This window comes from Pithys albifrons, chromosome 6 (assembly GCF_047495875.1).
Source record: "Pithys albifrons albifrons isolate INPA30051 chromosome 6, PitAlb_v1, whole genome shotgun sequence".
Classification (NCBI taxonomy): domain Eukaryota; kingdom Metazoa; phylum Chordata; class Aves; order Passeriformes; family Thamnophilidae; genus Pithys; species Pithys albifrons.
The window spans coordinates 16078033-16329341 of NC_092463.1; the positions used below are offsets into that span (position 1 = coordinate 16078033).

At 40.6% G+C, this 251309-nt stretch overlaps 2 protein-coding genes across 8 annotated transcripts; one reads left to right on the plus strand and one right to left on the minus strand.

The window, feature by feature from the left end:
• The first annotated feature begins 49662 nt into the window (after nt 1–49662).
• Nucleotides 49663–103258, plus strand: PRIMA1 (proline rich membrane anchor 1). Of its 4 annotated transcripts, XM_071557618.1 has the most exons (5): nt 49663–49668; nt 50008–50141; nt 56390–56540; nt 79938–80067; nt 98847–103258. In XM_071557618.1, exons 2-5 carry the CDS (start codon nt 50049–50051, stop codon nt 98944–98946), a joined length of 474 nt encoding a protein of 157 aa, XP_071413719.1. In that variant the 5' UTR covers nt 49663–49668; nt 50008–50048; the 3' UTR covers nt 98947–103258. The 4 variants fall into 4 exon arrangements, with proteins under 4 accessions (XP_071413719.1, XP_071413723.1, XP_071413722.1 ...); XM_071557622.1 differs by lacking the exons at nt 49663–49668; nt 98847–103258 and adding an exon at nt 94517–94569 and having other exon boundaries at nt 49825–50141; XM_071557621.1 differs by lacking the exons at nt 49663–49668; nt 98847–103258 and adding an exon at nt 91766–94395 and having other exon boundaries at nt 49825–50141.
• Nucleotides 103259–128026: 24768 nt separating this feature from the next.
• On the minus strand, nt 128027–233668 carry UNC79 (unc-79 homolog, NALCN channel complex subunit). 4 transcript variants are annotated; one of them, XM_071557624.1, is made up of 52 exons: nt 233567–233668; nt 228611–228731; nt 222646–222950; nt 219192–219362; nt 216194–216286; nt 214912–214967; nt 214160–214289; nt 212588–212652; nt 210698–210786; nt 209502–209542; nt 208289–208317; nt 207027–207256; nt 206532–206703; nt 204224–204454; nt 202276–202466; nt 201445–201568; nt 199646–199786; nt 198140–198361; nt 197330–197557; nt 195885–196026; nt 195094–195173; nt 194861–195009; nt 193679–193836; nt 193149–193330; nt 191740–191941; nt 189927–190106; nt 188861–188926; nt 186442–186728; nt 182996–183178; nt 182129–182291; nt 180764–180913; nt 178180–179403; nt 176529–176636; nt 172629–172745; nt 170624–170707; nt 168188–168290; nt 166318–166458; nt 162399–162437; nt 161440–161552; nt 161271–161356; nt 160151–160324; nt 158093–158161; nt 157364–157474; nt 151803–151907; nt 145752–145829; nt 142837–142926; nt 140321–140496; nt 138643–138829; nt 136731–136928; nt 134785–134862; nt 130189–130230; nt 128027–129347 (listed from the first exon to the last, which is right to left on the minus strand). In XM_071557624.1, exons 1-52 carry the CDS (start codon nt 233586–233588, stop codon nt 129147–129149), a joined length of 8127 nt encoding a protein of 2708 aa, XP_071413725.1. In that variant the 5' UTR covers nt 233589–233668; the 3' UTR covers nt 128027–129146. The 4 variants fall into 4 exon arrangements, with proteins under 4 accessions (XP_071413725.1, XP_071413724.1, XP_071413727.1 ...); XM_071557623.1 differs by having other exon boundaries at nt 180764–180916; XM_071557626.1 differs by lacking the exon at nt 172629–172745 and having other exon boundaries at nt 180764–180916.
• Between the last annotated feature and the right edge of the window lie 17641 nt (nt 233669–251309).

Genomic DNA, 251309 nt, shown 5'->3' on the forward strand with positions numbered 1-251309 from the left:
AGAAGGTGAATATGGGATTTCGCCACAGATTTGTGTTATCCAGTTGTTTCCTTTTCTCTCCCTCTTCATCTTCTTGTTGAAATTAACACCTCAGCTCTCAGGAGAAGAGCAACCTGGCTGTCCCAACAGATAAAACTTTGACTCTTCCCCCCACTCTTTTTTTCCCTTTTTGACAGTCTGCTTTGACCTGAGTGACATCCTTTCTTTCCTTTCAATCCCTGATTTTCTGCACTTGGGGACAGACTTTGAGCAGGCACTAAGTGCTGAGGCCATGCAGAGATGATGAGGGGGGTGCAGCTATCCCGCAGCCTGCCATTCAGGCAGATGGTGGAGGGGGCTGATATCAATAGCTCCTGTCAGTCTCACAGAGCGAACTTTACAATTGTGCTACGTGTTGGACTGCACATGACTAATGCCATTCTTATGCAGGCTGCAGGCAGGACACAGCTGTTTCTTTAAGCAGAATTTTGTTTTTCGGAGTAGAAAAAAAAGCACCCATGATAATATTGTATTCACATATCCAATATTATACTCCATAACTAGGCATGATCAAAGCTCATCCTGCCTTTCACTGCTTGTCTTTCTGGTAAATAAGATAATGTTTAAAAAAGAGTATGGCCTATGTCCCTCTGGAGGTTTAAATGTTACCTCCCCACATGGCAGATATGTACTGAGAAGAAGCAGCAGGGCCAAATACAGGTCTCTCTATATATAATTCTAGAGTAATTAAGAATTTCAAGATCAATGATGAACTCCGTGCCAAACATTACATGAAGTTTCTGTTGATGAGAAACAGTACTGCAAAAAGGATTAGAAAAACTCAGTCATTAATATAAACTTGTGAAAAGGTGAACACCCTCTCTTAAAAGCTGCAAAATAAGAAATGCACAATGGGCCCTGGACAGAGGATGAGTCTGGATCTTGAGCTTATGGTACAGAAAAGCCATGTGAGACCAGAACAGTAATGCCCCTTCTAACTACATTTTGGGCAGGCTCAGAGCCCTGTTCTCTGCACTACTCTCTTGGATGAAGTTTCTCTTCAACATCAATGTTTCTGCACTGAAATCAGTGCCAGGTGCAGCCATAAACACACCTCTGACACTCCTGCACTTGCATTTCCTTACCATGGGGCATGCCCTTGTCCCACAGCCCAGCTAGGGCTGCACATGTAGTCAGGCAGCCCTTGACATTGGGACAAGGTGAAGACAGTCCCAGGTAGTGCTGCCTGAGCTGCCCCACGGCGGTCTGGCCATGAGGCAGACAGCTCTCTACCTAGCAAGGCGCAGTGTGTGGCTCTATCCCTAACATCTCCTTCCAACTGTTTCCCTTGTTTTATTTCCAGACACAACATCTGCCCACCAGCACTGGTGAATCACCCCCTAGAGCTACACTATCTTTTATCTTACCTCATAACTATTCATAATTTGGGGAGTTCAGCCACCTTTGCTGTAGGCAGCAGTCACTCAAAGTAGAATCAGGGTTGTACAAAGTTCAGTGTCACCCCTCCATCCCAGTTTTGAAAATGTACTTCTCTAAAGTTGTCCTTATGCTTCCAAGGAGTGTGGAAAAGTGATGAGAGCTGTAGCTGCTGCTGAGGGTCACCCTAGAAGGGTCAGTGGGAGATGAGTGTTGGGAAATGCAAACAGCACATTGCACTTCATGAGCAACCTGGTCACAAGGAGCTCTGCAGGGCCTGCTTTTCTGCAAGTTGGGTAGATGGAGGAACTTCCACATGACAGGCAATGATTATCACAGACCTGGAGAACCAGGTGCTTCTCTGCAGAGCTGGCTGCTGCCATCCTAACTACCCTGATGATGCCCAAATGTGTGCCCTTGTGCTGAGCACCCTGGGACTCAGTGTGTATGCCAGAGTTTGCCTCTCAGCGTGACGCATTTGATTCCCAGGCTGTGCAGACACAGGCACGTGGCCATCACCGGGGGAAAACGCGTGTCCGCCTTGCCCCTCTGTTCTAGGGAACTTCCACGTCCTCCCGTGTGCCCTTCCCTGTCAGGGTGCGGGCCGGGGCCGTGTGCGGCGGTGCCAGGCGGGGGCGCTGCGGGAGCCCGGCCGGGCGCTGGAGACCACGCGGTGGCTTTTCCTCCGCGATGCGATCCGTTCTCCTTCCTCCCTTCTTCCTTCTTCTCCTCTCTCCCAGCGCTGCTCCCGGCCCGAGCAAGCCGCAGCCTTTACCCTGGCCAGAAAAGCCAACATTGCGGTTACTTGTTATTTATAGCAAAACCGTCTCTCTCTCCTCTCACACGTTGCTGCGCGCTGCGGTCGGGAGGCGCTCTGAACTCCCACACGGTGCTGCTGCTGCCTCTAAAACGCTGCGCACCGGGAGAACGGGAAAAGACATCGCAGGCAAACAAACGAGCTTCTGTGTGCAGGAGTCCCTTGCACGGGCAAAAGGTTCAAAGATGCCTAAACAAAACCCAGGGCAGCCTCAGTGCTCCCTTAGTTAAGTGTTGCCTGAGCATGCTAGCTAGCACCTTACAGGCGCTTCAGTTCTTCGGGACCAGTCCTGCATTCCTAAAGCATCAGGAAGATTTTCAGAGGAAAACAGGGTCTGCCGAGCATATTGCAGTGAAGAAATTGAGCAGAGCACAAAGCCAATATTAATCAAGGCATTGGCGATCAGAATTAGTCCCTGCTGGAGCTCAGTATTTGCTCCAGGAGTTCTGGGCTCATTACTTCCACTGAAGCCAAATTGTAACTGGGCATGGATTTTTACAGGTGCCAAATTAGGTTCCACCATGAGTTTTCCATTAGCTACACAAGAGCTGGGTACGCGGAGCAGCCTAGCACTCTGCTTTTCTGGGATATTACAGTGTTTACGCCCACTGTGATCCTATAGTGGGTGTTGATGGGAGGCAGCAGGGCCAGGTATGTGTTCCTACAGAATGTAAAGTACTTTGAACACCAATATGCTGAAGTTAAAACAATTATTGGCTTTAACACAATCTCTTCAATGATCTTTTGAAGAGAGAATGCTAGTAAAGAAAAAAAAATAATATATAATTGCTTGTGAAAAATGACAATAAGAATATATTGTCCAAATTGGGTGGCCAAACCAATTTTTCTAAATCTGTAATTTTTCTTCTCTTTCTGGCCCCGGTTAGTTTGGTACATGGGAAAGTCTGTCTCTGCTGCACAACCTTGGTCTGTACATCAAGCTGCCAGGCATGAGCGGACCTTCTCATGAGAGACAATGGTATTGGAGAGTCTGGTCTGGTCCATCATGGGGGATCAGAGAAATTAATCCAGATGAATGGTGCTTTTAAGTAGTGCTTCACTCACAAAATTCTATAATCAGTGGCTCATGGTGAATGGGAAGTGTTTATAGCTATTTCTCTGAGAGTAGGTTAAATGTCTATTGCTTGTGGTGTGATTTGCACCTTGGCAATGAAATCTAATAGACTTTTATGTCTGATGAAACTTTTATATCTGAGGACACTTTTATACCTAAAATACTTATCAGAATTTGCATTGTTTTCTTCATGGAAGTAAATTGTGGAGCTGGGCTGAAGGACAGAGGAGAGTAGTACAAGCAATACTTTTGCACAGCTTTGGCAATCCTCAGCTCAGTGACTGCTGTTCCAGCAGAGAGGAGTGGTGCAAAGTAAAGTAGAAGAGACATACCAGTTTGACATCCGGACTAAACCAAAGCTTTGCGTCTGCTTTTCAGAGAAAGATCTGTAGACTGTAGAGCTGCCTGCACTGAGAGTAAATGACAAAAGGAAGGGTGAAAACACAACTTGCTGTTCTGCTATGAGTCTCCTCCTCACTGACAGGAAGATGTACAAGAATATATGTGTGTTACTGTAGATTCCAGTTCAGGGGAAGACATGAGCACAAGCTTATGTGCACTCTAAAGATGTCAACATAGATTTATTCATATGGACTCTACATTAACCTTTGATTAGCAGCAGTCAATTCTCCCTAATCCACTTTTTTTGAACAATGCAAAAGACACTACTCCACTGTGTTCCATCCTCAACAGAATGGTAATTCCAACAGTCCAGGTTTACAATGCAATATATTTGAATCAGTTCTCCAGGTGCAACTAATAGAACTTAAATTTTGGATACTGAGGGAGTCCTCAGGCTGGTGCTGGTGGAGAAATAACCTCAGTCTATGAGCTTTACCTAGAGGTACAGGACCCTTCTTTTAAGAATTATTTTTGCTGGAAAATGCAAAAGGTTGACATTTTCTGATGAACAAGTGATTACACCTGCATTATTCCCAGAGCTGAAACTTTGAAGGTGAGGTGGAATATCTCAGGATAAAGGGAAGCACAGATTGTCTCTGGAAAGCAGACCCTCTGGGATAAATTGACCTGGATCAAATGATTAAAGATAGCATTCAACCAAGTGTGCTAAAAGAGCTCAAATATGAAACTGTTGAGCTACCAAAGCAGAGATTACACCAGCCACCACATCAAGTAACAAAGGTGTGTAATGTGGTAGGGAGTTGAATGAATAACAGAATAAATAAAGCAACATTTTCTCTGGATTTACGGTAAATTTACAAAAGGAGTGTCCAAGGGCTTATGCTGAGATCAGTGCTGTTCACCATCTCTGTACGTGGCATGTCAAAGCAGGTGAATACTGGTAATGTTTGCAGAAGATCCAAAATTATTCACAATAATCAAAGCTAAAGCTGACTTTTGCAGAAGAAGCTTATAATACCAACTGACAGTGAAGCACCAGATGAAATTCAATATTGACAATTGCAATGTAAGGGAAAAAATAACTCTACTTATACATCTGCAGTGACGGTCTCTAGATAGCAACACTAAAGAAAGATAGAATCATAGAATCATAGAGTTGATTGGGTTGGAAAAGACCTCTGAGATCATCGAGTCCAACCCTTGGTCCATTTCCAATCCATTTACTAGATCATGGCACTCAGAGCCATGACAATCTCAGTTTAAAAACCTCCAGGGATGGTGAATCCACCACCTCTCTGGACAGACCATTCCAATGCCTGATTACTCCCTCTGTAAAGAATTTTTTTCTGATATCCAACTTAAATTTCCCCTGGCAGAGCTTAAGCCCGTGCCCCCTTGTCCTATTGCTGAGTGCCTGGGAGAAGAGACCAACCCCCACCTGGCTAGAACTTCCCTTCAGGTAGTTATAGACAGTGATGAGGTCACCTCTGAGCCTCCTCTTCTCCAGACTAAACAACCCCAGCTCCCTCAGCCTCTCCCCATAGGACTTATGCTTCAGTCCCTTCACCAGCCTTGTTGCTCTTCTCTGGACCCGCTCCAGCACCTCAATATCTTTCCTGAACTGAGGGGCCCAGAACTGAACACATCACTCAAGGTGTGGCCTCACCAACGCAGAGTACAGGGGAAGTATCACTGCCCTGGTCCTGCTGGCCATGTTATTTTTGCTACTGGGCAGGATACCATTGGCCTTCTTGGCCACCCAGGCACACTGTTGGCTCATATTGAGCTCCTGCCAATTACTACCCCCAGGTCCCTTTCTGCCTGGCTGCTCTCCAGCCACTCTGTCTTCGGCCTGTAGCACTGCATGGGGTTGAGTAACGGAAATTAAGGTATGAGGTTTCTGAAAACATCACTTATTGCCCTGCAACAGTCAAAAGGCAAATTGGATAGTAGGAATTTCTGAATAAGAGAACACAATAAAGTAGAACAGAAAATAGTATTACAGCCTGAGCTAGTAACTTTGGAAATTACATAGAGCAGGTAGCAAGGATAGTCAGTGTTTTGCAACACTTTTATTTTTCAGGAAAGATTAAATTAGTTTCTTTTCAGCTTGGAAAGAAAACTGCCTGAGGAGACTAGAGGTAAGTATATAAAATCACCAAAGGTATGGAGCAGGTAAACAGGACAAGGTTAATTTGTGTTTTTCCAATGCAAGAATTAAGGGTAAAAGATTGAATTATCCTACAGTAGATCTAAACCTTTTGGAAGAAATTTTCCACGTGATGCATTAAAATCATGGAACTTGTTGCCAAAATAGCAACTTGTTGCTGCCCAAGTGTGTTTAAAAAGGACTTATAGTAATGCCATATAGAATCATTATTAAGGTGAAAAATCCACCTTGACCCTGTAGCTCAGGAACTCCTGAAACTACTGATTGTCAAAATCCAGATGAGGATAGCAGGTATAGATCACCGTGTACTGCCCCTGTCCTTGTGCCCTTCCTTAAATATCCACACAGGCTGATATCTGAGGTAAGATACAGGACTACAGAGACTTTTCTCTCATTTACTAGAGCATTTTTTATTTGAAGGAATGGGCAAATACATCCTGGGTATGATTATGCAGTGAGAGGCAAGGAAACAGTGTACTGGAACCATGTGAAAAACAAGGTCCCATTTTCTTCCACCTACTGCTTGCAAGTATTACGGACCATTGTTTGGGACTATTCTGCATTGAGAGCAATTTTATTTTGATCCTCTTAGAAGGACATCTGCAACTCACAAAGATTTATTTATGATTTTTTATTAATTAGTATATGAGGTTGTTCTAAGGAGAACTAACATAATTCCAAGTGTCATCCATAGCGACATTTTTTCATGAAGATTTTGTTTCAGTTGCTGTTGTATAACAGTCTCAGTCACAACATCTTTTCTTACAGTGCTAAGCCCATCAAAACAGAAGTCCTAGTCCCGTTCTGAAAGCAGCACCATGCCTATTTACCTCTGAAGCTTCTCTCCAGCATGGCTGGAAGTCAAGGTGGCCATTCATTTCCCTACATTACAATGTGTGTCTGCTTGCAGATTTGTGTCAGAGGAGAAAATCCAAACCATTCCTTCTTATTTTCTTGTTTGCAGACCCCATCAGGGATTCAGATGCACTAGTTCAGTGGCACAGTGTCTGCATCTAGGCTGACTATGGGGTGTAAGACATAAACAAAGTGGGCAGTTGTTGAGGGCAGCACACAACTGGCAGCAACCAGATGCAGGCCTGATGGCAGGAGCAGGAAACCTGCACAAATTCAATTTTGTTCAACTTGCTGCTGAGTCTCACATTGCATTGCCTGGTTGGCAAACACAGGGGAAGCACATTCCCGCTGGAGCTAAAAACCAGTGAGATGGGTATGTTTCTGCTGTCCCATTTTATCACACAGATTTCATGACCACATTCGAGGACATGTTTGACACATAGACAAAAGCCAAAGACTTTGAGATGTCCCAGAAGAGAGTCAAATATCCATCCTCAGCCCCATGAGCCTTAAGATACTGCAGTGAAGTGTTTGGTAGGAAAACTGTTGTTGCTTTCAGTTCCAAACAGCTCAGCTTTGATAAATGCAGCAGGATTGATCTGTGCTGTGTGTCCCTTAACTGAGTTACCATGTATAATCCTCCCTGGAACAGAACATTTACATTCCACTGACCTAGTTGAAAAAATGCATTAATTTTAATTTATGCAAAATTCTCCCAATAGAAGAGTGAGAGAGGCGATTTTTTATTTGCAGTCCTTGCCTGCTTGGAGCTAGAAGTGGAAGCCAACTTTTTAATCATGATTTTTAAAAGATGCTGAAGCATTTCAATGAGCATCTTGTTCATGTAAATCCAGATAGAGCTTTATTACCTCCCATATATCTCATGGGGCCACAAATACAAAATGTGCCATCAACCTGCTTCCTCTCCACTAAGAGGTGCCTCTCTGCCTCTGGAGACCCCAGGACCATGGGGCACCAGAGGTAGTTTAATATAAGAAAGAAAAAAAGGCTTCACCCAGACACCTCATTTAAACTCCCCCTATTGCACACCACTGTGGAGGCTTGATCTCATATGGAGGGAGGGATTGGAGAACTTTACTGTTGAAGAAGGAGGTTGGTTAATGGTACATATTTCTGTATCAGCTGACCTGAAAAGCCCAGAGCATGGCTAGTCCACAGCCCAGCCCCAGTGCTGTAGTTTCCTTAAAGGAATTGCCAGTAACATTTGTAAAAGTTGATCATGTGGCCATAGGGTCACTTCTTCTGTCTCAGTGAGTCAAGCAAATCAGGTACATTTACAGAAGGGACTGAATAGTAGGTGGTTTAATATTGTTTCAGCATGGAAAAACAGGTGGAAAGTTGCCTGATTTTAGAATTCCCTTTAGGAAGAAGTACTTTAGGGTCTTGACTCAGTGATGTTGTTCCTACTGCAGCCAGCCCTGTTTCCACATGGGAGGTCATCTGAGCAAGGAAGAGGTAGAAACCATGATTATTTGCTTCGTAGGCTCTTTGGCAGTTGCCAACATTGCTGTAGTCAGGGCAAAATAAAGCAAATTCAGGAGCTCTTCATACCAAAATGGCCTAGGAACAGGAGAGTACCACAATGTCTAAATTATCTTTTTCTTTACTCCTTCTTGAACCATAAATTTTGGGCAGGTAACCATAAGGTCCTTTCTCTGTCCCTGGGGGCTCAAATCCAGCCTGTGTTATGCTGACAGCCCAGCTGTGGCTGAGGGGACCCTTCCTTCTGTGCCCAAAGCAGGAGCTCTGTGAGCCTGCGCAGTGCCACAGCTGTCCACCAGAGCCTGAATGTGACCTGAGGGGCAGCTCAGAAACCTGATGATTTGGGGCGATGTTTGGATCCAGATCTGCCATGAACCCTCATCCTATTGCAGAAACATCAAACGCCGTCTATGCTCATGCACTGTTGCTGCATCGCATGTAGTCCTTGACAAAGTTACCATGTAAACATAGGAACGACAGCTCGAGCAAGTGAGAGGAAAAAAAACCAAAAATATGCACTTATCTGCAACTCTGTCATTCTTAAATCTCCTTATCATGTATACTCTGCTCTTTACAGTGTTGCATTTTTCTTTGTTCAAAATCTCTCCATTATAACTCCTCAAAATGGGGAAAACTTCCCTTGTAGGTGCAAGTAAGCATCTCTGTTTACTGGAGATATCAAAGGGATGAATTTTATTGCTAATATGTAAAGGGAAGAGCCACCATGCTTCCAGGAGACTGCTGCCCACCTGACATGGTATTTTTCTTGGTTGCTGGTATCTTTAGCTTACAGTAAAGCTCATTTCAGATGAAAAGTACCGTAGATGTTTTGCTTGTTACCAATGGAAATGCAATGGTGTGTTCTCAGTTAGGCTCTGAATGTGCTTATCTGCAGCTGTTAAGAACACATTCTTATTGCTGAAGGAGGGCAATCCCTACACTAAACTGCAGCTGTTCAGAGAGATATAGTATCATAAAATGTAGACAGTGATTTGTGACAATAGAGAAATTTTTCTTTTTTTTTCCCCAGCCAAAAAGCAGTCATTTTACACTCTACCTTATGCAGCACGAGAAAGTTATTATGGAAAGTAACCTTTCCCTGTTTCCTAATAAATGGATACCACAAACATTAGGGGTACAGTATCAAGCAGCTATAAATAATGAAAGGTGAGGAAAGCAGGAAGTATATTGCAATACTCCATCAGTTCCCAGAACATTTCCAAGGATTTATTTAGTAATTAAACCAGCAGTATTCATTTCAAACATTAGAATCCAATTGTCAGCTTTTCAAGCCTAGATAACTCACAAGCTGTCCAGTCTTCTTCCAAATACACATACACTTTCACAGACTTGTCTTTTTCTGCAGCTCTACTTTAGCAGAGTCTTAAAATAGTTGCGTCTAGTGAGATAAATGGTTATGCAATAATACAACTTTTGCTAAAAAGAGAGCAAATAGAAATATGTAAGTAATATCAATGAAAAAATGTGCATCTCTCTGCATAATGTAAGATTTGGAGAACTCTGGCAGAATGGAGGGAATTCTATCAGCCATTCTTCCAGGTGTGGAAGTGTTGAGAAGAGACCAGTTGTTCACTAGCATGAGTAGCCAAGGGTTGGTAAAAGGAGTGTGCAGGTGGAGATATTCTTTCAGCAGAATCTTTATTTTCCATGGAATTTCTCATGATTCAGCAATCTGAATGACTCATAGTTTATAGGGATTTGCTATTATTAATCTAGTTTGTTTTAAGAATCAACATGTCATTCTGTAATGTCACTCTAAGGAGAAAGCTGACCAAATCTTTCTGACAGACAAGATTGTTCCAAGGTTTTGAACACCTGGTATTTTGTGCCATCACATCCAGACACTTGCTAAGAAAAGCATCACAGAATCATAAGTGTCCCACCTCTGTCATCAGGTAGGATTGTTTCAAATAGGGGTGGCTGTAATGGTTTTGATCTATGGATTTCTTAGTAACTAGGTGTAACTAAGGAAGCAGACATCACAAGTATTTCACACGTGTTTTCCACGTAACAGAGGAAGAGTTTAGGTTTTTCCTTCTTCCAGGGAGCTGGGTGTGGGAGAAGCCTGGATGGTCTGTTCTGTTCTTGTGGTGTTCTTGCAATTAAGCCACCCTGCCTCCAGCCGAGAGGATGAGAAGAACAACCAGGTCTACCAGACATCGCTGAACCAGGAAACTAGCCAAGACTGTACCTCTACACTGACTTGTAGATGACAGCCAGTGCCCCTCTGAGGGTGGCTGGACCAATAGAAGAAGATTAATTGAAGCATAGAGAGGCCCATGTGGGCTGTTAGTGTGTGGCAGGACACTGCTGCTTGAGTAGAATCTGTAAAGATTCATCATTTGAATGCTCATGTGCCCAAAGGCTGAGCTAATGAAGGAACATCACACCTGGACTAACATAAGGGAGAGTTGTTTGTGGGAGTGGCTTAGTGGAGTTCCATCATGGCTGCACTACATGGTGTGTACACATTGTATATATGTGTTTGCAAATGTCAGGAAAATATAATTTCTTTTTAATTCAGTTCAGTTTCTTTTGAGTTTTTCTCTTTTCAGTTTTCTTGCAGTTTTTTTTCCCTTTGCTACGAGGACTCAGGGGGGACGGAGAGGGCAGTCCAGGGTTGGTAAAAAGCTAAGCCAAACCTGAAACAGTGGCCCACCGTGCTATACCCCGGATCAATTCTTTGTGCAGGGTCTTTATCAGTGCAAGCAACTTGGCAAACAAAACTGGAGATGCTGCTAAATGTGTTTTGAGGGAAGAAGTGATGTAACAAGAGTTTGGCAAGGCTTATTGTTTGAGCTGGATTGGCCTCATGGGGTCCCACAACATCTAGGAACAAAACTATCCCTGAACATGGTTGCCACCTTTAGGACAGACTTGGTTGAATACAAGGGTTTCTGGAATGATAGCCTCACTGGCTTGATGCAGATGCAGTAGTCTTTTCCTTCTCTTCTTGCTATTACTTAAGTTCATATTTATGCAAGCACACTGGACAGAAACTCCTTGAGACTAAAATAAAGCTTTTTTTTTTCTTTCTAAGAACTAATCATTAATTATCCACTCATGATTTCTTGGACCATTTAGGTAACCCATGTTTCAGCTAATGGGCTAATTCATTTTATGTCAGTTCAGCTGTATCACATTGTGTCATGTTTCTTGAGTGGGTGAATGAAACCTTTAAAATGAGATGTAGCAAGTAATGAATACCCTGTTCATACAGTAGAGTAATTCTTGGTTTTCTGTGTGACTGACTATGCAAACACGATTACATCTAGGCCAGTGCAGACAGCCACCACAGGGTGAATGCAGCATGCCAGCTGCTCAGGGAATAAGTGGAGTTTGAAAATGTCATGGCAGACCTGGTCCAAATGCTGTGAATGAAAACTTTGTAAGAAAAATATTAACTGCCCCTACCAAATGATCAGCACTGTCATCTGTTTGTTTGGGGTTTTGTTTGTTTTTGTTTAACAATGACTTTTAAAAACCTTTTAAATGCCTATTGTCAGCACTGGACTGAGTCTAATTTTGTTACCTGAATGTGTTTCCCAGGAATAGCTGTTAAAAAAAGATTAAAAAGGTAGAAAAAATAAAGAAAATTACAGTAAAAAGAATTTTCAATTGAAGAAAATGTCCAACTGAAAATTGGATTAGTTCAGAAGAGTTGTTTTCTAAAATTGCTTTTTTATTTTAATGCACAAGCATGTCCATCAACTACTCAGCATTATTTCTGCAACTATAGTGCACAGAAGCCTTAACATGCCAGGATTTCATTGCCCTTTGCTTTAGTCTTCTGTACAGGCTGAGCTTCAGTCAGGAAAATCTATTTCTCCCAACAATTTTAGAGGTGGGAAAGAGGATTTTCTAGAAATATCTGAAAAGGTAACTACTGTATGGATCAGAGACATGGATGAACCCAGCAGCACTGGGGGGTTTCACAAATACTTGCAAACCCTATTTGCAGTGTGCAGGCAGCCCTAATCACCAGTACAAAAGCCGTAACAGCCTACTGTTTAGCAACTGTGGTGAGCATAAAAAGTGTGAATGCTTGCTGCCTCTGGAGAGATTGCTTGGTAGTGAAATATTGATTTGCAGACAGAAGATTAAGATAATCCATTTCCAGAAAGGCTTGTGGGAAAAAATAAATTCTGATTCCTGTGTATTTGACACAAAAGAGGGATGCACATTGTTTAGTGACATCTGCATTTTATACATCAGAAGCTTAAAACTTAAAAAATACCTTTTGCCAGACTTGACACTGTTCTACTACAAGCAGGTAGAAGCAAGACAAAGGGATGTAGAAATTAATTTGATCAGTGCAACTGAAATAGTTGGAAAAAGCAAGTAAATGTTTTCACATAGAAGTCATTCCTTAGGTCTGGAACAGGCACCAAGCTTCAAGCTGAGTTTAAATTAGATAGGATAACTGATTAAACACCAGTTCTGACTGATTATGTTCAAAGGCTGGTTGGTACCCATGAAGCAGGTGAATGGAGCAACAGGAGGCACGATGAAGTCCTGCAGCCCAGAAAGAAACAGCTCACATTGGAGCAGCTTTCACAGAATCATAGAATATGCTGACTTAGAAGGGACCTGCAAGGATCATCAAGTCCAACTCCTTGCCCTGCACAGAACTATCCCCAAGAGTCACACCATGTGCCCAAGAGTATCATCCAAACATTTCTTGAGCTCTGTCAGGCTTGGTGCTGTGACCACTTCCCTGGGGAGCCTGTTCCAGTGCCCAACAACCCCCTGGGTGAAAAACCTCTTTTTTAACATCCAACCTAAACCTTCCCTGACACAACTTCAGACCATTCCCTCAGATCCTGTTACTGGTCACCACAGAGAAAAGATCAGTGTCTGTCCCTCCTTTTCCCATCACACGGAAGTTGTAAGGGCAATGAGGTCTCCCCTCAGTCTCCGCTTCTCCAGGATGAATAGACCAAGTGGCCTCAGCTGCTCCTCACACAGCTTCCCCTCAAGGCCCTTCACCATCTTCCTTGCCCTCCTTTGGACACTCTCTAAGAGCTTAATATCTTTCTTATATTGTGGTGCCCAAAACTGCACACAATATTCAAGGTGAGGTCGCACCAGTGCAGAGCAGAGCGGGACAATCCCCTCCCTCAACCACCTGGCAATGCTGGGCCTGATGCCCCCAAGGCCAGGGTTGGCCCTCCTGGCTGCCAGGGCACTGCTGACTCCCCAGGTCCTTTTTCACAACACTACTTTCCAGCATCTCATTCCCCAGTCTGTACAAACAGCCAGGGTTGCCCCATCCCAGGTAGAGAATCTGGCACTATCCCCTGATGAACCTCATATGGTTGGTGATTGACCAGACCTCTAATTAGTTGAGGTCTCTCTGCAGGGCCTCCCTGCCTTCAAGGGAGTCAACAACTCCTCCCAGTTTTGTGTCATCTGCAGACTTGCTCAGTATCCCTTCCAGTCCTGCATCCAAGTAATTTAAGAAGGTGGTGAAGAGCACTGGGCCCAAGATGGAGCCCTGTGGAACCCCACTAGTGTAAAGTCGCCAGTTTGATGTCATCCCATTCACTATTACTCTCTATGCTTGACCTGTGTCCAGCTGTGTGCTGGGCATTTTGTGTATAAGAATCCTGTGAGAGAGAGGATCTAAAGCTTTACTGAAATCCAAAAAGATAACATCAACTGGCTTTCCTTCCTTAGCACAAAACTGATGTCTTTGCTGAGCTGGCAATACCTAGTCTTCAGCAGAGAGATTTTTTGGGTAGGTTGTCTAACCTGTTGAGTACACATTATCTGCCAATGTGACAAGGAAAATGGAACAGATCCTTCACAGTCTTATATCATGCAGATTATATGAAGTGTAACTGGTCAATGAAATACATCCAAGCTGACATGTCTCTGAAATGCTGAGACGTTTATTCAAAACAAGATTGTTAGGCAGAATGAAAGACCTGTGGAATATATGTGGCTAATACTGATTTGGTTAAGAGCTTGCTATGAAGCTGAACACAATAAGCTTCCAGTGAGTTCAGCTATCTGTCTCTGTCCCAAGCCCTTAAGTCCTTCTATTCATTGGCAAGTCTCTTTCAGCTTGGGGTGAGTTGTTAAAAGGGCTTGGACTGCTCTGTATCAGGGCTTCAGGTTCCTCCTACTCATCCTCCTTTGCTCTTCTGCACCAAGACTGCTTTCTCTATTATTCCTTCTCATCCTTGTATTTTCCTCTGTTATGGATTTATATTAGTTCTATCATCTTCTTGCTAACAGCTCTTATTTAGAAGTAAAGTAGGATCTCTCACCCACTTGTTTATGGGAATTATCTAAAGAGAAAATGAACACAAGCTGCCCTCATTTACCATGAAGCTGGAAAGTGTCAGAGAGATGCAATGAATGAACTCCTCTTGCTAATGGCTAGCTGGCCTTGTTATTAATATGGTTATAATAATGTTAAGCTTCTTTATTAAGTCAGCAGACCAGGGCTATCAGTTACACTTAATTTCTATTAAACAGGCCCATTTTTCAATTATAATGTAATTCATGGTGCCTTTAAATGCCTAGAAAATGCAAGAAGTTCAAGAACATCTCCAAAGTTTAACTAAAACAAAAAACTCTTCAGAAAGGTGACATCCACTGTCTTGTGATTTACTTCATCCCAGTTGTCACATGAAGCGAAGAAAGCGATTACACCCTTGCAGATTTGGAATCAAAGTTCGTAACAGATAAAACTGAAAGTACATGAAGATCATGCTGAGGAAATGACTGAAGTTGTCTTCATAAAACCCTCTGCCAGAGCTCTGCAAATGCTGAGTTGTGCTTCGCAGTCACATGCTGGTGTGCACCTGCAATTCTGGATCGCCTTGGTGGCATGAGGGGACACATTTTAGAGCACCTTTATCTCATCCTCATGCTTCTGTGCCCCTGATGCAAGCTCTGGGTCCGTTTTCAGTCCCTACCTATTGCTGGAGCATCGACATGGTGCAGTCAATCCTGGGGCTGTGGGCCATCCAGAGGAGCAGAGAACCAGGATCCTCATGTCTCTCAGATTTCTGAGTGTGCAGGGGGATAGGGTTACCCCAAGGATACTCTTAGTAATGAAAGCAAAATGCACCCTATGCTGTTTGTGTCTGGATCACTATACCTACACGCTTCTAAGTATCTGAGCTCCCAGCCTTTCCCAGGTCTCAGCAGCACTACTGCCCCCTCCTGGTGTTCACACCACTGTGGGGGCTGGCTCTCAGGTACAGCCTGTCTCACGATGCCTGTTCAGGAGGGAAGGAAAGTCTTTTTCCCTCTTGGTGTCCTTGTTTCTGTCTGTTCCATTTAGTAGTGTTTTGGGATCTAGGATCTATGAGTCTTAAGGGATGCTCTATTCTCCTAGTTGGAAATCCTTTCCAAAGGAGACAGTTAATGGTTGCCAAGGAGGGTGAAGGATGACCACAGACGGAATTGTTGACTCCAGCTGCATCACCAAAGATAAATGTAATAGTGGTTGGAAGGAGAAGAGCAGAAAACCACCTTTTCTCTAATTCTCTTTTTCTGGGTCTCCTTTAAACTTACCCCTGTCTTTCCAAGACAGTCAAGTCCTTTCTAAAGCTAAAGCTATGGTTATACCCCCAAAACACAGGACGAAGAAACTGAATTTTGAGAAACAACTGGAAAAAACACAAGTTTAAGCTTGAAGTTGATCCAGTTACCACTGTTTGGGAGATCCAAGTGGTTGGTCTTTGTCAACCCTTGGCTGCTGATCAAAGGCAGTTCTGTTGCTCTCTGGCTCTTTCTCATTCTCTTTGTATTGTTCCAGTGAGACAGCTCAGCTGCTGCCAGCATGGCAGCAGTGATTTACTGTTCACATTGTGGGTAGGGACAGGGCATGAGTTATGTCCATTATTTCCCTATTTCTAGTCTTTCAACTCCAGGGATTTGCACTGGACTGTAGACATGAGCATGCTTTCGCCTGGTGTCCAGCTCAGCACAACTTATGGAAAGGGCCCTGATCCCAGCCAATGTGGGCTGTTGGTCAACTAGTAATCCCCTTATTTTGGGATGTATAGGGGTGTCTGTGATAAGAATGAGCATCTCTGACATTCACAGGGCAAAGCACTGTCTGCAGAGAGCAGCAAGCGACATTTCACCTCTCTGATTAGGATGAAACAGGTTTTTGAATTTAAGAGTGATTGATATTCATGACCTTTTCTCCCAGAAGTGAGGGACTGTCTTTAAAACATGGTCTGTCTGTGTCTGGGGATGTGCAGTCAGCTGAGCTGCCCTTGAAAACAGGACTTGAAAGGACCTCTTCCCAGAATCTTGGTCCTGTGAAGGGAGGGGAATTGGGTGTTTGCTCATTACACATGAGCTACACCTTCTACCTTGCTCGGCTGTGACCAACACCAAGGCATTCTGTGACTCAGGCTGGTGATGGCAGTAGAGCTGGCTGGCTGTAGGAGACATGCCAAAGCCTGAGTACAGGTCCCAGTGCCAGCCAAGTGATGATAGTGTGCAGCTTGTTGTCCTCCCAGTGTGCCTTGTGCTGCCATTTTGTGGTGAGAAAAGTTTCACCCACTGAGAGGGTTTGAGAGCTAATGCTAGTGGACAGCTTGTCCCACTAATGGACTTGAAACCCCCAGAGCTGCCCTGAGGTTTAGAAAACTGAAACCATGTTTTGCAGATCCACCAAACTGTTGCAGTTTGTGCTGCAAGAGGAGGAACCCCTGTACATGGTGCAGGAGATGAAAATGCTTCCTTAGCAGGGATGAAAGATTAGTTTAATATATGAGTTATCTCCATGCACAGACTTATAAAGACAGATGTACAACTGAGCAGGGGGATCGAGGTGTTTTAATCATAGCTACAGGCTCTTTCTTAATTTCCTACATATCTTAACACAAATATCTGACAAACTGGAGGTCTGATTCTGGTTCCCTGTAGGAAATAACTATGACAGGATTGTAGCTTGCAGCCTTTTCAAAAAAGCAAGATAAAATTATCTATGAAATATTAGAAAAAAAAAAAATACCCCAAGAAGCTGAACCAAGGAGTCAGAGAAGATGATCATAGCAATCCCAGTGAACCTTTTAAGCTTTAAAATTATGCCACTATAGAAATTTTATTATTTTCTGTGTGATATAAAAATGTCTGCTCACTGATAAAAATTCTTATTTTCATTATTACTGTTAATGCCTAAACCAAGACAAAGTTTGTTTTCTCTCTACAAATTGAAAGGGAAGTCCTGAGAATTGCAGACCTGCAGCTGAGAGTTAAATTAGACTGAAGATATTTTTACAGCTTTTGTCTTCTTTTAGTGTACCTCCTTTTGCATGGATGCTGTTTTCAAGCTGGAGCTCTGCAGCTGTAAGTAGGCACAGGGAAAAAAAAACAGGCAACTATCTCAAGTATATGCATTAGCAACTAGTCCTGAGGCTCATCTGAAGCTGTTGTACCTACTTAGTGTTTGAAGAGCTTTCAGATCATAATGAATTCATGCACCCTACTTCATTTAAATACATGGAGGCGGCACCATTTTTCAGTGCATAATCCTGAGCTCTCCCGTTTAGTTTTTTACATCAAACAAGAAGGTACTTGGGATCAGTCTGACCTCGTTCACACAGCCATTATGAGAGAATAAAAACTTTCAATGAACTCGGAAGTGACGCCTGAGGATGCAATGTTTGGTGCAGTGATCAGCATCCAGGAGTTTTATCCAGAGTCCCTGGTGCCCAGCCAGGCTGGTAGTGGGTGGGGGGAGAGCATAGCTGAGGGGCAGTGTGTGGCTGTGCCTGTGAGCCTCCCACCTCAGTCTGCGCAGCAGCTCTCCAAGTGTCCCAGCCGTGCAGCAGAGCAGGAGGCTTCATGATTGTGTCTCTCACTCCCTTTGCTCAACCATCTACCAACCTGATGCAGAGGAAGGGATGACAGACTGCTTAGTGGAGATATTACAGATAATATAGATAATATAAGAGCTTTTCAGATGTTGGGAGCGGGGGCAGGATTTTTTACAAGCATAGAGCAGGGTGTATGTATTGATAGGTGCATCAGTTGCTGCAATTCACAGAAAAGAGTGGCTCTTCCAACAGGCTTCACATCTGCATACATTTTAATGTAAGTCTTTCAGCTCCTCCTTATCCCAGTGGTGGACCTTGGCATGTCCCCATACAGGTTTGGGACTGTTGTAGTTTGGGATTATTATGTAAATTCTCTCCCCTGCCACTTAACTGCCCAGGCCAGCGGTTAACAAAAGAAGCAGTTAACTGTGATCGCTGGGGTGGGGGCAGGTTTGTCTCTTTTGGTTTTTTTTTGTTTTGTTTTTTTTTTTTTTTTTTTTTTTTTTGGATATTCTCCTCAGTCTTGGCTCGGCGGAAGGGGGGAGTGGGGACTCCAAGGAGGCAGGCTGCCCTGCTGGTTACTGCTGGGGTTTTTTCCCTGGCTGTCTTGCCGCTGCCTACTTCGGACCAGCTTTTCCTGCCGTGCTGCTGCCTGCCTTGGATTTGCTGCTGGTTGCTCGTACCTTTTCTGCTTCTTGGACGGGGAACACAGGGGGAAGAGACTGAGTCCATCTGAAAGCCCACTGCTCGTCTGTTTCGCTGGAGAGGGACTGAAACTCACTCTGCAGCCAGCCGAGCTGTGACAAGGACACTTAAGTATAACCTTTTCTCCCGGAGGAAAACCTGCTGGGTTTTGTTGTTGTTTTTTTTTTCTCTTATGGTGTTGGGGAAGTGGGTTGCACTAGTCTGTTTACATATATATATATATATATATATATATATATATATAGCAGTTATCCTTCTTGTATTAAAATTCCTTTTCTTAAATTTGATAAAGAGTGGTGTGATTATTGTGGAGGAGGCCCCTCCCCTGCTTGTGGGTAAAACATTTTGGTTTTTCCCCTCAAACCGAGACAGGGACACAGAAGCTTACTTATGGCTTACATGGCAAGAAAACTGTCCCTGCCTGTGCAGAGGACCCTTACGTGAAGGCTACAAGTTACACACTATATACACATTCTGTACTTTTCTTTATCTACACCTATGCTTTTTATCTCCCTTTAGTTAATACAAGGGTAGCTCCACAAACATGGGGTGATGTGTGCTTCTGGCTTGCAACACAGAACTCTCTGTGATGAAGAACTTGTCTCTTCCTTGGTAGCCGATAAAGGCGCATGGAGTTTCCTGTAATGCCAGTGGCAGGGGCTTGATTTCATACAAGAAGCTCTGACCACTAGCTATATGACCTTAGAGATTTTCTTTCCTCCCTTTCCATCTGAACCTGGCCCAATCCAGACCTCTCCCCAGCAGGGAAAGTACTAAAGAAATGAAAGAAAAAGAGGGAGAAGAGATGCCAAGTCCAGAGGAGTTACCAATGGCCATGGCATATAGGAGAAATCTGTCTGTAGCTGAACCCTGGAGTACCCTAACACTGCTACCATCACTGGCAGGGAGTGGTGGGGGTTGATGGCACCTAGTCCACCCTTGGTCCCAAATCCTAATCTCTCTACCACCAAAACACTTTTGATTCTCAAAGTGCATCTCACCAGACCTTACTGCTGTGAAAACTGCTGTTAGGTCAGACCCACTATTGCCTCCTGCCATAGCTGCTCCAGTATGCCAGCACACTCCAGCCCATGGCACTCTCCTCGCCAGGACCCTGTCTACAGTATACTAGCCCTGCTCTTTCCTCAGCCAGGCTTGCTAATTGCCAATCTGGGGTCATGAGTGCAGTTCTAGAGTGCTTCAGCAAAGGAAAAAGGGGAAAAGCCTGCTGCAGGCTGTGCCAGATGTACTCGAGCAGGTCCAGCAGGCACCTTACTGGCTTTTTGGGACTCTCTCTGTGCAGCAGGTAATCCACAATGCAGATAAAGTAGTTGTGGGTGACGGAGAACTGACAGTACCATCCTCTCCTGTGCTGAGGGGATTGTGGATGTTGAATTGTCTGGAAGAGGAGGCTCCAGAGCAGCAGCAGCAGCGCTGATGCACACTGCTGTCAGTGAGACTGCTTCTGATCACGTACTGCCTTTCGCTGATCTGCAAGAGTAAGCACAATGGATGTAGCCTCACACATGAATCACAGAATATGCTTTCCCGTGTAATTTCATCAGACATAAATTGTGAGTCACAAACAGGTGTGCCAAGCATTGAATTTTCTGCAAGCCCACAGATAGAGTCCACATCTGGAAGAGCCAGGCTTTGGAGCATTTTAAACACAGTCATTTTGCCATATTGTCCATAGCTTGGTCTTTTACCCTTGGCAACCAACTTGAATAGGTCATCTAAAACACAGCAGATGTCCTTCCCTACTTGTGCCCTATTACTCTTGAGCTAGCAGTATCTAAGCCTTCCCAGTGTCTTTCAACACCCTTTTCCCCATCACCAGGATGAAGGATAGGAAGCAAGAAGTGCTATTTTGTTATACATTGGAAAAAAAAAAAAGGAAAAATTAAGTGTAAAACGTACAAAAAGTAAAAGGTGCATCTCGGGCCCAGGTAGTCCAAAGTCACTGTGCACTTCAAGGGACAGATCCAGATGAAGCCTCACCTATGCATATGAGGCTGACACCTGTCCTGTGATGTGAAGAGGGAAAGAAGGTCAGGAGATCTCCTGTGACAGTGACACTAGGAGATGACAAAGTAGCAGAAAAACATCTTCCACAGTAGTCTTCATGGTGGCAAGTTTGCTTCAACCACCTGCTTACAGCCACCTTGGAACCCTTACATGACAGGGCAGACATGCTGTGATTCTTCAGATCCTTTTGAAATTGCTGTGCCCTCAAGCTTGCCTCTTGATCCATGCTCTGTTTGCCTCCTATCTAAAAGAGAAAGTCCTTTCTCAACCCCCCTGCTCCCCTCCCTGACACTGCCCCTTGCCAGTAATTAAATAATAATGGACTAATGGAACATGTCATGATGCTAAGTGCTTAAAAGATTTATCTTTGAGTCTTCATTTAAGATATTTTAGCATCAGCCAGAAGTTTCCAGCCATCGTGATAATTTATTTAAATGATTTATGTGGAAAAACAAGACATTCCACAATACCTCTAAGTCGGCTCCTGGTGTGTGGCTGTTGCTGGCTAACACTGCCTCTGGGAACAGAGGTACTCAATTACACCTCGTACTTCTCATCTCTGCAGGGGGGTGATTACCCCTGACAACACCCCACTCCCCACCCCCCCCATCCCCCGCCAGAGGTTTTAAGTATTTCTGTTTGAACAAATATGAAGCTGCATGGAATAATTTAAAAAGCACAGTGTAAAGGAACAACATGGGAAATAATTATTTCAGTGGCGCTCAGTGCTGCAAAATGAAATGAAACGGGAAAAAACCCCAAACTCAAGGAATAGATCCAAAGTAAACCCTAAACTTATTTAGGGACTTATAAAAAAAACTAGGGTAAGAGGGTCCTGATTAATCTGTGGGAAGAGTCAGACATTAGACACTACCTTGTTAAAGCTTTCAGAAGCACTGACTGAGAGCAGCTGCAGAAAGTACATTTTTGTCCATAAAAGAGCAGTGAGCCATTCTGCAAAAACATACGAGCAATTTACAGGCTCACCATTGCCTCTAGAACTGCCTGGTCTACCCATTTGCAAGAAATACTGCTAGTTGAACAATACTGCAGTGTACTTAAAGTTGACTTATCCCTTTTCTGAAGCCCTTCAGTAAGCAGTGCCATCCATTCTTTCCCTGAACTCAGTGATGTCCCTGCATGTTACATTCATTTGCAGCCTGGGAGTTCAATCCCAGTCACCACCATCTTTACCACAAATGCCTTCCCAATACCAAGGATGTGATGTATGCAGACATATGACTTCCTTGCCTACATGCTCGGAGCTAAGGGGACTTTGAGACTCATTCTCCTGCCAGTCATGAGTGCCCCACTGGAGTCAAAGCAGTGTTCAGCAATTTCTGCCTTGGAGAGCTTGGACACAGGAACAAAATGCAGAGAGCTGGCTCACCTGGACCTGGGCAGGGAGGGAGGCTGAGTGGAGTGAGGAGCAGAGCACAGGGCCAGGATACTCCGCTCACACCAGGGCAAGAGGGAGCTCTCCCATGCACCCACAGACACGTGTGTGTGAGGTTGCCTCCAGTATAGTTATGGTGACACCTGAAACACCACATCAGAGGGCTTTGGATGGAGCTTACTCAGCTCTCCCCTATGCATCTGTGTTTTCCAAAAGTCAGTGAGTAAATTAAGACCTTCAGCAGGTGCCTGTGTCTTTATTAAGACCTTGAGCCTGTGTCATAACTGTAGAAAAGATACAGGCAAGAGATCCTCCTGCCCATATGAGGCACTATGAACCTCCACTGATCCTCTTCCCAGGGCACCAGTGGCCTGGCCACTGGCACACAAGTGGCAGTCAGGAGGCAGAAGGGAGCATTCCACTTCACTTTGTGTTTGCAGTCAGAGGCAGCCAGCAGGGCTGGAGGAAATGTATTGCCACCTTCTAAGTAGGAGTATTTTCTCTGACTAAAGAATGGTATGTTCTCCCAGGGGCCACAAGGCCTGTTAAGCACCACAGAGGGCTCAGCACGTCGAGTCAATCAGCAGACTCAATGTCTCACCACAAACTGCGCCCAAGCAGAGAGTGTCCAGGCCAGGGACAGAGAGCACAAGCCTCAGGGGCAGACTGTCCTTGTTCTCCTGCTTTCTGCTGCTCTAATGGGACTACCAAAGTTTTACTGCTCAGCCGGACCAAGCCCTGCTGATGCTGCATGGGGGGTAAGATGCCATGAAACTGTTGCAAGTGTTTGCCATGTATCTTTCCCCTTGTCCCCTCATCCCCCTTTCCATCTCAGAAATTTCAACAGTACCAGCAGCAGTAACCTTCCTAGGTATTACCTGTTTCCCAAGGCTACTGAGAATGTGAACAAAGTTAAGTAGCCGTCCCTCTGACCAGGGACCCTGTCTCTGAAAGACTCAAGGCTCAGGCATTTCTTCTTGTTACACTCCGCAAAAAATTCCACCAATGCAGGCTTTTTCAAAAGCAATAGGTTTTTAATAGACTTCATAGCTCTGATGAAGTGGTGTTTTTTGATAAATAATAAAATACCCAACTCAGAAATAGCTATTAATTATTCACTGGAATAGCAACTACAACCTCAGTTGCCTCATGGCCCAAACCAATGCCCTAGTCACAGAGGAGGATGGGTTGGGGAAAAAATAAAAATAAGCAAAAAACCAAAACCAAACCAAACAAAAAAACCCCAACAACACAACAAAAACCCCTCACAGAGAAACCCCATACCGATTTGTTTCACTCTTTGCTCCACAGTTTACTGAACCTGTGGGTTCACAATCCTGCTTCAGCTCACTGGGAGCAGAGCTATGTGTTTACCTCTCTTACACCCCAAGGAAATTACTATGCTATTATCAGGTAAATTAAATTAATTTGGTCACTAGGGCAAGCCAGTGCAGGTCCCTGGTGATTAAAGAACTTATGTCAAAGTACATCAGTTGCAGTCCAGCCTGTATTACTTGTATTAGCTCTTGCAAGAAAGGAAAGATCTGAACAAGCTCTAAATTCCCTTCCAGGGACTCTGGGACTGCAGTCAGGCTGCAGTGTTACTTGAGACAAGTTGACAAAGACCATCAAAGATGAAGTACTAATATAGCAGAGATATGACATTTCAGGATCACTCTCCCCATAATATGTAAATGCACCCCATAGGCATGAACAAGCAAGAAACTTCTACACCCTATATCTAGTTAAGCTCATGTTAGTTGTCCTAGTTCAGCAGGAGGGACCAGCTAACACTGTGTGGGGGTGATCAAAGCTGTGTATTCTACCCCCTCTATTCATTCCCCAAGGTCAATGGGCCATTAGCAGCAGCTGCCCAAGGAGCCATTATCACCTTCACACCCAGCCTGAGGGGGGCGGAGCTGCTAATGGGCCATCAACAGCTCAACACCCCCTGGCTCCCAGAGTTAATCACCCATTGTGTGAGTCCCCGCCCAGGGGGAGGGACTGAGAGCTCCCTGAGGGTACATAAGTGGTGGGTAAGAAGACCTTGTGAACCTCTCGTCAGATCCAGAGCAGCAGCAGGACCTTGCCAGGAGGAGATCCCTGCTCTTGCCCAGACCACAGCCCTCGCTTGCACCAACAGGTTTTTTCTTTTCCTTTTGCTCTGGACTTGGGGGAACCACAGGGGTCTCAGCACAGGGGCAAACAAACCCCCTTGGGTTTGTGCCCGGGACACTGGGTTATACTGCTGGAGTTTTGTGAGTTGAAAGCAATTTCCCTTGTGTGTCAGTGTTGTTATTGTAATATTATTATTAAATTTTAGGTCTGACTTATAATCTCTCTCGTGGTGAGTTCATTTCCCCTGCTGGTTCACCTTTAAACCAGCACATAGTTAAAGAAGTCAGGATTTGCATGCAATTTATCAAACTATGGTAGTGATAGATGATACCTGCCACCAGACATTGATATTCTCTCAGTGGCCTTTTCTGCATGAGTTACTATCCCTACTCTAGAAATAAGGGGGTATGAGCACTATGAGGTAAAGTGATTTTTACAAATAATCCCAACTATTATGGAAAGAAGCAACAAATGAAAACCACACCATGGGGTTCCAAGGCTCTGTGTGCCCGTGAGTCTTTGCTCTCGGTTGCTGTCCTTTTTTCCTAAGCACGGGAAAAGGAAGAGTGCTTGAGATAGGAAGACCTACATTCCCTTTTTTTCATAAGTTCTTTCTAATAAGAAGATAGGTCCCTTCTGGAAAGTAATCTTTACCCCTGATTATTACAAAAAAGAATATTTAGAGGTATATGTATATTTCAAGAAGGGTTGTATTGTTCACTAGTGCATGGAGAGGGCTCTATGTGTGTGTTTGTGTGTGTGTGTACCTTTCTGTACACAAGGCTCCCATGGTAAGCCATGGAGAAAGCCTCCTAGTGTGGTCAGAGACAGCAGATAAAACTGTACCCAGGCTCCTATGGCATGGTTGCTGCAGCAGCAGCCATGCAGCCACAGCAGGATCTTTGGTCTCCTCCAGCTTTCTCCTACCCCCAATATATTCTCTGGAGAAGTTTTCATTATATGCTTGAGAACGACATTTGTGCCAGCTTTTCAGTCTTCATATGTGTCAGTCATTTGTCTTGAGACAAAAGAGGGCTTTGTACTTACACGTTTTTATAAGCCAGTGCTAGGAATATTAAAACCAACTATATTTTTAGCACAGGGACATGTATTGTTGAAAGCTAATATTAAAAGAAATCATAGAATATAAACAAATACTTGTTGGAGGGGGGATAAAAAAAAAGCCCCCATCACCACTGTCTATACTTTCTTTTCTCACCCAAGGAAATCCACAAATCAACTTAGTGATCACTCTTTCTTCTTCTCTCTTGAGTCTGATTCTCCTGTCATTTACACAGCTGTGAATCCAGAATAGTTTCCTTGAATTCAGAGGAGTTTGAGAAGTTCTGAACACATGAAATAGGAGAAGAATTGATCTCTCTATAAACAGACACTCCCAGCTGATGGGATCACGATCCTGTTGATTTAGTTCAACAAGAGCAGGAGGAACCACTTCATTCAATCAAGTTATACTGACTCCACAGAAGCTATATCAGTCTCTGATGTGAGAAGACTGGGGTTTTGAGTTAGTGCATGATGGCATAACTCAGCAATAATCTGAATAAGTAGGTGAAGTCCAACTTAGGTCCATTATTTGCAATGATAAATACCTACATTATTTGTCATCAAAACACTCATTGTTGGTTTTTAGCCTGAACTGGGCAAATCACTAGCAATAAAATACCATTAATCCTCTTGATGAATGTTTGATAGCTGACAGGCAGTTTAGAATATTAATTGATGCAAATAAAAGGTAAAGAATACTCTGTGGAGATATCCTAAGGGCAACTCTGACCAGACACCAAGATAAAGTGAATAGATAGGTGTCAAATGGGTACTAAGCAGGAAAAGCAATAGGCCTTGTTATTAGCAGAGTGTTTTGATTCAGATGCTGTAATAAAATGACACTGTCAAGAGGATGGACTAAAACCTGGAGATATCTTAGGTAACAGAAGGGCTTGTTAATTGCTATAAGAATCATATTCACCTGTAAAATCTATCAACTGTAAAATCTAGCATCTTACTGTTCTGGGGGTTTCAAGAAACAAATTCTTCTTTATATTTTTAAACAGAAATAATCTTTTGTCTTTAAAAACTAATAACTGGTGGAAACCTCAGTGATCTCTTTGCATATGGGTTATAGAGAAGGTGCAGAAGCTAAGATAAACCCATGATTTATAGAGCTGAGAATGCCAAGTGTTTTTCTTCTGTTTGCACACATGGCAGTTAACTGACTTTATTTTCCTTTAACACACCACAGACTACAAGATACAGCACTTCCCTCTCACCATGCTATTTCCTGAGCATACATAATACTGGAAATGATGGCTCTTGAAAACTATTGACTGGCTTAAATACCGTGGAATATGGTATTTGCTTTGACCAAACCAGTCAGCAGGTCAGGATTGAAGCAAACCAACATGTTTGGTTGCAATGGGGTGGTCCTGCTGGCAGACTGTGGACTGACACAACCACTGAAGGGAAGCCCAGCTAGGAGGCATGTGATAAATTCATAATCACAAAAGTATTGTAAGATAACACCAGCACTGCTGTGTTTTCCATTTTGTAAGGAAACCATATAACCACAGATTTGATTGAGCTTCTGCTGGGAAGTCAGTGTAATCATCACCTTCAAAAACAGGTCTGTTGTCTGTCACATAGAAACAAATTGCTTATGACACTTTGGCCTGTTCAATTATTGTTACTTAGAACAAGATTAAAACAAGTTTCTCAGGGTGCTTTTTATCACTTTCCTTCCCTTTGCAGCACTAGTGAGGGTGTTTGGCTTTAGCAGGTCTTTTGACTCCCTAGGTTGAGGAAGTTATTCTTTCCAAATAGCTGGGCCTCTGGCTTTTTGTATCACATGTTGCTTCCTCTACAGAGACCTTTGGGAGCTGACCACAGGCAGGTCAACATGAAAAAAGCTGGCAGAAATCTGCAGGATGTCATTGGCTTCAGCTCTTCTATCAGTACGTATTATACAAGCAGAACTTGCCCTTAATATTTTTTTGTTGTTCTCACATCAAATGGCTAAATTATGCCCACTAATATGTGTAAGAGAATTTTCAATTATCTTTCTGATGCAAGCTCTATCATTTTGCATTATCCACTGATTATCTGCAGTTTGAAAAGTACCACAGATGTTGAGCAAAGCCTATATGTCAGTTCTCTACTCTGAGAACAGCATCCAAGTAAGCAAAATTGAAGTGGTCCTGTAGGAATTCTAATTTAGCTGTAGCTCAAGGGTGAAATCAGTCTGTGGTACTTTTCAAACTGCAGATAATCAGTGGATAATGCTTTAAAAAATTTGTCAGGTATTTGATGAAACTGTGATTAAAGGACTGGGTGTGCCCAGCTCAGCATCTGGATATACCAGGTCATCTCCAACACATACATCCTCTCCCCTTGCTGGATGCCTATATTTAGGATGCTGTTTGTTACATTTAACAGGCGCTTCAAGTCCATTAGACAACAGCCCAGTGTGAGATCTGCCCTCGACTGTCACTGCACAACATGGAATAAGTTATATTTGATTGTGGCAACATGCCGACAGTGCCAGGGTTAATGAATTAAAGATGTAAAACAAAGAACATTTAATGAAGTCAAATTATAAGTGATGGTTTTACTAGGTAGCATTCAGTATTCAGAATAATCATTACGAAGTAAATCCTCTACCCACCTCTGACTGGGCTGTTGTAGAGGTGCATAGCATTTCAAAAAGCAGTTGAGTTGAGAAAAAACAAATGCCCAAAAGGTCTGCAAAGCAACATCAGCCAAACATGGTATAACTTACTGTTTTCAAGCAGCAGTGACAGAAAAGTATGGGGGGAAAAAGGAACTATACATGGCTCTGCCTTCTAAGTGTTATTATCATAATGTGGACAGACCACCTTTCTGGTTGTGCATGTGTTAAATCTCAGTAACCTGGCTCATTTGCAAGTTCAAGCTTTTCTATATCTGTAACATAGTCTGCAACTGTAGTCTACAGTTATTAATTTAATGGTGGTTTCTGGACCATATCTTATTATCTAGTCAGATGTATTAAATTATGACAGAAGACTTCTCCAGAAGTTCGCTGAGGGCACTCACAGAACATTGCCAGATGGGTGAACATCCAAGACAGGAAGGAGTGAGAGGAGCCATTTCTCACCCAGTCCTATCTATCCCTCTGAAGGTCTGAAGTTTTGTTAAACTCACCCAGTCCTTAACTTGTGGAAGTGAGGGAAGATATGATTCTATTAGACTCTCCTTCTTCCTCCCATGCTGAACACCCTACAATGTTGTAACAGGACCACAGATAGGCCTTGACCACATCGAAGGGCACAGTATGAAAGGCAGCTGCCAGAGTTGGAAGAATCAATGTCAGCTCTTTCTCTTTGCCAAAAAGACTATTGATTCTCTATACTTACTCCTGTAACTTGGCTGACAGGTTCATAGGACAACAAGAATCTCAGCAAAGAACAGTGCTGTTTCAGCCAGTTGTTCTTAATAACCCTGCCAAGAAAAGATTTATAGACAGGAGCTGAACAAGGCAAGATAATTTTTTTTTAATGTAAGAACATATTTCAGGAATTTGCTTGGGTACCAGTTGTCTCATATTATTTTCCACAAAGCTGCAAGAGTACAGTCTCTCTGGAGTGTTGGATGGGTAAGAGGTGATATATGAAGTGGAGTAAGAGGATATACACAAAGCTGGTTTGTTCTATGTGTGCTGTCACAGAGGAGAAGCTATACAATAGCAGGGGTTCTTAAATCATGGCCTTCTAGATTCACAACTAACCCATTCCCCTTGAAGTTAATTAGAATTAACTTCAGATCTTGCTGCTCTGTATGCAGACTATTTGCTTATCACAGTCAAGGTTTGGCCCTCCATACGTCCTCTTTCCCTAAGGCCATCCACTTGTTTGGCTGTTGCCATGTGCATACATTGTTCTTCAGAATTAATAACCCTATCTTTCAACACGAGTTCTCTGCTTTATCAGACATCTATATCCTGACCTGATGTTTCAGAGACACTACAAAATCTGGCACAATGCACTGGCAAATACAATAACAATAGTGGTGATTGGTTGGATGTTACTACTGTGATAGAATAAAAATATCAAAGAAGGAATACACCATGCTGACTATAGGATAGTTCTGATTTACTGTACTTACAAACTTAAATATCCTGTGTTTTTCAGGATGTCTGTAATTTTTTTCCTCTAGCCTTAATACAGTCTATTCTATCCATTATCTTTATGCACCCTCTGTCCTCCAGAGAATATCTGGTGGAAATACCAGCTAGCACAAAGCACCTTGCAGGCTGGCAGCTGGGGCTTTGCAAAGCTTTTATGGGACCCATAAAGAAGACACCCAGCAAAAAATAGATTGATATCTGAGATAGTGTCTGCACATGCTTTTTATGTGACTGACTGTGACAATGCCAGATGATGGAAATTGATATTTCTTGAGCTTTACTCATCAAAAAAAAAAAAAAGCAGACAGAAGCATGACCTTCCTTCTTTATGTTTTCTTTTTGTAAATCATGTTTCAGTAACACACGAATAAAGTCCTGTTTCTTTTGTATTTTAAGTTTTAGCTATTTGTTAAACAGCATCAAGCAGGCAATGTTTGGAGGACTTCTGAGGACTTAAAGCCTCTACTTTGGTCTTCCAGTATGTATTTCATATGGAAAAAAAAGCCAGCATCCTTGGCAACAAAAATTCACAGTCTTGTAAAAACATTACTGTCTTGGGTTGAGATGGCAAAACGCCAACTGTCCAAGACAGAGTGAAAATGTTCTTCCCTCCCCCACTCAACCAGCCAAGGGAAAAAGAAGAGGGAGAGGAAAAAAAACCTTCAAACCAGGTTTATGCTGAAACTAACTACATGTATTTATGCAGAAAAGAGAAAATGAAGAGGAAACTACAATATAACACACACTTACACAAGTTACATATATATAACAAGGAATAACTTCCCACACCCCAATTAACACAAAGCAAAGTCTATTACACTAGATCTGTAAGTACTCTAAGAGACACATAGCAAGAAACAGAAAGAGTAACAACAAAAATGTTTCTACTTCCCTGAATGCAAACAAAATGCAAGCAGAGGCAGCAGGGGCAGGAGCACGACCTGCTCCAAGACAAAAGCTGGATCACGTCCAGCTTGTACCTCGGCCATAGCAGAACTGACCAAGCCACTCCCACACGCTGGGAGCATCAAGCAGGTAATGTTTGGAGGACTTCTGAGGACTTAAAGCCTCTACTTTGGTCTTCCAGTATGTATTTCATATGGAAAAAAAGCCAGCATCCTTGGCAACAAAAAATCACAGTCTTGTAAAAACATTACCCCTCTTGGATTTTGGCAATGCACTGAATGGGAGGGAACTTTGAACTCAGACTACAAGGGGTGCCTCGTTAGGTTTGGTGCCAGAGTGAGGAAGTCCCCTGGAGATCAAGTACTGCAGCAGGAGAATTCAATCACTAAGGTGTTTCCAGGCTGAAACACCTGGATGGTGGATTAGACTGAAATACATTCATAGAATGTGTTGACAGATTTTCTCCAAGCAGGAAACAACTACAGAATAAAGGGCATTTGTTTCTGTAAGTATGAATCTAAGTTTTGGTTATTCTCCTGGATATGCAATGTAGAAATTATTCTACACTTTAATAGATAGGAATGAATTCTAAATTGTGCATGATCCTCTCCTAGTGTGTGTGTGTGTGTGTGTGTGTGTGTGTGTGTGTGTGTGTGTGTACTAAACAATTATTTCTCCCTTTTTCTCACCAAAAGCCTTAGGCTAGTATATAAAAAAATAACAATATTGTTCTAAAAGATTTGGCTGTCAATTTGCTCAACAGTGGCTTCTGGCTAAGAGCACACAGTTCACATTCAACCTTAAAAGGCCTGTGGTAGAAATTATTAAATACCCCAAGTAGGAAGGAGATGGAGCAGGCCCCTAGGGACCTTTGTGCTCTGATGTTCTCACTGCCACTGGAAGAATAAATAAGTGCAAAACCTGTGACCCAGGCTAATAACTCCCAGAGACAGAGGTTACAATTACGCAATAGGAGTTAGCCCATGTTTCAATGATGTTTTGCTATAAAATTTACCTCCTTGAAAGGCTTTTTATGACTACAAGAAAAAAAGAGATGTCAGACTCAAAGCATATGACCCAACAGTCTGGGTTTCATGACCTCCAGCACTAATCAAGCACAGAAGACTTTTTTTTTTTAAATAAAATACCAGTAGCTTTGCTTTGGAGGGGAATATGTATTAGAATTGTCCCATCTACAGGGAGCAGATACTTCTTGACCAGGCAAAATCCTGGAGTGCACAGGATGCTGCAGGGGGTCACCAGGTCCCCAGTAACCATAACAAGGAGGAACCATGGAAAGGACAAAGACTCAGCATTGCAGTGTCCTATGGCAGCAGACTTCACATGGGGCATTTGAACCCATACTCCTTTTACTAGGATGTTTTTCATGCCACAGTCTTGTCCTGCTACAATTCTGATTACTGTTTTGTAACCACTCAGATTAATGGCTGATCTCTCATGATTTAAAAAGAAAATAAAATTTACATGCTCCAAACCTTATATTTAGATAAATGTGAACAAAAGCAAGTGCTCTAGAGGTACTTTTTTAAGAGAACTTAAATTTCATACATTTACAGATGATACCACATGCAGCAATTTGGCTTCAGAGATGTGGAACATTTAAGGTGAAAATTTTGCTTATGAGCGAGTCATGAAAGAAAATGATTGCTGGAGCCTGCAAGACTGGGAAGGGTGACATGTTGAAAATGTTTAATGCTCTTATGGGTTGGTCTGCATGAATCAAAGTCAAGTAAGAAGGCAGCAGGTGTTTAAGTCATTAGTGCTGATGACTAGTTCAAGGAGTTAAGAAACAGGAAACAAATTATTTAGGGCTTTTAATGTAAAAAGAACAAATGATCTACAGTGCTGGTTAGAGCAGCCAGTATAATTAATACACTGGGAGATCGGTTTAGGCACAAATGGAGAAACTCTAGTTTTCTTACAAAGTTTTTAAGTCTTTACCCCAATCAGATGTCTTTATTAACTTTGAAGTAAAAAATGGAGATGAATGTCCAAACTGCAGCAGAAATAAATAGAAAAGTACCTTTACGGTGTGAGGGAATTCCCACTAATTGCCCATGAGGGCAGATTTACAATCTCTATAAAAAGCCAAATCTGAGGATCTGCTTGAAATAAAAAAAAAGAAATAATTGAAGTTATAACAGTTCTCTAGCACCTTTTCCTTTTGCAACCCTCAAAGTGTTTTACCAACATTAACTTAGTGCAGACCCCAGGAGAGCTTCATTGCTTTTCCCTGCTCTCTTATTCTACAAGTGAAAAAACAATGCAGAAGTGAAATGTCTCTCCAGACCACATACTGCTTGCTTTGGAACCACCAGGTTTGATACTCCTGGTCATATCACTAGATCACACTGACAGGTTAGTGTGATAGTTCCCAATGTGAAATGGTCTCCTGGGAAAGAAATGTGTAACCCATTAAATATACAGCTTACTTACATTTGCTGATGTTTAAAGTACATCTTTAAATAATATGTTTTCACTGAGCAATTTGAATAGTTCATAATTTATAATATTAAATCATGCCAAGGTGATTTTTTGCAGTCAAATCTAATGAAATTACTGTTAACTTCAAACAAGATGTTTAGCCTGTGATTCATTGAAGGGTTTGTCTCTGTCAGATTTGTAGTTAAACATATTAAAAATTGATCCACTTATATATATTTTGCTGCAGTTGAAGTTATCAAGGTTATAAATTCTGAACAGTTCCTATGCTTGTGGTGAGTAATACCAATTTTAGGATGACAACATTCAGAATAACCTTTCTTTTTGCATTAAAAAGCATTTTTCTCTGCAACCTGCGTGTTTAATCTCTGAGATTTCCCCTTCACAAAGCACAAAGACTTCTGTTTTACTTGTGTTTTAGAGATAATTGAGAAGCAGTATACTTTCTTTTTCTTTCCTTCAATGACTGACTGCCTTTGAAATCACTTTGAGGGCAAGGCATGAAATACTGCTTTTGTGAGTTTACATACCTCTTCTAAAAGCAGTTCAGAATAGGTTGGCTTTGAGATTGTTTCTGTATTTAGGTGTCTGATATGGGGTGTCTGGAAAGAGCCCAATGCAAAGGATGGATTTTCAATTTGATATGTCTCCCTAAAGATCATGTATATGCAGTATGTGTGCCTATGCACTGAGCTCTCTAAGCAGGTGACTCTGGTTTCAGCTGTGAATGTTCTCACCTCCCTCAAATAGAAAAAAAATTCCAGATTCCAAATCCTGTAGTTTGGTGGGAGATGAGTTCAGTTGTCCTGTCTCATCTGGCCATCATGGTTTTGAGCACTACTGGGTCACTTCTTAGGCCACAGCCACTTCCATTCAGAGGAAAGAACATCATCCACTTAAGTATCCTCTGTGTGAGCTGAGATTTTTCTCTTGCTGGAAATTCCTCCCAGTCAGTCTTGTTTCTCCTAACTGTTCATTTCAAGCCTTCAGATTTTTGTCACTCTTGGATCTATTTTTAAAACCATTTTTTCTTATAATGTATAATCGGCACTCACCTGACAGGAGAGTGTACTCAAGACTTCGAAAAAGCTGCTTTAGGACCACATGATGATAAATTCTCCTTAATCCTAAATATATACGAGATACAGAGCAGGGCCTGCAACAAGTTTTATAGAGAGCATTAGTGTCATCAGTTTAAAGAGAATTAAAAAGAAAAATAACATTCCATCCCTGAGGAAAAAAACCAAGTAGTGCATAAGACTAAAAGGAACATTTCTCTAGAGAATTGCTTATGAAAGAGATTTTTAGTTCAAAATAAGGAAATCACTAGACACTGCATAAGCATTATATTGATAAAAAATAGTCTTCTGAAATATCGGGATCCAAAGAAAAGACCAAGTAAAAGACACAAATGAAAGGAAAGTAAGTGAGCCGAATGGAGAAACTCCATCTTGCATTTGCAGCAGATTGTTTGTGACCAAACTCCCAGAAAAGACAGATGCTCCGTGCAGTTGGGAACATTCGAAACCTGACTTACAGCTATGATCCATTACAGTGCTAGATTTATTGACCACCTGCTGTGAAAACAGACCCTTTTCTTGCAGCAGAAGCTCAGCTCACCATTTGTGAAGTATCTCCTGTGTAATTTTCCCAATTTCCTCGAAGACGCGATTAACCATGATGCCAGTGCTGCTCCATCCCTGCATGCTCACCAATCAGTGCAGTATTAACAAGATGCCAGGTGAGACCACTGAACCTCCTGGTGAGCTATTGAAAGGAAAGTGAGCGTGCTAAAAATATTTAGAGATTTATTTGATTTCTCCACATGAAGTCGTCTATAATTTATCACTTCAGCTCACCCTTCTGTTTTCTGCTTTGTTTCATTTCAGAAGGGGGCCTTTCTCTCCTGGCTTTTACTGTAAGCACATCAGAGGTTTGGATCTATGATGGTTATCTGTGCACTCCAATCCCTGTGTTTAGCTATTTGCCTGTCTGGTACACTAACAGGCTTCTCCAGTTGTTCTGCTGAGCACAGAGAGGCTGAAATTATATACATCTCAAATGTGTGTATATTGAGCAATAAGGTTACAGTATTCTCTTCTTTTGGAATTATGTTGCTTGTAAACATCCAGATATGAATGGGCACAGTGCTGGGAAAAGCAGGGGATTGATTCTTACTCTTCTGAGAAATGCAAGAAGCCTGCTCTGCTTTACTAAATCACAGTAAAGCAACCCCCTCATATAATGGTTATTTAATTTTATCAAACAGGTCCCCTTGGAACAGACAGATTTTCTGTGAGAAGCTGAAAGCAAAATCAAGCATGACATTTTGGGATATTCATCAAAAGCAGTTGAACGAAGGAATGTCTGAAAACAAATACCAGTTTTTCTCCAATATTTCAATACCCAGGATTGGAGACATGAGAAATTTAAGAAATAAAAAAATCATTGGGCTTACATTGTAAACTGCTGACAAATAAAAGTGATCTGTTAAATTTATTTGAAAACTTGTGTTTGCTTTGCATTATAATGGAAAGTCTTATAAGCATAGAAACAGCCCCATGGAGCTGTTTGAAGCCATGTAGGCAGTAACAGCAACTACTCTGAGTATGAGTCTGTCAAAACCAGTAACAACTGCAAAGTGCAAAAGCAAAATAGGTATTTGAACATACAGGTGGTGGATGTACTTGCCACTCTGGATGGCCCAGAACTGGGTCTCTCACTACATCTACTAAGTGAGGTATCAAGGCACATTTGTTTCTGATACTTTTAAATGGACACCAAAACTGACTACAGCACAAGTACATGGAATAAACTGGTCTATAGTACAGAATAAAATCGAGTTTTTACTATAAATCAATCTCAAAATGGCCAATCCTAGCCAGATTGATAGTGTGTATCTACCTCACAGGTAAAGTTGAAGTAGAAAAATGGATAGACTCATATGTCTCTGGGTGGAAAATTATCTGGAAATTTAAGAGGTCAAACCAGTTTCTGACCTGGTAAAATACATAAGGCACGAATCATATTCAGAAAAATGTTTTGGTAAATGGACTCATCACTGGCTTGAGTTATATCCCAAAAGTCTCAACAAAGTTGACATTGTTGTTTTAGGCTGAGCACTCAACAATGCTGCTCAAAATCATTAGCTCTCTTTGGAGATCCTGATCCTTTAATGTGGAGCCATTTGCAGGTGAGTTTTTTAAAAGGCACATTGCTATATTGCATTAAAAGTACATTATATTATATTACATTAAAATACATTGATATATAGCTACGTAAGTAAATATATAAATAAATTTATTCATTCAGGAGATGGCTGTAGACATGTTATATTTGTCTCCACTGAGCAGTGAATAAAAGCTTGAGAGCCTGTGGAAATAAGTGAGGGCTGAGTACCCCTGAAAGATGGAAGCAGGCATTGCCTGTCGTGTACTGCTTACTACTGTTTTACTGTTTAGTTTCACAGGACTTAACCCCAGGCAGAGATTAAGTGGCAACTTTTTACAAGTTTAGACAAACTTACTGAGCCTATTGCATGCAACAAGGACATTTTCTTTCAAAGGTGATTTATTTCCTCTGTGGCTGGAGCAATAAATACTCTGCAAATTAACTCCATGCTCGCTTGTAAAACAAAATCCACATTAATCTCAACTATCAGAGACAACTATAAATTAAATGAAAGCAAAACAGGGTAAAGAGGATTTGGAAACAAAGCCCCATCACTGGCAACACAGCCCTGGGTAGACATTATGGCAATGTTGGCTGAGTTCAGCTGTCAGGAGGCTCCAGAAAACTGATTCTTGGGGCACCTTCAACAAGGTTGCACATGAAGCTTCAGGTCTCCACAAGCCACGTGCAAGGTCCTGGAGATCACTGTGGGGAATAATTACCTCTGCTTCAGGAAGATCAGTAGGAAAGCTGAACTTTTTGTCAACAGGAGGAGGAGGAGTAATTGGAGAGCAGGAATAGGGACATGGAGAATGTAACAGACTCTCTAAATTTTAACACAAGGTACCATTGGTTCTCATAGGTCAATAGAACAGAGCAACTTCACCTTTTCCAGTTATATGTATGAGTCACAGGTGTGTGTACCCAATGTGTGAGTTATCCTGGATCTATCTTTCTGCAGCTAGTCTTCTGGGAGAATCACAGTATCGAAGTCTTCTGTAAAACTTGCTTCTAAATTATCTTTCCTGGATTAAATGTCAATGCTGTTCTTTTTGAGCTAGCACTGAGGAACCTCCCCCATAACAAAATGCACAGGATTCCCTACAAGCCATGCCTCCAGCTGATGCCAAAGGAGAGACAGGAGTTTCAGACTCAACAGCTAAAGGTAAGGAAGATAAGGAAAGAAGTATATATAGCTATTTCAGACTTTGGGGGGAGCTATTTCTACTGGACTATGAAATGTGTTGAAATTCCTACATTCTTCTCAGTCTGAATAAATGTATTCACTAGGGCCTCTTTTCATCAAATACTGCATGCAAGTATCTATAGGTGCATGGACCCTACATCCTACAGATGATACACAGATGCAGTGTTAGATATGCATTTATAAAGCCTCCTAAATGCAGTATAAACAAGCATCATTTACTATCAGATTTGCAGCACTCTCATATTCTGTGCTCCAAATTAGTCTTGGGTGAATTCCATCCCCGCAGCTCACCCATTTTTCTATTACAGCTAATCCAATTACTTCAGACTCTTATCTTCCATCCAGTGTGCACATATGCCGTCTTCCTCATGGAAGTCATCCTGGAGAAAAGTTAATAAGCATATTTATGTTAGAGAAGTAGTGCACCAAAGTGTTTATGGGCACAGGAATTTATTATCTTTGTGGAAAGAAAAGCAACTTACTGATGGACAAGATGGATGAGCAACTTAAACAAATGAAAAGGAAGCAATGAATGGGTAACTGAAAAAGGTTACACCTCACCCCCAATTCAGACTGGAAATTGAACAAAGAGAAATGTTCGTGTAGGGAGATGGTTGACAGTAGAGAAAGCTTTCGGACACAAACTTTCCTCCTTTCCAAAATGAAAAAATGCACAGTGCCCATTGATGACAGTTTACCACCCTGTAGGTGCCAGTAGGATCTGACAATGCACACCAGAACTCTCTACTTGAATCGAGTCTAAGCTCGAACTTGACCTGGTTCTAATTAAAACTGGTTATAAGGAGAGGAGAATCAGTGTTTTCTTGCACTTGAGCAAGTTACAGAAATGAGTTTGAATGGTGAGAGACATATGTTATCACAGCTGAAGGTGCCTGGAGGCCTCTGTGCACAGGTGGCTCACTGCAGACAGGGGACCCCGTTGAATCTTGTGTGTGAAAATGTACCCACAGAGTTTGTCTGCTTACATTCTGGCAAATTCATTCTGGTGCAGTTATTCTCCTTCTGTGTCTCTGTGGTGTCTTATTTTCCAAACTGAGTGGAGTGCTCAGCTTCCAGATTCAAACACCAAAGTGGGATCTAATACTGCTCATATGAGATGCTTGGGAAGAAGCCTGATGACTGAGTTACATTTTAAAAGAGGGCCAAGACCTGGACTAACTGAGAGCTAATCACGCTCCAGCACCGCAAAATTGGAGAGAAAAGGACTAATGCACACCCAGTGCTGCCAGACCCCACCAGCGGAGCCAGGAATGAATACCCTGGGGCTCTGGAGCTGCACCCCAGGGAGAGTCTCTGCCCCACCACCATCAGCAGTAGGGCCAGAGAGAAGGGGAGATCAGCACTGGGTTAACCTGTAGGAGGAAGGAAAAAGGGGAGGGAGAACCAGCCCATTTGCTCTGGGACCTAAAGCAGCTCTTAGCTGTTCTAAATAGCTCTGTGTGGGACTGTCAGCATAGCTGATGCTGGATTGTTACAGCAAAAATGAGCATTATGAGAATATATAGTGCAGGAGAGGGATGAGGCAAACCAGCATCTGGTAATACAGAATTTTTATGAGGCAATTCTTTAACTCAAGAGTAAACAGTTTTTCCCCTGGGCAAGAAGTTATCCCTGGTAAAATCTCCCATAGCAAAAGGACCCATAGGATATATCATCTTCAGGACCCCATTTCCTTTCCCAGTGGGAGGACATATTGCAAAGACATTCAAAAGGACAGTGTGCATTTGTTATGGAAAGCAGCATGGCAGACACATGGAGGTCCTAAATCTGGTAATGTCTCTTTCTGAAGGCAACAAAGACAATGGGCTCTTGCCTGCAATATCCAGTATACAATGCCAGAATTACATTCCTATATGGCTAGGACAAGTGTATGGAGCTGGGCTGTGGATGTTCAGTTCACTGGATAGTGCTCTACAGCAATAGGTACACACAGGCTGCTGCAGCATTTCAGCTCCCCTCCCATAGCTGGGACTCAGCAGGACTGCTGCTGTCACCTGAACAATTGTTTTTAGGGGAAACCAGGAAATGCCTGCTAAGGAGATATTTAGATAAATAGCATGGTGTTTGCAAGAAAAAATTAGCTGGCCTTTTCAAACAAAGATACTTAAAAGACATAGAATTGCTTATCACTTTTCTTTAACACCATATAAAATTCCATGTCATACCTTGTCACTGTTCTGCTCTTTAAGACTACAAGTGTACTGGGGTGTCCCTGCCTATTCCTCAGTATTTGACCAGGGCCATATTAAGTTAAGGCCCACTATTAGCTCATCTCTTGGAACTGTAGCAATAAGCAAAAGGAAATAACATTCACATTAGACAGCCACTGTAGATTTGGATACAAAGAGAGCAAAATGGATTCACCTGTTCATACACAGAGAAATATTTCCTTTCATTATGGGTTTCCTCCCTGCTCACTACAAACAATAGTCAATTATTCCTGCCTATAGGTATAGCAAGATTACTCATCACCAAGTTAACAGCAAGGTAATCCACAATTGCTTCTGTAATTCAGGTTTAGAGTTATTACAGCAGCACGAGTCAGAAGGATTAAATGAGGAGGGTATGCTGAATACAGGAAAATATTATATGCAAATTGTAATTATTCATGACTGAGTCACAAAAAATATGTATTCAAAATCTGTCATGATTTAAACATTTAAGAATACAATGCATTTATGTAATGACTTTCATTGGAGGATCTCAAAATGCTTAGTAGGAATTGAGATTGATGCCGAAAGGGTTTTTGTTCTGATTTTCACATTTTGTAGATTTTAGGAACACAGTAGTTGTAGATTTTTAGAGGGTTAATATTTCTAACAGTTTAATGCCTTTCTATCACTACCCCTGTCCCAGAACAGGGAGCTCAAATTCCTTTAGTTAATTAATCTTGTTTAGACTCCTTTCCAAGGTAAAGAGCTGAAGGATATCAGAAGGCCTACAGAATGAAACATAAACATAGGTCAGAGTGACCCAAAAGCCAGAATTGGATGAGCTCCAAGAGACCTTTGTGTGCCTGAGGAAGAAGAGCTGATGAAGACAGAGGGTCCTGATGACCCCAGACCCAATTCCAGGGGGTTGGACCAGGGGTGGGACTGGGGCTGGACTGAGAAATGTGTAAAGCAATGATTGGAGAGATCTTATTATAAAAGCCATGGAAACAAGAACTAAGACACATGCATGTCATCCTGTATTCCTGTGGGCTGTAGGCCCTGTGTTATTAAAGGACCTTTACTTTTTATCTTACCCTACACTAACGTGGCTCGAAGTCCTGTTTTTGGGGGGAAGGGTCATTCACGGCATCAAGATGAATGCAAAATAATGTCAGTCATGCAGGGGTTTAGGTATGTTTCTTCTCAAATCAGCAGCTAGTGGGGGTCATGCACTTGGTTTTTGAAGAGAAGGATAAGCTAAAGGACAGAGGAAGCATCTTGACATAGAGCATAACAGTCAGTTAAACAAGACTGGACCTTCAGACAAGGGGACAGACGAAATAGTGTGAGGGGCAGTGAGCAATGTGAGACATACCACACATCAGCGTTACCCCTTGGGGAGCGAGCGTCCCCAGCCAACACTGCTAAGGCTGCATGTGGCTCTGTGCTTAGGTGGACGCTGTGCCAGAAGAAGCTGAAATGTGTTGTCATCAGGTACTGCTACCTCCATTATCTCTTTGTAACACTTCATACACCAATTAACTCCCACCACTGCATCAGATAAAATGATGGGAAGGTTCCTCAAAACAGAGGCTCCCAGGGGTTTCCAAGACATCAGAATGAGAAAAAATAAGCTGCAAAATTAAAACAAACAAACAAAAAACCCAAGCAAACACAAAACCAAATCCAAAACCAAAATCAAGCAAAAACAAACCAAAAAACTGCCAAACAGAACCAAAAAATGGCACACAATGTCTTTGTCCACCTCCTGAACAGACAAGCAGGATTAACAAGCATAGAAAAATGGAAAGAAGTGAAAGGATCATCATTCAAAACCTAGTCCACTTTGCAATGAAAACCATTGTAAAAATATGGCTCAGAATAATACTTGGTCTGGGAAACAGAAAGGGCTGACAAAGATGGATGTGATCCATCCTCTAGTCCTCAAACTAGTCCAGCCTCTGTTGATCCTTACAGATTCTTTAAAATATCCAGTGAGAGAGTACATAGAAATATATCTAGCCTCTTTCTTCTCTCTGATTATACAGTGCCTACAGGTAAGCAGCAAGTAAATATGTTGCAAATACAAAAATACCACAAAAATTTACTCACTAGCGAAGAATTCTTAGTGTCAGGTAAAACATGATGTGGCTCATCACTCATCACAAAAAAGAGAGTATGAGAATTTTGCAGCATGTTCCTTCATCCCTTTTCATGTCGGCTGAGCAGAATGGTGGATTTTTAAAGCAAGAGAGAGCACACCTCAGTCTGCGTGGAACAGAGTGTGGGCTCCGTTATTAGGAACCATGAAGATGGACACCTTAACCACTGTCTTTCTGGAACCTCCTGAGCTCTCTCCCTGTTTCATGGTTCAAATCAAGCTGAAAGATAAAGAGTAATCCAAGCTGTAAGTGCTTCAGCTGGAGGAAGTACGGACTGCCAGGCCCTATAGAGAGCTTTCTTCTTCTACCTAGTATTTGGTAGAATATGTACTTGTTAAGACGAAGAAGTAAAAAGAACATATCAAAGATTTGAATGTTTCCAAAAGGAAATAATCTTGAAAAATAAAGATAAAAACTGAGATTTTATTAACAAGAGATTTTTTTCTTTTTATAATGCAATAAAATCCAAATCCACTGGTTAATTCAGAGCAAAAACAATGGTGTATTCAAAGTGTAGACTAATATATGCCTACTGATGTTGGTGGCCTTAGTAAGAAGACATGCCCACATTTTGTATAAGATTCTGCCAGGAAAGTGACTCAGAGTTAAAGTTACAAATTGCAACATAAAAGAAGTTACAGACAGGGAATCTGTATTTGATTTCATGAAAACTTCCATTGCAAAAGCTCAAGGTAAAGTATTTCAGAACTTACACCTGTTTTCTTAGAATTGTTGCCTAAACACATTGTTGCTTTTTCTTTGTATCTAGCTGAGAAAATTTGCACTGTGTATGACTCCAGGCCTACCTCTGCAGTGAGCCTTGCTGAGAGCAAAATGCCTTCTGACCCTAGAAAACACTTAGAGGGGACAATAGAAACCCACAGACACTGCCTGGTAGGAGTGCTTCAGGAATACAAACATGGTTGCTGTTGAGAGACATGAAATGCTTTGCAGCACCTCAATGTTTAAAATATTTTATAATGTAGATTTTTGAACTTTCATAACAGTGTTTGTCTGTGTTCTTCAATGGCCAAGCAAGAATCAGTGCAGTTGTCAGTTCTGAAAGCCCCGTATTTTGTGTCTCCTGTACAAGGAAGGCGACATGGTCTGTCAGGAGGTCTGTGGCAGCCACTCTAAGACACAAGGAACCATTCTCCCAGCTACTGGCCTAACAGAACAAGATTCTAGCAATACCTTGCCAAACATTAAGATAACCTACCACCTATGGTCAGCAGGCAGATCCCAGAGTATCTTCTGCATACCAGAAGGCGTAGGCACCAATTTAGGTATCCTATTCTCTTTCTTCAGATATTACAGACAGCACAGGATCTACGACATGACAGCAGTGGCCAACTGGACTGGTGTGCTTCAGGGTGACTTCAGACACAGATGATGCAAAAGACCTAGGGAGATTTAACACTGTAAAAGTCTAAAAACCACTGACAAACTGCTGGATCTTCCTTCCCAGCTGCAAACAGAACCACAATATATTGTCAGGAGAGTACAAATGTGCTGGATAGATTTGAATTAATATATAAACCAAAGGTCTGTAAGTACCAAAAACACTTGAGAGAGCTGGAAGCTGCTACCAGTAACACCACTGGGAGCTGCTAGTGTTTGTTCCAGATCAGTGTTTGGTTCTCAGCATCCAGATGTTGGAAAGAAACTCTCACAATTAACCCCAGCACTGTAAAACCACAACAGACCTCAGTGGAAAGCTCTGCTGCCAGTGATGTCTTTGTGATAGTCCCCCACTAGCTGTGACTTATAACCAATCAATAGCTCTTGTTATGAGACAGATGGGCCCATTACAGTTTGACCTGCTCAGAGTCTGGCTATTAACTCTTAACCTCAGCTGATATAAAATATTCACCAAAATTCTGTATTGGACATTGGCACAACTTCATATTTCTTTCCCTACCATTAACAGATGTCACATACTTGTCAGTGGTGCAGATTGTCTCATCCACCTCACCACAGTAGATGCCACATTTGTTGAAAGTGTTGTTAAAGAAACAGTACAATGGCTCTTTACCAAAATCTACTGCTGTGGAACTTACTGGTAAGTGAAGAAAAACAAAAATAACCTGGGGTGTGTTTCTACCAGTATTTTCTTATAACAATTAATATCACCCTCATGATTTCCTCTTAGAATCCCCACATCTTGTAAAGTAAACAATAAATACCATGAAGGAGTAAGGACATCACACACCAGACCAATGTGGTCAAGTGAATGCCATTTATTACATACTGCACACGGTTTATATAGGGTTAAGGCTACATTCAGTTGGCTAAATTGAACTTCACACCATCAAATTGCAATTCCTTATTGGTTATAGTCCATATCTCATGAGTCCAGTGTTTTGGTGAAATCATCCTGATGGTTTTCAGGAACATCTCTGGTGTTATGTGGGAAACCTTAGGAGTTCTCATGAGAAACTTCTGTGGAGTTGCTAAGATCTCCTAGGGAGTGATTTCTCCTTTAACAGTCCACAGGAGCTGTGGCTTTGATTATTCTTAGCTGCTTTCAGTCTCACAGGGTCTACATAGGTCTGAATTGCTCACCTTTGATTTTTCTGTACCAACAATCTTGGAACCCAGATAGGAACCCAGATGGTCTGTGTGCTCGCAGCCACAAAGACAAGTTAGGCAACCCATACCTGAAATTTGCAGACCCAGAGCTTTCTAAAATCTGGTTTCTAATTTTTCAGACTGGGAATCATGTCAATTGGAAACAGATGTAAGAAATAAGGGAAAGGGAAGAAAGAGAAAGCAATGTTCTGTGAAATGGACCATCTTTCAAGCATCTTTTAATGAAATATTGTCAAACATACAGACCTGCATACAGTAGTTTTAGTCTCCCATTCAATCATATTTTTGCTAGGCATAGAAACTGTTGGACTTGTAGATTTGGGGAATATTCTTATTCTTGGGATTCGCTAAACTGACAATCAAAATTAGATCTGTCAGACCAAAATATGTGCAGTGTTCTCTTGCAAGGGGGAGTTAAAAACAACAACAACAAAAAAAGCAGCTATACCAATAGTTTTGTCTTATAAACAGTGATTCTCCATTCTTGCCTTCCACTGGAGCTACTTAGACTCTTGTATATTTGGCATCTATCTGTTTCTGTAATGGTCTGGGAAATCATGAGTCTGGTCTTATGTCCTTCTTCATCCACAACAATCTCAAGGATGGTACAGAAACACATCCTTAATAGTAGTATGTAATAAACAACAAGGTATATTTTCAGGGCTTACAAAGATTTGCTAAGCTTTTATCACCTGACCAGTCATATTCCAGTGGAGCAACTACAGACCACGACTATTAGGCATTTGTACTGGATTTCCATTGTAAAGCAGATGAGAAATTCCTCTTGAAAATATGTAACAAGCCCTGCCTTTTACATAAAATGTACTCTTGGAGTCCAAGAGTAAATGCTGAAGGCACTGTTTTCATACTGTCCTTTACACAATCAAATAACAAGTATTTAATCTTCTGTAAAGACAGATGAAACCTAAGCAGCAATATATAATGAGTGAAAAGTGATATAGCACTTAAGTGATTCCTGCAACCTGCAGTTCACTCAGGGTGTAGGGACTTCATTATAATAGCCACAAGGGACTAAGGATGTAATATATGTAAGAAGCAGTAATGTGTTGTGCAAACAACTGATAAAGCTGAAAAAACCAGCCATTTGGGAGATACAGACTCTTCCTCACATCTAGGATCTTTCTGGACACTTTAATAACTAATCCCACACATTTTACCTTTATATTTATAAACAAAGAGTAGGGATACTGCTGAGCAAATCCATTTGCTGAAGAGAACAAAATGTGAGAAACCACTGAAAGTGAGTAAGCAGGAGGCCTGTTTATCACCAAATGCAGCATCTCAGAGGTAGAAAACTGAAAAGACAAGAACAGGCTTACATGATGTATAGCCACAGCTTTTTTGGCCATGAATACAAATCTGCCATGTCCTGTAATTTCAGGTGATGGAGTACAAGCTAAAGATTACATGATGCAGCTTTCCATGTTGGTCCCATTCACTCCTTACCTAAACTGATGTGGGGCCATCGATTTTGATTATGGTATTCCGGATCTACAGCAAGGAAAAGGAGACATTCTGTTTTTGTTTTCCAGATGCAGTGCAACAACACATATTTATGTGGGAGAAAACTTGAAAAGCACTTACTGAAATTCAGACACTTATGAAACTTAAAACTCATTTCCAATACTTGAATATAATGAAAATCGAAGAATCAGTTGTTAAAACATTTATTCTAAAAGTGCTCAAAATGGCAAATCTTTTCCTACAAGCTGGAATTACTGAACAATTCAATTATCAAATCTTTCAAAAATCAAATCTATTACTTGCATGGTCCTCAGTTTTAACAAATAATTAAGATCATCAAGAAGAATTCTCTCCTCTTCCTTGGAAACTCATGATGGCATTTGGTGAAATGCAAATTCCTCCACTGTTTCTGCTGCTGTGATCTTTATTGATTTCTGATCTTCTCAAAACTGCACAATAAGGAGTGGATTCCTGGGTAGAGACTTTAAATGCAAATCCAATACATGTGCTTTACACACATTGAAAGCTCTACCTTAGATATATGGAGCAATAAAAATATCTTTTAAAAATAGAAACAAAAGTATTTTCAGTGCAAGCCAAAGTGATGTTGTACCTTTACCTGCTTGTTGATGGTTTTCTAGACTGAAACCCAAAAATTAATCTGAAACAGACCATGCTTTCAGGCTGCAGAGGCTTTGGAAAGTCAGTGCTGAAATGTTTTCTGTTTATGTTTGACTAGCATTTCACCAGGTCGGACACTCTTCTCGAGTTCATTGACTTGCGTCCAGAAATGTCATTAGCAAAAAAAGCTTAAGTGGATTCTTTCTAGGCCTGACTGACCACAGAGCCTGAGAAGAGGTTGCCTTCACTTCCTCTGCCACTGGCTCCAGCTAAAACCCCACTCCAATGTCTCAGAAGACATAGGGATGAAGCTTGCCTAAAGTGCAACTGGGGAATATCTATTGGTTTTAAAGAAGTTTTGACAAGTCGGCCTCAAAGAGAACCTACTCTTGAGCCCTCTGAACACTTGAATTCATGCTGTATACTCCAGCAAAACCAACAAAATAAACAGCCTCATAAAGTCCATTATAACCATTATGGCTACTTAGATTTCTAAAATTAGATTAAAAATACTTGTTTGTACAAGTAATCAGTGTTGCAGTCCTTACTAATGTTTCCTGAGCAGTTGTTGCATTGGAGTGTTAATAATGATTTTTCTTATTATCAGCAATTGTTTTTTAAAAACCCACAAAGTAAACAAGACAAATAATCTTTGGTAATCAAAAGGGAAAGAGTAATGGTCATCATTCTATTGAGTGTTAATATTCAACTTAAAGCTTCCAAAAAACTGCTTGAATGATGTTGTTTGTGCAGTCTTTTTCTGAGAACAAACAAAAAAACCCCTTTTAAAATAGCTTAGCTTAGTATTTTGAACTGTAACACTTTTCGTCTCCAGAGCACTGAGCCAGAGAGTGGACCTTTGTTAATCACACCAGCAAAAGAACTGGTATTGGTCATGATTTCTGTGATGTCCTAAACAGCTTTTGGAGGACAGGACCCTCTTACTACTTTTCCTACCAAGCCCAGTATGAATTTCAGGTAACTGGATCTGGTCATGCTGTTTTGACAGGTAGAGAACCTAGTGTAGGTAATTTTAAAAATGTGCCCAAGGTGGCAGAGAAAGTTGTGGCTGGGCTGGTAGTGGGGCTACAACCCAGAAAATCCTGGTCCTGGTTCAAGGGTTCGTAGCTCTAGCTCTTACCCTTCTCAACACTTCAGTAGTGTGATTGCTACAGACAAATCATCATGTTCTTCCTCATACCAGTCCTGGTGCTACAAAATACTTAATGCATTATTAAGCAAAACATATTTCAAGACTGTCGTTGATTCAGGGCCTACAGTCGTGCAAGCATTACGTCATTTATCTTCTTTATAAGTGGGAAAAATTCCTGAACTTTATTTTCTCTCCATAGAAACTACAGAAGAGAAGCCAATGTAATTAATGAAAAGTGCTTGTGTCATGTGGACAAGAACAGGGCACATACTCAGCCATTCAGACTAATGGGAAATATGCCTGTGTGTAGACCACATGACTGGGTCCAAAGGCTGGATTTAAAATATCTGCAGACTAATCATTCTCCCAAGGGAACTGTCAGTTACCAATGTGAAAAAGAATGGATGCTGATTACCTGGGCCAAACTCTGCTCTTGTTTGTGTCAGAACAATATCCCTGATTGCACTTCCTTCTGTGTGACTGTGGGTTGAGTTTGGCTCTGTCTCCTCAGTTCCCTGGGTTGTCTTTGAACCACAGGAACAGTGCTTTGAGATGGACAAAAAGCTACTTGGACAATTGCTAATGGCAGGCAAATCCACAGTTCTTCAGACATTAAGGCATTGTAAATACTGAAGGAAAATAAATCTGTGTTGTATTTTTTTAGTGTACAATGCCTAAAGCCTTATCTCTCATTCTGTCAAGAACCAAGAACTAAGTATACAGATGGTGCAATTTATTATGTTCTGTACTGTGACCAAGTGCTGAAATACCTTCAGGAAATCACCAGAAAGCCTGAAAAGCTTTGCTATCGCTTGTGACTCCAGCTCACTAAAACTATAATTGAATGAGCACAATATATTAAGCCCTGTTGTATCACACAGTGGGCTTACAGAAAAGGACGCCATCTTTTTCAGCATCATTACAGAAAATATATTTGCTGTACAATTACTGCCTATACCCAAGGTCACAATGTCTCTACTTCTTTGTATTCTGCCCTTACAAAACCACAAGACAGGGATTTACAAATGTGTCTAGGTTCAATGAGTCTACCTCAACTTAGGTGTAAGACCATTAAATTCCAGTATGTTCTTCTCATTTTTAAGATGCTGCTGGGCCTGATAGTTCCGACATTTAAACCAGCACCTGTTGGGCTTGAAATGAATGGATATGGTGGTGTAACAGTAGTATGAAAAGAGAATTTTAGCTGTGTGTCAGCTGAGAGGTTAATGTATTTCCATTCCTGCTTCTCTGAGCAGATTTTTATGAAGTGATTATTAAATTTGACTCAGTGGGTGCAAGAAATACAAAGAAAAACTAAATTCAGTATCCTCAAACTCATTCATCCCCGGATATGAAATATAAGCCCTATGTCCACTATTTTGTTCAAACCCATGTACTTGCTGCATTTGAAACACTGGAAACAGGAGCCCTGTTCCATTGACCCACCAACACACGGTTTATTGTCATCCTGATACCCACAAAACCCAATTTCCAGCAATGGCCATCATTCATAGAGCACTTTTGCTCATTTACTGCTTCACAGAAAGCAAAACCATTTCATTAATTTTCTACTGTTTCCCTCCTGTGGGGAAGCTGGGCTGCGGTGCCTTAGTTCTGGGGGAGGTAAGGGGTGGAGGGGGGAAGGGTGCGGGGGTGGTCTATCCACTTCCCTGCAAACCCCATTACACATTTCAGTGTGCTTTCTTAGAATAGAAATATACATGCCATAAAGCGTGTTCCTTACTACAACCCAGAGACACCGGGCTGGCCCAGCCCCAGCTCCCGCCTGTCACAGGGCAAGCCCTTGCATCACTCGTGAGGGCAGGGGCGAACACCACAAACCACCAACACCAAAACCATCTGGTCGCAATTGGGGATGAGGCTTCCCCAGGACGGGGGGTACCGGTTGATCTCGCGCTTCCCTTTTGGCTCGGTCCCGCTCCCGCTGCGGGGAGGGGTCCGGGGCCGGGAGCGGGTACGGCGCTCCCCGACTCCGGGCCGCCCCCGCAGGGCAGCCACCGCCGGGAGGAGCCCGGGCGGTGACGGAGAGACGAGGGGAGCCGTGCGCGGAAAGGACTGCCTCGATGGGCTTGAAAAATCACTGCAGCAGCGGCGGCGCCGGCGGGCAGGGGGCAGATGCAATTCCCGGGCTGCGCGGCCGCGCTGCTTCCCCCTCCTCTCCCCTCCGGCTCCGGCCCCGACACCGGCCCTGCCCCTTTTCCTCCGCTCCCGGCTCCAAACTTTTTCCGCCGCCCGGTCACCCCCGCGGGTGTGAGGGAGCCCCGGGCTCAGCGGTGAGCGCCGGCCTGGGAGCCCCCGGCATGAGCAGGCTGCCGGCGGTGAGCGCCGGAGCATCCCAGGAAGGGGGAGCCGGCGGGGCGGGCGGGGGAGAGAGGCGGGCAGGGCGGGCGTGGAGGCGCGTCTCCCTGATAAAGGAGCAGGGACTTGCAGGGCTCTGGGTTTTCCCGACCACTCTTTCCCCTCCCCACCCGCCCATCTGCCTGCCTCCCTCCCCCCCTCCTTCTCTCCCGCCTTCCCTCCCTCCCCTCCAGAATTAAAGTTGGGACAGTCGCGCTCCGGGCATGGGTGCGAGCCAACGCCTGTGCTGCCGGCTCGCTCTGCTCCCTCCCCAGGTCGCCCGGACCCCGCGCCCCCGCCCGCCCGCCCAGGAGGGATGCTGCTCCGGCAGCTGCTGGGGCTGCTCCGCTGCTGCTGGTCCTCCCTGCTGCTGCACTGTGCCCTCCACCCGCTCTGGGGTTCCCTCCAGGTAGGGCCGCCCGAGCCCGCTCGCAGCTGCGGGGCGCGGGGGACGGCGGGGCCGGGGCCGGGGCGGGGGTAGGGGCAGAGGCAGAGCAGGGTTGCGGGCAGAGCCCCTCTGGCATCCCCGGCACTGCGAGGAGGAGGCCGTGGCGGGGCAGTGGTCGTGCAGGCGGCCCCCGAGCAGGGTGAGCTGTTGCTTCCCCTGGCGCGGGCCCCCCTTGCCGGGTGCTGTGGGACGGCGGGTGTGCGGGACGGGCGACCGGTGCCAGCCCCGGAGCGGCGAACTCGGTCCGAGAGTGGTCGGTCCGTGCAGGATGGAGTTGACTTTCTTCGGCGCGCTGGCAGCCAGAGGGTTGGGAAGCGCATTTTGCTGTAGGTGGCAAGATGCACTGAAAGATGCAGTGGCGGAGCGGAGCCCCGGCGGTCTTGGCTTGCCGTGGGTTTTCGATGTTGATTGCAAATTGAGGATTCTCTTGCATTAAGGGCTGAATCAGCTTTTGTCAACTCCGACACTGTGGTGTTGTGTGACCTTGGTTGTAATGTGGGGTGACCAACAAGAGAGACTGGGAGAAATTGTTATACAGTGAGGGAGAGCACCCATCCAGTTTGGAGACTCAGAGCAGCAGCAAAGCTCAACTCCAATGCGTCACTTCGATATTTTAGTGTTTATTTATAATATATGTCCTCAGGGAAGTGATTGATGAGCCAGCAAAGTGCCGTTCAAGAACAGGCCAATTACGGTTTCTTTCTTGGAGAAAACACAGTGTAGACTCCACATCTTTTACTCCTTGATCTAAACTTAGTGACTCCCAAGAGAGTAAAGAGAGATGTTGTTTGTTTTAGCATCTTGTCTCTTGCCATGAATGATAAAGAGGATTTGTGCTCCTTACAGATTAAAATGAACAGAAATACAATAAAAACAACTTCCTTTAAACCAATTCCCCCGTCATAAAAATCACTGCCAGCGTTACTTTCCTTCTGTCCTGCTCAAGTATTTATGTAGCTAAGCTTAAGTTAAAACTATAACTGCATTTTTCAGGGAAGCACAGTCATGTGAAAAGAGATGCCTTGTACAAACTCTCTCCTGTAATCAGTCAATCAAGTATTTAAAAAAACCCAAACTTGCCTAAACATCTTTCTGACAAACTACTCAGGTGACCTAAGACAATCTTTCAGAAATAATTCTGTTAATAAAAATTGAAACAGGATCTCAGCTTTTCCTTGCCGTAATTTGGAAGTTTTGTTGTCCCATTCATCAACTGTACTTGTGTTATTGCCAGCTGTTCTTTGGAAAAGCAAGCAATAAAGCTGTTCATCCTCAAGCTTCTTTCCAGTCTTCTCAAAACTAGGCTTTATCTAGGGCTCCCATCAGCAGGTACCAATGGGAAAGGCAGGTGTGGAGTGATCACCTGCATGCCAGCCTTCCATCCTTCCTGTAACTGAAACTCCTTCATCTTTTAACTCCTCCCATGATTCCCTTCCCCCGTTGAGATATAATCCTTGCTCTTATCTTCAAAGTCGCACAAGCCATGTTCTCCTTGACTAATTCTGTAATGTCACATCATGTTGCTCGCCTGCCCCTGCTCCATCTATAGCAACCATCTCACGTCTCTTCTCCCAGCCCCTCTTCACCCATTCATCTGTGCAATGACTTGTGTGTGGCATGGTCTTCCCCTCACCTCTTTGCATTCCCTCCTTAGGCCCTGCCTTGAGACTCTCAAGAGAGTCAGTCAGCTGCTAATCAAAAGAGAAGCATTTATTTTATTAAAAGCAAAACAAAAACAACATCCACAATCTTTTTTCATTAGCCTGGTAGCCAGCTCTGTGACAAGAAAGAAAGGATGATTCTGTCTGAGGCTTTTGACATAATTAAGAAAACAGAGCAGTAAGGCTAATGATAAATAGCAGGGTCACGTTTTTTCTGGTTTCATAAACATGGATCTGGATTAACTCTGATGTGAATTACACAGAGCTGTCCTGGGATTTACGCAGCAGTGGTGAGACCTTACCTCTGTAGACTGCTTCCAAGAGACAAAGCTCTTGCCACATCAGCAGGCTTTTAGAGGTCTCTGTGCCTTTTCAGTTAATTGCACTTTTCTTTTAAAGCTTTCCTCCTTTTACCTGATTAAGAAAGTTGCAAGAGGGCCACCCTCCAGGGAATGTATTAATCCTCTTTTCCCATCCCATTCTGTAGTACATGCTCAGGGACTGCTGATCACATGGGACTCTATGAAATACTAAACAGCTCTGACCACATACAGATTTATTCCTCCGTTCCATGCAAAGTAGGACTAGGACTACTGTTTCTAAAGGAAATCTTGGATTAAAGAGAAATATGCCACAGGCACAAACTTCAATGGAGACTGCAAAAGGAATCTGTCAGATACAATTTTCTGTTGTTTTTTCCCTGGACACTTGTGGATCAGATTTTCATTTCCATAAGTATTTTAAAGCATTTTTCCTGTTTGCAAAACATGTTCACATCAAATGCAAAAATTCATAGTCAACTCTAGATATTTTCAGAGCAGAGAAAAAATTGCACCAGCTCGAAATCCAGGCTACATATGTCTAGACTGGCCAGCTGCTGAGTGTTTTAAGGAAGATTCATGCCAAACAATTAACCAAGTTTTAGTCATGCCAAGAAGACATGTTCATGGCTTCTCCAGCACAGGGAGGAATGGCTGGAAGGTGCAGAGGTAATAGCTAGTAAGCCTTGAGAGGTCCATCTCCAGAGATGACCCCTTGCCAAGGCAACTTGGGTGCTACAAACTGCCAGCCGGGGGTGTTTCTAGTTATGCCTTATCTGCAAAGGGCTTCCAAAGCCATTCTGGGACCATGGATGTGTCCAGCAGAACAAGCAAGCAGTAAAGTTTGAGGCCAGATTAAATTAGCAGACCTGGCCAGACAAAGATTAGGCTCTTTCAACATGCCTTTTTTCCCCTGCCTCACACTGTAAAGGCAGCTTTCTTTGAATTGTGTACAGTAAGAAAGAAACATGGAGTATTATTTCATCATCTTCTGCCAGACCAAGATTGTTCCCTAAAGCATGTTTTCTAGTGAATTGGTCTGCTTACCTTTAGGAGACAAAAGCGATAGCCTTAATTTCTTTCATAAGGAGACTAATAGACATCAACAGGGTTTTTTTTTCCCTTGAAAAGAAGCCAAATGTCTTTCTCTTTTTTTAATTCTGTCTTGCTACTGTTATCTACTGTTTTATGTTACTGTTACTATTCTAGGTTCTTGGAGCAGACCTTGGCTATTTCTCTCCTCCTCAAGGCCCTCAACCTCAATTTGAGTCTTTCCTTTTCCTGCCAGATTTCAGCCAACTTACAATATTTGTTATTTAAAACTAACCCTCTAAGACAAACCCCTGGAAAGATAATATCTGTGTTCCTGTAGGTATCTTCTAACAACAAGACATTTTACTTAGTGACTAGAGAAGGGAAACAAACAGGTAGTAAACCCCAGGCTTTTAAATGTCAGTTCTTTCTTGACTATTTGAAAATAATCATAGGGGATTTTCATAAAGGTTCAGGTTAAGGTATTGAGAGAAAAAGCAAATTAATTTCTTCTGCTTTTTTTTCTTTATTTCCCCAAAATAATACTTTTAAAATAGAAACAAGCAGGAAGTGGCTGGTCATGTATAGGGTTACTCTTGTCTGCAGAGTAATTGAGAAAATTATCCACTGGTTTCTGAGGATGCTGTATTACCACCCTAAGGTAGGAGAGCCTCCAGGGATTTAAAAGCGGTCAAGAGCTCTAAAAAAAAAAGACAGAGCAAGCCTTTGGTTCTGGTTGATTTTAAGTTAGAGCAATAAGTCAACGTAGCTTTGCCATACCAGCACCATTTTCAGACTTACATACACAAAGCTGCTTCTGGTTTGCAAAGGAAGCAAAGTACTCCAAGTCTGCTCAATGTTATTCTACTCTTTCCCATTGCACTCACTCGTGTGAGACTGCAGTGAGCTCATAGGATTCAATAACCAAGGATCTTAGGGGACTGTAGTTAATATTTAAAAGGAGTTAATAGTTGCTTCCTAATCATTTGCTGGGACCAGTGGGGAGATGTTACCATACCTCCTTCTGTCAGCACAGTAAATGTTGTCACACCCATTCAACAAGGAGGTACCCCGTGGGCACTGCATGGAGGGGATGCTCTTCTCACCAGGTTCTTCCTGGGAGTGTGCCTAGCACCCCAACCCCACATGTGAGCAGGATTGGAAGAGCGAGGCAGTTGGGAGGATATACTGCTGCCTGGGATCACTTTCTTTAAAAATAAATAAACCTGCTTAGCAGACAGATTTATTACCAGTCATGAGGGATTATGCAGCGGAGTCACTTTGATTCATTAGAGCATTCAGAGAGTTTGTGTAAGTTCCTGGAAGCTGTCTGAGGTGGTCTTTAACCATCCTATTGCTGTTACCTGATGGTGAAGGGAAAACTTGGAAAGCACTTGTGCTGGATTTGTTTTTCCCTATGTTTGGTAATAGATTTTGACAAGCTGTTTAAAGAACTGACTCTCTTCTGCCTTATGCTGTGCTGAGCCGTCCTTCCGACTCAGCTACACGTAGACTCTTCAATTCTTTCCTCCTGCCCTCCCTATAATATTTAATCAACAAAGCCTTACCTCCATTTCCCTGAGGCCAGAGTAATGCGTCTTTCTGCATTTAGAAACCTCCTACGCATGTGAACATGTCCTTTGTGCAGTGATGTTGTTTTAATTAGCCGCATCTCTTTTTGGCCAGAAATATAAAATGACTGTGTACAGCTTTCCTGCAGCCAAGAGGCAGTGCAGCCCCCTTGGTGCCAGCTGTGGGTAGTCAGAGGGGCATTCTGGCTGTGCTGGGAGCTAGGGTCGAAAGGGGAGAGAGAGAGACTGTGTGCCCAGAGCTGGCAGGGAAGGGAAGGGAAACAAAGCTTGGACGGAAGAGAGAAGCAGGCAGAAGGCAACCCTGGGTGACCCTGGGGATAGGCAGAGAGGCAGAAGAAGCCTGCCTAAAACAGATCAGAAAGCCTGGCATGAGACATCCTCTTTGTAATGGCTGACATGTCCTGGAAAAAAGCTGATTACAGAATATGATGTTAGGCCAAAACTATTAGGACAATAACCCGCCTGAGACCAAACTGCACAAGGCAATAGTTGAATGCAAGCATTCAGCATGTGCTAGCATAGTTTCTGCAAGACACAAGTCTATCCCAGGCAGTCTCCTGATACTTATAGTCAAAGTGCTTGTTAGATAACATGCTTATTAATCTTTTACACTTTGTTTTGTCTCCTTAAAATTGTATCCAGTATTTTTCATCTAAGTCATTCAGAAAGACCTGACTTAGAGATCTCTGAAGTTAATATCTCTCAGAAGCTTCTGTGATGCTCAGCAAATTTGCTTTCCATTAGGGACTGACTCCATTTTGTAACATTATATTAGGAATTTTACTGAATATTCCTTAAATCCCTAGTTATGTAAATACTATTGATGATAATAAAAAATATGCTGTTAATAAATGGTCCTTGTCATGACTAGATCAAGCTGTTGAATATATCCTATACCAATACTGGCTAAGTCATTGTCCATTGCCAAGCAATGCCCACACTTGGGTTCTGCAATGCCTCATCTTCAGTTTTATTATTAGCCAACACTGCATGCTGCACAGGTTACAATGTGGCATTTCCATTTTACCATGCCATTGCTATGGTCCAGAGATGAGTAAAATATGGGTTCCCTCTCCTCTTGGTGGGAAGTGAAACACCCTGTGAAATGCTCTCTGAACATCAAAGTGATGCTGGCAAAGCAGAGGAGAGTTGTCCTCGGGCTTTCAGTTCTGCCATAAGGAAAATGAACATAATCCTGACCCTAACTATCTTGTAATTTTTTATTAGGTCTCTTTGGCTTGCAGCAAGGACCCTGTGAATAATGAATGCTGCTAGATGGCTTTCCTACAGAAAGAAGGCTTATGCAATCATATTCCCTGCCACTGCCTGCCTTCTCCTTACCCCATAATTACTCAAAAACCAGCTGGCCAATTTCAACCAAATTTGACAGAGGGAAAGACGTCTTGAAGATGTTGTGTTAAGTAAAAAAATAGAAAAATTGGGAAGCATGTAGGGAAAAGACACTCTTGTAGTCGCCTTTGTGAGGAATGTGAGCTCAGTCCTCACTACAGGACTGCAGTGCCACTTGAGTACTCAAGAAACACATTCATGGAAAATCAGTTGTCACTGTTCTGCTGCTCATGCAATGACTTGTTTCTTCACAGATCACTCAGGGTGAGCCGCAGAAGTCATGCTCCAAGCCTGTAGCAGAAAAAGTTACAGAGAGCTGCCAGGAAATTTGCCAGTGCAGGCCACCTCCACTGTTACCACCACCTCCTCCACCTCCACCGCCCCCAAGGTTGCTGGCGGTGCCGAGTAAGTAGCCACTGGTACAGTTGTGGTGTGCTGAAGGAGAGCAAAGTGATGGGGACACCCAGACAGACACAAGGAGAAAGGATGTGGGAGATGGCATATCTTGTTTGTCATTTTCCACTTTGCAAATGGAGGAAGAAATGTTGTCAGTAGAGATGGAGATCTGTTTTCTGATCAATGAATAATGCTTGGCTTTTGGAGAACAGCCAGAGAAATTCCCTCCTATCAATGTGTTATATACGATTCCCTAGTTTTAAATGGTTTCCTAATCCCCTAGCCCTGGGAAATGCTTTCTTATGGAGACAGCACTGTGCTGCCCCTTGATTTGCATAAACTCCTTTTACACCACGTGGGCAGCTTGAGGATCTGGGTACTCCAAGACAAATTAATTACAACTGTTACAAAAATCAGAGGCATATCAGGAGTCAATGTTCAGTGAGCAGTTTTCCCACTAGTGCCATACAGGCTAAGACTCCTCTATTACTCTTCATACAAATCAGTGCTCCCCATCCTTATCCTGTCCATGTGAGCTCCTCCTAAATTTCCGGGCATGCATCCCCATGTCCAGCACATCTGTTTCCTTCAGCAGTGCCTGTTGCCTTCCGCATGAGTGTTCCCATGATCCCTAATGCACAGACCATTTCTGGAGAATGATAGCTGTGCTGGTGGTCTGAGGAGAGGCAGTCCCTGTGCTGTGGGACAGACGTTGCCAGTGCTATATGCACTTACTGGGTGCAGGAACATGGACTAGGTCCTGGGTATTTGGTATTCCAGCAAATATCCTTAACACTTATGCATTTCCCAAATTCATCTCTCCCTATAAGGCTGCCTATTAATTCATTTCCCTGCTTACATAAACTCTCCTGGGAGCAGTGTTGCAAAGTATATCTAGTATCCTCAGCACTCCCCCAAGCTAAAATAAATCATTAGATATCATCATTTGGCTGTTTCTCTTTATTGGTGTCATCTCCAGATGTGCAGAAGATATGGAGGCTTCTGCACAGCTTTTAGTTGGCAGAGGACAGGCAGAATTTTTCTGTGTCTTTTCTGCCAGGAGCATGCTTTTTACTTGTGCTACACTGCAGAAAATTAAGGCAAAGGCAGAGAAAAACCAACAGAGAAACACTTGGGAAAGGAAGTACAAAGACAGCTGAGAAAGCAGAGAGGGATGTTTTGTCTATCAGGAAAAATCTCTTTCAATGTTCAGGAAAATGTTGTGGGCAGTAATATTGAAAATTACCTTGATCTTTGTATCACAACCAGAAAATTAGATACTTTGCCACTGTGTTTTCTTGGAACTGGGGTACCCTGTTGCCCTGAGGGAGACAAGAACAGCCCTTCTGTCCAGCTGCACTGGGAAGGGGGATACTGCTGCCAGGCTGCTTCCCCTCCCTGGGTTGCCATCAGGCAGCTGCTCTGAGTGCATAGATTTGTCTTCTGTGAAGTGGGAAAGAAATCATGTCAGAAAAAAAGGAAAGAGGAACAAGAAATCAAATGGGTCTGTGACTAGGGTAGCCTGATTTTTACTCAGCCTGGATTGCCAGGTGCTAACCCAGTTCTAAAAAGGAGCTATATAAATCCAGATGACTATTATTTAAGCAAGTAACTTCGTTTGAAATACAATGAGAAAAATACATTACACTTTTCTTTCACCAGTAAGCTTTCAAGTAGCAATCACGTGCCTCATCTTGAAAGATGCTTTCGTTACTATCAGCTGTCTAGGCACTGTGATTTAGCCCACATGTACAGCAATCCCCATCCTTGTGATTAGGAACAAGCCTGGTGGTTAAATATTGATGTTATAGACACCACTTTTAAATGGTATTCAGAGGAGAGGGCAGTAAAGAGCCAAGACAGGCTATTGGGAAGTGGTCGATGCTAGACTTGCACTTTGCACTTTCTAAGTGATTAAAGTTTGGTATTGGAAAGACATCAGGAAAAAAGCAGCAGCCCAGAAGCTGCAAGATTTTTACCTTTACAATGTACAGTGTGTGCCCCATGAGGCACTCCATAAAGATGCTGGCATTGCTTTCAGAGCTTTGCAAGCCACAAAAGGCTGCAGTCTACTGTCCTTAAAAGCTCTCTCTGCAATCAAACTGAATCTTCCTGGAGGTTTAGATCAACTCTAAAATAGCTACTGTGGTTTGGGCTGAATGATTAAAGCCAGGAGATTCAGAATTCCTATCTATCCAGTCACTGCAGACACTGACAGTTTAGTTATCTGCTAAATGAAGCCATCTAGTGCTATTTGATGTGCTATCGAGCTGCTGCTGTGGAAAACCGTGCCCTCTCTATTAGTCCCACCTGAATGTTTTTGCAAACTCTGCTTGGTTGTATGGGATGGCACTGGGTAACTTTGTTAGCAGTTGAATGTTACTCCTTACAAGGCTATTACTGTGCTTGAGGACAACTGAGGATTTTCAGGAACAGTTAGAGAATGACAGAATATGCTAAACTGGAAGGGACCCATAAGGATAATCAAGTCCAACCCTTAGCCCTGCACAGGACCATTCCCCAAGACTCACACCATGTGCCTGAGAGTATCGTCCAACCGCTTCTTGAACTCTGTCAGGCTTGGTGCTGCAACTACTCACTTGGGCAGCCTTTTCCAGAACCCAACCACCCTCTGGGTGAAGAACCTTTTCCTAATATACAGCCTAAACCTCCCCTGACACAATTTCATACCATTCCCTGTCACTGGTCACTACAGAGACTAGATCAGTGCCTTTCCCTCCCCTTCCCTTCATGAGGAAGTTGTAATTGCAAGTAGGTCTCCCCTCAGCCCCCTCCAGGCTGAACAGACCAGGTGACCTCAGCTGCTCCTCAGATGGCTTCCTCTCAAGGCCCTTCACCATCTTTGTTGTCCTCCTTTGGATGCTTTTTAAGAGCTTAATATCTTTCTTATATTGAGGTGCCCAAAACTGCACACAATATTCAAGGTGAGGTTGCCCCAGTGCAGAGCAGAGCGGGACAATCCCCTCCCTCAACAGGCTGACAGTGCTTTGCCCCCCAAGACACGGTTGGCGCTCCTGGCTGCCAGGGCACTGCTGACTCAGATTTAACTTGCCATTGGTCAGAACTCCCAGGTCCCTTTCCATGGCACTGCTTTCCAGCATCTCATTCCCCAGTCTGTCCATATATCCAGGTTTGCCCCATTCCAAGTGCCAAATCCAGCACTTTCCCTTGTTGAACCTCATGTTGTTGGTGATTTCCCAGTTCTCTAATTTGTTCAGGTCTCCCTGTCTTCGAGGGAGTCAACAGCTCCTCCCAGTTCTGTGTCATCTGCAAACTTGCTTAGTGTCCCTTCCAGTCCTTTATCCAAGTCATTTATGAAGATGTTGAAGAGCACAGTGCCTAAGATGAAGCCCTGCAGAACTCCACTAGTAACAGGTCACCAGTCTGATGTTACTCTGTTCACTGTAACTCTTTGTGCTGGACTCATGAGCCAATTGCTCACCCACCACATGATGTGTTTATCCAGCTGTGTGCTGGACATTTTGTCCAGAAGGATCCTATGAGAGACAGCATCAAAAGCTTTACTGAAATCGAAAAAGATTGTATCAGTTAGCAGTGTGTTTAGTTAGCAGTGTGTTTAGTGTCTCTTTAGGCATTTCGATATTGACAGGTTGATCTAGCAACAAATCTTTGGCTCTGCTTCCTGTAGACAGATTTATACAAAATTTATTAAATGTGAATTCCAGAATTCACATATAATAACTGGCAAATGTTTGTTTACTCTGAGGGGAAATAAGCTAATTCCCTCTACAGAAAACATGTAGCATCACACACAGCTTCGCAGGCAATCTAAACCCATGATCAGTCTTAGGAATACCAGCTTTCCAGGCTTTAGGATACACCTGCCTCTTACAGCCATGTATTTACAACAGGAATGTGTGAGTGTCTAAATTAAGGCTACCATCAGCCATGCTGCCCCCTGTGGATGCTGCTTCTCTCAGTATTGCTGGTTCACCCTTATCTTCTTCTGCAACATGGGACATATGGAGTAGTTGAGCTCCCTGAGCTTATTCCAGATGCAGTTTTTGGGGGTCCCATTGAGATACTGCTGTCTTGTTCGGTATAGATGTGTATCTCACTGAGGGTCTGCAGTGAGAGGCACTCCATCCTGTGTTAGATGTAACTGTGATGGTGGGGATTGTGTGACAAAGTGGTGAGGACTGTCGGGAGACATGGTCACTGAGCCGATGGAGGTTCCTCCAGACAGTCTGGCATGTTGATGTTTCCAGAGAAACTCCCCTCATGCAAGTAGCAGCCTGCTCTTTAACCCAAGCCTAGAAAACTGCTTGTTGATAAAGTGAAGGGAAAGCTCATGAGACTCTGAGGTGCCTAAGGCCAACTTAGCTTAGATGCTGACAGCAAAGGAAGGAAGAACTTTCAATGAAATTGAGTGTATTCCCTAGATATGGCTGTAATGACCTGAAGGAGATAGAGGTGCTCGGAACCTGGCCTTTAATTAACTGTGTCTTTTCCACCCCATCTCCTTTCCTTGTCTCTGGATTTCAGCCAGGACTAAGATAAGGTGGGTGGAGTACTTGTTTAGGCAGCATTTCTAACCAATCTTCATGGACCCATGAGATTAAGCTAGTTCAAATGATGTTGACCCTTAAAAATTTAAAAAACTGCTGTAGTCAACCCTTAAATACTCTGTGAGCATGCAGGTTTCTCCAGGGGCATTGCAAAGAAGAAAGGACTTTATTTGAAAATAAAAGGCAGGCTTTCAAAACAGGAAATGGATAGAGCTAGACATACACTGCAGTCAGTGTCAGTTTTAGCCTGTGTAAGGTCTGAGAAAAAAAATAATTCAGAAGTTACTTCTTTAAAATGGTGCAATAAAGAGAAAGGATGTTCTGCATGAACTCACTTGTTGGTGAGCAACATTTGCTACCTCTGCTCTACCCATCTCCTGTGTTGGGTGAGGAGTCCATGGTACTGCCATCTGCCCTCTGTATGATGGGAGGGTTCAGTCAAATATTGCTTCAGTCAAAATTTATTTAGAGGATAAAACTTAAGCTGAGTCTGGATACAACTGAGTCTGGAACCAATCTCTGACTTACTGCATGCTTGCATGTAGGTACACAGTGAAGTCTTTGCATCTTCTGACCTCAGTGAAAGTTTGTCCTGAGCTCTCAGTTGAGATCAAGCATAATCACATCAGCCAGAGTGAATGACATCACTACAGAGGACTCTAATCTCCATGCACTAATTGTACAATTCTGTTTTTCAAGGTGAAATCTTTATCTTTGGAGATAGAGCATCTAATTAACTAATTATTTGGACTGGTGAAAGTGCCAAAATAAAAATGACCAACTGCAGGAAGGGTGAAACGTTTTGGCAACTGTATAAGCTCAGATGTACAGCTTAATTTCAGAAAGCATGGAGAGTCCCTTCAGTGCAAATAGGAAAGCTAAGGACGTTTGGATCTTTTGGGACAGGCAATAGAATCATGGAATGGGTCAGGTTAAAAGGGACCTTGAAGACCATCTAATTCAAACCTCTTTGCCATGGGCAAGGACACTTTCACTAGAGGTTGCTCAAAGCCCTATCCTACCTGGCCTTGAACCCTTCCAGGGAGGGAGCATCTACAATTTCTCTGGGCAGTCTGTTCTAGTGCCTCATCACCCTCACAGTAAAGGATTTCTTTGTAATGTCTAAATTTATGTTCTTTCCATTTAAGTGCAATACCCCTTGTCTTTATTCCCACATGCCCTGGTAAAATGCCCTTCTCCGGCTTTCTTGTAGGCTTCCTTCAGGTAGGTACCTTCACATCCCCCTTATGTTCGCCCCTCAGAGCTGATCATGGTACTGCAGGGGGAGTCTCATGAGAGTGGTGTAGAGAGAGGAATTACATCCCTTAGCCTGGTAGTCACACTTATATTCATGCAGCCCAGGCCATGGTTGGCTTTCTGGGCTGCCAGCTCACATTGCTTCTTGTCCACCAATATCCCCAAGTCTTTCACCTCAGAGCTGCTCTTAATCCGTTCTCTGCCCAGCCTGTGTTTGTGCTTAGAATTGCCCTGCCCCAAGTGCTGGACCTTGTTGAACTTCACAACGTTTGCACAGGTCCACGTCTCAAGCCTGTCCAGGTCCTTCGGGTTGGCACCTCTTCACTTTGGGTGGCATCTGTTCCCTCCAGTGTGTTGACTGCATGACATATCTTCATGTTGCTGGCAAACTTGCTGAGGGTGCACTCAATCCCACTGTCTGTGTTACCCACACAGATGTTAAACAGTGCTGGTCCTAATAACAGCGCTGCAGTACACCACTCATCACTGGACAGTCACAATATGTGTATATTAGGCAGGAATATGAAGTACAGGAACAGGTTGGAACTTCTTAAATTTTCAGTAGGTTTTCAAGCAACTGAAGTTTTCAGGTTTGGTTTCCTAACTGTTAAAATAGTCTTTGACAGCAGGAAGTTATTGTGGAAATAAAAATTGTATGGCTCTGCAACACTAAAAAAAAAAAAAAAAGAAAAAAAATGGATTTTCAGAAATTTTTCTAGATCCTCAATGCTGGTGATAGTGTGTACAGTGTGACCCAGTGTAGGTCCAAAGAATGAGTTTGAGCTTTAGGCTGGACAGTCTCCAAATCTCTATTCCAGCAGGAGAGCTGAGCATGGTCCTGACACTTGCTGCATCACTTCTTGTACTACATCTATATGGATGTTGATGTGTTTGCCTACACAATGCCAAAAGGACTTTTGTCCTTGGCAGAGGTATGATTTTCCCCCAGAAGTTGGAGGGAGGTTGTGGTTGCAAAATGAATTGAAATCTTCATTGGGGCCAACATGTGTCCTAAAATAGGAGATGGCAAATAATCAGCTGTAGACAGTCTGGTGTAGGCTGCTGCAATAGGAGTTAAGTGTCTCAGAGAACTCTGACACTTAAGTTTCCCTTTGGTTGGGCATTTTGCCTTGTGAGGGCTTTGCACCTTTACAGACAGCCACTGCAAAACTGCTGGCCCTAAGGGCTCAGCTGGCAGGACCAGCCTTCACCTACTACCCTTCTGCCTGACAGACTAATTCTAAGTAGTTTTGAGATATTTGGACACACTTGAGGAGTCTTGGGTTCATTTCTCCCAAGTGCTGCTGATCAAAGGAATTGTTAGCAAATAGACAGGGCCACGTTTGTTTTAGCATATGGGGAAAATATTTTCCTCCAAACACCATACAACATAGGCTACCAAAACTGAAAAACAGAGAGAGAAGTACAGGAGCCCCAAAATGGTCACAGCTGCATTATCTCCTACATGAGAACATTTATGGTAGTGACTGCTACTGTGAGAGCAAGTCTTGTCTAGACACTGACTTTGTTAAATGCAAACAGAATGCTGAAACAGGGAAGCCCTTCCAGTTTTGGTAACACAGCTGTCATACTGTGAATTGCAGTCTTGTGTGATAGCATTGTTCATAATTTACAAAGCAAAACCAAAATTCAATTCTTGTCTCCTCCCACATACACTTTCATGTTACTGGAGGAATGTGACTCCCAGAACTGGCAGCAGGATTTTGAGACTTTCAGATCTAAGCTGTAATCTAACTCTGCAGCCAGGAGTCATGGATGATGGCACATACAGAGTCTAGTCCGGGTCCCCATCGTGTTGTTTTCACATCATGGACACTACATTCTTTCTTAGCACAGTGAACCAAATCATTAAGCATCCAAAACAGGATTTAACCTGAATTCCCCCACTTAAATCAGAAATGCAATGATTGGATTTTCTGCTTCAAACTGCAGGCACCTCTGATTTTATCAATGAAGACATAAAGAGTCCAAAATCCTGATTATTTTTTTTAATTTAGCACAGTTATTTTTGGTGTAGGAATAAAAGTTAGAAGTCCTCACCTCTCAGTCAAAATGAGAAAATTATTTAGAACATTTCTTAAGCAGCAATCAAATATGAAATTTGAAATAGTTAGCTCATCCAAGATGTTATATTAAGTTTGATGAGCTGGATTAGTGACTAGAAAGCAAGTAAGATAGGAAAGGTTCATGCTAATATTTTTGTGATAGGATTCTGCTGTCACTTGTGCACCTAAAATTTTCCCTGTATTGGGCTGTTGTAAACTCTCTGTATGTGTAAAACACTGGTTAGAACAGACTGTCTATCACAGCTTGCACTGCTTTCCTAATTCAGAGTTTTTCACCACAATAAGTTCTGAAATGTTTTGTCAAATCTAATTGTTATTTGAGCAAGTGATGAATCTTCTCCCTGCTCTGGGACCTTGTGTATTTGTTTTTAATTTTTCATGCAGTAATAAATCTATATAATGGAAAAATCCTCTGTCTTGAAAATACATTTTGAAGTATTTAAAAGTAAGGGGCTCAGGCCAGATTTTGCAGTGCAGGACTCAGTGGCAGTTGTGTTATCTATAGATTAAAAGCATTGCCTAATTTTTAAAAAAGAAGCATCAGATATTAAACTGGTTCTGCCGTAGAGCAGTCCTTTCTACTCTGAGATGCATACTCAAAGAGCTTGATTTTTTAAATTTTTTTTTTTTAAGCAGAAGGCATGGGCTAAGCTGAAGCCATTAATTCCTTCTGTGGATGGCAGTCTATTTATACATGCCTACCATTTCACTCATTAAGAAGCTAACAAATCTTCAGTGAAGTTACTTATGAGACGGGCTGCCGATTTACAAGTAATTGTAGGTTCACCTGCTCCTGGCAGAAGGAGTTGTGCCTCATCTTGACAAGTCAGAAGCAACCGCTTAATTGGCACAAGCTGTTCCAGCAGGGAGGGCTAAGCAGCTGACCTCAGTAAAGTAGACCCTCAGAAATATGTTCTTGTAATGGTTTTGTGCATTGTATTGTGAACATGATACAAAGATGTTGCACTGCTTGTGTAATTGCAACTTACAGGTCATTTTTAAATCCATGGAGCAGATCAAGGAAGCAGCAGTCTGGAAATTTGGGATGTTATTGCAAAGTGAGGGCACAGTGTCTATTAATATGTTATTTACATAGGTTAATAACTGATGCCACTGCCAAATACTGTCATTAATAATTATGCAAGCTAATTTAATACTTCCAGTAGAAAATCATATTACATTATAACCCTGTAAATATAGCAGCAAATTGTTGATTCCTAATTGTTAGTTAAATGAATTGTTTTATATTTTCAAGTGTCTTTTAAATGGAGCTGGTGTTTCATCACTTCATTGCTTAGAAGTATTTTCAGGCAAAGTTCTGTTCCTTGACAAATAAATGCTACTGTTAAACTGGACTTTTACTAATGGAGCGGATTCTCTTGAATCATTCCTGGACATTTTCCTTTTCTTCTGTAAGCAATGAATAATCATAATAATTTCATAGCCACTGTCAAAGGAAATGATAATCAGTGGAGCCCAGGGAGGGTTTGGCTTAACCCTCTCCTCGATTTAGCAAGCTGCAGGTGCTTCACCTCAGCTTTACAGCAGGGGCTGCCTACTGCTGTAGGCTTCAGTAAGGAATGATGGTGCAAGAGCTCACCTGACTGTGCAGGTCTAGACTTCTGTGTAAAGCCTAAGGACAGTGCAGACAGCAACCTGCACCAGTTTGGTTGCATTTGTGACTGTAAGGTAACCTGTGCCTCGACTTTTAGCTTTCAGCGAGTTACAAATGTAGAGTGGTGATTGAGGACTTCATATTGGGCATTTGGCATGGTGAAATGCCTTGATGGTTTAATGTGATGTAATTGCCTTTTTCAGTGTTCTGTGTTTTGTGGAAACAGCATGAAAATTTTTCAGTTGATTAAATGCAAGTTTATTTATATTGAAATTAAATTTACCCTTGGTTTAGAAGACATTTCACACTTCAGTTCCCTTTTACCCTGGGTAGGTCATCAATTTGATTTCCCTTAAGTTGAACCTGAATTTAAGTGCACTAGGTATGAGAATTATTAATTGATCTCCTCAGGGACATTTTTAAGTGGTCACTGTAGCCCTTACTTCTGGTGATAACTGAGCCATTGAAGTGATACAAAGAATAAACCACATAATATCAAACAGCAGCATTGTTTATATAGATGCCATACACCAACAGAAGTATCAGCTACATAGTCAGCTGACTGTTCTATAAAACTTAAACATATGACTTGCAATATGGCTGTGTTAGTAAAGTGAATCTTTAAAGCCATCTGTACTTACCCATCTTAAGTGTGTGTCTATTATAGTCATTCTCTCCATATAGTAGAGTGCTCAACAGACAAATCAGTAATTTTTCAGAGATGGACACAAACCAGTGCCTTAAAAACTGCTTTATTAAGACATTAGGAATATATTCTGAGTATTTCCAAGTCTTCCACAATCTGTGTTACAAAAGTCAGTCTGCAGTTGGCTGAAGCTGGTTTTCTATCAGACTTCTCTGAAGGCACTAATTTTAAGAAAGTGTCAGCATTAAGATGTGAGGTGTGTCCAGTCTTTGCTATTAGCTGGAGGTTCCTGAGCTTTTTAAAAAGCCATTAAGGTTCTACAAGATAATATCTCAATTATAGCAATAGCACAGAACTTTACTCACCTTGTATTGCCTGTGACACTGATGGCACCACTCATGTGAATAATGTGGAACTTCAAGAATTTGTGCAGATACGGGCTTTATTTCAGTCTGTATATAGAACATTATACCAAGAAAATCTATCATCTTTCTGTGGGATTGAATCTACCAGCCCTGAGGTATCTTACTAATCATTTGCTGGTGAAAGACTGGTCATCAATATAGGAGTTTACACTCCTGAAACCATGTTTCAAAGATATATTCACTGCAAGAGCTGAAAGATTGATAAGCTTTCAGAATACTTGATGTACTGTGACTCCTGCAAGTGAGGCATCTTACCCACCCTGTGGGAGCAGTGAAAAGAGAGTCCAGGGCGCTGCTGCTCCCTCTGCCACCAATCTGCTGGAAGATAGCGAGAGAGTCAACCCTACCAGCCAAAGTTACCGTATCTGAAACAAGAGATATGCTTTCACCTCTGTAAACTTTGGATTTGGATGTCCAGCTCTGAAGATGATGATGATGATTATTATTATTATTAGGCTCAAAAGTGAATGGTAATCGCTATAGAATTGATCAGTTGTGCCCTGTCCTACCACTCATCAAAGAGGGGGCTGAACCATCCCACAGCGAGGATAACCATGGCAGAAGCAAGATGCAGAGCCTGTGACAACGCTGTTACCACACAGTAATGAATGAAAGGAGGTTGACTGAGGGGCTGGACATGAACCCACAGTACAGAACAGCACTATGCCCTGTCTTATTTCTCCTCTGTCAGTGATGGTACAGCTTCAGCAAAACCCTGACAAAAAATATATCAGCAGATATGGGAATTAACAACCTGGAAAAGCTATCACAGTATGTACTTACAGTGTCCATATAACTGCCACTATCACAGTACCTTAACAGGGTCGCAAGAACCTGCCTTCACAGCACCTTTTGGGGTATGGATTTCATTCAAGGGTGTCTGAGGCTCAGTGGAATTAGCTTTTTAAGAGCTTTTATCACCTAAAAATGCAGAGAGATGATCAATGAGCTTTCCAAACCACTTAGTTCTCAGCAAATGTCCTATAAGGCATGGCCCACTCCACCTTATTTTGGAGGGGACAGATGCTTTCTGTGTGTTGTTTACTAATCACTTCCTCACTGTTGATCTGAAGCAAGTGGTGGCCAGCAGGTCACAAGGGAGGATGAGGCCAATTTTGTGCCTAATGTCTTCTCCATGTGACGCCCTTTGCAGCTGCACAACCCCATGAAGGAGCCTGTCTCTTCTAGAAATACCTGGTAGCTGGTGATGAGCTTGTCTTCTGCCCTAAAACAGCCTCTGAAACAGCCGTAAAAATGCCAACTAGACTGGAGGAGAAACTGTCCGGAAGACTTACTTCTTTTTATTCCTATCCTACTGCAGTGGATGTGGGAGGGGATATTGGCTATGTGATAAAGGTGTGAAAATGCATCTCCTTTCCCCAGTGAGTTCCAGTTTGGAAGTAACCTTTCATTGGTCACTACTTTTGTCTCATGTCAAATGGCTCAGGGCCTGGTGCCGTAAGACGGAAAGCAAAGGTAGCTCTTTTCGTAGGAAGCTTGTACAAGTCTCTACATATCGTTCCTGGCAGCAAACCTCTTCCTGCCTGTGTTGAAGTTGTTTATGCCTGTACTGAGCTATCTGAGTCTCAGCAGGCCGGTGCCCACCGCAGCAAACACCAAAACAGAAGCTTCTGGGGTTTTCCAACCTCTTTGTGAGATGCAGTGAGGAACAGCCTTGTTCAGTGGAACAGCCAACCAGCTCCTTGCAAAAGCAGTCACAGGACAGCATACCTGGGGCACACTGGCAGAGGATGGGCTACAGTACTGCTTGTCTCTGCAAGGCTGATGACAGCCTATTACAGGCACAAAGTTCATCTTTAAAATGTGTTGGGAGTCCACTCACCTCTGTGTATCATACTTGTTTTCAGATTCTCCCTAGGAAATCTGTGCCAGCCAGAGCAGAGTGTGGGGAGAGACATATAGATGTTTGCATGCATGTCTGTGTGCATGTGCGTGTGCTTGTTGGTGGAAATATGCTGAAGTGTGCTGAAATGGCAAAGGCAGACTTAGCATGAAGTTTCAGTGTTTTCAGGCTTCTTTTTTTCCCGGATGTTCCTTTCACTGCTGAACTGTGATGATGTCATCACATTTGCAGGGACAAGAAGATGATGCTCAGCACTGATTTTTCCCCACTGAAGAATTGGCAGTGCTCAAAACGTGCCTGTGCATGTCACTTGCCACTGGAGAGTCAGATTGTGTGTTTGTGCAATGAAGTGGATGGTACTGTGCTGGCATATCTCTGTGTCTCTCAGTGGTGCCTCTGTTCAAAAGAACTGAGAATTACTGTCCTCAGGTCAGTGCTGTGCACTGCTGTTCTGTCACAGACTGTGGCCTTGCTGCTGTGTTTTCTTGAAAAGATAGTTGACAGGAAGGTCAGGGAAATACAGCTAGTTCTTGTAGAAATATAGATGAGGTCTATTAACTCTATTAAATAATTGGGAAAGAAATAATAATGGTGTTGACATGCAGCCTTATGTTGAACTTTTTGTCCCTACATCTTGCAGCTATGTGGAAAGGTGGGACTATACTGTTCCCATCCCAGGGAAGTAGAAACAAGGCTGGAGTGGAGATCTTTGCAAAATCACCCAACAAGCAAAGGGGACAGCTGAGCCTGAAAGCCACATCCCGAGAGGAATTTCTGTCCTCCACTCACAGTGACACTCTGCCTAAGTAAAGAGAGGTTAAAACCTGTATCATATAATTCAGAAGATTAACTTAAGATTGTATATTTACATACCTTACTTAAAGCATCCTGGTTCTCTGAGTGCTGAGAACCTTTGGAAATCAGGTTACCTTCTAAAATAAATTCCACAGTCCTAATTTAACAGCAAATTCTCAGGCACTTGTGATCTGTTTCTTAGAGGCACCAGATACCTGCTAATTTCATCAACATCTCTTCCATTTCAGAAAACGGGCCACCAAGTACAACAGAGTTCACCTGAGCTTTGGTTCCCACAGAGAGGCAGCACTTAGGACTACCTGGAGGTGTCACTAGGACTGTGTCAGTGCTGCCCAGCCTGGTGGTGATCCAGGTTGTGGAGGGAAGGCAAATACGAAGGTATTCATGAGGCTCCCCCCATGTCCCTGTTGCTGCAAGGAGAAGCCTGCCTTGCAGGGCACAGGCTTCAATTCTCATTTGCTCTGGACAGAACCCAACAGGGTGTGATTTAATCAGGGTAAAAACAATTCAGTCCTTTATGTTGAGAGAGAATCAGATGGTGAAGGGAAAACAGCATCTCATTGGGAGACTGCTGATTAGAAAAACACAGGACAAAGTCAGATCAGAGGGCAGTGGCTGATGTGAGCATGCATTGTAAAGATAAATGCCAGATCTGAGTGTTAATGCAGAAACTAGCTATGATGTAATTTCCTTATAAGCCTATTTTCCACAAGGTCTTTAAATGCTACTGCTTTTCCAGATCATGCTTCAGAGAACAGATTCTTCCTCTTTGCTCTCTAACCCCACTCTCCTCCAAAAGCCCTTGGAAGCTGAAACTAAGTTTTGCACCTATTTGCAGAACCTCAGTTCTGGTAGGTCCCATCAGTTTCACCAACAACCTAATAGGATAAAGGCTGGGAGGTCCGGGCCTCAGCCTGTCAAGCATTTGGAGTACAGATTTTCTCTCCCTACTTTGGCAATCCTTTGACTGCTCTGTTCTATGCATCAGTATCTTTTCAAAGCATCTAGAACTCTGAACTGTTCCCTGGTTTTCCTCTGCAGTTGTACAAAACCAATACAAGTCATCTCACAAGTTTAACATCAGTCTTTCCTGGGCACCTTGTGGGATCCTACCTTGTTTCTCTCCGTAGGTCTTGGCTGCACAGAGCTCCTGGGCATGGTGTCCATGTGCTGACTTGGGGCAGAGATCTGGTGCCTGCCTGAGAAGTCAAAAAGGCAGTTTTCTGCTTCCACTCCTGTATTGTGGTTTTAACCAGATCAAATGTTTGTGTTTACTCTCAAAGAAGAGGCAACACGATCCAGAGGGTAGGACTGGCCAGAAGTCAAAAGACATTTTGTTTCCTGGCTCTCTGACTTTGCTGCAGTGACTTTGCACAAGCCACTTCCTCACAATGTGTCCTCACTTACGTGTCTGGCCAACCAATATCTTCTCCTGCTGTTATTTTATTTTGGTCCTAATTATATGTTCATTTTCTATAGGAATCTCAAATTTGCCAAGGAAAAGCAGCTGCACATCTCCTACCAAGACAGCACACCAACATAGGGCTTCAGTAAAATCCAAACCTAAATGCATGCAGGTTCAGTAACTGCTAAAGGTTAGATCTTGAGCATCCCACACACAGCTGCTCTCTTCCTCACTGGCTGTATCCAGGCTTAGGTTTTTTCACCTGGAGTTGCAGACCCCTTTCTTGCAATAAGCACTACCGTACTTCCTGTGACCTTCAGAAAATTCCTGCAGAGCTGCCCCTTTTCTCCACCTCCTGCACACTCCAGTCTCGAAAACTAAGCATGTTTCTTGTTTCAGAAGGGAAGTGTTTTTAGAAAGGGGAGGGGACAACTAAGGAGGAACCGAGAGTGTAGAATAACTGCGTCTATGGTGTAAGAGCTGCAGGAGAGGGAATTTCTTCAGCATCAATCCCACACATGTTTTTATTATAGCAGAAGTTCCTGCTGCGTGGTGATTGCAGTATCCTCCTTAAAAATGTAGTAGGAGCATATGCATGTAACAGCTGCATGATATGAACTTGTCTGCAACATAATGTGATAAACAGAATTATGATCTGCTACAGAAATAGCTGATTTCTACCAGTGTTATTTAACCTAGCTACTCCAGGGAAGCTGTAAATCAGGACAGGCTTCTGCTGAGCACACTGCTGTTGCCTGGTTGTTTACCCAACTGACTCATGGCTCTCTGGAAATGGCCCTAAGCTTACAGGCAACATGAAAGGCAAAGATCTATAAGGAAGTTTAAAAAAAAATAAAAACAACCAATTTTTTCTGGGATAAAATTTGCTCCAAAATTAGGTGATTCTTTTCTTTAAGCCAATCTATCATACATCATGTACAGTTACAGCCATGCTCCTGAGATGAGTGTGGTGGCATAGGATATTCCTGGTCTAAAGCAGTTCTTTGGTCTTTCCTCATTGGGTAGTATCTTGCTCCTGTGCCTGTTCTGTGTGGCAGGAGCTGAGGGAACAGGTCCAGCAAAGCAGCTTTCTGGGTCATTGCCCACTGGGGACTGTGATAATCCAAATTCTTTCCATCATGTTTGGATTTACTGGAGACAAATTTGCCTCAAGTGGACTTTGTCTCTTATTGAAGTTGTTGTCTATTGCTGCTTTACATTCCCACTGCATTGGCCTGGTCCCTTGAGTTAATGATGGCTGTAATGATGACCTGGATTTCTGTGGTATCTTTCCTGCACCCTTTTTGTGCCCTTTTGCACTCTAAACAGGAAACAGCACGTCCATTACTTTAAGCAGGACAGCCCTGGGAAGCCACAGTGCTGTGGGAGTCTCATATTTTATTGTATTTCCTGAAGTTAAGTCACCCAAGACTTATTTTAGTGTTTGGGACTATTCTTTGGAGCTTGCTTTGTTTCTGCATCTCAGAGGGAAGCAATGGCAAAGCAGTAGCAGGAATGGGACTTTGTCCCAACCCCTGTGCCAAGAAGCTGCAATGACAGAACACCTCCATGCCAGACATTTAAACATCATAGAACCATAGAATGGTTTGGGTCAGAAGAGTTATTTAAAGCTCATCCAGTCCAACCCCCCTGCCCTGGACAGATGGCAAGATCACCCATGTCCTGGTCAGCCTCCTCTCCCCCATCCTCCCAGGAAATTTTCCACTTAAATCCAGGAGTGTGGAAGGGAGCACATACTTTGCCTATTCCCAAAATGCCTTTCAGAATAACAGCTGAAGATCTATATTTGTACCAAACTCTAGCAGGACCACAAACTCCCCTAGCAGTCTCTTTTGAAGGATTTGTTTTTCCCATGCCGGCTGGCTCTCACTGTTAGCAGCCCTGGCTACACTTAGAGTGTTTCTACCCCATGGATTATCCAAACACATCTGTAGCAGCTCCTATGTGATGAAATGCAGCAAGCAGGGGGGACACAAGTGACTCACAGATCTCTCCCCATCACCCCGGCTAAGGTAACAAATCTTGCTCCTGGAGAGCCCAGAGCCTCCAGGGCACTTTTGAGCATCATTATGCAGATGCTGGGACAAGGTCCTCAGCTGGCACCAGTCTCATAGCTGGGTAGACTTCTATTAGTTTACATCCCTTGAGCTTGGACCATTTTTATTACCTGCCTAAGGCTTCATCCTGATACACAATTAAGTTAATCAGCATTAAGTTAATCAGCACGCACTTTAGGGTGAATTTACACTGCTGGGGGTACTGAAGGACCTTATGCAAAAGTAGACAAGAGATCTCCAGCTATGGACTGAAATCAGCTTTCTCAGAAAAGATGTGGGCATGTGATGGAGGCTCTCCTTGTTTCTCATGTTTTACAGAGCCCAGTACTTAATAGAGTAAGTATCCAAGCCTTGGTGTGGGTGTAACTGTTCTTCTGTAGGGTTTCTCCTCACAGAACACAAGTTATTTCACATTAATCAAGGGATTCAGTGAACTCATCTATTCCACAGGGTCTTGCATAGGGCTCCTTGATGTGAAGAGACCCAAACTGCAACAGATTCAAAATCCATTTCTGTATTTAACTGGGAAATTTTTTCATATATCTTGACATCTGAAATCACATCTAAACCTCTCCATGTTTTCTGATCTTGTTCCTGAATAATGGCTGTAGGAACTAGTGTTTTGCAAATGGAGATGTCAACATGTGACTTGTGTGGATATATCAAAGTAATAAAGCAAATAAGAGTGAAGATGAAATTGGAACACCAAACCCTGGCTTAGTCAGCAGATTAACAGGTCTATGGAATGCAAGCCATACATAGAGGTTGCTGAAAACACATTTTCTGCTTCTCCGATTCCCTTAAAGTTTCAACCAAGACTGATAAAACATTTGAGGTCCTTGGAATATGAACCTGCCTTCAAAATAAAATCCAAACCTGCTTTCTAGTGTGCTAATTAAAAGTGCATGACTGATTCAGGCAGCCCTACAACAGCAAGAGAAGTGCTGTGGGCATAGAGATGTCAGGGTTTAGGCTATTGTGAATATACCATATTAGAAATAATAAAAAGATGTCTCATAAAGATCATTATGGCAAGACCCAACCTTTCCGCAAGAATTGGAGTAAAAGCAGGAGGGAAAACAATAATCAGTTTTGATTTCTCTTGGAAGGTCTCTTGCATTTTTAGGCATGAAGTCACTGTTGTTATAGGGAATTAATGGGGTTCACTGTCACTCTTTCACATCATGCCAATGAACACTCACCAGCTGCTTGGAACTGAGCCTGTGAGCAAATTGACACACTTAAACCTCAACCAGAGACACCTCCCCCAGGACTGCACATGGGAGCATGGGTCTCTCCCTCCCTTAGATATTTTCCAGCTCAGCCCGCATTTGTTTTGGTTTTGGTTTGTTCTGTTTTCCTTTGCTGGACTGACTGATGGGGGATAGCCAGTGGGAAGGGATGCCCTGATAGATAGTCCCTGCCTCAACATTGCTGCTGAGGGCTGCATGAAGGCACCAGCTCAGCCCAGCATGGCCCCCATGATTGGAGCACTTACTGTCTTCTGAGAAACTTGGTGGTGTTACTTTCTACTGTCCCAGCATTCCCATGCAAAGAGCAATTAGCCTGAAACCCATATTGTAATGGAAAGTAATAGCCTTCAGCAAAATAAATGATGGGAGCACTAGTTTTCAAAAATACAAGCTTCATAAAGTACAGCCATGACACTAAAGATAACCTGATGGTGTATCCAAAGATTCCAAGTCCTATTTCTATATATTCTCAGGCAGTACAAGGATGTGTCATTCTTATACACAAAACAATTTAATATTTAACCCAGAAAATTAAAACAGCTTCATCACAGTTTTGTTGGGTTTTTTTTTCTGGAAGCTCAGATCAATTTTGAGAATGACCCACTGAAATTTAATAAAAGGAAATCAGAGATTTCCTTGCAATTTTATGTAAACATTCTTTCCAGTGATACAGCCTCTATATTTGTATCTGGGCATTGAGGGAACCCCCCCTGTAGCTGAGCTAATCTTCCTTGGTATGCATATTTCTGACTAGTGTCACTTGTGTACGGATACCTGCTAACATTAGAACTGGAGCTGTGTCTTTGTGTTAAGCCTTCAAAACAAACTTAGTCAAAGAAAGCAGGTGTAAGATTTTTGTGGTGCTGAATTAGTTTGAAGGATGGCTTCGCTCTAAAAGTACTTTTTCACAATTTTGTTTTCAGTAAGTTGGATTCAGCAACCCCTTGTATGTCTGAAATAGATCTGGTTGTTCATTATAATTATTTAGGCCTGGTGCTGTTGGAAATAGGAGAAGGGGATGGACCTCTAAGAGTAAACCTTACCAACCTTTGTACTTTATGAATTTTAAGGCCAAGAGAAAAAAGGTATTGTGCTCGTGTGGACTTTGCAAATACAGAGTGTTTTCTTTACTTACTCCGTTCTTATTCTGAGTCCAATCTCTTTAACTGAATTTAGACTTATCACAGGAAAAAATAAAAGCTAAAGTTTTCAAGAGAATACTTGACCAGAGCTGATAGACTATGGTAATGGTTAATTATCCTTAATGATAATAATTATCCTATTTCTAATCTAAACATGTTTGTCTCCATTTGTAGTTGAGCACATTTCTGAGTCATTTACAAACTCTGCCAGTATCCATCACCCTGTTTGGGGGCAAATGGGGAGGTCACTGTTAAAAAAGCACATTCTCTCAGCAGTGACTTTTCATTCATAGTTAGATTTTGAGACATACCAGTTCCCTGGCTTTTAACTCAATTTATGTGTACCACACTTCCTCTGTAGCTTTATTGTTTCATAACCCCAACATTATATGGAATTAAGTCAAATGTCATATCAAAATCTGGAGTTACCTCACTAGCACTAATACATCTATTTAACAAAGTAGTAAACTCCTCAGAAAGTATCTAGTCAGTTTGACAAGATGTGTCTTGCTAAACCTGTGCTGTTTAGCATCAATTATTTATTTTAATATTTTATTTATTGAATGAGATATTATTATTTTGGTAGGATTTCTGTAAGGATGTCAGACTGATTGCTTAGCTTACTCTGCTTATATTCTTTAAAATGTCATCACTTCCCTACCACTTTCCACCCAGTGGTGTGTTCAATGTGCAGAATGACACTTTAAGGTTTAGGAGAAGAAATACATTTTCCTTGAGTTGATTTGCTCTGTGAAAATAATTTTCTCCATTCACCTGGTTTTGAGAACAATGAAGAGCAGCCAGGAATGAGTCAAACCAGGAAGCAGTTGTGCTGTGAGCAGCTCCAGCTGCTCACATGAGGCTGGTGTTGGGTGCCAGGGGGGCACTCGCCATGGCCAGTCTGGCCAGCACTCAGCACTGTGGGGATGATGACAGGGCTCCAGGCACCCAGGGATGTCCTTCACTCCCCAGATACACCACTGCAAATGACAGCATTGTGTGGCTGGTTGTTTCTTTACGCTTGTTGTGTACACAAGTGTAAAGAGCACAGTTTGGTTCTGAAATCATTGGGGTTTTATAATGTGTTTGAAAGAGGTGGTACAAAGGAGGCAACCATGAGAATTGTTTTCTTGCATTTCATCCAAAGTTTTGTAAGACAATGAGACAATCAGACAATGACATTTTGATAGATAGAGTGGAACACCTGCTCAGTGTGTTTTGTAATGATTCCTGTATCTTATTAGAGGAGAGTTTAGGACCCTCTTGTTGCTCCAGAGAGTGCCAGAGAAATGCATTTCTATTCCACACAAAGCAGTACAGTTGCAAGAAGTTGTGGTAGTTGCCGTCACCCCAGGATCATTTCTGATCATTGAGGGCTCATTGACACGTATGGGCTCAGCCCTTCCCAGGGGAGACCTGGTTTATCTACAGTGATAAGCTGAGGTCTGAGAGTCTAGCACAGGATGGAAAGCATTCCTAGCCCCAGAGTGCTCCAGGGAACAGAGTTATGAGCCCCAGCCCCAGGGAACTGAGACGTCAACAGCTCCTTAACCTCAGGAGCTACATGTCGGACTCATTAAGAGACATCTCTCTGAAGACATGGTGCTTCCCAGGCATGTTGCTGACTCTTTGGGAAATTCCCCTCTCAGCTGACATTTCCAGCTGCATACAGAGGCATCCCTGAAGGCCACACTTGGCCTTCCCAACAGCATAAGGGGATTAAAAGCAGTTCTGCTTTTCCTCACAGGATAATTGTGAGGAGAAATGCATTAAGGGCATAGAAATGCCAGGGTAATGAGGGCTGTGTGAATGCATATCGAGAAAGGCAGAAAAGTGCATGCAACTAGGAGCTTATGAAAAACGGAGTGGATGTTTCTAAGGAAAAAAATTACCTAGCACTGCAATAATAAGCGGTAGAAATAGAAGATAATTTTTAAAGCTGTATGAAGCCATGAGCCACGAAGAAACAAGCTTCCAGTGTGATTTCTTGTGCTTCTTTTTGAATACCTGATCTGGACCAGTGGGGAAGGGAACTGAGCCAGGTGGATTAGGAGTCATCTCCACATTAGCAATTCATATTTTCCTGTCATTAAAGACTGCATATAGGCTTTCAGGAGTAATATTTACTATTCAGTCTGTTAATTCTCCATATAAAAACATGAAGCAGGACATGGTGCACAGACATGAGGCACAGACAGGCTTTACACCCTGTTTTTGCCATTTGTCAGTCTCATTGTTGTGCTGAGGAGCAACCCAGTCTCACGATAATTTTGCTTTATGACTAGTTTGGTTGATCCTGCCTTTGAGGAAGAACAAGGGTTAGATAAGGATAGACGAACTTCTCACATTTTCTGTGACCTCATCAAATTTTACATGACACCTGCTGATGGCTGTGTTTCTTTTGACTTCAATGCAATCTTTTGTGTTTTTCAGGACAACATCAGAAGGGTAGAGCTGACCTTGAGACTGCCTGCTCCTTCATGCAAACATTTTGTCATCTTTGAAATGCCTTTTGTTCTGGAATCTTAGAAAACAACAATATTGAAAACTTTCAGAGAATATTAAAATTACTAGCTTTATCACAACAGAGTAAATAGTTCCATTACCCACTGAAACCTGACTTCTGCAGCTGAAATAGTAATAAAATAGAAATTCAGTTGCTGGGACAATCTGGGTATAGACATAGTCAATAAAGGAGTCAGGAACGACCAGTTTTTAAAATAACTACATTTTTCAGATTTTTTTTCTCTCTCTCTCATAGGGAAAAACCCCAACAAACAAGTGCAAAAAACCCTGCACCCTCACAGTCAATATATGTACAAGAAACAGAAAGCAATATTTGCTAGACAAGTATGATCATAGTGATTGCATGTGTTGAAGGCTGATCTGTGTAAGGAAGACAAGACCTTTTATTGGCATCAAATGCTGAACTTCCCATAAATTATCAAACTATTGTGTTTATTATTTTGATTGCATCTTACAGTACTTTACCTATTCTTTTCCTAAGGCGATCCTGCGTATTTCTTGGGGTGAATATTGCCAATTTCTCTATGCATCTTGCAAATGAGAAAAAAAACCTTTCGCAATAATTGTGTAGTTCAGGATTTAACCTACTGAGTGTTAATCTGAGGGTATGTGTATGTCTTTTCCTAATCAATCACAGGAGATATCAGATCACAATAAATGATGCCAGGCTGATGACATATTTTAGCCTGTGTAGCTGTTTGTGGTGTGTAACAGGAAGTTCAGAATATAAAAACAAACAATTAGACAAAAAAGTGCCTTTTGCTATATTTAATTCTCTCCCCTACTTAGCTGAGCATGTAGATGTAGACAGTCCCATTGACTGATTCATTATTAAACTTCACTTAAGGTAATTGAAATTCTAATGGAGTTTATGTGTTTGTGTATGCTGTGGTAAGGGTCTCTTTCCCTTTGCAATACACTCAAACTGTTCATGGCACTGACTGTTGCTCACCATCCTTCAGGAAATGTGTCCCTTCAAAGCAGGGGAAAAGGAACATGGCCCCGAAGAAAAGTATATTAACTAAATGCCACCAGATAAAAAATACTGTTTGTTTTGAATATTATATTCATAGACTATTCTAGCTTTAAAAGTAACAAGAAAAATTTAATAATAATTGTTTATAATTCCACAAGTTAACATTTCGTAGTGTTAACATTGCTTAACTATGTGACTTAGGATTCAAGGACAGTGTAATGGAACAGAGGCTCGTCAACTGTAATACTTTGAAAGCAATTAATAATTGTAATAGACTTCATATTTTTTTAAAACAAATCCCCCTTCCTTACTCCAGTGTTACAGTGATATTAGCTGCAATACAGATTGGGAGGCACTGCTGCAGCTCCTCAACAAACCTGCCTTAATGGAGTTTGAAAACCTACTCTTATCAGCATAACATCTCTGTCTAAAATTAAATCTGATGCAGCAGGAGATGGCAAATGCAAAGGAAGAAGATGTTTTCCATGCTTGACAGAGCTGAGCCTTTTTGCTTCATGCTGAGCACCAGGTTGTAGACAACACTGACAGAGAACTTTATCATCTGGGGACCATGACAAGAAAATCTAGTACCTAGAAGAGGATTGATTGCTTGGGGGGAAAAAGAAATAGGTCCTAAATGTGAAATAACCTATTTGCCTGTATCTGTGGCCCTGGCATAGTGCTACTGCATAAGCAACTGAAGCATATATGATTATACCCTGTTGGTTTGGGAGAACTCATGTGTTTTTCCACTCTGTTTTTACAGCTCCCAAGTCTACCTTCTGTCCCACTGAAGAGACCTGGTGGCCAGGCCTGGTTATTATTATTGCAGTATGCTGCGCCACACTAGTGTTCCTCTTTGTAGTTGTCATCATTTGCTACAAAGCCATAAAAAGGTAAGACTCCAGATGCTTCTACTGTGCTTAGGGCAATGCAGTCACACAAAGGTTGACCCAAGACTTGTCTGTCACCTTGTTTTGTTTAAAGGCATCCTAAAGACAAAAGGCATCCTGTAGTCATCGTGTGTTTTCATTGGAAAGTCACTTATGTACCATATCCTGCCTGTGGAAAGGGTGAAGTTCAGTGCACAGTCATGAGGAGAAATAAAGGTAGAATTGGGATAGGTAATGTTCAGATTAATAAAAACTTACCCAAAGTTAAATTGCTGCAGTTTGCTGGTGAATGTAGAGAGCTTTGACTTGGCCAAGTGTAGTGATGGGAAATGCTGTCCTGTCCGCTTCTGTTAGTATTCAAAATTTACATGTGGGATGTGAGATTTTAGCATTTCAAATTGATGCAAGCTTGTTTAACTCAAAGTCTAGGGTTGTTTATGTAGTTTTTCTTTTGGAGACTCTACTTCTAGTTTATTCTTGCTTCAAAATTATAACCTATAGAACAAAAATTCAAAACCTGTGTCTTTTAATGTAAAGGCCATTGTGAAGCCTTTGTACAACATGGTGTTTAATAACCGTTTCAGCTCATTGTCTGCCAAATAGCTGTGCTTGCCTAAGCCTTGAGTAGTTAGAAAGTATTGACTTGAGTTACACAGGAAAATGGGAGTGAGAATAATTTCTTCATTTAAATAATATATCATATTTCTGGTGAAAAAAAATCAAAACTTTAACACTTCTTTATGAGGGCTTCAACTGGAAGTCTAAAGGACAATTTAGAGGACAAAGTATCTTGTGGGACTTGTAGGCCAGATGGATGAAAATTCTCTTCTGCTCTGTTCATTTTAGTATGGCTCTGACAACGACCCTCACTCACGTCTTCATGGTGTCACTGTTTTGTACCATGAGGGTCTTGGATGGGAGCAATTAGTATATGCACCTGACCCAGCCTGCAGCAGAGAATGCAATGCCATCCATGCCTCTCATGAGACACTGCAATGACATGTGAATTGCACCTTGGATTAAATGACAGGTTTTTTCAACTTTATGATTTTTGAGTGACTTTTTTGGGGGAAAAAGGGAAATAAATGAAAATACCCTTTTTTTTATCTGTGTGCAAAGCAATTGCAAGGCTTTTCATGTGCCTCAGAAAGGCTATCACAATCATGGAGCATTGGACACCCTTTTTGGCTGTTTGAAAAATTTATACAGGATTTGAAAGAGCATCAAAAAGAAAGAATTCAAACAAGAAGAGAGAAGTCTCTTTTATTTCTTATTAAATTTATGTGTCTGCAATTTTAGTTTAGCTAAAATGAATGCTTATTATTTTGAAGGAGCTGGACAGCTTTCATTCTAGAAACTTCACTTTCAAAAAAGAGTTTCTGGAGGACTGAGACTGGAGTCCAGTTGAGTTGGTAGCACAGTGCAAAGTCTTACTTGTATTTCCTAATCTACTGTTGCTGCTCATTTGTGTTTGTCTGCCTACTGCCAAATTGTGAATGATTTGTGTCAAGGCTGCAAAATACACATATGGGAGCAGTAACTCTCCAGGGCAACTTGTGCCTAGCAAGGAATTGCTTTTCAAATCTGCTGTGATGCTGGTAGATGGGAGGAATATATGGGAGGAACAGAAACAACATTTAAAGGGACCAATTTAGAGCTGCTTTGCAAAGTTTTGGGGAATTCACATAACAGTCACATGCTTCATGTCAGTGAAGAATAATACTGACACTTGATGAAGACACCAATTATTTGTCAACAATATGAATATCAACATACAAGCCTGCTGCTTGAATAGGCATTAGGCTCAGAGAAAAGTGAAAATTCCTCTTGGATCTTCTTATTGTTGACATTCACACTGCTGACAAATGCTAAGCTGAAAACTGCTTGAATGTGGGATGCACAGCTATGAAAGAAAATCTTATTAATTAGAATTTTGCAGAGGAACTAGAGAATTTCTTTTCATCAATGAGCCCTTCCTAAAACAGTTCTGCTGAAAGAATGCCCTAAAGTGCCTGGCAGCATTCCCCAGTAGTTCAGGTTTCTTGATCCACTGTAAAAGATATCTATTGATAAATGCTGGGAAATAAGATCAGACACTTCACAAGAGCAGCATCTCTGCCTTCGACACAGAGTATTATCATGTATTGTTGAGCTGAACCGGCTTTAGTTAGCATGAGAAATCCTTCACTGTGTTTTTTTTCTGTGAGGTAGAAGTGGCTAGAGAAAGAGTAAGGGGATTAATCTGGGTCATACTGAAGCCAAGGGTCCTACCAGTGTGTTCCCAGCCTCCAGCTGCATAACTGTTGTCTGCCCTGTCTTTTCTCACACCCCCATCCCACCAGCTTTCCTCTGCACTCCTTCTGGACTCTTTCCTGCACATCTGGAACTCTAACCTCTGTCATTACAGCATCTCTGAAAAATCTGTCTCCTACCTCCACTGAAGAGATGGTGAAGAGTGAAATACCATCAGTCATTTGGTTGTAGGGTGTAATAAGGGTTAAATGTTTTAGTAGGAAAGTGCAGGCAGAGATTTATTTGCACAGAGTTTGAATCTGTTGTATTAATCCCTCACTTTCATAGGAATCATATTTGAAGTAGAAAGAAAAGGAAAAAATCCTTTTGTGCTTAAGTTGAAATCTCATTTCCTGGTTTAAAAGGGCCAGACCCAGTCAAACTCTCTCATGTCTGCTTTTCTGTACTGCTTTTCTGTAGCAGGAAGAGAGGGAGTGACTGTCCTCGAGGTACCATAACTCAATTGTGTTTTTATTCAATCTATATATAAACTGTTTCTCCTGGGGTAGTTTGTTTTCCCTTGTGAAAGCTAAAACTTCAGCATATCACCAATTTTAGGTACTAGGGCATTGTGTAATAAAATACAACCTAGTGGATTGGTGCTTCTTTCTATGGGATAACTACCTGAACCAAGCAAGCACGCTACTACCCCCATCCCTGCATGTCCCCTGGAAGTATTCGGGCTCTCCCAGTATGAAATGGTCATAAGAACTGCTGCAATCCATTCCAGTGAGTGATTTGACCTCTCTTATCCATGAGAGACTGAACAGCAAATTGTGTCCATCAGCTTTAATACAGAGAGAAATGCTAGACAGGTTAAACTCATGGGAAGATACATATGGAGCAATACTTTAAAGGCACTTCAAGCAACCTCTAAATTTCCTCTGTGTGTTGGTGGTGACTGCAGCACTGAACACTGCTTGGCTGACACACTGGGCACAGGTGTGTGCTGCTGCATAAATCAAGTACCAGAGGACATCATACATGATATTGTCACTTAGCCCCATCTGTGACATTTGCAGATTTCGAGGACAGGCTTAATAATTGGCTGGGTACCAGCCTTAGTGTAAGCAGTGGGACTTTTTCACTCATTTCATAGATAAAAGAAGTGATCTCATAACCAGTCATTTCTGTAAAACATATCAGGAGCAGATAAATAACTGGTTCAGAATCTAGAATACCTCCACCTAATTCTCTACCATGTCTCAGTCTGTAAAAACCTGCCATTCTTACTCTTTTCCCAGAAGACCGTTATCAAGAAGTAAAAGCAAGAAGTCCAAGCACAATACATTAATTGCATAGGCTGGAGGAAGCGGGATCATTTCAGTGTTACGTGATTTGTGGGCTTGGGCAAGTGCACAGTGAATGCCAGCAGCTCATTTGCTTTTGATGTAAATAAGTACAGATTCAAAAACAATCAGTGGAACTCAATTTATTTTAATCAGCTCTGGAGGTGACTGTCTTTTAAGCTTTTTTTGACATCTCCAAGCACCTGAATAAATAGCAAGACAGTAAGACTGGAGGAATATGGGAAGTAAACACAGTAAAGAGGATTAACCAGAGTTGTTTGGTAAGTAAGCAGCTGAGATGGGGGAGAGAGGGACCTGCAGTATGTAATCCTATTTCTGCAGCTCACTGGTGTGTCAGTGTGTGTGAGAGGAGTAAGATATTTACATAAAAGGGAAAAATAAATCCCTGGCTCCTTGTATGAAATTAAGATACTGAAGCCATCAAAACTCAAAGGGGAAAACAAAGCTGAGCATCCTGGTCTCTGTGACAAGTGATGCATCAGCTGTGCAGCTGGGAAGGAGATGTTTCAGATGGCTTTCCAACATGTGGAAAACATATACTTAGTATCTCCAGAACATCCATAGCATCTGATACGACCCATGAGCAGCTCATTGTGCCTAGGGATGTGGCTCCTTGGCTCTGCTGGATTTTAAGTAGGATGGACACATCTGTTCTCAGATGTGCCACAGAGTATGCTGCCAAAGAGCCCTCTTGCTAAGTCAGCAGGGAAAACAGACTGATGATAGCCAAATTTTTCATGATACACCTTTTATTCTTTATTCTAGCTTTGTCAAGCCACTTTTTTATGTGTCCCGTAGCCTGAGAGAAAAGTACCATAAATGCCTACATATGCACTTCCTTAAATAGGCACTGAGTTCACCTTCAAATAATAAATGGAAGAAAACATTGTACTGAAATAAAATGACAGGTCATACTTAAACTGTCTTAAAAGTCATTGCTCAGGTGTTTTTAGGGTGTTTAGCATTAGTGTATGATTTATGGTCCCTGTATACTGCAAGGTCTGGTTTCAAAAGAGGGAGCATGGTTCTGAAATTTGGCTTTGTTTAACAAAATGACGCAGATGCTTACAAGGGGAAAACACTGAGGAGGCAAAGTGGTAATGGGGGCTGTAATGAAGATGTCCCATGGTGCAGGGATTTATGTCCCACTAAGCAGGCTATGACCATGCACCTTTCCCCCAGCCCATTTCATGCCACTCGCTTCCCCAGAGAGCAAGAACTGTGTGGTCCTGTACCTGGTCATCTCCTGTGAGCCACTGAGGCCAAGCACAGTCTAGTCCAAAATCAACAAAACAATGCTGTTTAATGTAGAGAAAGACAGAACAGTATCCTAAATATACTTAATTGCTTTGAAGAAGATATTCATGCCATGACTGATGTCAGACAGGTCAAGGTGAATTGAGATTGTTAATCTCTTCTATTCTCCCTGACACATTAGAAGGGTTTGTATTGAAATGGTCCCTTAACTCTCAGCAGATGCCCATAAAGACAGCAATTACTCAGGAGACAGAATGAGATAGCTGATGGAAAAGCTGGGTTTTAAAGTACTGTTTGAGTGGGGAATATTAAAAAGGAAAGAAGAAGGTCTGTGGGGGCAGATCTCTGTCTCTTTGATGCAATTCATTGATGTCAGACCAGTTCAGTTCTGCAAAAGGGATCACTAAGAAGTGCCATTCAAAAGGGAATAGGATCTTCATTGTCAGACCTTGGGAATGTTAATGAGGGCAGTTGCATGACTTAAAAAGGAAAAGATGGTTGCATTGTAGCCAGATTCCACTGTCTGAATGTTGATGCTTAACAGCAAGAGGATCAATATCTACCACTGAACACTGTCCAGATATTCTGTCACCTCTAACCAAAGCCCACCATGCTCATGTGTTGCTTAGCCTCTCTGCCTAATCATCTCCCAGTAGTGAATTTATTTCCATCCTTGGAATGAGGCTGCAGATGGTCTACTAAAGATAAATACTGTGAGCAACCATCTGCAGGAGATCCCATTTTTTAACTATCAAGAAATGAGTTCACAGAATCACAGAATGGTTGAGATTGGAATAGATGGCTGAGATTATCTAATCCAAACTTCTACTTTGAGTCAGCTAGAGCAGGTTGCTCATATCTGTTTTGAATATCTCCACAGATGGAAAATTCTTGTTAGCTTTCTTGTGTTCTTTCAAAGCTATCACTATTTATTAAACTAAATGTAGCACTGCTTGATGACAGCTGAGTGCTAGTGGAAGGAAGATCAGTTTTAATTCCAAACGGTGTTGAAGTCTCGATGTTGGTTGTGCAAGAATTTCCAGGGTAGTGTTTATGAGACAAGCTGTTGAACAGCTTTATGACTTGACTCAACCCACTAGAGATGCCAGAGCTCTGCTGTGTTTATTCTGCTGATTTAGTGGTGTCATTGGGGATTTTGGACAGAGTACTGGTAGTTGGCACTGCTGCATGTTTTTTGAAGGCTTCAAGATGAAGGAGAATTGGCCTTATTTTTTAAGTACAAGAGCAAAAGTATTGCTACTACTTGTTAGGTTCCTTTGAGAGATCAAGGGCTGATGTAAAAAGTGGATAAAATAGTCTTTTATTTGGAGAGACAGCTGAGCCAAGCCACATGAGTACTGCTGTGCAGGACAGTTGGCTCTGCTGTTTACTCTGCAGGATGTGTTGTTCAGATAAGCAGAAGGATCTCCTCTCCAGTGATGTCACTCTGGGATTCTTGTAAGTACTACATGTTTTCGTACATGTCATAGGGCAGGATTTCTCTGTCTCTTCTAAGTTGTACAAACTGACATTCTGCTAGGGAGAAAGTTTGTGGTCATAAATGGATAAAATCCCCCACTGTTTCTCATAGCTGGGTACACTGGAAGCCTTCAGGAGGCTCTAGTATTCAGCATAAAACAAGTGGTCCAAGTGTTTAACAGAATACTCTCTTATGGATCATTTTATACTTGTGCGTGATGTATTGATAAAGATGCCAACAGAAATATGAAGAGCATTGCCAGCTATCCTGTGATCAATTAACTTTTCACTGTGAACAGAAACAATCCTGCCATTTTTTCTGTTTTTTACTTAAGAAGAGGGTATCACATCAAATGGGCAGAAGTCTACCAATAGAGCCAAGTATTGTGGAGTTACTGCCTCAGTGCAACTCTAATAGCCATGGGTGGATTTCACACGCGTGACAGAATATAATTCTCATGCTGATCTAATTATATTGGTTGGAGCATTCCTGACTAACCCCAGCACAATTAGTAGATAAAAGTGAATACTAGTGCTTTAAAACATACAGGGGAGTTGCCACATTTACCATGAAGTTTTTATTACATTTTTTCCTGAAGGCAAAGAAATAAAAATTTTCTGAGACATTCATGTAATTTTTAGGCCAATCATAGCTTTTGCAAGCTGACAAGAGGGCACTTGTGCTGGCCCTGTTGGTGAAAAGCCACAGCTGTGGCTGAGGCATACCCAGCACAATGTGCAGAAATACCCAGCACAGTGCATTGAGCAGCTGAGCACCAGTTGGTCCCTCACCCATTGCACACGTCCTAACACTTTCAAGATGATCAAACACTCAGCACTTCTCTCAGCCCTGTGTACATGCCCCTTTCCACCCTCCCAGTCTCTGCCCTCTCATGTTTTCTACAGACCTTTATTTTCTGCATCACCCCCTCATTGCCTCAGATTTGGCCACGTAGGTCAGGTCCTGCCTGACCTTTTGGCATCCTTCTGGCCAGCAGCCTTGGCTTAGTGCCACCTTTGACTGTTCTAATGTATGACTTCTACTGGCTTTCATTTCGATGTCTGGCTCTTACCCAGCCCCGTGTGCGCAGACACCTTGGGGAAAGGCAGAGCTCAACTGCAGGAGCTGCACTTGGAAGTGCTTCCCTCCTGTGCAGGGGATTCAAACCAGAGGTAACAAAGCAGCTGGCCACAGCAGTGTTATTTCCCACTGTAATTTATGTGTATTAGCTTCATGCCCTTGTCCAGTTAGTCACAACTTGCTGTGCAAACAAGATCTCAGCTTTACCATGCCCTCTCAGAGAGCAGGTGTTAATAAAAGAAGTGCATGTCCACTTGAGCTGGTTTTGAGGGACCCCACAGAAGAGAGGTCACGTCACACACACACACACACACCCTTTGCTGTGCTATTTACTGCCCTGTAGCCACATTGCCCAGAGAGAAAGTGTGCAGACAGTGTCCCGCTCTGCAGATCTGTGACAGTCCAGGGGTGTACATCAGTTGGTTGCAGCCACCCTCAAACCCCTTGCAGTTGTGCTGCCACTGCTTGTGTGACTGTACAGTCTGATTTCTGCTACTTCTGTCCTTCCTTCTCTGCACCCCCTGTACTTACTGCTACATATTTATCATGATGAGGGGTTGCTAAGCAGCACACAGCTCCCTGCTTGGGAGAGCTTTACTGTGAAGGCGACACATGCAGTAGGTCAGTGTGGGCAGAGCTGGGGGTGGGAAAAGATGGCATCTGCTGGGGTGGTCCTGCTCTGCCACACACTTGCCTTGCTCTCACTCCCTCTTCCCCTTCATCAGCAGCACATGGCCACTTCCTACAGTACAGCTGGACTGGAGAACCATGCTCTTGGTTTGTCCATGTTGGAGAGCTGTTGGCTAATTAGCCATGTCCAAGAGCATCTGAGAAGAGCATCACAGCATGCATTCCCCAGCCTAATGCCAGGTGATGGAATGAAGCACTAACAGAAGCTTAAAGATGTATGTAAAGAGTCTGATTCCAGCTGTGTGCAAGGTAGGAGTGGGAAAATAGGTAGTTCCTTGTTCTGGCCTTTGAAAGAGGCCATGAAAAGAGGTTCCAGGTGAAGAAATAGTGCTTCCTTTGGTGTCTGCTCTTTGAGGCAGTAGCATGAAACCTTATGAAAGACACTAATAGTTCCAAACAGCTGGAACTGTAGTTCTTTCCTTCAGTTGCTCTGAGCACTGAGAAGCCAGTGTGGAGAATGGCTGAACTCAAATTCTTCCTCAGAAATAGTCCCCAGTTAAAACTGTCCAAAGCTACAGTTGCACAAAACCAAATCTTTGCATAGACATCAGGGTGTGCAGGACTTGCTGGTTGCTCTGTCTCTGCATGGACTTGCTCCATTGCACACCCGGAACACGGGAAGGCTAGGACCACCCTATGCAGTGGATGGACAGTGGGTTTGCATTTATCCTGCAAAGAGCAGGATGTGGCTCTGCAGACTCGTCTATTGTGCGTGGAGAAAGCCAGAAGCAGCTGCTTGAAAATCAGTGGGTTCACTCTAGTTGAAGGCAGAGACAGATTGCCTCAAATGCAAAGTGATTTGGATAGATGCAAAGGTTAGTTCATTTTACAAGTTTTTATTTTCTTCTCAGTTCCTTGCATTTATTTGTGTTGCAGACACTCTTCTCTTAAAGACATTTATGTAGCAGAAAATCTACAGAGAATTCTTGTTCATCTGCCCAGAAATTAATCATACTATTTAAATAATTTTATGAAGTAGCAGTAGTCTTGTTCTTTTGAATGGATCAAGTCTTATTCAAGTTGTTGCCTGTGTTTACCAGTAATTAAATGGCAAGGTAATTACCTGTATTTAGAAAAAAATTTGTACACAAAATAGCACAGAAGATCAACTTTGTTTTGGGGATGGAAAAATCCATTGCCTAAAATGGCAGTATCTATAGTCACTTGACTGGTGAGAAACATACTCTCCTTCAGAGACAGCAAGAGAGCAGTGAAGAGCAGCCTTTGCTCAACTCTTCTCTCAGTCCCTTATTATTCCAACCCCATATTTTCCTAGTACTGATGCCCACCCTGACCCAGAGCACAGGCACCAACAGCCATTCGGTTTGCAGACGTGATCGGGGATTCCCACTTTTTCCCTCCTCCACTTTCCCCTACAATATGGAAGTTATGTGGTTTTTCTTGTCTCCCTGCTCCCTCCTTCAGTGGTCCCAGTTCAAACTGGTATTCTGAGATTAAAAGAATATTGGGTTTGGAGGTTTTTTTGCATCTCTAGCCTAAATTTACCTATGGCTTCTTCCCATTTCTTCCTTTTAAAAGCCCTTCTCCTTTTCTGGTGTTCCCTGAAACCAGTCCCGTCCACTCTTTCTCTTCGTTAGACTGGATTGTTCCAGCTTGTTTATTGTCTTGTATAAGAAGTTAGGACAGAAATTTGAGCTGGCTACTCTCTTGAAATTGTAGACTTCTTAGGGCAGATCGTGCCTAATGCAATAGAGTTACATGTAATCTCATTTATCTGGGTGAGACATACATATTGCCAATTCCAGGCTATTTCTGGATTGCTTGGCAGAGCGTGGTGCACCATGAACTCAGCTCCATGAGTGTTCCTTAGGTGCCTCTACTGCTCTGCAGCATGACAGGCCTTTGAGGAGCAGCGGTGTGCCCAGTGTAACCTCCACACTTTGCATTGCCCAGATGTCATGGCCATGGCTGTGTCCATCCTCCAGATATGCTTTGACTTTATTTGTAGTAAAGTGACTTTATTTCATACATTTAAGATCTTTTTTCCCCCTTTTGTTTGTTTGGTTTTTGTTTTTGTTTTTTTTTTTTTGGTTGGACGTTTTTTTGGGGGTTTGATTTTTTTTTCATTTGCCTGGGGTTTTTATTTCATGTAGTGGTTTTTTGCCAAGCTGAAAATCTGGCAACATGAGCTCACTTTTTTACATTAATCTCATTCATTTTTTCTCTTTTGTCATCAAAACATATCAACAGTGTATTGCACACTGAGAACACTTGACATATAATGTCAGCTGTAACAACCGTCCAATCAATAAAACCTTTTAAAGATCATTAGGGGGAATGTAAAAAGTGGATTGTAACGTGAGGGGTCACTGAAAGTACTTTTATCAATTATGTCAGTTAATTGCCCGGTATCCTAATAATAAAGCTACTTCTCTTCCTTAAGATTGGTTTTATGTAGAAGCACAACTCTGAAGTTCGCTTAATTGAAGACTTAGTAGGAAATGCGTTTGCATCACCTTAGTCTCCCAGGGACAGATCTTCATCTGTAACACCAGAACAAATCCTCCTCAAGTCCAACAAAATCTGTGGGTTTACTCTGACTTTGCACTGCTGAAAATAAATGAAGACTAAACTCCACTTCTTGAATTTCATGTGTGGCTCAGCAATCTACTGCAATTACTTGCAATCTGAACAGGCCAAATCCTCCCTTCAGATATACCCAGAGCAGCTTTAGCAGGCTGGGATAGATGCAGTTCTGCAGAAAGAGATCTGCCTGCCACACTTTGCAGCCTGAGTGCACCAGCTTGGGGAACATCTAAGTGCTGATGAATGGTTGCAGAGCAGTTACATATGGATTTTTTTTCCCCAAGAGAAGCACTCAGCAAAGACTAGATCTTCAATCTGTGCACAGAGAGGGGGGTTTGAGTGTGAGCCATCCCAAACCAGAAATCACCCACATACCTGCAGGGCTTGCTTAAATATGCTCCAGGACCTGGTCAGCTAAAAATGCCTGTGAAGGAGAGCCAAATTAGCTATATATTGCAGGCTTGAAAATGCTCATGTGAACAGCCAGAAACAGAATCTCTCCTTAGGAGATTGTATCTTGGGGTTAAATCAAAGCCTATTGCTGCAACATGACTTCAGAGCTGTGAAAGACACTTTCCCCTTTTGTATACTGGTCCTAGCATGGTGTATACTGGTCCTAGCATGGTGCAGGGCACTTGCACAGATCTTGCCCCCTTCTCCACACAGGAGACAAACAGAAAGGTCTGAAGGTGGGTGTTAAAAATTTGTATGCTTACTTGCTCTTGTAAATATTATTTATCATCTCATCATTAGTTTTATTTGGCCGAGACTGACATACTCAAAGGTCTCTAGGGAAAGAATGGCCTTTTCTGATTCACAAAATACTTTTTATTTATTTTCATAAGAAGAAAAGGGGCAAGGCAGCTTGAGGAAGGAGACCTCCATCTAATGTCCAGAACTGAAAATAATCCAATATGCATAGTCCTTCCAAATGCCACAGGTAATATCATCCAAATTACCTATAAAACTCTTTAGTTTGGAAGAGTAAGTGAAAAGCACCACATATTGGAGTAATAAGTAATAAACAAGACAGTTTTTCTTTTAGATGCTGGACTATCTAACTCACCAGAGTGGAGATGGAAATACGGGGAATGTGAAATCCTTGAGAGACTGAGGGTATTGAACATTGGTCCACGACAAACACTGAGCAGCAGTGAATGTGTTGCTGAGACTTGTCCAGATGGAGCTGCGTTTTATTATAACTGTAAAACATTTGATTTGTATGTGGGAGGTAGTTGAGCCAGTAATCTCTTTCTATGAGTAATGAATAGTATACTGCCTTTTTTCTGGGTAGATAGATGGTCCACATACAGCCGTTAACTAATTTAATAGAGCAAAACCAAGGTTTCAGAGAACTTTCATCATTAGTGTTTCTTCTTTGATTTTTATCTTTACATTGTCAAATAAAATATATCTGGACTAATATTTTCTTGTCCCTCTGAGAAGGTCAAAAGGAGAAGTTGGAATGTGACTTCCCATGGCTCTGAAAACTCTCACCAGGGAAGTGTCCTTCTTCAACATGAGCCCTATATGTCTGAGCCATAGCACCAGGCTGGCCAGCAAGGCTCATTGTGGGCAGCTGCACACAATTTTGATGGTGGTGTCCCTGAAAGCAACTGTTGTCAGTGCACTGAGCATCTCTATCAGGAGTCCTGTTCACAACCAGTCTTAAAAGCAAGTTCACTTCTCCCACCAGTTTCTATCGTGGGAAATGATTTTCCTCTGATGACTGATGGCCAGCATGAAGCAAATGGCTGTTTGATGAACACCCCCAGTACTGAGATGTGAACAGCCTCCATTCATGTTCTTTATAGTCTTATAAACATTCAGATTATGCAGATTGATGGTCTAGTAATTGAAGAACATTACAAAATTTATTCTTCTATTCCTGCCCAGTATCTGCTAAATAAGGATGTTTTTGAAGTGCAACTATAGCCCACACATCATCTTGTCTGGGCTTCCAGCAGTGACGTCTAGCTGAGAGCTCTAAACATAGCTGCCACAAGTACTGCTAGCATCCTAGTCCAGGAGATGAAGCTGAGTGAAAATATACTTAACAGACATTTACCCTGTTTCTTGGACAACTTCTTGTAACCCAGGAAGATGCTACTGCAGTTTGATCTCTACTGGTATGTACATAGCTTGGATATTTCTGCTGTGTGCTGAGGACACATAGGATAGGCCAATTCTATGAAGCAAATGGGTGTGCTGTATGAGACCCAATTTTATTGAAAATTACTTTTTTTATGTGTTGATAGCTAATGAAATATTCATTATTATTGAGAAGAGCTTTGAAATTGTTGCATGTATAAGCAAAACATCTCAGCTCTCTGCTTTGCCTCCTCCCTTCAGCCACTGTTGCTGGTGGGGCTGCCCAGAGACTTTGGTAGCAGCTTTGTTCAGGGTAGGAGCTTTCTCAAGATGAAACAGGTGTGAGAGGATAGTCAAGTTCTTTACGTGCTTCTAAAAGCACCTGCCTGAGAAGAGCTGAAAACACAAAAGGATTTTTGGCATAGGTACCTTGCACACAGGTACAATTGTACAAAGACAGTACAGAGATGCCTCATAACTTTCACCATTGGTCTCCATTGGCTTCACCATTGGTCTGTTGGTTGATAATGAGGCCCAGATAATGCAATCTTTCAGCTATATATAGACAGAGATGTATTTTTGCTGGTGGCTTGTGCAATTTACGATTTTGTACTACTGCCCAAGGAAGAGTCACTTTGGTCTTCTGAGTACTGGGCATCTACTTCAACAACATTCAGTAAAAATACCAGTCTTTCCTCTTGTAACTACATTTGAAAAGAAGAATGACACCCTATTCCCATTTTGTAAGAAATAGGATATGTGTTTTCTCAGAGAATAACCCAGGGCATCCAATCCCAAGTAGAGACAGGTGTCTCCTGGCAGTGCTGAGTCAGGTGTGGCAACCCCAGAAGGATGTGAATTTGAGATCCTGTCATCTCTCTGCTGCCAGCCCAAGGTCACCCCCTCCTAGCTTGACTGGGTTTCCCCAGGGCCCAGCTTTCCCAGATGCTGGCCATGATGCACTGGCACTCAACAGAGACATTGCTATGGAGACAGGTCCTAGCAAACAGATTTGCAACACTCAGGCTTGTCTTATGAAATCAGGTTTTATTCTTAACTCTCATCCCTTACAAGCATGAAGCACCTGAAAGTGTATGAGAAATGGATTGCACGGTGAATTTTAAATTCTCACGCAGTTTACTGTTCTGGACAAAACTTCTATTTTCATTTATATGTGGTCTTATTCTCCTCCAAGCTTTGATAAGACTGTAATGAGGCATAATAAAGTCCTGATTAAATTATAGTTTGCTCTTCTTTTGCTTGATTTTGGCAGCATAGTCATATATAGAGATTTTCTTAAGCGTGTACAAGTGGGACACGACGTGAAGCCCTCTCCTAGTACTCTACCACACAGCTGCCTTCCAGATAATAGGTCTCTGCCAAATTTACACCAGTAGCCAAAGCTGGCAAGGAGGGTTTTGTCAAATTTACCAAGTTTTGTGGCTAGCCGTGATAAAGGGCCAAAAACTACGTTTTCTCTAGGAAATTTTCTGAACACAGAACATATAAATTATGTTTGAATGTGCATCATTACATTGACCTTTACACAGGACTCTGCAGAGGATTGGTACAAGCCAATATGACAAGCCAGTATGAAATTCCTTGATAAATAAGGTTTATAATGTGATCAGAACCTCATCTGAAATTTAAGCTTGATGTATGAAATAGACTGTTAAATGGATATTTGATGCTTTCTTGATTCTAGGACTCATACAAGTTAATGCATGCGTGGTGGAGAGGTCATTATGGACTCTGAGACATCACTTAAGGCGTGTACTAAGCTGTATAGAGTTGCATGGCCCTTTCATTCACAGATGTTTGGCATGAAGAGCACGCCAATTTGTTCGCTAAACGTCCAAGCACAATGTTTAGCAAATCTTATTGTAAAACAGTGCAAACCACTTATTAGCAAACAGCCTGTTTCATCTGCCACCAAGTGAGTATGTCACAGATATGGATAGTTCCCTACTCATTCCCTTACTAATCTAAAACATCACTTTGACCAATGAAGAGGAACCCTAGAATGGAAATGCATAAATGCAGGGGCATAGCTCGTTATCTGAAAGGGGGCTTAGAGTATTACCCATCAGAAGATCATGCATAGTCTAGCTTATCAGGCAGAAAATAGAATATGAGTTCCCCTTGGTGATAAGAGGAAAGTTTGCATGCTTGGACCTCAACAGTCAACGAGATTTGGAATAAAAAAGAGCTGGGACACGTAGAGCTAGAGGCACACAGAGAGCTGTGTCCTAATGCAAGAGAGCACTTTAAATATCCCAACTGGCCAAAATGACCTTGCATATCTAAATACATAGGTCAATTTTAATCACACTCACAAGTGCATACAAGTGTGCCAAGCCAATGATGTAAATGGTATAACTGGGTCAAGTTTGACCCCAAATCTGTGCCTGATATGCATTTGGAAACAAATTGAGTGACAGAGTTAAACAGAGCTGGCTCCAAGCCTTAACTTTTGCATCTGATAATAGTTTTTTCATTGAGACTCAAGAAAAATAGCTGTTCTGTTTTGTTAGCACTAACCCTGAGCAACTGATAAGGCAGAAACAGAACCTTGATAAAATCTCTGTTCCCCTATTTGCAGACTCTAAAAAAATACCCTTCCAACGCATGCAAGTGCCAGTGGTGTCATATCCCTGGCAACCTCTCCATCAGCATCTGCAGAGAGATCTCACCATCAGAGCACCCAGGTCTATGGTGGGACACCAGCCTGGTGAGAGGAATGACTAAATGGCAGCTCTCAGGGAAGAACAACTGAAGAAAAAAAATTAAAAATAAAAATAAAATTAAAAAACAACATGGAGGAAAGTAAAAAAGCAGTCTATCTTAAAATCACTTCTAGAAAACAGAAAAATATAGATAAAAATGAGAGGAATACATTTTTTAACATAAAGAAAGAAGAGGAAGACTAGACAGGGAAAGAAAATGGAACTTAAGAGGTGCAGAAACACATAGGAGACTAAAGAAAGAAGGTGTAAACAGGAGACAAAAAGCAAATAGAAGTGGCCAAAATGTCTCCATTTTTTGATCATTGATAGGTTGAGAATTGGGGGAAAAGAAAAAGGAAAGAATTTTTGAAAGCAGCAGAGAATAGATAGCTACACCATTTTTCCTGCCCAGAAGAAAAACAAGTGTTGCCATCAGATTCTGCATCCCTCTTGCCAGAGATGTGGTGGGGTGGATGGGTGCTTTACAGAGTCACAAAAGACAGAGCTACAGGACTTTGTGTCAGATGCAGATAGGCACTGCATGTTAAAGACTGAAAAACAGTTCATCAAACCCTTAGTCTCAACAACTGTTAGACTCCCCTTCTCTTCCTTTTCCATTCTCTCACATCATGGCTAATGTTAACAAGTTTTAACTCTTACAACTAAAGAGAGACATAAAATAACATACAAGCAAACAAATTTGCCTTCCTGCAATCATCTCCATAAATCTTTAATTAATACTTTGCTGAAATTAAATGTCATTAACTATTCTTTATTAATTGTTGTTTGTTTTGTTAAACATTGTCAAGAACAATAGCACTGACTGTTGTATTAGATGTGTTTGGTTCTCTTTTTGCCCTCAGAAACACCTTAAACTCAAGGCACTAACATCTGAAATATCTGTGTGGAAAGCACAGAGCTATTTCACAGAATCACAGAATATGCTAAGTTGGAAGGGACCCACACGGGTCATCAAGTCCAACCCTTAGGCCTGCACAGGACCATCTCCAAGAGTCACACCATGTGCCCAAAAGTATTGTCCAAACACTTTTTGAACTCTGTCAGGCTTGGTGCTGCGACCACTTCCCTGGAGAACCTGTTGCAGTGCCCAGCCACCTCCAGGAGAAGAACCTTTCTCTAATATCCAACCTAAACCTCCCTTGACACAAATTCAAGCCATTCACTGGTCATCACAGAGAAGGGATCAGTCCCTGCCCCTCCTCTTCCCCTCATGAGGAAATTGTAACTGCAATGAGGTCTCCCCTCAGTCTCCTCTTCTCCAGGCTGAACAGACCAAATGACCTCAGGTGCTCCTCATACAGCTTCCCATCAAGGCCCTTCACCTTCATCGTTGCCCTCCATTGGATGCTTTCTAAGAGCGTGATATCTTTCTTATATTATGGTGCCCAAAACTACCCACAACATTCAAGGTGAGGCAGAGCAGAGCGGGACAGTCCCCTCCCTCGACTGGCTGGCGATGCTGTGCCTGATGCCCCCAGGACATGGTTGGCCCTCCTGGCTGCCAGGGCACTGCTGACTTAGATTCAACTTGCCATCCACCAGGAACCCCAGGTCCCTTTTTGCAGCGCTGCTTTCCAGCATCTCATTCCCCAGTCAGTCTGTACAACCAGGGTTGCCCCATCCCATGTGCAGAATCAGGCACTTCCCCTTGTTGAACCTCATCTGGTTGGTGATTGCCCAGTCCTCTGTTTTCTCAAGGTCTCTCTTAAAGACCTCCGTGCCTTCAAGGTAGTCAACAACTCCTCCCAGTTTTGTGTCATCTACAAACTTGCCCAGTATCCCAGTCCTGTGTCCAAGTCATTTATGAAGGTGTTGAAGAGCACAGGGTCTAAGATGGAGCCCTGTGGAACCCCACTAGTGACAGGTCTCCAGTCTGATGTCACCCCATTCACTATTACCCTTTGTGCTAAACCTATGAGCCAATTGGTCACCCATCACATGATGTGTTTATCCAGCTGTGTGCTGGACATTTTGTCTTGAAGGATCCTGTGAGAGACAAAGTTTTGCTGAAATCCAAAAACTTTACATCAAAAGGCTTCCCTTGATCAGCTACATGGCTTGCCTTGTCACAAAAGGAAATCAGATTTGATAATCAGGACTTTCCTCTTATGAAGCCATGCTGGCTGCACCAGTGACTGTATTATCTTTCAAGTGCTTTTCAAAGCCTTGCAGAATAATCTTCTCCATAACTTTGCAAGGCATTGAAGTGAGACTGACAGACCTGTAGTTTCCAGGGTCCTCCTTACCAACTTCTTGAAGTCTGGGACAACATTTGCCATTTCCTCAAACTGTGTTAAAGCTTCAGCTCAAGCCCATTTTGAGAAGGGATGTTGTGGGAAATAATTTACAGGATGTAGCATGGTCTGTTACGGGACTTATGCTCAGGTCTCCCTTTTCAGAGTAAGTTTAAAATCCTAAAGAAAATATTTTGCTCTGTGATGTGCAGATGCTTGTTAGTTTTCTGCACTTGTTTGGCATTTCCTGAATTGTCTCACAATTAGCATTGGTGGTTGTCAGCTGTGTTACCAAATGGTATGAGTGGCCACCAAACCAAACAAAAAGAGTGGCTGGTGCTGGAGTCTGGTAGGTCATAGCAGGCACTATGTTTCAGTCCCTAACTCAGACACCTAGAACATGGACATCTGTGTCTGGGCTAGCAAACTAGCCTGCCTTGGTCACAAAGCATCTGCTTTATTTTGGGTATCCACTTTAAGCTGTTCTAAACCATGTTTTATAAGTACTTGTTTTTCTCCATTGGCATTGAAGATTATCTGCACTGGTCAGATGAGTCTACTAGTGACCAAACACTGTGGGTTTATGGTTATTATGGTGAGTTGGGTCCTCAGTGGCCACGACTGGTCATCATTCCAATTTGAATGATGTGACACATGGAGGAGAAAGGCAAGGACTGCCACAAGACAGAGCCCAGCCCAGCATCCCTGCCTCTGTTTCCCAGATGAAGGTGGTGGAGGAGGACACTCCTTCCAGCAGCCTTCATCTCATGCCACAGGTACACCTGTATCTACTAACACACTAACATGGGGACACCAATAGCCCATAATGAGACCTTAGGATCAGACCTTTCACCTTCCAGGTGGATCATGATGCTTGACAAAATTTAACTACTGTTTTGGCCTGTGTTCAAAAAGGGGAAAATAGACAGGAAAAGTTCAGCATTAAGATGTACCTTACATGTCCTTGCTTTCAATTTGTATTGACAATGTTTATCTCTGTTCTTTCTTTTCTCCCCACCCTGCCTATACATCACCAAACTTGGGATCACCCAAGGAAACCAATGAGAAAAGAAGAGAATGGAGCCAGTCGGTCCGAATATGCAATGACCTCCTCCCAGAACAACAAAACAGTTGATAACAATGCGGTCGTATAATCCCTGAAAGCCCTCCAAGGCACAGGAGGTGGTAAACTTTCAAAGCACACACATGGAGAATGCAAGGTGGGTGAAATAAGGCAACAAGGGAAGCTGTGTGGCCGAGGACTTCATTTCAGAAACAGCGCACGCATCAGTGATCCAGAAGAGAAAAGCAGGCTGCTCTCCAGGCTTGCTGCTTCTCCAAAGGAGGATAAACTTACCCACCTGGGCTGCCCAGAGAAAAGGCCTCACAAAGGCATAAGCATTGCATGCTGCACCTCATGAAAGTGATGTTGCTGCTGTTGTCTCCTGCTTCTTCTTCCTCTCTTCCTCCTACTTTTAGGTTTATATTGAGTGTCTGCAAAAAGCTGCGGAGGTAGGATCTTTTGAGGAGAGGGTGATCTGCCAGAGGGGTGGCAGCTTATCAGAAATGGGTCAGAGGGAGATGTCTCCCTCTAAATGGGAGGACACCTCCCTCTGAATGGTGAGAGGTGTCACCTATGTGCTTCTCCAGCCTGTGCAGTTTTGTACGCTAAAACTTCATTCTTATCATTCTTATTATTTCATTATTTAAAAGGGAACAAAGGTTTCTTTTAAGCCATTGAGCAAAATTGGCATGAACTTGTCACTTATCCCAGGAAACTTATCTGCGGTCTGGTGACTATGCAATTTCCATGGCTAAAGACTTTTCAGGCAGAAGAAATCAAAATGTAAAATTTTAGCAATTATCATTGCTATTGAAAGAGAGATGTTATTAAGAGGTGCTTTGAACGTTATTATTTCATAATCAGCTCCCTTTCTTTGCATCACACTTCTATTTTATCTTTAAAAATGTTCTTTCTTTACAAAATTCTACACATTTCTCTGTGTTTGCATCACATTAATTCCCCAGGGAAACTCCTGCAGGAAAGATACTGTTTACATCTTGGTGTAAGTATTTGGATGGGATTGTGTTGAAAGGACTAGCAGCCCTTTGAAGTCCTCTTCAATCATTAGTTAGTGTTGTTTACTGAAAATGGTGAGTCTCCTGAACTGACCTACTGAGGACATTGCAAGTCTGTCTTGGAGGACCACTTTTGAGGGTCCAGTAAGCTGGTTGTGCCCACGTTAATTCAGTCTCTGCCTCTCCCGAGCCGAGACTGCCAATCATGCCAAATTCAGCACAACAGCTTAGGATACTTCCCATGAGGAGGATTGCAGACTGTTTAAAGCAAGCCTGAATCTACCCAAATTCATTTCATGTAGGAACTCAGGTCAGACTCAGTAAGTAACCCTTAGGATAAAGGTGATGAGACTGGTCAAAGTGCTGGTCTTTCCCCACCTCTTGAAAACTTTTAATGTCACACCTCCACATGTATGTCTCCATTTACCTCTGTGCTGAAAGTAGTGATGCAGTCAAAGACAAATTTACACCCTGGTTTTTTGTCTGGATGTAAAGCTTCAACTCCCAGGCACCAGCCCAGCCTCTGAGAAGCAACTGTGCCCCAGCTGTTGTGTCCCTCAGTACTGCAGCACACCAGTACCTTCAGTTTTCTGTAAGGATGTGCCTGAACTGCAGAAGTCAGACCTTGATTTTGAATGCATTCCTGCCTGTGGTTGGTCTATTGCCGGGATGTAGAATTTGGCCTGATGGTAGAGGAAGATGATGTTCTGCAGACCTTCCCCAAAAAAGCTCTGGGATGTTCAAATCAGCAGTCTCAGCTCAGGCCCATCTGTAGTTTTCTATTACCTATTGAACTATAGGGAGTATGTAAATATAAGTATCTTTTCAATGATAAAATGAAATGCTGCTCTTGAGAAATTTATGGAGTTCTTCATTTAGCTTTTTAGTCTGTCATCATCACTATGTACATGTCTAACTACATAAAATTATTTTTTAGAGCTATACTTTCTTGGGAAGTGAATGCAATTACAAAAGTGAAAGGGAATAAGTAGCCCTTTGTCCAGGAGTATGATCATTCCCAGCCACATTCATGTTGTGTGTTTGCACAGACACAGTTATATGTTGTTAGATCCAAAGTGGGATTAAAACGACAGAATTTACACTTTGAGTCTAGTATCCCAAATGTTGATTGCCTAAAGCACTTAGCTTCTAAATACTATAATAATAATATTACAAGTATATTTCTAGAATATTTTTTAAGCTATAACATTTATTTTGGTGTAGTTACCTATGTTTGCCTTTCTTTTCTTTACTCCACTTGTTTCAGCCTAAATGTGGAAATGTGGCTTAGTTTGAGATTGGTTGCATGTTATCTGAGAATATAAAGTATGAATGCAGATAAGTTTAGCATGATAAAGGCTCAGGATTAGCACTTTCTTCTAAAGGTTGTTAATTTTATTTGTTTCCTATTCAGCTTTAAAGGCATGTTCTGTAAGGTCAAGTTCACAAAAGGAACTTGTAGCTCATTAAGTTCATCAAAGTATGTCTGTTTTTGCAAGAAAGTCGAAAGAGATGGTCACCAAACACTGTGATTTTCAGTAATGTAAGTGGTAAAATGTCCTCACTAGAAAAGACCCTGGTGTGTGACACAACCCACAAGCAAACCACTCCAGGCTTCCTGAAGACTCCGCAGAACATAAACACTGAAAACTTCATGGAGAGTGGGGATGCAGGGCATTGCGAGAGGCAGCACATGCAGACTAGGATCTGCTTTCAATTCTGCCACTGACCAATCTGCTGTTTACTAGCAAGTAAGATTGCCTCTCTGTGCCTCAATTTGCCCATTTGTATAATCAAGATAAAAGTACATACCAGCTCTGTGTCAGTATTTTGAGAGATAGATGTAGCTTATTTGCATAGGCAGATATACACTATCATATGCAACACGCTGATAAATGTATTTGGGCACTTAATCACCGTAACAGTTCTTGAACAGACATCCCCTGTGTGCTTTTATAATGCATTGACCACAGAAAAGCAGCAGCAGAGAGCTGCTCCTCTGCTTGCCCAGAGCCTTTGCGCTGAGCCCTCACAATGTGGCATGGCAGGGAGAGGTCGGAAGTCTTGCAGGGGGTAGTTTTGCCTTTAGATTCCTGTCTAAGTATGGCTGACTACACTGCACCAAAATTTAAAGTGATCTTCAAAAACGTGCTAGAAAAGTATACTAGAAGTAGATGTAAGTCTTCAGAAAAGAAAGGCTAGAAAGGCAGTGTCACTGAGGAGTGAATGCTGAAGCTCGATGATGTAGTTTGAGGTTGTGTTTAACACTCTACAGACTACTTGCAAAGCTTTTGTAAGAGAGGCTTCTCTGCTTTGTTGTTGTACTATAATTAAATACAAAGGGAAAGGGAATAGGCCTGATGGATAAGCACTTCACTAAGCAATGATCCTGGATCTGGGGAACTGGCAATCCAAAATGCAGCTTTGCAAGCATTTTGAGTTCCTTTCTAGCCACCAAAATGTCAGGGGCAAAAAGGTCCTGCATAGCTCCATTCACAAAGTAGCCAGATCTCCAGAAGATGTGAAGGTGACCTGTTTCTTGACAGAAGTTACCTGCTGTGCTCTGACCACCACCAGACACTCACCAAACTGCTGCACTCAGTCTGAGGGAGAGCAGCCACTCAAAATCTTTTCTCAAGGATCACCACTTGCAGAGAATGCACTTAAGGGTCTCAGCTGAAAAGTGTTGAGTTGCCTTGTTCCTCAGCAGCACCAGGAAGGTGGAGCTGCCACCCTTCCTGTCCCACACTCAGCACGGCAGTGTGCCCAGGAAACCATCTCTGCCTTGGACAGATGCTGCAAAAACAGACATGGAAGGAAAGGGGAAAGTTCTACTAAGTATAAGATATAAATATATTGATATATATCTATACAGAGACCTAATTATCCAATCTTGCATGCCATATGGTCACAGCATGTGAAGAAAATGTGGGCATCCTGCTCCAGTCAGATCATGACCATAGATGCTGCCAAGCAATGGAGAATCAGGCCTACAGTAGATATATATTTACAATACTCCCTGCACCTGTACAAACAAAAATATATTATTTTAAACTGCAACATAGTGTGTTTAAAACAATGCATGAATGTAAATATTCTAAGATCTGCCTTCTTGACTGTGTACCACATGTACAGATGAAAACAAATCTTGTTTATAGAAAATCTGTATCAGTGGTTAAACGACTAAAGAGAAAAAAATATCAGAATTAATGTTGTCATGTTTCTTAAACAAGCCATTAATGTATATTTAGTATTTAAGGATATTGCTCAATAATAATAAGTTCTGTACCAAAAACTGTGTTGCATATACAGATTGTGCAGTACCCTATTTTAAAAAGACACCATAATTAATTTTTATTTTAAATAAAAATGTACTTGTAAAAAGTTTCCTGTGTCCTGTCAGTTGTGTAGCTGAGGGCAGTCTACACATTGAAGGGAACAATGACTGCAGTACCTCTTCAGGCACTCTCTTATTGCCCCAATTTACCCTGCTCGCTTGAACACTTTCCATTGTGGTTTTGGAGAAGTTTGTGGCTGCTGCTTATGGATGTGTCTGGCCAGGTTCTGGTTCTATCTCACCTAGCCGTGCAGTTTTAGCCCCAGATATGCATCAACAAAGGAATTATACATTCCTGCAGCCCCCAAAGATCATGAAACCCTTCCTCTTTATGCCGAGGGGCTGGAATTTCCCTTAACAACATAGTCTAGTTTTAGAGCAATTGCTTTAGCTTTCACATAATACTACATACCTTTATTTACCTTGGTGCAAGGGATAATGTGCACCATTTTATATTCTAACTCCCTGGGTGAGGTTTACCCTCCCTTTTCCATGCAAGAAAAAAGCAAGTTACAGACCAGTCCTTCAGCAGATCAACACTGACATAGAGTAACTAAACCTGTCTCCTTTTGCTGGTATTCACTCCTCCCATTTCTCTACCTTTACCAGTCAGAGATGAAGAGCCTGTGTGAGGTTCTCTGATGCCAAGGGGCTGCCACAACATGAACACCTCCTTCACATTGGGGTCTTCCTTGCCCAGCCACAAAAGGAGACTGAAGTCAGTCGAACACCAGCCATGGGATGGGAGGATTTTATTTTAAACGGGGAGGCATATTGGTTGTCTTTAGTTCCAAGACAGTATTCCCTAAAAGTTTTTGCTGGTCCCTTAGGAATTATTTCATATCCCATTTTGAAAAAAAACTTAAATGGGACAGAGCACCACTAAGCTAACATGGCAGGAGCATGAAGGGTCTGGACCACAAGTCTTATGAGGATCAGCTGAGGGAGCTGAGGGTTTTAGTTTGGAGAAAGAGAGGCTTAGGGGAAACCTTATCTCTACATCTACCTGGAAGGAGGTTCTAACAAAGGGTCAGTTTCTTCTTCCAAATAACAAATGATAGGACAAAATGAGATGACCTCAAGCTGCACCAGGAGAGTTTTAGATTGGATATTGGGAAAAATTTCTTCACTGAAGGGATTGCCAAGCATTGAAAGGGGCTGCCCAGAGAAGTGGTGGAGTCACCAACCTGTTTAAAAGACATGTAGATGGTCACTTAGGAACATGGTTTAGTGGTGAACAAAGTGGTGCTGAGCTAGTGGTTGGACTTGATGATCTTAGATGTCTTTTCCAACCTAAACGATTCTATGTTCCTATAACGAAATGTGATCGGGTGGCAGTTTAATGAATTACAACACCCATTCTGTCATAGACTATGATATCCAGCAGACATAAGTACCAGACACATTCTGCAGAAGAAACCTTCCACATTAAAATCTCTCTGTGACCACTGAGAAAGAATATGCCTCATTGACCCCTGCATCAGGTGTCAGAGCTGTTGGATAAACATTCCCACATCCAGTTTGCAGCAGAGGAAGAAGGATGTCACTTTAAAGAGGAGACTGCCACAATCAGGAAGACACCGTGGGATAATTCAGCAACAAAAAGTAGGGTACACCCTGCTGAAATTCTGGGAGGTCCCTTGAGTCCTACTTACAATAAAAATATCAGTCCAGGATTCACTGCTGTTTGGCTGAGTTCTTGTCATGCTTTAGTTATGGTGAGATGGTCACGGCAAGCAACAGGAGCTTTGGGTGCAGATCTAATTAGACTAGAGCACAGTCAAAGAGCTCCAAACCTAAAACCAGGGTTGTCTTGAGCAAAGCTGAAAACATTGTTAAATTATGTGAGATGCAGCACCTTGCCATGCTGAAAGCCTGGTGTTGCCTGGTATGCTTTTTCTCCACTGTCACATCACTAGGAACCTGTGATATAAAACCCAGAGAGAAATTAGATTTCTGGGGTTTAATAATATTTGGAAAGGGAGCAAGAAATTTTTAATGAGAGGGATGTGATATATTCTGTGATTATGGTAATATAAAGTCATGAAATGCTTTTCACTGGTTTCATCTAGGCACATGCATTGCCAGGGTCTACGTAATTCTAAAATATTTCCAGTACAATTAGTTACAAATTAGAGGTTTCTCCATTTCTGAAAGATGCTCTTATTTGGGCATTTTTGATTCATGCAGTTGTAATCTTTGCCCATAAAACAGTCAAATGTTTAAAAAAAACCCCAATCAACAACAGATGTTACAGTATATATTAGTATTCAGTTACTAAAGTGTTAAACTTTCTTAATACTTGTTTCTTTTGTATCAAAAATATGAAAAAATCAGAGCTGATCTTCCGTTAATTAAGATTTTATCTAAGCCATTTCCTTAAGGTTCTTTTGTAACTATTATGTCTTCAAGCAGAAGACACACAGAAATAGTTGTCTAGTTGCAAGCTAACAGAGAAGATGCCCTTGAAAGTGGCCTGAAACTATTTTTTTTCAGTGTTCAGGGAAAAATACTGAGAGTATTAATACCAAGATGCCTGACACATTCTGAACTTGTTTTACCTTTGGTTTTAGTTAAAACAAAAGTATGCATTGCAACATTTAAACATTTGTTCTGCTGCCCCCGTCTTGCATCATGGCACAGTTTGTTGTATCCATGAGGATTCTCCTGATTAGACTGAGCATGCCACCAGCACAGCCTGTCTGGGTGTGAACATCCATGCAATGCTGTGAGCACTGGCAAGGGCTCCTGACCTGAGTAGCTAACATATGGCACATGGGATGTCCTGGCAGCCATGGAGGGAGGCACCAATCCCTGGATGAAGTGTACAGCTTCTGGAGGAGGAGAGGAGGAATGGTGCAGCTTCTGGGAACAATATGGAGCTCCAGTACCCGCTTTGGCCCTCAGTACAGTCACTGAACAAGTTAAGGTGCAGCAGCAAAACAACTGAGGCTGGAGGTAGGTAGTCAACCCCCCTGTATCATTTATTATTAAATGCCATGAAAAATGTTATACCCATGAAAGAGGCATTACTGCACTGTCTAGAGTTTCTGATCAGCCTCTAGTGCTGTTGGGGAGGGGGCAGGACAGGGCAGATGTGATGCATGGAGACCCAGCTCTGCCTCCCTTAACAACTTACAAAAGAAAATCCTACAGGTTTAAATTTCTCCCTTGTAGTATAAATGACAAGGCTTTAAGAAGCTGATTTTATCATGAGTTCTGGCTAGATACATAAAATCTTTTTTACGGTGGTTGGTTTCCTTAATCTGTGGGCTCCCATAAAAAAAAAAAAAAACAAAGAGTCAAATGGTATTTATATAGATCTGCCTGAAAGTATTTTATATGATATATCACTGTGGCTGAAAAAGAAAGGAAGTTTCTTTGTAAATAGCATCTGGCTGTTTTCCTTTCCTGTGCATTGATATAAATTTCATGAATTCAATTTTGTGCAGCACAAAAAGAACTTGGAGCCAGAACATGAATAAATTTCCCTTTACGTTCAGCATCACTTCCCCCTGCACATGCAAACAGAAATGCTTTCAGTATTTAAGTTTCATTTAACACGGGCACAGTCGGAAGCAGAAAAGAAAATATAAAGAAAAGCGGCAGTACAGCAGACATATCCCAGTGAACGAGCCTGTGAGCCAGAGACAGCCTCCTCTATTTTGATTTGTAATTTGAGGATAATTCAATTAGACATTTCAAGCAATTTAAACATTCATGCATTGTCCAGCACCAAAGCATGAACTGTTCAGCAGCAAACAAGACCTGACAGCCTTAGCAGGCCGAGTGAAAATCCCAGTGTTTAAAAGGAAAAGCCCTCGTCTAATTGATGCCTACCGGAAAATTAAAAAAAAAAAAAAAAAAAAGGGCGGGGATGTGCGAAGGGTACTAGGAGGGTGAAAGAAGTACAAAGGGCAGAGTGAAGGGTATATCCTGGCTTTGGGCTTCACACCTCATTTGCAGCCATTTGCTTAACAGAATATTTCAAAGACTGTGTGTTCCTTTTAAGGAGGGATTAAGACACAAGTGCACCTGATCAGCCATCTGCTCACCTCTCCAGCGGTAGCTGAAAGGCAGGCATCCATTCAGAGCAAAATGGGAGATTTTTATAAGCAGCTGCTTGTGAAAGCCACGTCCTTGCTGCCCGCACTCAGCCGCACTGAGGTATCTGAAGGCATTGCCCCATCCCAAGGTCCTGGCACTGTACCCAGGCAGCAGGAGAAGGTCATATCTGCACCCATGGCCACTCAGAGGTGTCAGGAAGAAACTGGAGAGCAGAAGAGCTTACTTTATGCACAGCAAAGCCTTGCACGGCCCCTTGCCCAGCATCACAAGCCTGGCACCCACTGTCCTGCTCTCCCCGGCTGCCCTGGCCACCAGCAACCAAATCCCTGCAGGGTAACCCTGGGATGCACAGGGCTCTGTGCCCACAAATGGATGCAGTGGCTGCTTCGGTGATAGCTTCGTAATGTTAAAACAATGGGCGTAATAATAATGCAAGAATTACAGGAAGAATTTCAAATAAGGATGTTTCAGAGCCTTGTTTGCTTTAAACATATTGCCCCTTGTTATCCTCTGGATCCGAGGAAGAAATGCTATTTGCCTTGTCCCTAGCAAGTTGCCCTGGAAGCACAAGGTCACCCTAACCTATGGACTGGCTGGCTGGCAGACAGGATTGCTTTGATAGACACAGACTGGGGTTGTTCAAGGTCATTCCTTTGGTAACAACTTTTAGAAGCAGGTGATGAAAGCATTATGAATCATCAAGTAAAACTTTTCTGGCAGGCTATGTGCCTCTGGTGTCCCTTCAATGGCCTCTCAGAAAACCTCTGGAGCAGAAAACTCACCTGTAAAATTTTCTAGGAATGTATCACACCTACTTTATGCAGGACCAAGATTGGATGGTAAAACTCCAGAAAGGACATACAGTACACGTGGGTGCCAGATACACTGGTAATTTTCCTTGGGCCATTCTGTTTGAATACCCAGTGTTTAGTGTGCTTGCAGTCTATCCAAGTGTGAAGTTTGTGCTGAAATTTTCCATGTTGACTGACTGCTGCAAGCTGACCTTTGCATTTGTCCCGAAGCTGCAGAAGAACAGTTCTGTTTCTTCCAAGAATGACATTTGGGGGAAAAATATTAAACCTTACAGTAACTTCTGACAGTTTTATTGAGAATCTCTAATTCCTTGGCTCTCTGGAGATGGGATTACAAACCTCTGGAAACTCACGGTTTCCCTTCTTTATAAGCCATTTATACCAGACATGTAAGTCCACTTAAAAGCCTCTCTGTAGTGAGGTTGCTCCGTCTCTAATATTCCTACTAAAATTAAGGCACTGAAGTTTAATCAGTTCTTGTCCAAGAATTAATCAATTCAATACATGTGAATAAAGTCAAGGATAGAGCTAAATGAAAGTGATTCACCTCATTTGTTTTTAAAGCTATAGTTTTGAAGAATCAAAACTATTTGTAAACTTAGTTCAAAATGAGTGAGGTCTTGCTGAAAATATTTGCAATAGCTAGGATGTTCTCATCTTTGGATATCCTGGTAGAAACAGACCTTAGCAGAATAGAAAGACCACTTACCATAAAAAAAAAGCAGAACCTTCCCACTCATGGTATTATTTCACCTTGACACAGATGTCGTTGGTCATACATGCAGGTAGAGACCCTCAGCATGAGAAATTCCTTGGATGAATGATCATGTAAATCTGTTCCATGTTTCAGTTTCCTGATACCTTGGGCACTACACAGACCAAAATACAATTTACAGCTATCCACACCTGCCTCCTGCATGTACATACATTCACACACAGACACACACACACACACACAGAGATGTACATGTCTAGAAGTAAGCAGCAACTACCTGGAATTTTCCATGGCACTGCAGCATAAACTGTTCCAGGGCAACTTTGGAAGGCCAGATTATCTTCCTGCCCCAGTCACTGAGGCAGAATTGTTATAATCTGATTCTACTTGGGAAAATGATGGGGGAAGGAGGAGGGATGGGAAAGGGAGTGAGAATTATCTCTGGGTTTATCCTTTTCCCCAACTTTTTTAATGTACTGAAGGTGCACATTTGAAGTTACTGAAGCTTTATGGGGATGGAGGAATGGACTGAAATGAAGGAATTACAGATTCAGCTTCTGCATTGTTTGGGCTGTTTTTTCCTCATGCCTCATCACCTGAAATATGAATGCGGGTCTCCATATTGGGGTTTTGGCTGCATTTGAGTGACTCTTGTGTTTCAGATCATGATCTTTCTGAGCCATAGCTGTATTCAATAAGGTTGTCTAGAAGAAAACAAATTTCATATTTACAAGCAGTTCCTTAGATGAGGCTGTGTGGTGTCCACGAGGTCATATGCTTCCTTTAATGGCCCTACTAAAAGCAGTTGAATTACACCTTAGTAATAGGCATGGGGAAAAGCACCACAAGTTTATTTTAGTAATTGTAATGTTGTGTAGGAATAGTGTTGATAAGATACCAGATGGAGCCAAGTACTTTTAGAATTAAAATTTATCATTTCACAGGCAAAAAAATGTCTTCTCCAAAGTGCTATTTACTGTACAAACAAGAAACTGATCCATCATAAATTTGAGGGATGCTCTAAATACATTTCATTTAAAAGACTTTTGACTTATCAAGATGAATCTTGGCTGGTGTGTAAATGTGGTGAGAGATATTCTCTGTCCAGCACCACATGATCTGAATTGGCTCCACTTCTGGTGTCAGTACCTTGAGGAATATCAGTAATATTGCAATTTCATTTTTCACAGGGAGAAGAGGTTTATTCTCAACATCTGTGATATATGAAGCCACTGAATACCTGAGGCAGGATTCCTCTCATCTAATTTTAACCAAACTAATAATGTAGTGTTTGATACATCTAAATTCTCGAGAATCTTGTTTTCAGTGGAGAAAGATGACATCTCCAGAGGGCATTCTATCTTACCCTGAAATAAATACCTATGCCTGAGGGGCTGAACAGCCCCAGTGTGTTTGGTTGCACAGGGAGAACTGATGTAACACAGGACATGGCTCACAGGGTCTGAACATACTGACACTGAGAGGGCAGATGCTGCTGTTTGCAGGCAGTTCAACAGGGTGGGCAGCATTCAGTCCATTCATGTCAGACATCCATTGTAGTGGAAAATTACGCAAAATCAGTAACAATAGTCAGACTATGAACAGTCCATCCAAAACTGGACATATTCATACAAACTTGTATAGAAAATGCAACTTATTCTGAAAAACACAGTCAATTAATTAATACAAAGTGAGACTTCACAAAATTTGATGGACGACACCGTGTGTGTATGTGTTTGTATGTGTGCATATGGGTGCAATTCATTTCAGCCTGCATAGATGAATGTTACTCTAAAAATTCTTGGGCAGACAATACCTTCAAAGTCACATGCACAATCTGGTCAGGCACCCACTGAAAGGGGCAACTGAAGAGTCTGCCGTGCCTCCTGCACACTCCCAGCTAGCAGCAGCACACACAGCACAGGTTTTCACAGCAGCTGTGGGGTCATGGCTGCTCAGAGGCTCAGCTACTTTCTCCAGAAAATGAAACCCAAACAGGGATCTCAGGGGGTTCTGGACACCACATGGGAGAGGACCTCAGGGTCCCAACCCAGGTTTCAGGCAAGGCCAGCTCTCCAGCGTTGAAGTGAACATAGAAATGCAGGTTGCAAACGTCTTAAAGCATGAAGCCCCTCTCCCTACAATTAATTTTCTTTTTTAGGTTAAGAAAAACTGCAGCAGCCATAGGACACCCCCTTCAAATCTGTTTGTCCTCCTATTTTGAGCAGCGTGTTGTAACAGGGAAAAGAACTCAGATGCACGAGCGAGGAAGACCAAGCCCTTTGAACTGACTTGCCTCAGGGTGAGGGGCTGCATTATCTGTCCAAGTTGACAGGTCACACACTGTCGGCAAAAATGGCCGGAGGTGCCCGAAAAGCCAATTCTTCTGATGGCTGCAGTCTGTCACCGCCACCTGAATTCAGCACGTGTTGCACAGACGTGCCCTTTCTCTAAGGGAACCAAGCAGCTGAAAACAACATGACACTCCATCAGCTTAGGAAAGCTTAAAAACAATCAGCCCTGAGTTTGGGGTTGGGTTTTCAGGGAATTTCTGCCTTGATTTACATTTAATCATCAGAGATAAGAAATTTAAAAAAAAAAAAAAAAGAGAATCTAAAATACACTAGCTACCAACCCATCTTTCCCAAACAAGTCCAGTTACGCTAAGAAAATATGCCTTTATTCTAGGAATGTTCCTGTTGATGTTATTTAAAGTATGAACTTTTTGGGTTTTTTTAAATAGCTCTTTCACAATTGTTTTTCAAACCTGGTAGCTGTTCTCTGGGTTACACAAACAATTTGTCTCTACAGGATGAGAGCTGCTTCAGGACAGTTTCTCTCTGTCAGATTATGCATCAGTCTCTAGAGTGTGTCTGGAAAACAATCATAATGTCAAATCATGATTTGACCTGTATTAATTTTCAGCTGTAATTGAATTAAGACAATGGTCTTTAAATAATGTGTATGAATGAGACAGATCACCAGCAGGGGCTGCAAACCCTTGATGTTAGATTAGAGAAGGGGATCCCAACTATCAAAGGTGCCCAGTGCATGATCCTGACTGCTCATGATTAAAGATCTGCTGAAACTGCCAGACCTGAAGAACTGAGGAGGGGAAATGGAGTTGTGCATTTGTTTTTTATAGGGTGGTACACTAAGTGTATGAATATCCATAGCTGGACTTCTCTGGACTAGGCTGGTGTAGGATCTTGGCTGCACCTGGGTTCATGTTCAGGCTTTCCAGATCAAAGAGAGTGCTGTTTTATGCAGAGTTCTGGGGCTTGAAGTAGGTAAGATGATGTTTGTTGAAACCAAAGTATAAAAGATTTGTCTGGTATTTCCTTTTGCATAAAGGAACACACGTTAAAATTACACTGAAGATGAAAACAGTTACTCCATATTTGGTTTGGTACATTTTATTCCATACTGTCCAAGCTCGCTCGGCCGTGGCAGATGAACCTCGGGATTTAAACGGTGGGGCCAGTTCTGCGCACGCTGAGCCTCACCTAAAATCCACTCCGCAGGCTGGAAGGGCACACCCAGGTGGGGAGAGCCCTTCCCAAATCTTCGTTCACGAAGCTGAGACACACACACACACACTAATGTGCCAGGAGACAGACTAAGGTGATGCACAAGTGACGAGATTCTTATTTGCAAGAATGGGGGGAAAGACCCTTCAATAACAAAGACAGAATTCATTCCCTTAGCATATGATAGTGATAACTAAACTAATAAACATTAGACATGACATTTGGATACTGAAGAATAACCTACATTCCACATTTGTTGTGATGATTCATAGCAACGAACTTGACCCAAAAAATCCTACATAAGTGCTCAATGTTATTAATAATAATCATTATTCAGAGAATTCTCAGATGGATTAATTCAACTTCCTTTCTGTGACAGCTCTGGTCTGTTTTTATTCTGCATATTCATTTTATTCCCTTCTAATTAAATGTGATTTCCTCAGTGGATGACTATTTTTTTTACTCGAATATTTGACACAACAGAGCTGAGCAACGAGGATCTGATCCCACTCACCACCTTACTGCTGTGGCTCGGTCTCACAGCCCCATGTGCTGTGTGGAGGCATCCTCAGAGAAAGTCATAGTGCTGGAAAAGCACTGGAGGCAAAAGTTGTCACATTTTGATGAAGCCCCTGGTGCAGATTATATCCTCTTCTCTGGATTGATGTCGAATGGTAAGAACAAGGCCAGCCTGTGCATACTTGATACAACTTTTAGGGAATCAATCTTACTGGTAAGCTAAATTAAACAGGCCACTAGCTCCTTGAAAACAGAGTCTAAAACTACCCTGGTAAAGGAAGGTGTTTATTTTTCCTGGTTCTTCATCTCTGTGATTTAAAATAACAAAAAGACAGGGTTTTTGCTAAGAGCCACATTTTCAGGCCAAATTAAAAACCTCTCTTAGCTGTGATAAATATAAGTTCACTCCAAGGGAGCCCACCTGCATCCACAAACCAGCAGTGTCTCAGGGGGCACCACCAGCTGTATGGAGACTGAATGTAGAGAATTTGAGATTGTGGTAGGAAGAAGCTTGTCCACATGGCCTCTGGTAGATTGAGGGTGCCTGTACGAGGCTGTAGAGAGGTACTGTCCTGCACTTACCTGGTGGCACAAGAGCCTGTGGAAGATGTCATGCTCTGATGAACTGCAGGTGTCCAGATGCTCATCCGAGACACAGAACTGCACCTTATATAAGCATTTGTGTCTTTGCTCATTGCCTACCTGGATCTCATCTCACAGAGGACTGCATTTTGTTTGTTTGTTTGTTTGTTTTAGTGATAAATGTTTTCTGGATTTAGCTTGCACTTTAAAGCTTTGGACAAAGGAAGGGACTCAATTCCAAATGATCTGTGAAATCTGTGAAACATCAAAGCTTCAGTTTCTCCCTCGACCATGTGGGTGAAAGAGGTAATGGGGAAATGCTAAGTTTGCATTAGCCCTCATGGGTCACAGGGAGTATGACTGCTCTCTCTCTCTTAGCCAGCATCAGTGAATATTGTCTCACAGTTGAGCTAAGCTTATGCAACTAATTTGGAGACATCAATTCAGGGCCTACAAAGAGCATTTTCTGGAGTCAGAATTTTTTTCCAGTACCCTGGAGAACCAACAGTAATTATTTCCATATGCACCCACCACCTCCCTGAAGGCAAATGTGACTCCTCAGGCAGAGCCCCTTCAGCTTCCCAAAGGGGACATGTTGACTATGTTTACTGGCAGTGGGTGCTGTAGGAAAGGATAAACTAGGCATAAAGGTCAGTTGTCTGATTCCATTTCCCAGGCACTAAATTCAAATGATACAGGCAATGGAACTGATACCACACTTCAAAATTTTTCTCTCTTCTGTTTCCCCTTTACTCTTTTGTTCAATATTTTAATTATTTACTAGTTGATTCTGTTTTCATGAGTGGCTTTTTTTTCCCACTTTACATTTTTTATATAGTTACCCCAACTTCAGAGTAACATGAATTTCTGATAGGCACCCAGGAACAGAAATTGTGCACAGTCTTGCCACACTAATGATTGCACACTACAATCTGTCCCTCCCATAGAATTGTGCTACTTCATGCAAAATAGAGCAACTGCCATAAATCTGCTCCATTCATAGAAATGAGCTGAGATCTTCACCTTGTGAAAGGTCACCCCCCAGGGCAGCAAAGGATCTTCAGTTTTATTGAAAGCAAGGATGCCTTTTTCTCCCTTCACCAAACGGTCAGAAAAAACATGTGGTGGTGTTGTGAGCCAGTATCTGCCCTATTCCCTTTCCCCATCCATGTGCCTGTGATTGCTCCTGCATTGCCCTGTGCCCTCCACCTGCAGCCTGAGAATGGCTTCCAACATTCCAGAGCTTTTCATTACCTTATCTCTATTATTTAGCCAAATGCAGAACACTTCTCCAGACAGGTTCCAGGGTGCCGGTTTATCTGCATTGTTATAATAATGATCCTTTATCCATCATATCCATCTTCTCCTTAAAAATCAATCATTACCTGATTAATGTTCTTTAAATAAGGGGATCTCCACACTGCAGAACTAGGTGCACTGTCCCCCTCTTTTGATCTGCTCTGCCGTATTTCACTGCCTGTTTGTTGTTTTGTTCTTCTTATATCACCTGACTACCTGCTGTCTTAATAGTTGTTGTTTGATAACCAGAATGAAGAACACTCACAATGTTTAACAGGGCCTGTGTCACACATTCAAGAAGTTTTGCTTTAATGCATTTACCTTGATGGTCAGGAGCAAAGGGTGTCCTGAAGCTGTGCCATGGTCATACTAACTCAGAGACACCTTTGTCTCTGTACTGCCCATGGAATCTTGACATAGTCAGGATGTCCCAGGGTTAAGCATGGCTAAGCATGATACCATGTAATTACATGGAAAGAGAAAGCTCATAAGATTTATTTTATCCTGGGAATTATACAAAGCTGTCCTGCAGCAAACTGGTCAAGAAATACAGAGCTTTTTAGGTGTTATTTGACATGGATTTTTGAAGATCATTTATTTCTTTTAAATGACAGGTTATAGAAAACTCTCAAAGACAAAGTTGTATATTTTCCTTGTGCCCTGGCTTCCTATGATTTCATAGGAGGGCTTCTCAGAAACATATTTGTATAAATGCAGCCAAAAGTGCAAACAGCATTTCAAATGCCTTCTCCTAAGGGCTCTAGCTGTGCTATTTAGGACAAGGTGTGCTTTTACACTGTCTAGAGACTTCGGCAAGAAGAATAAAATAACAAATTCTTCCAAGAACATGTTTCACTTAAAACAGGTATGGATGCTAGGATAAACAAATCTAACAATAGTGAAATATTTATTAATGACAGTAATAATAACAACAACAAAAATAATAACATGGAACATGACTTTGTTTTGAATCAAAGATGGAAAAAAGGACTTAATAAGTGTCAGTCCCAATTTTCTGTTTTATTTATTAGAATGGAAGATTTGTTCATCATAGAAAAACAATTATTCTCACTTGGCTCCAAGTGTGAATCTCCATCCAATTACAGACTCTGCCTCATTGCAACTGGACATATCATGAGAGAGGTCCAGTTTTGCTGAGCGTGCACATGGCAAGTGATATTTTGTCTCAAAACAATTCAAGAGAGAGCAAAATCCAGGAGAAAATGAGAAATTTTATTCCTGTTTTAAAATGGGAAAACTGTGAGACACAGAGACTTGCACAAAAAAAGCTCATAAAGAATAGTCCAAAGAGCCCACAGTTTTTGGGATGCCTATAACATCCAGTGAACTGGGGAGGACTCAGCAAGGGTCCCTGAAGCTGCTCCTGTGTTCAGAGTCTGACCATGGCCCCATACCCCCAGTCACCACCTTTAGTGACAGCTCCATTCTCAGCCACAAGGATCCTTATTCTGTCGCTGTCTGTTATGGAAATTACTGCCTTCTATTGCTGCGGTTTTTTTTGCTCTGAATTTTTTTTCCTATTGGAAGAAATGCATTTATCTTTCAAAGGAGAAAGCAGTTCAAGGGCAGTGTGTCTTTTCCTAACTTTCCTAAAGTTAAAGAGGTCATATATGCTGGCATTTTCTTGTAACCACTTTAAGCATCTGCAGACTCTTTTGGTTTGCTTCCAAACCAGTTAGGACAGGAATGTTTCTATTTTTCTTCCTAGCTGGGGGAGAAAGTTCATAAAACAAAAAAGAACATGCCTCAGAGCAGCATTTCAATCAGAAAATTATCTACCCTGAAGAAGTGAAAACTGATTTTGCTATATTTATGAGTTTCATAGCAGGTCAAAATGTGAATATATCCAGCAAAATTGGCAAAGCCTCTTAAGCTTCCACTGTCCCAACAGGCACAAAACTAAAACGTCTTAGGGTTTAATGTCAGCAGGGTTTGGGGTTTTTGTTGTACTTGAAAACGCTCTGTAGGGTATTTGAGGCATTGAAACAACAGAGGGTCAGAAAAATCAAATTAAAAGTAACAGTGCCTAAATGTGGAATTAAAAAAAAAAGAACAAACAAAAACAAACAACAACAACAAAACACACAAGCAAAAAACCACCAGGAAAAGTGATGCTTGTACTCCAGAGAAAGCCAAATCTATTAAGTTAATTAGTTGAGCAGCTGATGTTCTGATCTGACATTGTTTCTTCATTTAGGATCTGTAATTCTTCATGCAAGAAGATTTCTCATTATTTCTTATCCAAACAAACCCCAGTGTAGGGATATTCTTCTGAGAACAGTTTGCTGATAAAATTTTCCTCCAACCTATTACAATCTGAAATTTTGAGCAGTGTGACCTTTGTAACCTATTGCATAAGTTCTATTTTCTGTTCTCTTGTAAACCAATGTCCCAGACTTTGTAAACAACATCTTTTATTCTTCTCTCAACAGTTAGTTTCAGTCCAAGATAAGTTTCCTGTTAAAATCTATTTAAAAAAACAAACAACAACAACAAAAACCCAAACCAAACAAAACAACGCAAAGAAACCCAACAAACCAAAACAGGGAGACAAATACTTTTATGTAAATGCCCATTCTGTCATGTACTCACTCCTCTTAAGACATGGACATAACAAACAGAGCCAGATCCCTGGCAGACATCCAACAGAGCAATCCAAAGGCAGGGCTTTCGAGTGCCTCTTCAGCTGCTGCCTGTTCACAGGGACTTGCATTTGCAAGCATCTGCTGGAACACCCCCACTAGAGTAGCTGTGTTCTGGGCACACAGGACTTCATCCATCTGAGCAATGCTCAGTGCTAAAACTTATCAGGAGTCACAAACGGATTGTTTTTCTGACTCCATCTGACTGGAATGTGCAGAGAGCCTCTGGGCTTTACAGCCTGGGGTAAGGGGCACTGACCAGGGGTGGAAGGGGGTCATAATCATTGGCCTGTCTGGTCAGCATTGTGGAAAATGGGGAGAGAGGAAAGAAAAATAAAAAACAAAAGAAACCCAAAGGTGGCTCTTTGGGTGGCTCTTTGACTGTGGCTCTTCCTGGGGGAGATCATTTGCCTGCTGACAATTACTCAAGTCAACAAAATCACTGTACTGCAATGAATACCATTCATTAAACAAATTTTTTCCTATTTCTATTTTACAGAGTAGATCTACAGAAGTCCCTGATTCAGTTTGCCTCATAAAAGCATAAAATGGTTGTTTCAGTACTTCAGTGACAAGTTCAGTTTGTGTATGCTGGAATTGATTGTAATATGAAAGTATGCACATTTTAAAATATGACTCTCTATGACGGCAAAGGAGATCAGATAATTTGAGGACAAACAAATTTAATTACGTAAATATTATTTCTTTTATTACATATGTTTTGTTCCTAAGCATTAATTTAGAGGGGATTTTAGCTTGGCTAATCCAATAAGAGCAATGACTAGGAATAAAACCATCAACAATTACTCCAAGTCCTCTGCTTTCTCTTGTAGAAAGCAGCCTGTCCCACGATTATCTTCTAGGCTTTCAAACACATCTTTTCCATCTCACCCACTGTTGGAACTTCCCAAATGAACCACCTCTGTGGACAGCAGTGTTCCAGCAAACAGTCATTCTCTCCTGTCACAGCATATCCTACAGCTGTGTTATCCAGTGAACCTAATCAACCTGCTGTGGAGAGCTGAATTAGTACTGATGTAAGACTGATTGAAGTTAGTGATTCCCTCCACTTACTCACAGTGTGAAAAATACCAAGACTTTGCATATATAAATACCAAGATATCACAAGGAAGTATGGAGCAATAACAACCTGAAATACTTGAGTTATTCTGTCAGTACTGGATGAACTACTGGAATGTTCTGTAAACCACTTGAATGGTGATTCCAAGTTTGTTTCAGATTGTCATCCTGGATATAGCTTTATATATGAATGAGTCATAACAATTACAACTTATTAGATTTCTTAGGGAAGATCTCAAAGCTCTAGCCCCAGCCACCTGCATTTCACAGGAAGTGTTGCATAAGCCTTTGCAGATCTAGCCAGAAGTCTGTATATCACTGTGGCCGCAGCTGGTGCTGAAAGAACACCCTCCAGTGACAAAGTGATCATCACAGACTCCCAATCTTGGACATGGTCCCCCAGGAATAGAATAGAATAGAATAGAATAGAATAGAATAGAATAGAATAGAATAGAATAGAATAGAATAGAATAGCTCTGTTGAAGGGGTCTACTATGATCAACTACTACAACTGCTTGACCAATTCCTGGCTGATCACAAGTTAAACCCTAGGTTTGCCATGGCAAAAGGAAAAGTACTGTAAAAGTCAAAGAAGTCTGAATGGTCTTCAGAAAAATTCCAACACCACCACATGAGTCAGGGAAGGAAAGTCCAGTCTATCTGAATAAACAATTCTGCTCTCTCAGAAAGATGAGACTCCACCAAGAGACAGTTCAAAATCAGTCTTGCTTTTTCACCCTGCACTAATTCTCAGAGAATACTCCTCTTATGGTTCCTAGCCCCCATAGGCCAAAAGGTGAAACTCTGCTCCTGAGAGGGTTCCCTGAACCTTGAAATCAGTGGAGGACCATCCTCCAGTCATCCTATTTGCTCCAAGCAGTGCCTTATATCACAAGAGACTGTAATGAAGTCATTAGGCTTAATGGAGGAGAAAAGAGCTATTTAAAGTAGATTCTAGCACCAGAATTGAACTGAAGTGGAATTTTCCATTTTATAGATATGAAAGATTAGACTGCAACTGCACCTCACTGCTGCAGAATTAGCCATGGATCCAATTATGACTCTTCTCCCTCCAGCCCTGCAAAGCTCCTTTCTGAATTCAGTCTCAGCAATGAAGCAGTCAATGTTTATCTAAAATACTTACAGTGCTTCCCTCTCCCTTGTACTGCTCGTCAGTTTCTCCTTAGATTACAAGAAAATATATTGTTTTTCCAGCCTGGACACATTTTCCAGATGCCTAGAGAAGCCCTTCACACATACCAGGTGCTGCTTTTAATGAGTAAGGCTTTTCACTTTCATAACTATGGTGGCACTATCAGCACTGCTACTTGCTGCATGCTGTGGTTTAAGGGGAGGAAAAAACACCCACAACAGAAAAAACACTAAGAGTGTCAGCTCAGCTCACAGCCTCTCCCATTCCTGGGCTACCACAGAGCATGAGCCCTCTGAAGGTCACTTCTCTGCCAATTTTAAATATTGACCTTGATGTTCTGTCCCTTACAATATTCCTTAAAATCCATCATCTGCAAACTAAGTTTAAGTCAGCAAACCTAATTAGTAACAGAGACAATAAATAACAAGCTTAAGGGGAGGGAGGAGAGAACCTCTTGCAGGTGGCCAGCTCTTAGCTGAACGATTCTCTGTGCAATGGTCATGCTTCAAAAATTTAATTCTCTGTAATTTTATTTAGGATGGGGAAAACAAAACAAAATGAGCAAAGTGATATAGGATTTCATTTATATTCTGACAGGTACGTTTATCTAAAGTTTAACTATCATAGCTGCTGTTACTGTACCTTTCTTCCAAAGCATTTAATGGTGTGAAACAAGTAGCAATAAAAATAAAAAAAAAAAAAGAGAGAGACCTACTTGGCATTGCTATTTGCTATTTTTATACCATAAAAAGAAGTCTCCCTACTGTTGGGCTGATTATATTAATCTGAGATTCCTACAGTCCTTCAGACTTGATTGCTTTTTGATTCTTTCTTAGTAGAAGTGGTGATAAAGGAGTTGAAATAATAATTACTATTTAGAAGGCAAAGAGGAGGCCACTTCAGTTCTGTGGTGAGTGGCACATTTTGTTGCTTTAATTAAAAAGTTGTTCTGAGAAGCTTAACTGCTTCTGCAGTATTCAGAACACAAAAAGCATGGTATTTACAGAGACACTTTGGGGATCACTCTTGTAGTTTTTCTGAGCTATGTTCATGTTGCTTAAGCATAGTAAAGCAGAGCAGTCATTGAATTTGAAATATTCTTTTTATCTTGAAAATTATAACCCAACCGTCTCAATAATGAAAATGTATTTCCCTTAATGTAGTCCTTAAATTGATATCTGCGTCTATTAAGGCTCTTAAAGGGAGATTTTCAGTAACATAACACCCTCTGAAAACAAAAAAGACCTAAGTCTCCAGCAATAACTGAAGGTGTTTAGCCCAGAATTGCAATGTGCCTGCTCCCTTTGAAGTGAATGCCCAGAAACCTCTAAGGGTCAAGGTTTTTACTCCCTGAGAGTGGGCCAAAGTGAGCCTCACTCTACAGCCACAACCTACCATTCTCTTCTGGAGACAGCAATGGCTGTCAAATTCACTGGGGTATTATGCAATCCTCTGAGCTAGCCAGACTCCCTTAAGACTCAGTCTTCACTCTTAAAAATCCATACACTGGTACTTTCAGCTTTTCATTTGAAAGCAGCATTGAGAACTAATATTTTACCAAGCTTAAGTATAAGTGGACGAAGGAGGTCATATAAGACTTGGGTCCACTTCAGAGTCACGTGACAACTCAGGCAAGATGCTGGTGGCTTAGAGATATTAATCCAAATCACATCTATGGTTTTTATTTGATGATGCCAGGATCCTTCATGTTGCCTGTGATTGTAAGATCAGATGTTCCTTTTGCACTGGAATTATGACAAAGGGCCCTCTTAAGCTTTCACTCTAAGCTCAACCCAAACTACACAGATGTTTTTGAGGTGGTTGGTATGTTATCCTCTGCTCTAGGTACCAGCCAAAATTTCAAACAGTAAAATTAGCTGCAAGGAACATAAATGTCCCAACATCCTAGGTTCACTTTCTAATCTTTGCAACTATCCTTTACTAGAAAAGTGAGTTGCATTTTAAATGCCCTACTATCACTTACCTGCAAATTAGCCTCTGGGTAAAATTTAAGATCCAAGTTTCTCAGCTGGAAAAATTGGTCAGGGAAACCCTAGACTGGCACTGGTCTACCTGCACATCCCAAAGCATCTTAGTGTGGCCTCTCCTACTCGTATCTGGAACAGGGCTCCTCCTTGGGTCTTCAGGTCTCTACAGGACATGCTCTGTGCATTCATGGAAAGAGAAGGAAGACCAAGGACTCACCAAAACCCTTCTTGTTTTGCAGGATGGTGAGGGAGTAGCATTATGTGACACTCGGGGCTGGTCCATAAATGGTGGCCATAAGAGGGACCTGTTATTTCTCCTGCTCTCCTTTACACACCCTAAGTAGAACTGTAACTCTCACTATGAATCCCAGGAGAAATGTCACAGTACATAGGAAAAAACTCTCAAGCTGGGACCAAACAAGAGCTTTAAAATGGTGCTGTGGATTCCGAGCCATGTCACTCTGCACTGCTTCAAATTAAATTAAATTCCCTATATCTAATACTCTCATTTGAAGTGAAGCATCTTCAACAGCCCTAATGCTTGATCTCAGCCTCACAGCTGGGGAAAACTAGCAGCTGTTTTGTAATTCAAAAGGAACAGAACAATAGCCCATTGAGGCTACTTCTCCTGTCTGTGGATGCGTGAGTCAGATGAATAATTGGACAACGCAGATCAGTTAAGCCTAATTCAGTTAATAGAATTAATTTGCAAATTAGTACACATTAGGTGAATCAGCTGCAATTCATTTTGACAGAAATGTTAGAAAATATCAAAGTATCTACAATGAAACGTAGATAAATATTGCTGCTGAAAAGGTTCTGAATAAGGCAAGCTTTACATGGAACTTTTTATCTGTAAATGCTGGGGATGAACAAGTTTAAATTTCATATAATTAGCTGGAAGCATATTTTCTGCCTGGCTTGTACAACTTTTATCATCCTGACAACTCTTAATGGATCTTAAATAATTGTTAGAGATGGCCTAAGAAATTTATGACTGGAATCCAGGCAAAAATGTTGGGATTGATATAGGAAAGCTTGGAAACGTGTCTGGGCTGTTGTTATTCAATGATACAGCAGATGAACATCCAACATTTCAGCCAGATCTGTGTCTTCAGGGTAGTGATCACAGGGAGGAAAATGCCAATAGTATGACTGTATGTGTTATTGAAAGGCTTGACAAATGCTTTGGTCAGTACAGTTACTACAGTTGATTCTACACCGATGGCAAAACCTACTGTTGCAAAAGTGTAGCTGGAGGAAGATCAGATCACAGCTGCATCACTTTAGCAACTTTAATCTGGCACCTCCCTGGAATCCACCAGCACCTGAAACACATACTGCTGTTGTGCTTGGTTGCTTCACTATATCAATCCTTGCTCCTTCTGTGCCATGACTAGGGAGTTTGATCCGTAACAGGTATAAATTGTGCCTCTCTGTATATTTCACTACTTGTCTGGCAGTTTGTACTTGCTTTGGATATCACTACTAAACAGCATGTACACAGGATTTCCTCACAAGTACAAAATAGGCAACAGTTTTAATAAATAATTTATTTCTTTTAGTGATAATCTGTTTATATTCTGTTTTACTGACACTTTTCCTGCATGACAAGGATTCACAGGTGTAGCAAAGCTTTTGTAAAGAACTTCCCTGCAATCAATTTGACTTCCTATGAAAGTAGTGGAGCTGTCAGAAAAGCTAACCTGTTTAAAAAATCTATTACCCATAAAATTTTTATTCAGTGTGTACAATTTCACAGGCATGCTATCATACCATTTTGAAAGGATTTAAAGTAGTAGAACAGCCATAAGAGTTATCGCCCAGCTGTTGAATTATACATTGAGAAAACTGACCTAGCACTACATCATGTCTATCAAACTAAGAGCCTCCCAGCTCCCAGTCATGGCTTGTCAGGTTTGATGGGGAGCTGGTTAAATGCAGTGTCAGAGCAGGTTACCTGGGGCAGTGCACAGAAGGCTGCTCGCCAGTTGGCTGAAAGCCCTGTGGTATCTATCAAATCCAGCAAAATACTGGAAAATAATTCATGATGCAGACTTCCAGTGACTGAGTCATGGGTTCTGCTTTTCAATGTTAATGCTTCGTAACTATGAATAAGAAACCCTTCCCAGTCACCCTTCCCAAGCTCTGCCATCTCTTCACCACTTCCTGCTCCTTGCACATGTGACAAAACACAAAGCACATGTAGCAATAGCTGAAAGTCCCCAGGTCCCAGCGGCAGAACTGAGGCACCACACCAGCTCACCAAGCGTGTCGTGCCTCATGTGGCCTTCTGTTACTGACCAGAGGCATTTCCAGTGATGGCCACTGAATCCCTACCATCAAACTCCAGGAAGGCCAATGCCAAGGATGGATCCAGGTTCTTTTTCTGATCCCTCTGCAGCTGGAGAGCACCATGATACCTTCCCCTCCAGTTACAATTCTCACTGCTGTCCCCGATGCTCAGCGTCCAGCTGAAATTGTGTTCAGAAGGGAGAGGCAGAAGTGGATAGAGTAATTCAGCTATAAATCAAGTGACAAATGCAGAGCCCTTCCTTTTAAATTTGCATCAAGCCCAACAAACTGTAATGCTGTTGTCTCTGCCTGACTTCAGACAGACTGCTAAGATGAAGATGTACGTTGTTGACTGAATGGCTCTTGTGCAATCAAGATTCAGATCCTGTTGAAAAAATAGAGACTTCAGCCTCACTGAAAGAGTGAAAAAGAAAACTGCGGCTAGACCTCTCCCAGAGCTGCGTGCAACAGCACAGGATTCTTGGCTGCAGAGCTCTTTTCCAGGGCACGCTAGCAAAGACAAACAGCCCTGGGCTCTGGTAATCTTCATCCAGCTTGAAAGGAGGCTGTACAGGCCAGAGTGCAGAGAGATCTTCCGTTTCAGAACGTGCATCACTTCTAGAGCACATCAACTGCTGTCACAGCATGGAAAACAAAGACAGAAAACCAACTGTGTTTTTAGGGCCTTTGAGCTGCCATGGCTTTAATGACACGTTGCAGAAACTTTCCATGGGAGAAAAGGCATGTATATAGATAGTAACTGATGTGCTGCAAACGCCTTTGTTTGTGTGACCCTATGTGTAGCTCAGGCCATGGCTTCCTTGGCAGGCAGAGGGAAGCACCCTGAGATGCCCACGCAGACTTTAACCTTGCACTCAGGACACGGGTTACGTAACGCAGCAGCAGGATGTGCTGTGGCCGGTGTGGGGTTTTAACCATCGCTTCATCCAAAGTGCCCCTTGCTGTTGGAAATTTCACAGTTCAGCACACAGTAAATTGATTCTTTTACTAGGTCAGGCCTGGTAACAGGCGTTGATTTAAGCAGCTTTTTGTAACAGAAGACTAAATGCTGTTCCTAAACAGCAGCTGTCTGTGAGCAGAGGATGGATTCTGCTCCAAGTGACACACACCCAGACACACAGCCGTGCTAAGAGCATGGCAGGGCAGAAGGATTGGCCTCTGCTCTTTGGTGGCATTTTCAGGGAACACCAAATGTTATTTACTTCGTGATCTTCCTACAGAATGTAAAGAATTGCTCCTCTAGGCAATTTCAGAGACTGAATGTGAGTGACTCGCTTGAGTTGTGTATTGACCTCAGGCACTGTAAAGATATATTTTATAGTGCTTTAAAAAACTACTAATGCAGATTTCTGTACTTCTGAACATCCCTAGAGTGCACTTGAGATTTGCATGAAGTGTTAAAGCATACATATCTGGCCAAGACCCATGCTATGTTATTATTAGTTAGCACACCCCTAATCATTGGTCACACCATCTTCCAGGCTGTATTCTCTATGCTAAAGCAGCTTCTCAATTTATACTTATGGTCTGAATTTGCTTACACATAACAGCTCCATAAGAACTGTATTAATTAGTGACAGGTGCATACTATGTTCAAACATAGAAGTAGATTCTGTGGCCTGGTCTTATCTCTGAACCCAGAGCTGAAAACAGATCTCAGTTGCCACGAAGTCTAAAATTGTTTAGTTACAGAGCTGGATTCAGCAGGTCTGATTTTGGCTAGTGTTTAATAACTACCTACCACTGTATTTGCATTCATTTTGTGTTTTGCCAGTCTGAACACAAGATGTTTTGAAGCAGAGATTTTGCTAAGGACAGCACTTACACCATGTTGTCTACATGCATTATCTACTGAGTGAGATGCCTGATCACAGATTCTCCTTTCCAGAAGTTAAAGACAAACTTTTTCAGGCTCTGTTCTTCTCTGCAAATAATTTCATCTTTTAAGTTTCCACAATTCCCATTGCACTCCCCTGAGCTCACCCACCCGACACCTGAGAGCCTCATATTCCCTCCCTCTCCTTGCCCTTCAGTTGTCTTTTAGATTAACCAGGTCACAGCATATCAAAACACAAAAATACTTCTCTCCTCCATGTCCCACTTTCAGGGGCCCAGTAGCACTTTCATTTCACTATGGTGACCCCAGGCCTCACAACAGTGAACCTGGGCCCTACTTATGTGGTTACCCAGCACAGTTATCACCTGTGTGGCAGACACAACCATGAAGACACAGCCTAGGAACAGAAGCAGTCCCACTGAAAACACAGACCACAGCCTGTTTTTGCCTATAGGTCCACGTTCCAGCTGCCTACCGATTAGTTTGGTATGCACCCTGTGAGGGAGTGACAGGCTCTGTAAACACAGAGCTTGGGGTAATGTGACAGGAATGGATGACAAAATCAGCATTTTGCATGTGAGCAAGGAAATGGCTACAAGGAACCGTTGTGGAGAAAACCCCCAAACCCTCTCAGGAAATGAGCATGCTGGGGGCCTCTCTGAAGTATTTGTATGTTAATGCACAGTATGAGGAATAAACATGAGATAGAGATCTGTGAGTCCCAAGGGATAATGTTCTGGATGAGAATAACCTCCTCCAAGCTCAGGAGCATGCCTGTGGTGGTACAACCCTCTCCTCCTTCCTCCTCAGGCCCCACTCTGACCTCAGAGTGCTCATTAGGCCACCTCCATCTGAGTGGGACACCTTTCAGAGCTCAGGAACCCTCCAGTTGGCCACAACTGGAGGACCATTGCTGAATGCCACCTATGGAGCCTCTCTGGGCAGGCCATTCCAATGCCTGATTACTGTTTTCATTTTGCCAGTCATTAGAACCTGCGGAATAAAGTGGTTCAGTCACACCTCTGCAATTCCCTAAATTTAAACCATTGCCATAATTCAAGCCTAAGACTGGATTCAGCTGCACCAAGATAAGTGAGTTACTGTGTTTGTAGTCAATTGTATACAATCTTTTGTTAATTTTTTTTTAAAATTAGGCTATTGATTAAGTGCTGCTAAGATGAAGTGCTGTTAGAACCTTTAGGGCTAAACACAGTTGGTCAAGTCTCAGACTCAGTTTGCCAAGGGGTCCACTCTGAACCCTTCTGACTTGATAGGAGGGTGTCCCTCATTCCTTTTTATCCTTCCCCTTTTTTCCATCCCCAGCTTCACATAGATCATCTTAGGTTGACCTTAATTTTAGAATGATTGATTTTAGTCCACTTTCTCTGTGTGCTTTAGCCACCTAATAAGTAGGGGAGCTGAACTTGTCAACTTTCACTTTTATATAAAACCAACTTTTGCTGATACCTTTGCTAGGGATTTTTTGAGTGACCTAAAACACTCATTCACGACAATGCCAATGAGTTGAAAATCAGACAAAAACACCAGGAGATCCGTGTGGACAAACAAAGAGCTCCTGGCCAAACTGAAACACAAAAAGGAAGTATACAGAGGGTGGAAGCAAGGACTGGTATTCTGGAAGGAATACAGAGACACTGTCCAATCATCCAGTGATTAAATTAGGACAGCTAAAGCCCAGCAGTATTCAAAGCTAGCAAGGAATGTTAAAAAGAAGGGCTTCTCTAAGTACACAGTGCACAAAAGAAAGACTGGGGGAAATGTGGGCCTGTTGCTGATTCAGACGGGGCACCTGGTCATACAGGACAGGGTAAAGCTGAAGTAGTGAATGGACCTTTGCCATTTAAGCTTAGACTCTAGAGTGTGAATCTGAGAGGAAGGAAAACCAAATCAATTTCTCTCCACTGAAAACACAGAGAGGGGCATATTTCAAGCAAGCTAGCACATGCTTCACTGTCTTTTCTTTGTTTCATTGGTTAGTTTTACTTTTGGTTGTTGTTTTTGTAAAGCATAACGGTACTTTAATGGCATATCTGCAAACATTTTCCTTCTTTTTTTAGTAAATGCAGTGAGGAAAAATTGACCCTTCACAAAACCGGAGATGTACTTAGGTAGATTCTGAGAGTGCTAATAAGGACTAGGGACTTAATAGAATTCTAATATACAACTTAATGTTGGTTATTCTTCTAATCAGTGCAATACAGAATAAATGCAGAAAATACAATTCTGATAGCACAGATTTAAGTATTTATTACAAGAGGAGGTAAACCATGATGCTTTCAAGATTTTATGTGAAATTCACTGAGTTAATTGATTCTCCTTAGATTCCAGTGGGCTTTGTCTGAATTTCTCAACGATATTAAAATCCATCTGTTATTAAACATCATGTTTAATACAACAGTATGCAAATACTGGGATTTGTAAATATCATTATGCAAAACTTCAGGTCCAATCATGCTCCTCTTGAAGTCTGCAACATAAATTCTGTAGACATCAATAAGAATAGATCTGGGATATCCATTTTTAATTGCACTGTATACAAGTATTGACAGAAGAATATGATACGGTAGTCACAAAATTAAAGAGGCTTCTATGAAACCTACAAAGAACAGCAGTAGAGAATTAATGAAGTAAAAGCAGTATTTCAAAGAATATTAAATCAGACTTGGCAGTTTTGGAAAACATACTGAAAAAAGATAAATTAATTGGCACAGTTTAACAACCTAATTTCTAAGTGCACTTCATAACAACTCTCCTTACAAGCTGCAGTTTTCCCAGAAGATGATGACAAAAAGCCTCATTAGAACATCACTGTTTTATAGTGACAGATTTTATTGCATTGCCAGCTGTGAATCTAAAAAAAAAGAAAAAAAACCAACTCCCCCCTAAAAACTCCTATAAAGGTTCCTAAAAACCCAGTTTTCTTTTATTGTCAAAAAAATAGCAACATAGCATTTCCATGTTTGTGAATACCCACAATTCTATTTTTAAAAAAAATAGAAGTTAAAGAAAAGTGATTTTTGTCTTTAGCTTTAAAAATAATGTAAAGAAACATTTAAGAACAAGATATTTCAATGACGAGAGAGATATGTGCAATGTGATAGATTTGAGTACAGTCCTCCAAATACATGTTTATGAAAGCAGACTTAGAACCAGTTGATCCTGAGTAACTGTAATTATAAACTGGCAGGATCAGGCGCTTAGCTTCACCCATTTTAAGCATTTTCACAATCTGTCCTAGGCTAAAAAGTATAGACACAGTATATACTCAGTATATTGACTTATACAAAAGGTCTTTTACAGCGCTAACCCTGTTATTGCTAGGCTAAAAAATTAATTTTGGAACAAATGACATGAATCATAAAGGATAAAATTGAGATGCAGCTTCTGATGACTGAATTTCTACTTGAGCCATTTTAAATTGGGTACACTGTAGCCATTTGCGGAGCACAGATGAGCTATTGTTCATTTGTCCTGACCCCTGTAACATCCTTAGGCTGTGATGGTTGACATTGCTCTGGATGGCTTGCAGGCGTAGCTGTAGTCCAGCAGATAAATGCTGTTGAAATAATGGAAGACATTCAGTTTCCTTCCTTTAATACAGCACTGTGAAGGGTATTGGTTGTTGGTCAGGGAAAGTTCTTATACTTCCCCAGTGTCAAGTTTCTTTCTTCCACATCCTGCACTGTACAGTTGCCACAGAAGGCAACTGTTCTTACAGAAACAACTCCACACTGAGAAAAACTCCACAACTTTTATTCTCTTCACCAAAATTTTCTTGACTCACAAACCACACTGATCCACCTTGCTTTCTACAAAGAGGGCAAGAGCTGGCAGATTTTTACCCAAGGCCCACAACATCTGCTTTAGAGCCCAAATCTATTTTCTGAGTCAAGACTCCCAATCCTGATTTGTCAGGGGACTCCCAAGCCTAAGACATCAAGAAAACCACAGGTCAGGGAAAAACCAATCTCAGTAAATAGTGAGGAAAGGCCCTGATGCAGAACTGGGTTAAAGGAAAGTGTTTCAGAAGGGAAGAGGAGACCAGTACTGATTGAAGGGCCCGCACCTCAGTCAGTGATGCTCTGTATGCTCACACTTGAGATCTTTATCTGGATTTGCTACAATGATCTATTTTGTGAGAGTTTGGAGACCACATCTAGTGATCTTCCAGAATTCACAGGAATATAGAATCATAGAATCAGTTGGGTTAGAAGAGACCTCTGAGATCACCAAGTCCAACCCTTAATCCAACCCCACTTTGATTACTAGATCATGGCACTCAGTGCCACGTCCAGTCTCACCTTAAAAATCTCCAGGGTCGGACAATCCACCACCTCCCTGGGCAGGCTAAGGATAAACACTAAGAATAAAAGGATAAGGTACTAGAAACAACTTACCTTTAGGTTTGACTGTATCATTGGCAACCACATTGGTATGAGCTGTAAGAAAAGAGGTGTATTTTGTTATTATACAAGTGACTGTAAGCATGCTTCAGTTACTGTGAGACACAGGATATGTCTACCGCATTTAGCCATCTGAATTGACACAGTCTGAACCACAAATCTGAAAGTGTGGTTATTTTTAAATGATGCATGTGTTTTGGGGAAGGTAACTCTCAGAGGTAAAGAAGCCAGCTTCCCTTGTTTCTAGCTTTATGAATCACCAGCAATAATTACTAATATCCTATTTAAGGCAATGATGAGAGTACACAATAAAGGAAATCACTTATTTTCCTTGTGAGGGTGTTTCTGTATATGCAGGTGAGCAGCACTGGAATAAATACAGCAAACATTCTGTGTGGTGAGGCATACATCAAGAACTGAAAAAAACATGCAGCAGAAGTTCCTATAACAGGCTATATATTTAAATGGTAACAAGCACTTTATAAGCACTAGTCACATTAGTGCTTCACTGCAGAATGTAAGATATTCTCTAGGCCTGGGAGCACAGGTAAAAACTATCCAGAACAAGGGGAGGAAGTCTGCAAATCTGTCACCTGTTACTGGACTAGATTGGTAGGTATTTCAGGCTCCTGCTCTTTAGGGAACTTTAACTTCTGAGTAATTGTAACATGAGAAGCTAATGGAAAACAGAGAGGCATTTCTAGCAAAAGTATTCATGTTTTCCAATATTAATTTAACCACTGATGTTACTGTTCTAAAATGTTCCTCCAAATGGCATTAAAATTTGCAATTTGCCAATTATGCTTCCGTGAGCTGAAGTTAAACCTAATCACTATTGACAACATTAGATAAAGTACTGTTTCCCTTGTGCAAGGAATGATAATTGTTTCAATTTCAGTGCTACTTTGCTGGAGAATCATATGCAGCTCTGTCAGGACTCATTACTTAAGTCTATCACACGAAGAACCATAGTCAAACCTCAGCATTTACAGATAGATGAATACCAAAACAGCTGGAATGCAGCCAGATGCAGACGTGAGCTCTCTACATCCTTCTGTGAGCTCTCATACTAACAAAGTGCTTAGTAAGATCCAGTGACTGCTGATGTGTTTTTTGGTGAGGAGGGAACAGGTAAGTGTACTGAGAAGCCATGCTCCGTGCCCCAGTGCAATCAACAAAATGTCACTGAAAATTCCATCCAGCATTAATTAAGTTTCTATGGAGATAGCCAGTGGCGACAGGACTGGTGCCAGAAGTACATCAAGCAAGGAGGGAAGCGAGGTAGAAAACTTAGGATACCCCTCTGCATCTGAACCAATTCACCGGACAACTTTTACAGTCAGCTGAGAGAATCAAGCACTTTACATCCAGTTCATCTTGTCCCAAAGCAAGTATCTAAAATAGATCAAAATGAATCATGTCCAAAAATACCATTTATCTCCACTGACTATAAAGGGCACTCATGGAAATTTGCTTATATTGATACCTCTTACAGAGGAGTCTAAGGTTAGATACAGATCTTTGTCCTCCAGCATCACTTGTGTATTCCAGGGTCTGGACACATTCAGGGAAACAAAATATTCTGCTGAAGACATAAGGAAGCAAAACGTCTAGTACTACAGCTGCCAGTCAGGTAAGTGACATAAGAACTCATTTTTATGGAAGCACTTGAGTTTTGTTAAATAATCGTTAGCCCACCTTTTCCTCACCCAGGAAGAATACAGAAAGCTAGTCAGAAAGAAACAGACTGCTGTCAGACACTGTCAATTTTTTTGAGTTTGTTTTCAACAGAGTTATGTTGATTCCAGTGCAATTTTTGACAGAAGCTAGGCTATAGAACAGACTGGTCACTGTGCTATTCTGGCTCCCCACCTCTGGTACCTGCCCAGTTCTCTAGAAAGCTACCCAGCAGCTGCTGGAGCTGCCTAAACCCCTGGGGTCTCTGCAAAAGGCCCTGTGATTGGCTGCGCTATTCCTGTCTTTCCTGTAGGCTCCCAAGTTCCTCAGAGATACATTTGATGGTCAGGCAAAGATCTGATCAGGAAGGAGCTGGTCCCCATCATCAATGGCTATCCTGGGATGGCCAGTTTCCCAGTTCCTTTGACACAGAAAAACAAGGAAAATGTCAAACACTTTCATTTAAACCCTCTTAAAGCAGAACGCTTTCCCTCAGAGGAATATATAATGAATTAAATATATATGCAGGTATAGATGCATCTGGGTAAATGAGTCTGTATATACAAGTACATATATATATAAATATCTCACTACAACTTAGTGAGAAAATAAAATGCATGATGGTTGAAATCTCTTCACAGGAAAGAAACTTTGTTTTCTGCAGCAGATGGGTAAAATCAGTCTAATATCAGATTAAAAAACATCCTCTGTGAATACATGGCATGGCTCAAAGATTATAGGAAGTAATCAAGACATGTCTCAATGCTATCAGTGTGAGTTTAATTTAATGGCAAAAGCCAATAGTACCAGGAGGAGGAAACCTCACAATACCAACACAAGGAGGACATGAAGGAGTGCTTATCTCGGGTATAAAGAAAGCCCTTCTTTCAGTGAGGGAGAGATGAATTGTTTATGTCATCTCTTTCTCTTTTTATGACATAATTTCCCTTCATTTGTCACACATAAAATGGCCACCTAGGATAGCTCTCCCATAAACTGCTTGGCATCATATGACATGCACCACCTTCTCATTTTGGTGCATTAATAATATGTGTGTGTTGAATCCCATCGTGACTTCATTAACAAAGTACGTTTTGGCAGCACCTGAATCCTTCGATGGAATAAAAGACACTGCAGTAAACACCATTATATGAAAGATAAATGGTCAGTATTTATCAGTGTTACTGTGCTCCGTTTCAACAGAAAATAATTGGGGATTATTAATTTTGCTGAATGAATCTCTAAGTGTTAACAATGTTCTGTATAAAAAATATATCTCACTACACTATGTCCTTTCCTTCACAGAAAACTAAACCATGTTTGAAAGAATTATATCTAAAATAAAAAGCTTTAAAATACAAGATAAAATTGTCCAAAATAAAACAAGCTACCAAAAAAGCACCCAGTCAACTAATTTTCAAAGAATTGTCATCCTTGCAACTTCTGAAGTAGGAGTAACAAAGTTCAGATCTACTTCACAGCCACTGAAGAAGACACAGTCTCAATTTTAACTTTTTTTAAATTATGGAGAAGATGCTCACTGGTTCCTCTGTAAGCTTTGCACCTCTGCAACTTTGAAGGACTTCAGAAATACAGTAAGTCTTTCTCTACATCATGGCACTTTTCAGATGTACAGTAAGTATTTTTATAATTAGTTAGTTATAAAAAAATAGTAACAAATCCTAGAGAACTATTATGTATGTATATTGTTCCTGCAGGATTTCACTTCAGGGCTGAGTAAAGGGAATTTGGTCAACCAGATTCTCTTCCATCTCCCATCCACTAAACATGAAGGCTTAGCAACTTAACTCTGAGCTTCACAGTTTTATGAGCTTGATTTTGTAGTAACAACAGTGTCCTTTTAACCTGATTTAGCAAAGTGTTCATATATTCTCTCAAATACAACCTCCTTGAAAGCATTCATTTGAATTGTGACATGGATTTGGCCCTAAAGGCCTCTCTTTTCACAGTTTTAAAGCCATTCTTCATCCATGTCAAGTTCTGAACATCCTGGACTGGCTGAAAGAGAAGCCCATATGTCTTCCAAGGAGAGTCAAAATCACTTTAACATCCCTTCATGACAGAATTTCTGTAGTGAATCAAGCCATTACTGACTATAAGCCTTTATTTTCACAGTGAATGTGCCTACTTTCATGCCAGTTGACATAAAGATCTTCAATTTTAGTTACTTTATTTTCAATTCTTGCTGGATCATAAATGACTGGAATAAAGCAACAGTCAGAAGTTTTCTTTATGGCAATAGAAGAACTATATTAACCTGAGGCTGCTTGATCTGCTTATGTTTTATGTGAAAACTCTCTTCAGAATAATGCACTGGGAAATGTGTAAAAAAGGCCAGTAAAACGATTTATGCTTGTGAGACTCTCCCAGTCCTTTGGGAATCTGTTCTGCAAACACTGTGGTAGCTCATGGGAGACTGACCACTGATTCCCCAAAAAACAACACACACACTTATAACAAGAAAACCACCACGGCACAAAGCCTTTGTTGTCCACCTAAAAATGTGAGGCTGAGAACAGTGAGGTTATCTGCAAAGCACCTATGATGACTAAATGATGGCTGGAAACTCAGACACTAGCTAAAGGTTTTTAAAGTCAGTGACATCACTTATGTCAATTAGAGGCATAAGACCAATGCAACAATGGAAAGAGAAAGCAGATTAGATGTTCCTTTAAAAAAAAATCAGAACTTGAATTTGAGATTATAGTCTGGTTTTCTTACCAGAGATTTTATTTTTCATTTCAACCTCTACTAAGTTTTATTTCTGCATTATCATTCAACTTCAGTTTCTTTCTTTTCCTCAGTGGGAAGGGAAGCAGAAGACAGTATGTTTAGAAATCACAATAGTCAGGCAACATCAATAACTAAATATTCATGGTAGGGTATGCCTACCTTTACAAAGATAGTAGAGTTGCATTCCTGTAAAGCCTCCATTAAACTAATCACATGTAGGCACACCATTTCCACCATCTTTGAAAAAAAAAATCAAATGTAAAACCAAATTAGTGTCCAGCATAACAATGTTCTAAGCTAAGCCAACAGTTTCTAAAAAGAGTATTCCTGTATTTGCTGTGCAGTTACACTGAGTCACTAGATGTGCATTTATTAACCACTGACGTACATGATAAAATATTACATGAGCACATATGGGACATTTTTCATTTAGTTTACTCCTGATGTAGTAATATCTATCTGTTAAATATTTTAAGTGCTTGATGTATTTTAATTCATATCACATATCAAACAAAGTTTCCTTCAGCTTTGTTCTTTTCAGACATCATAAATTGTTTTTCATGTCTCTGCTTTGTGTAGTTCTCATCAATCTGTGTGTCAGAAATTGGTATTTTTACTTACTGAATCTTTGAAAATTAACATACTCACAAACCCCATCTTTTTATCCCCATCAAAAGTCAATTTATTGTTTTAAACTGACAGCTAGTCTGTAATTCTTCCATTTTGTACCACAATTTATGACAGATGCAAATATCAGTTATTTGGTAGTGGACAGCTTTTTATGTTTTATATTGTGTAAATTCACAGATACAAGACAAACACCCTGAGCCAGCAGCGAGTATTTACAGTGTCTGTCTAAACTATGTGTAAATTCCCCTTGATACTAATAAACTTAGCTTTTATGTTGTGCTTTTCATCTTCAAAGTGGTTCACAAACACTAAGTAATTAACCTCACAACATCCCTGTGAGACAGGCAAGTATTATTATCTATATTTCACAGAGCAATAGTTGAGGCAGAGAGCTTAAAAACTTGCACTAAAGCCACATAATAATATACTTTTAGAATAAGGACTGGACCTTGGGACTTCCAGGTCATATTCTTGTCCTAAGGCTTGACAAGAGGCTTTTGTGTCTGACTAAACAACTGGTTGGTTAGAAATGTTATCCACACTTTTTGTTTCATTAATTGGAGCTTCATGAACTACTGTTCGCAACAGTGGCTTGTGAACCAGAGACCCCACTAGATGTCAGAGGCTCAAACATCATCTAAAGACAGCTTTAGGTGGTTCTTGTGTGATATGGACAGGACACAAGAAAATAGCAATCAGTTCAGAGACACTCAAGTGCAGCCCACGCAATGTCAATTAAAAGGGCAAGGTCCATGCTTGCCTGCAATGGTAGATGTTTCATATGGGGAAAGGGGGATTACCTAAAATAATTTCCATATCAGGTCTACATTTAAAAAAGAAGTAAGAAAATCCAAACAAACACAGAATGAAAAACCTTGAAAGCAGCAAACCTTAAAAACCCAAACCTTAAGAGCACCTGACTTAGACGGCTGGGCCACATGTAAAGAAGGTTTCTCACTCAAAGCTAACATCAGGCTCCCCAGAGCCAGAGCTACCAGTTAACATCTTCATTAAAAAGTTTTGACCTGCCCTGACTTTCTGGGTAGTTATGAGTAATCAATTGTCAGCAGTTGTGTATTTTTTTGCCACCACATGGTAAAAAATAATCAAATGGATATTCACAGAATTATCGTAGAGTACTTCATTGCTGCTGTAAGGCAGAGTCAGATAAAAGACAGATCATGGTTAAGAGCAAGAATATATATAAAATCAGACCTGATTCAAGGAGCTCTTAATCCAACAAGCAATAACTCTAGCTCTTGATTCTGTTTCAGGCAAATCCTGGCTAGATCCTGTTTCAGGCTCACTGTGAGGTTAAGTTACTACTAATTAGCTACCCCTTTAATATCTCAAAAACATCAAAGTCACTTTATCATGTTATTCATAGTCTGTTGTATTCCACTGAAACATTGAAGCAGAGCCAAGCCCCCTCTGAGTTTAATCTGTACTAAATCTGTCTGCAGGACCTGACTCACCACTTTGTTATGTGCCATTAGCTGAAGGATGCTCGGTGTCACTCGGCTCCAGAACTCCAGGGCTGTAAGGATGGCTGTAAAGCTAAACTCGTTCTGATTCTGGACTGTTGGAGCTACTGCTGTTTGTTCACAGTACACTGTCCAGAGCTGAGCAAATATAAACGCATGGAAGAGGGAACACATGTGCAGAACAGATGTCTGTACAAAACCAGAAAATAGAAGAAAATGTTTACTTAAGTAAGGATACTGGGATACAGCACAGAGGCTTTCATCAAAGCACTCCTCCATCATGCATCCCAAGACTGTGCAGTCTTGCCGCTCTCTCTCCTATATTTCAATCCCTGTAGGAGCTAGTAAGTACACTTGATAACACTTCCTCCATGTTTAAAACCTGAGTTTAGTTTTACAGACTAAAAACTGCATTTTCAAATAGTCTCCCATGCAATATGTATGGCATTAAGGTCAGTCCCTTTAAACGAAGGTTAGTTTTGCAAAACAGGTATTCAGGACTAGTTCTGAGACCTTCTTGATGGAAAACACTGCAATCAGTGGAAGGCCTGAACACTCTGACATATAGAACTCCATTTCAGAAATGCTGCTGGATTAAGTCATTCAGCTTCTGATCACCCAAAAGGGCAGTTATCACACAAAATACAAGATCTTACATCTGCCCTGTCAATCTGTCATCCATTTCTACTTTGCTGGGACTGCTCACAGTCACAATGCAACAGTCAAATAAATTAAGTTTTGAAACAGAGAATTTATTTTGCATACTCAAGCATGGCTCTTTGCTAGCCCTTTTTATATATCACAATGTATGAGCCTCCAGGAGTGCTGGACATTAACTACTTTATTATAAAATAAGGTAGTTAAATGCCACCCTGACATTCGATCCTATCAGATCTCAGAAATTCAGCAGGGTCAGGCCCCGGTCAGTACTTGGATGGGAGACCTCCTGCCAATACTGGGGGCTGTAGGTTCTAGTCCTGAGGACTTCACTGTCACTGTCCAAGCTCGCTCGGCCACGGCAGATGAACCTGAGGAGTTAAAAGGGTGGGGCCTGTTCTGCACACGCTGTGCCTCACCTAAAAAATCCACTGTGCAGGCTCAGAGGACACACCCACGTGGGCAGAGCCCTTCCCAAATCTCCATTCGCAAAGCTGAGCCATGATGATGAAACAACAAAAATGCTTCTGGACAGAGATGTTTTCTAAGTTTGCAAGTGCAACATGAATTCATGTTCTATGGCACTAAACATTACAATGGTTGCTTGGTAACTGGAAAGAGGTATTTGAAAAGAGCAATAAAAAGGCCAACAAAATGAATGGGAAGCACCAGTGTCTTGGCTGGGTGAAAGGAAAGAAAGGATGATTTTATGTACAAGATAAATGTGTTATCATTCTGCTTCTGTCACTAATAAAAACCTTGGTGTCAAAGACTGCTGCTATATTTGTGTTAAACTACTGTCACAAATGTCTTATAATAAGCAATAACTCGTCATGAGCACCTTGAGAAAAAAGTTGTGCTTGAATCATAACTGTTTGTAATTATTTTGACGACAAAATTATTTACAAATTATTCAGTCCAACTATACAACTAAAATAAATTACTTTCTAAGAGATCTGCTACAGAGATGGTCTGAAGAGATTGCTAAAGTTTCAGTCTGGAATTCAATTCTTCCTTCTTCATTCTGTGCTGAGATACTTTGAAATCGTTGAACTTCAGACTTAATTGTAGTGATTGCATCAGTTTTCTGTGTATACAGAGGCAGCTATGCAAGAAAAACTGTACAGAGGCTTCTTCCCCAGGTCCCAGATTTTATTAAGGTTTTACTCCTTTTTTTACAAAAAATAAGTGTTTGCAATAAGGCCAATACATAGCACCTCTCCATGTAAAGCTCAAAATCCCTTACCTTTGATTGCTCTGGAAACCCAATCAGAATAACAATAAGGTGGTCAGCAATTTGTGAGCCCGCATCCAGTGGAATAGGCATGCAAGATGATGGAGAATTTGGACAGACAACATTGTGTGTCAGAGACCCCAGAAGAAGCCAGGACAGCAAACGAATGTGCGAGACACATTCTATGAACTCTTTGGGCCTGTCAAGAAAGAGCAGATTTTACAAAGATACTAAGTTTTCTGGCTTTACCCAAAATACAGACTCTCCCTATGCACATTAGGAAGATGCAGTCTCAGTGTGTTGGAGGCACAGATCATCATTGGTACAGCTTATGGGAAGACTTAGACCACACAGAACTTGGCAGACTTGACATAACAATAACAAATCAATTGAACACATTCAGTGGGTCTAAGAAACAGTCTCTATAAAAGGCTAAAACCCTCATGGATTCACTGCTGCCATACACAGTGTTTTTTTACAAAGGTATCATCAGAAGGGAAGGATTGCCCAAGTGAAAATGCTCCTCTCAGCTCCCTTGATCAGCACACAGCTGCCTTACCTCACTGTGTTCCAGTCCTCCTTAGGTAAAGTAGAGTTAATTTCTCTTTTCTTTAGCCTCTCCTTGCACATTTGGATTGTGCTTTTGAGGGCAAGCACTATGCTTTTTTGTGCAATGCTGTTTTATATTTGTCCACCATCTAGTGCAATGTCTAATTGCAAAGCAATGTCTTTATATAATCTAAAAAGGAAAAGCACTTTTCTGGTGTTATCTTGCCTGTCAAGAACTCATATAAATCAAGAGACATTCCATTAATTTTTGTTTTTTTTAATAAACTCTGATACAATGTTCTTCCTCAAGTACCTACAGGATCTTAAAGGAATTCATTACCTTCATTTAGGAACATATGTTTCTTTTTTTACATGTAAGAAACTAAAGCACAAGGAGATAACCACTCCATATTCCCAGAAGCACACATGCTATACATAAATATATATGCAGATGTATCTATAGGACTGGAGCTTAAGCAGCTTAGTCCCCAGAATGCTGAGCAGGTAGTCCCAGATAAAGCTGGGACAGGAATACAGGTTTGCTGAAACACAGTCCAATGGCCTACACTCAAAATACCTCATTTGTTGTCATGGTAAGACAAGGGACAGTACCTCCCTTCTTTTAGAAGATAAAACACTGCACGTCAGGTTCTTTCACAGTGAAAAGGGACAAAAAACATGTCCTGAGCTGCATTTCTCACATCTAATGTCAACCAGATGAAGTTAGTATTTTTATCATCACATCAAGAGGCATACACTTAAGAGTTCTCACTCATTTGTACTCCGTAATTTCAAAGGCCATCACCCACTGTATTCTCTAACATTACCAAAACATTTTTTATAACTCTAGGACTGATCAAGTGCCTGTGTGCTTTTCACTGTCTGCATCTTGATCAAGAATCAAGATAATTTCCAGGGTAACTTCAGTCAAGCCACTGAAGTTAACTCCACTGTCCCTTTGGCATGTGCTTTAAATATTACACTGACAAACTCCTCAGTTAAGGCTTGGGGAGCTGCTGACCACCTGTTTCAATGTCCCACTACCACCATTCCCTACTGTAGGTCTTATCCATGAAATCTGGCAATAAACACAGAATTCTAACCCATTTCAGTATTCTTTTTTGTGGAAAAGCATTCTCACCCTTGTTGCATTGCAGAAGGAGGATGGTAAAGCCAAGGCAAATATCGGATCACAGCTTTGTTATCTCTGTGGTTTCCCCGAGTGATTTCCATAGCAGCAATCTGAGCTAAACCAACTTTCAGATGTCCACCAAATGTGTCTTCATGAAGTGGCTGAGAACAAGTCTTCATGTGACTCTGCAAGGCAAAGACCTGATTTCCTACCCAAAAACTAGGTTCTTCCAAGCAACAGTATATTCTGTTTCAATTCTTTCTCAGGATCTCTAACTGTGCTATAAAGCAAAACTCGGAAATAGTTTTTAAAAAATTCTCCAGACCCTGTATTAGTATTAGTCCCTGAATTAGCTGTATTAATAACAATTTTATGATGCAGATCTTTCTGCAGAGGGCCACATTTTCAAGAGGCCACACAAAATATAAATTGTGCAAAATGTATAGGCAGCTTTTGTATCAGTAAACTCAACAGCTAATAAATACAAACTAATGCTTGCACATCCAGAGAGCTTGAGCGAAGATGAAAGAATCTAACCATTTAACAGGATAGCATCCATGCAGGAAATGCCTTCTCCATGCAATATTCCATTTACATGTGCAGAAATAAGCTCTCATTTATTCACCAGCAATACTATTCATCTATTAAAACGCCTTTAAGCACTGGAAATAAAAAGGGCCAACCTCTTATGAAGAAAGACACAAATATTTATGCTTGGAAAGATAATTTATCATCCTGCTTTGTCAGCTTTAAGGAATGTTTCATTGCTGCTACTTGAGATACTTCTATATTTCTATTAGCCAACTTTACATTACCTTCTGCTACTAGACTGTAACAAAAGACAGGCTGACTGCAGTTCCTTATTTAAAAGGAGAGCCATATGCTTTGCACAAGAAAATCTAGGTCATCAGTTATTTAATTGTTGTAACAGGATAAAAATCAGTGAACCAATAGTGAACCGATAATATTTTTGTAACAGGTAAGTATCTGACTCCAGAAATTTACACTCTCAAAAATCACTTACATGAAGTCCCTTTCCAGAGAAAAAACCCTATATACCAGCATGAATATCTAATGACTTTGTTATACAGCCAGTTAAAAGATAGATAGGTATGCAGGCAGATGCATTCTGTATCTTCAAAAATGGTGGAATTTTAAATAAAGCCTTGCCAAAATTTGCCAATCAAAATGTTATCCCAAAGGAAAAAAAAGCATAATAAACTGAACTGAAACAGTACACTGAAATGTGATTATCTTGACCATTAACATTTAAACCTTTTTAATAATGCAGTACTTGCCAATACACAGGACTGAAAATAATTAACCTCTTTCAAAGAAACTATTCTCAGACATGCAAAAGGCAACACTGGAAACGCATAAACAACTTTAACTATTTCTGATCACTGAATTCCTATCGAAAATTCCTACAAATTTTCAAATTTGAAAAACAGCAGTAAGTTTTTGCTGTTTGGCTTGTGGTTGTATAGATCATACAGCATTCTTTGTTAGCTTGGTACTCCAGATGCTGTTGATAATACTTGTAGTAAGAAACCTTACAACTGCATGATCTTAGGACTCACTTCATTAATAAAACCCAAGCGCTGTACGTAAACATACTGAATGAGCTTACAAGAATTTCAATCCAGATTTTGTGAATTTGTTTTTCAAGTTCTGACTACCCAGAAACTTAAAAATGTTTACAAATATTTTCTAAACTATGGCAACAGCGTAAGTTTTATCTGGTCTGGTTGAACAGGAACTGCCTTTTAATTTTCCAAGACAGACAAAGCTGAAACAGGAATTCTAGGTTTTGATCAGCTAATGATTACTAGGATGTTTTCATGAAATGCCTTCCTAAATAAAGTATTTTATGTTGACAGAAGTTATTTTCCTACCACTGCTGCTACAATTTGGCATCCAATTAATGTAAAGAAACCAAGAAGTTTGGATTAGAGAATAACATGGTTTTTCCTCACCTCAAGAGAAACTGAAAACAACACCATGTAGAAAAGGGACTCATCCTTTTTTCTGGTCAAATACTGCATTTTAATAATCTCGGAACTTCCAATTAATTTAAGTATCTGTTGGTGTATTTAAGAGACACGGGATTCCTCCAGAAGTGTACTTAGTTATACAGGCAAGGAGTTTTATGTTTCCCTGGGTTATATTAAACACTACTACTGCTCACAGTGACTTTGCTATGACATTAGCTTATCATCAACATTTCAGAAAAACCTATCATTAGTGTATCATCAACATTTCAGAAAAATCCAACCTGCATTTTTATTGTGTGCTCACTATATTTGAATCAGTCTCCATTTCAACACTGTATAATCTACTTTTTACTGATCCCCTAGAAGTCTGCAATCTGTAACAGTTCTAACACTTTTTTAAAAAAGAAAGGAAAAAGCTTGTCAGTCATTCTCACATACTTCCTACTGTTTCTTCCAGGCAGGTTCCTTACAGAGAATATATTTTTTAAAAAAAGCACATACACTTTAAATCAGCATATGCTCAGAACTCACCTTTAATTTGGTTAAGGTATGCATATCTGCAATGAAATCCAGCACCTCACCAACATACTGCCTCATGCATTCCATTGCTGCCGTTCCACACTAAAACAGAAAAGAAGTAAGTTTAAGTATCAGGTCTTCAATGTTCATGTTTTTGTCTTTGTTTCTTTGTCACCAGAGTACAATTTATCTCTCTCAAACTCTTTATTTTACTTTTCAGTTAGATTACTTTAATTAGGAATAACTATTCTTTGATGTTCTTCTCACTGTAATATGCTATCTTATCTGATTCTAGCATAAGATAGCCCAGCCTCCATAGCTTCTTCATGCATCATAAAATACTCTTAACTGTGACAGCAGTAGAAGATTAACTGATGAAATTTTCAAGAATACTCTTGTTGTGTCATCCTGAAATATACAGAGGTCCAGAATCAAAGTCTTAAAAACTCAATGACAATTTACCAACTCATTTTTTCAGGTAGCTGAGCATTTTTGCAAATGCAACTTATCGGCTACAATCACAGAAAACAAAATTCAGTCACAGACTCAAATGCCTTTATATTCACATTAATCATGATGAAGAAACAGTTAAAACAACTGGCTTCAGGTATTTTAGGTGTAAATATCACTAAAATGAACATCACTGAAATGCATTATTTTTCCCCCTTTTTTAAAAAACTAACAAGTATTTCTGGTAAGCTCCTGAAGCAAAATCATTCAAAATACAGCATCTTAATCGCACTTAAGCTACAAGCTGTTCAAATTAGATCACAAAGGTATAAGCATTGAGAAGCCACCTGTGCCAGAGTAAGAATGACCTCGAAGGGAAAATAAAAGGACTCCATGTGGTTGGTGCTTGCTGTATTCCCATAGTACAAATTTTCATAATCCTTTTCCTAGAATATAGTGAGAAATGAGAATCTGGCCTTCAGCTAGTACAAGATGTGCCGAAGGTGTGCAAAGCAGTCAAAAGAACCCATCTGTCAGATCAAATAAAGGCTTTGAACAGACCAGAGAACCCTGGAGAGAAGCTTTCAGAAGGTGATACCACCAACCCACTACATAACAAATGAATTACTGTTTATATGTTAATATAGCACTCTGGACTCTGAATCCCAAAGACCTGAGTTCGAGTCTCAGTGGGGACCATCCTCTGGCAGTTCAATGCCTCCCTGCCATCCCATCCCATCCCATCAGATCTCGGATGCTCAGCAAGGTCAGCCCCGGTTAGCACCGGGTGCTGTGACAGTCCCGAGGACTTCACTGGCACTGTCCAAGCTCGCTCGGCCGTGGCAGAAGGACCTTAGGACTTAAACGGTGGGGCCAGTTCTGTGCACACTGTGCCTCGCCTAAAAAATCCCCTGCGCAGGCTGGAAGGGCACACCACGTGGGGAGAGCCCTGCTCAAATATTCCTTCAAGAATCCTGGCCAGACATACATACATATGTTAATAGTCTGAGGAGAAGATAATGCAACCTGAACTCAAGGGAAACTATGAATACCTCATTCTTAGTGGCCAAGTAAAAGCAACACATCACTTTTGAGGCTAAATGGTGAAATTATTAAATTAGATATCCTTTTGAAGTCACTGAAGACTACTTTATATAAAGTTCAGGGCAAAACACTACAGCGAAGTTTACAGAAGAAAACCTCTACTTCATTACCTACACTTTGAAGCATAGAAGCTGATTACCCTATCCGAGTATACAAATGAACTAGATTTAGTTTTGATCACAAAATTATTAACCAATAATTGAATTTTAGTGGCTGAAATCAAAAAAACTACTAGCATTCTATATTTAAACAACTGACCTGGGCACTCCTCACTTTTCTATATTAATATCACATCTACAGGGTGTTGAACTGTGCCACCTTCTGGCTTTTCAAAGGTCTTCCAGTCAGTTTCCATGACTGAATAAAAACCAGTAAAATAATGTCACTGGGAACCCTGTCATTATATCCTCCATCCAGTTCAGATGTCCTAAGGATTCTACACAGGTTCAACAATATTGAATAATAGAACTATAAAAGATACTATACTCCAGTCTCTGAAAACAATGCTCAGTTGCACAAGACCTCTCCAACCATCTACTCTGTTTCATTCAAGCAGCAGGCAGCCTGATCTGAAATGCACGTTCCTATCACACCTTGCAACACTAATGTTAGTCTATCTAGTTAAAGCAAGTATAATTAAAATATTCTGTTGGGAGAAAAGGTATTATTAAAGACTGGCATTTAAAAAATGACGGACTTCAGAAAATACATAGCAAAGACTCTATTACGTCATGCCTAAAGCTGACACTCATTTGGGAAACACATTTTCCTCCATCAGCTTGTGAAGCAAACCTGGGTTAACCCTCTTCATTCATTTGGGTGCTCAGTCACATTTGTTATAAAACAAGTCAAGGCCTCCCATTGTGCTACTTCCTCGCATGTTCACCAGGTGCATACTCAGTACTTAGGCAATTAGGAGTACTTGTAATTTAGCTTCACGCATCAGCATGATATAGATGAATGCCTTACACATTACCAGAAAAATCTATTAACTCCCTTTCTTAACCAAATAATTTTTTGTGAGAATAGAGGCAATGGCTTGTAGCTTTCCACCCTGCTATCATTTTCGGAGGCATTCAGCTGGTCTGTTCCCCACACAGAATTATAGATCATGATTTGTCTTTTTGAGTGTAGGCTCCACTGAAGTCAGTTACATGACTAAAGATTACTAGTGAAAGTAAGGGAAACAACATCAAGTTCAGAACTTTTCCAATAAAAAGGATGAAGCATCTCAACCTCGGCCTGTAATAGATCTTGCCAACCAGAGGAGAAAGGCAAAGGGCATTAAAATGAAGGAAACAAGCTGAATAAGATATAAGTTTTTAAAAAGCAGAACAACAGAATTAAGAAATGGACTTTGATTCAGTACTTACTCCAGGCAGTGAGGCAATCATCTGTTTATGTAAGATTGTTGACTCTGCTAGTTTTGTTCCAGCATCTGCACAAACAAACTAAGAAAAACATTAAACACAAGTTATTTTTTAATTATTTTTTGAGGAACCTGAAGACACTAATAATTTATTCATTACATCATTAAAATCAGTTCAGATCTCTTCTTGCTTTTATTAATGGTAATTTTCCTTTAGAGATCTCGTTCCTTATAAACAACCTAGTTAACTCACCACTATAAATAAGACAAATTTAATAAAAAACATCTGACTTTAATGTGCTGAATTAACACATGCTGTGGAGGAGCAATTTGAAGAATACTGTACAATAAATCAGACTTTCTTTATGAACAAATACAGATACATATTTGCTATTCCTTTCATATATCAAATGCTCCTCATTCCTTATAGAGTAATCCAGGAAAAAGAACAATAAGGCAGCACAAGACATATTCTTTACTGTCTATTACAGCACATTCGCTGAAGTTCTACAGGCATTAATTACATGAACAGTTTTGAAGTTGACAACATGGTGTGTTATAATTTCTTCATCATACAGGCCATAACACTACATAAAAAAGCAGTTTCTGAGAGACTGTCAATGTCATTCTGTTTTAATAGAATATCCCTAATTGGTCATCTTATGCTTTTATTTTCCTTGCTTTCTTTTTCCTTTTTTCCTGTTTCTTTTTATTTCCAAATCCATTGGCCTATACCCTCCAGTGTCCACACCATGCACACATAAACCAGCTAAAACTGTTAATTAATCATTATAAGCTTCAAAAATGCATTGGACACCCTGCAGATTATTTGCTTGTTCCTGTAACTTTTCTTAACAGTGTAGTTTTAGTTGAGCAATTTCTGTCCATAGTGATGCAATTTCTCTAAGAAAAAGCAGACAGAAAATAACTGTCAAACTAAGGTCTAAGCCTTAATTTTCTTTCTTGAAAATTAACACCATGGTACTTTCACAAACTGAGGCAGATACTGACTTCACAATATATTTTTTGGTTGTCTAATGCATGAGTGTTAGCAGTACTCTCAATGACTGACCACTCCTCATGAAAATATTTCACAATATCCTCTACAGATTCAGAATTTACTCTTACACTTCCACAAACTTTACTTTCCAATTGGATTTAATCTGAACTCAGACTGCCTGCCAAGACTTGGAAACTACTTCACCTGTCTTTACACAAAGTCTGTTCCTTCAGAAATGCACGAGTTTAGACTAATAATCTAATTAGGTAACCTCAGACATGGGCCTGGCTCCAGCTGACTCTTCTTCTGGTTAGAATTTATTTTACACCAGAATAAGCCAAATAAAAATAAAGCAGGAATCTAACTTGTACTTCAGATGAGAGATGGCCTGGTGCTCTTCTGTGCCACAGCTATGATTACATGGGAAGCAAATAAAAGGCAGCTTATCTCAAACCAAGACAGTTAGTGTCTTATCTCAAACAGCAACCATGACTCTCCACTTCCCTTTTGAAAAGGACGATTATTAATGGAAAACAGAGGGACAGATCTTCTTTTAATGCACCCTATTTCAGAAAGAGCAATGACAACACTAGGTCCACTGGACAACAAGTAGGCTGTTCTCCTGTGTAAAAGATTTTTTAATCAACCATTTGTATGCAGACTTGGCTTTTCTTGACCTACATCAGCTGCAAAAAAAGACCATAATTCCATGAAGAATCCGGCCAAGTATATTTAGCAACCATGTTCAGTGCACTGCTACAGCCATTGTACAGGACTCAACATTTAAGACAACAAAAAAACCCTTGCCAAAGACAAATGTCATTTATTTCAGAACAATAATAAGAAACAGTAGCCACAGGAACCTTTACTGGCTTACAGGAGAGTTATATATAAAATAAAGCTATATATCTATACCTTTTCTATATCTTTTGCACAGAGGAGTTTGGGTTAAATAAGAGAGATCAATTTATATATGACAAACAACCAATAAACTTAAGTCAATTTCTAATGAATAATTAGACCTTGTTTAGCTTATTTTTCTCATCATCAGACTGGCAGTTCCAGGGATCCCTCCTGAAGTTGCAATGCAGTCAAAAAAGGATCACAGAATGAGAAGGTTTAGGTTGGAAAAGACATTTTAGGCTGGTGTCCAAACATAAACCTAACACTGCCAAGGCTACCACCAAACCATGTCCTCAAGTGCCATTCCATCACTTCCCTGGGCAGCCTCTTCCAGTGCCTGACAACCCTTTCAGTGAAGAAACATTTTCTAATAGCCAACCTAAAGCCCCTCTGGTGTAACTTGAGGCCAGTTCCTTGTGTTCTATTGTGAGGCCAGTTCCTTGTGTTCTATTGTTACTTGGGAAAAGAGACCGACCCTTACCTCACTACAACATGGAGAAACCAAACTCAAACAGAAAAATTTCTTACATTTCCAGTCCAATTCATTGTCATTTGTGTTGTCTCCCTCTACAAACATTATAATACATTAAGATGTCACTGGCAAGAGATTTCATGCCAGCTATGTGTAAAAAAAAAAAAAAGGAAAGAAAAAAGAAAAATACTGCAAAACTGCAAAAAAAAGAGAAATTGGTAATTAGTTGCCATGTTTTTTACTAGCATTGCCTGCTGAGATACAGCTGCCATGTAAAGTCTAAATTGGCATGTCTGCTGACTGTAATGAATTACCTATATATCCTAATCTGTATATATTATACCTCCATTCATAATCAGAGGTTTTAAAATATATATTTGTATAAACATGTCACCCTGTATCCTTACATTCAGTAACTGGTGGATCAGATCTACACAGAAACATGAAGTGAAACCACCAAATAAACAGCGATTTACATCAGCTCCTCCCGAAACAGGAGTCACAAAACCAGATCAGATACACTGAATCTTAGAGCCTGACTGAACAAGCAAATTTCTAGAGAGACACTAATGTAATTTGAAGGCAGTGAAAATCCTGAAGATGTGTGCTGATGAAATGTGAGCAGGAGAAAAGCACTGAGAAACAAAATGCTGGGTGAAGAAGCAGTTCCTATGGAAACCCATGGAACAGCGGCATGTACATGATGGCTTTCATTTGCTAGGACAAATCAAGGAGACAAGACTTGCTGTACCCTTTATCATCCAGGACACCTATGCACAGATTGAAGTGATCTGGTTAAAATTCTCATTCTTTGTAAAGTGGGATAAAGTTAACTCATTTTAGCACTAATGTCACCAGTGACACTGATGGCACTATGTAATCTGGATAAATGTGGGAGTCAAATGTACATTTCTAGGAATTCCTTTGTTAGTCAGCCTACGACTGATCTATCATTAAATTAAAGTGCTCCTAGCTCCTTGTCATCTGGAACATTTTGATGGAATCTCTGCATTCTGTGTGCATTGTCTGTACAGAATCTTGTATACAGGCTAACATGTCCACGGAGACATAACTGCTGGAAATTAAAGTAATTTCTGTTTGGTGCTGTACTAACTCTGCTATGATCTTATTGATTCAAAATCATACCCTTTGAATTAATATTGCAGTGGCTTTTTGTGGTAAAGTGGGGAACTAATCCCTTCATTCTATTAAGGACACCAAAGAAAATAAAAAAAACAGATATGTATGCGGTTTTACTAGTAAATTTCTTATATTTCAGTGGTGCTTAAGATGGGCTTAGTGGTTACTATGGTATTTAAATTCAAGAGGCTGTTGAATGATTCAGACCACATACTACTGAGAGCTGCCAATTTGCACAGTCAATGGGAGAAGTAGTCATCATGCTTCCAGTAGGCATCATCTATGGCAGATGGTCTGAATACAACCCCTATTCTTTACCACTGACTGCATAAAAACAGAAGCTGGCTGCTTTGGATAGCAGGAAATATGAATCACTTCATCAGCCTCTGAAAGAGAGACATCATAAAAAGACAATTATATCCACATTAGATGCTGTTGTGTAAGGTATGAATGCATCCCAAAGTGAATACAGCACATGGGAACAGAGCTGGGAGGAAAACCCAGGCAAATATCACTTTATGAGATAAAGATCATGTAAGAGAGAGTTCTGCTTACCAGTCTATTGACTCAATACAAAGGGCAAGTGTTTATGGGTTAAATCTCACTGCCAAAACTGATGTGGGACACTTGCATTCTCAAATGACAAATTCAGGATTGACTAAACTGAGGGATCGTCATCCTTTGGGGCAGCCACAGGACTGAGCTATACAATGCAGTAATGCAGAATAATTGCTTTAATGCACATGGTATCAAGGAGCATCACTGCATCCCTAAGAAAGAGATGGGTGGTTGTTAAGTTATTTGATGGTATTGACTGAAAAAAAGAAGTCTGGGACTAATAATTTTTTTTTAAAAAGGCAGATTCCTGGTTTTTTAATTAAAATGGATTTAAAAAATAACCCTTTTACCAACCAAAGTAAAAACCCACAAGTGTTATTTTCCCTCTCCAAATTCTCCCCCTTACACTGATGGCATAATAATTGTTTTCAAAGTTATCCTAATGGTCATATTGTCAGTATTATTTCTCTGTCAACTAGCAATCACTTACTTACTATGTGTAATGTACCAGTATTCAAAAGAAAATAAGGCCATAGTAAGCTATATGAAGTTCTGGCCCCATAGTGGGAAAGGAAGGAGTGAATGAAGCTGTGATGCTGTAGGCATTATGAATTATCTAAATAATAAACATCTTGCCTGAACTTTATGGAGTGCTGTTATGCTGGTCCCCTATAATTTTAAGTTCCTAAACACATATCATTGTTAGCTCACTGTAAGTAATGAGAGCCTGTGACAGCACACTCCTGGAAAAGCTGGCAGCACCACAGCTTGGAAAGGAGCACTCTGTGATGGGTTAAGGGCTGCTTGGATGGCTGGACTCAGAGAGTGCTGGTGAATGGTGCTGCATCCAGTTGGCAGCCAGTCACTAGTGTGGCCCCCAGGGATCAGTGTTGGGTCCAGTTCTGTTTAATGTCTTTACTGATGATCTGGATGAGGGGATTGAGTCCACCATTAGCAAATTTGCAGACAATACCATGTTTGAGGCAGTGTCAATCTGCTGGAGAGTAGGAGGGCTCTGCAGTGGTCCTTTCCCTGTATCTGGCATAGGTTAGGCCACACCTCAAGTCCTGTGTTCAGTTCTGGGCCACTCAGTTTAGGAAGAATATTGAGGTGCTGGAGTGTGTCCAAAGAAGGCCAACAAGACTGGTGAAGGGACTAGAGCACAAGTCTTGTGAGGAGCAGCTGAGGGAGCTGGGTTGTTCAGCATGGAGAAGAGGACACTCGGGGGAGACCTTATCACTCTCTACAACTACATGAAAGGAGGTTGTAGCCAGGTGCAGGGTCAATCTTTTCTCCCAGGCAACCAGCAGTAGTAGAAGAAGGCACAGTTTTAAGCTGTGCATGGGGTGGTTTAGGTTAGACATTAGGAAGAAATTCTTTACAGAGAGAGTGATCAGATATTGGAATGGGCTGCCCAGGGAGAAGGTGGATTCACCATTCCTGGAGAGACTGAATGTGGTTACTTATGCCATGGTCCAGTAGGAAACGTGATATTCGGTCAAAGGTTGGGCTTGATGATCTCAGAGGTCTTTTCCAGCCTAGCTGATTCTGTGATTACACTTCATGAATGTCAGTAAATTGCTTTTCTGGGACAGGCTTGCAGTGCCAAACTGTGCACACTTGCCATCTTGGAGAAAGAAGTTTTCACTTCTATGAATCTTAATGGACTCGACCCTTACGGGTCCTTTCCAACTCAAGATATATTCTATGATCCTCAATACATGAGCAATGATGCACAGGCCATTATCATTCTGTGAAATCTGTATTTCAAATTTAGTTTCTTAAATTTTAATATGGAAGCCTAAATATATGCACCAATGCACACAAATGTAATTGCACTTTGAATCATAAAGTTCTTGCTTTCCCTGACATTCCTGGTACTTTTTGCAACCGTATTGGACTTATTTCTTCTTCCTTTGTCCCAGTCCCAAAGTTGGGTAGAGGCTGGATCAGTATGACAATTACATGAGGAGCTCCTGTACCTGCACCAGCAACAGCAGATTCATGTCTGGCAAGGGTGACTTTAACTTGAGTGCTTGCAGTAACTCCAGTATTACACTGCGTGTCAGGTAGAATTTGTCCCTTTCCTAGAACAAACAAACACAGAATTATGAATGTTCCAAAATTCACCAACAGTCACTAGTAAACCATAGAGATACTGTTTATCTAATTTGGAAAATAATAAAGTTACAAAAGGGCACTGTCTTCTCCTGTCTAACAAAAAAGAAGACATCACTCACCACTTACATAATTCTATAGACTTGACTGAACAGACATCAGTGAAGGTGATTCTCTTGTGATATCTTATCAGGAATTATATTCAAGATTTAATATTTCACACATGAAATACAGATAGATTTTATAAAATAGCGATAAAGCTCAGGCATGCAAATTTATCTTTTACTAAGTAATTCCAAAGACAAGAGGGGAAAGCAGTAAGAAATTATGCAGGAGAGAAAAACTGGTGTAATATTTAGCATTATTATTTCATTGAACTTGCCAAAAATGGTCTACATTTTACCATACGTTTTTGTTGTTGTTATTCCCCTGAAAACAAAGGTGCCTGCACTACAGCTGCTTTGACATCTATTTTCACTCATTAGACTAGCAGTACTTTTCCACTTCCACAATAAAAAGTCTTGGCTACAGCTGCTACAACAAAAACATTTTAAAACATAGGGGGAAATCAGCCAGTGCAGATTAGAAGACAAGATCCTAAGAATAGAGTTGTAGAGTCAGCAAGGAGGTACAAGAGATAAGATGGGTCTGTTATACATCTTACTTTGACATTCTCTGACTTTAGACGATAAGATAAAAATGTGGAACAAACCTATAACCTGCTACCGACCACAGCAACTCAAGAATTTTGATCAGCAGGATGCCTGTGTCTGTGCTTTCAGGCAACCATTAGAGATGAAATAATATTGTCTAATAATCAGAGCATACCCAAAGCGTGGTTAAGATTAAAAACTTCGTATCTTCCATCTTGTAAATCCCATGAACTTGCCTCTGCTCACTTAAGTTAAATGCGTGAAAATTTTTACTCAGTCAGGGCCTCAGTTTCTCCATATCTGTAAAATGGGATAATTTGTCTCTTCCTCAGAGAAGTCTTATGAAGTTTAGTTAGTGAGAGTCAGCTTGAAGGCCTCCTCCAGGCACACACAATAGTGAGTGCAGCCAAAAGAGAAGGAGCTGGAGAAGAAGAGCTGGAAGTGAGAGAAAGCTTCGGTTGCACCAGACCAAACAGTCACTGGTGTTCCTCTTCAGAGAACTGATGTCACCACATTATCTGCATAGCATACTGTCAAACAAAGCTTACAGCAACAGTGCATGTCTCCCACAGAACACACATATCTTTTAACAAAAACAAATTTTAAATATCAGGCCTTTATTTTGGGAGAAGGTGCCAAAACAACAGAATGGTATGTCTGGACATTATGATGTCAATCTGTGAATCAAGAGACCATACTTCAAGCTCCCTAGTTTCACCTTCAACTACATGGAGTGTGCAGACAGGTAACACATTTAGGTGATGGAACAGGCCCCACACTGCAGTCCTTGTCTGAATACATTGCTGCAGTCTAGGCTAAACTCACAGGAAGCTAACACTCCAAAATCAGCTGTGTTATGAAACCATTTCTTGAGGGGACAAGTATTCAAAAGTCACACGTTCCACATGCATGAGCAGTGCTCTGATAAAAATAACAAAATAAAAGGATATCCAGGAGAGGTCAGAGCAGAACAAATGTCTTCAGCAACTTATCTCCAACTAGGCCATAAGCAGAATCAAAACAGAGAACAAAAACAAGACAAGCATGTATAATTCCACCAACTATTTTCAGCTCAGGGAGTTTTGGAGCTCAGTGTGGTTTCTGTATAATTCATAACTCTCAGTGGATTTCTCTTTACGTATGTATCCATTGACCTCTTGGACTCATGTCAGCATTTGGTACACACAGTACTTGCCAAGGAGTCACACTGTTGAAAAACCACTTCCCTTTACTTGCCTTGACACTAGTTCCTACAAACTTAGTTTGTTCTTGTATTGGAAAGGAATGGAACTACCCATCCCTGTCTGGGGTCACTTGTGACCTTGCAGACCTCTCACATTCCCATCAGTTGTTGCTCCTGCAGATTAAACAGCTCTGACTTAGTTGTTCTGTATGTGGAACTCATCCTGCTGTTTGACCATTCTTCTTACCATTACCTGACTATTCTCTGATTCTACTATATTCTGACTGGGAATGGAGAACCATAGTGCACAATACTCAAGGTGCAAACAGACCCTGATTACCTCCTAGAATTCACCAGGAAGAGTGACCCTTCCCACTGTCACATGCCTTCAGTCTTGAGACACATACATTACACAGTGCCATACTCAAGTCAGTTGACAATTATATTCCTCAAGAGAGTGGACAGAAGTTCCTATTAGTAACCCAGTACAGTAGCCTGCACATACTGGAAGAGAGATAAAATTATTTCAAAAGCTTTCAGCTATTTAACATACCAACATCTATGCAATACAGGATAGTAATTGGGCCATAATAGATTGCTTTGTCAGAATACTGGAAAGGAAGCTTAGGCTTCAAGAATCCCAGCTTTTCTTGGCCTTAAGGACAATACAACAGTTAACTACCTCTTCCTCAAAGAAATCTCCTATCTCACAGTCTAAACTCTTAATGTTTGTTAAGCACATGCAATGCAGAGAGATTGAGCAAAATCAGGAAAAATGTTTTTTGACATCTGACCTCTTGCTTCCTGCACTGTATATCAGGAGTGATGACACATAAATCCATGGCCCAGAGTACCCATCCTATCCAAATCTACTTATTTCTATCATTCTGCTGGTGATAAATATGTATAAGCCTAGTTTATACATACTTTAAGAACTTCATATTCTGCCACAGAGTCATTGTTCCCTGACAATAACACCCAGGGGAATCACATGTGTACATCTGGTACCAGAGTGTGAAGAACACAACCCTTTAGCCCCTGTTCAGCCAAATAAACCCTCTCAAATGTCTATGCATCCCTTTAAAAAATGTCCTGCAACCTTCAAATTGTGACTTACCAGATGTCTATATGTAGAATACAAAACTAGTGAAGTTCTAGCAGTACTTCAGGGTCCAAACTCAGTAATAAGAAGAGCAAATCTGGATCTTAAATGGAGTAGCATGCTATCCTCCAAGTAAGCCAGTATAAAGGAAAATTCTTTATCTCCATTGCTACTATAGTAATTACAAATACTGAAGAACAGCCCCTTGATATTCTTTCAAAAAATTCAATAGCTAAATCATGTGGCATTCTGCATTTACTTTGTAAGGGATAACAGAATACCAGCAAAAGGCTAAGTTTAGGTTCAAACTTCTAAAGCTGTAAAAGGTAAAAAAACCAGGAAGTGTCTATTTAGGACCTTAAGATACTTGAAAGGAAAACTTAAAGATAAGGTTATAATCCACAGAAGAGATGCTACTCTCAACTGAGAGTTCCAAAAGCACTGAAAAAAATCAAATTGCTGACCTGGAACAGAAACTCAGACAAGGAAATATCAGATTGATATGAGTCTCCAGGCTCAAAGACAAAAGAACTTCAGATACTTCAGGAAACTGTTGGAAATAAAAAAAGAGTTGGAGGGGTTGTACAGCACTGACCTCTACAAAGTGCATGTTGGAGTACCTTGCCCTTGGAAAAGACAAGAATCCCACAGCTTAGCTGTAAGTTGCTGTTTAGTTCTAGTCAGCACACTCCAAGTTGCAAAACAAATAATTAAATTTTAATAGTTTCAATGCTCATAAATTATATTCCTTTTGGAATTCACTCCTACGTGGCACTCTATTACAAACACATCATAACTGATTTCTTTTTTTTTTCTGAGAGTAGTCATTAATTAGACATTTCTAAGGCAAAACTACGGTAAGCTTTCAGAAATAACAAAGCTAATATAGCATGAAGTTCCACTAAATTAACTATTCTGTGACTATAAATTGCAAAACATTCACTATCGATTCCATTTCTGGATCACCAGATTGCATTAGACTAAATCAAGGAGATTTTACCAAGCACTGTAATCCAAGCTTCCTGTGGGCAATCAAGTACTCCATATATTAACAGAACAATGAACCAAGAAGCATGCAAAAAACCTGTGCAGGTTTTCTAATACCATGGGTTTAATAACATTCTTGTGAAACTGCAAAGCATGAGGAGAGTGAAACATTTCCTGCAGTTCACCATTTGCTTTAGCAGACAGATGAAATAGTCTTATCAGACCACAAAGGCAAGAGAAATGTTTTTGCTTCAGTTTTAAATGAGGCTTTTCCGTTTTAATGAAAAAAACCCTACTGGACTTTAAGTTAACTTTTTTGTCACTTTGCCTTACCCAAGCCTTAACTACAAATCTAACACAAAATATGTCCAAAATCTAGGTAATCTCTTCTGTATTCAGGATTTTTCTATTTCATAAACTCTTCTCTTTCAAATGAGACAAAAAGGTAGTATTTGCTTGCTGTCACTAAACATGCTGTTAAGTTTCTATTGAATATTTTGAAACATTTCATCTGGCAAAAGTGTTTCTTATTTTCTTGTGATGCAGTTTTTCTGTGAGAGTGTCATTGCTTTTACAATTTCTTCACTCTTTGTCCAGTGATACTTTAAGTCTTATTAAGACTCAAACAATGCATGTTCCAGTTATATATTATCAATAAAGAAAACAATGATAAAATGTTTTCTGAGGATTAACTACTGTTCTGACAAATGTATTGAGGATGGAAAACTGTGCACATAGAGGCTGAAGAAGCATTTTTTCTCAATACCTTGACAATCTATATAATGGACCATATATAACCTCAGTAAAAGATTTGATTGCTTCTTGTGGATTTTGTAGTTCATTTTCTCACTGATAGCTACAAAAATGAAATTGAGTAGTAACTGAATATATTTGTAGACCATAGCTTTCATCCAGGAATCTTAAAACCTTTTTAAGGCACACATATACTGGTCTCTTTTCTACACCGCTTATAGCCATGCATGCCAAAGAGAAATACTAATACAGAACGAAAGAGCACCTAAGCTGGAAAACTCCTAACTTGGAGTCTTCCATTTCATTTACTTATCTGCTGCCTCCCCCACAGCTGTGCTCTCAAAAGGCACTACCAGGAATATTTAAGTTTTTACTCACAAGGTGTCTGGCTACACTTGTACACTGGGAAAGATAATGACTGTACAAACATTGTAAGTGATGCATGAATACCAGGTATCTTCTCAACAAGAGGGAAAAAAATTCCAAGTCAGAAAATCACATCAAAATACTTTTCTGAGCAACGTTTTCAGCAGGTTCCCTTAATCTATGTCTCTACTGTGAACATGAATTCAATATTATTAAAAGGTACTGAATCATGATTACTACTTGATTAGCCAAACTACATTAAAACCATTACATGTCTGAAACTTGACACTGTTTTCATCTTTATTTCCAGACTACTTGTGGAAAGTAGGACTTTGTCCTATTTTCACTTGTCCCTAAAGGAAGATGCAGTGTCACTGTTACCTTAGTGAAGGCTCGGTAGCATAAACCACACAGTTCCACCAGGTAGGCCAGAGTGAAGACAGCATTCTGAATTACAAAACTCAGTAATTTTGAAAAAGGGTCCAAAAGACTCTGCAACGATATGATTCAGAGAAATCAATAACTGGTTGCCCAACACAGCAGAAAAGCATTTCACTTCAGAAATGCCTGAATGGAACAGCATTATTTTTAGCTCAGAGGCTCTCTGCTTGGGATTCACACTGCTTTGGTCAAACAGCTGTATCATTTGCCTTCCTGCCTCTCTTAGAAATTAGAAGAGAAAAATTAGGAAATAGTTTCACCTCTGGCACAGTGCTTAAGAGATATAAGAGATTCTGTAGAGTTCATCCAGGAAAACATCACTGACCTCAATGGAATTGTACTGAAAAACAGCTAAGGAAGTTCATTACTTGTTTGGGGTGATTTTAGGGGGAAAAAAGAGGACAGAAAAAAAAAAGAGAACATCAAATCTTTAAGAAGATATACATTCACACCCACACAAGAATGTTATTCTACCCACACTTTACTGTAACCTAGATTCCCAAGCTCTTATCATTCTCCAAAGAATATTGGACTGCACAATTTTATGCTCATATATAATACTTTCCTAGCTAGGGGATAAGAACACAATACAATAGCACAATAGCATACAATAGATACAACAGGCTGGCTAAATCTGAGACAAGAGAATTTTGTCTCCTTGGAACTTACCCTTGTGGCACTAGTAGTGGGTATCTTCAACAAGCAAATCATGATTCTTAAACTCGAGTCTAAAGAACACTGAACATATTTGAAGACAGAAAAGAAAAAGTAAAACCAGAGTTAATACTTTTCTGTGCATGTCTTGCTTATAGTGGTAGCAGCTATGATTTTGTTACAGGTGGAGTCTCAAAAATGACCCCTGAAGATTGATCTTTAATTACTTCCTCTAAAGTGGCTTATTCCTGAACACGGTCATACCCCTGCAATGGTAAGACACCACAACGAAGGCCTTGAGACAAGATCATTCCTCTAAAGGGCTAGTTTACCCCTTGTATGATAAAAATCTACAAGAAATACATTTCCACTATAATAAAAATTGATTGGGGGAATAAAGGAAAGGAGAAAAAAAAAGAGTGGATCAGCAGGAGGTACACACCATCTACCTTTTGGATATTTCTGTGCTTGCCCTGGACTGTTGCTGACCGGTGCCTAGTGAGACTGCGCACACCAATGTGATGTTCAAGCAAATCCCAAGTTTATTCAAAAACACAGGTAATATATGACCTCATGTGACCCCGCCCTAGGTGCGGTGGTCTGACTCCAATTGGTTGAGGCTGGAAACATGTTCTTTTAAGGTGAAAACGAAACTTGTAAGGTGGTCCTCCAGACCCACCTGAATCAGGGCTGCAACACTGGACTATGACATTTTCCCCCACAGGGCTGTAACTCACAACATGAAAATATAACCTGGCAATAGCTGCTCCAGATGCCCCTCTAAAGTTGTTTCTTGTGATGTTATTGATTTTTATTTCAAATAAATCACACAAGTTGCAGCACTGAATGGACTTTTCAGGATCTATCCGTTGTTTTGCCTCATCCCTGCTGTAAACATCTAGAACAGAAAAGTGTCACCTATGATCCTAAAGGAAGGAACAGAGGATGGAAAGTTCAGGAGCAAGCAATTGCTTTACATGTATCCCTAATGATACCTCCCACGAAGAAAAAGGGAAATCAGAGTAAACATTCCACCTGAACAGTTCTGTGAATGCCAGATATGCATTTGGAACTACTAAGATCCAATTAATTTCTTTCTATTTATTTCAATTATGTAAGATGCAGCAGATTGGGGTGGCTAGTATGCAGAGGGAATGGTTATTGCCTGTTTGGCTTAGTAAGTGCTGCAAGATAATGCCTCAGTTTACCAAAATCTAAAGAGGTTTCAAGATCTGACTACTGCGTAATAGTGCCAAGGAATTCAGTATCATTCATGCAGTTGGGTGATGATGCCCAATTAGAAAGACAATGTTATCAGTCACAAAGTTAGACTTTGGATCCCTCAGCTCACACTGAGCAACTATGTTTTGCACAGAAGAAATTACCACTGTGCTCCTTCACACCACAGGAAATAAAGGCAGAGAAAGGGCACCAGAATTTCATATTTACTAGAAAGACTGAAGGTTTTACTGTGTTTACTGAAAAGACATCTGGAAATATACAGCTAGAAGAAAAGATCCCACTGTATGTCCCCTGAGCTCTCAGAAAGCAGTGACCAAAGCTTCTAGATTCAGTTTCTGCAACTATATTCTGATTACAGCCATAGTTACAACCTGATCAGCCAAATAGGCTAGGCCCAATTCCCAGTAATCTCAGTTCTCTCTGCCTGTCTGACTACTGTGTACTTCTAGCAAATTAATTAAGCAGTGCTGCTCTTCTTGAGACTTTTATTTAGTTTTAACAATAAGTCACATGGAATTTTATTGCCTAAATGCTGACTCTCTCAAACGCAGTACTCTAATCTGACAATGACAGGGTATGGAAAGCATGTAGAAAACAAGCCAAGAAAGAAGTGACGAGTACACTGGTCAGAGTTGCTATTGTTACCCACAGAAAACACAATTAAAGGCATGGATCAGAGATGCAATAAATTCAGTTCTTTGGAATGTCAGTTGAATCGTTAGAAAATATTCCCAACAACCCACACTGATTTATCATCCACAGTTTTCCCACTGTTTCACTACATCCTGAACAATGGCAGCATAGCTTGTTTCAGATGTCCACACATCATACCTTAAGCGGCAAAACACATGGGAGTTTCGTAAGGAAGGTCTGAAACTGATTACTAATTGTGGTCCAGAGGTTGCTCGGTGAATCCATCGGCAAGGCTTCCATAAAGGTAGCAATGTTTTCCAAACAGCGTAGCATTGCCCCCCCTGCTGGCAAATTCTTCTTATTATTTAAACCCTAGGAAACAAAATGAGAAGTGTGAACAAATGTACACATGCAGAAATGGTCCCTTAACAGTATTTGAAACTGCTGAGGTTAATTTGTTCATATCAAATACCACTCACCTTTCCTACGATGTTAATTATAATAATGTGCAAGGAATGTGAACTGTGTGTGTGGCACAAAAGTATTGGTCTAGTTCAGTTCCTAAAGAACTGACCAAAAGATTTTGAGTCAAAATGTTACAAGCAGAATCCTAACTTATAATCTGCTTATACTGGCATGGCAGTAAAAAAAGCAGAACTCAAAGCATTCACCAGCAGATTGCCCATGTTTTGCTTTGGACAGTTCCAAAGAAGATATGTTTGTAAATGCTCATGAGACCATGTAAGCTTTTGTGGCTTGTTTACTAGGGTAAGACCTGAAAAGACATGAGTAGTTTTAAAATGATGTCAACATCTTGTATGAAGAAACTGACATGTTCTTGGAAGAGCAGGACACATGCAAGTGACTAGTTCTAGCAGAAGGATAAAAGTTATAGTAGAAAAAAATCCAACTGCATAGAAGGCAGTCAGTGAAAGCCAGGTAACAGATCTTAGGAATACCTAAAAGAAACTGTCATCAGATAAAGCAAGTGGGAGAAATTAGATGTATAAACAAAAATGTTCCCAAAAAACCAAAAAATACTGCTGGGGGAAGGAATAGGCCACACTACCCATGTGTAGGATAGCTCCAGGAGCTGGTCTGAGGCTAAAAAAAAAAACAAAACCAAACCAAACTACTAGTGAGAGCAAAACTCAGATGGACAATGGTGAGGACAGCCTAGTTGCCTCCAGGGAAGACAACACAAAATTTACATTGTCTTTGATGATGCGAGTTAAAACTCAAATGAGGAGAAATAATCCAATATGCTTGATAATGCTAATAAAACCAGCACCGTTAACACAGCCAATTGTCAACATACCTCTAAGAGCTGGCTAAGAGCAGCAATGGAACTCAGCTCACTGAAGTCCATAAGAGATGTGGCCAAGGTCCGCAAAAAACTTCCATCTGAAATTCAAAGGACATTTTTGCATGGCTGTTCATAAAGAGGAAACCAATGGTCAAAAATGCAATCAGGTATTGTACATTACCTTTAATAATGCTCTGGAAGAGCTGAGGGAAGATGCCATTGGGAGCCAGCTGATGGAACACGCAACGGAGGAACTGCTTGGCCACACCTGCAGCATTTCCAGGGATCATCATACTGAAATGAAGAGAAGAAAAAATAAGAAAAATAACTGCGTTGCAGATGAAACACTTCTCAAAGCTAACCATATGGAGAAAATAATGTTATGTATACACAGTTATGCACACACACCTGAAGTATTTGTCTCACTAAATAATTTTATTTTTCCTGATTCTCCACCTAGTTTAATTTGTGAGTCATCTGAGTCTGAAACACAATCCTGCTCTCACCTTGTATGTTTCAGTGACACAGGGTAAGTTTCTTTGCTTTACCAATATACATATGAGCAAAAGGTAAACATAAGCATTATAATATTGATTTGCCTCTTGTAGTTTCCTTCAAGAGATTAAGCACTTCCTAATCAGTCATAAGGGAATGGTTTCATTTCAAAAGCTAATGTATTATCTATTTACTCAAACTGCATATCTTACCATGCTTTACAGCTTCTCAAAATTAATTTATCCTATTCAGCACCTGTTTTACATCACAAGACAACACTACCAGGGATTCTCCATGGCCAAGGATGATTCAATTGACTGAATGCATGGAGGTAGCTTATCAAGACAATTACTGAACGCCAAACAAGTTAGAAAAAGATGCACTGAAATAGTGAAAACCAGATGGCTTCTTTAAATTATATCTGAATCTGAGTTTTTTCTAGTTTAATACATATGAATATGGGTTCCTATTTATCTTCAAACACACATGGTACTTGAAACAAGTGGGAAAGGGCAGTTTTCTCCTCTTACTCACAAACCTAAATAACATTTTTTAAAAGCTAAATTTAGTTGATTTCAGGGTCAGGAAAGATAATGCTTTAGATTCATTGTTTCATTTTTGTCAAGGTATCATTTGCTACCATACCTTTCTGCTTGATTAGAAAAACTGGTGCTTGATGCCAACCTGGAATAAAAATAAAAAAATTATTGAAGCTCATATGCGTTTTTTTGGTTTTTGTTTTCAAGTAAGCCAATAAAGTACTATTGTAAATAAATAATAAACAAGAATTTTAAAGAACATTTAAAGTATTACCAGAAAGATCTTGTGTAGAGCACCTAAATTAGGAAAAATCATGTTTGCCTGACATATAATCTCTATTCAGTATTGCAGTCTCACTAATGCTTAACAACTCTAAACAAATCTACTTGCCTCCCTCTACTAGCACTAAGATAATGAAGTAAAGTTATTGCCTTGCAGCATGTCATGGATAATAACTGATTTTTCTTAGAGGAAAAAAGAGTTTGCCAGAAGCTGCCTACTGACTGAATTGTTTCTGATTAACACAGCAACACAGACTAAGCAAAAATCCTCTGCTTGACATTCTGAAGTGAAGCTCCTAGTTCCAGATTTTGGCACCTAAATAACTGGCCTAATTTCAGAAACACTAAGTACCTATGAGCTCTTACAAAGTCAGATGAGAAAGACTGTGTTCTCAAAAATCAGGTCATTTGTTTTAGTATTTAAATATAGACTTTAAAGCCAAATATGGGCATTTAGTGATGAAAATACCGAATACAATCTTAAAGTAAAATCATGCACTTCAATATGCAGGACATGTAAATGAACAGAATCAGGGCTTACAATGTCAAAGCAACACACCTTTAATACTGAAAGCCACTAAAAAGCAAGTATAAACATGCACATAGGAAACATCTCTTACATAGAAAATACCACACAATTTTTACTTTAATCTGCTGCACACTAGTATTTCCACTGATATATCTAAGTGGAAAGTTCAGAAAGCTACACTATTTTATATCTGCTGATGATCTGGCCTTCAACATTTATTTTTGATTTATGATCCTTTTAGGCTGTTGCTCAGCCTCTGTTCTGAAGACAGTTTCCTCTCTGAACATCACAGCGAAATCCAAAAAGGACCCTAAGGCAGCTCAGTTGAATGCAAGAATGTAAACCAAAATGGATGCTGATTTTCTTTAATTATTCATGGCAAGCTGGGGACACAGCATACTTTCATCAGTGCAATAATCTGAAAAACTGGATGGTGCAGGGGATTGAAGATTATATTCTCGTCAGTTGTTCTAGCAAAAATCACAAAAACTCATTAGAATTCCTGACTCCACTAATGTTAAAACAGGCATCCACACTAAAATACAACATAATAATTCTGGTGTGCAAAGTTATTTCTAAGTGAAAAGGTCTGAAGCTACCTACAAGCAGTACAAACCTTTATTCTGGAATGTAGCATGGATTTACATTAAAGCACATGAGGATTTCTGCAGAATGCAGTGAGACCAATCACATGCCCAAGGGACATGATACTTATTTTCAAAAATCCACTGAAATATAGAAATACAACAACATAAAAATCTTTGTTCTAGAAGAAATTAAAGTTCAATGTTTTTCTCTCTTTTTGAATGTGATAATGCAAGCATAGGTTTTATGATAAACAAAACATTTGGTTTCCAACTTTGGAAAAACTTCATGAGACATGAACTACACTAAACACGTGGGAACATCTGAAACATTTTGAAATGTACAGCTTGTACTTGTTCATCATTACTACTCTAAATATTTTGTTGCACAAAGGCCATGAACTCCCAATATTACTTCCACTTTGCAGATCACAAAGCAGAACAGTAAATGGACAGTAGACAGTAAATGGATTTGTTCAAATCTGTGCACGTTAGGAACAGAAGTTAAGCTTTTCAAAGCTCCTCACTAACTCAAGAGTCTAAATGTAACTTTCAACCCCAGCTTTACTGTTTGGGAAGCTAAATCTCACTGAAAATTAAGGAAATAAGATTCTCCAAGTCAAAAATCTTGACTTAGGAATCAGAGCATAAACTTAAATGCATGCCAGAGTCTTAGAAACACGTCAATCTGTAATTCTCAATAATCTGAACCCAGAAATTTCTTCTCTCAGAAAATTCCAACAGATGACTATCTGTACCTGTGTGTACCCAAATAACTTCTAAAAATCTTTCTGTGCGCTGTTTAGATATTCTGAAAGACCTTGGATTTCCTAACTCCTTGTTTCCTCTTCTGTGCATGAAAGCAGTGGTTCTTTATTAAGAATAAAAATGCAAAAAGTCTAATTCATTCTCACTTTTGCTGTTATTTGGGTATTTGAAGGTATGACACGGCACTGCTTGATGAAAGACAGACTTAGGTTACATACGATGTCTGTGAATGCCTCTCTTCCTGTATATGTTACTCATCAAGCATATATTCAAAACAATTCCTTTGTGAGGAGCCTTGTATTGGACTTAGAATTTGTCAGAAATTACAGCCAGTAGCAACAAGACAGGACATTTACCAGGAATACCTCATGTTGCACTGTTATCTGCTGCTCTAAAACAATCAGCTGTCTCACTCCAAAGACACAGCATTTCCTCCTCAAAACACAGAAAAAGGTAGCCCACTTATCTTTCATCCCATCATAATTCATCTTCCAGATTATTTACTCTCTGTGACTGTAGTACTGCTGTATTTACAAGAGTCACACAGAATAAGCATCATCCGTCTAGATTAGAAACTTTGCCTCCATTCAGGCTAATTAGCAGTGATGGCAGGGGAACTGCAGCCTTGCAATTAATGGAAATAGAGGACTTGAATAGCTGCTGTGTTTAAATGGATTTGGGAGCTAACGGAGAAGTGGGGCTGTGAAGAGCCATCCCCCTGCAGAAACCACAGTCCAGCAATTTGTACTTCAGTCATTGAAAAGAACATAGAGGAGGAGAGCTATGCATCATTTCTGCATGTCTAGTGCTGCTCAGATTTTTATTCTGTAACACCCTCCACACATCCATCCCCTCTCTGAGGAAAAAAGTTGTGGAAGTGGCTGAGGCAGCAACCACATGTAATGTGTTTAAGACCTTATCAGAGACGAGCTCAGGCAGCAGATGGTTTGAAAGCCCTCATAAGGAGATGTAACCTGTCACCTAGTCTTGATTCACCATAAAAAATATGGGTGAAAAGCCTGAAGAGTTTCAGGTATGCTAATGAATGATCCGACCTAGGAGTCCTCCAGGAGCAAAGTTCAGAAAAGCTGATCACACTTCTGTGTAACTTCTAAAGCAGGAACTACATAAAAGTGAAAAATTCTGTCAAAGCAGGAAAAAGGGGGAACCAAGAAAATTCAATTTCTGTGAGAAGCAAAGAAGCTCTTAAAGAACATTACACTGGAAGCACAGAGCCAAGGTACTGTACTTGTTACAAAAGACTTCAAGAGAGCAGAATAAAGTAAGGTGAGGGAGAGTATTAGAAAAAAGAATGCTTCTTTCAAAAAGATGAAGTCACGTCTCAAATGAAAGCAGGAAAAGGCATAAATTCTGATAAATAAGATGTTAAAACCACAGGAAGGCAGGCCAAGAAAACAGTTCAAGGAACAACTAGCAAGAGGAATAAAAATTAACAGTAAATTTTTCTTCACATAAAACAAGATCAAGAAGCACACCAACTGCTGCATCAAGTACTGTTCAGGTAATAAACAGCATAGTAAATAAGTAAGGATATTGTAGAAAAAATCTGTATTTATTCTTTACATTACTGCTTACAGTGGGACAAGCTGAGTTGATTCCTGAGCTGGAATCTCCTTGTGGAGGACAGAACATCAAAAGAGCTGCCGAAAATTGAACTGACAGTGGAAGAAGTTCCATAAGAATTTTATAAAATGATGAGTAACAAAGTTGCAGACAGAACCAGATGTCAGTCACTTAAGAGTTCTAAAATATACACCTTTGCACAGTGAAGTTTATGTAAACCCAATTCCAGGCACAAAATTCTTTAAATCTTATTGAAGAGAGCGAAGTCCTGAATTTACCTTCCTACAGACTGCATGATGTCCAACAGCAGAGGAGCAGCCAAGTCTGGACTAAGGTGAATGAAGGTTGAGAGCACAACTATGGCCAGGCCTAGTGTTTCTTCATCATATTCTTCAAGAATAGCCCCACAGTCATGGCACCTGCAAAGAACAGTTTTTAAAACTTATATTAACATATTTAAAAGAAAATATTACTCTTCATATATCTGTGTATAATTATGTCTTTTAAAAGTACTATTAATTAGTATATTCCACTCCAAATTTGTTTAGAAAGATAATGTAATTGTGATCTTTCTACAATTAATAACAGTCCATGTTTGAAAGCATTAATGAACTTCTCACTAGCTGCACTAGCTGTTTCTTCAGTGACAAAGGAAAGAGGGCCACAGGGCAGGCCTTGTTTTGAGTCTTTCATTGGTGATCATATTCCAACTCCCTCACTGCATTGGACTGCTACAGTTTGCACTGTCCAAAAGAAATCTGCAGCAGTGAAGACCAGCCAACCCTCAGCAATGTGAGCACAAGCCAACCCATGTGGCTTGGACTCAGGAGAAGGCTCAAGTCCCTGGTACTCCTCTATTTAGCAGCACAGACACAAACAGTGACACTCACAGATGATCTTGAAGAGATGTAACAATTTCACATTGCCCTTTTTGTCAGTCATGAATTATGAATAACGAAATATACAATTGGGAAACAATTACATGATTGGTTCCCACAGCAGTTACAGCTATTAAGAAATAAATTAAAGGACCTCTCAGGGGCACAGAACCTTAGACTTCAGACAAGTCTCCCTTCCTAGGGAAGATTTGCTGCTGAGTCATCCTTCCTGAAATGTTCAAAGACATCTCCAGAAGTTCTGAAAGGGCTCCATAATGTCTAATTAGAAAGGGGATGTCAGATTTAGGAGAGATGAGACAGGTTTTCACAACCTACAAAAAAGGCAAACCGATGTGGGAAACTGGCTTATCTCAGCCCAGTAGGAAGGCTTGCTTAATTTGATCCATCAGTTGCTAATGACTCCAATAGATTGAGAGATTTTAACTTAATGGAACTGAACAGGCAATTTTCCTGCCTTTCTTACTGAACAGAAAGAAAATAGCCAACAAAGCCATGCAAGTCAAGCTCAGCTGGTCTGTATGCTAATAGGTGGTGCTTGAGCTTTGGTGAAATGGCCAAGGGAAGTGCCACAGACCAGACTAACCTTTTGGGATAATTCACTTTGTCACACAGTAAGGTCCACTTCCAGTCACAGCCTGCACAATGGTCCTGTCCTTCTCCAGTGATCCCCCTTGCATGACTGGATTGAGCACATGCAAGAACGGGTGGTTTTGCTTCCCAAGTTTTTCATGGCTCCCTGCTGACTGCTTCACTTCTCCATTAAATAAATACATTTCCTTTTAACACTTCCTTCAGAGGCATTTTAACCAAACAATTAAGGTTTGCAAAAGCTTTGAGGATCCGTATCAGCATTAAAAATGCTATATTGGTTATACATGATTACACATCAACAGTTACCAATTTCAACAGAAACCCAAAGGAATTTTTATATAGAACTTCTTTTCTTCTTCCCTAAGATAAAATTGGTTTCTGGTGGATCACAAAAAAACTTGATTTAAAATAGGATGGAAAGTGCTTCCCCTGCCCTCTGTGCAGACAGAATAGCCTCAGTCATCAGCCAGGTCCTACTGCTTAAAAGCACATCTCACTGGCAGTGTTTAGGAACTGTTTACCTTGGAGTGAAAAAAAATTAATTAAAATACTTGACATAAACAGTAGAATGGACTTTATATTTCCATAAAGTATATCTATACTTGACATATTTGAAGTTCAACCAGTTCTTTGAAAGGAACAGAAAAAAAAAACTTACTTGTCAGTCATCATAATGGGCTGGTCATCAGCAAATTCTTCTGGTGCAGGTACAAACATACTGACTATACTGGGTGCTGACAGCAAGCTAGATTTTGTAGCCCCTTATAGCAATTAGGGGGGGGAGAAAAAAGAAGGAAAGAAAATCACTAAACAGAATTTCAAAGTGCTTGAAGAGCAGACTTCTAAAGAATATCCATAACATTTTTACTGTGCCTAGAAATAAGAAATAAACCATGTCCACAAAAGGACATATAGCACACTCCTTGCTTCTGCCAGATTATTCCAATTACCTGCAACTATCAACTAAAAATGAATAAATAAATACATGCTTGGGAACAAAAGGCAGCAAATAAAAATTCCAGGAAAGTGGATGCCATTGTATCTACTAGGGACAAAGTATGATTCTACAGTTGCTGTGAGACTGGACATCAGAAGATCAGCAGTCCTCCCCCATACTTCTGGAAAATAAATTTTCCATAGTTCTCAGCGACATGAAGGAAGTAAGTTTCTATGTCTCAAAAGCAGATCAGTCTATTCATACCATCCCTAACAGAGCTACAGGAGATAAACGACAGGAAAGGACAGGCAGAAGAAATCATTCATAAGGAGCTGAGAAATACTGAGAACTTTGGAGAGCTAATCATTAGAAATGCTTTCCATTTAAAGTCTTCACAAGTACATTTGTTCATCAAAGCTGAGTTGTTCAGCTGGGGACACAGTCACTGTGATCATGCCTTTGGCACATTTTATGCACTTAATTTCTCATAGATGCTTGTTTTAATTGAAAAGGCTATGTATAATGGAAGATCCAAACTCTTGGCTTCTCAGAGTTCTGATTTCCAGGATTACAGCAATACGGGGTAGTCTGACTGTCTAACATCTCTCCAGTATGGCGGTTTTCCTCCCTTGGCCCATTTGTTTTCATTAAGGAGACAACAGCAATTTAAAAAACACCCAAAAAACAATGAAGCAAAACCAAACAACACACAGAAAAGGCAACACTGCAGCTAATCTGATTGCTCAGAAAAACTCAAGAATAATCAGATTCATTCACAAGCCATCAGAAACTTCAATGTTACTGTGATGTATGAGCTACATCATTCATCTGCGATGCCTTATTATGAACATTGTCACAAAGACAAAACAAGAGATTCTGTTCCTAAAGAAAAATATCTCTTTGTTGCCACATGCAGCTGACATGATAGAAATAGTATTAACTCCTGTTTCCATACAGTTCAGTTCCAATAATGAATCCAGGAAGCTCAGCTGGTAGACCTCATCATTATTTATACAAGCTGTCCCCAAAGAGCATCATATTCTAAAGATCAATCTATGAAAAGCTCATTTTGTGAACCAATTTTTAAAAGAGTACCACAGCTCTTTTGATGCCAATTCAACCACAGATTAAATAAGCCATTAGTGACTTTCTGGTTGCTTCAATCCATAGATTCAAATTTAATGTTAACATTAGCCTGTTCTGATAATATTTAACTATGGAAAGAGAAGAAACAGAAGGAATCTTCTCTGTGTACGGTTCAGATGTAATTTATTATGAGATAATCCTGTTATGGCAGGAAAAGCAAACAACATCAGCTCTCAGGCAAAATAATCTAAGAAGCTCACACCATTTCTGAAGTCAAAATAAGTAAGTGATGACAGCTTGTTTCACAAGAATAGGACAAGTTTCCACCAAACATTTTACTAAGCATGGAAGGAAACATTTCTTTTACATAGAGAGTTCAGGACTTCCAAATTGTCCCCGAAGATTTTACTGGATATGAGCAGACACTTTGGAATATTTCAATGATGTAGGACAACGTGCAGAATGCAAGGAATAGGAGTATATTTTCAGGTATTTCCAGCCAGGTTTTTCTTCCCCTCACAAATGCATGAAGATTCCTCTGTCATGACTTTGAAAGTTTCTCTGTCATGTTCTCGAGATTTAAGTCCCACTGCAGCACACAAATGCTAAAAACAGTCATAAGGCATATTACAATGCTGGAATAAGACTACTAGTCAAAATAGAAATGTCCTCTTTTGTTCACTGAACAGCAGGAAAAGAACATGATTTAGCCAAAGAAGGTAGGCCACTGCCCCATTGCAGAGGTGTAAGGAAGTCTGGATGTACTTCAGCTGCAAGGGAGAAAAGTTTGTAAAGAAATGAGATTCAAGAACACTCTGCATAGAGACTGTTTTATTTCCAGGTTGACAGCCAAAACAAACTCAAGAAGAAAGCCAGTACTTCTTATCAATTGTTCATGTCTGAAATTAAATGTCTTATTTAATAATTTCCCCATAACCTACATTCTGCAGGACAGTTGAGGGCTTTAAAACATGTGAACGGAACACAAAATTCAGGACCATTTCGTACTAACCATAAAACCTTCCTGGCAGTCTTGGCAGAGAGAATAAGCCAAAAGGACACTGAACTAACCTCTGATTCTCAGTGGTGGTCCCTCCAAGTCAGGGTTTAGGCAAACAGGGACATTGCACAGCCTCTTTCCATGTTGTATCTGCTCTGTGAATAAAAAAAGAATTTCACTTTCCAGAACTACAAATCCTCCATCTGTCCAGCACCACAAGCCTTAAACAAATAAAACAAGACAAATGCAACTGGTATTGGAAAAAAAAACCCACACAAACAAAAGAGTTAATTTTTTAACCATAGAAAGGAACAGGGGAGAAAGATGAAAGAAGTTATAAAGGAAAAGGGACATAGATAACCAAATAACAAAGAAAGCATTTTAGAAAATTGTCATTAAAAAGAAAAGGAAGATTCAACATGATATGGAATATATGAGCCACAAAAAGAGAAAGAGACAGTGTTTACAAACACCAAGAGACTATAAGTCAGATATAGTTTGTACTGAAAGAAGCCAGGTAGAAAATGATTTTATTTTACAGATAGCAAGCTTGAAAAAAGAGTGGTTTGAAATATGAAATGAAAGAGACACATGTTACACATCCATGTAATAAATAAATAAATTACTAAAGAATGCATGGACCAAATAAACATCATATACTTATGTGGGATGAGAGTACTTCCTTGTTGGTGTGCAGGAATATACCAAGTCATATACTCATTTCTTAAAATTGTGGTGTGACATTGAAATTACAAATAGTCACACTGAGCATTTGTCCTGAAAAAAAAACACTGTCCGAATAATAATTTTACTTTGAAGATAATGGTTGAACAAGACACTGAGATGCAAAGCTTTCCAGAAAAGAACATTATCTCTTCATGCTTGGAGGCCTGCAGCTGAAATTAATGTTGGAGGGTAAAGTGAAGAAAGCTACCAGACTTGGAACGGGATTAATAAGACAGAGTTCCTAAGGGGTTTTAAGTATTGACTTGTTCCTCTTGAATACAGGCTGACTACTTCTTCCACAACAAAAGCAGTAACTTTTCAATCTTTAAAACCCTCTCTGAGAGACTAGGTGACCCAGTTCAGTCTCCTCAATGAATAAACTTACCTGCTGATAGGACAAAATCCCCACTGACAAATTCTGACCTTTCTGATTCAAGGATCTCATGCTGAGCCTGCTATTCAGCAGGCTGCAATGGAAACGATAATCCTGAACGACAACCACACCTTTAGCTACTCTTCAGCTACAAAATATAGTTTGATGGAACTTGATGCTGAAATCTAAATTAGACAAAAATTTCAACTCAGCTGTCCAGAGCTGGTGGTGAGACATTTATTCAGTATGCTAAGTTTCCACATAACATTTTAAGCATTCCTGTCTCTGCTAATAAATTCCTAAGAAGCACAATTGTGTAATGTCACTAACACCAAGATGGGCATTAAAATATCTAGCATTTATGATAAACCAGAATGAATTAATGCCTTAGTGACATCTGCTATGAATTTGGTCATGACTGAAAATGTTTTACAGAAGAAAAAAGAAAACAAATAAAACAAATAATGAGTGAATGTTGTGCTCAGTTCAGTTTTTATTGCTTTGCATTCATCTTAAAGGAAGAAAAAACAGTGAGAGAATAGAAAATTCATATGTTCATCATGAGCTGGCATAAACTTCTCTAAAGACAAACAAAACTGGCTGGTATAAAGGCACAACTCTGTAGTGAACCAACACCATTGTAAACACACATGCAAATAAATGATTCCATACACTAGGGATGAAATCCTGCACCTAATGAAATCAACAACGATACTTCTGTTCTTTCAATGAGGTCAGGGAATAATTCAAGTATAATATGAAAATCTATAGGCACACCACTTATAAGAGGGCCTACCTCCAAAACATTTAACCATTCCAACTCATAACAAGTGAGAATCTTGTACTCACTATAAAGATTTACTTTAGACTTGATATTCATGATTTATCTGCAATGGTAGAATTCCTGTTTTTTTAATGGATTGTTACACAGTACTTGGCTTAGAAAATAGAAATAAAGAACAATAAATGCAGCTCACCAGTATCCCAAGTGCTGATATTGTGAGGAGCACTAGACTGGTGTTCCAGCTGCCTCTTCATTAGCTGGTTCATTGTCAGAGCTCCCAAAGAGCCTCTTTTCATTTGTCTGAACTGAGCTGCAAGTCAGAAATGCAAAAGGATTTCAGGAGCTCAGACAACATTTAAAACTACGCTTATTTCCTGACCTTACAAGCCGGCACGATATAAATACTGAAAGGACAATGACTGCTTGCTCTAATGACCTTGTTCAAGTCAATATGCACCTTTCACACAACTACACAGGGTACAATTCTGGCCTCAAAGCCATTGGTCAACAGTGACTTGGATTCACTGATCAGTGCCTTTTGCCTGCAAATATCATGGAAGTTCATCAAAACACTGGGTATATGAAATGAAATTCTCCAAAATTCCCATTCTTAAAGTCAATAAATGTATACTTGAATCTCACTCTCATAGAATGTAGCAAGGAAGGAAATCCAGTGTCCTCCCAGCAAAGTATGGATTACTGCTATGTCCATGTTCCCCATAGGAAAACAAATCCACTGACACTGTGTACCACCAGCACCTTTCATGAGTGGCAAAACCTGACTCCTACAACCCCACCACTCAGGCACGACACTTGCATGTTCTTCTGGAGTGTGAAGCCGGTACACCATTGAAGATCAGACCTTTCTCTAACTTCACTGTCATTTTTCCTATATATGGAGCTATCAAGCAACATGCATTCAGTTTTCCCTCATCCAACTACTTTCTTCTTTGAAAGGATAGCTTTATGAGATATGTCTAACTGGATAACACTCAAAAGCAAAACAAAGTGGATTTAAAATTTAAGACCTTTTGCTTATGTCATTGTGGTGCTTAGGAGCATGGCTTAAATGACCTTAAAGATCATTTCGAACTTAAATGCTTCCACATATTTTCTCTGTTTAAATTGAAGAAGAAACAGAAACACACAATTCCTGACTTTTTTTTTTCTCCATTTATAAAAAATTTCAAATTGAATGACTATAATTTATTTGCTTGGATAATTGAGTCTGAGCAATATATTTCCATCATTGAAACTAAAATCATCGCTCACAGTATGAAGACAGAGTTTTAAGGCTCTGCTTTGAACAAGGCCTGTGAAACTGCTGACACAAACATCCAGGAAAGCTTTTAAAATGTTGCTTTAAGTATATATGTTTAATTGTTATTCTCAACAGGGCCTAAAAGCAAGGGCAACAAAGTAAAATCTTCTCTGAATGATTATTTTCATCTGCAACTACACTCAACATCATCAACAAGAGCATTAACATAGTATCAGATAGTTACATTCTGGAATTCCAAACAGTACCCAGCTAAAATCTGAAATTAAACCCAGCATTTCACATTATTAACTGTGATGAAAAAGTAAAGATAAGGGATAAATCACAACTTTTCAGAAAGCTCTGAAGGATTGAGGGCCTTCTCCTAATCTTGCTCTATTCAGTTTCTATCACAGACTTTAAAATTCAGGTTAAGCAGAGTACTCTCTAAGAAAACAAATCCAGGCCTTGAATAATAATAAACACAATGAATACTTCAGTAGAAATCTGCACATTGAAATTATTTTATTAGATCAATTATTTTAAGTTTTCCCTCATTACATCCTTTTTAACTGTATCCTTCCAAAGTGCATTTAAATTCTCTTTTTAGCCCAAGTACGAACCTCTGCAGCATTTCTGTAAAGCAGTCCCAGTTAACTGAAGTTGTGGAACTGAACCAGACAAAGACACCATTCCATATTTCACTTTTAAAAGTTACATAGCTGCTGCCTTTCACAGCAAATTAGGAGAAAAATAGAATTTCCATGGCAATGATTTTAAATAGATGCTTTATCACTTTATCAAGCATAGAATTTCCTGATAAAAGTACAGCAATTAATATTAGAAATGACAAGACTGCTTGCAGTGCAGATGCCTGTCAAAATAGAGAAAATTATCTCTGAATTTTAACAGCTTTTTGCAATTGTAATTAAAAAAATTTCATGCATATTTCACATAATCAGGCTACTGTTGAGCAGTTTTGGATTTCCAAGATTATTTACCTGATTTCTCAAGGGCAGCCATGATTTCAAATATTGATAAGTTAAGAAAAAAAACATAAACATCAAAACACACCAATATAAAAAAACGAAAATCAGAGAACTGCAGCTTCTGAACAGCATTGGAGCCAAGGCTGATTGCTGTGGACCACCATGTGACTTTTTATGCTTATGACAGACTAGTGGCATAGGGAGGGAAGTTTTCCTTTATAAGGTTATCTACAAGAAACCTAAAAGTCATGAGGAAATTAGTAACCTTCATATAGTAGCTGGCTACTCTTTCATTTGTCAGCTAGTGATCTGGTCAATCATCCCTCCATTCCTGTGAAATTCTCTACTGAAAAAGAGAAGCCTGAAGGCAAAACCTTCCAGCCACAGTCAGTGACGTGGCCAGGCACTGGCTGTACAAGTGGCTTTCTGTGGTCAGGCACTGGCTGTACAAGTAATGTTACCTATTTGGGTTACAGAAGTGTCGTGCTCACAGTCCTGACCAGCACTTTTTATGCAAAGCACTGTAAAGACACACAGTAGAAGTTCACAACCATTTCAGGCTAAATGGACAAGAGACACAATGGAAGTATTCATGTTCTTTTTTGCAGCTGGAAACTAAGGCACACAGAAAGAGAAAAGAAATATTTACATAGGAACATAGGCTCAATATCAGACAGGTACTATTGCCAATTTCACAGAATCCCAGAATATTCTGAGTTGGAAGGGATCTACAAGGAACATCAAGTCCTGTTCATAACTGAATGGCCCATATGGGGATCAAACCCACAACCTTGCCGTTATTAGCATCATGCTCTAAACAACTGCACTAATTTCAGTTTCCTGTGTTAGTATTTACAGGGACCCCCAATACTCAGCTAAAGCTGAGAGAGATAGGCCTTAACTGGCTCCTCTTCAGCGGCTTTAGTAAGTGACATCTGTATCATTAGGTGGCCAACAAATGTACTCTGACTATGAGATAGAGATGATGTAAGACACTTGTGGGAAAACTGGAGAGGTAAGCTAGAATTCCAAGTGCTCAATTTGCATGTGTAAGATAAGACCTTCCTTTCATAGGTCAGACATCCCTTGCGATCAAATCAGCAGACGATGGGTTTCAGAAATTGAAATTTAACATTTCTACAGCAATCTGAAATTGAAGTGCAGCAAGTCGGTTGAGCTGAGCTAGCAGTTCACCAGTATCAATGCAGGTAATTTCTCCTCTCCTTTCAACTAGTCAAAGCTCTCCCCCATCAGTCTTCAGACCTGTTAACATTATTTACCCTTACCTAGATGGACACACCCTTCTGAATTTGGTTAGTGTTCCAAGATGCCCAACCATATTATCTTCATCTGCTCTGTTAAGCCATGAGTCATGTCTACTTGAGCCAACATAGTTCACTTTCAATTTAATCATGTGTGGAAGTCTCAGATAAACAGTTACCATGTTTCAGCGAGCAGCTGAGGAAGTGGCATTCAAGGCATTTTACAAAGATTGCAAGAGAATTTTTTTCCTAAGGTACAGAAAGAAATGTACCAAAGGCCATAGTAACAGCCCCATGGAGTTCTCATTCTCTTGCTTCTGTGCACTGACAGTTGACAACGCTTTAGTGAAATACTGCTTTTAGCTGCTACCTGCTTTAATTCAAGAAAACCACATTTGTCAAACTTGTCATGGCACAACAGAAAATCTTGTAGCCACTAAATGCTAAAATTTTGCTGACCATCAGAGACTTAACAAATTTAACTATATCCAACACAGCTGTACTTCCAAGAATCAATGAAACTCAGAGGAAGAAATTTACCATACATGATATGCGTTTGATGCACAAACCAGAGCTAAACTTACTTGACATGGAAGAGTGACTACTCGTCTCTGGGACACCTGCTTCAAGGGTTGGTGCAGATGATGATTCTCTTGGCATTTCCAGTGTTGAAAGTCCTTTGGCAGCAGGATCTGCATGTAAGAATCCTGTTTAAACTCTCAGCATTTAGAATCAACGAGGATTTTCCATCTCCTTTCTCCATGGATGGCCTTTTCACATCATATCGGTCATCCATACATCATTTGGCATTCCCAGCAGTTTTAAAAGGACTCAGTGTGCATGTTGTAAGAATTTTTATAGGGGCCCAGGGATCTACTGCTCAAAATCACTTTTAAATGAGATTTCTGCCTACAGTCTTTAGAGCTCAGAACTAATAAATGCACATAGTTTGATTTTGATCTCCCTCACAGAGTGATTGTTGAAACCATCAACATGAAATAAAAGAGGTACCACTGACTTAACCTAGTTTAAGTGATGGTTTAGCAACTTCTAAAAGCCTTATCTCCAACATGTCATCTGTATTCATTCAAAAGGCTGTTGATCCAGCAGTTGACCCCAAAGATCCTCTGAGAAGGTTACGGTGCCCAGATGTGGGTGAAAAACACTTTGACCATTTCCCATTATTGCTCAAATAGCATAGCATAAATCAGTTCAAGATAAGTTTATTCTGGGAACAAATTACTGTAATTTCGCATTGTATGACTTTTATACTTTTTTCTTTCAGGAAATGTTGTGTGAAATGTTCAAACGCACTCATGTCCCTTTAGCTTTTATAAAGCTCAGGTAGTTCTTCAGCTTACTAGAATCATGTTAAAAAGACTGGTAAAATTCTAATAAATGAAAAATTCTGAAAAAAAAAAAAAACACAACAAAAAACCCAAAATCCCAGCCATGCACCTAAAAACATAGCAGCATACAGTTTTTCAAACTGTTTGACAGATCCAGCTGGAAACTGAGGACACAAAAACCTTACTTTCTCTCCACCTGAAAAAACTTAGCAGCAAAACTTTGCATTAAAATCACCTGAAAAAACAGGGTACACAGAGGATTCTCTATGCTTGAATTTTAAATCTTTAACAAACACGGGCCATATGAACTTTGTGGACACCCAACATAAAAAAGGCTAAATAAAAGGGTTTAGTGTATAAAAACAAAATATGTATGTGTGTCTGTTTCTAAATGCAAAGTGTGGTTAATTTTAAGAGCTCTTAAGTTCTGAAGTCTACAGCCTGCTCAGGTCCACACTTTGTGATCCATTCTGCTTCCCACTGTCTTATGCTGGCAAAAGAAATAAAGGCCAAAAATCACTACACCAGAGAACAATCAGTGTAGCATAGGCAAGATCAGCAGGATAAAAGGTATAAAAGTATGATCATTTTTCTCACTCCCTGCATAGAGGCCATGGAGTTTCACTCCCTAACTTGGGTATCTGAATATATGTTTTTGTCACTGAGTTCCACTTCCTTTTCAAATGGGCCCTCGCACATGAATGATATGTATGGCCAGCACATTCTGTGTGAGACAACAACACTTGAAAGCATCAGCTAGCTAAGATCACAGCAGATGCTATATATACACACATCTCTCTAAAAATATACACATCTCTCTTTAAACCGGTCTGTTACTAAAACCCTCCCACAGTAATAAGCCTTTTGATTGGGTCAGTGAACTCACCTGCCTCCTTCTGCTCTCCCAGCTTGTCAAGGATGTTAAAGGAAATGTCCAGATATTCTCTCTGAATAGCACTCACAGCAATCTTCCTCTGCTTCCTCTGGCGAGGAACAATCTGAATCTTAAATTCTGACTCCTCAGTCTCCTCTTCTTGTTTCTGTTCTGTATTTTGTTCAGTGTCAGACTCTGTGTTGGTATCAAGCTTATCACTTTCTATTTGCTTTTCAGAATCTTCAGGGACTTTAATAAGGACTGTCTTTACATTTGGGCTTGGAATTGTTCCACTAGGTCTAATTTCCTCCACACTGAGCTCTGAGTTATCATCAAGGGACATTTCTGGAAGGGCAAATGACTTCTGCAGCAGGTCCCTTTTCTGTTTCAGTGTTAGTGGGTTCACAGAGGATATGTCCTGAGGTTCTTCTGGTTTAACTAACTCTGCAGAGTCCTTTTGATCTTTGGGAGAAGTGGAAATGATTTCCTCTATTCCTGATGAAGCACTGTTGCCTGTATCCTTAGAACTAAAGTCTTTGGAGCAATCTTCAATGCTGAACTGCACCAGCGGAGTTGTGCTGAGGCTGAGGGCAGAGACATCAATGGGAGTGGAGGGGGATGACACAGCAGTTTTACCAGAGACCTCATCATTCAGCGGGTTTGTTGTTTCTTCTTCTTCATCACTCTCGACTATTCTAAGGGGAGGAAGTGGTTCAAAGACTAAAGAGTCACTGTCTGAAGTGGAGAGCACAGAATGCTTTTCAGGACCCGATGTTGAATCAGAGGACAAATCTATTAGATCTAAATCTTCCTTGGGACCAGCAGGTTTAACTGGTGAGTCCACTTTCACTTCGTAGGTTTCCATGCAGTTCAGCCTAACTTCTGGTATGACAGGCCTTCTTGTTTCCTGGAAACTCTCCATACAAGGAAGACTTTCTTGTGTTTCTATATTTTCAGCTTTAGTGGAAGAATTCTGCCGAGACCGTCCATAATCGCTCTGCCTGTGTATGACGTAAGCAGCAGGCACAGGTGGCTTGTCTAAGTCACACCGGTCTATGCAGGACTTCCTGCGATGTTCATCTAATGAAAACAACAGGGAGTCTGCATTCCCTATATCAAGAGATTTTTGTTTTAGAGAGCGAAGTTTTTTTTTCTGAATGCTTTCTTCTCTCACACAGCGTAGAATACTGTCTTGTAAGGCCCCCGTCTCTCTATATTCAGCCAGCTCTATTTCACCTGATCAAAACAGAAAGAGCTAATACTACCTCAGCTGGAGACTTTTGGCAGATATGTTCATCTTTATCTCACAATTCAACATGACTAGCATTTCAAATACAAAGCCGGTATTAGTCAAAATTGTCTACATTTTGGTTTAACCTCAGAACCACATCACACAGACTTTTACAGCAAACAATAACAAAAACTTACTATTTGGACAACAGGGTTTAGCTAAACACTGTACAAATTCTATTCATTGTAGACAGATGTACCCATTGAAGACTGTTCAGCCTTATGCACTGAAAGAAGACAGCACAAGCATGTAATCTCTACAGATACCTGGGCTGGCTGCATGTAGTACACCTGCATGTTATTTACTGCAGCAATGTGGCCTTAAAATTCATGTTTCTGACTCAAGAAGCAAGGGTAGTATGAGCAGTGAGGATATTGCAGCACAAACCTGAGATCAGACTGATGTTCAGAGGATTTTTCCCCAATGATCCCAGAACCCAGCACAGTCCAGCAACTACCACATCCCTGAGTCACACCTCCTTGGCCTAGGGAGGAGGGAACTGAGCACACCTACACTTGCTGGTTCTACCACACACTGGTATTGTGCTGTAAGAACATACTCACTGAGAACATTTTAAGAGGTTATCACTGTTGCTATTATTACTATCAATTACATATTTTCACATAGCAGGATATTCCTAATCATTAATATCCCCATATTTCAAAATCCCCACCTATGAATAACCATGCAAAAAAAGCAGTGAGAAAAGTTTGAGTTGATGTTTGCTCTAGTCAGAATCATTCCCCTCCCCTTGCAAACACCTGAAATTCAAAAAGAAGGTAGGTGGGGTGATGGTGGAAATCTCTTCAACTTTTTTTTAGGCTATTCATTTCAGAAACTCACATTTGAAATCAAAATAGTTCCTACTTTTCAAAACTCCCAAATGACCCCTTTTGTCAGTGGAAAATGGTAATATTTGCAGCAGCAGCAACAACAAATTTGCTTACCATAGAGTCCCACTTCATCAACAAAATCAATTTCTGGGAACAAAATAATTTGGGTAAAAATCTTCAGCCCAATGGTTGAAGAAAATTCAAACAAATCCTCTTAAAAATTTTAATTCAAAAGAGTTTAAAGTTTGAGAAAACAATTGCTAATTTTAGATATTTTTATTTTGGAGTGCCTACTGAGATTCCTGGAAGATAATTCATTTCAATAAGAAGTAGCTGCTCTTTTAGGTCAGACAGAGTAGTTGTATTCAAATTAGGCAGTGCAACAAACCCTACAAAGAAAGGTGGTAAGCTTGAAACTAGAAATAGGAAATAGTATTTCTGCATGAATTTATACCAACAAAACAATTCATACTTCTCTGAGCATTCATCTCAACTGGTTGATATTTCACCATTTTGCTGCCACCAATTCTTTTCAGTCTTGCAAAGAAAGTTTGAGACTCTTTATTGCAAGGTCCAGTCGGTGTATCATGAATATCAGATTCATCAAAAACACTGTCTTCTTCTGCTGGAGAAAGAAAAAACTTTATTACTCTTCAGAGAGTGCAATTTCTTGAATGAAAAGCTGTCTATGTAACAAAACCTCAGATAGTTTCAATTAAACTTGAATAAAAAAATGAAGAATCGTCTTCAGTTTGCAAGAAAATTTATATCCCAGGTATAACTTTGTCATTCTTGTTACATCTTCAGTTAAGGTCAGAGATAAATGAAAAACGGGTTACAATGCAACAGAGGTATAACAAAGCTTTTACCGTTCTAAAATCCAAATTGCTTTAATTTGCTAGAACAGAGTAAGAGTGTTCAGGTAAAAAAAAAAAAAGTGTTCTTATTTTCCTAGATATCTTTTCACAAGCAACAAACAGCAAAAGAGGAAAAAGTACCAACATGTTACAAGAGTGCTTCTTGGATTTTTCTTCAGAATAATTTACTGCAAAGTAAGAAGACTGAGGAGGATGTAAATAGCAAACAAGTAGCTACATAAAAGGCAAACAGCTGAAAGCAAACAGCTGAAAAGCAAACAGCTGAAAGACAGCTACAAATTAACATCAAAAGAACCTGTTAAACTTTGATCATTAACACTTATCATGCAATAAACCTCACAATTGTAAGGAATTACACCCAGTAACATGACATTACTTCAAGCCACAGGCTTATAGCAGCTCCCATTGTCACAGTATCTCTGCTACACCTCACAAGCACTTACAGAGTTAATGAGGCACAGACTCTAAGGGTGAACCATTCTCTTTTGCCTTTACACATCCACATGTATGTTTGCATTAAGCTAGTCAACTTCAGCTTCTTTAACAGAGAAGAGCAAACTATAGACTGAATTCATAATTTTCTGTTTTCTTCCTACAATGCTGAGTTATTACAAAGTCAAATCAGAATGTGGCGTCAGGGTGGTTGCACACCCTTGTGTGTGAGCACAACCAATTACCACTGCCACAGAAAAGGCCAAGAACTATCCAGACATGGTGACTAAGTCTAAGCTATACTCCCCCCAGGAGATGTGACACTGCTGTGCTGTGCTCAGCCAGTGGAGCAACTCTGAATGTCTTTTACTATAGACAGCTATAGCTGGTCAGATAAGCCACACTTCATAATTAACTCTGGGAATTATGTTCTCAAGTTCAGACCATATTTACCCATTTCTACAACAACTGCAAGATTTAATTAATTAAATCAATGACTATCATACAAATTAGAGTGTTAAAAGTACCTTTCTCCTTTTCACTGTATCGGCTTATGTTACTGTTGTCACTATACAAAGGACCAGCAGTTGCATGGGGCTTGCAGCTGTGATATTGAGCATTGAGGGTATTGACTGTGATGTGGATTAGGTGAAGTACAATCTTGCTGATTTCACAGTCTCTGTAGGGGTACTGTTCAGTGAAAGAGAAAAACTTCAGCTTAAAAACTTTTCCCCTTGGATAAACATTTAGGTGGTAAAACAGAAAAATTACAAGAATATTGTCAGCTGGATGCCCTTTGCCTTCTTTTGATCATACATTTCCAATTACATCATGAGAAGCAGGACTGATGTCAGCTTTGTACACAGAATTATTTTAATAAAATATTAAAATTCCATTTTAATAATATTTAGTGTCTCCACTTCATTGCATGCCTTATAGACTTCCTAGAAATTTGTTGAGCACATCAAAAGTATTCACAGCTCCATTTCAGTGCATAAACATTACAATTTAACAATACTTTCTAAAAGCATCACTCAACTAAAGAATATGAGCTCCTCCATTTAAAGTTACTAGTTTTTCAAAACTAATTTTAAGTTACTTGAAATATTCCTCATTGGAACTTCATACATAATTTTCCTGTTTTCAAATCCTATTTTCAAATACCTTTCTCAGATAAAAACTTGAAAGACAATATAGACTGCAGAAGCACAGGTGACATCAGTAGCACAGAAGAAGCCTAACTATTTCAGGCATTGAAATGAAATGCAGTGAGTGAGAATATAGAAGTGTTCTTTACAGTTCCTTTCCTTGCTGTACATTTAGGTGTTCCCTGTAACAAATTTCAAATTGAAGTGTACATTTTTTGTGGACGGTGTCCTTTAGAGACCACTCACCTTATAGAGAATAACAAGCAAAGCCTTTAACCACATCTGCCGAATGTGAGGTTTGAGGGACCAGAGGGAGCAGCGAGGAGGCTGTTGGAAATAATGCCTTAGCTGAGGACAACTGCAATATTTCAACACCTGCACCACCAAAGGAAGAAGGTGTTTCCCCAGGTTAATGTTATAGTCCATCACCTGAAAAAAAAACCACAGGAGTTACCTCACCAAAACCAAGTCCACTGATGTTGAAAAACAAAATTATTATGGTTGAGGTATTTGTTAAGTGAAAGGAAAAGGACAGTTTTAATGAAGTCTCAGTACCAGTTAGAAGCTTTCTGCCAGCTTGCCACCTTCTCATTTTAGCTAGATAGACAAAACTAAAAAAAAAGAAAATGTGTTCTGAAAGCCTTTCATACAGCACAGTCTAAATTCTAACATACACTGGTAAGTTCATAAAATATATTATGCTGGAATAGCCACGTATTATAGCACAAGCTGATAGGGCTTCAAACACACATGTACATCCCATGTTTTACAGATAGGATGCAGTTGTGAATTTTGGGAGTGAGCATTGTGTATTTCGGTTATTTGGGGGCTTGGTATTAACCTTGGTTTGCCAGTTTTCATTTTTTTTTCTCAACTGGCTTGCAACATTAGGTGTTTAAGTCCCAAGTTCTGGAATTAGGTAATGACCCTAGAATCCCACTCTCCACTATAGAAAGGAAGTCTAAGCATACAAATTATAAAGGATCCAAGAATAAAGCAAACGAAAAGTATCTCACTTGAAAGAAAATGCTCATCAATCTTAAGTGATGCTTGTTGCTGCAGACAGGTTGCTGTGATTACTGCAAGTCATAGGCCTTGCCTCCATCATGACCTTCGAAGAGCATCATGCTACTTGGGGTCTGTCCGAGAGGTTTGAATACTAATCAGGAGGTGCAATGAGGCCATAAATTCCCACTACTCTGGCACAAGTGTGTTTTTGATGGAAACTGTATTTCTTTTTCTCATAATATTCCCATTAGTCTTGCAACATTAGCTATTTTTAAAATCACACACCCTCAAATCAGCAGTTAAAACTAGATCCTAACAAGGATCCACAAAGTCCTCGTTTCTGATGCTGACCTACACTGGTTGACACCCAGGAAGGTGTAACAACAGGTCAAACCAACTCCAGGACAATCCCCAAGACCTAACATGTCTCTGCAGTTTCAATGGACTAAGTACATTTTATCAGGAGCTCTGTACATATAAACAGACAGTCTGTATTTGTTTTGATGTTTTTATTAGAACGAGAGGATTTACAAACACTAAACTCATGTCCATGTTCTCTCCTGATCAAGCTCACTGAAGCTTTTCCCTATAAAATTCTCCAGTTCCACGTGCAGCTGTCTCAAATATTTGTGCCGCACGCACAGAGCTGAACAGATGAATCTGTATCTACCCATGGAGGGTGAGCCTGTCAAATAGATGATACATCATATCACCAAATTCATCACCAAATACCCTGCAATGCCTTGTTCTCTCAAGAGTGCGATAGTTACACAGCACAGTTAGGGCACACTCATCCATACACAGCGACAGGGCGCTGCCCTAACACACAGCACACTCTGCAGTGCACACACGTGCCACGCTGAGCAGATCCACCTCCCGAGCTCGGAGAGGGGGATGCGGGATGGATGCGGCGGCAGCGCCACCAAGCGGGGCAGCACCGCACTGCGCTGCCACGGGCACGGACAGGCTGTGCTTTCAACGGCTCAGAACACTCACATTCTATGACAAAAAATACTAAGAGACATTTGATTTTTGTCTTATTTTTTCTTGAACTGACCACTCGAACCAAGCTTGGAATCAAAATAAACAAACCAGCAATTCAAGCCAGTACCAACCTTTGTGGAGCTGACAGGGAAAGCAAATATTTATGACTTGGAGAGGAAGAGAAACTGAAATAGATCTTTTAAGAGCTTAGTACTGAGATTACACTGTGCAAACACATCTTCAGATTTCAAAGAGCACTGTTCTTGCAGAAAAGGTGATTCCCAACACTAAGTAGACCTACAGCTAAGAAACAAATTCCACCAAATTTAAACTGAAGTACTGATGTATGTTGCACAGAAAAAATCCTGACCTACTGAAGTTCTCAAACTTCATTTGACATTAGAGGAACCAGGATTCAATTATGAAGCTTTTGAACAGAAATGGTGAATTCAGATATCATGAGACATTTTCAAGGTGGAAGAGAAAGGCAGGGGGGTGATATTTACAGCTTCAGTAAGCAGTACCTCCCAAAATCAGGTCAACTATCATCACTGAAATTTTGGAATCCAAACCTGGAAAACAAGTAGAAAATTGTGGAATATGCTGCCATTCAATCTAAACTGCCACCTGCAAACTCTCAATAAAACAGTAACAGGCCTGAACCTCCTTTCACATGCTTTCACCTTCACACTGTACAAAAAGAAAGATGATTAACAACATAGAGCCATAGTGACCCAGGATAATGGATCAAAATGCATTTGCAGCTAACCAGTTTGCATTCATACCACCTATTTTGCCTGCTGAAATATGGATATCAGACATCTCCATGGCTATGAAATTTTATTCTATCTACATTACAACTGACTTTGAAAAATCACAGATTCCAATGTACAAACCAGAAAATCCTGATAAGAATTGCAGACACAGAAGAGACAAGGATAGCTTTGAGCAATGTTTGAAGGTTACAGTGTACATCTGAAATCAAAGTCCTCTGTTCCCCTGAGGTAATCCTTTATCAGAGACTGTGATAAGAAAAAAGCATTGAAGTCATGATGATACTTCACTGCAAATAAGAATACTCTGTAAGTGTGAAATGTTTTTCAGCCAAGTATCCATTTACTGTCAGTAAGAATTAATTGAGCCTTAGAAGAGCCTTGTGAGGTAGAAAATTATGGTCCCCCTTCCAAGATGGAAAAAGAAAGTACAAGGCAAGATGCGCTTGGCCATTTGTCACAGCAATATAGGCAAAAGGAGAACAGAAAGCCCTGGAAGAAACATGAGCCTCCTGCAAAGAGAAGAATGTTCAAGTTTACAGACCATTCACACAGAAAAATGAGGAAGAACACACGGGTCCCAGGTCTTGCTTCAAGAGGAAAGAAGGAAATATACATAAAGAAAGTAAAGTAAAGCATTCAATAACTAGTGAAAGAAGGCAAAGAGGTCTGAAGCAGGCTCTAATTGTTCATACAGTAGTAGTATTTGCATGACTACACACACACAAAATTATGCCAATGAGGCAGAAAGTTTAGACTACTAGTAGAAAGTAGAAATTCTTTCACCAGCCAAAGAGGTCTTGAAGTTTTAAGTTGAATTACCACATGTAACCATCAGTTTGCCACAAAGAAGCTTGTGCTACCCAACAATTTCAACAACAGGCAATAAGAAGCAGAGGCCAAACGTAGTTAAGTGCCTTCACCTACCTGCGCTATTCCAGCAATAAAGGCATTAAAGCAGGTCGAAACACGCATTTTTTGGGGTGCAATCATGAAGCATCCTTCCTGCTGATCATAGCCAAGCAGGACATACAGATGGCGCTTGACTGTGTTGAAAGCTTTAGCGCTGCTGATGTCCGACTCAGCGCTGCTCTCATCCTTTGCCATGAATTTCATTAGCACTGTAATGAGCTGGTGGACAGTCTGGTGATCAATCCCAGCATCCTCTGGCAGCAGGTCTTTTATTGTATTATCATTCTCTGGGGAGGGTTGTCCTATTGGAACAAGAGACATTGGTATCACACACTGGGTAACACCATAAACAGGGTACAGAATACAGGTAAGAAATATGAAAAATTCTACCAAATAATGATTAAAAAAAGAACAAAGACTTTCCCCTTTAGCAGTGAATCTGTATTTTGCTTAAATAACTTGTGCAAAAATGCAGGCCCTATCATTTATTAGTTCTTGGGACACTATGTATTATGCCAAAACTTTGGTGGCTTTTTCTCAGAGAAGAAGCCTAAGATTTAGTTTATAAAATCTGAATGGAAATAATCAATCTGTAGTACTTTGCATGGAAAAATGATGGTGTGAAAGGGCACACAAATAACCTCCCCACCCCTCCTCAACACCTCCACATGCAGTCTGCTTGTTAATATTCAGCTACCATTCCTGAATTCAATCTAGACTTATGCCAACAGATTCATCTCTTTATTCATGTGTCCTTTATACCAGATCTCTTTACCTTCAAATTATTTAAAGAATATCAACATACAATATAAAACACTAGATCAAAATTATATCATGGTTCATCATCCCAGCTGTGATCCTATGCCTGTCAACAAAATCCTCTCAGCAACTGTCGAGGATATGGTAGAGGATACAGGAACAAATGAAAACAAATAAATGATGCTGGTATTTAATCCATACAAAATGCACACTGAATTCAGCATGCATTTGTACTGTGCAAGGATGACAGTTTTAGATCTAGGAAGAACAGATAAGCATGGTTCATTCAAGTGGCATGTGTAAAACATATAAATGTTTTCCTACAACAGATGTACAGCCTCTGTTTAGGAATCAGTCAGTTCCTTGGCAGAATCAGACAAGTCAAACTTTAATCTATTTTTTTTACAAAATATAAGTTTTTAGGAAAAATAAATAAATACTAGGCAGGATGAGAGGGCTAGTCATTTGTCTTCTAATTCCCAAATCCTCTATGATATTCAAAATCATATTATCAAACTTTTCTTCAGATCACTAGTTACAAGCTACATGAAACCTTTTATATACATTTATTAATAGAAATTTCATTTTATCCTTAGATTAAGAGGCTGTGAGAGCCTGAGCCTGGAAATTTCAAAATACTGAAATACATGTAATAAAATAATAATGGCTAACAATGCCTACTGTGAGACTGGCACCTCTTATACAACAAGTACCTTTAAGCTGACTATATAAGCAGGTGAGTGGTACCATTAAATGAAGAACAATCATTCACTGACACATTTATTCATCACACCATTATTTCACTTGTTCATTCTGTGAACCTATGACAACCCACACATAAGTCCTGTAAGGAACTGGTTGATTTCCACCTCTTACTGGGCTGGCACAACAGGGCTATACACCACTAATTCAGAAGCTCTGCTGCTTCATTTCACAGCTTAGTCAGTGCCCACACTGACAAGATATCTTCCTTTCAACTGATCACGCAATAAGCTCATATGTTCTGATTTTGAATTTGTGACTGTTGGAAGTAGTCAAGTCTTGAAGAAGGAGCATGAAAAGACCTGAATCTGAGATTTTCACTTCTAAATTGTCAGTATACACAGCACTCAGAGCAGGAACTGTCAGTAGTCACAATTACTTAAGAGATTACAAAGACCCTGCTGAGCTACCTATTCTACAGACACCTGACAGAAGGGTGACATCTTCACAAAATGTCAGTAAGAAAAAAAATAAAGGACATAAGATGTCTATAAGCACGCAGAGGAGACAAATACAATTTACAATACTGACAAGGAAAAGCTTTCTGTCTGCTGTCTGTAAAACCTGAAGGTCAAAGACCAGGCTCAACATAGGTAACTCATGGGGCCAGTCTACTGAAAATTTACTTGTGGGCAGTGAAACACAGGAAGGTGAGGCACTGCTGGCATGGCTGACTGCTTCTGAATAACCTCCTCCCAACTCCAAAGTACTATTTGCTACCGGAGGAACTCTTCAGTACAGACTAAGAGCGAAGTTTCAATCTACACTTTTTAGAAGCACACTGAGATGTGATTCACTGTGCCATTTAGACAACTTCCATCTCTTAAGTTCATCTCATGATTCAGCAAGACAGTCAGAGTTAGAGCCTTCCTTTTCCTGTTCTATCAAAACATACCTCCCTTGTCAAACCCACCTGGTGTTTGCTCTGGTGTTCCTCCAAGGGCTGGTGCAGACTGCTCATGTCTGGTCAAGCTCACAGCTTTAAAAAAAACAAGAGCAACTCTGTTTAATGAGGCAGCACTGACATCTTACACTCACCATATATTCAGTGCTAGCATATTTATGTTCATTTACTCACATACTGTTGTCAGGCAGTGAGTGTAACTGCTTGGAATATGTCACTTCTGTGCCCTACAGGTTTTGTGCACTATGTTCTATAACTCCAATTTTCTCCATCATTTAATTTCGCTGGTACAACAGTTGTCACACAGGAGTCCAAATGCAGGATCAATAATTGGTCAAGAAGGATTACTTAAGAATCCCAAAATATTCAAGGATGCAAGAAGTTTTGGAAAGCAAATTACCGTGTAACTTAATAGCTCACTGGCACCTAGGTTTGAAAGTTTTACCATCCTTTTATATGGGTGAGAGCAACATGAGAGGTCCAATTTGAATATAAAGACTAATCTGTGTTTGTAAAATTCTCTAAATGAGGATGCCTGAGTTTTATTTCTGCTTGGAAAGGTATCTGCACAGTGCCCCATACAGGCCTATGGTTTTCCAGCACCTACATCCTCCCATAGAAGCTAGTGGGAAGGATGTGCTGCATTGACATTGGTTTCTTAACAAAAGAATTCTGAACACATCCAAAAATTCATTTGAGATATTAAAAGTTGATTTTAGATGTCTAGTATATACTGCATGCACTGATTAGTTACAGATGATTTTTTTCACAAACGCTGTATCTATTTAAGACAAAACTTTTGTGTATTAGCCACAAATAAAGATATACACACAAACTAGTCTTGGAGCATTTTGTTCTGTCATTTTAAACAAACATAGCATAGACACAACATCAGTCTATATCCTTTGTCAAACTCACTAACTTGTATGATCTGAACAATGCCTAAACAGTCAGAAACCTAAATTTGCTATCCAGTTGGATAAATATTGACATCTCCAATGTGTACCCATCAATAGGATACGATCCTAAGGGAGAAGACAGAAGGGTGTCACAAAAACATAAATGGATACTCAACGAATTTTGGTGGTTAAGGTTTCTGGAAGGGAGAGTGCCCTCTTTGACTCCGCTGGTCCCTTCACACTGTCCCTCAGGGAACGCACACTCTTCTGGCGGTTACGTGCGAAACGAGCCCTCTTGATCTTCCACATTGCTGCATCACTGAGGTTGGCCACATTAGTCCGGACAGCAGTGATAGCTTTGCAAATGCAATTGACCAAGTTAGGATTCATTCCACATGGTGAGGCCCTAATGCTGCCAAGTGCCAAGTGCAACTGGGCCCCAGGTCCCACTCAAGTCACAAAAGCTCCATATGGGCTCAAGGGGTCCATCTGCAAGGTACTCATTTGCATGCTTTCTCTCTGAAATCCTTAACACCCCAAATGGCATAACTACGTAAAAAAACTATTCTGTTACTTTTTTCTTTAGAGATTTAGAGACAAAAACAGGTTCTTGAAAACAAAACCTGAATTTCAGGCTAAGAGAACATGAGATGGCCTTTATTTAAAATGGCAAAAATATGGGTATGGATCATATTTAGTGCACTCATACCCAAATTTGGCCTCTAGTTTTGCTTCACTAACCTCCTATCCTGCCTACACCTACCACCCTGGATTTGAACAGTGACACAAAAAACCTGTGAGTGTTGATTATGAAATTACAGTGGTGTTACCAGCAGTATCACTGCATGCCTTAATGGGGTCACCAATACTCTTCCATACTCATGTCTACAGTGCAATGAAACTCTTTGAGTTTAATCATCTGAGTGACTGAAGCTGGTGAGCCCACCCTTTGCATCACTTACGTCTTTGAAATGGAGAAGAGAAAGGTTGAAATGAAATCTGAAAATTATCTTTTGCATATTTTGAATCACTCCCAAATATTCATATGTAAAGATATGACCCTACATTTGCAGCCAGAGATGCTAGAAAATATAGAGGCAAGATTCCTCCTTGAGGCCACAGCAGCAGTTTCCAGCACTGGGTCAAGCTACTCAGACATGGAGAAAAAAACACATTTGCAGTTCCACCCCTCTCCTGTGCAGCAGCAGAAGCACCTGGGATTTTTTAGGCACTGGGCTCCATGCGAGCGTAGGAAGAGGCATTAGGCTGCTGAGGGAGCACATGCTGTTCAAACAGTAGTTCCCACCTCCTCCAAGAAAATCAGACAGAAATAGATCTTCCTCATGGGCCCACATTTGGGTTAGGAAATTTTCAATTACTCATCATGCTAAACAATTATGCATGAATTATTTTCTAGTCCCTTCCCAGTGAATGGAAGGAGGCATGGTATCTCATCTAGAAACCAAGTATGAACAGGACAAACATTTAAATACATTGGTCACTGCAAGAATAGTTAACTGAACACTTGGTCCTATGAGTCCACGTGCCTCTTGTGTTGTGCCACATACACTGGGAGTTTTTTGAGGATCATAAAGCTCCTAAGGCTGACTTTGAACAGACCACCACAGAACAGGGTCAGGCATGATCTAGGACTTTGAGAATAGCAAACTTGACAGCATAAGAACAACTACGACAGAACAAACTGCAGGTGGCAGCTGATGATAGAATCCGACTGCATTTCAACCAAGGCTGGCAATCACATCCTAGTGAAAGCAAAACATGATGCCCAAAGGTGCAACAGAATATAGCTTAATCCATATTTGGGGAGTCAAAAAATGCTCACTTTGATTTATTCTCTTTTGGCCTGAAAGATTACTTAATTTCAGAGAACTTCTACATGTAATACCTACAATTCTCTCAGACCTTTGCAGGCAGATGAAATTCCAGAAGCTGATAAAAGGAGATCAGATTGATCTGGATTCTGCTTACTTGTTGGGAAAGGGAATTCTTTGTTGCAATCCAGATGAAGCTGTGCTTCCAGAGACAGGGTCTCAAAACGATTCACAAAGAACTCCCAGCTCAAAGCTGGAATATCCGCTTTTAGAAAATGAAGTAGCAAAAGCTTACTAAGAATTGTGGGCCTGTCCTTGACAACTGTGTCAAACTGGAAATCAAGGCAGAGGCAGAGACCCTAGAGAGGGAAACAAAAAAAAAGGCACAACAATACAGAATTGAGATTTTTTTAAAGCAAAGGGAGGTCAAAGCTTACAACTTCTCCTGTCAACTAGTAGAGGATAAAGGTTTAGCTCCTTTTTTTACCAAGTCCTGGAAGTCAGGACTAATGCTACTTATATCAGTGGAAAAGTAAGGTAAGTAAGGAGGAAAATGAACATCATATTTAGAATGTAAAATTTGCTAGGATTCTGAGGAATATAAAGGTGCAGGCAAAGTTCTGTCCTACTGCACATTTGGTATACAATATCAAAGTACTTTGCTCATACACTCTTGAATGAATCACCAAGCCCAAAGAGAGGAAGAAAAATTAAATGGTGAAGTGTTTCAGGAATGCTTTGCCTCAAAATTCTTGTTTCTTGCACTAGAATTTTGGCTGTAGTGTCAAGACTTAAGATTGAGAAGGAAGTCCCCACATGAAATACGAAGTACAACATACTGGTAACAGTCTCATTGAATTTAAGTTGAGTAACAGTCTCACTGAACTCAAGTTCTCTGGAAACTCTTTTGAGAAGATACCAAATGGAATGGAACTAACAAATATTAACAGATTTTTATAGGCAGTAAGACTGAACTTTTTAAAATACGTATTCATTCTATTCTCCAGAGAACTACAACTGAATTGTGTATTACGAGATTTATTTATCTTGCTTATCTCACTGTCATATCTGTTTAGTTTTAATCATGAGAATTCTGATTGGCAAGCTCTCTTACATGCTCAAAATTACATGCATAGGTAAATCCTGTAAAGATCAAGTCCATGTTTGGTTTCATTCAAATATATTTTCTCACTGTGAGCTCAGCAGGGTGTCATAAGTCTTAAAATTGTATTTTTTAATTGAAAAATACAGAATTATGTTAAAATCAGTTTTTGACAACAGTGGTTCAAATGCAATAGTAATCCTCTGCAGTCATCAATGACCTTAAAAGTTTTTTTCAAATGTAAACGATTCCATGATTCTAAGCTGGGGGTAAGACAGTACCATTTCCTATTTTGTGTACCATTTACTACTTTGTGCCTGTGTCACACTGCCTGTGTCAGTCACCAAGACCTACAGTGCTTGCCTAAAGAGATACCAGCAGTGACCATGATAGTATACATCCAAATAATGGGTGAAAACCCAGTTTCCTGTTTGAATGTATTTTTACCCATGTAATGCACCCACCTGTAAAGCTGGTCTCTTTATGGTGTCAAGTAATAGCCCAGCTCTTGTAGCTACTGCTGGGTTGACATCTTCCACAGCAGTCAGGAAACAGCAGAATGCATGAGCCAAGGAGTACTTCAGGAGGTGGTTTTTTGTCACAGAGTGAATATCCAAAAATCTGCACAACACAGCCACTTTCTCCACTGTAGTAGTCATGTACCCAGATAAAGGAAAGAGGCATATTCATTTAGGCACTGGCTTCTTTATGTACTGGTTAATACACCTTCCTAGAAACATGTACAGCTGAGACAGTAACAACAAAAATAGGCAGCAAGAGCTGCAATTTTGATTTATATTACCCAAAAATATCTCATGTTCTCCTCTACTTTACTGCACTGTTTTGCCATAGTTTTCCACTAGACTATCTCCAAAACTCTTCAAAGCAGCAAAAAGATCATCATCCATTACAGGTCTCCTCAGCTGCAGCAGAGAAAGTTCCACCTCTTCAGAGAAGCAACAAAGAGAAAATAGAGTACATTTCTCAGGCCTACCTGCTTCAAATCTCATCTTCCAATCTTTGCTGTTGAAATTGCTGTTTATGATTGTCCAGAAAATGTCTGCTCCATGGGGAAGTGAAAGTGCATGAAGAAGAAGTGGGACTGCCAGAGACGAAAGCTGAGAGAACTCAGACTTCACAACTCCCCATAAGCTGGAAAGGCAAAAAAGAGCAAGCCTGCTTATAAAAACACTCCCTTGATATCCTTTCTTCTAAACATAATGCACTTGTCATGAAAATCCTTATGAGCCATTCTGGGCATTTATGTGAATACCACAGCACAGCTTGTAGGAAAACAGAGATATTTGCAAATCTTCAACTACAGCAGTTTTTCCTTAAAATTCAGGTTCAAATATTCCTTACTTTGAAACACTTCAGATTTTAAAAGAATTTGCCTAATCAAAGGCAACTGCCATGGAACATAATCTGTGCTATGAATAAGGAGTTTCAGTACGACCAGCTTCAGCACATAAGCCACATGAACTCTCCTGGCACCACGAATAACTAAGATGTTGGGTGTTCCCAATTTGCTGGTATTTAGATTCAGGACAGATTCTCTAGTCTGCTAAAACCTTACAGCCTTACAAGATGCTCAGTGACAGAGATACAGTGCAGCTGTAAGTGCGGATGAACACACTATTTTAGAAGATCATATGCTGATGTTTATTCAGCTAGTTTTCTGCAAAAGTCCCTTTCTCCAAAAAGAATCCTGAAGTGCACATATTTCAGTCCAATTCACTCTGATTCTAAATGAAAAAACTTCCTTCCCCTCATACAAATAAGGTGCAATACTGTTGTTCTCTTAGCTTCTTACAGCTAAACCCCTACAAGCTGTGTACCTGTGCCTACATCATGTTTTATTTTATTTTGTAGAGTCAGAGAAGATACTTCAGGCTACGATAATGCTATTATTGAGTATGAGAAACTGACTCACTGCAAAACAAGTGGTGCATGACAGAATAGCCACGATGGACAATAGAGGGTCCTTTGGTTTCATTTACTGCATCTTAATTAGCCAGCGTAATGAGCTCTTACATGCATTTCTTAACCCTTCGACATTTCCCTAACATCCTTGTTAATTTTCCATACTAAACTTGTAAATTCTTTGATGCTAACAACCAATGTATAGCTGGAGAATTAATGAAGTATGAAGACAACATATGCAATAAAAACCTACCTTGAAATCAGCATGTGATCTTGAATATAGGCAAGAAATTGTGGATGGTCCTTTCTTGCTATATACAGGCACTCCCCATGAAGACACAGGATCTTCAGACAATTCAGCATGTTAAAAAGAATGTCTGGTTCTTCAAACCTTGACATTTCCTGTGTAAGCAGATTTACTACTCTCAACACAATGACACCACTTTACCAACAATTCAAACTAAACAAAGAAATAATCAGTGTTACCTGCAGTATAGTGTAAATGAGCCTCAAGGTAACAGGAAGTTGCTGGTAACAAAACTTTCTTTCTGTGTCATTCTTGACTGCTGTTAAAAATGTAAGTTACAGACAATGTTAAAATTCTTTTATCTGTGGATTCAAAATGAAACTAAAGAATGTTAACATTATGACAGATATATTCATTTTACCCATGGAACCTGCAGTCAGTAAAGTTAGAACGGCATGGAATTTGGCATGCAATATCTGTGCTACTTTATGTTCAAAATGCCAAAATTTCTATTAACATTTTTTGAGAGACAGTCATACTTGCTATCAACCTAATTACAGCCTTCTTATCTAATTAATGTGTTGAAATCATCATCATCATCATGGCTAGGCTTTGGGAACAGATTTGGGACGGGGTGGGTGTGCCCTTTGAGCCTGCACAGTGGATTTTTTAGGTGAGGCACAGTGTGTGCAGAACTGGCCCCACCCTTTAACTCCTCAGACTCATCTGCCACGGCTGAGCGAGCTTGGACGGTGACAGTGAAGTCCTCAGAACTAGAACCTACAGCCCCTGGTATTCCCAGAAGGTCTCCCATCCAAGTATTGACTGGGGCCTGATCCTGCTGAGCTTCTGAGGTCTGACGGGATTGGGTGTCAGGGAGGCATTTAACTGCCTATTGAAAGAATTAAATGCATGATAAAAAAGTGATTGTGCATTGTTGAACTTGAAAGACTGCTTCAGAAACTTTTATTCCATACGATTAAAGCATTTCTATTAAACCTTACTGAAATAACCTTCATCCTCCACCTACCAGCATTTTCTGTGGTCTCTGTATGATTTCCTGGGTTTTCTCCATGTTTTGGTGCTGACTTGTCTTCCTCTTCTCCTTCAGTTCCTATAATAAACTCAGGTCTAGTATACAGAAGACTATCCTCGAGGTTATCTGTGGGCTCCTTTAAGAATATAATAGGTTAAATTCATTTCTTGATGTTATCCATATACTGCTGTTTAAGCTACATTTGGTGTGATAAGCTCAGCTCAAATGAAGCATTGTTTAGTTCCATGTACACTTGTGGATTCAAATCACCTGAATATCTAATACTTCGCATCAGCAAATGCATACCAAGAAAAAGATTATGTTTCAGACATGGATTTAACAGAAACTGTATATTCATATTGGAGTTGAGGTGGATCCAATCACAGAGCCAATGTTTCAGCAAATTTGTCATCCTTGCCTGAAAGGAGTAACAGACAGGAGCAGGGCATCTTCTACACTACTGTAAAGTCACAGGCTTTGAATCACTTTTACACTGAAAAAAGGACTAGGCTGGAGTTGCTTCTGCCAGTGGCCAGGAGCTCAGGATTGAAGGTTGCTGTTGTTACATTCAAGTCGTAAATTGCAGGGTGGATCCTAGAACTGGTACCATGCCCCAGCACCCAGGACAGCACTCCTTGCTAATTTTGGGATGAGAATCTCTGTACTGATCAGGCATGAAATGATTTTTCTCACACAAGTTACTGAATACCACATGCAGAATACCTACTGCTAGCATACACATCCAAATGAAATTCTGAAACTTTTACTCATAAAAAGGCATCACTATGCCCTCCGCTGAAAAAAGAAATACTAATAAACATCTGCTACTAACATGCCATGGCAAATGAGCACTCAGAATAACAGGAATGATGCTGTCTTCTCGACTATCAGTTGGAACAGTTATGTATAATAGACACACAGCTTAACATAAATTCAGCAAACCACCATCACCACCACAGGAAATGCTCTAGTTCTTCTGCAAAGCTAAAGAGGACTTTAATGATGACTAGCTATTGGAGAGTACATATCTGTATCTGATAAAGCTGGATACTCAGCCTGAAATACATTCAGTTTTTCAACAGTGCTCAGCATTTCCAATGGTCAAGCACCAACTAGGGCTTGCTCACTCATCAACTGATTCACCCAAAATCATTAACCATTTCAAAGTATCCACTCTTCACCTTTAAAAGAAGATGAAAAGCACTAAGTATTAACTAATTCTTTCCCATTTTATTTGAGACACAGTATCACAGGAGTGACTTCCTTGAACCAATTCAAACTTAAATTTTACAGTTTGATGGCATTTTGTTTTAATCTCCCGAATCCTTCATGCCAAAGGTCAGTGCAGCTTTGCTCCCTGGAGTACAATGGAACCAGAACAATGAAGAAGAGGAGTTTTAGCACACCAGTACTACAGACTCTTTCCTCTCTCCACTTACCACAAGCCTGATTTCTTCCTTTGGAGCAAGCTGTTCCAGCAGCTCAAAACCCAGCTGGTAACACAGAATGCTGGACTGGCAGAGACCACATTCAACAGCTTTTTCATCTTTATGGCAGGTGTGAGAACCACCCCAGGGGGCCTGGAACACATTGTTTATGATGGATAGTATATCTTTTGAAATGCTGTTCTCTAAGCCCAAAGTGACACCATCATCCTGGAGTTCCATCTGAAAGAAAGTGAAAGGAGTATGGATTTATTATTTATTTAAAAGCCAAAGCCCTGTCTGCCTCTTCCTACATTTCTACTAGTTTTATATTACAGTAGTGGGAAGAATTTGAGATAAACTCTAACAAGCTTAAATTGCCACTGGTGTTGAGGCCCAAGCTTGAATAGATAAACAGAAAATTCTAAGAATAGGATCCAATTATTTTACCTGGAGACAGTTATCCAGAACACTTGCCCTTGGATTCACAATGTACAGATTTAGCGATCCACAAACTATGTATCTAATCTAGGTCTATCAACAAGCCTCTGCTTCTAAGGCTGTAGAAATCCTCAAGGAGAAGTTCCTTTCACAATTATGAGGTTAATATCTAATCTGTATGTGGAGGTATCTAACTTCTCTTCATTGAACATGAACCTATAACTCCAATAGAGGTAAAAGCAGGTAACAGTTGTATCGTGAATGCCTTATACTTCATGCCAGTGCCTTAGCAGAAAGGGAATCAACATAGGATCAAAGGAGAGCCAAAAGTGACTACAGAACTTCAGTGTGTCTTTCATGTGGGTGTTTTACTTCTGCAAGTACCTGCTTCAAGATGAGATCAAACATTAGAATGAAGCAATTAAGATTCATTTCTTCATCTTCACAGTCAAAATCAATTGTTTTTCCACTAGAGTGTCCAAAGTTCTTGAAAGGGCTGTGAAAAGGACTACGTATTGGACTCCGAAATGGGCTCTGGAAAGGGCTTGGGTAAGGACTCAACATGTTGCTCTGAACTCTGCGCCCAGGGTCAGAAGCAACACTTACCTGAAAATATAAAAGAAAATTGACATGTCCAAATGACTATTAGACATTTAAGCAATCCTATTCTATAAAAAAATGCAAAAAATATCAAGAACTATGACAGCCTTACTATCCCCTTCTGTAGCTTTTTTGCAAAATATACATATCCTGCTGCTAATTAATGCTGATTAATGCTGCTAAATGATAAAATATTATAGAAGTACAGGAATCATATTCCACACAGATATATATATTTTCTTTAGCTAAGTGGCCATCTCTATTATTCCTACTAAGGAGGAATTTCAACATCATAAACCAAACAGAAAATTGGTGCAGGCAGTAAAGCAGCCATCAGGTTACAATGATCCGCTCCATGATCTATGGACACCGACTTTAATAGCAGAAGGCTAATAAAGAGGCCATCTCCTAACAATGGTGTTAACTAAGGTTGTCCCAAGGACACAGGTAGCTGGAAATGAAGTAGATGAAATGGCACTGAGATGTGTATGTCTGCCCACACCACAACAGGCTATCTAAAACACCCTGAGAAGGTGTAGGTGTTGCAGGGAGGTACACAGACAACATATGAGGTCTGTTTTCAGGCCAGGCATGGTCTGAAAGACCAGACAGTAAGTTTGTCTGTCTTTCTCTTTAGTTTAGCAGTGATTCTGGTCTAGCTACATCAGAAGACAGGCAGACCACATGTAAGGAATCATCAACTGCTTAGATACTGTAGTTAAACCAAAAGAAACTGATCTTTCAAGCAACCTGCTGCCTGAGGTCCTTGAAGCACTTCATCCAAATTACTGTGCAGTTAGTCACATCAGACCAAGTATGTGCACTGCCTACAGACTTGTACATGTTTCCTTCCAGACCATAAGCCTTTGACAGACAACTTCAAAACAAACTTCCCATGTCTTGGGTGAAAAAAAAAATTCAGGGAAACAGAAATAAATTTTGCTCCGTCACCCTTCCAAAACATACCAGGGCCCACCAAATTCATACCAGAATACAAAAGGTTATTCTGGGGGATCAGTTGTCCATAACAAGTTGTTGTTGATGGTTATTAATAGAAGATGCAAAGAACAAAAAAGGTTGGAAAAGATACCACGTTCCTACCTGTATTATATTTACACTGACCATGTGATAGAGCGATATTAAGTGAAGTCAATTTTCATCCTTTTCCAAAATTTACAGTGTTTCTAATCAAATGCTGTCATACTGAAAGACAGCTTTTTAATTCTTTTCATGCATTCTACTAGGAAGACTGTTCTAAGCAAAAAAAGAAGCAGGATAAATAACAGTTACCCTCCGAGCTGCAAGATTTCCTGCCAGTTCACTGACTCTCGATTTTCTTTGATTTGCTAACTCTTTCACAGAATTAACTCCATCAGAAAACATGCTGATTAGTAACTGAAGAGGTACAACAATGTCAAGTTCAGACAACACCTGAGGAAAGACAATAAATAAAAAAGTGTGAGTTTCAGGTTTAATCACAAACACCAGCTCTGTTAGAAGCACCTTTATAAAATGATCCTCAGTTCACCAAATTCCATGTATTTAATTCTGGGATTCAGTGAGGTGAGGTGCAAGCTTACATTCCTGTTAGAATCAAGGCAAAAGAAAACAGGCAAAAAAATCAGGTATTTTGAAAATACTTGTTGGCATCCACTTGGTAAACCTTGAGATCAGTTTTATGCACAAAAACACACAAGGAGGCTTAGAGGTGACCTCATCACTGTCTATAACTACCTGAAGGGAAGTTCTAGCTAGGTGGGGTTGGTCTCTTCTCCCAGGCACTCAGCAATAGGACAAGGGGGCACGGGCTCAAGCTCTGCCAGGGGAAATTGAAGTTGGAGATCAGAAAAAAATTCTTTACAGAGAGAGTAATCAGGCATTGGAATGGCCTGCCCAGAGAGGGGGTGGATTCACCATCCCTGGAGGTTTTTAAACTGAGATTGTCATGGCACTGAGTGGCACTGGAGTTGGACCAAGGGTTGGACTTGATGATCTCAGAGGTCTTTTCCAACCCAATCAATTCTATGATTTGATGAATCTAGGATTATTCCACAAAAATATTTCTGTAAAGCAGAAGTATTACCCATGCTTGAATGAATAACTATTTACTCTCTTTATTATTAGTTAAAACTGAATTCCTGTATTTATCCTAAGATTCCAGTCAGAATGGTCGCCTACAGGTGTCACCATAGTAATGGTAGGGTTATTTGGAAATCACTGAGAGAATATTCACAATCTATTTTGTCACCAACATCCAGATAAATATAAGCTCATTTGCACATTAAGTGTTATTAAGTCAGGCAAAATCTAAAAAAATCATGTGTTAATTGAAAACTCGGTATATCTGAAAATTGTTACAGTCATTAGGTAAATTGGCCTTTGCAGAGGATTAATTAAAATAACCCCCAGCAGAAGTGATAATGAAAAGCACAGGCGTTAATCAAAGGTGCCATGGAAAATGTTACACCCTTTTTGAATTCACTGCCCTCAGCTGACATGATTATTCCTGCAGTTTTGAATATGAACATTAGGTGAAGGCCAGCTTCGTGGGCAAATATAGCACACAAGCACCAAAGCAGCAGAAAGTTCCATGGCACACAGCTAGTCTAATTCAGCTCTTCATATGCAGGAACAACTACAGCTGTTTCAGGAGTCTGGAATGAATTTTGGAAACTACGGTACAAATTCTGTGGAGACTAAAAACTACTGCTGTCAGCCAGCTGAATGGCCCTAATGACACAACTGACATTCAAAATCAAAAGAAATTCCCAGCCATCCATTTTATTACAGAATCACAAAAGCATTTAGGTTGGAAAAGACCTCCAAGTTCATCAAGTCCAATCTCAGACTGACATCCACCCTGTCAGGTAGATCACTACTCTGTCAACTAGATAATTGCTCATGATGGGTTAAGTACATAAAGTTTCTCAGTGTCCCTCTACCAACCATTCATACATGGGAAATAAGCAAAGAACAGAAGGATTGCATGAACTTTGGAAAAGTGGTTTCTTTTGTTTTACTCTCCTTTTTCTTTTCTTCTTCAAAATTAAAAACTCTTCCAGCATGACTCATCAAGAGAGAACACTCACATGCAGCCAGAGTAGTGCCTGCTCTTGCACAGAGGATGGATACCCCGTGAATCGACAGCTAATAAAGCCAAACATCTCCTCCATGGAGAAAGGGAGAGGACAAAGTTCAGTGTCAAACATTTTGCTGAAAAGTAGAACAAAAATATAGCCTCATTGAGTTACCATGGTATATACTGTGAGATGTAACAGAAAACTGGTAGAAAGCTAATATTACTTGCATTCTCACCCTTCATGGGGTTGCTAGGTTGCTGATACCACCTGTCCTGACTGTAAAAGGTAATGACCTCATGAATTTACATCACATCTCATATGCCCAGTTACATTTGACAGCAGTATCTTTTCCAATATCCAACGTAAAAATTGGAAAACTCCTTATCTCACCAGTAGCCCACTATTCCATGCTTACACTAAGGAATGTTTACAGCAATACATAGAGATACGAACTTACAGTCACTTTCAGAGCCTTTTCATCAATTAAAAGTCCCAGCTCTACTAATCTCTACCATTTCTCATCAACTGGACAGGAGAAAGATGCTTCTTCCAACATGTTGCAGGAAGCCACTGAAAATGTGATTTGCTCACAGGAAGGAAGCATTCATGTAGTTGGCTCTTGATATAGATTTGAGGATATCAGGAGCCATAAAAGAAGACTTTCCCAAAGCTTAAGTGCTTTTGTCTAAATATAAGTTATAAAAACAAATCATAAGCATTCACTCACTACTGTCTAGGGCACATATAGGCATTTTTATATGTTGTCACTATCTTATCATGCTACAAGCCTCAACAATTAACATACGCAACAACAGAGTGATTCCAACATATGCTACATACCTCAGCACTTCCCGGAACTCTTTCAGTTGATTGTCAGGCACTTCTGTCCTTATAGCTTCCAACCATTCTGGCATGATACATTCCCACACTGACTGGTTTATCACATTGTATGGAATCAAGCAAAGGATTCGATTGAGCCCTTCTTTTAATTGGGTTACAGCACTACACGATTTGTCCCAGTATCCACCAACCTGTGGGTATTTCCAAGAATTACACTGAGGAACAGCATTTCTAGTCCCGGTAACTTGCCCAGCAGCATAAATTTGTTCAGTGTGTTTCACCCAGGAAATTGTAGGGGGTGATCCTTAGTGCCTTCAAGGCAGAATTCAGAATTCAGCCATGGGAGTTGAATTGTTTTTTCCTCTCACTTAACTCACAGCACACAAAAGCACTGTCAAAGTCTTAAAAGTTCACTCACTTCCAGGCCGTGATGCAGTGTATCACTGTTTACAGTTCTCAGAAAGGGACAAATTTACTTGATTAAACTTGCACTGTCAATTATTTGTTCTCTGCAACTTGTTACAGTGATGGGTCTTTACTTTGAAAAATTGTGTCTGTACCACGTGGTCTTTCATGGGCATTTGTTTAGGGGTTTATTGAGGAAATGTTCTAAGTGATGGAAGCCAAAAAGTATACTTTTAAGCATGTAAGTAATTGGTGTAGAGACATTAATTATTCTAATTGACCTCAGCTCACGTCTGCTGTTCCTGACTAACGGCTCTAGAGATGCCTGCTGTTTTGGCAGAAACTACTGGCAATCTCGGCCAACAAACTATTTTTCTTCATTCATCACAACTAATTTCATGGCTATTTGTCTCCATGTTCTAGTGAAGCCTTGGAAATCTGGCAAATTGTCAGTCTAGTCTTAAGTACTGCAGTGAGGTAACAAAGTTCAAAAGAGTGGATGGATCCAAGAAAAGAAATCCATAAGACATTACAGAATGAGATTCAGTCCTTCCTTTCCCCAAAAGACTGAAAGCTCTGATCTCTTTTTTTCAGTTTCTAACAGTCAAAGCATCCATCTACCTCTTAAATTCCCTCAGCTGCCCTCCAAACTTCCCACAGTCAGGTATATTTTCAGAGTGATGGTTCAGAATAAGACACAAACATATGCTGGTCTGTCTACAGCCAATGCTGTTCATTAGGTCATGAGAAATCCACAAATATTCATGCCTGATGATGTAATACAACACATCAAGTGTTTATGGCCCTTCCTAGTCTAGTCTTACTTTTAGGAAACAAATTCAACATGTCTTCTGGGCATTTTACATGTGAGGGTCACAAAATAAGTGTCTTAGAAAAGCATGTTTAAGTGGAGAGTTTTGCTTCATAATTAACAGAGAGAAAGAATGGCTCTTTCTAGAAGACATTCTACCAATGGTTGTACTTAGGCACCCCGGACAACCTTCCAGGTAAGTCTCTTTCTCTTCACCAGCAACAAGGTAAACCATGTCAGACTGGGCTTTAACTGTGTCACTTAAATTAGGTGTCTGAAACTAGAGGGCATCAGTATGCCCAGAGCTCCCTCTGTTATAATTGTGTGATTTCATAAATCCTAATTCACAGCAGCAGAAATAAAGAATGCAAAGAACAGACAGACATTATTAAAGTACAGGCTTATATCTGAGAGTAGGCAAATGATACATTTTACTAAAGACAAGTTTGGGTACTTCAGCAGCTTAATGAAAAGGTGCAGCTATCAAAAATGTACAGTATTTTTCAACACCTATAATGTTCTTCCAACCTGTCCTTACATTAGTGTAAATAATGTCTCTTTCTAATACAGTAAAACTAAAGATGCTGTGAAGAGGAAAAATTCCTGAACTCCACTACTTCCTTTACCACTGAGATTTCTTTGCCTTGACAGAGTTGGGAAAGGAAAGGTGTTTTTACTTAAGATCTTAAACTCTGTGGCAAATAAAGAAATGTTCAGATAAATCATTCTTACCCTGGCAAACTCCATGGGTTTAGGAAGGAGGCACATAACCATGACATCAAATCGGACATCACAGACAGTCTTCAACCATTTAGTAACAAACTGAGGTTTGAGCTTTTCAACCAGGCTACCAACTTCATCATCCATCATGTAAGCTGTAGAGTGAAACCACTGAAATACCATGCTAACCAGCCTTGCTAAACTCTCTGTCGGTGTATTCTCACTGGGAGTGCAAAGGCTTACCTGTAAAAGAGAAACACAAATGCAAATATATATAAATATATAAAATATACATGATAAAATGATGAATGAATCCAAGAATGTCAAAAATTCCAAAAGATGTCTACTTCATATAATAAGTGATCTTTACTTTGCAAAAATATTCCAGTTCTGATTTTTTGTCCTCACTTGGAGTGTGAATATGAGTTTCAAGTCCTCAGAAATTCCTACATAATTAATATGCTTCTCCTCTTCTCCAACTTCTTTCTAAAATGATGTCTGGACTGCAAAACTGTCCTAAATCTGAGGCCAAGTCTCTACCCCAGCTGACAGACCAGCACATTGCTAAGCCCTTAATTACCTGCTATTTTTGCTCTTGGTGTCTTCTGGGTACAGGGGATAAAGCTTGAAGTCAGGCTGCTGCAGTGAATGCAAAAAATGGAAAATAACAGATGACAGGAGATTTTAGAAGCACCTATCAGCTACTTGTTGCCACTTCCTAGCGAAAGCTGTACTCTCAGCACTTGGTAACCTGAAGCTGGTGACTGCTGCCTTGCAGCAAGTGAACGAGGGAAAAACATTCCTGTCACATCTATGGAAAGAGATGACAGCACTGCTTCCCAAGAGAACACATGAACCCATCTTACAAACATTTTTCCTCCATGATTTTTCTTGGGATGAGGCAGCTACAAACACCCTTGCCAATTCAAAGTACAGTCTTCATTGTTCTGCTTCACTGCAGGTTACATTTAAGGTGTTTGCTTCCTTGCACTTGTCTTAGTTGAGCATTAACTCAAACGCAGCATGAGCTGGCAACCTTTTTAATAGGAACTCTTGAGCCCTGTCCAGTTTCTAGATGAAAGATATTCATTTTATGAAAGAAAACAGCAACGTATGACTTCTCACAACTTGTCGTCTCTGCCAATACCCACTACAGAGAGGTAAGAGATTTTATAAGAATAGAATGGAGTCGGCAAGTTCTTTCTCCCTATCGCAGAAAGGTACATGCTGAGTGTCAAGAATTGTACCAGTGTACAGGGTAACAATACAGATGTACAGTTAACAAAGCCTTTCCTGCTCTCATTTCAGTACTACTTATAGAAATGTAGGCCTTCAGTCTTTATAAAGCATCACTTCAAATGGAATGTATGACTATGGCCCAATAAAAAAAAGGTGAGAATAATAAAAACCTTTAAATCTAAAACCACATTAAGCAACAAAAGCCACAACATGTCAGCAGAATATAAAGTTCATTCGTATAGTCACTTGAAAATGCAGAGCAGCTTTGTTGGCACTGTAGAATTCCACACCTACCACCCCAGCATCCAGAGTTCCTGTCTCTGTTTAGAAAACAGATGAGGGTCCTGCTATTCCCCACCTGTCACTGGGGGGCTGAAGAGAGAGACTGAAAGTTCAAAGTGAACTGGAAACAGCCTGAGAAGGAGAATTATCCTTAAGGGGAATTGCAGAATGCAATTTTTGAGGATGTATCAGGCTGCAGCCTGGCCAGCTAATGAACTGGACAGCAGCAGTTCTGCTATTTTGGAATAATCTCTGCCAGCTCCTGTGAGGGGTAGAAACAGCGGGGCTTCGTTCTGTCAGCCCACAGCAGGTGAGTCAGCTGGAGTACACTGACTGATCCAAACGGACCAATTGAAATGCAGGAGGAAATAGCAGCCCATTAAAACTCCTCCAGCCTCTCGGAGGTAAGAGAGAAAGCTGTGCCTCCAGAAAGTGATGCTGAAAGCTGAAGGTGAAAAATAGATTTTTAGGGCATTGCCTTTTGAAGTTAAAATAATGACACTCAGCAAGGGGCACTTGTGAGCAGAAGCTGATAGCACATAGCAAGTCAATTATAAAACTGAGAGTGAATAATTCTGTTCTACACTCTACACAGAGGCAGTCAACAGCTCCACTCAAACTAGTTAAAAAATCTCCAAGTCTGACAGCTTCACAGAACAACTTTTTGCTTACAAATCAGAAAAACTCCAACCAAGGCCAAGAAGTGGGGGAAAAAAATTAAATGAGATAAAACTGAGGCTTCAGAAAGTAAAGGAGAGTGAACGATGAAGAGAGAGAGAAGGAAGCAAGAATTTCTCACCAAGAACCATATTCCAAACTGACTCAGGAGGCGTTGATCATGCTTGTCATCATCTTTATTATCAAAGTCTGTGTTGTCCAGGGAGTGATGGGAAGAGGAGAGCCCCATCTGTCTCCTGCGGTTCAGTTCATGCTCCCTCTGCTCAGCATGAAACTCTGCTTCCTTCAGCAAGCTATAAAACAAGCTTGTGGTCAGTGAATACAGCCATCCTGCACTGGATACAGATATCTAATCAAGAAGTTAAGGCATTCAATGTCATCACTTTCCTCGGAACAGTAACAGAATAACATCAAATTCTACGATTCAAAGCTGACTTCCTTTTCAGGACAGCACTCACAGCTGGTCCATTCTCTGACAAAGCAACAGTTCAGCATCCTGTTCTGAACTTAGCGTGGTGAAGCTAAAATGCACGTGCACAAGATCTGCAGGCAATATTGACATGAAACCCTCGTCTCCTTTTCACACTGATGCCTCCCTCATAAGCTGCCATATTACCTGATCACAGCTTCCACTGTGCACACAAGTTCCTCTGCCCCACACTCCCGGGTGTTGATAGGGGGTGGTGAGGTCTGATACAGGTGGGTTTCTGCGGCTGCCCCAACTTCACTGCTGTGGTGGTTGGAGTGGCACCTTTTGCAATAGCGCACTGGCCTGTTGCCATGGCGGCCACAGCAGCCCGCTGAGAAGCACGTGACAACAGCTCTTCTGACATGGGAACTACAGTTCTGAAAAACAAACAGGATTTTATCAGGCCACAGGTATCAGGAAATGGAACTGAAAACAGGGATGAAAGTCAGCACTGGGGACTGGCTCAAGTGTTGGTAATTTCCAGAATCAGTACATATAAGCAAAACTGTGTGTAAACTCCTGATGTCAAGTATCACTGACCTTCCAAAAAGATAAACTCAGGACTAAATACTGAGGCTGGACTTAAATGTCCTGATTGCTCTTCCTTCAGAGCAGACCAAACTGATATTTAAGTCATCAACTTCAATCTTCTGGCTTGGATCAATCTCTAAAATTAACACCTGCTTATGCTTCAGAATGTCTTTTAAATTACAAGCAGCAACAAGCAGATCCTTATGAGTGCAAGAAAATGGTGGCAGCCATGCCACAATTTATGCCGTGTAAGGATCTGCCTTATCATAGGTAACTAATCAAGCCTCTGAAACAGGTATTATCTTCATTTTTGCCACTTGGGAATCAGTCTAACATAAAAGCTTTCTTTACTACATGAGCACTAGCCTGTTATGCACTGTATTCCTTGCTATTAAAGTGTTATTAAACACATTAGCTGATAAGTATTGCAAGCAGATTCTTTTTGTCAGCATCTTTATAGAGCCAAGCACTGAAGACGTTTAAAAATATACATTGTACAGCATGATTTTTGTCCAGTTTAGTATTATTCCAAGGCTTCGATAAGATAGGAAGATATATATATATAAACACTTAGATTTAAAATTCAAATCTTGCTCTATCCTCTTCATAAGTACTTATAGAGTACAAACTGAGCTCAACTGCATAACTGAATTGCTTTACTAATTGCCACTTCAACTAAAACCTACAATTCAAATCAAACATCGTCAGCTTTAACAAAAAAAAACCTTGCTGCTGAATCATTCCCATCCACCAACAAATGCATTCATGGATAAATTGAGATTTTTGAATGATACAAAGATGAACACACTACATAGTAATGGAATGACACCACATACAACATCAAATCATGCCCCATCACACAAATGGCTGAATCTTACCTTCTTCTGACATATAGCAGAAATTTCAGCTGTAAGGGGAAGGCATACAAAACATGAACACAAAATGACGATCTTTCTGTTTCACTATGGAAGCCATGGAAAAATGGACTTTGCACAAGGAAGTCTCTGAGGCTAAACTTGTGTTTCCAGGTACTATTGAAACCTCTAAATCTGCTGGACAGCATAAGGTAGGACACTATCCTTAGGCCTATGGGTATTCCTACACTGAAATGCAATGGCCTTGGTGCATTAAGTGTAGTGTACACTGCAAGCCATCCACCTTCTGCCACAGGGGCAGATTTGTACACCTTGTAGGCACAGTATTGTGGCACGCTGTAGGAAACATGGTTTGGATGTGCCTACACTGCTTGTGAAAGCTCATGGGATAAAAGAGCAGTGAATACGGATGAAGCAGCCACTATGCCTACAGCCCATAATTTCATACTGAAATCTTTGCAGATTCAGCCTGTAAGCAATACCTATGCCATCTGTTTCCCTAGCAACATACAATTCAGTAAATTCAAGTGGCTGATTAAAAGGAAGTACTTCCCTTAAGTAAATAAAACATTCTTAATCTGGATAACATTTCAACTAAAAGTAGACAGCAAAAAAAATCTCAAATGCTTAAGAATTTTCAGTTAGCAGAGCAAAGAGATAGGCAGTGTCTTCATTCTATCCCTGAAAGGGTTATTTTAGATAAGATGCTGATTAGTCTGTCAACAAGCTTTGTCTGCATGCTAGTACATAACAAAATATCAGGTTCTCTCACTGGCCAAAGGACAATGATTGGATCAATGACTGGATAATTGAAAAACATTTTCTATCTTTTTCTAAAATCCTTTACAGGCTCATGTTAGAGATTTTCACAAGCTTTAAGAGCCTTCAAATCAGACCTGGGTTAGTGGAAGAACCAGACCCTTTCTTTTGACATCGGTGTGGGATACAAATATTTGACCCTGGTTGTGAATGCTTCAAGATTTGAAAACTGTTAATTATCACACAAAGAGTTATACAGTATTTCAGATAAAGGATCAGTCAATTTTTCATGGTACTTCAAGGACATTAGCAGCATTAAGCATAAGCTACTTTAAAATTCTAAAGAATCCTATCAAACAGAATGGAGCATTTCAAGTAATACAGTATGCAGAAATATCAGAAGCAAAGATTTGTACAATTATGATCAGTTTGTACCTACCCTTAAAATACTTCTTACCTTGTGGCAGAAGAACATCAATCAACCATTCACTGTGATCCCTATAAAAATTTATATAATTAGCTTTCCCTTTTTATTTATATATGCATTTATTCTTTTGGCAGAGGAAATTGAGATAGGTTAATGTGGTAGGACTGACATTATTCTGAAGCAGGTTGTTTTAAATGTAGTTTTATAAATTGCAGGCTGCTTTACATTAAATCTCTTTGTTGTGCCTGTCTTATTAAATTACCACTTGGATGATGCTGGTCACTATGTTCAAGGCTTTCAAAATTTACTTTTGAGATATAAATTTATCAAATTAAAATAGTGTGTGTTCTGAAAGTCTGACAGCTAAGAAATGACAGTGAAGAATAACAGAAGAACATAGAAAAAAACAAAAGTACCATTTTCTGTGAGTGTCCTTAGAAGTTATGCTTCTACTGAATTCAATTACTTTTTCCTGCAGCCTTAAATCAATAATGACTCAAAAACCTAAGGTGAGATGTAATTGCTTTTCCCACAGCTGATATGATATAAAGCTGTCTTAAACTGGGGAGAAAAACACCCATGTAGGTTCTGAACTACCTGTAACCTTGTCCATTTGAAATAATAATTGGTACTCCCTGTAAGTATTAGTAGATTTTGTAATCTAATGCAAGCCATAGTAGCAACTTAAAGAAGAAAAAAAAAACATCAAAACCAAAACCCAACTGAGGTTAATTCATTTCAGTCTATATTCCTTCCAAGTACTGGCCAGTCCGGTATTGATTTCTTTGATCACTGCTGCATCACAGTGTACCTTAGAGAATAATGTGAAGTACCTGCTATAGAAACGTAACAAAGTCTCTGTGAAAGAGCTTTCACTGTAATGTTTAACTTTTAATGACAACTAATGGATGAGGACAAAAGACGTTTCATAAGCAAAAGCTTGTACAATAATGAGGTTCCCCTATTACAGTAAATGCATCCCAGAGCATCTATTCATTCAGAGATCTCAACTTCAAAACTCACTTTTCTTTAAGCCAGGTGAAAATGTTGATCATGTGAGGTAAATTTCTGTAATCCTTATTCATATCAAGTGGCAGTGTGCTCTATATATTTCAACAGGTTTATCTATGTAAATTATATGCTAATCATACTAAAACAAAACTCTTGAGTTCTAGATTCTTGAGTCTGACAATACCTGATCATTTTCCAACTCTTATCTTACCTACCCTGCAATTCTCTGGCTGCATTCCTCACAAAGATATAAGGGAGGTGGCTTATCACCCAAAGCCACAGACAAGGATGGGTCAATGCACATCTGAAACATCGAGAAGGAAAAGAATTAACACATCTGTTCACTGAAGCTCGCTGAAAAAGTTCAACACATTAATGCTAGAACATACAATATAACACAGCTTTGATATGTGTTGAGAGCAACATTCTGAGAGACGGTACTCAGTATGTGGCATGCCAAGACCTCAAAATATTTCTAACAAAAAGAGGGATGTACATGAAAAACAAGAGCCTCTAAGAAATAGGATACACTTCAGTATCAGTAATATCACTGTCTGAAAGACAGGAGATGTTATGTTACATATGTACATTAAAAATTCACTATGGATTTCTAATTTTTTCCCCCCAAACAGGCAGTCACTTAGAGGATCCATTGTTTAGGACAAGGTAATGTAAAAGTCTAGATTTTTCTCTCTCAGTAATGCCTCTTCCTGAAAAATCTAATTTTCAGTCATCACAGCTGTTAATATACAGCACAACTGCGGTGACAGAACAAAGACTCACAGTTTCCTTGGCAACATAGGTCCAGACTTTGTCTTGCATTAGCTTTCACATTAGTCAGTTACAGAAAACAGTTACAGTTAATAGCCTGTTACATACACATTTGTTAAAGTGTTTTGTACAACTAAGGAAACACTGAACAGTATTAAGCATACAAAATATTCTAACCACTTTAACCAAAATGTTTCTTACTCCATTCAAGCGTAAGACCTTATTTATAAAACAAATGCCTCCCTGGAATATTTCTCATCTTTGTTAACCAAATTTACATTCATCTATCCAAGACAAAACAAGCTGCATATTTCTGAGTGATGACTGATCAAGTTCTGTCAAAATTAAGATATCATTCAAAAATATTCAGGTATTTCATATGCAAAGCTTGGAACTGTACCTTCTTGATATTTTGCTCTATTGAGTTATTATTCTGAATCTAGTGATCACTACAAAATGAAGCAACACCTTTCAGCATTTTTCCTCTGAAAGACAGATCATCGAGGATGATTGGAATGGGGAGGATAATGGTCCCTTGCAGGACTTTTAAGATGGGTGTCACCATTATGCCCTATCAGTATAAGAACCTGTGAAAAAGGCTCACTGAAGAATTGTTCAGCTCAAGAAATTATGTTACTATATGAACTGATGCCAGGATAATTGTTTGTATCTGTGTATTCAATTAGATACAAACCAATTAATTAGTACACCTAGTGCTAGTATGGTCTGGACTTGGGAGGCTGTTCTTGCCTCTGCCAACAAATTGTACTATGACCCTGGTCAAACCTTTTTACATTTTTATTCTATATCTAAAAGTACAATTTACCTCCTTCAAGAGAGCTGCAGAAGAGGTAAGTAAAGCTTTTTTTGCTATTTGTTTTAGGACACATTCCAAGCAAAAGATCACAATTAGAGTAGCTGCATTTTATGACCTCAATCAAGATACCAAGGTGAACATGAACCTATATAAATGAAATAATGTTTCCTGTATACAGTAATTTTTGTGAACATATTTATACATATATATGTGTTCAGGTAAATACTTAGAGGTATTAGCCAGGAGCCACCTTAGAATTTATAAAGTACTCTACAACCATCCCCATGTTTAATTTCAAGATTTGCCCCTCAGTAGTTGCAGGAAATACCTCATCTTGCTTTAGGCAGCCAAAGAGCATGTTCACAGAGGTCTGACCCCCGTGGTCTCAACAGGCTTTGCTGGTTTTTTAGCTTCTGCTCTTGGTCACCTGCACAAAACCACAGCATATGGCTGGGGTAAAAGTGCAACCTCCCATCCCTCAGACAGTTGGGTTTGACCCCTGAAGTAACAGCAGTACCTTCACAGCTGGTTTGTTAATCGCATTATGGCATTCAATATGCTGGCAATGAATAGGATTCCAGGCTGAAAAAAACAAAATACAGCTGATTAATAAATGGAGAAGAGATATTCATATTCTTTGTGTGTAACAGTGTCAACAGAGAACAAGATCCTCTTGTAGTAAGTACTATTCCAATGAGTAATATACAAATAGTCATTCCTCAGGAAGCTTAATAATTACAATAAACAATTTGACATGCCTACTGACTTATTTACGATATATGAAATGAACCATGGACTCAGTAAAGAAACAGAAAAAGTAAGACACAGGCATTCCTGAGGCAGACCCTTGATCTCACCAACATCTTGATTAATTAACTATAGCTCTGCTCCAGGAGCAGGATGGTAGAAGCAGCTGAATAAATTCAGTAACATTCCCAGGCAAAATGAAAAGAGCTAAAACAAAGGAAAAGTAGTCAGGTGACAGAAGGAGCCTTAGCTTTGTAATGACAAGAAGTAAACATCCTAGAGATGTTCAAGTGGCATTATCAGGATGCTCTACAGAATGCCCACAGGTCAAAATGCCATGCAATTGCAGATAACACTCATCCCATTCTGGGACACATCAGCAAAAAACTCATATATAGGAAAAAAATCCAGTCTATCCAGTGCTCCTAACAGTTCACATGGAATATCATGCTTGGTACAGACCTGCTTGCATGGAATAGGTGATGTAGTGCAGTACATGATGAATTTTTTTAAAAAAAGTCAAGTAAGTCTATCAACCCTTCAATGAAAAGCTTTAGAACAGATCAAACTTCTATCAGGAACATTGAGGATGCACTTGAGGTGGTCAGGTGGGTCTTCTAAGATTTCTTTCAACCCTCCATTTTTATAATTTAAAATGCCACATTCTGGTCCAGAAATTTTAAAAGTGAACAAAACATATGTCATGTGACAGAGATTATTTGAAACAGGTTGAGACGCAGAAAAAGCGATTCATGAGTGACAGCCTCCCATGTAGCACCCCCTATCCCATCAGTATCACTGGGGGGTTTGGTGGACAGAGGACGTTGCACCATCCACCTACTCAGCTGCAGCTGCATTGGTGGCTTTGTCTTTTTCATCCTATAATGAACCTTTAGAACTTATCCATTAGACTGACTGCACCTGCCATCACCTGACTTTTTCTGACAGTAACAGCCAGATAAGGAGTCTTAGCAACAGCAGCAGCGTTAGCAGCTGGCACAACAAAAGCAACCAAAGCAATAATTGAAAGGAACATAAACCAGAACCATTGTAAGGCCAAGGCAACAGTTTCACAGACCATTTGGAACAAACAGAGTATTTCCTGTTTCTTCTCCTGTTCTGGTTTAGTTAATATCTGGAGTAAGACAACACATTCACTAGCCACAATGAGTTTAGTTAACATTTTTTGAAAAAGCAGATAGATTTATATTGTATATACTTAGGAAAGTACAACTTGTCAAACAAAAAAATTCCAAACACATCATAGAACTATAAACACATGATTTTAACACATTTCTGATCATTTATGTATTTTGGCCTATACAAAAGCAGCTGCACTGACCTGTGTACTGCAGTCCTCTGTACTCACTGATTGCACCAGGGGGTTTCAAATTGGGCCAGTAGTGAAATAACATTTGTACTGCTGGAGGTTTAACTTGGGATGGTCCATAAGCTATCACATATAGCAAATCCTAAGGAAAGACATGCACAAAATTTTTATTGTTGCAAAGTAACAAACCACAATTCAAAATAGTAATTGTTTTCAAAGATATCTGAACAGACAAAATGAATACATTTCATGTCCTACAAAACTTTCTTTGTAGCTCTTAGAGACAGATTAGATGACTTACTTTAGTGCTTCTGACTTGGATCAGAGCATGCAACAGCTACCACCCACCCTGCAGTGTACTAACATAGAGCAAAATGAAGCCCCTGTCTAGCCATGGAGCAAAGAGGTGTGATACAGATAAATAACTGGATCCAGAGCAGATACAGGTGATGACAATACTCACAAATATTCTCGTAAAAGTCCAATCCAACATGACCTGAGAAGACTGCTCATTATTAAAATTTCTAATTGGAGCCACAACCACATGGTACTTAGGAAACAGAGCTCTGTTCCACAAAACATGGAACTGCCTCTGTAAACTAGAAATCAGAGGGTCCTTCCTCTCCATAATCCAAAGGGAGGATGGAATATAGAAATCATTTATAACTTCTTGACACATAGTCAGTTCAATTTAGAAGCCATCTGGTTTTCATTGCTGCCCGAACACAGTCATTTCCACAAAGTATATATGATCATAAACTTACTTTCCATACTTCTTGCTTATATTTCATGAGACATTCCAGTAATTGGCAGTGATACACTGAGAGAAAAGAGACAGTATAGACTTAACACTAAAATGGAAACTCAAGTTACAGAAGTGACGTAATTAGCTGATTGGCTTTACTTTATCCATCCAAAACTCTATTCAATTATTTTTTATTTTAAAGTGCTTGCTAAAGAATCATTGTCCTGAGAGTCACCACAAAATATTAAAAATTGAATACTGGTAACTTGACCTGGTCAAGGAATGCAGTAAGATGATTATCATGAATTTACAGGTTTTAGCACAGCAATGCAGACCTTTTTCAAACACATCCAGTTGATGAATACCTGCTGATTCATTTAAACTTTGTCCCTTTGCCACAATGTGAATGGTATCTTGTCATTCATCTTGAGACAGCAATGGGAGTCACATGTAACAACACATTATTCCCACATATACCAAAGGCTACAGGAGCCACTCTGCATTGAACAGACACAAGAGTGAAATGAACTACTTTACATGTTTGATTTCCCAAAAACCACAGGGCAACATTTCTCTCAAACAGTTTGAATATGGAACTTACAAATAAAAATAGAACATTTCATGAAAAAAACTGACTTCTGCAAGTAGCTTTTAAAAATGGTGTGCTGCTTTTATTTACCTGAGTGAAATACATTAGCATGATGTGACACTTCTCACACACACACCATGTACCCATCTACATAAAATGGGAAATAATGACTATCATGCAGTGTAACAGCTCCTTGGGATTAAATTGCTGCATCACAGTGAGTGAGAATGGCCTTGTGTTTAGATATTCATAATTACATTTAAATTCATTATCATTCCATTGAGCCTGCAGCCAGCATTACCTGTGTTGTTTAAAAGATAGTACTAATTGTGAACTTGCTGGTACATGAATCATAGTATAAGACAAATTGTTCCTATGAATTCCTGTAGTCAGGTAAGTGGTGTTTCCCTTCAACACTGATGCTACATATATTAACACTATTTTCTGATGTCAAACAAGGGTAGACCAGAGTACTCCAGTCCTTGCAAAATCCTATTTCTTCACCACAATGAGATCTCTTATTCACATACTGATTACTTCCAGTATGATGTTCAGAAATTCCAGTTTTGACTAAAATCAACTATCTTTCAACCTATGCTGGATAATGACATAGATTTTTCCCCATCATCTGAACTTCTCTGATTCCATTTGACAGTACTTTCTGACTGATAGTTTTAGAAAGAATGATAGTGGGTTGCATGTTTACCCATACCTGGGTTTGATGTGTACTGCATGGCAATCATTAGCATTGATGATGCAGACAGATTGACATGTGCTGGAACACCTTCTCTTTTTGAGGATCCCACTTTAAAAAAAAGGAAAAAAATAAATAAATTTTCTGTAGTAATAGGAAAATCAGGTGAGAATAACATGTATCTCATTCCAACCCATGGAAATAAACTTACTAGGTATCATGTCATGAAAACAGAAAAAAAGAAATAAAATACCTAACAAAAAAATCCCTAAAAAACTAGAAACATCTGTATTCCAGCTTTTCTGGTGGAAGAGAAAGATGACTAGGTATTGATTCACTGATCTGGTTTTCCAGATCAGTAAGATTCCATTCTCAGAGCTGCATTAACCAGACAGTTACCTTCTCAGGCACTCTCCTTCAGAATCCATAGATAGAGCAAAATATCACTTATATAGCCAAGTACACCTAGGACTGGGATTGTAGGAAGGGTGAAAAAGGAACTGGAGGCTGAAGACTCAAAAAAAATGGAAAGCCTGCTGTTGAGGTATACAGATGGAGGGCTGGGGCTGGTGATAGCTTCTGGTGTATGGCAGAGCATACTTCTCAGGGAGCACACAGTGTGTGCTTGAATTACAGCTACATACCAGAACATTAGTCCCCACTGTTATAAGTGAACTGTGCTAAGACAATGATAAACAGTAGCACTGAAGTGTAGCTACTCTGACCTCACACAGAAAGCAGCTCGAGCTCCTTCTGGTCTCCTATGAAGTGGGCTACTATTAAATGGTACACTTGGAAAAACCTTGCAGAGCGTAGGTGTTTATTTGCTGAACTATTACATGGCAATACGGCTTTGAAGGCAACCTCCTACACAGAGATGTGGCATGAATCTTTCCATCCTCCCAGCGCTTTCCCAAGCCTGGCTGCCAGGACCCAAATACCGAGCATTTGGGATAGAAGCACAGAACTGTAGCTACCAGCTCAGTGAGCTGTTTTCATCCCTCCCATCTGGCTCTCCAACTGCTTACACAATCTCTTGCATCCTCCCTTTAGGTTTGATCAGAGCTGAACACCAGAGGAAAGTGAGGTTCTGTACTCGCCTTGTAATGGAGCATATAATTCCCAGTGGGGAAAGACTAGGACACTAATTAAAAGAGCACTCAACTAGAAAAACAAGAAGTGGGAAGGAAAAATGGGAATTTCTCTCTGTTTGTTCTCCACATGAGCCAGCATTACTATGACTCTCTTCATTGCACTTCACTCATTTGTTTTTTAATTTCATCCACACAAATAAGAGCCCCCAAATTGTTACAGCAAGGTCTGTTTGTATGGATTTAAACTGCGAAATACTCAGCAGCTCTAACTGGGTAATTAAAACATGGCCACCAGCAAAACATGTAGGACACAGTACTAGAATGCAAATTTAAAAAGCAGCAGACTGGTTTCATACAGAGATCTCACCAAAACTGAGGAGAAGGGCAACATGACAAATGCAAATGCATGGATGCAACCTCTGGCGAGGGCAGTTGGAGAACAGGACCTATTTAAGTAAACTAGGGATTTGGCTCAGCCCGTTATTTTGAGGAATAGTTCTACAGATCTGAGGACACACAGGGGAAGTCACCAACTTCAGTTGTTCTTTAACAGATAACAGTAATGGAAAGAGTTGCTTAATGCAGCATTATATTCTTAACCCAAAGAGGGCCTCTATTGCACATATGTATGAAACATGTCTCAGCAATTTTGATTTGCATACTGTAATGAGACCTGTCAAAGGTAACAGAGAAAACCTCATCACAATGTCTAACTAAAATTACAATTTCACATGAGAAAACTGAGGTACAGGACAGTTAAGGGATTTTTCTAAGATCACTGACTGGTCAAGTCAGAAAACATGCATGATAAGTTTGCATAAAATCTTAATCTGAAACACTGAAACATGTTTCTTTTAGTATCTTCTACATGCTTAAATGATATCAGTGTTGATCTCTGTACAAAAATTGTTCATGTTTTTCCATAAAGGTCTGGAGTACAGAGGTAAGTAGGAGACATTCTCACAGAATCACAGAATACCTAATGTTAAAAGGGACCTCTGGAGATCATCTTGTCCAACCCTTCTGCTTAAAGAAATGCAACTAGAGCAGGTACTCATGACCAATTGTGTTTTGAGCATCAACTAGGATGGAGAATTTGCAAACACTCTAGCAAACTGTTCTAGTGTTTGACCACACACAGTAAAAGGCTTATTGGTTAGAACTGACTTAATATTGACCCTAATGCTTCCATCTTCAGAATATGGTTATGTTTCCTGTTATTACTGAAATCCCATCAAGGTTTTTATCAGGTACATGGATGACTGTTCAGAACACACCTCAGGATCCACATTGTGCAGGGACTATGAAATTAGTGACATCTTCAGGGAGAGGAAGAAAAAAGAAAGAGGAAAAAAAGGCAGGCACCATCAAATTCAGTCTTAACACTTGTGGATAGGAGGCATTACAGGCACAGCCATTTAGTACAGAACTTCAGAGAGAAAGTGCCGAGAAGACAGAGATGAAGAAAAGTTGGAAATTCATCAAAACATCATTGAAAAGAATCATACTTGTACATCCAGATATAGTCCAGATGCAAAAATTACACATGTTGCTATTGCATCTATCATTTCAGGAGCAGTTTGCCCATTGATTCTATATTCAAAACTCCCACTGCTGGTACTGAAAATTTTCTGAGTTTGAAACAGTGCATTTCTTAAGTAAGGTAAACTTCACTCTTTAAATGAAGGAAGAATTCACATAAACCCAAGCTTAATAAGTAAGTAAACTATAGAATTATTTCCCTTTTAAAAATAGTCATATGAAATTATTTTACATATATACAGAAGATTGATGTCCCATTACAATACTGTGACAAATGAAGCCTTGACTCCTACAGTCTGATACTATTATGCACCAATATAAGGCAAATAAGTAATATTTGTTTTCCAAGATAAAACAATACTAGAATGAGTTCTACTTACATATAGCCATAGGCAGAAAAGATGTGCTGAGATACTCTATAATATCCTTGTGCAGAAATGGAGGAAAGGTAGCCAGTGTTGAAATCATTGTATAGGGTAAAGTACTCAAAATATCATCATTGAGAAAAGGAAGTAAGCATGTAGTTGTGTAAAAAATCGATTGCCCAAGATCTGTCGAATAAAATGAAAGAAATATAGAATCACTACAATGAAAAAGTAATTATGACTACATACACTTTTGTTTACAAAACTATAAAATAAAATTACATTAAATTCAAGCTTTCCTCTCCAAGTAATTTGGGAAGCTAATCAATGTAGGCAAGTGACTTCACCCACAATTTTTAGCCCCTCCTAAGGAGAGGGAAACAGCTGTTGAACACTAATCAGAAGAGTTTGAAGAGAATATGAATACTACAATGAATAATCAGTTAAAATCAATATTGATTTTAATTATACAGTGATTAACATGGCATGACTTGTACTTAAGCAGAGATGATACGAGAATCAGAATTTTAAATTCACTCTGTATTGAAAGGCCAGCTTTTGCAAAAATTATTCTAGCCTTTATCAGGTGTATCAAGAGTTGTGTCTTAAGGACCCTCAAGAGGGCTCCAAAGTACTCCATACATACCAACTACAGGAAGTGCCACTGCATTTTTCACATCACACATGATTAAACTATGGATTTTGATTTCTTGGGAAGCCATTAAGGCCAAAAATGGCCAAGGCTTAAAAGAAAATGAATATTTATCAAGAATTTCCACACTTACTCAAATTAATCATACTAGAACCCTTTGGAAAGGATATTTAATAACTGCACAACATTTCAAGATTCAAAGGGAAGGAGTAATTTATTGTGTACCAGGGCACTGTGGAATCTTTATACTCTCTCCCAAATCAGGAACTGAGCTGGTACACATAACCCTCTGACAAAGGTCATAGCACTCAAATGCCAAGTTTCAACCTGTATGATGATCCAAATACACCAGAAGGCCTTTCTCCTTTTGTTACTCATTACACAGGCCTTCAGTCTCACCGGGACAATGAGTGCAATTGAAAACTGTCTCTGTAAAGTGCAGACATCTGTAGGTATAAACATCCCAGGCCATAGTAAGAATTAAAATTAGCACTCCATTTCAGTGGTTCTGGCAAGTCTTCCATGCAAGGGCCCAAGCAGACTTAATGCTAGAGAGTGCTTCTCTCTTGGAATTCATAGTGGGCCAAAGCTCAGGATTGCCTAGCACAGCAGTTATACTTACCCAAACAACACTGATTGTTCTGACAAAAAAGTATTTACTTCTTTTAGTCACATGCTAAGCTGAGAAGAAATAAATAACAACTTGCAAAATGTAATTCCTTACACGCAAACCCATAAAACATAACAAGTGACCTCCCATCGCCCCAAGCATGAGTCAACCAAATTATTCCTGGCAGATATTTATCTAAACTGTTCTTAAAAATCTGCAACAGTTCACTCCTTCTCCTGTCAGTTCATCCCAGTGCTTAATCATCTTCATCATATAAAGACCCTCTTTTTAAAAAAAACTTCCATTGCTGACATTTCTCATCCTGATCAACTGTAGGCACAAATAGATTGGTTTAGTTTATTTCTCCACACAGCAACTTTTACATATTTGTATATGATAACCACATCTCCCTTCTGTTTTTCTCTAAGCTAGACAACTCAAGCTATTTCTGGTTTTCCCCACTGTTCATACTTCCTAGACCTCAAATCATTCTGGTTTCTTTTTCCTGGACTCTTGCCAAGTAGTCCATGTTTTTCTTGAAGCTAGATGGACAATCTGAAAAATTTTACTCCAGCTGAGGCCATGGTAGGGCTGTCAGAAAAATAAACATAATGCTTTGGGTTTCTCATACACAAACAACAGTTTATATGTTGCTAAAATAATATCATAATTAAGTGACTTATGGTCTGCTTTGATCTACCGTTAACAGCAGATCTTTCTGCAGTACAGCTTTCAAGCTAGTATTTCCCCATTTCCTCTAATTTCTCCCACTTAAACACAGTATTTTGTACTTCTCCTTTGAAGATGTTTCAAAACAGAATACAATTTGCTACAATTACATTGAATGAGGTATCTTTCGCACAAAGGACATCTTGATAACATCTGCAAATCAAAGTGCTCTCTCAATTCTATCAGCTAAGTAAAAAACAAACTGAAATATTTAATAACACTAGACCCAGCACAGACTCCTGTAAGATTCCCACTGGTAAGCCCTTCCAGCAGCCAAGCCACTGGTAATTACTCCCTGAGTGTCTTCCTTACTCAGGTGTGACCACGTCCCAGATTGTGCATTAGGATGTCAAGTGACACAGCAACATAACCTGACTAAGGACAGGAAAACTATGCCAAGAGACACGTTGTGTTGCCATAAAAAAACATTATGTTTGCTCAATATTATTTTTTCTTTACAGGTCTCCAATGATTGACTATTACCACCACATTGTCTAAGACTGTTTTGATAATTAACCATTTCCGGAAAGTGAAATCAACAAATTTATGACTTGCTAGGACGCCACTTTAACAAGATCATACTTCATCATACTGCAGTGGTCTTTGATTCAAACGTGCTGCTGCCAGCTCAAAAGGAATTCAGCATTTAACAGTGACAACTTCTCTCCTAAAGAATTTCAGCAGTATTATCAGATTGACAACAATCTTGCTATACAGAACTAGGTAATACATCCTGATACCATAGTGAAAATTAATATTTGGTTATTATAACATAGCAAGAATACTGGGCTACTGAATCCCAGTATGGAAAGCCTAAAGATTAACAAGTCAGACAGACACAGAACTTGAGGGAAAACAGTGCAAATAGAACACAGTCACAAAAGAAGCTGGCAAATAACTAATTCCAAACATAAGACAGTACTGCTTTTCCGTGAGTCAGACAGAGATGTTGCTATCTTTTTACACAGGGATATTTTAAAGCCATCTCAAAGCACAATTACCATGTTTTTTCTTCAATTAAACATGTACTATATTCTGTTTAGAGATGGACCTTCACCAAAACACTCAATCTGTATATTTTTTATAGGCTGGATACACATTGCAAGCTCTTTGTGCCTTTCAAGACACCCATCCCAAAAAGACAGTCTGAAGTTATCCCAGCAGATTCAAGCTCAAAATCTGGACATTTTTAGACCCATATGTCTAATTTTTGTTACATACCATTGTATTTTAACTACATACCATCAGCATGTCACTAAAAATCAGACAACCTCGGAATTCAAAGCCAAATCCAGAGTTAGTAAAAAAAGGCTTTTATTTAAGAAAGTCAAACCAAACACTTGGATATAAACACATCCCAGGAGATTTGAAATCCAGATCCAGGTCAGCTCAGGCCCATCTCTTCTACTGCATATCATCACTCACGGATTCACATCACTGAAGTTAAGCGTACTGGGAGGGTTCAAGGGCCTGCTTACCATGTTGACCATGTTGTAGCAAGGGAACTAGATCCAGTAGTGTCACCAGTGTCACGTAAAGTCCTTGATAGTCCAAAGATGGGTAGTCTGATAACTGAGCATCACGACTTTGCTGGCCACGTTCAGATGGAGCATCTCGCAGGACGCTGTAAAGGAGGGAGCGAGTAACAGTAGGGTTGATGGAACTGACCTGTGGTCTTAGAGATGGGGTGAGTGGGAATGGCACAGGAAAAAGACACATGGTCATGGGCACTGTCAAATTGGAGGCATCTTGATTCTCCTTCTTCCCTGTGCGGGACAAAATGCTGTTGGGGGGACAAAGAAAAAAAAGAGACAACAAAGACACAAAGAACAGCACATTACATTGAAATGACACTATAAAACAAATAATAAAAGACCAGATATATCCCACATAAGATGCAATCACTACCGAAACCAGCGTGTTTACAAATCTAGCAACCATTTACTTTCATACTTCAAGATAAGGGAATTAAAATTTGACATCTAGGAAAATTTCATTGCATCTCATGTGTTATCTGGTTCATAAGGAGCAAAAATATAAAAATGCATGTTTCAGTGCCCTACCCATGTTTCACAGTTAAGAAAAATTCTGAGAATTAAAACTGTTTGCTATGGAAAAATAGCTGTGTCAAAATAGGCTGGTATTTTGCTCTGAGATACTGAGGATTTTGAGAGTTATTTTTCCCCCCTACAATCTTTTGAGCCAACTGACTGAAAACATGCAAAATATAGGTGTGGCACTTGCAGAAACATGTTTAGCAAAGAATAAACATGTGCGTTTGTTAAGATAGTCTTAAAAATCACATGTTTATTGCATTAAAATAATGTCTGTATGTATTTTATGATACTGTTTCATGACCACTCACTCAGTATCATTTGAGATAATGAAGTTTAAACAGGCACATGGATTTAGAAATAATATAATATTTCTAAAATGTTAACTAAACTACATTTGGAAAAGTTATAAAATAATATATAGTAGATGGTCTTTAGCATATGTTTGTGAGCTAATGATAATGGTTGTTTATGTGTGTTTTTAATTTTGCCCATGTTTAGGGAGGAAACATTTTACTTTATGAAAACAAACACTCCTTGGGTAAATAGTTACCTTCAAAAATCTAAGGGCTAAGCAAGCAAGATCAATTATGTAACTGCAGATCAGACAGTATGTTACCATACATTCCTGCTGTTACTTACGTTATTATTCAACAAAACTCACTATAAACTAAAGGAGAGATAATTTCAAAAATTAAAAGGATTTAGTGGGAATCAAAATAGAGGCTATACGTCAACCAGCTTGTTATTTTGTTTTAAGAATGTTGCAAACAGGGTTGTAAACATGTTAATCTAATTTATAAACCCCACTATTTTAAATAGAAATAAATTGTCACTTAAGCAGTGTTATATTTTAGTTATCAAGCAATTATAGGGTTAGTTCATAATCTTCATATGTGCCTATAAAATATAATATACCTTTTAAATATATTAAACCACACATAATGAGCTTTTGATATCTTTTTAAAAAGCATGTTTTGCACCTCTTAGTAGTTCAGATTTCCAAAAGCAGTTGCTGTTGGTTTAACTCTGTTCCCAAAGTCAGTGTTAACTCTTATAAAAGTCAAGTTAGAAGCATTAAAATTTCCACTGACTCATGAACAGCAGAGTTATGTCAAGTGGGAGGACTTGTGGAAACCTCTGTTCTCTTTAATAGTACAGAAATCCCTACCATATAACCACCCTAGCAAAGATATATCTTATCTCCAAGTCATTTCAACAATTTACACAATTAAGCCAAACTCTTGCTAAGGTGCTTATAAGAGAAGGTGTCACTCATTTCCCACATATATAAAACATTTTTACAGAAACAGTTCAATGCCAAGGGGCTATCATCACATCACACTTCCAGTCAGAGATGGCAGGCACAGCCTGTTTTAAGAAACTACATACTTTTTTCCCCTTTTTTATTGTGCCTTACACATTTGGTACATTGTTTTTGTTCTGTTACCCAATGTCCAGTACAAGAAACACAGTGACTGCCATAGCAGTGTTTATGAAACTGTTTCAGAAAATCACCTAAAGTCTAGTATGACTTTAAAAAGAAATTATCAGAGTGCTGATTCCTTTCAATTGGCTTGATGTTCATTTGCCATACTTTGCAGTTCATGTTTAGAGACATGAAGGTACTACACTATACTCCATTCTTGTCTACCAACAGGTGATATCAATTACCCATCTCTATACTTGCCAATACATCACTTCAAGGGCACCTACTTCTAGAAATGATATTAATCCTTCCTTTGTACATGGCACTATGGCCCATCTATGGATTAGAGGCCAAAGCACACGTATTGTATCTTGATCAAGGCACCCTTCTGTTCAATAATAGTAAGACCAGATCTAAATTCCAACTGCAATCACACCAAATTTAAAAAAAAAAAAAAAGAAAAAAAAACAAAATTTCAAACACAGGCTTTTGCCTGACCCCTATATTTTAAAAAACAATAAACAGAAATGTCCAAACTGAAGATCTAGGATGTCCTTTAAGATCAAGACACAATAATGGCAATTTGCTTCTGTTTCCATTCAGAACAAGTACTGACAATTTGGAATGTCTGCAAATCATAACTCCATACTAAACTTGCTCCATACTGAACTTGCTCTGTGATAAGGGACAAAGCTACCAAGGCTCATTTCAAGATGTGTACATCTTTGATGCAAACCTATTCCAAAATTACTGCCTTCCTGGAAAGGTTTCCTAGAATGCCTACAAGAGAATTACATCTCACCAAGGCAGCAAAACAAGCTTGACCATTAGTTAGCCACCAAGGCATTTATAACTATTTCTTATATAAAATATTTTATTTAGAAATACATATGGAGAATTTTCTTCAAGAAAATGTGAAAGCATAAGCTTTTCTACAAGATGTTTATTAAGCCTTAGATCATTCCTCAAATGAGGGAGAAAACACTGAAAATGAGCAGGGCATGAAACAAATTCATGCTGTAATGCAAAGAAATGCTTTTCCCAAAGAGAAAACTAAAGAAGAACTAAATGAATCAATGTGCTATGCATTGTGTATGGTGATTTTATGTGATGTTTGTTCATAGAAATAAGGAATTTATTCTTTTCAGCCATTTCACATCTGTTCCCCCCACCCCTGAGGTTGGTAATTTATGGAGGCTGCATACAGAGTAAAGGAGCAAATTAATCCCTTGTGCAAACCATCTTTAGCTACCAAAATGACAACAGATATGAATGTGATTCAAAACAGTGGGCACGTCCCACTGAAAGGAACACAGTCAACGTGTTCATAACATGGGAAGATAAAATTGTAATAAACAGTAAAATCTGACTAATCACTATTCCTCCATTATTTCTATGACTACCTATGTTCATCAAGAATTGTTTGACCTAAAAAAAATCAGTCACAAGGAGAGCAGACAAATTGGGAAATATCTCTAAAGTTATTTTAGAATAGTAGATGATGAAAACCAACCTAAAACCCCCAGAAATCAATGGGCATTTTTGCTACTGTTTGATGAGCACTCTTAGCAGTCCAAATTCATTGCATATGCTCAGTGCCAAGCTAGAAAGATTATTCTCCACCATGTAGTTCTATCATTGATGTTAAACCTTGTACAATGGAGTCTCAGTGTAGGAGGCAGAAAGAAGACTCAGCATGCAAAATATTCAAAGAAAATTCTGAACATGCTCTTCAGAAAGGTTCTTAACCAGTCTGTTTAGTTTTAGGGTAAATCTTGCAGAGATCTGCACACAGTGGGTGGGAGTTTCCTCCTTTCCATCTGCCACACTAAATACAGGGTGTGTTGTTTTGATTTTTTGTCCAGCTTCTTTCTTAGTATCAGCAAGTTTATCAACTTATACTGGTTCAATCATAGCACTCGGGCTTTGACCCACAGTTCAAACTCCCCAGTTACAGGGATTTAGAATGTGAATTTGACTTTGCTGAGTATCAGAACCAGCCCACTTAAATTTAGATTCAAGTTTTGGCTTTGATTCCTTGTGCCCTTTTACTTCTGATGCTGATCAGATCCCAGATCATGAAGGACAAAGTTATGTGTGTAGACCTGTGTATTAGATACAAGTATCACTTCTGCCCCATGAGGTCCACCCTTACCAACAACAGGATTTTGGTTCAGTCCCATTCTGAACATGAAATAAAGAAATGGAGTTGCTCAACTGTGCAATTGCTGCCCTGATTTCTGATCTGCTCTCATAGGTACTAAGTATAAAACTTTTTCAGTAAATCCAGAAACATCACTGTTCCTGGAGCATGAAGCATCCATCACACGGGACATGTCAGCTGTACTGCTTACAAAGATGGAGACAACAGAGAGGTATAAAGTGCCAGACTCTAAATCTATCCTGATTCAGAGAATTTCTGACCAAAGAGAAATGTATCTCATTATAGCATTTGGTAGTTAAAGCTAGAAGAGAAAATGCTCAAGAAAGTACAACTTTCTTGCTTTAAGAGCTTAAAGGCTCACAGTACTTAAGCAGAGGCTGTTTAGTCATACATAACCTTACTTTAATATGATTTAAGTGTGTGTTGTGCAAATATCCCATCATAATAGCCTGATGTGGAAACAGAGCCACATTTCAGAGGTATCTTTAGTGACTCTTCGAACACATTTTTCCCACTGCTGCAACACAATGAGACAAAATTTAATTTATTAATCTTTTAAAAAAAAGTCCTACTGGTTGCCATAGGTTTCTTCAATGCTCTAAATGACAAAGGATACAAAGTTCAGTAATTAAACAATTTTGCTCTTGAAAATTTCAAAAGTAAATGGCAAGTTTTTATGTTTGCTGTGAACAGGTGTTTCACCAAAAATTATTTCTGTCTTTGTGTCTTTTCTTCTTATAAAAAGGGTGAAGAATTGACATCTCATGCTCTTTCACTGTTAGAGTGAACTATTCTCATTTTCTTCAGTTTACATTCTTGCTTCTCAACTTGTTTACATCATAGGGGTATGTGTACAAATATATGGGGTAAATTGTATTTTGCTAATGTCTTCTCCTTAAATAAGGCAGATAGGTTTATTTCCAAACTACCTTTTGACAGCAGGGACAATCTTTCCAGGTATGGATCAGGAAACTATGTATAGAAATACAGTTTTAAGTGTATTCTTCTAGATGTGAAAACTAGTGCCAGCCAAAATATGGGCAGATAATAATCACCTCTTCATGGTCAAAAGCACAAACAATTTGAAAATATGTATCCACTAGGCAGCACTGTGCAATGTCTGTCATTCCTAATAAAGTCTCATAATTTTTCCTATCTTTTTTAGCAAGACAAGAGGTAGTATTTCCTATTCATACTGTATTCTGTAACCATCTGGTATTTAGTATTATATGTTATTACTAAACATTGGACTAAATCAAAATCCCAGGTCAGAACAATCCTGACCTGTTGCTGCCACCCTAATCCAGATCTTTATACAAACTCTCTGTCTGTTCCTATTGTTCTATGGGACTGAACCAGAACCCAAATCTGACAGCCAGCTGAACTATGGCACAATAAGAACCTAGTTCTGCTTGTCTGGCTCATCACTCTATGACTCTGAGGCACCAGGACTGTCAAGGAGATCATGAGTATACACATCTAAAACTCCATAGGTCACAAACTCCTTTCTTCACAAGTTCAGCATGTTTGTGTGTTCAGCTAAGTCTCAGGAGGCCCAAGCAAATGCAAAATCAACCAAGTTTATTTTAGAATCAGCCACTCAATAAGGGGGCTTAACTGGGCAAATTGGGCAACAGCCACTGAAGAGATTCATTCATACAATTTTTTCTTAAATTATGCTCTGACTCTTTTCGGCTGAGCATTGACCCATTAAATCTTGCAACCAATTCAAAGCCAATCAATATCTCCTACAATTCTTCAGCTCTTTTTTCTCAAGAGCATTAGTTAAAACTTACCTCAATAACGTCTGAGAAAAGTATTTCAGAGTATTTGCAATGTCAGTTCCAGAGGGCACAGGGTAAATGTTGTGGACAACCCGGTTGTGGTATTCCTGAAGGTAACGGATTTTGGAAGCAACTACATAAAAGACAAAAAACAAACACAGAAACCTTCATTTAGTTTTTTTTTCAGACTTTTGACAGAGTTGCATCTGTTTCTTCCATTTCTGATGGGTTTTTTTAAATTTAAGAATTAAACTTAACAAACAGAAAAGTCTCTCCATTCCTTCTATTTTGACTGAATAAATTGAACAAGAGTGCCAAGGAGAACACATGGAAGTGAATGCCTGCAACTGCATTAGGCAAACTTTGTGCTAGCAAATGAAATGTATATACATATACATACAAATAGTATACATATATATATATAGCTACCCCACACTCCTCCCATGCCTACAGGCATCTCAAGATTCATTTATAATGAAAAAGTCACTGGATCACAGGATGTTCATATGAGACAGGTAAGTATTCCTACAGTCAAAGCAGAGATATATGGCAAGACAAAGAGAGCCTTATGGGATTTACTGTAGGCCAAACATTTACTTTATGCAACAAACGAACTAAAGATATAAAAAGATCTGTGCTGTTTAAGTCTCTTAGGAAGTCTGATCAAGCAGATGATGGGATTTCAAAGAGCATATTGGAAAAAAGTGATTACCCATCACAGCTGCAATGTCTTACATTGCCTATACAGCACAATACAGTCTCCTGTAGAGACACCTACACATACTCAACTCCTTTTGCTCTGCTTACATTAACCAGCTCTGTTGAGAGACGGTGCATTGGCTGTGGTAGGGGTTGCTCAGCTATGCTGGACTGCAGACACAGCCCCCATGAAAGCAGAGCTGACTGGGAACTCTTCATCATATTAAATATGCACTAAGACTCTGTAACAGGCAGTTAAAAGAGGAGATGCTCAGCCTGAGATACTGAGAGACATTTTGCCAGCATAGGTAACTTTCACATCCAGAAGACAAACGACCCTGTGAGTGGTCAGTCACACAACAAATGAGGTTTGACAATTTCAAGTCAATTATCCATACGATAGGAACACTCAAATAATCATCAAATGAAGAAGACTGTTTGCTTGAATGCATGACAAGAAAAGCAGTCTTGCAGCACCCAACCAGGGTCATTCTTTCACCCTTGTCCTGCTATACTGACCATACCCTCCAAATTTCTGCAGCAACTGAAGCTTCTACAAAGGTCTCCCTCATGATATTACCTGGCTTCATCACAAGGAGAAAGTCTATCATGTGACTGAATAAGGTTGGGATCCATGTAAAAACCGTAAGTAAAAATGCAACTAGAGCCACTGTTATAATGCATATCTAAATATAATTAAAAAGGCATATGCATCTTCAATTATTATTTCATCACTTTTAAGTCTTTTACTTGACAAATTTAAGGTGACATTAATGAATATCTAAAAACCAATCAAGACTTCCTCTCCCACCAAACAACTAGAAACTGAAATTTTGTCACCTGGACTCAGATTGCCTTAGTGTATTTGAGAGCAAGAGCTGAGCCTTTAAGGCCACCGCACAGGCCTATGGCACTTGAACTGTGCTTTGCAGGAGGTTATCCTGTGTGAGACAAACCATAACTGTATTTCTAGAACCCCAAAAACACTGGGGTAGTAACATCTGGTCAGGATGCGTTTCACTCCAGATTAGAGGTTGACATCAGCAGTCCAAGACTGTTTGCTCCTTCACATCCCACATCTCATTCTTTCTGGCCACTAATCTCAGTTTTAGTCCCAGATGTGCAGGTCATCTTACCAGATTATTTAAAAGATAGACTCTTTTTAACTGTCATGAAGACCCTTTCAAAACCTAATCTAATTAGTTTCTAGATTAAGAAAGAAAGTACTTCATAGATGTATTTTGTGATATTACTTACTTTTGTCTGGGGTAAAAAAAAAAGAAGAGTATGCAGAGAGGTAGATTGCAAAGGAAAAAGACCAGTTTCACAGTAACCAACAAAGAACAATTCACAGCAAGAAGCACAGACTACTGTGGCTGCCATGGTTTTCTGTCAGATATGCATAAATTAAATGGATTAAATGCTGAAGATTATGTCAAAATTCAGATCTAGATGTATTTCAGAGAACTGTCTGCCTCCCTACAGCTACTAACTCTCAATAAAGAGCATAGGGTGTCCAGAATTACTTTTTTATGCTATAAAGAAGGAAATCTATTTATTTCTATTAATCAGCAGTCATGCAAAATGCCAAAATAGAAAAACTATTTCTAAAGCCTAAATATTAACATTAGTTTTAGGCTAAATGTTTCAGTCTCACCTCTCAGTTCTGTTTCCTAGAATTCTGTCCTTTTCACCACAGCCTCCCAGAACACAAAGAATCTTCTGAAGGAAAATTCCAGAGCAAAACCTTTGCCAGCTTTCAAGTTACAGAAATATGTGAATTACCCAATTTTCTGAGTACTCATAGACACATTCAACAGTGATGTCACCCTGTGGAAGTACTTGACCACTGTCATAGGGTCATCCCGAAAAACAAATGGGGATCAGTGTAGGATCTACATAGACCTCACTAAACAATTTGGCCCCCTTGTAAGCATTGACTGAATCAAGAGTGAAACCATCAGGAGTCTTCAGAGATGGCCTTGATTACTCCACTATCCTGAAGGAGAACAAAGTGGGCATCAGGCATTTCCAGGACATTACTTACCACAGCTAAACACCAGTTACTGCTATTTTAGGTGAAAAAGAGTTCATTTTCACTGAATACAACAGAACACCTCACACATGCTGTAAAGCCACTGTCAATACGTCTGGTATGTGATATGAAATGCATGTTATCACAAAAAAGGGAGGATTCTCCAGTCAACTTCCCAGATTGACACCATTTTACCTGTTGTTCATACAACCTGCCCAAGAGCTGTTTGCTGGCCACAGAGTCATGTTTAGACCAGTACATCTTCTGTTCCAATCAGTGTGATTCCTCATTCGTAGTGTTTTGCTGATGTTCTTGGTAAATTGACATTCACTATGACTTGTGACTTGAGTCCTTTCCAAGACATTCTGGTTCAGCTGGTATTTGAAAGTTTGACTGGTAGTGGCGTGTGCACATCAATATATCCTTATCAGAGTCCATTAGTCAAAATTTGCAGGTGAGGGAATCTTGAAGTTATGTAGAGACAAAGACACTTGGTAATGCCATAAGAACTAGTCAGGGGAGTAGCCTTGGTAAACAAAATACATTCAGCAGGTTAGAATGTACAGCATAAGCCCATTAACTGAATATTCTTCTTGGAATATCACGAAAAAGAACATTAGGAGGCAGAAAGATCTGAAATCTGAACCCCAAGTAAATCTTAAAACAGAGAGCAACAGGGACACGGCATACCTAAATGCAGTGTCTTGAGAAGTACAAAGTGATGAAAAAACAGCCAAGGATAAAATATGAAAAAGCAGCTCAAACAGAGCAGACCAAAAGCATAGGAATGAAAGAACAGAGAAGGTAGAAAAGGAAGAATATGCCACAGGCACTGCTGGGACAAAAGGCAGCCCAAATTCTTCCATACGGCAGTGTGAAGGAAGCATAATTAATGCCTAAGTATCACATGAAAGCTGAAACAATTTCAGAACTCAGGTGCAGGGTGAAGAAGGCAGAAACAACAGAATGGCAGAGATCCGAACACTGCACACCTCCGGGCTTCTGCACAGTCAGAACATTATGTCTCTATTTATGAGGATGGAAATGCACCTCTACAGCAATACATTAACATCTCCATAATATTTTAAAAGTAATATCATCTGTTAAATAAGCAGTAAACCTAAAGGAAAAAAATACAGGTTTTTTGGGTTTTTGTTAGATCAGTGCAGCACAGGAGTATGTAAATACAAGGATCCTCCTCAGTGACCTGGAGGAAGAAGAGAGCAAGTCTCAGCATGTGAAGTGTCAAATCACATCACATCATCATGACAAACATCAATCCAACCTCCTGGTCACAGACTGCCTGCTCATAACCATGGCACTGTATCAGGAGAGAAGGTAGCTTTGATTTGGGTGACGAGCTCGACTACCCCCGTTATTTTCCTTCTCAGCCTCCCATGAGGGCTCTTGCAGACATACCAGGTGTCATCCGCAGTAATAACAGACGGGACACTTCCATGGCCCCGGTGCTGACATGCCAACCACCATGTCATCTAATGCGATCGGATCCAGCCAACATGGTGGGTACAATACCCGTGACTGAGCAGAGCCACGCTGGCCCGGGGCAGAGGGATGCCAGCACCGGGGGGAGTCCTGGTGGGACACCGGGCGCTGTGGCGGGCGGTCCGCAGTCAAGACACGAACACCGAGCCTTATATTCACTCGAAAGGTGAACGGCACGGTCAAGAACAGCAGCGCGGGTCTGTCCTCACTCTGTCTCACTGCTGGACAACCTGCACGGTGGCACCGCGTGGGTCACCTCCGCTCCGCACAGCGCACACCCCATCTCTCGGGCGGCCGCGTCCCTTGGGACCGGGCACAGCGCCGGCGGGCGAGGCAGGCTGGACCCTTCCCGCCGCGGGGCGCAGGACCAAGCCGGCGGTCTCGGTCTTAAGTCTCAGCCCCGGATCCCTCATTTCTCCCAGTCGGGTTCGCGGCGTTGCCTTCGCCAAACACGCCGCCGCCCTGCGAGCGCCGCCCGGCCAGCAAGGGGATGCGGGGGCTGCGGGCACCGGCATCGGCGGCGTCTCCGACAGAAAGCGCCAGAACGCGGGCAGCCGCCTCCCCCTGCGCTGCCCGCTCGCCGGAGCCGCGGGAGGGCCCGGGCAGCGCTGCCCCGCAGGGGCGGCAGGCGGAGGGCAGCGGGGCAGCGCCACCGGCGGGACGGCGCCCCCGACCCCGCTGCCCTTCCCCTCGGGCAGGCCCCGGCCCGCGCCCGCCCGGCCCGCACTCACACTGCTCCGCCTTGGTGGACATGCTGCCGCCCTGCTCTGCCCCTCGGCGCCGCGCAGCGCCGGCCCCCGGCCGCGATGGAGATGCTGCTGATGCTGCCGCCGCCGCCGCCGCTGCCGCAGGGCTGCGGGCCGGGGAGCGCCGGGCGGGCGGCGCCGGGCGGGAGCGCGCTTAAAGGGGCAGCGCCGGGCGGCCGGGAGCGCCCCCGGGAGCGACGGGACGGGACGGGGCGAGACGGGACAGGATGTCATGGCATGGAATGGCATGGCATGGCATGGCATGACATGGCATCGGGAGGGGACGGGACGGCATGGTATGGCACGGCATGGCATGATATGGCATGGCTTGGCATGGCATGGCATGGCAAGGCATGGCATGGCATGGCATGGTATGGACGGGACGGGACGGGATGGGATGGGACGGAACAAGATGGGTGGGAGGGGAGGGAATGGGATGGGATGGGACGGGACGGGGCGGGATGGCATGGCATGGAATGGGACGGAATGGAATGGGATGGGACGGGACGGGACAGAACAGGATAGGATGGGACGGGACGGGAGCGGGAGCGGGTGAAGTGAGGTGAGGTGAGGTGAGGTGAGGTGAGGTGAGGTGAGGTGAGGTGAGGTGAGGTGAGGTGAGGTGAGGTGAGGTGGGACGGGAGAGGCCGCTGAGCCCCGGGACAGCCGTGGGACAGTGACCCAGCGGGGCTGTTGCCCCGCCGAGCATTGTCATAGCGCCGGGTTGGGAGCTGCGGAGCCAGAAGGTGCCTGCCGGAGGTCGGGGCTGGCGCTGCACCCCAGGCCCCACGGGGAGCCGCGCTGAGCCAGGCCAGGGGTGGCAGCGGCACTGCCAGGGACTGTGTCCATGTATTCCGTTCGATTCTTCGCACGGAACAGGACTGTTGCTCCCTTGAGTACCTCTCCCCTCAACACCCTGGTACCCGGCTGTTTACTCCAGGAGGGCAGGCAGTCAGGCGCCTCTGCCCGGGTTTCCCCACCCTTTCCATAGTGCACTGAGCACCTCGGGACCATCATGCCTTCCTGAGGACACAAGGGCTGTGACCTCTCCATTGCCAGATCCCAGCCGGGGTGTCTCTCCCAGGACAAAAGTGGGTTGAGAAGACCTTCATCCTCTTGTGGTGGGAGTACAGTAATAACAATAAAATTGCTTCAAAAGAAATCATTTCACCACCATGTGTCCTGTCAACTTCTCAGTGTCTTGACTCAGCCTTACCAGGTCTCAGAAATGAATGGTTAACTACAAGTTTCTTCTCCAAAATTTTCTAAGCCAGTTTTTCAGGTCCTCATGCTTCTGAAAAAGCTACCTGGAAATATTTCATCAACCAGGGCATAGGAGCCTTGATGTTTACACACAAGAAAATACTCAAAACACTGAGCTGTGTAAGATGAGTAGGCCTGTGGCAACCAAAAAGAATTGTGGTGTGGTGGTGGAGGAAAATAGGTGTGTTTTACTATTCATTGAACAAGGCAGTGCTGCCCTGATTTGGGGACAATGCACATTCTTTGCCAGGAACTGCAGTGAAGGGGCAGATGTTGTTCACCAGCATTTAACAGATATGTTGGTTTTTTCCCTGAAAGCAATCTTCTAAATATTACCACATGTGCAGTGTTTCTTCAACACCACTTAACTGGGTACAAAACAGAGCTCTTACTTGAGGCCATAGTGTTTTCCCACACTGCTGCTTGTGAGCCCCAAAGAGTGAGCAGAGCCAATTTATAGCACTACCACTGGCTAGCATGAACACTCTGCCACGACTGTGTGTATGGCCAGGCTTCACGAACAAAGATTTGGGAAGGGCTCTGCCCACGTGGGTGTGTCCTCCGAGCCTGCACAGGGAATTTTTTAGGTGAGGCACAGCGTGCGCAGAACTGGCCCCACCCTTTGCTCCTCAGGTTCATCTGCCACCGAGCAACCTTGGACGGTGACACTGAAGTCCTCAGGACTAGAACCCACAACCCCCAGTATTTTCAGGAGGTCTCCCATCCAAGTACTGACTGGGGCCTGACCCTGCTGAGCCTCCGAGATCTGACGGGACTGATCATCAACTGAAAGGCATGAGTTAACTGGGAGACGAGTTGCTTCCATTTGCCTGAGCAGTACTTCATAACAGCAAGAAACACCAGCTCATTCCTATGTATGGCTTGCTTCTTCTTCCTGTGGAGCTCACTGTAAGATCGCGTAGGTTGCTACCTGAACATCTAAGTCTTCTCTTTTACGTTTAAATCTTTGAGAGTTAACATTTTTGTTTTTTCTTTTTTTAGAAGCTGATATGAGATCCCACTGAAGTCAACAAGAGTTTTCCTATTCAATTTCTTTTGATGAAGTGCCCAGGGATGCCATGTGGTGCTACAAGCCCCACTTCCCCCAACCCTAGGTCTCACAACATAGAGCATAAGTGACAGACTAACGGCTTTCAGACTTCATTGAAATAAGATATTGAAGGCAAATTTCATCTTTGGTTTGAATTTCTGTCTGTTGATGCAACAAATAAATCTAAACTGCTTTATTGCTCCTTACAGAACAATAGGGAACTCTGCACTGAGAGGAATTGAGCTTCCATAAGTATCTTTGAAATACACCAAGTGTTCACATACCACAGTGGTGAGCATATTAAAAACGCTCAGGTTGATAAAGCAGGAATACACAGAGAAAATATTAATTCCATTTCTCATGTATTCTCATTTCTTCTTTGGTTAAAGTGTCTGAAAATTGCAGCTACACCTGCATTTACTGAACAAGGTCCTACACAGCTGAGCATGCAGTTCAGGTATATGGAAAGCAATTTATTGCTTATCAGTCCTTCTGCATGTCTAAACAATGCCTGAGCCCTAAATAAATCCTATACAAGCCATCTGTTATTCGGTCAAACAATTTAATAGCTGCTTAGTTTTTTAATACATGTATGGAGACTCACGCTTTGCACTGTGAACCAATGTCATAAAGGAGCAAATAAAGGGAACATGGCACTCTGGGAATTAATTTCTTAAGTCTCTGTGCTAAACCAAAGTCATCATTTCCCAGCAAGATCCTCATGAAAGTGCCTAATAAAATGGGTACAGTGCTCCACTGGAAACATTTTTAAGCAGCTAAGGTTTATGTCCATATGTTTTTTACCTCTACACGCACTCAGTTAAGAGAACACATAAAAGCTGCAGGCATCTGAAAGCCCAAAAATCATTAATGGATAAACATATTTTTAAAGAATAAATGAATGGGGAATGGAAAACTTGCATACCAACTGAAACAAATGAAAAGAGTAAATGTTACTTTTCTGAGTTCATGCATGGAAATTTTAGAGAATCACAGAATCTCTGAAGCTGGAAGAAATCTCTGGAGCTTGTCTACTCTAACTCCCTTACTCAAAGCAAGGTCAGCTAGAGCAAATTGCTTGGGGCCGTGTCCAATCAGGTTTTAAATGCCTGCAAGGATGGAGACCCCACAACCTCTCTGAGCAACCTGTTAAAATATTTGACCATCCTCACAGTACAAAGTTTTTTCTTATATTTAAGTGGAAATTCCTGTATTTCAGTTTGTTCTCATTGCCTCTGGTCTTGCCACTGAGAAATGCCGGGTTCCATCTTCTTACTCCCTTTCCTAAGGTACTTGTACACATTGACAAGACCCCCCACTTCCCAAACCTTTTCTTGGCCCTAAACAATCCCAGTGTTCTCAGTATCCCCTTATACGACAGGTACTCCAGTCTCTCCATCCTCTTCCCTTGACTTACTCCAGTATATTCATGTCTTTCTTGTACTGGTGAGCCCAGAACCAGACACAGCACTGGTCTAATCAGTGCTAAGTAGAGGAGAATAACCATTTCCCTTGACCAGCTGAACATGCTCTTCCTAATGGAGCTCAGGATACTGTTGCCTTCTTGCCACAAAGGCTTATTGCTCATTTACAGTCAGCTTGATGGCTAACAGCACGTCCATGTCTCTCTGCAGAGCTCTTTTCAGCTGGCCACCTTCACCTGCATTGGTGCTTTGTTATTCACTCTGATGTGCAGGACTTGAATTTTCATCTGTTGAATTTCCTGTTGGCCCAAGTCTCCATCCTCTGAATACCCATTGAATGGCAGCAAAACCACCTGGTGTTTTCTGCTCCTCCCAGTTGTGTGTCATCTATATATCTGTAGAGGGTGTCCCATCATCTGGGTCACTGGCAGAGACAGGAAACAGTACTGGCCCAGTATTGACCCCTGCAGCAGAGCACTACAGATTGCACTAGAGACTGCTTTCATGTGGACTTTTTGCCCTTGATCACAACTCTTTGAGCCTGGCAGTTTGGCCACTTTTCAATTCACATCATTGTCAGCTTGTCTGATCCATACTTCATCAGTTTGTCTATGCTAATGTTACGGGAAAGAGAGATGAAAATCTTGCTAAAGTAAAGATAAACATTCACTGCTCTCCACTCATCCACTGAGCTAGTATTGTTGTAGAAGGCTGTCAGGTTGGTCAGGCATGATTTTCCCTTTGTAACTGCAGAGTGACTACTCTAAATCACTTTCCTGTCCTTAATGTGTTGGAATTGGTTTACAGAATTATTTGCTCCATCATCTTCCCAGGGATCAAGGTGAAGAGGAATGACCTATGGTTTCATGGATCCTCTTGTTTGTCCTTCTTGAAAACAGGAGTGATATTGGCTTTCTTTTATTTTTTTCTGTGTGCATCCTATCCTGTCCCACAGCCTTGTGTATGTCTGGTTGCTTTGAAATGTTCCCTCATCTGACCATCCTCTACTGACAGGGAAGTCATCCTTGTTCCACTGACCTCAAGGGCCTGGGATTCCTGAAGACAAGGTCCTACCAGAAGAGACCAAAGTAAAGGAGGCATTGAATACTTCAGCCATTTTCATTTCATTCATCAGCAGGTCCTCTGTCCCATTCAGCAATGGACCCACATTTTCCCCATGCTGCTGATGTCCCCACAAAATCCCTTCTCATTGCTCTTCATGTTCACTCAATAGATTCAGTTCCTGGTGGCCTTTGCTTTTCCTAAGCCCACCCTTGCACTCTTGATCAGTGTTATGTGTGCATCACAGGTCACCTGCTCCTTCTTTCACATTTGATATGCTTTGTGTGTATATTTGCATTTGGTTAGGAACACTTTGTTCAGCCATGCATGTCTCCTGGACCTGTGCTTGACTTTCTACACATTGGAAGGGACTGTTCTGGCACTTGAAGGAGCTAATCCTTGAAAATCAGTCAGTTGGATGTCTGGATATTAAGGTGAAAAATTATATTCAAGATAGTTACAAACTACACCTACCTCTTATTGAGAAATTGGTTATAAGCTGCATTCTCTGTTTCACTGACTGAAGAGACCTAATTCTCATATTTCCTTCTACTATGGCTTTTGCAGGATAAGGTAGATAACATTTGGGAGGGATGTGGAGCATACTGTTTCTGTGCATTGTGCTGGTTTTTAACTAAACTTTATCTACCTAACAGTGTGAATTGTAATTAAAACATAATTCAAGAATAAATTAATGAAATATACTGTAAGGAGAAGAGAATTCTTGAAGAGCTGAAGTCATTATTTATTTGACTGTTGTCACTTTAAATTGCATTTTCAAGTGTTCAGCTCTGAACAGAGACACAAAATCTAGTTTTGTTCTTTTTTTTTTAATCTCCAAGCATTAGCAAATCTACTTTTAGAAAGGTAATCCTTTCTGACAAATACAAAATCCTAAGCTCTCCTACCTTGAATCATCTACAGAAAATTCCTTAAAAGGCTCATAAATTATAGTGAATGTATACATATAAAAAAATCTATGTATCTGCTTACAGGTATCTACACACCTCTATGCAGACATGGACAGTTACCAACTCTTAATACATTCTCATGGTGTTTTCCTTAAAGGCTCAGCTTCCAGAGTCAGGTAATTACATGAATCTCTGTTTGAATTTTAAATGAAAGTTAGTTCTTGCCTGGCATATTCAAAGTCTCAAAAGCAATATAAACAATGTTTGAAAAAATGAGAACTTCAATGCCTAAATGAGAGGCGAGGACCTAAATGCTTTGTAAGTTTTATCAAACAACACAAAACAAAATCAGCCAGCTCCCAGTTTCATTTCTTTTAAGCCAATGTCTTGATGTTTTGAAACGTCCTCACCATTTTTGGCAGGAAGTTATCAATAACTGCATTGTTATAGGGATATTAGAAGCAACAGTACAGATGGGAACATGTTTGAAATATCTCAAATTCTTGCTTTTAATCATGACAAGCCTATCTGAATTGAAAGCTGTGGCAGGAAGGGAGGCAAGGGAGAGCAGAGTCTGTTTGATGAACCAATGGTAATCCCAGTAAGAAAAGTCAAACATAAAGTCAATTGGAGCAGAAGAAAGCAAGCTTCTCTGGCCCTCAGGACTTTTCAATCCACATGACGCTTTTTGGGTACTTACTAACCCAAACCAATGCCCATGCAAGGCTCTAGGTACAGGGCTGGAGTCCCTGAACAGCTCCTGTGTAGGGACCAACCTCATCTCTGTCAGATTCAAACAGCAGACGGAGTCTCTCAGGCTCAGACATATCCATTTGACAGCAATAGTTAGACTCCATGAAATTTAATTTGTTTCTAAATCTTTGCTCTCTGTAACCATTAATCCTCATGAATGAAAGAGAAATGCTTGATGAAAAAGTCTGTCTGGGATTAAACTGGACAGTTAGGCTCAACTCAGACAGTGTATTGCTGGAGCTGTTCCTCAGGGTTCAGACACCTGGATTAACCAGCAGCAGCCAAGAGACAGTGAACAGGAAAAGCATCTCTTCTTGCTCACAGAATATCATGTCTATGCACAAAATAACACAGTATTCCTGACATCTTGTATAGTCTTGTGCAAAAAAATAATTTGTTCTGAGATGAAGATATCCAGTCTTAGCCTCTCTGCTGAGACTTAAAAAAGATGAGGAAAACTTCCTATCAAGCTTTTGATGATACTATCACATGCCACTTTGTACAGAAAAAAAATCATCAAGATATCTTGCTGTGAGAGGACAGAAAAGGAACTATTCTGAGAAGGAAGGTGTAGAGTACAGTAGAATAGAAATTAAGGCAGGGTAGAGGAATAGAATGGAATAGAATAGAATAGAATAGAATAGAATAGAATAGAATAGAATAGAATAGAATAGAATAGAATAGAATAGAATAGAATAGAATAGATCTGGCAGTAATGGCAGAAGTGATCATGATGTGGTCAGAAGCTCAACTGAAACCACCAACCCATATCAGTTATGCCATCTGGCATGTGACAAATTCATTTCAGTCATCACTGACTTAGATTGATTTAAATTGAGAGATGGAGCAGTAAAGTGCTCTGTGTCTCGTTGGTAGTACTGTGTTCCCAACAGAGTGGCCAGCTTGTGATGTTAATATTTGTTCTCTCTTTCCCCAATTTAGAATAATTAAGACTTCGGGAAAAGAAAACATTGTTAAGAAATACAGTGGTTATTTACAAAACTGCAATTTTCTTCTTATTCTGATAATTACTTCAACTAAGTCTGTGGATGTTAGCTTTATTATTACATTTGTCAATATCTGTCACTGTTGAAATCTCTGAAAAATGCCCTCAATTTCTCTTCTACGGTAATGTCATTAGCCTCTAAGTGAACAAAATACTTAATTTGTTGCCATAGCAGTGGAGTTTTGAGAAATACGTGATGACCTGTATAGAGAACTAGCACAAACCTCATAAGCACATACTAGGTCTATTATAAAATCAGAGACTGGATTTACGGCTCTAAGGGGCACAGTCCTTGTGACAGCTACCACGCCATGTTGCGAAAATTAGCACCACCCTGTCTGAATTATATCTTCCTCCAATAAACTGAATTTGTTTCTTACTATTAATCTCAGACTTGTGCAGAATAATATTATGAGCTATACCACCTACCTACATGGCTAAAGTAAAAGCACATTGTAGACGTAATAATGCTTTAGAAATCAGAATGGCAAGTGTCAAAATACTGCCTTCTTAAACCTATCACAGTGTCATGGCCCAAAGGCAAAGACATGAACATGGACGTCAAGAAACTCAGAGCCAGAGCACAATATTTATTTTGCTTTAGTATTTCTTCACCAAAGTGAAAATGCTTGTAAAATGTCTCTGCCGGGTAAAAACAGTGACAGAGAGCAAAAGAGGGCATGAGATTCTCTATGAAGGAAGTGAGGAGAAAGCAGGAGATGCTTAACGCTCCAAAGGTGTTTTACCACATCTGTACCACATTTGTAACCTGTGCCAGGTCAAGTCCCTGCCTCAGTAACAGCTTAAGCTGAGTGACCTTGCTCATGTTCTTGAAGTCTACCTCCCCAGGAGCCAGTTGAGCCAGCTACTCTTTCTTCCAGATTGGTTTGCTCCACACAGGAGTCCAGGAGCTACGTAAATTGAAATGAAGGGTGGACTATCAGAGACTAGAGCCTTGATGGGAAACACAAAGTGTGATAGGTTAATATTCTGAATTATTTTGCAAGACAGATATGAAATTATTAGAAGACATTCCTTTGTAACGCATGTAACATGGCATAACAAGTATTATTTATTGTACTTTTCTCAAATACAGTTCAGACTTCAAAGCATCTATCATAGCATTTATTATAAATAGCAATCATGGGAAAATAACTCAAAAGTCACAAGTTTATTCTAAACATTGAAAATAAAGTGAAGTATCTGACAATCATGACCTGTTGAAAAACATTTATTCTGATGGAAGAGAGTAGATTGGGTGGGGGAACACACCAAAAGAACACATGTAAGGATTAAAAAGGAAAGTTTGGAGTAAATCATCTTAAAGTCTCAGATTTTTTGTCTGAGGCAACCATAAAAAAAGTGTTTTTTCTGTATTTCCTCCCATTTATTTAGTTTAAAGCTTTAATAGTACCTGTATGAGCTGACATAGGGAGAACACAGGAACAATCACAAAACCCCAGATTAAATACAGAGAGTAAATTCATTTTTGTTACCTTGCCAACCAGAGATCACCAAAGCAGCAGTCAGAAGAGGTACACAAGTGGGGACACAGGGACTGTGAAGCTTGATCCATGCTATAGGATCACCCAACCTGCTGTTTCCTCCTTTATTTTAGGGATTTGCACAAGCATAATTCACAACTGTGCTTTAATCTTGCCCATAGCAGAGCAGGAATCTCAAGCATGTCTGATAAGGTGCCTCCAAGGCTATCACAGATGTTCTACTTGTCTAACACAGAAGGCCAAACAACAATTAGTATGATATATGTGTTTTTCAACACCCAGACTGCAAGTTACTTGAGTGTGTTTACAATCCTCCTTGCTGATCTTCCATTTCCCACAGTACCTACAGACAGATTCAGACTGGTCCAATGCAGCAGGTGATGGCAGAGTAGACCTGCCACTATTTTGCATCACTACATCATTTTATATCTGGGTCCAGTTCAAAGATATCTGCAAAAGCTTTCTGACCTGGAAGCTGGCCCACAGGATGGATGATAGTGTGTGAGCTGGGACCTAAGTTAGCAATATTTGCTGTCAGGACTTTCAAGAGAATTGGTGTATTACAATTTATTGCAGCCTTCAGATCTTAATTTGAAGGAATGTTTTCTATTTCTTTTTATAGCTTGGAAGGTGGCACAGAACCCATCCAGCTGGTCCAAGAACTGCCAGGGAAAATGCTGAGAATCCAATGATTGTCTCCTAAATTAAAGAAAATAAGGTTAAATAAACTAAAAAAAAAGCTCTCAGAATAAGCTGTCTACTGCCAAACAAATTACATGATATTATTGAAATTCTGCAGCTATAATTCCAGACATGTGACAGATTCTAAAGGTAAAATAATCTACAGGGGATTATTTTACATGTTTGGACTAGAAGCACTAGTAACCTGTGCCAGATGAAAAGTATCTCAGTCCATACTATGCACAAATGCACTTATACAAACACATTTAAAAGCATAAAAGGCACATTAAAAGACATGGCAAATTTCTTATTTTCCTACAGATTCTGTACATTTTGTACCTCTTTCTTTGGTTTGCTATGAATAAAAACTTTACAGAAATAGAATTATTTGCTTAATAATTATAGTAGTGCAGCTTACCACTAATCATATACATGAGCTTTGGGTATCTACTAACACTGAGAGTTGATATAATATGGCAGAGTTGCTGCTTAATTTAGTTAACTAAATTTTATTAGTCTTCCATAATCATATATTAGAATATTTGTGCTGGGGACTATAATCAAAGCTTATAAAAGGCAGCCCACAGAAATGGGATTTTGTGACAGATGCCACTGTAGGATGCTGTGACACCATTCCCTTCCTCTCTGGCACAAACCTGGCATCTAGGAGGTGGGAGGAGAGGAACTTCTTTGAGGAGTGGAGGGTTGTTCCTGGGGAGAGCTGGCTTGCAGCTGGGATGAATAAAACATGTATTTTCTATATGGAAAAGAACAGCAAGAGAAAGCTCCTCTAAGAAGACTAGCTTACATGAGGAAAGAAAAAAGTGAGGGCTCAAAGTCAGAACTCACCACTATTCCCACTTTTTCCTCCGGTGGGGAGCTGTGGATCCAGCGGCTGCTCCAACTGGCAGATCTGAAGAGGAAGAGTCGGGATCCATGGTGCATTATAGGCCCCATTATTTTATCCCAATGAGGGAAAGGCCACAGCTGGGGTATTCTGACCAGCAAGTAACTACTGCTGTCAGGAGTTTCCCAGTCCTTTGTTATTTTTTATTGCTCAAAGCCTGTAGAATGCTGAATTCCTTAAAATGAAGGCAAGGAGTCCTTGCTTGATGGTCAAGTCCCTTAATTTTTAAGCTGGATCCAAGGTACACCAGCACAAACCAAAATATCCTGAGTAGCTGCTGTCCGTGGGTCAACACCAGCAGGAGTGTGTATGTGCTGCCTTGCTGGCAAAGGAGCACCTTGGGCTGATGAGCCGCCTCCCCCGGGCTCACTGAGCTACACTGATGAGCCCAGTGGGTGGGAGGAGTCTGTCTCTGCTGATGATGCTGTGAGACACAACGGAGAAAGCTGACTGTCCTTCCATTTACAAGAGCCTTAAAAGTATTTTTCCCCTATATTCATATGCATGTGTCTCTCCACACAAAGTGTTTGCACCCCAATTACACATTCTTTGGAATTCTCATTTGTGGTTCACCTACCAGCTTCATTAAAAACATGATCTGGCCCATAAATGACCACTACCTTGAATAAAATACTTTCCTGCTCCCATTGCAGAGAATATCTCCTTCCTGCACATCATACCCGAAGCATCACTAATGCAGGTGTACAGTGAAGCTATGATGTAGCCTGTTGGGAGAGCAGTCATCCACAGCAGGGAAACGTCAAGTCACCTGCCTAGGTTCAGCATCAAAGCAAAATGTGTGACAGGGTAACAGACAAAGGCAGAAAAATGTTATCAGCATTCCTGGTAGAAGACTATTTAAGAGCAGGAGGAGCTGGGTGGGCACAGGGAGGGATATATCCACTCATCTGCACGCAGGACTTGAGGGATGCTGGAGAGCTACAGTATCGTGGCACAAAGCCCATGCTTAGAAGCTATTAGCCCAGGACCAGCCTCGTGCTAATTAAGCAATTAATTTTGTAAGCTGGTGCTGGTTTATAGCTAGTCAGCTTTTCCCCACAGCAATCAGACATCTGACAGTCTGTGCATATCTGTATAAAATGTGTTATTTGTACACTTGGAGGTGAAGAGGCAGGGAAGTAAAAAATCCTCCCCTCTGCTATGGACTACCATTTCCAGCACAAATATTTTTGATAGATGAAGTCTGTGCTTATCACGTGCAGACATGAACATTTTCACTCAGCTGAAGTAAACATGCAACTTATTACATTCCCTCATGTAATAAATACTCATTTCTAAATACATTTTATTATTTTCTTCTGTATTTTCTCCTGCCTTTAATTACCGAAGCCTGAATCAGGTAACTGTGGCACCCCTCTCTATGCTTCTCATCAGAGTACATGCTCAAAGCTCACTTCCAAGACAGCCTGAAATGTACTGATGGTGGGGAGAGCCTCATCTTGAGGTTTTTTGACGATGTGCAGAATATGTTAGCAAGGTGTAAACAGCAAAGAGTTAGCAGTCTATACAAACAAAAAATAGTGGATCAGTAGTTAAACAGACATATCTGGCATGTATTTTGCCAGAGCTGTGGCTTTGTTTTCTTGGTAAATTTACTTGCTTGATTTCATGGAGGAAGAGACAACAATTCTCTCCAAACATGAAATATTCTACCTGTCTGTAACAAATACAGAATTTGTCCAGAAATAAATATGTCTGAGAGATGTTTCTGAAGTAACCAAACAGCAAAAGACTGATTTACATTCATCAGCTGCAGCAAGAACAGCTAAGCATGCAGTAGATAACCCTAAGCAACAACACTTCCTGAGACAGACCCTCTAACAACAAGAGATTGTACTAGATGTATGAGATAAAATATTTTAAAATAACATGTTTTGAGTTCTACTACATGTTTTCAGGTATTCAGCTTTTATGCTTCATGCTTTCTACATTAACTTTACTTTTCTCTACAGCTGTGAGGATTGGAAACTTCATAAAGTTATGCTGAGATTCTGCTTTAATCTTCTAGCCATCTCCTGCTCAGACCTCACTACCATTAATTCCTGTATTAAAATGAAATTCAACACTGTCCTACAAGAGCAGCAGTGGCTCTCATTAATCTTGCCACACTTGGCAATTATTGTACAGCTTTCTGAACATTCACCAGAAAATTAGACATAATCTTGCTTTTCTAGCAAAGCTTCCAATTACTGAGCTGTAAATCCAAACCACTCTTCCCCTCTGCTCAGAGTGGTGCTGCACCCCAGCATTTACAGGCACATGGTAGTGAACAGTGCTGGTCAAAGTGCCCTCCGAAAGGGTCAGCTGTTCTTGGCTCAGCACTGGCCCTTTTGTTCCTTGGGCTGTTTCATTTAGTGCCTGGGGATGCCCAGCCTGCCCCAGCCTTCTCTGTACTTGCATTCCCAACCCTCCAGACACTACTTATACACCACTTGTGAACACTAGGAGTTTTCCCACATTAAGTTTAGATTTTAAAAGCCTTTTGCTGTTCCTAGGTTTGTTATTGGTCCCTTCAGTGTGGCAGGAGGGCTTCAAAGTTCTCCTGGCAGTTTATTCAGCAGCTTTCTTCTTCTCTGCTACCATAAAAATACAGTCTGTATTTTTCCCAACATACCTGGTCCCACAGGGTTTTTCCTTGCTCTTTCACTCTTTCAGAGCCCTGCTTTTAAGAGTATTTTCTTTTTAGACTGCTATCACTGGAATAATTTAATTTCGAATTGCTGAGGTCCCCTCTGATATGTTCATTAGGTAATACCATTTTCTCACACCTTAGCTGAGAGGGCAGGTTCTCTAGCCACTGGTACAGCAATACAGGTTATAACATCCCAATCAGAGGCAGAGCAAAGCACTTTCAATTAATATACAGGCGCAGCAATGACCCTCTGATATTGCAGCTTGTTTTCTTCCTCATCTGCTCCTGGGCAAATATTGTAGATAACAGTGTAAGGCTATTTTAGTAGTTTGATTTCTGAATGAGGCAACTTGTTGATTTTATTCAAAAGGGTGATTCAAGTGCCAGGAAGTTAATGCTGGGCCTCATTTTCCATGGTACTTGGCTTCAGAATGTCACCTGAGGGAACTAAGGCTGCTGCACAGAGAATCTCTAACCCTCCCTGGACACAAGCATTGAAATCCTTATTTAAAGAAAATGGAACATACAGAACTACAACACGTGTTGAAACGTCTCTTAAATCACTCATTAACACTAATCTACAGATTTGCAGTTTTTTGAGTCCTGATAGAATTATTCCAGTGACATTAATTACTGGAGAGAGAATTTTGACCCACTCTTTTTTTTCCCCTGCTTTTTTTCCTGAATTATCTATAATAATACTCCCACAAATAAACCTTCTGATGTTATCTTTGAAAGACTATTTGTGATCATCTTTGCTTTTTCACAGAGGAGAACATTTCAGTCAGAGAGAATGAGTTTCTGAACTATCACTGTCATAAAAGATTAAAGATGCATCAAGATACAGAGGAATTAAAAATAGGAGTCAATATAAATCTAGGACATTTGTACTGATGATGGTATTTAACTTATAGAACTATGACAAAATGTAAGTATCTAATTTGAAAATGAAGTAACCACAATTACCTTGGGTTTTTTGGAAGGTTGAGGTTTATTTTTCTTTAATGAGAAATTTCTAATGTTGTAACTTTCCCTCCATAAATTTCATATTTGGAAGAAAATAAATTCTATTTCTGCTATTGGACACATTAAAAAAATCTCCTCTCTTCAATAAAATTAAATGCATTTGATATTTATAAACGTGCCTGATATCAGTAATATTCTATTTTACCATAAATTGCAGCTTAATAATAAGTATAGTAGAATATAGAAGATTTGGTGGTGCTTCTACTCTGAGCTGCTTTTTCAGATATAGAACAGCACACTTTGCAATTGCAAACAGAAACTATTCCAATGTTTGTTTCTAGCACAGACACAGTCTAGATGTGATTTAAGATAAATTCATGACCTTTTCATTCTGAACCTTACTGGAGTACTTGCTTAAGCTGCACAGGCTTTTGGAGGCACTTTTGGGAGAAAAGCGGGTTTTTTTGAATGCAGCAATGGAACTTGGCCAAAGTGAATACATACAGGCAGACAGACAGACAGACAGACACACACAGACACACACACAGACACACACAGACACACGCACAGACACACACACAGACACACACACACAGACAGACAGACAGGCAGACACACACAGACACAGACAGACAGACAGGCAGACACACACAGACACACACAGACACACAGACACACAGACAGACACACAGACACACACGCACACACGCACACACACGCACCGGGTAACGCGGGTCTCTCCGACTCACGACCTGGGCTTTTCTGTCTGCACAGGGCACCGACTGCCACCTGCAGACGGCAGAGCTGAGCCCCGCTCCCGTTTTGAAGTGCAAAAGCTTTCTCTTGAGTAAAGTCTCTCGTGAATTACAAGAGTATATCAGAGAGAAGTTCCAAATGCTGGAATCAGATGCTGTATATTTACAGTCCAGAATACATGTTGCTCAAGAGCATTGTCCAGGCAGGCTTAATAACACTGTCATCACTGCATTTTGAATAAACAAACCATTTACAAGCTACTTACAGACAGCATTTTGCCTTCAGCATTTACTCAGTGTTTGATATTCTACAGGTTGTTTCTGTGCATAATTAAATTTAAAGGCAGGTACTTCTCTAAAATAATCCTGCTTTTAGGAAAAGCAGTTGATTAATTCTTGTGTCTTTGGACACAGACATAACAACTTTCTTGTTCATAATCCTACAACTGTTTTCAATCTGACGAAAAGAAATATTACCAGTGTCCTCCTTCTCAGCCTCAGTCTCCAACAAACTCATCTCCCAGACTAGAAAGAAAGGCATATATATGATATTACTGCAAGTATTGCTTCCATATTTAATAAGCCTGCTTTTCTTAGTGTGTATAAAAGAGGAGAAAGTTGTTCTTGAATGTGGCAGTGAATAACCTTAAGAACAATAAATATAATATCACTGACATAATAAAACAGTGTATCTAGTTTCAAAGACATATAAAGACTGAGGAATACAAGGAAAAAGGGAAGGAGAGAGGAGAGCAGTGAGAAAGGTTGTGAAAGACCTTAGTATCAGAGACTGCTTCTTCAGTTCTTGTTCTCAAATTCATTTAATTTTAGAAATACCAGTAATGGCAAATGGAGAAGTCATTCTCTATCAGTATTGCTCAAGAGATCATTGTTAGAGGTTCCACTTAGGCACTCAGGTACTGCAGAAATTGGGAAGCTGCTCTTGCAAGGATTCAGAACCTGACTGCCAATTTGTGTAAGTCCACATCCAGTGTCAAAAACACATTCTCAATCCCAAATGTATTTATGACATATAAAGGCTGAAGAGCAGTCAGGCTCAGCCCTCTTGCTGTGAGACTGGACAAGGGGAGAAAGAAGTAAATAATTTAGTTTATAATTATGTAGTTAAAAAACGGCACCCTTTTGATTTACTGAGAAGAGATAATGGAGAGAACTTCCTAGGTGGATAAGTTAAGCACAGTCAAATGTTCCTGTGCTTTGAACAGGAGCAAAGCTCTTCAAAAGGGCAACATGCTCCTAGGTTTTCCATAACTGCACTAACAAGGAAGACTCCACAACATGGAATTTACTTAACAAAGTCCTGGTTCTCTCCTCATCAAGTCTAGGTAAGTAATACCAATGACACCAGAGGACCCAGAGCATGTTTGGTATGCTGTTGCATAAACCTTATTAAGAAGGGCACCAGGTGACATTTTGTCATTTACTTCAAGCTCAGTTAGATCAACAACAGCAAAAATAAACATGCTGAGAAAAAAAAATCTATAACGTATGAATATGTCAATCTATGTTAGAATTGAGAATATTCAAAAGCACAAATATTATTAAACAACATTAAATCTTCTCTTGTTATTTTAATACATAGCAAGCTCTTAATTTAATTTCTTCTGGCTTTTTATTATGCCTTTATTTGTCCTTAAATTATAAGGCAATTTTTTGTGCATGCTGTTCTGCTGTGTGTGTGATTTAAACCTCTGACAACTCTCCATCTTCTAGACCCATTTCACACTGTAGATGGCACTAAATCATTGCACAACACCCAGCAGGCTCAGATACCTCCAGCTGGTCGGGTGTACCCTGATTCTGCTCTGGTCTGGTTCTCCTGAAGGATAAGATTTCTATCCACCAAAGGAAAGAGCATAAAAAATAACTTAAAACTTGCTTGAAACCTGGTACAAATTATATCCTCTGCTTTGCTTTTGGCTTATTTGTACAGTATACAACATTTGTGTTCTGTAAGCTCAAACAATAGTCAGCTGGTGTAAGAGCTGGAATAGAGGGATTACTTAACATGACTAGGCTAGGATTTCTCCCACAATTCTGGCACAGTTAAACACCAGCAAAGTCCCCGATCAAAGTCTGAGCCTCTGAATCGTGACCTGCTCTAAGGCTGACTGCTCTTGAGTGTGCTGGGAGGGGAGGGTGGCAGCCAACCTGAACCTGAGACCAAGTGGAGAGTCCTGGGCAGTGCAGGGGCAAAAGAAGAGGATACTGCTTTCTGTTTCTGGCAACATCTGACCCAGTACAGAGCAACTGCTTTGAGAAAAGCTAAACATTTCACAAGTTCTTCTAACAGGTACTTTTGTATGTGGTTAGGGACCCAAACTGGCTGCTGCCTTTATGTACAATCACAAAAATAATCACTACATTGCTAACACTGGTAGAACCAATGAAATGCTGAATTCCCCTGAAAACTATTCTACTATCATAAAGAGCCCTTATGATAATCTGGCGATTCATCCTATATCCACCAGTCAGGGATAGTGTTTGTATCAATTTTAGTGGGATAATACTAGATTTTTGCCCTTTCCCTTTAGACACCAAAATTTCAATACTTTACCTTCAACAATATTTGGCTTTTCCCTTCTGTTTAAATGAAGATGAGACTCATTTTTTCCGTAGGGAGCAGTAAGAGAGCTAAGTACTATTTATATTTTCCCCTTGGAATCTGATGAATAAGCAAATCATAGTCTGGAGTCCCAGCTGGTATTAGCTGGCACTCTACAACTGAAGAGAGTGGCACTGTGCCAACCCAGACAGAGGGAGGAGACAA

Bases quoted from the DNA above. Each gene is read 5' to 3' on its own strand.
- PRIMA1 (XM_071557618.1), top strand. From the start codon at position 50,049: ATGCTGCTCCGGCAGCTGCTGGGGCTGCTCCGCTGCTGCTGGTCCTCC. The intron at 56,541-79,937 runs GTAAGTAGCCAC...CTGTTTTTACAG, and splicing joins AAGGTTGCTGGCGGTGCCGA to CTCCCAAGTCTACCTTCTGT. The intron at 80,068-98,846 runs GTAAGACTCCAG...GGATCACCCAAG, and splicing joins TGCTACAAAGCCATAAAAAG to GAAACCAATGAGAAAAGAAG.
- UNC79 (XM_071557623.1), bottom strand. From the start codon at position 233,588: ATGTCCACCAAGGCGGAGCAGT. The intron at 196,027-197,329 runs GTAAGTGGAGAG...ATATTCTTAAAG, and splicing joins AGGAAGAAATCAGGCTTGTG to GAGCCCACAGATAACCTCGA. The intron at 158,162-160,150 runs GTATGATGTGTG...AAATATGTTCAG, and splicing joins CATGTGTTTTGCCGCTTAAG to TGTTCTTTAGACTCGAGTTT.